This window comes from Toxorhynchites rutilus, chromosome 2, assembly GCF_029784135.1.
Source record: "Toxorhynchites rutilus septentrionalis strain SRP chromosome 2, ASM2978413v1, whole genome shotgun sequence".
NCBI lineage: Eukaryota > Metazoa > Arthropoda > Insecta > Diptera > Culicidae > Toxorhynchites > Toxorhynchites rutilus.
The window spans coordinates 108,645,762-108,934,119 of record NC_073745.1 but is presented as its reverse complement, the minus strand read 5'-3'; the positions used below and the strand labels follow the sequence as shown (position 1 = coordinate 108,934,119).

Here is a 288,358-nt window from a genome sequence, read left to right as displayed (position 1 = left end):
TCTTGCGCTACTTTCATCAGAGGTTGACTTTGCCTTGTGTAGTAAGCAACAAATGGCATCAGTGTTCCTACATATCAAAGGTGCGTTCGATTCTGTTTCCATTGAAGTTCTTTTTCAAAAACTTCGTCTAAATGGGTTTTCCCAGAAATTAAATAGTTTTCTGTTTAACCTAATGCGTGAAAAACATATGAGTTTTTCTCATGGTTCTTCGTCAGTTTTACGCATTAGCTACATGGGTCTTCCTCAAGGCTCATGTCTTAGTCCAATTCTTTACAACTTCTATGTAAATGATATTGATGTTTGTTTATCGGGAAATTGTACTTTGAGACAGTTTGCAGATGATTGTGTTGTATCGGTAATAGGCAAAGACAACACCGATCTTCATAATCCTTTGCAAGATTCTCTTGCCAATTTGGTTGATTGGGCCTGTAGATTGGGTATTGAATTTTCTACTGAGAAGACAGAGATGGTTGTATTCTCAAGAAAACACCATCCTGGACAAATACAGCTTAAACTTTTGGATAGACCTATTCGTCACTCGATGTCATTCAAGTATTTAGGTGTTGTGTTTGACTCCAAAGGAACATGGGGTAAACACATAGGCTACTTGAAACAAAAATGTCAGAAAAGAATAAATTTTCTTCGATCCATAACAGGAACTTGGTGGGGAGCTCATCCTGAGGATTTGATTAGGTTGTATAAAACAACCATTTTATCTGTTATGGAGTATGGTAGTTTTTGCTTCAGGTCCGCTGCCTGTACCCATATTTTGCATCTGGAAAGGATTCAATATCGCTGTTTGCGTATTGCTCTAGGATGTATGCAGTCAACACATACAATGAGAAATTCTAGCTGGCATACTTCCTCTTTCCGTACGTTTTTTCGAGTTATCATTCCGTTTTTTAATACGGTGTGAAACACTTAATCCGAAGGTGATAGCAAACATAGAAAAAATGTTGAACTCAGGCGTTCGATCTAGACGAATGTCTCTATATCATGAATTTATGACTTTGGAAAGTCCATCTGCTTTATCTGGTTTCCAGATCATTCCTTCAATTTTGTTCAATTCCTCTATTACTATTGACCTGTCAATGAAGGATTATGTGCATAATATTTCAGATGATCTCCGCCATTTAGTTATACCTGCGATATTCCTGTCAAGGTATAAACATATTGACCCAACCAAAACTTTTTTTACTGATGGATCTAGTCTTAATGGATCCACAGGCTTTGGTATATTCAATATCAACTTCTTCACTTTTCGTAGGCTTAGTTTACCCTGTTCAGTGTTTGTTGCAGAATTGGCTGCAATATACATGGCCTTACTCCATATTCAGACCTTGGCCCCAGATCACTTTTTCATTTTTTCTGATAGTCTCAGCTCTTTAGAGGTACTCCGTTCAGTGAGAACTAGATATACGTCGTATTTCTTATCTGAAATCCATCAACTTTTAAGTGCTCTGATTACCAGTTCATTTAATATCACTTTCGTATGGATTCCGTCTCATTGTTCGATACCTGGAAATGAGAAAGCAGATTTTCTTGCTAAGAAGGGCACTATGGAAGGAGACTTATTCTATAGGCCTATTACTTTCGATGAATATCTTCATTTTCCTCGTGAACGGGCACTTGTATCTTGGCAGTCAAATTGGAATAGTAGTGATAAAGGCCGATGGCTATATTCTATCATTCCTAGGGTTTCTCTCAAACCATGGTTTAAAGGATATAATTTTTCTCGTGATTTTATACGGGTAGTGTGCAGACTCATGTCTAACCATTATTCTTCGAATGCACATCTTTTTCGAATTAACATCAGTGATAGTAACCTATGCGTGTTTGGTATAGGATATCAGGATATTGATCATATTGTGTGGTTTGTTCTGAGTTTCAAAATGACAGGTTATCTTTAATAGAAAATTTTCGCAATAAGGGAATGCCACCTAATTTTCCGATTCGCGACGTTCTGGCTACTCGTAATATTGATGCTATTTCTTTAATTTATGATTTTCTCAAATCCATACACTTTCAAATATGAATATATATGTTTAGTTTTCCTTTATTGTTTTGATTTTTATTATTAGCGTTTCCTTTTCTCTATTTCAACTTTTTTCTTCAGAATTCGAAAAGTGAGCAGATTTTCATCCCTTCCCTAGTCCCAAGGAGATAACTAGTTCCTAGGAGATGGTCATCTCCGCAACAAGAAGCCTATAATATTATCTTATTGTGAATTTTGTCATATTGTTTGTCCATATTGTAACATTTTTCGAAGAGATAATAGGGTTTTTATGCCTTTTTGAGAAAGAACATTGGCATTGTTCTACCCAAAGAGGCTTTTCCCTATTCATAAACACGGCTCATTGTTACTTAATGTTGCTGAGCCATTTGAAAATAAATTTAGTACAAAAAAATTGTATTATATAATATTTATTATATGAATTTATTATTTCAAATATATATTATTTTCAAAAATTATTTTGTAAATTACCTTTCTTCCTTCTGAAATAAATTATTTATTATTTATTATTTATTTTTATTTATTATTTTTATCAAAAAATTTTTTTTTTAGTTACCTTGATTTTTTTCTGTAATCAATTATTTGTTATTATTCACTTGATAATAAATCACTTTTTCAAATTTCACTTTATTTCTCACTTTTGTGATATTCTTTTTTTTTTCTTTAAGTGTACTTACATTAAATTTCTTAGCATTCTAACTTCCGATCCTGTTTCAGTGGAAGTGCGAGTTTTCTTCCTCTTTCGGCGAAAGTCCTCGTCTTGATTATTTGTGGAACCGGAACCTCTGACGGTCGGTATCCTCCTCGGGTCGAGACCAGGCGGTGTCCAAAATCTTTCCGGTGTGGCGGCTGATTGCTCAATGGCGGTCGGAGTTTCGGATAATTTTCGGATGGTTTTAGTCCGCGTCACTCTTACGTGGCGGATCTTAAAACACTATCACTCAATCACACGCACTGGTCCCTATTCGGGCGCCAGTTAAGAAACTTCGGACTTACTTAATTTAAAAAAAATTCTTTTCTTTCGGAGTGAAGCTCCGTCTTTTATTTACTGGTTGAAATATAACTTCAGAATGCCTTTACAATTGTTATCCCTGTCTTTTATATTCACTGAGATGGTTTACAATAATTTTATCTTATCTTAATTCAGCATATTTAGCGGGAATGATCCGGGTGGTCTGATGTGTTGTTGATGTTATCCGGGCCGTCTGAGAATGTTTATGTTTATCGACCCCTGGTCGATATTGTGATGACTCGTCTTTTGTTTATCTCGAGTGTCGTATGTTGAGCTGGCTGGTGTTGCGTTAACTTTTATAATGAATGAAAGTTCTAATGGATAAACGCTCATTATTCGCTCAAAAAGAACAAACTTACCTCGTGTGTTGGTCATTTTATTCTGAAATATAAAGACGTTAAATAAAAAAAAAAAGTCAAATAAATGATTCTCTGGTTATTTTTCATTGAAAGGATAAAGGTAAGCTTCATTGTGGCACATAACATTCTAACGCAAAACATCGTACTACAAAGTTATAGCCAAATTTATCCAAAAATGACCAACTAGCCCCGCCCTACCCTACTTCGGAGTCAATCAAATTTATTTTTCGAGTGCATTTTGCTTGAAAAAAGTTTTTTTTTGCTACATTTTACCGCATGCACTATCTTTTATAAATTTCTGTATTCAATAACACTGAAATTCCCGTTCCTGCCAAGATGTCAGTTGAGCACTTATGATTGTGAACGCTAGCATAAATTGATGAAAAAATATAGTTCGTTCATTTTTAATTATAAGATTATTATTGCCTTTAATAACAATACTCTGTGTAGTGGATTTTTATAGAAAAGTAACACTTTTTTCTGTCCTGATTATTCGCGATGACAGTGGTACAGCATCGACGTCTAGTGACGACATTCATTTTGGAGCCATAATTTGAGTCCCAAGCTCAATAGTGTAATCTCTATCAGCCTAGAAAAATTACTTACGGAGACTACTTGAAACACGGAGAGAGGACTCTCCGACTCTTATTTAACCATTTGTCTATAAATTTCCGATATTTTACTGAAACTGTTCTTCAAACACAATTTTCGTAAGAGTTTTTCTCACCACCTGCAAAAAAAAACTTTTTCATTTAAATAGAATAGGGTAAATGATCTTGGTTTGTCCAGTCGAAAATATGATCATGGTTTGCCCACTTTTTTGAATGCACTAATTCAGCGCTCCTGTGTCAAATAAGGCCTTCGAATGTTTCGAAACATATAAATGAAATTGCCTTTTACATGATTTATAGTAGTTTGATAGTATATTTTTACGAAATCACATGTTTTAAAGGATTATAAAATACACCTTCTATTTGTGTCAATGCGAGCTAACTTTTAATCGATCACCAGATGATTATTTGGCACGTATTCAGACCTTTTCTGGATTACAACACTTATAAATATTGTAAAAATCATGCTTGCTCACCATTTGTATCGGATTTACATAGCTAAACCATTAAATTAACGCATTTTGATGAACTCAATTCTGATCATGAGTTGTCCAATTCAATAATGTTGTTTTGTCCACATGATTTCTATGGCAACCGCTTGGCGCGCTGCAGTTTGTTTATGTTTGTTTATGGTGTGCTTCGCGCATAGCAGAAGTATGGTTTTTCTGTGTTGATTGTGTTGAGGTGAACACTTCTAAAATGCCCAAGAAAAGGCAATATTCTGAAGAAAGCCTAAATTATGAATGAATCAAACAAACCATGATCAGAGGTGGTCAAACCATGATCATACTACCATAAACCTTATGGTAGTATTAGCAACTAGAGACTTGGGGCTTTTCAACAAACCCAAACTCGTATCGATTATGTGTGATTTTCATGAAGAAAAATCGATTTGCATTTACTAGTTGCGTAAAAATACCCCAAATTGGACAAACCAACATCATTTACCCTACTAATTTGATACGGAGAATCAACCGCTATCTTTGATGCTCCCCGAAATCGTAAAACGAAGCTCAATGCCATCAACGCGAATTGGATCTCTTTTGCCATTCTTTTTGACAACCAATATTATTCTATGGGGCTGTCCACATACCACGTGAGCAACTTTAGGAGGGGTAGGGGTTACGAAAATGTCCACGCTCGTCCACGGAGAGGAGGGAGGGGGTTTAGATAATGTCCACGTGGACACGTTGAATGAATTTGAAAAAAAACATTGACTTCTGTATTCAACAATACGTGTTCTGATAGTCGTTTCTGATATCGTTGAACTTCTCTCCTAAATGTGTATTCTGAAAATGACGTACATGAACTGAAAGCGATCGATTTACTTTCATTTGTTTTAGAGCCATTGAAGAAAATGAAAGATGAAGACGCCACCAAAGTAAAAACTAAGTAAGTTTCTTTTTTTTAGAACTCCCAAATATTGCGAAAATGGAGCACGAAAAACAATTTCTTTCATGGATGCACTGACCGTATTTCTGGATAAGTGTCTCTAATAATGTTTGTTTAAGAATGAGCGAATTTTTCAGATGAGAAATTGAACGATGAAAAGTTTAATTATTTATAACAATGTTGCCGATCCCTAAAGCCGATCTTCACTTGGAGGAAGTTGGAATTGGGAATTCTGTTTTATGAATTTAGAAACAATCGACAACACGTGGAGATTGTAGTCTTAAATCTTGAGAAGACATACAACCGAACCTGGATTCCACTAGTTCTGAATACAATGACAGACTGGGGGATAGACGGCAATCTGCTGCACTTTCTGAAAAATCTGGCGTCAAATCGAACCTTCGAGGTAAATGTTGGGTAAACCAGTTTTAGGCGCCTCCACGAAGAAACTCAAGATTCTATCCAGATTCCAAGATTCCATCCAGATTCCAAGATTCCAGTGTTCGCATCAACCTATACGACGACAACCTGAGGATGAACTGCGTCTCTCGTTTTTTCAACCATTACTAAACCTTACTGGAGGTATGATCCGTTTACGGGTGGCCAGAGATGGTCTCTAACTGACGTGCCTGGCCAGAGGTAAACTTCACTGCGGATTATCTTGGGTTTGCTACATTCCATACCAACAGGTCCCGTATGCGCTGAAGTAGGGAACCGCCGTTTGTCATCTTCGTGGACGCGGCGAAAATCTCCAGAACTGCGAGCTTCCTTGTCTAAACCAGCGGAGGCGAGGAGACGCATCTGACTATCTTAACAAAAAAATCTTACAACAGGTAACAGGATGTTGGTGGTCCGAGTGAACCAGATGACCATCAGAAACAACGTCAAAGCTGGGACGAGCTCAGTGGGCCTTAAACGAACTTTTGCTAATTCATCTCACGAAAATTGTTCGTTGAAGCGGCTCGAAGCAGTTCGAAAAATCGAAGACGTGAAGGCGGTGAGGGAGCAGCGAATCCTGTCCAGACTAAGAACCAGCCACTGCAAAATACCACATAACCTCAACATGAGATTCTTTCATCCCCTATGCGATCTGTGCGAGATCCGCAATGCGGTCGAACAAATCGTTTGTGTTTGCCTGAAATACGAGAACCTCCGAAAGTTTGACTGGATCAGCGGGAGCATTTGTGGTCATCCTTAAAGATAAACCTTCATAAACTACTACACTGCTTGATTTTTTTTTTAAATGGCAACTTGTATTTGAAAATTTGAATAAGAAATTGTGATCCAAAGATCCTTGTTTTTTCCCCTCCATGATTAATCGCCATTGGTCTGGGGTCTTGGTAATCGGACATCTTTGCCAAACTACCAATGAAAAGAACTCAATGTGTGAATGTGTTGAAATTATCGTGATATAAACATTCTAAATTGTTTATCCGTATCTGTATGTAAAATTAATAATGTTGGAAATAAGTTCATTGTAAACTCACCTCTCGGCACTTATTATGTCGCTCTTGCTGGGACGAACACGCTTAGGAGTTTCAAAATAGGAGAGGATAGCTGAAGATCTAAAACAGGAAGTAGGTTATATCTATGGTATAACCGCAAGGGTGACGTAGGACTATCGTTGATTTAGAGATTATTTGTATGAAGTTGAATCTGAATTCATTCTGAATGAATGAATATTTGGAGAACTTCGAAAACGAGAGCGTTACGTTGGAGGCACAAGGTTTTATGCATCCAATATTGGATACGGAAATATCCTACTGATGGGGAAGAATAATCTTCAGAAGCTATCCTGTTGATTGCGATTGATTGAAAAATCACAAAACCTAATGTATTTGGTCACAGTGTTACATGGATAGAAAACATTAAAATAAACTCTTTCATATGAATGTAATTTTAAATTCCCAGAGGAACTGGCAGATTATTTTCAGTAACGATTAGATATTTTCACATTTTCCTCGATACTGGAAGCCCACCAGTGGTTAATGCTAACTCGATAACCATCTATTAATAGCACTTGATTGAAACATATTTGGTCACAGTGTTACATGGATAGAAAACATTCAAATAAACTCTTTCACATGAATGTATTTTTAAATTCCTAGAGGAACTGGCAGATTATTTTCCGGATCTTTCTCGATCCAAACGGAAAGAATTCCGTGCGTGTATGTGTGTGTGTAGCGGCTGCTTCGAGATCTTCCCGGAGAACCGATTGTAGCATCACTCTCCTCCTGATGGATTCCCTTCTGGCCTAAGGTGCACAAACAGGCTCTTGGTGACACCGTTCATCCGCGCTTTCATGATAAATGAAGAGCTTCACCACAACAGCGACAACATGCTCCAATCGCTGTTCAATTAGAACTGAGTGGATTTCCGAGCGGCGCTCGCTTATATACCGATTGGTGATTTCAATAGCCTATTATGAAAGCAAATTTAAGACTATTGAAACAAGTTTTTGGATCAGAAGGTAACAAGTATAGAACGCGTAGACATTTTATCTTTCGAATGAAGTGTTTATCATACCATTTCGTTCAGTTGTTTAGGAGCTATTAACACTCAAAATCTCGGTCTCCGGCGTAACGCTTTCGTTTTCGAAACTTTGATTTTACACCCCGGTATAGAAATGAAAGACGTAGTCCTACGTCAAAAAAAATAAGAGTAAAAAAACGTAATATAACATAATAATAATGGTAATGGAATTCGGGAGAAACTAAACAGCTATACAATAATTTCACGGGAAATGTTGGGGAACAAATTGAGAACAAACCGCTACTATTTAAAAAGCTAACATTTCTATCAATGTCAAACCATAGAATATAAAATAGAAACACATTTTAAATGGAATTTAATAGCAATTCAATTATTTTCAAAATTTATTATCAAAAAAATGGGTGGGTTATATCTATGATATAGCCGCAAGGTTGACGTGGGACTACCTTAGCTTAGCAATCATTTGTTTTATTGATTAAATTTTTGATGGAATGAAACAATCCCCGGATTCAATTGAATTCAACATATTTGCTTTGTGAGTAAAAAGATTGTATAATGCCATATAAGGTCAATTCATGCATCGTGATAGATAATGTTCTTCGTTACAAGTAAATTTAATGACAGTCCTTTTACGTTTGGTATGATGCCTAGGACAAAATATGTGAACGGAAGAATTATCAAACGATTATTCTATTTTACGTTTCCTTCTGAAGTGTGCATCTCTCAAGTGTACGTACTTCTCGAACCGAGAATTTGCTTGATTTGATGAACTTCAGGCACTCAGTTTCGATTTTGACATGTACGTCGAACGCATATTGCTTAATCAACAGGCGTTATCGCAGCAAATGGTTAACAACATTTTGCCTAATCATCAAATGGTATGTGTAGAAATTCAGTGAGCACAAGAAATGAAGACATATCCTTCAATGCAATAATGAATAACCGAGCCAAAGCGTTGTGTTCGTACCCGCTTTTGTAATCCGAGTTAGGAAAACACTTTTCGGAGTGCAAAAAAATGTGTTTGCAGAAGTACCCCCGGCTTGCATGAATCAACAACTTCAACTTCTACTTTTTATACTATAGATGCTTTAAACTTGAAAGTTCATTCGTCTCTAGTGTCTGTACGATTTTCCCAGGTTCCTAGGTTTTGAGACCGTGTTAAGGAAACATATTCTAGTTTGCACAAAGGCAAGCGAGTACAAATACACGAAATTTTCATTTATTCGCAGAGCCGATTTTCCCAGACATCTTGGTTTTGAAGCCTGTGTTAGGCAAACACATTTCAGTCGGAACAAAAATACTCCCGACTTACATGTATTTGGAATGCCAATTTCCCCACGCTCCTTGGATTTAAAGTCTGTGTTAGGGAAACACATTTCAGTCGGAACAAAAATGCCCCCGACTTACATATATTTGGATTGCCAATTTCCCCACGCTCCTTGGATTTAAAGTCTGTGTATTTGCAATGCCGAATTCCCCAAGGCTGATTGGTTTTGATGGCTGTGTTAGAGAAACTGTAGATCGGGCCAATCAAAATGAGGCAGTTAGGGCGTTTAGATAACGCTTAACATTTTACAGTTATTCAATTGTTTATCTAATGAAAAATAATATTTCATTAATTGCGATAGAAGCGTAGAAGTATTCCCTATCAATTGATGGAAACATCTTTCCGATCCAGATCCAGAAATGTTCGAGTTATAAGCATGTCCTGTGTTTAGGTTTTCATTTTACCCCCCATATACTCCGGTTAGACGTAGTCCCACGTCAAAATGGAGAAATGTCCACGTGGACAACAGGGGGAGAGGTATAGATAATGTCCACGCTTGTCCACGGAGGAGGAGGGGGGTGTCAGCCCCTATGGGTGTGACCCAGTTCAAGTAAGTCATTTTCCCCCGTAGACGCGTATTAAACCAATCTCCTCTATATTTGATTCAAGAAGAAAGACGAACGTTTATATTCACGCTGTCAATCGAAAGCTTTCAAAGCTCAGAAAGCGATTCCACTAAGCTTTCGCAGTAAGCTGTCTCAGTTTTACGCCAGATGGCAGCATCTGATTATTCGAAAAGAGAAAACTGGCGCCAAACTTCACGCCGTTGCGTTCGCTTGGCTCCAATGGAAGCAATTCGATTCAATTTGTTGAATTGCGAATAATAACTTCAATTTTATCAATATCTAATTATCAGAATCATATAAGAAGTTCGATCGCCAGTAAGCAATACATATTTGCTGTACATTGTGAGAGACTATCCGCTTTTAATTACACCGCCAGCAAGCATAGCCCGCGCAAGTTTTACATAACCCAACGAAACCTTCTTTTCCCTCTGTCTCGCACTGTGTGGTGCTCTCGATTGCCAAAATCATACCTGTTGGGGTCACTATTCGCATGTAAAGTTACGCAATCCTGCGACGCTTGTACTTTATGATTGTATGAATTACGCAAATGTCAATCCAAGTCAAGCCAAGTATTCGGGGTAAAAATAAAATACAATGAGCGACCCGATGGCGGCGTTTTGGAAGCGTTTTTTGGTTTATAAATAATATTTCTTGCATGAATTTCGTTCCCTCCTTGAAGGGACAGATCCTGGGTAACTGTACAACATTAAACTTACATATCCTTGAAACATTTTTTCCCGTTATTTTAGATCTCCAAATAATTACTTCGCAAGACGCTTGAACTAGATTTTAAGGTTACAGACGAGTAATTTTATACATCGCCTAACATTGCTCGCATCTTTGGCAACTAACTGCCGGGGTTGCACCGGCTGGGGGGAACTAATAAACGCCTGAAAATGAATTGAGAGCAGATTGGTAAACTGATTTATGATTCGAAGAGTTTGATTAACCGTGTATGTTAGATAACTACATTTGATGCGAACTTCACCGACATTTGCCGCGAGACTCCAATGATTGGTTTTTTTATCGAATGGATTTTCAAACAAATCGATAACATTCCTATTCCAGAGCGCTCGAGATTATATAGCATAATTGGATGCCACTGTTAAGTAGTACGAGTTCCTACAAAAAATCATAATCAATTATCCTTAAAAAATCCTAATCTGACCATCAACAACGTTGTGACGTTTGATACCAAAATCGTACCATGAAATGCGGGTCATTCGGACCCGCGAAATGGAGGAATACCATCAATTAGCACGTATCAACCCAACAAGCAGTCAACTATGACCGACAGCCGACGATGGGTTTGAAGAATGAGTCGAAGACAAAACAACACATAGGTAGGTACCTACCCCAGCCAGTAGTTGGTCAAATGAATAGAAAAGTTTATGCCACTTTCCTCATCTCGAGCATCAACCCATCCCATCAACGATGACCACCCTTGACTTTCCAGCGCGTGAATATTTTCTGCTCGTGCCTACCGTATGTATGTTAGGTAATAGTCTGAATCATATTTGGCACCGGTTCCTAGAAATTTATGAATGGAGTCTCTGTTTTTTTTTTCAGTAGCTTGTTCGTTTTTGAGAAAAACCTACGTAAAAACTGTTATCGCCCTGAAGCGGATCGATATCAAATTAGATTACCATTAGCGCTGTTATGTTCCACACATTGTAACATTGTACATACAAGTTGGTGATACTATAACAAGAAAGTACATTATTGTTCAAGGTTGAAGCGAATTGAGTCAGCCCGCAGGCAGCAGGGAGTGGAATGTCTGTGTTATGAAGTTATGTTATGTAGGATAGTCGCAAAGCAGCCAGCATGGAGTGGCCTTGTGGAAATTTGTTGTGATGTACAAATCGGCTGATAATCGCTATTTGGTATTTGGCGAACCAGAGTGATAGAAAGAAAGAAAAGATTAATTTATTCTGCCAAAGCAAGTTGGATAGAGCCATTCAATATCATCAAACAACTCGATTACGAGTAATAATATCAACTCATTCGAATTACCTTTTGATAATCTTCATGCATATGATCATTCTCTAAGTCAGCAAGCGAGTATGTGCATAAACAATTTATAATGTCCACTCTCGGGAATAACAAGTCATACTTTTCACGATTCTCCATGAAGCTACTGTATCTCATTCGCCATTAGAATCTGCCAGAAAAAATGCTCCCATTTTATTCTATTTTATTGAGCCTACATTTCTTGTTTTTACTAAAACACACAGGGGACGTTAGACAAAAGCTCTAGTAGCAATCTCGGTAGAATTTTGATACAATTAAAAATTGAAAAGTCTAAATAAATATTGTTTATCATCACTTTTAAGAAAATAACATATTAGTATTCCAAAGCTTCCGATTTAGTTTAATTCGCGCGAAAAGATCCAAAACCTCCTTCTGAGAGTGATTCGGTTGAATTTGTTTTGCTTGGCAAAACCAGCATCCGAGGCATCATGCCATCACCAGGGCATACGAAAAGTTGGTGAATCAACAATTCGAACTTTCGCGAGCGAGTCTGAAGCGAAATTAGAAATTTCCATTGCCATAGTTATAGTGTCTCCTTGATAACGAGAATTTATAATTCAGCGTCACTCGAAGCTAGTTCTTCTGCTTTGCTAGAGACTTTCGTCATACTTCCAGTTTAGATAGACTTGTAACTAAGTGAAATTTTATTTTCAACAGCATTGCTGATTGTCAACGCTATGCCAAGGAATAAATTTGACCAAATCATGAAATATCAGCATTTCAACGACAATTTAGTTAATGATTGGTCCGACAAATTGTTCAAGGTTCGACCTTTGATTGAACATGCGAATGACAAGTTTCTGAAAATGGGACAGTCATTGGGAAAACATTTCTCTATCGACGAAGCTATGGACCCTTACTACGGCAGGAACTCTATGAAGCAATTAATCCGAGGAAAGCCAATTCGTTTTGGGTACAAATTTTGGTGCCTTTATACTCATGACGGATATCTCATCAAGTTTATCCCGTATGAAGGTAAAACACATGTTTACATTTATATGCATTTTATAATGTTTTATTGATATACTTTGTAGGAAAAACTGATCGTGACCCTGGAGAACCATTGAGATCGAAGGTTGTGTCCAATTTGAGCAAAGATATTGTTGCTGAAGAAAGTTACGTGTACATAAATAATTGTTTTACCAGTTTGGCCCTTCTTGAAGATTTTGGCAAGAGGGACATAAATATCATTGGAACCATCCGTAACAACCGCATTGAAAAGGCGCCGTTGGAATCCATGGAAAAACAAGCTCGTGGATCATATGACATTGTGCGTGATACTGAAACAAACATCACCATTGTTCGTTGGAATGACAATAATGTTGTCAATATGGCTACAAATTTCAAAAACGACAACATTGTCCTACGTGGAGGTACGTGTAAGAGAAACATTAAGGCTGAGAAAAAAGAGGATCAATATTCCAACCTCATCTTTGCAAAATGTACAACAAAGGAATGGGTGGAGTTGATCTCTTCGACGCTCAACGAGGGCTATACCGCTGCACCATCCGTAATAAGAAATGGTATTGGCCCTTTTTCCGATTTGTGCTGAACGGTGGGGTTGTCAATCTTTGGCATATTCACAAAAAGAATGGAAATGGACCTTTGATTAATTTCGTCAGAGCTATCTGTGAAGTACTTCTGAGTGACATAAATCCAGCAAGGAACGAGTTCATGCAGATCAAGCCTACACACTCGAAATCATCGAAAGTTAGGTTTGACGGAATAAATCATTTCATTAATACGAATCCAACCGGTCCCCAACGAAGGTGTGCGTATTGCAACCGATGTACGACGTATATTGGCACCCTTCGGAGTGCTTTTCTCGGTACCATACTAAGTGATACCAAATCCGATACACTGCCGTTCTACGCATAACTGTACTATGTTCTTTGCAATCCCCATGAACCGTGGGGCAATTATGCGTAGAACGGCAGTACACGAAAGTGCTAATAAACCATGAAAATGGTGGTTGTTGTTGAATTTTATGAAATAAAACCGTTTTGTTCGATATTCAAATGATTTTCATTTTTGATACTGTATCGGCTCAGCGTATGAAATTTCATCCGTCAGATATCTCAACTTCCAAAGAACTCCAAACCAAAATATTGCATTTCCCCCCCCCCTCCCCCCCCCCCTTCCGGGACAAACCTAGATGGACTAGAAAGTTTCATGCCATTTGGATCAAGTTCTTGTACACCTGGGCAGTAATGGGTTAATAACACTTTTGTGAAAGGTTTGGTGGCCTCGAAAAGCACCAATGAATTCATTTTTGTTCTCACGATGCCGAAACTTTTGTCCTCATTTTACCATTGCACGGGCAATTTCGCATCAGTATCTTCACTGGACGCTGGATTGATCAACGAGAGCGATGAGTTACATGGTTGTCCATTGGATGACAAAATGAAAACTCCTTGGTCGTTGCTGATGATATTCATGAAACATTGGCCTTGAAGTCCCCGCAGACTGCAGACTTTTTATTGCCCAATAGTTCTATCAGTATGGAGAGATATGCATACTGGGTCTGTTCAAAAAGTATCGCTACTTTCGAATTTACGCGGATTACGTCTATTTGATTCTAGATTTTTTGACGTGGGACTACGTCTAACCGGAATATATGGAGGGTAAAATGAAAACCTAAACACAGAACATGCAGGAAAAAATGAAAGATTTCGAATGCTTATAGCTCGAACATTTCGTACTGGATAGGAGAGATGTTTGCATCACTTGATAGGGAATATTTCTACGCATCTATCGCAACTAACAAAATGTTGTTTTTCATTAGATACACAATTGAATAACTGTAAAATATTAGGCGTTATCTAAACGCCCTAACTGCATCGTTTTGATTGGCCTGATTTACGGTTTCCCTAACACAGCCATCAAAACCAAGCAGCCTTGGGGAAATCGGCATTGCAAATACATGAAAGTAGGGGGACTTTTTTTTTTTTTATAATTCGTTTATTTGTACAGGCTCAGTTACATAGGTTTAAAGAAGCCAAACTCTCAACTATACTTTTACTATTAACATGTTTTCTTAATTCTACGGTTAATGAAATAGGAAACCGATTACTCGCGGTCGACTCGAGTTTAGAAGGGTGACACATTTTCTTTAGGAAAAGGATGGGATGTAAGGAGATTGTAACCATGTTCACACTCACACTCACACTCACTTTCACATTCATACTCACACATCACACTGAATTCTTAAACTATCCTCACATCTAATATGTATTAACAATTTAACTTATTCTAATGTTAGGGAACCGATAGCTCGCGAAGGACGAAAAGGAGGAGAAAATGGGGGGGAAAGTATGTAAGAACAATCACACTCGAAGATCGATATCTTTAAGGAAAACATATATTTGGGACATGTAATCAAGGTCTAACCGAGCCAACACATCTCTCACCGGCACATTGGGCTGCCTTCCTCGAGCTCGAAGGGAGTTTTCTAAATTCGATCTGGCGACAAAATATAGCTCGCACGACCAAACAACGTGTTCGATGTCGTGGTAACCATGGCCACAAACGCAGAGATTGCTGTCGGCAAGCTTGAAACGAAAAAGCAGCGCATCTAAAGAACAGTGATTGGACATGAGTCGGGAGAAGGTCCGAATAAAGTCCCGACTCAAGTCCAGACTTTTGAACCATGGTTTGAGGCTAACCTTAGGGATAATCGAGTGGAACCACCGGCCCAATTCATCTTCGTTCCACTTGCGTTGCCAGTTAGCGATGGTATTTTTACGAACTAAAGAATAAAATTCATTGAAGGCGATTTGACGCTGATAAATATCGCCTTCAATTGCACCTACCTTTGCTAATGAGTCAGCCCTCTCATTACCCGAAATGGAGCAATGTGAAGGGACCCAGACAAAGGTAATGACATAACAGCGTCTGGATAAAGCACTCAAAATTTCTCGTATTCTCTCAAGGAAGTACGGCGAGTGCTTTTCCGGCCTCACTGAACGGATAGCTTCGACAGAGCTAAGACTATCCGTTACAATGTAATAGTGTTCAACAGGTCGTGAGGCGACGCTGTCCAGCGCCCAGTGTATTGCTGCCAATTCAGCAATATATACTGAGCAAGGATACTGAAGACTGTGTGAGGTGCTAAAAAATACGTTGAACACTCCAAATCCTATGGACTCATTCATAGAGGACCCATCAGTAAAGTACATATTATCACAATTGACACGCCCATACTTTGCTTTGAAGATCGTAGGAGCGATCCTCGATCGAAGATAATCTGGAATTTCATGGATTTTCTCCTTCATGAACAGATCAAAATGTACAGAGGAATTGATGTAGTCAGAAAAACAAACACGGTTGGGAATATACGAAGAAGGATCAACCTGCATGGTGATGAATTCATGATATGAGCTCATGAATCCAGAATGAAAATTTAGCTCGATAAGCTGCTCAAAATTTCCGATCACCAATGGGTTCATAACCTTACACCGGATGAGGAACCGAAGAGATAATAAATTGAAGCGATCTTTTAGTGGGAGTAGGCCTGCCAAAACCTCGAGACTCATGGTATGCGTTGAGGGCATACATCCCAACGCAATACGGAGACAAAGATACTGAATTCGCTCGAGTTTAATGAGGTGTGTTTTGGCAGCTGATTGAAAACAGAAACTGCCATACTCCATCACTGAGAGAATAGTTGTTCGATACAACATTATAAGATCTTCAGGATGGGCTCCCCACCAGGTGCCGGTAATTGTACGGAGAAAGTTTATTCTTTGTTGACATTTTTTACTCAGATACCTAATATGGGCCCCCCAAGTACATTTGGAGTCGAACCAGACCCCAAGATACTTGAATGACATAGCATGAGTGATCGGTTTACCCAAAAGTTGAAGCTTTGGTTTTGCTGGTCTATGCTTCCTAGAAAAAACCACCATCTCTGTTTTCTCCGTGGAGAATTCGATCCCTAGCCCAATGGCCCAGGTTGAAAAATTGTTCAAAGTAGCTTGTAAGGGTCCTTGCAGGTCGGATTCGTTTGATCCTACGACAGACACCACTCCATCATCTGCAAGTTGTCTTAGGTTGCAATTTTGTGTAAGGCAATTGTCGATGTCGCTTACATAGAAGTTGTACAAAAGGGGGCTTAAACATGAGCCCTGAGGGAGGCCCATGTAAGAGATCCGACTCACTGCCGAATCTCCATGAGAAAAATTCAAATGTTTCTCACAAAGCAAGTTATATAACATATTATTCAATAGAGGCGGCAGACCCCGAGAGTGTAATTTGTCTGACAGGACCTCTATTGAAACTGAATCAAACGCCCCCTTTATGTCCAAGAATACTGAAGCCATTTGTTTTTTTTCGGCGTAAGCCATTTGAATTTCTGAAGAAAGCAACGCAAGACAATCATTCGTCCCCTTGCCCCTGCGGAACCCATATTGTGTATCTGAGAGTAGGCCATTCGTTTCAACCCATCGATCAAGGCGAAACAAGATCATTTTCTCCAACAATTTCCGTATACAAGACAGCATTGCTATTGGGCGGTACGAATTGAAGTCGGACGCGGGTTTTCCGGGTTTTTGAATAGCTATAACTCGTACTTGTCTCCAATCATCTGGAACAATATTATGTTCCAGAAACCGATTGAATAAATTCAACAAGCGATGTTTCGCCACACCAGGGAGGTTTTTTAACAAGTTGAACTTAATTCTATCCGATCCTGGAGCCGAATTGTTACAAGAAAGGAGAGCAAGAGAGAATTCTACCATCGAAAACTCGGAATCAAGATCGCACCTATCTTGTGGTATGTCTCGAACAATTTTTTGCACAGGAGCGGAATCAGGACAAACCTTCCGTGCAAAATTAAAAATCCATCGATGTGAATATTCTTCGCTTTCATTCGTTGATGAGCGATTTCGCATGTTTCGAGCCACTTTCCATAATTTTTTCATTGACGTAGGGGGGACTTTTGTTCTCATCGAAAAATGTTCCCTAACACAGACTTTAAAACCAAGCAGCGAAATCGGCATTGCAAGCACACGAAAGAGCCTAGAGGCGAGTGAACAGAAAAGTTTAAACCCTCTTAAAGCCAAAAAGAAGAAAAAGAACACACGAAAGTAGGGGGAGCTTTTGTTCCCACCGAAATGTGTTCCCTAATAGAGATTTCTAACCCAAGGTGCCTGGAGAAATCGGTATTTCAAATTCATGCAAGTCGGGGGTATTTTTGTTCCGACTGGAATGTGTTTCCCTAACACAGACTTCAAATCCATGAAGCGTGGGGAAATCGGCATTGCGAATTCATACAAATCGGGGGTATTTTTGTTCCGATTGAAATGTGTTTCCCTAGCACAGACTTCAAAACCGAGGTTTCTGGGGAAATCGACTCTGCAAATAAATGCAAACTGCGAGTACTTTTGTCCTCGCTTGCCTTTGTGCAGAGTGGAATATGTCTGTCCTAACATGATCTTCTAAACTTAGGAACCTGGGAAAATCGTGCAGACACTAGAAGCGAATGAACTTCCCAGTTTCAAGCAAATTCGAGATTCGAGAAGTATGTGCACTTTTGGGATGTAAACTTCAGAGGGAAATGTAAAATAAAATAATCGTTTGATAATTTTTTTTTTGTCTTTATTGGAAAGATTTTCAGCCTTAGGCTGGTTCATCAAACGTTTGATAATTCTTCCGTACATATATTTTGTTCTAGTCATCATACCAAACGTAAAAGGTCCGTCATTAAATTTACTTGTAACGAAGAACAATCAATCACAATAAATGAATTGACTTTACACGGCATTTGTTCATTTTTTTCACTCACAGAGCAAATATATTGAACTCAATTGAATTTGGAAACTGTTTCATTCAATCAAGAATTTAATCAATACAAACGAATGATTGCTAAGCTAAGGTAGTTCCACGTGAACCTTGCGGTTATATCATAGATATAACCCACTAATTTTTTTTGTGGCATTATGTTGGTACTCATGTCTTTCACTTATGCTGACAAGTATGGCTGTTTTGAATGTTCAGTAATCTTCTTTTCTTACACGTGTTTTGGTTCATCTTCGATTTTTGCCTATCTCTAGAGAAATATCGTGCTCTCGTGGTCGAGTAGTTACCGTCACACATTAAGCCGTATGAATAAAAACAAAATTCACCTTTACTTTACTTCGTTCGAGCAGTCGAGCAGTGAGATTAAGTTTTTACTACGTTTGGTATGAATAAAAGAAACAACAAAGTATTTACTTTTCGAAAATGAATGTTTAGCTGATTTCGTATGAATAAAACAGCATTCACCAAGTATTTACTTCGTTATTATCAAGTATGCCCATGAGCATACTTTGGATCTGAAAACACTATTATTCGCTTTGATGTCATATCCGATTTATGTTTAATGGTGCTATCTTGCGCTTGAAGTTAAACAAGTTAACGATCCGCATTGATGGCATTGAGCTTCGTTTACTAGTTTAGGGGAGCGTAAAAAATTGATTGATTTTCAGGCGGAATGAACACGTTTTTAAAATTTCAATTATGAATGAAAAATAACCTTTCCGTACCAATTTGGCATTCTGTTTAAATGAAAAACACTTTTGTTTGCAGGTGGTGAAAAAATCTTGTACGAATATTGTTTTTGAAGACAACTTTATATTATAGTGAAAAGTTTCAGTAATGATGTTGGAAATGTATATAAGGGTTAAATAAAAGCCGGAAAAAAGTGTTTTAAGTGATTAAATAACATGATGTGAACATTTTCATTCAAATTTGAAAGTCGCCACCAGACGTCGACACTATTCCTTTTTCATCGCGAATTCACGCTTTGTCCAAAAAAAAAACGTTTTGAAACGAAACCTAAACAATCAGTTGATAGATGTTTGACAAAGTAAACACTATGGTCGAATTCGAAAATCAAATTAGTAAAGTAAACTTTTATTCATACGGATTCAAGTAAATACTAGGAATGTTTACTTTACTTGGAAACGTTAGTTAGGAAACGATAGTTTACAAAACTATCGGCCGATGGAAAGTATGCAGTCTGCGGAGACTCTTAGGATATGAGTGCAACAAAATTAAAACTCGTTGCCCGCTGTCACCGTTGTCGTCACCGGGGCTCAGCATAGTCATAGTCAACTGAGGATAGTCGGCTGACTAACCAACTGACTATACCCGTAATCAGTTAGTAATGGCTTTTGATTTCTTCACGCAGTTTCTCCGCCGAAACGATTGAACAGACAGTCGAGCGTTTTGTCGCTATCTCCCTCTACCGACTCGACTATATCAATTCATTCTTCCCAGTCAAATTGTCCTCATTGCATTTTGAAGTGACTTCCCCCAAAACGAATTCGTTCCTCTCTCTCTTTCCTATGTATCTTTATGCATACATCGATGTTTGAGTTCACCGTGGTTTGACAAACACTACAGTTGAGCTAGAGTTTTGTGTATCGTACACGAAAATTACTCACACGTATAAAATAGCGTACTGTGTGTGCGCTATTTTGCACGCCTGATACTAACTAATACTAACGCGAGTACCTTTATAGCATACTTGATAAATGTCTCGATGTTCGTTGGTTTGAGTTCACGATGGGTAGAAAATAAACCGTCCATTGATGGGGTAATTACTTTTTTGCATCAGAAATCAAGTTTTCGTTCCTATTTATATGGACGTACAACAAGATTGCGTACGGGGGTACAAAATTAGTGTCAGGGGGAAATGGAAATGTGGATTGAAGTCAGTTGAATGAAGAGGCAGATTTGTATTCATTAGTCGAGTCAGTTAAAATAACCACTGACTGGACTAGTTCACCAGTCATTTTCGCTAGTCAATGCTAGTCAATTCATTTTCTAGTCAAGTCATTTTTTTGTTGGCGACGACTGCCGAAGCAGCTCTAGTCGAAGCGGAGCTACTGGGAGTAGAGTCGGTCTTCATTTTTCACCGTCGAAGATTTCGGGCCCTGGTCGTCACTGCCGCTTCTGCCGGTTCTGCCGCTACATGCTAGAACGATGGCCTTAGCAAGTCAGCTCTGCTTCGCGGTTAGAAAATAAATGCAACAACCAAATTTATTTCATTCAACTGGCGGTAGAGTTACAAGGGAAGTGGCTTACAATGTAATTCTTTGCTTGTAGTCAAATTATATTCCGCGGTTACTCTGGATGTTCCTTTTGGTCGGAACCATTTGAGGAGCACGAATTGGACCAATCAAAGCGTGGCACATACTGCATTTGGACATTGCTTGACATTTCACATTTGTTCAATTGTTCATCTCAAGAGAAGTGCCTAGATTTTCCTACATCTTCCGGTTAGACGTAGTCCTACACCAAAAATAGTTTGTAACTGCTAAGTATCTCAACTGAACGGCAAAGTTTGTTTTGACTTTGGAAACATTGGGAACAAAACCATCGTCCTAAGTTGGATGATATCCTACCCATCCGTTACCCGCCTGGAAGAGGATTTAATCGACCTACAGTTGATTACGCTAATCGAGCCACAACATATTTGGACAGCAGCATCTGCGTTGAATCAAGTAGTAGGGTTAATGATCTTGGTTTGTCCAGTCGAAAATATGATCATGGTTTGCCCACTTTTTTGAATGCACTAATTCAGCGCTCCTGTGTCAAATAAGGCCTTCGAATGTTTCGAAACATATAAATGAAATTGCCTTTTACATGATTTGTAGTAGTTTGATAGTATATTTTTACGAAATCACATGTTTTCAAGGATTATAAAATACATCTTCTATTTGTGTCAATGCGCCCCTCATTCGAGCTAACATTTAATCGATCACTAGATGATTATTTGGCACGTATTCAGACCTTTTCTGGATTACAACACTTATAAACACTTATAAACGGGTTTTCACTGTTTTTCAACCATAACGCTAGAATTGAATTTCCTTGAGATCGGAAGAAAATTTCAGATTAAATAGGAATTACATCATTGATGTAATGGAAAACGTTTGTGACTAAACTATTTTGAGCGAAGAATGAAAATGTTCTGATCAAGAAGAAAGAGTTGTGTGAAATTTTGCTATTATGGATCCACCCAAGGAACCAACAAAACCGGGGCTCGAGGAAGATTCGGATGCTGCTCTGGCAGCATCAGCTGCCAATGCTGTAGAACAGTGGCGCACATATCAGAATGCTTACACATTATACCAGCAGCAGCCGCGTATGACCAATATATGCGGCAGCAGTCAACTCTCACCAGCTATGAGGAGCAGCAGGCCGCATATAACCAATATCTTGATGCCCATAATAATTACCAAAAGCAATTGGAACAGTATGAACAGCAGAAATCATACCAAGAATTTTACACAAACGCCGCGAATCCTACACCAGTTCCAAGTTTTTATCCAACTACAACCACTTTTGTTCAACAGCCTGTTGGGGTGCCAGTTTTTACATCTCCGCTCGCAAATGTTGATCCTTTTTATAATAAGGCAAACGACCACTATCGTAGTTCTGCAACTTTAAAGCACAGATCAGAGGCATCTATCAAGAGGTCGAAAGCCTATACAACGACAATATTTTATTCTAACCCTGACGATGAAGCTATGTTCCCAGCGGAAATGAAAGTACTTTTCAAGGAATTAGAATGTGGACTCTGCAAGTGCAAAATGAATTCACACATTTCTGCCAATGTGCACTATCAGTCGAAGGTGCATGAGAAGAAAATCATCCAATGGTTGAAGGATTGGTGCGAGCGGACCGGTACCCCGATGCCCTATCGAGCCAGGCGTAACGCGCCACCTGTGGAGCCGGTTGGACCAAACTCGTTACGATGTGAAGTTTGCGATTTGTCTCTCACGTCTATTCAGCATGCCAATCAACACTACACTGGGAAACGACATCGGATGGTGGTCAGTGGCAAGAAGAACCCCGCTGGGAGAGGATTCTACAACAGTGATGGTACCTGGAAAAGAGCCATCACCGGTACCGATGAGAATCCAGAGCGTTTTGGAATCGGTCAAGCTTTCGCTAAGCAGAAGACTCGTTACACCGTTAAGGATGCAAAACGGATGCGTCTAGAACCGCCTCCATCGCCTCCACCAGGTGTTAAGGAACTTGTTGGTGATTTATCGGGTAACACCACTCCAGTATCAACGTCTTCAGTGCCAGAGATCGCGTCGTATGTCCCGCCGTTAGCGCAAACCTTTGTTCAAGCTTCAATACCGTCGTATGTTCCTACAAGCATACAGCCCGAGAAGGTCGTTTTTCCAACCCCCCAAACGGTTGAAGCCGAAATTCAGAGAAAGGAGAGCACAGATTGTGTTGATGAAAGTGGAACTTTTTGCAAGGTTTGTCAGATCGCGGTCACATCAGCTACTGTTATGGAAACACATCTCAAAGGAATTAAGCATTTAAAAAAGTTGAAAGCTATCGAGCGGATGCCTCCGCCGAGCGCTACTGGAGTGAGCGCCACTGAAAATATACTATCAATACTTAACAAACCGCCACAACAGAACGATTGGTCACTATACCGTATGTCATCCGGAAAATACTATTGTAAAACGTGCAACTCCATTTTGGCTGATGAAAAACTATTTGCCCAGCATTGGTACGGAAATAAACATAAGTTATAAGTATAACAAGAAATGGAAGAACTGACTGGAACAACCGAAAAGAAACCTAAATTTTACAATCGTCGTCCTCATAAGTAGTATGACATACTCAAACTGTTTGAGGTATTCGTTCATCAACAATGCATCATTTTCGTAATACCAAAAGCAAACCGTGGAAAAAAAAAAAAAAAAAAAGTTCTCAAATGGGGATCAACATAGGGTAGGAGCCTGCCTGTTGGTCTCAAATGTTCCTATCTCACGCCTCCACGCAGATCATATGACGACATTTTTAGATCGGGCGTGAACTGGAAGCACACACCTGGTCTTGGCTCCGAGAACGGGTGTCGAAAGTGGCTAAGTGAGGGGGTGCGATTGAGTCAGAGCGCTATATCTCTCCCGGGGAAGGCCTCCCGGGTCATGGAGGCCTTGCCAACCCGCTGTCTCCCGGGGAAAGGAGATACACCCAATAAAATGGAGCTACGATCACGAAGAGTAATTAGAATACGATCACCCGAGGAGGGTCCCCGAACTGGAGCTGGTCCTGGAACGGGCGTAAGAGCGAGCGGCCAGCGGCTGGAGGGCGATGTGCAAGAGCGGGCTACCAGCCGGGTTCAACCCGAAGAGCTACCGCCACACGGAAACAGCAGCCATCGACATCACCCAAGAAACGCTGCGCCTACGAGACGTGTTGCGACTGCCAGACGACAGTCGTCCACACTTGTGGGTACCACTAGGCGCCGGATCATGTGGACACACGAAATGAATGAATTCGTGATCCGCGCCTATTACATCTGCACTGCTTTGGAGACGGACATGAGCGGTCGCCCTCGAATACTAACAATGTTCGAGGAAGCGTATCCAGAGTTCGTCGGGAGGCTTGATCAGAACGCGATGAACGCGAGGCGTAGAGCGATAGTACGCAACAACATGCTCTTCCAAACGCAAATCGACGAGATCAAGCAGCAGGTGCAGAGAGAAATAAGCTCCAGGAACAACATAGCAAGCGATGTGTCGAGACGAAGTTCAGTACGGCAGAGCAATTCATTCGCGAGTGGGGCACGCGAATCAGCACCAGTGGAGGCCACAGTACTACAACCCCCTGAGCCGGAAGACCCACAGCCAGATCAACAACTACTACGCGATCTGGTCTTCCACTACGACGAGGCGATCTCACAGTTCCGCGACACAGACCCATTGTCGCGCCCCAGGATCCCGAAGTTGCAGCATTCCCGCAGGCTGACATGTGCAGTAAAGCTCATGAACGAGCACGTTCTTCCGCTGCTCTTGGTTGATGCTGAGAACATGGAGGAGCTGCAACTGAAAGTTTACTGTGCTGCTGTGGCGACCGCCAAAAGTTTAGGATACCGTATTAGGCCAAGAGGCGGACTGCTCCGACATCTCCGTGAAAGGCGTGAGCCGCCATGGCGAAGGAGATTGGAGCAACGGATCCTAAACAAGCGCGCCGCAATTGGAAGACTGATGGCGTACAAAAGAGGCAGCAGATCGGCGAAATTATGTCGCCAAGTTGCTGTGATCGTGCGGCCTACTGAACTTCGCCAGCTGGGAGCTCACCAGCTGACGGAAAAACTCGACACACTGGTACAGCAGTTGAGCGTCCTAACTAAACGGCTGAAACGTTACTCTGACTCTGCAAAGCGCCAGGAACAAAATCGGATGTTCAGAGATAACGAAAAAGCGTTCTACGACCACATTAGCGACGAGAAGCCCGACTACCGCGAAGGTTTGCCAGATATTAGCGATGTGACGAACTTCTGGGCTGGTATTTGGGAGACCCCAGTACAACATCGCGACGGGCAAATGTGGTTAAGACGGGAGGAGGAGAGTTGTGGTGAAATTGGAGAGATGCCAGCTATCATCGTCGAAGAGAACGATGTCCGCGAAGCCTCGCGGTACCTGAGGAACTGGGCAGCACCGGGCCCCGATGGTGTTCAGAATTTCTGGCACAAGAAGCTGACCGTCGCACATCAAAAGATAGCTGAGTGCTTCAACAAGGTGCTACGTGACCCACACAACCTCCCTGAATTCGCCACCCGTGGCGTCCTCCTCCCGAAAGACAGCAACACATTGAACCCATCAAAGTACAGGCCGATAACGTGCCTATCGAGTCTGTACAAGATATTAAGCAGCATCATAACCGCCAAAGTTTCTGCCCACTGCGAACAACACCATATCATCGCAGAAGAGCAGAAAGGATGCAGAAAAAATACGCATGGCTGCAAAGACCAGGCCATCATCGACGCAGCCATAGTCGGCCAGGCGGTTTATAACCAGCGGAACCTAAGCATGGCCTATATCGATTACAGGAAGGCTTATGACTCCATACCTCACTCGTTTCTCGTCCGGGTATTGGAGCTCTACAAAATTGATCCCGTCGTCGTTAGGTTCCTGCAGCATGCGATGAGGCAGTGGAGCACGTCTCTGCACCTTAGTGATGGGGAAAATGTGTTGCAGTCTAGAACGCTGCAGATAAAGAGGGGGATATTCCAAGGCGACTCTTTCAGCCCGCTTTGGTTTTGTCTGGCACTGAACCCCCTCAGTAGGACGCTCAATAGTAACGGTCATGGCTATAAAATAAGGTATGGCGACGGCGCCCACGAAGAAGTGACCCATACCTTTTACATGGACGATCTCAAGGTCTACGCTGATTCACGTCAGCGTCTAGGTGTAGCTATCCGGGTTGTCGAAGAAATAAGCAGGGACATCTGTATGGAGTTCGGCCTCGACAAGTGTCGCTGTGTCCACCTGCTGAAAGGACAACTTACCGAATCCGGAGGCTACGAGGTCTATGACGGTGAGTTTATAAGAGACATGGTTCGTGGCGAATCCTATAAATATCTTGGATTCCGACAGCTCACCGGGATTCGCCACTCCGACATCAAGACGGAGCTGCGAGACAAGTTCTTGAGTCAAGTGAACTGTGTCCTGAGGACTTTCCTCAACGCGGGGAACAAGGTACGCGCGATCAACACATTCGCGGTTCCCCTGCTGACCTTCAGTTTTGGTGTAGTCAAATGGAGCAAAACTGACCTAGAGGACCTTGAGAGGAGGATGAGGAAAGCATTCAAAGAGGCCGGAATGCACCATCCTCAATCGGCACTGGAGAGAGTTTCACTACCACGCAAAGAAGGGGGACTTGGAATCGTCGACATTTCTGCACTGTGTGTTGCCCAGGTACGACAACTGCGCGAGTACTTCGCAGAACGCGCCAACCAAAACGCGCTATACCGGGCTGTCTGCGCCGCTGACAGAGGATACAGCGCTCTGCACTTGGCGCAAGCGGAGTACCAACTAAACTGCAATCTGCAGACAGTGGAGGAGAAGATTGCAGCTTGGAAGCAGAAGGCAGTGCATGGTGCCCACCCCCATCAACTGGACCGGCCACACGTCGACAAGGCCGCATCTAATCTGTGGCTAACGCATGGTGAACTCTCTTCAGTAGTAGAAGCCGGCATGATAGCCATCCAGGACAGGATAATGCCGACGAGAAACTGCAGGCGGTACGTCTGGCATCAAGACGTTGATGACATTTGCCGGATGTGCCATCAACCAGGTGAAAACATAGAGCACATTATGGGAGGCTGTCCCGTTTTGGCCAACGCAGCCTACACCGAGCGCCACAACAACGTGGCCCGTATTGTTCATCGACAACTGGCGCTCCAATGTGCTCTGCTGGAAGACAACGTACCAAACTACCGGTACCTGCCTGTACCTGTCCTGGAAAATGACCGTTTCAAGCTGTACTGGGATCGCACTGTTCTGACCGACCTCTCGATCCACCACAACCGCCCAGATATAATGGTTTACGACAAGAGCGACCGCAAAGTCACCATCATCGATGTCGCTATTCCACTGAACCAGAATCTGGAGGAGACCCACGGTCGCAAAATCTGCAAGTACCGACCATTGGCCGTGGAGCTCAAGGAACTGTGGGGGCTAAGGGAGGTCCCAAGAATTGTTCCAGTCGTTCTCTCTGGAACTGGAATTATCCCGAAGACACTTCTGGAAGCGCTAAAGGTGTTGAACATCGAGAAGGAATTGGCCGGCATCCAAAAGTCGGTCATCCTTAGCACCTGCGCGATTGTCCGACAATTCCTCGGTCAGGACTAAAACAGCACGAGCATGCAGATACGTGCATTCCGCAGAGCCTAGTCCCCCTTTGGCATTTAGAAGCCCGGGGGCAGGTGAAAATTCTGGCTAGGTTCGCCTAGTTAAGAAGTGAGATAAGTCTGCCAAAAAAAAAAATTAAATAAAAAAAAAAGACAACCGTCCGGGATATCTTAGGTAGCCGTGATCCTGATCTTCTGCTTCATCTATACCTGTTCCTCAGAAACGCCGATGTCAACGTTTAATGATGTTTCCTTCGTTGTGTCCCCGTTTCATATCCCTCCTATCCGATCGATAAACTTTTACTTAGTCGCGGCAATACATACACACACTCTTTACAGATACACGGGCCAAAGGTTGTGCAGTCCACTGATCATTCAACAAGAGCCAAAGGTTGTACCGCTCATGACAACTCTACACGAACTGATGATTGCGCCGGCTAGTGACCATTCTATCCTGGATTCCTCGAGTCGAGAAAGACGCACCACGCTAGATATGAGGTACAGACTAGGGGGGCGTTGCTGATTAATGGTCAGCTGCATCCCAATAGGAAGTATCCCGTGTCGGGCACACGTACAGAGCATTGGAGACAGCAACATCCCAATTACGAAAACACTTGTAATACTAACCTCGAGCCAACCGCGAGTAATCGGTTACATATTACTAACATAGATAATAAGAAAAATTGTCAAAGTATTGGACTCCCGGCCCCGTGAGGCTAACGCCATATGAGCTTTGATAAAAATATATATTTTCTTAGAATTGACCTTCCACCTATTGGAGGGATCGAAACTGTTGCTTGTCATGCAAACATCAGAGGCAAAGACCTCTGTATAGTCAGCATGTATTGGCCTCCGAGAGCTGCGGTTAGCCGCAAGCAACTTGTTGACATGTGCTCACTCCTTCCTGAGCCACGATTAATCTTGGGAGACTTCAACTCTCACGGAACTGCCTGGGGGGAACCGTACGACGATAATCGTTCATCGTTGATATATGACCTTTGTAACAGCTTCAATATGACCGTTTTGAATACTGGGGAAACAACACGTGTACCTAAACCTCCTGCTAACCCAAGTGCTCTTGACCTCTCGCTTTGCTCGAATTCACTATCGTTAGATTGCAAGTGGAATGTAATCCAGGACCCCAACGGTAGTGACCACTTGCCAATCAAAATTTCTATCACCAATGGGTTGAATTCTTCTGAATCAATAAACATGGCATACGACCTCACAAGACACATTGACTGGAAAAAAATATGCGGACGCGATTGCTCTAGCCATCAATTCCAGAGATGGTTTACCTCCATTGGAGGAGTATAACTTCATTTCTCGTTTGATCTATGACAGCGCGGTTCGCGCTCAAACGAAACCCATCCCAGGTTCCACTATTCGTCGAAGGCCTCCCAATCCTTGGTGGGATGGCCAGTGTTCCAAGCTTTATGGAGATAAATCGAATGCATTTAAAGCTTTTCGGAAACGTGGAACCATTGAGAATTTTCAAACGTATTTGGACCTTGAAAATCAACTTAAAAACTTGATCAAAGGGAAAAAACGTGCTTATTGGCGGAATTTCGTGGGAGGTTTATCACGAGAAACGTCAATGAAAAAATTATGGAAAGTGGCTCGGAACATGAGAAATCGCTCTTCATCCAATGAAAGCGAGGAATATTCACATCGATGGATTTTTAATTTTGCACGAAAGGTTTGTCCCGATTCCGCTCCAGTGCAACGAATTATTCGAGATATACCACAAGATAGGTGCGATCTTGATTCCGAGTTTTCGATGGTAGAATTCTCTCTTGCTCTCCTTTCATGTAACAATTCTGCTCCGGGATCGGATAGAATTAAGTTCAACTTGCTGAAAAATCTCCCTGATGTGGCGAAACATCGCTTGTTGAACTTATTCAATCGGTTTCTGGAGCATAATATTGTTCCAGATGATTGGAGACAAGTACGAGTTATAGTTATTCAAAACCCCGGAAAACCCGCGTCCGACTTCAATTCGTACCGCCCAATAGCAATGCTGTCTTGTATACGGAAATTGTTGGAGAAAATGATCTTGTTTCGCCTTGATCGATGGGTTGAAACGAATGGCCTACTCTCACACACACAATATGGGTTCCGCAGGGGCAAGGGGACGAATGATTGATTGCTTTCTTCAGAAATTCAAATGGCTTACGCCGAAAAAAAACAAATGGCTTCAGTATTCTTGGACATGAAGGGGGCCTTTGATTCTGTTTCAATAGAGGTTTTGTCAGACAAATTACAATCTCGGGGTCTGCCGCCTCTATTGAATAATATGTTATATAACTTGCTTTGTGAGAAACATTTGAACTTCTCTCACGGAGATTCGGCAGTAAGTCGGGTCTCTTACATGGGACTCCCCCAGGGCTCATGTTTAAGCCCCCTTTTGTACAACTTCTACGTAAGCGACATTGACAATTGCCTTACACAAAATTGCAGCCTAAGACAACTTGCAGATGATGGAGTGGTGTCTGTCGTAGGATCAAACGAATCCGACCTGCAAGGACCCTTACAAGATACTTTGAACAATTTTTCAACCTGGGCCATTGGGCTAGGGACCGAATTCTCTTCGGAGAAAACAGAGATGGTGGTTTTTTCTAGGAAGCATAAACCAGCAAAACCAAAGCTTCAACTTTTGGGTAAACCGATCACTCATGCTATGTCATTCAAGTATCTTGGGGTCTGGTTCGACTCTAAATGTACTTGGGGGGCCCATATTAGGTATCTGAGTAAAAAATGTCAACAAAGAATAAACTTTCGCCGTACAATTACCGGCACCTGGTGGGGAGCCCATCCCGAAGATCTTATAATGTTATATCGAACAACTATTCTCTCAGTGATGGAGTATGGCAGTTTCTGTTTTCAATCAGCTGCCAAAACACACCTCATTAAACTCGAGCGAATTCAGTATCTTTGTCTCCGTATTGCGTTGGGATGTATGCCCTCAACGCATACCACGAGTCTCGAGGTTTTGGCAGGCCTACTCCCACTAAAAGATCGCTTCAATTTATTATCTCTTCGGTTCCTCATCCGGTGTAAGGTTATGAACCCATTGGTGATCGGAAATTTTGAGCAGCTGATCGAGCTAAATTTTCATTCTGGATTCATGAGCTCATATCATGAATTCGTCTCCATGCAGGTTAATCCTTCTTCGTATATTTCCAACCGTGTTTGTTTTCCTGACTACATCAATTCCTCTGTGCATTTTGATCTGTCCATGAAGCAGGATATCCATGGAACATCAGATTATCTTCGATCGAGGATCGTTCCAACGATCTTCGATGCAAAGTATGGGGATATCAATTGTGATAATATGTACTTTACTGATGGGTCCTCTATGAATGAGTCCACAGGATTTGGAGTGTTCAACGAATTTTTTAGCACCTCACACAGTCTTCAGAATCCTTGCTCAGTGTATATTGCTGAATTGGCAGCGATACACTGGGCGCTGGACAGCGTCGCCTCACGACCTGTTGAACACTATTACATTGTAACGGATAGTCTTAGCTCTGTCGAAGCTATCCGTTCAGTGAGGCCGGAAAAGCACTCGCTGTACTTCCTTGAGAGAATACGAGAAATTTTGAGTGCTTTATCCAGACGCTGTTATGTCATTACCTTTGTCTGGGTCCCTTCACATTGCTCAATTCTGGGTAATGAGAGGGCTGACTCATTAGCAAAGGTAGGTGCAATTGAAGGCGATATTTATCAGCGTCAAATCGCCTTCAATGAATTTTATTCTTTAGTCCGCAAAAATACCATAGTTAACTGGCAACGCAAATGGAACGAAGATGAATTGGGCCGGTGGCTCCACTCGATTATCCCTAAGGTTAGCCTCAAACCATGGTTCAAAAGTCTGGACTTGAGTCGGGACTTTATTCGCACCTTCTTCCGACTCATGTCCAATCACTGTTCGTTAGATGCGCTACTCTTTCGTATTAATCCTGCCGACAACAATCTTTGTGTTTGTGGCCAAGGTTACCACGACATCGAGCACGTTGTTTGGTCGTGCGAGCTGTATCTTGTCGCCAGATCGAATTTAGTAGTCACCCTTCGGGCCCGAGGAAGGCAGCCCATGATGCCGGTGAGAGACGTGTTGGCTCGGTTAGACCTTGATTACATGTCCCAAATATATGTTTTCCTTAAAGCTATCGATCTTCGTGTGTGATTGTTCTTATACCCTTAGTTTTTCCTTTTCCTTTTCCTTTATGAGAGATCGGATCCCTTCTTAAGAATAAGATGAAATGTAAATACATATTAGATATAAGATAGGTTTAAGAATTGAGTGTGATGAGTGTGATTGAGAGTGTGATTGAGAGTGTGAGTGTGATCATTGTCAACATATCCTCATATCCCCTCCTTTTCCTGAAGAAAATATGTCATCCTTCTAAACTCGAGTTGACCGCGAGTAATCGGTTTCCTATATTATTAACATTAGAATTAAGGAAAAAATGTATATATACTAGTAACAATACAGTAAGGAGTTCGGCTCCTTTAAACCTATGTAACTGAGCCTGTAAAAATAAACGATTTAAATAAAAAAAATATATATTTTGGAAAAAAAAACACTTATAAATATTGTAAACATCATGCTTGCTCACCATTTGTATCGGATTTACATAGCTAAACCATTAAATTAACGCATTTTGATGAACTCAATTCTGATCATGAGTTGTCCAATTCAATAATGTTGTTTTGTCCACTTGATTTCTATGGCAACCGCTTGGCGCGCTGCAGTTTGTTTATGGTGTGCTTCGCGCATAGCAGAAGTATGGTTTTTCTGTGTTGATTGTGTTGAGGTGAACACTTCTAAAATGACCAAGAAAAGGCAATATTCTGAAGAAAGCCTAAATTATGAATGAATCAATATGATGACAGTAAACTCAAGCAATGATAAATGCAACATCTAATTGTGAACCGGACAAACCATTCTAAAACCGGACAAACCATGATAATTTTTTTGGGCAAACCATGATCAGAGGTGGTCAAACCATGATCATAATTCTTCTTTACGGAAAATCGTTAAAAAACATAAAAATTTGAATAATTTCAACACCTTATGGTAGTATTAGCAACTAGAGACTTGGGGCTTTTCAACAAACCCAAACTCGTATCGATTATGTGTGATTTTCATGAAGAAAAATCGATTTGCATTTACTAGTTGCGTAAAAACACCCCAAATTGGACAAACCAAGATCATTTACCCTACCAACATGGAGAAGCACATCATTAAAGTTTGAAATTTCTGCAGTCGTTAAATTCTGCTATCTGTCTTCAGTACAGCTCGAACGAATTTTCATACATTCTCTAATCTGCAACAATTTTTTAAGGATTTTTCTGAAAACAATTAGCACACCTCTTCACTCTCATGTGACACTATAACTTTATCTAAATAGCATGCATATGGTGGTGCACGAATTCGATTTTGAGTCACTGTAGATGTTTTTCAGATTTTACTCACAGCTCGCATCCCTCTGCAAGGCAAAAAAAAAAGTCACAGGAGAGTTGTGTCCGAGACACGACAGCATAGTTGACGTAGGATTCCGTTAGGCTATCTGTTGATTTTGGATATGTTTGAGGATTACATCGTTAAACTCTTTGTTAATGATTTGGTGGCCCTGAAAAGAGCCGTTTTGTTTGGTTGTTGGCTATCGTTTGTTCACTCCACCAGTGTTTACCGAGTGATGATGACTGAAGGATGGCAAACAGTTGTTGGGTGGTGCGTATCAGATGCCCAAATGGATTGAGATATGATGAAAACCGTCCTCTGTATTCCTAGACCGAATGCCTCCTGTGTTATGTATAGTTGAAATAAAGAAAAAAAACTCACCAATTCACCAATTAGATAATTATCAATACCGAACTCAATTATCTATTTTTCTCATCGGTATAAACATGTTACTTTAATATAGAGAAAACATATTTGAAATGGAAGGTAATTTTCTTTTATAATTTTTAATTTCTGAGTGTTTATTCAACTCAATGCGAATTTTAATTGGACTAACCACAAATCATATTTTAGAAAATTTCTTCACTTTTCCAATTTTTCTCGCCGTATGACTTTTTCTTGAGTGAAAATGAACACAACAAAACAGACAGCTTAAACCGACCGACCTACTCGCAAGCCGGAACACACCTTGGTTTATATTTATGAAAATTGAAATAAATCGTTCCATATATCAAGTCATTTCTAACCCAACTGCGACCATACACTTACACTTGTGCCCAATTTTTCACAATACACGATCCGCCATTGATATGAAATTTCACGAAGCAACCAACATTAAAGCTCCAAATTTAAATTTTATTTGCTAAAATTAATCGTATCACTCACCTTACTTGCAATATAAAAATGCACCCGACTTGCATATATTTGTAATGTCGATTTCCCCCAGGCAGCTTGATTTTGATGTTTCTGTTAGGGAACCGGTGCATGTGTCGTCATTTTCGACCATTCAGGAATGGGTATTTCCGTTAGGATAAGGGTTTAGATTTTTCAATTGCTCGATAGTTAGTTTCATGACATATATTATTTTATTTAATATAAAAAATTGTTATGGAGTGCCGATTGACGATCGACGCAAAAATCTCATGAATCCATCATGAAATAACTGGACAATAAGCGTTTAAGATTGGACAATTTTCACGATGTGCTCGATTTTCGATTTTTAATTTGTACCCCAATATGTTTTCAAAAGACGTAATCCTACGTAAAAAAAATCGCAACAATTCGGACATCAGTTTACCTTGTATGGTTCCCTTCTTCGTTCTAACATATTTTTTCGCGAAGAATAAGGTAAGTCAATATGTATTACGAGTGCTCCCGTGGCCGAGTGGTTAGCGTCATAACTAACATGCCGGGGGTTCGGGTTCAATTCCCGTTCTGGTCGGGGGAATTTTTCGTCAAAGAAATTTCCTCCGACTTGCACTGTGATCACGCGTATTCTAGAGCTTGCCACTCAGAATGCATTCAAGGCGTGTTATTTGGCATAGAAATCTCAACTAAGTACTAATAAAAATGACGCAAGTAATACTACGTTGAGACGGCGAAGTTCCTCTAGGAACGTTAGTGCCATTGAAGAAGAAGAAAAAGAAGAAGAATATGTATTACGAATCCTTCTTCATTTTCCGACAGCAACCATCTTCCAGAATCATCTTCACTGACCACCAACTAATAAAAGCTTGAGCGGTTAAACGATGATATAGATTTAAAAAGAATAATACTCAGGTTATTGGATAAGGATATCATGGTATCTGTGTGTCCCAGAGCGTCCTCGGAATAATATGAGACCGCCTGAAGCCCCACACAGTATCGAGCACGTTGGTTCATATAGAAAAGTTACAGGAGGGCTGTGTCCGAGACACGACCGCATAGTGGACGTAGGATTACGTTGGGCTATCTGTTGCATACCGAGTTTAGAAAAACTACGAAGTAAAATAAAATATGCTGCCCTCTTTGCCCGGGCGAGATGGCTCTTGCGTTCTCATCCTTCCTCGGTAACATTCAACTCTTTCGGCATCAGTGTTAGACTATTGTTATAGCTTCGATGCACGCTTACAACGGTTAGCAGCAGTTAGCAGAAAATCCGCCAACCAGCAAAAAACGGCAAAACCAACAAAATCCACCGAAAGCAGTAGTCACTAGAGATGGGCAAACCGTTCACGAACGGTACGAAAGAACTAGTTCGCCGAAAAGAGTGAACAAACGGTCGTTCTTTTTCAAAGAACGATAGTTCTCCTCACGAACAGATTGCGAGCGAACGGTTTGTGAACGAACTGATTCCGTAAGAACGGTTTGTGAGTGAACTGTTTGAGAGTGAACTGTTGAAGATTGAACTGTTTGTGAACGAACTGTTTGCGAGTGAACTGTATGGGAAAGAACTGATTGAGAGTGAACGAAGTGTTTGCGGGCAAATTGTTTGCGAACGAACGAGTGCAGCTGAACTGATTTGCGCTGGACGGAATGGATAAATATAACGAGAACGCTTGTAAGGAAAATAAAATGATTTGTCATTCATGAGCAAAATGCATGTAACGCAGGGTTTATTTTATTAATGTATTCTCAATTTTGGGTTAAAAATTAAATTAGGTTTTCGTAGTTTTAAAAGCAAAACATCATATACATATACTTTCTGATTATCAGAAAAAAATCTGGGGGAAGCTGAGGCGATTCATGGATTCAGTAAATATAAAATTTTATAGTGATGGCATGTTGAGAAAAAAGTTTTTTCGTTGCTCTCAATTCATTGTTTGGCCTATTGCGTGTACGTGTTATCGTGATTGTTTGTATGATTGATTGTTAGTGAAAATCGCTGCTGTTTTTTTTCCCTGAATGAACATTATGAAATATGATCTTACATGGAACCTGCGTGTTGTACAAAAAAAGAATATGAAAAATTGCACATATTTTGTGCGCATCAAATTATTATATAAACTTTTGTCGAACGATAAACATATTTTCACATAAAGTTTGCGACTTTTAATGAAGCAGCTTATCTTTCCCCACTAACTTTCAAAAATATAAATCTCATACGTACACTATCCAATCCAACGATATCAATTAATAGCTGTCTATTGATGTTGAGTTCCAGCCAACATTCTATGTTGTTCTTAATATCGCTGAACGGAAGAGCGAAAGAACGGTTCAAAAGAACTGATTCACTTAGATGAACGGTTAGTGAGTGAACCGTTCATCAAAGTGAACTGTTTTGCCCATCTCTAGTAGTCACCCCACAGCGTTGAACTGCAAATGCCGCCGATAGCTGTTCAGAAGAAAATACCGTCACAGTGGTTCGCTCGTTCGTTCTTTGTTTTTGAGAGGCTTTAAACTTTGCAGTTCATTCGCCTCTAAGTTGAAATCACAGCAGTTTTTCTTTCTTTCTTTGTTGTTAAGAGGCCTCTAAGTCACAGCAGTTAAAGTCCAATGGATAGATGGCTCTTTCTCTCCTTGTTTAGTTATCGTTAGTCAGTTGTAAAACGCAGAAAATTACTATTTATATATTCTTTCGAAGCACTAGGGTACAACCTTCCCAGTTCGATATCTTTAGCACAGTGAATTAAATCCACTTTTATACCAACTAAACGTACGATGTAAGCGAGCGGGTGGAGCTAGCGATGCAAATTTTTTGCTTGTCGGTGGAGGAACTAAACAGAGAATGTGCCGCGTATGCGCTCGTTGCATGCACCAATAATGATACAGGTAAACTTCGATATAACGTACATTTCACTTTCAAAATTGTACGTTGTATCGAATTGTACGTTATATCGAAGCATAATAAAGTACTCACAAACGTAGTCTATATTACATTATTGTGTTGCTGTATTAGTAAAGTTAATAAATAACTTCAATCAGAAGACGAAGCCAGCCTTTCTCATGATGTTTCCCTTCATACTGTTGATTAAAGCTTAATTTATTTAGAATCCGGAATCACAAAACCAGCTGTATTTCGGAATTGATTGAAGGTACAAAACTTGTTTTAGCATCACAATAAAAATAATTCATTGTTCTATCAGAAAAAAATATTGAAAAAAATTTTCCTTTACACTTTGGAAATGTGTACGTTATATCGAGTGACGTTATATCGAGGGTACGTTATATCGAAGTTTCCCTGTATTTCGAAGCGGTCGGATCGGGCGCGAACAAGTGCACTTTTACTGATAGCCCATATTGTCGCCACAACTTGCTTGGATTGTCATAGATAATGAGGTATTGAACAACGCAGGTTTTTGAATATACAATTAAACACAACAAAATGAAAACAACAACTGAAATTGAATTGTCGGTTTTCAGAAATATGTGACTTTTACGACGCGCATCAGCATAAAACTATATTTCATATTATTTTGTTCTGTATTATAGTGACTTCCAACACTTTTGAAGTGCAGAGTCCACATGCGCTGGATGAGAGAGCAAAGATTGCTCTTGCGAAACGACCAATCGGCATGCACGATTTTCGTTTGGATAATGCTTGAGATTTTTCAATTGTTTGATAATTAGCTTCATGAAATAAATCATTTTACTCATTATAATAAATTGTTATGGAGTGCCCAAATCGATTATCTCAAAAATCTCATCTCATCAATCTTGAAATGACTGAGCAATAAACGTTTGGAAAATGGTCAGTTTTCGCGATCGATTTTTGTTTTTCAATTTGATCCCGAAAGACGTAATCCAACGTCAAAGATGATGAAATATTTGTGCGATTGAAAAAAAAAACAAGGAACAAAGATTTTTTTAAATTAAATTATTATTGTTGGAATTAAAAAGTTCTCAGTTAGGTTTTTGTTAAACATACGGTAATATGATTAGCGATATTTTAAATAGAATTTGACGAATTGTTCAATTCCAAATTGTAGAATTTTTTAAGAGAAAATTAATTGTTCAAATGCAAAGGGAATCACTGAACATAAGCAAAATCAATTGTACTTTTGAAAGGATTCAGCGATGTCTTTTTGTTGCTTGGGTAATATGATGGACGAATAGTATTGGTATTAGGCGTCGTGCACAAATTACGTAACGCTAAAAATGAGGTTTTGTCACCCCACACCCCCCCCCCCTCCCCCCATGTAACAAAAAGTAACGCAAGACGAACCCCCCTCCCCCTCATGTTACGTAACGACGCTAATCTGTACAAAGTCGTTTGAATTTTTTTTGCTTTTTCTACGTAATGAGAATATCAACGTAAAAAAATCATATATCTGCCCAGGTCGGAATCAAATGTTTAGACGAAAGTACTTTATATGCAAGTAGTGACTTCGGAAGAGCTTTCGACAAGTTCATAGTATTTCGAACAAACAGAGATGGAAAATTAATGCTCACATCTGTTGTGCTTTCAAACCATCTGCCGTTTAGCTGAGGATACCATGAACTGGTAGAAATTGATGTTGATGTACACAAAAATAACTACTCCTTCGTTCAGTGCGGCAGATCCTGTCTTAACATTTCACTACCTGCAAAAGGTCTTGGAATGTCTTTACGTGACGAGCAAACAACTCGACTTGATATTGAACTAATTCCGCTTCGTCAATTTGGGAGTTTGCGGACTTAATAGGGGAAAGTCGGGAAAGACGGACACCCCTGTATTATTGTATTAATTACATTTTTATTTTAAATTTCAATGATATACAAACTTGCAATACAATGTATCAATACCTGTGACACTAACTGTGTACACATAGCTGGTTTTCTGTTAAATTTATTAATAAAAACAAAAAATAATCTACAGAGAGCAGCTCGATGTAAATTTTCGCCTGCAGAAGATAAGGTTCTCATTGTTATCGAGTATCTTGTTGTGGTTTTTTTCGCTACATGAGTGTTTTACCATCACTTCTCTTCCAACTTATCGAATCAGCGGTGAGGTTTTATCATTTTTACTCCAGAAATATTTATGAAAACAAAATACTAATCAAGTCAGGTAAGATGGACACTCCACCGACCAAAGATGAACATTTCGTTTTCGAAACAAATTGATTATCTCCTCCTTCTTTGTTTAACAGATACCCACTAACTACGTTTGCAAATGCAACCAAATATCATGGACGAATAAGCAGAGTGGTTTTTAAAACCTAATCCGAGTTTGTCATTCCGAATGCCGGAAGCTATTTTGGACATGGAAAAATGATACAAATTGCAAGCCTTTTAGGTGATTTTAGTCTAGCCTTTTTGTTCGAACATTTTTAAAGCCTATTTGAAGACCACCAAAACTTATCAAGTACATGAACTTGAATTTTCAGATAGTGGTCATCTTTCCCACCCCAGGTGTCCGTCTTTCCCGCCAAGTGTCCGTCTTTCCCGACAAAATCTGTTTTTTTTTAAAGTCAGACAAATTCATTTTGCAAAATTTCTGCCTCAAAGACAAATTTTATTTTAAAAAGAGACCTAGACTATCAATTTGAGGTGAGATAGCTATATATATTTTTTGTGAAGTAAAAAAAATCAACGTTTACTTAAGGTATCCGTCTTTACCATCCTTCCCCTATATGCTGCTTTGACGAGATATCCATCGATCACTAGGTTATTCCACATATCAGCTAACGATTCCCCTGCATACACTGGAGAAATAGTTTAGTAAAAGCAGCTACCAAATCTTTAGTAGCAAAAACATTGGTAAAATATACACATTTTTTAAAAAAGATGTCAGACGCAATGAATGTTCCTACAAGGAATTCGTATATTTTACTTCATACCATTAGTAAGTTGGTTTTTATTGTCATACCTAACAACTGTGATGTGCGCACTTCGCAATCGCCATTTGTCTTTTGGACTTTGTTTTTATTGAATTCAATTATGTATTCATCTCCCCCGAGAATTTGTTTTCATATTTTCGGCGGGGAAAATATCACAAGAAATTTTGATCCATATTAACATAATTGACCTAATACCATATTTTGTTTTTTTTTAGTTGGCCTCAAAATTATATACAGTACAATCATTCATCATAAACAAATCGGAGATAAGTATTCGTTTTTTTTACATCATTACACCAGTCACCTCGGTCGGGAAACTGTTTTATTCCCGCCAAGGATAAACATCAGTTATATTCTATACATTACAACACTATTGAACTTTTTCCTTGTCTTTACAGCTGGCATGATCCCAGACTCGTAATACTTGTTTACCAAAAACCATCCAAGCTATGGGACTGAAGGTAACGGCGAGTTGGAATCTTTCTTCAACACATCATCGACCGTAAAAAAATAAGGTGAACATACATAATTTATTGCATATTTAATATCATTAACATGTTACAGTTGATAGTAGATACGGAGCTTAGAAACAAGAACGCAGCCAGAAAGAGTAACGCTTTCCATCTTAGTAGTAGAAAATGTAGTAGAAAAAGAATGTCTCTCTTAGTTCGCCATAGTTAACTCGGTATCACCATTCTCAAAGACTCAATTGTAGAAATAAATGTAGTTTGGTATAAATTAAATGGTTGTACTCCGCGAATAAAGTGTTCTTCATCTGCTACGTATTTGGTGTTATTCGTTTATCCTAAGTCTCGTATCGTTTCCCGTATCACGTAACGTATTGGAAGGGACAGTTGGAATGAGAACAGATTCAAATCACGGGGACGTCCAGGAATTGTCAGCACTATTGAATCCGGTGAATTGAAGAATTCGATAAGGGTTGAAACATTGGTGCCGTGACCAGGATTGTGCATTCTTCAAAGCACCGGTAAATCGCACGTCGCCATTACGAGCAGGTCCATTATTGAAATAGGCGCCGCCATAGCAAATAGTTTGAACAATACAAGGTCTTATTGATAGGCTCACTGGGTGAGTATCTGTCCAAATATAACACTATATCTTGCGCGCCTACCTGGTCCTTTTTTTTCGAGATTCAAGGATCTAAGCAATATTTGGTGGCCGAGTATTCATCGTTTGGATCACGCATTAATTACATCCGCAAATCACGCGCTGGTGTTAGAGAGAATCATCTATTATTCATAATACAACGCCTCATTGACAGGCTCACCAGGTGAGTACCTGTCCAATACGGTTAGTTTCGCGCAAGGGTACTTTGCTTGTCGTCCATTGCAGAACCAGTTCCTGTTACTTTTACGTGTATGTCGCTTCGTTCAACATCAACTATGGGAAAGAAGATGAAGGCGAAAATCAGTCTCAGGGACAGCACGATGGATTTTTTAAAACGAATAGAAATATTCCTTCGTACCGGTGATGTTGAGGATGAAAATCAAATCAAATTCCGACTGGAAAAACTTGAAGCCAAGTGGGATGAGTTCGAAAACATTCAAGGAGAGATAGAATGCTCGGAGGAAGATGATGAAAACGTAGAAATAAATCGCCAGGTTCGGGCGGAATTCGAAGAAAAATATTTTCAAGTGAGGGCGGGTTTGACAAGCAAAATTCCACGACAAGCATCTCAACAAGAAAGTACGAATGCTCAATCGTCTACGAGTTCGGATAATGTGCAATCGTACGTGCGATTACCGCAAATAAATTTGCCTGAGTTCGACGGTAATTTCGAAAATTGGCTTCCTTTCCACGATACATTTAAGGCACTGATAGACTCATCACCAGAATTGAGCAACATACAAAAATTTCATTATTTACGTGCTTCCCTGAAAGGTGAAGCATTCAAATTAATCGATTGCTACCAGATGAGTGAAGTCAATTATCGTGTGGCGTGGAATGGCTTGGTAGCAAGATTTTCAAATGTCTACTTATTGAAAAAACGACACCTGAATGCCATATTGGAATATCCAAAGGTAAAAAGACAGTCTGCTACATCGATTCATGATATTATCGACTGCTTCGACCGAAACACGAAAATACTAGATCAGTTGGGAGAGAAAACAATCGGATGGGGTGCGATGCTGACGCATTTAATGGTTTCTAAACTCGATGAAACGACACAAAAACAATGGGAAGAACAAGCCACACTGCATGAAGATCCTCTGTTCTCGCACCTCGTTGAATTTTTGAAAAGACAAACGCGAATACTAGATGCAGTGATAGTCGATCAAACTGTTGCTGTTCCAGCGAATTCATTCCAGCAAAATTCATCTTCGTGGAACGACACGAGAAATCGTCCAATGAGAATGTCAGTCAATTCTGCAGTCGAAAATGTCGGTCTATCGTGTATTATATGTAACGAAAAACATTCTGTACTAAGATGTCCTGAATTTAACAATTTATCTATAGAACAACGCTTAAAGATAACGAACTTAAAACGACTCTGCAGCAATTGTTTAGGGCGCAATCATATCGCTCGGGATTGCCCGTCCAGATACCGATGTAGGACGTGTTCCAAGAAGCACCATACGTTACTACATCCTGGGTTTCCGTCAGCCAATTTCTCGTCCAATGCTTCCTCGGAGTCATCTGGTACCGTTGTTATGCAGTCAACTTCCGGTTTTTTTACAAATCCAAACGAGACATCTTCAACGTCGATGACTGCAACATCTTCAAATATGGTGGAAGGCAGTACTGAAAAACACGTCTTTTTACTTACTGTTATATTGAAAGTGAAGGATTGTTGGGGAAGAACGCATTTAGCTAGAGCTTTGTTAGATTGTGGCTCGCAAGCCAATCTTATGTCGGAGAAACTATGCACGCTTTTGAACCTACCACGATACGACAAGAAAGTCGAAATTAGCGGAATCGGACGATCACGCCAACAAGCGGTGCATCAAGTTTCCACGACGATAGCTTCACGAACAACGGAATTTACAATGCCAATGAATTTCTTGGTTTTAGGACATGTTACGGATGATCACCCTTCTGCATCGATTTACTTGTCAAACATGAAGGTTCCATCCGGCATAGAATTAGCCGATCCAAATTTCAGCGTTTCCGGTCCTATTGATATTGTGTTGGGCTCCCAGTATTTTTACGATTATCATCTACTTAATGGTGGCCGGTGCCAGATTCATCGAATTGGAGATAATTTACCTGTATTCGTGAACACAGTTTTCGGCTGGATTGCTGCTGGAGAAACAGAATGGAAAACGAAAAATAATAAAGTTACGTGCAATATTGGAACTGTTAATAATCTGCACGAAGTTATTGAAAGGTTTTGGAACGTCGAAGAGTTTCAAGACAAGACGCCACGAACACAAGAAGAGGAGGACTGCGAAATTCACTTTCGAAATACTATTAATCGAGACAGTAACGGTCGCTACGTGGCACAATACCCTAAACGGATCGATTTTCAAAATATGCTTGGCGAATCTAAATCCTTCGCCTTGAAACGATTGTATCAATTGGAAAGACGGTTAGACGGGAATTGTGATTTGCGCAAAAAATATAACGAGTTCATCCAGGAATATATATGCATGAAACACATGACACATGTCGGTAAGCTGGATGAGTTACCCTCAAGGCAAGATCAAGTTGTTTGCTATTTGCCCCACCATCCAGTGCTGAAGGAATCGAGTTCTACAACTAAACTACGTGTTGTATTCGATGGATCAGCGAAAACATCTAAAAATTTTTCTCTCAATGAAGCACTGCTCACCGGTCCTGTAATACAAGATGATCTTTTAGTACTTATGCTTCGTTTTCGTAAACATGCCGTTGCCCTTGTTGCGGACGTGGAGAAAATGTACAGGCAAATCAAAATACATCCCACCGATGCTTCGTTACAAAGAATACTTTGGAGATTTAGTTCGTCCGACCCTGTTCAAGTCTATGAATTACAAACGGTCACATATGGTTTATCCCCATCATCATTCATTGCCACTCGAGTACTTCAACAATTGGCGACGGATGTAGGAAAGAGGTACAAACGGGCTGCGGGTGTGGTAACCGAAGATTTCTATATGGATGATTTACTATCCGGAGCCGAAACAATCGACGAAGCTAAACATTTGCGTTACGAAATTCAAACGTTACTCGCAGAAGGCGGATTCCAGCTACGAAAATGGAGCTCTAACTGTCAGGAAGTTCTGGCTGATATGTCTTCGGGAGAGTTACAAACAACGACTACCTTATATTTCGAAAACGAATCAAAAGTAAAAACCCTTGGAGTTGCATGGGAAACAAAAACGGATCAGTTTTGTATCGATATACAGCCAAATGTGAATGATGGCTACTGGACTAAACGTAAAATATTCTCATCAATTGCTCAATTATATGATCCTCTTGGCTTGGTATCTCCCGTTGTTACTTGGGCGAAAATACGTATGCAACGTCTGTGGCTAGCCTCTCTTGAATGGGACGAACGAGTACCTGACGAAATTGAAATACATTGGAAGGAGTTCAGTAATCAGCTGTCGCTTTTGCGAATGTTTAAAGTACCCCGTTTCGTATTTTTACAAAATTCCGTGGAAACTCAATTTCATGTGTTTTGCGACGCTTCAGAATCAGCCTACGGTACTTGTATATACGCTCGCTCAATGAACGTTACTGGAAAAGTTAAGACCGAATTGATTACCTCGAAATCACGAGTTGCACCTCTGAAAAGAATCAGCTTACCACGTTTGGAGCTTTGTGCTGCACTATTGGGTGCCAAGCTCTACCATAAAACTGCATGCGCATTACGAATGAAGGACACTCCGTGTTGGTTATGGTCGGACTCTATAGTCACTCTATACTGGATTCGAGCACCATCAAATACTTGGCAGACCTTTATCGGGAACCGTACTGCCGAAATTCAGCGGCTTACAAGCGGTAAAAGCTGGAAACATATTAAAGGAACTGATAATCCTGCTGATGTCGTTTCTCGTGGAATGTTGCCGTCAGAATTTATGAAAAGCACAATGTGGCTCCACGGTCCGGATTGGCTCCGTGAAGAAGAGGAAAGGTGGCCTAAGAACACGCAATTGATTCCGCCCTCTGAAGAAATCCTGGAACGAAAACGAACGGTGATGGTTGCTCAAGTTGTCCTGAAACCATTTTTTCTGTTTGAGCGGTATTCCAATTTCCAGCGTTTGCTCAGAATAACAGCATATATATTACGTTTTTTAAACTGTTGCCGAAGCAAGCAAAGAAAGTCACATGAAGAATTTCTCTCAGCGATGGAGTTGGTACAAGCCAAGGAATGCTTAGTGAGGTCAGCCCAGTATGAAGCCTTCGCTGATGAAAAGAGAGCACTGGAATATAAAAGACCTCTGTCAATGAAATCTAATTTGAAACACTTACTACCTTTCGTTGATGATAGAGGAGTCTTGCGTGTCGGTGGAAGATTGGCGCAATCCGCAGAGAGCTACAAAACTAAACACCCTATGATATTACCAGATAAGCATCCATTATCTCGCCTTGTCGCTAAGCATTTCCATATTACAAATATGCACTCAGGACCTCGCATGACTTTGTCTGCAATGCGACAAGAATTCTGGCCCATACGTGGAAAATTACTCGTACATTACGTTTGTCGAAATTGTCAAAATTGTTTCCGATTGAATCCTGTTCCTGTAACACAACCCGTCGGCCAGTTGCCCACTTCACGCGTAGTTCCAAGCCGTCCATTCGCAATTACTGGTGTTGATTATTGCGGTCCAGTATACCTGAAGCCAGTCCATCGTCGTGCCGCTCCGAAAAAAGCATTTATCGCTATATTCATTTGCTTCAGTTCAAAAGCAGTTCATATAGAATTAGTATCCGATTTATCAACAAATGCATTTATCGCTGCCCTGCGCCGCTTCATCGCTCGCCGTGGGCTGCCAAACGAGATCCACTCAGATAATGGAACCAATTTTCGAGGTGCCAACAATGCTCTTGCAGATCTTTACCACCTTCTGAACCGTAAATCGAGTCAAGAGATCTTTTTTAACGAATGTGGCGCGAAAGGAATAACCTGGAAGTTTATCCCACCAAGAGCACCCAGCTTTGGAGGCCTGTGGGAAGCGGCCGTGAAAACTGCAAAAAGTACAATGGTCAAAACAATTGGGAACTCCAAGTTATCATATGAAGATTTTGTTACTGTTTTGACACAAATTGAAGCGAACATGAATACGCGTCCGCTTACCCCACTCTCCGAGGATCCTTCCGAGTTAGATGTTTTAACCCCTGGACATTTCCTCACGGGATCGTCGCTCGCAGCCTTACCAGATCCGGACTATTCGAACATTCCTTTGAATCGTCTCAAACATTATCAACAGCTGCAACAACTAGTTCAAAACCACTGGAAAAGGTGGAAAAAGGAATACTTAACCGAAGTGAATAATCAGCGAAAAAAGACATCGACACCAGTCAGCCTTCGGATTGGTCAAATGGTTCTGTTGCAGGAAGATAACAAATCGTCCATCGCTTGGCCTCTCGCGAGAATCGTCGCAGTGCATCCAGGAGAAGACAATATCATCCGGGTGGTCACCGTCAAAACAGCAAACGGAATTTATAAAAGACCAACCTCACGAATTTTTCCGTTGCCTTCAGATGAATCAATCGGTGTACAGGAATCTGTGCAATAAGCAAATCTGTAAGAAATGTTGACAACAACGGATTCGATAGTTTTGTTTATGTCTATTGTAAATTGTCTAAAGCCAAGTTTAGGTGGCCGGCTATGTTACAGTTGATAGTAGATACGGAGCTTAGAAACAAGAACGCAGCCAGAAAGAGTAACGCTTTCCATCTTAGTAGTAGAAAATGTAGTAGAAAAAGAATGTCTCTCTTAGTTCGCCATAGTTAACTCGGTATCACCATTCTCAAAGACTCAATTGTAGAAATAAATGTAGTTTGGTATAAATTAAATGGTTGTACTCCGCGAATAAAGTGTTCTTCATCTGCTACGTATTTGGTGTTATTCGTTTATCCTAAGTCTCGTATCGTTTCCCGTATCACGTAACGTATTGGAAGGGACAGTTGGAATGAGAACAGATTCAAATCACGGGGACGTCCAGGAATTGTCAGCACTATTGAATCCGGTGAATTGAAGAATTCGATAAGGGTTGAAACAAACATATGTATTTCTTTTCTTCATAGGGACACGAGAGAACAAAATACGGATGAAGCGTGCTAATTCTACCGCCACTCTGCTAATCAGCTAATGCAAATCAGAGCGATGCAGCAGGAAGAGGAACGGGAACTTGCTCGGGAACTTGCTTCGAAAATGCTCATGAAACTGAGGTGGTTGAGGCTGCGATTAAATTTTGCCTCTTGTACGCAGTTTATAGAATGATTTCAAGGAGAATTATTGATGTTGTTTATAGAATAAGTTATTGATATAATGTATTCTAAGTATGTAGAATTAAACGCAATCAAATACAATTTTTTAAATTAAAAATAATTATTAAAAAATATTGTCATTATCCCTGATGATTACCTCTCACAAATATGAAGCAAAATTTTCACTGTTATTTCACCAATGTTGGACCAACAATTTGTAGTTTGTTTGACATATGTGCCTACCATTCTTTTTTTAACATGTACCGATGATTAGTAGGGTAGAAAATGACTAGAGAATTGGTAACATGTACCAAAAAATTCGTCATATTTACTAAATTTTCCTCTCAGTGTACTAAAAATGTTTTATTTCCAATTCGGGGTCTCTTGTTTCGAGTTTTTATCCATGAGAGATCCCTCATGATCACGAGGAAGTATTTAACCTGCCGGAAAAGAGGGACAATCCAACTCAGTTGAATGCACTGCGTACTGGAGAATTTGTAGCAATTAAAGGGTGTGTTACATCAAATTGCATCACGGAAAAAACGCTGTAGAAATTGAATTTTTAGTAATTATATCTTCAGCTTTCGCTTATAATCAGATAAGAGTGTATAGATCACGTTGGCCATGCTTCACTGTCAATTTTTCGTAAATTTGGAAAAATGTCGTCGAACGAAAAAGAGCGTCGTGAATTAATCCTGTGCACTCATTTCGAGAATCCGGAGTTGTCACATCGGGACATCGGTAAGATGCTGGGAATCGTCCAATCCACGGTCAGCAGAGTACTAAAACGATACTTCGAGAACCTAACCATCGACCGGAAGGTGAAGAACGGCAAAAATGGATGCTCCGTAAGTGAAAAAGATCACAAGCGCGTAGTTAAGCAGTTTAGACGTGATCCGAGAAGTTCGGTCCGGGATGTCGCCAATAAGCTGAATTTGTCAAGTTCATTCGTCCAGCGGACCAAGCAGCGGGAGGGCCTGCGTACATACAAGGTTCAGAAGGCTCCTAACCGCGACGAAAGGCAAAACATGGTGGGGAAGACGCGAGCCCGGAAGCTGTACACCGAAATGCTGACGAAGCCGCATTGCCTGGTAATGGACGACGAAACCTACGTCAAAGCGGACTTTCGTCAGCTGCCGGGCCTGTTGTTCTTCTCCGCAGAGGACAAATTCAGCGTTCCGGAGGAGATTCGCAAGCAGAAACTATCCAAGTTTGCCAAAAAGTACATGGTGTGGTAAGCGATCTGCTCTTGCGGAAAGCGGAGCGCCCCCTTCGTGATGACTGGCACGGTAAACGGGCAGGTTTACCTTAAGGAGTGCCTACAGAAGCGCTTACTACCACTATTGAAGCAGCACGAGGGCCCGACCATCTTCTGGCCGGATCTCGCTTCATGCCACTATTCAAAAGACGTGTTGGAGTGGTACGAAACCAACGGGGTCACCTTCGTGCCAAAGGAAATGAACCCGCCCAACGCGCCGGAGCTTCGCCCAATAGAGAAATATTGGGCGATTATGAAGCAGGCCCTCCGGAAGAACCCAAAAGTTGTCAAATCGGAGGCGGACTTCAAGAGAAAATGGATTTCTGTTCAAAAAAAACTACAACCTGACGTTGTACAGAACCTTATGGACGGGGTAAAGAGGAAGGTGCGAGCATACGGGCTTGGGCTCGAAGTATGAATAAAAAGGAAATGCCAAAAGTTGTTTAATAGTTTTTATTTTACTGTCTAAAATTTTCAAAAGGATCGGTCTACTGGGCGAATTTCTACAGCGTTTTTTCCGTGATGCAATTTGATGTGACACACCCTTTAATATTGCATCAAAATTCAATTGATTTCTCTTCGACATTAATTATGGTTACTAGCTTGATTATTCTTCCAGGTATTCAGGCAGCTCGCACATACTTTGAAAATCGATCCCATGAGGAAATGCGTTCGAAGAACAGTGCCTTTCTGAACAAACTGCAACGTATATTGGAACACTGCATAGAGCAACTTCAGCAAGATCGAGGTGCCCTAGCTTTATTTTGCATCCTGCGATAACAGACGGAATAAGCTTATTTTCCAGCCATGACAAAATCATGATTCGGTAGATTAACGCAATATTCGAGATGCATTAAACGGTTCCTGCTTACTGCCCTTTACAACACGTGCTTTATCATCTTGGCTCGGGAAACACACTTCTTTTGGTCTCAGAATCGAAGCTAGGGGCGCGTGAATTTATTCAGGAATAAAAATGGAATTTTGTTACGTAACGATCACGGCTACCCCCCTCCCCCCTATGTCACATTAAGTAACGAAACCTCGACCCCCTCCCCCTACTCGCGTTACGTAATTTGTGCACGACGCCTTAGTCGAAAAGTATTAGTATATCAAAATTGTGAAAAGTGCAGAGTTAAAATGTGGAAAATTAACAAGGCTTCCAATTTCCATCAACGAAAGTAGTCTGATGCACATACGCTTGTAGAAGACGAACAAAAACAAATAGCAAACGGTAAACGGTAAACAATAAATTGAAGTACACATCTTAACCTTCAACATAATGTATTTATCTCCAACTATTCTCGAACCCAGGACGCGATAACTCCATTCATCTCATTGTCCGAGCCGTAATAATTACGTTTAAGATCTTGAGTACAGGAAAAAATAAAAATCGCTTGACGCATGATCGGGAGAATACGGAGTATTTGGAGTTGATCCAAACTCCAGTTTTTTCAGAGAGAGGTGAGTGGACGATCATTGTCGTATTGCAAGATTAGTGATGCCAGGTTGCCTCTCAAACGATGAACTCGACGTCGGAGTTTGCGGCTATTATCGTCTGAGGCAGTGATTGAATGATCACTGCGTGTTTTGTCAACAATTAAGGTTTACCAGTACCATCACAATAAGCAGCATGTAAATGAGGATGACGATTACTTTCTCGGCGGTTAAAAATTCGACAACAGCGCGTTGTTTAATTCGCGTTGACATAGCACCAGAAAACGACGCCATACTTCCACTACTCAGAACAAACTGAATGGATGCAATGCCTTCAAACAGCGCAGGCGTGTGAAGGAGAAATAGTACTTCCATATGCCACCAGGTGATTTTCTGAAGTTTTTTTTAATTCGTCTTCCACAAACATATGTTCACTTATCAGCCTTCACTCCTGTTTACAGACTGGAGAAACGTAATGCATAATATATCAAACAAGTTCTAGAAACATTCCGAATCGATTGACATGAAAATAATTCGATTCCGCTCGTAGATTTCATAAACATGTTTCAAGATTTGGTACCCTCAAAGATATATCCTACGACAAAACTGGAAAATCTCACTTCAAGTTGACTGCCTTCTAGCAGATTACGTAAAATGGACCTCCATTTGTTCTATTTGTGTTCTATTTCCTCCGACTAAGAGTATAGATTATTGATATATGAATGTAAACAGGAAGGGGCCCTCAGAAGCTTAAAGCAGATTGAAGAAATTCGTGAATGTACCCATAATATAAATTGAGCGTAGTAACACGGGCTGAAAAGTTCCGAAATTTTTCAAAGCTGCATTTATTCCACAACATAGTTTCCTTCGAGGACAATACTCTTGGTATAACGAGTTTCTAACATTTCGATCCCCTTTCTGTAGTACGAAACATCTAAGTCTTCGAAATATGCCTAAGTCCACTCTATAGACTGCTTATTGGACTCGGGATGGTAATGGTAATGGATCCACGTTTTATTCATTGTCACAAAACGTCGATAGGAGCCCACTCGATCACGTTTCAACAACGCCAAACCGGCTGTTGAATCATCAACGCGCTGCTGTTTTGCACTTGTTTTACGATTTCTGGATTTTTAACCTCTTTTGAGCCTCCAGAGCGTGGTGCATCTGGGGTGCTTGTACGGCCTATTTGAAATTAACTAAACCACCAACAAACTGTTGTTCTAGAAGAAGCAGAAATGGAATAACATTTCGTCAACCACTGCATGCATTTTTCAGGAATTTCTTCCATCAAAAAAACAATGTTTAATCAAAATACGAAATTCATCTTTTTCCATTTTCTATACGACTGCTCAGGTAGTGACACTTAAACAACTGTAGTTTTCGAACAAATAAACGAAATGTGATGAAACTTCATACATAAGCTAGTGGCAGTGAACTTCTCGAAGTGACACTAAGGCGCCATCTGTTGGAAAATCCTGGGACTTTTCAGCCCATGTTGTATGTTTACAACTCAGAAATCACGGGTTAATTAGGCCAAGATTTTTTAACTGAATTTATTTTTCTTCGACGCGTTTCAAACCAGAATTTCTTTATCGTCGAAACCATTATCAAACCATTGTTACTAGTCCAATAGATCAGTTTAAATATCTCCTAATGTCATGATTGAATATATTACCTTCATAACTTGTGTCAGTCGTGATTTTACGTTACAAAAACCTCTGATAAATCTTTCAATTATTCATCATTCTGTTCATAAAAAATGACATTCAGCAAGTTTGCGAATCAAGGAAAGCAAGCAAGCCTATTTTAATCTCTCATGTTCTGTTTTTTAAAGAGCGTATAAAAAATCTCAGCTGATACGTCTGGACACTGTAAAAACATGATTCAGAAATAGGTAAATGCATTTTAAGTGTTCAGGCTTGGGTGTAGTACCACTTATCTCCTTTCCCAAATCCGTATCCAGTACCCATGGAACCTGTTCCATTCATACTGCAGATCAAACCGATTTCGGCGCATCGTCTATCAAAAGTTAAATTCCGACAAAGAGGCAAAGTCCAAAACGGTGCCTTGACTGACTCTAGCGGGGGGAAAAGTTTATCGTAGACGTAGACAGATAAAGAATTATCATAATTGAATAATCACCGTGTGGTTGTGTGTGGCCGCCGCCTGATGCTACGTCGCGCCAAACCGCCAAGATTTCGTTTGTTTTGGTCACAAAAAAGGCAACGCTTTCGTTTGGCAGTGACGATTTGAGGCGCAGACCAAACGGGTGCACGATGAAGGTGGTATGCTGCGATATGGTACCATATTTACCCTGCTCATTCGCTCTATTTTGCGGGAGCTACATCAAACACTATACACATAAACACTGAGGCGGGGAGAAAGGGTGCTTAGGTAATACATTACATGCCGCCGTCCTGTCAATGAAAACAGGCGGAGATGACCTTTTGATTTGGATCAGTTTGGGCACACGTTAACAAGGCGTTCAAGAATGATAGTGTTTGGTGTGGAACTTTGCCGCATAGTGTTAATTCAGTGGGCGAATTTGGAATGATAGTTCGTTTATCTGTATCGCTCTCATTGAAATAACCAAAAGGATATTGGTCTGACACGTGGAATAACTGTGTCATCAACTTTGGTATTCATAAATTACTAACATGAGAGTTTCAGAATGTACGCTTTGATTTAAAGTTCCATCTCTACAAAATTATATTAACTCAAGAACTAAATGGACGCAATTATGCCAGTCGCAAAAAGCTTTGTGTAGAAATGCTTCAGATTACCCCTTCACAAGATCGCTTCCACCTGAGAGGGGTTTTAAACAAGCCGAATTTTCTGTATCTTGTGGTTGCCAATCCAAGGGATCCTGATGTACTATATTTATATTTTCCAAAGGTTACAGTACGCAGATTTTGAACCGTTTGAGCCTGAGCCTGAGACCGATTCAGCACGTGGAAAGATTTTGCTTTTGATGTTTGTATCGAGAAAAGCCGTTGTATATGACATCAGCAATAGGTGAGACTGCAGACTGCTCGCTAGTCGGAGCAAGACTGAATATTAGAAATAACGAAAGGCATATCTGTCCCCAATAAGTTATAAATGGACGGAGTTTATTTGCAATATCTCCTCCCTCCACTGTGTTCGTACGAACGAACGCTGCATTTACATTTCTAACGAGTGATTAACGCACGCCTTATTTGCAATGGTATATAAAAGTTATATCTCACGGCTACACCCATTCCTCGAAATATAAAGTATGGGTAGGTAAGCACAGTAAAGCACAGAACAAATGTATGGGAAAATCAATGTGCTTCCAATTTTTGTAGATTAAACCATTAGGGAATCGTATTGTAATGTAAAGGGTGTGTCATATCAAATTGCATCACGGAAAAAACGCTGTAGAAATTTAATTTTTAGGAATTATATCTTCAGCTTCCGCTTATAATCAGATAAGAGTGTATAGATTACGTTGGCCATGCTTCACTGTCAATTTTTCGTAAATTTGGAAAAATGTCGTCGAACGAAAAAGAGCGTCGTGAATTAATCCTGTGCACTCATTTCGAGAATCCGGTGTTGTCACATCGGGACATCGGTAAGATGCTGAGAATCGTCCAATCCACGGTCAGCAGAGTACTAAAACGATACTTCGAGAACCTAACCATCGACCGGAAGGTGAAGAATGGCGAAAATGGATGCTCCGTCAGTGAAAAAGATCACAAGCGCGTAGTTAAGCAGTTTAGACGTGATCCGAGAAGTTCGGTCCGGGATGTCGTCAATAAGCTGAATTTGTCAAGTTCATTCGTCCAGTGGACCAAGCAGCGGGAGGGCCTGCGTACATACAAGGTTCAGAAGGCTCTTAACCGCGACGAAAGGCAAAACATGGTGGGGAAGACGCGAGTCCGGAAGCTGTACACCGAAATGCTGACGAAGCCGCATTGCTTGGTAATGGACGACGAAACCTACGTCAAAGCGGACTTTCGTCAGCTGCCGGGCCTGTTGTTCTTCTCCGCAGAGGACAAATTCAGCGTTCCGGAGGAGATTCGCAAGCAGAAACTATCCAAGTTTGCCAAAAAGTATATGGTGTGGCAAGCGATCTGCTCTTGCGGAAAGCGGAGCGCCCCCTTCGTGATTACCGGCACGGTAAACGGGCAGGTTTACCTTAAGGAGTGCCTACAGAAGCGCTTACTACCACTATTGAAGCAGCACGAGGGCCCGACCATCTTCTGGCCGGATCTCGCTTCGTGCCACTATTCAAAGGACGTGTTGGAGTGGTACGAAGCCAACGGGGTCACCTTCGTGCCAAAGGAAATGAACCCGCCCAAAGCGCCGGAGCTTCGCCCAATAGAGAAATATTGGGCGATTATGAAGCAGGCCCTCCGGAAGAACCCAAAAGTTGTCAAATCGGAGGCGGACTTCAAGAGAAAATGGATTTCTGTTAAAAAAAAAACTACAACCTGACGTTGTACAGAACCTTATGGACAGGGTAAAGAGGAAGGTGCGAGCATACGGGCTTGGGCTCGAAGTATGAATAAAAAGAAAATGCCAAAAGTTGTTTAATAGTTTTTATTTTACTGTCTAAAATTTTCAAAAGGATCGGTTTACTGGGCGAATTTCTACAGCGTTTTTTCCGTGATGCAATTTGATGTGACACCCCCTTTAATGTAACAATTCTTAGTGATTTTCCAATCCGATTGGTTCGCAACAAAAATAGTTATTAAATTTAAAACTATTTCATAAAAAGTAGAAGGGTCTGAGTCTAGGGGCAAGGACGTAAGTTTGACGTAGGACTGTGATCGTTCAGAACACTTGCTTATTTTAAATGTACTTATTTTCATTATTCAGAAATATTTTAGTTCAACTCTTTTGAAACTCTAAATAGTAGCCCTGAGAACGGCCGTTTATTGTATGTACTCATAACCTTCAAACGTTTTGTAACGAACAAAGAAAGACAATAAACTTCTGGCGGGAAGTTCAACTGTCTATCTGAAAATGATTAATGAATATCAGTGGGACACATAACTGGGTGGAATGGTAGATGAAGTATATGCGAATGGGTAAACAAAAACATTATATCGTCATTGATTACATTGAATGTGAAATTTATGGGGAACAAACGAAAAAACAAGTTGAAAACATTCACGATGTTCAGTCTGGGAACAAAGACTAGGTTGCGGTGGACTGTATTTTCGGGAACTTCTGAGCTCGGGACCAACTGGCTGAACGGGTGGAGCTCTCGTCGGGGATCGTGTTCGGATGCGGGTTGATTCGCTGGATCGGAAGCCTTGAGAAAGGCTAAATACTCTTCCGGAATGATTGCAGAGAAGAAAGATGGTAGAAAACTTTTACTCTAATACGTATATTTCTTTCTATCTCTACAACTCTTGTTTCTTCGGTGTTCGGCTGCTTCTTCGTTTGGTGTTGCTGCTTTTCTGTGATGTCGTCGTCGCGGTGGTCGGTGTAAAAGTGATGATTTTCGGGCTGTGCACCTCGCTTTTATAGCGAGCGAGAATTGCGTTGTTGTTAATTTTCTCTGCTGTGGTGCGTAATTTCTTCGTTGGTGGTGTGGCATACGACGGGGGTTTTTCGCTTCCGTTAGGACGGAACATACTCCCCGGCGAGAAGATCAAGGGTTGCGTTATTCCGGAGATCAAGTTTCCATTGGGTTACTAGACCGTTCCTCTCGAGTAACAGACCAATCATACTTGGTTCACTTCGGCGATGGTGTGCTTTATAATCTGTGGATCACGCTGGTCAATTGTGATGACGCATCAGTTGGACATGCTGCAATAATCCGCTCATTTTTGTCGGAGATGTTGTACTCCAACCGCGGTGTCCAAGCAACAACTCGTTGAAGTCTTATGAAGCAGCTGTACCTTCGATGGTTGATGCTGAGGCCACTGCTTCGGATGTCACATGTCGGGGAATTCTGTTCTCCATCAGTCGTGAAAAGAATTCTCTCGCGTCGTTCCATTTCATTTTCATTTCGTCTGCAATGGACTTGTTCCAGTCCAGGTGGTATTGATAAAGTTGTTGAATTGATGTTTTTTCTCGGTCTTCGATGTCACGTGATTTCCACTCGGTATATGCTCCATCATTATCGGGATCTTAGAGCACAATTTGTAGAACGGAAAATCAGCAGTTTTCGCCTTCGCTTTCGGTTGGTGGGACGCTTCGACGGCTTGTTCGGTTATTTCGGTGCAAGTACGCCTCGCTTTTCTTCGATTGATAGCACTGGTTCACATTGTCGATGATGTTCCAGTTCTTCTTGCGGGGCTGCAGGATAATCTTCTGGACTACGCTCTCCAAAAGCGATGAGGCATCAGTTGGATTTGTTGGAAGAATCGGTTTACTTTTGTGGAAATGGTTGCTCTGCGGTTCACCACAAGCAACAACTCGTTGGAGTCTCTTGAAGTAGCTGTATCTTCGATGGTCGATGGTTAACACTGAGATGACAACGATGGGGTTCAGTTTGAATGAACCGTAATTGGCTAGCTTATAACAGACTGCTTCTGATGTCATTTGTCGGGAAATTCTGTTATCCATCCGTCGTAAACATTGTAAACATTTTCTCAGGTCGTTCCATTTTACGTTCATTTCGTCTGCAATCAACTTATTCCAGTCCAAATGATATCGCCAAAGTTGGTGAACTAGTGGTTTTTCTATCGGGAAACTTCGCTCGGTATTAATTGAACGGTATTTGGGTGCCGGCGTCTCATCCAGGAGAATGTCGTCGGAAGATGACTCCCGCAGTTGGCAGGAAATGTTGATATTGTTTGGTTTTCTCACTTCGATGAACTTGGATGTCACTTGCTCTCCACTAGCTGTGTGCTTCTTCATTATCGGCAAGTTTAAACACAATTTTCGGTTCGGGAATTCAACAGTTTTCGGATTCGTTGTCAGTTGATGGAATGGCTGTACATTTATTTCTGGTTTGGAAATCGTATTTTTCTCACAAGTGTTCTTGATATTTGCTGCGGCAGAAAATTCTTTACTTTCGTCACTCACTAGTTGAGTCATGTTTCGGGATGGTTCAGCTTTGGCATCGATAACAGGTTCACACTTGGTAATAGAATTAACAGGTCGGAGTGCTGCGTGATAAGCCATAATGTATGCCTTCATCGATGGACTGTATTCATATTCGTTCACATTTCGATAACTGAGTTCACGATTTACGCGCATAACATTTTCATACTGCGCATTTTGTTCAGAGTTTCGTTGGAATCGGTTTTCTGACACTTCTGACGCATAGCAACTGTCTATCGGGATCACGTCTTCCTTGATAGACCTCTTCATTGTAAACCTCTCGGTGGGTTCGCGGGAATGTGTTGATGTGAATTGTTGATCGCATCGTTGTTCTTCTGATGTAACAGTAGAAGCGTCTGTAGTTTCTTCTTTTTGCCTGAATTGCTGCTTCGAGTCCTTAATCGTTTGGACCAATGATTCACCGGAAAACAAGACCTCTGCGCTGGGGTTCACAGGTCTTGTCACTAGAGAAACACTGCAGATACCACACTTTCCGCTCAGCGGCTTTCGAATCAACGAAACAGCATTCGATTGTTGGCTCACAATCTTCGGCAAGGATAACACACCACGAATGTGCGTCTCTGGTGGTGGGTTTGATGAATGTGAAAAGTGTGGCGTCTCCATCATCTTGATAAGCGAATCGATGCTGGCGGCTGTCAAATCGAACAAATTTTGGAACTCTAAATATTCATGCTCCTGGTGATTTATTTCGCTCTCGGGGATTATAGCAACAACCCGATTGTGAAAGACGGAAAACTCGTTGAATGCTGATTTCATCTTCTTCGTGAATACTTTCAGCAGCGCAAGCGTTACTGGAACCTTCTCATTATTAACTGCGTCGTGGATACGGGAAACCTTCTGCATCACGTGTTTTCGCTGCCGGAATAATGGTGCTAACTGCTCCATAGGTTAACTGACGGATAATTCACTCACTGTAATAATGTTCTCGAAACGGTTCACTTCTTTCGTCCTTGTGTTGACTGTACTTCGTGCTACTTTCGTTTTATTGCACAGCGAGGGGATAATTCATCGCCGGGAGGATGTTACTGCACTGATATTGCTGATGTTGTTTTGCTGTTCGCTGCGTAGGGTTATTTTTGCTTCTTTATCGACTCATCGGCACATTGAATTTGCACTTTTTCTTCCGAGAAGCTTTTTGCACACAGCTTCTTTCGCGCACTGTTTTGTTTTCGTTGTAATCTATCGGAAAAATCTCCACACGTCCTCGGGAAGGGCACTCAGAAGTTCCAAATCCGGTTCGTCAGGACCATCTTCAGTCTGGGAACAAAGACTAGGTTGCGGTGGACTGTATTTTCGGGAACTTCTGAGCTCGGGACCAATTGGCTGAACGGGTGGAGCTCTCGTCGGGGATCGTGGTCGGATGCGGGTTGATTCGCTGGGTCGGAAGCCTTGAGAAAGGCTAAATACTCTTCCGGGATGATTGCAGAGAAGAAAGATGGTAGAAAACTTTTACTCTAATACGTATATTTCTTTCTATCTCTACAACTCTTGTTTCTTCGGTGTTCGGCTGCTTCTTCGTTTGGTGTTGCTGCTTTTCTGTGATGTTGTCGTCGCGGTGGTCGGTGTAAAAGTGATGATTTTCGGGCTGTGCACCTCGCTTTTATAGCGAGCGAGAATTGCGTTGTTGTTAATTTTCTCTGCTGTGGTGCGTAATTTCTTCGTTGGTGGTGTGGCATACGACGGGGGTTTTTCGCTTCCGTTAGGACGGAACACACGATTTCGTAATATTTTGAGGCAAAAAACCCCCCTATATAGAAATCAAAGACGTTGTACTACGTCGAAAAATGTGACATTTTTTCTGATCTGGTACTGAAAAAAAAAATTTGTAACGGGTTAAATGGTAAATGCTACACTCTGTCCAACTTCTATAAGACCACTTTGATTCTATTTCGTTGTAACACAAACATTTAGAATTACAACAAGATACATTCCTACATTGTTGAATGCTTAGAATAAAGTATATTTAACGTCAATTTCGTTCAAAAGAGTTGTTTGTTTATTTATTGTGCTTAAATATGTTTCAGCTGTCCAGTTTCTATAAGACCACCTCAAAATTCATAATATTATCAGTAAAAAATTCAAAACGATCGACTGATTTACATGTCAATAATTGGTAACCTTGCCATTTCGACTAATAACCTTGAAAATTCGTGTTGGGATTTCTCGATATTTTTCCATTTTTCCAAAATGGCGACCTTGAGTTCTTCAATCGTGGTGTACCGTTATCCCTCAGTGTAGATTCTGCGTACTAAGATTTTCAACAGGATTCAAGTCTGGAGAGCGAGCCAGCCAGTCCGAAAAATTAGGTTTTTGGTCCTTAATCCATTGCTTAGTTTACTTGATGGTATGAATAGTAACATTGTTGTGCTGGAATGTGAATTTTCTATGACGATATCCACGCAAAAACGGTAGGAGAGAGGATTCCAGAACATGTGTGTAATCCTTGAATGATGTGAAAGCTAAAACCTCCACATGCCAAATTTGGTTTCATCTGCTTGATTAATTCTCGAGTAATGCAGAAATTTGTGTTTTATTTGTATGGCAGCCCTCCCTTAGAGAAGGGGGTGGAGAGTCTATCCACAATAAAAACATTTATTGCTCCCTGAAACCTCAGTATGCCAAATTTCAAACTATCACGAAAACCTTCCCCGGCCCCAAAGATGGGTCTGAGCCTAGGGGCACGTACAGGATCTTGACATAGGACTGTGATTGTGTGTAGTAATTGCATTTGAATTGTGTTTTTTCATTGTTCAAAACGTGTAGGTTTTTTCTTATTTGCTACATCAAATGGAAGCCCTGAAAAAACCGTTTCCTGTATGAACTTGTATCCTCTAAACAACATTCTGTTCAAAAATGTACACAAAAAATACCATTAAGGTCATTAATACCCTTTTCTTCTGTTTATTCAATCATGCAGAAGAAAACAAAGAATCGTCAGGTATCCTTTTTAAATACAAGTCTAAATAGTACAAGTACTAAATAGTAGATCTACACAAATATAAGCCTACATCAAATAAATCTATGAAAATAGAAATATATTATAAATAAAAATAGCATAGCCCGGTGGAAAACATATATGGTGAGCATAATATTATTTTTTATTTTTTATTTGTATTATAGTGAACTTTCAACTCATTTGGCTGGTTCGTCACTTTTACTTCCATTTTTGGAAGAATGTCGGGAGTGAGAATTGAACTCGTGACCTTTAGCGTGAGAGGCATGGATGTTATTACTACGCCGGATCGCCTCCGCAGCATAATATTAAGATCGCGACTACTCAAGCTATCATAATCTGATATGCGTTAGTAGACTCTTTCGATTTTCTAAATCAGCAGCCAGTTAAATTCATTAATTGCATTTTTTACATAACCAAACAACATGCTCGATATTATGACGATATTATGATAAATTGTTAGTAGCAAGACCTACAGATTAAAAACGTGAATTGAGCGCGAACTGATTGGGCAGCATACAATACAATAACTGATAAATGCCTACTATCGGTAAAGGGAGAATAATTCATTATACGCATCAACTTACATGGTGAGCTAACGCCCAAATTTAGGCAGAACGATTGCTGGTTGCGTCCGAGAGGAAAGCGAGTGGTGAGTGCAATCGAAAAGAAACATGCCCATTTTAATCGTTAAATTGTTAACTTTTTTTGCTATATTCACTGTTCATGTTTTAAGCAAAAAAATTGCGGGATAAATTTCCTGTCTAATGATATATAACACAACATATGTTGCAATAACGATTTTGAGTAATATGCGTTTGAAAACTTATAATGAATCGTTAGGATCGGTAACAATCAGCTAAGTCACGAAAACATTTATACTTTTCTCGTACAAATAACAGCCAACCTACATTGGAGACACCTAGCCCCATTATCGGCTAATCCAAACGATTTTGGTGTCCTCATCGCAGCACATTTTTTGATCGGATCTTCTAAGGAGTATCATTTTATAAGAATTTCTAAATAATTTTGTAATTCTACGTAGTCCTTGGATACCGCCCTTCTAATTTTTTTCAACATTAATTCATATTCTACCTGAAGGACGAGGAAATGATTGCTGCAGATGGAAGAATCATGAAATTAGATACATTGTTCCAATTTCTCTGAATAAAACATCAAACCTACAGCTCTTCAAACCCCAGTATTTGAGGAAAATCGAAACATGGCCCGAGGGGGCTCAGAATAATGTATACTGCGTAGATCACCCAGCATAAACTTCATTTTTAATTTCACCACCTACTTAACGACTGCCAAATACAATTAAGTGGATCTGTTACTTCGTGAATAACTGGTTTCCATTTCGGCATAAAACACTTTTAACGGTACCATTAAGTCATTTTAATAACAGCAGGCACTTAAACTGGGTCAAAAAATGCGCGTATGTTTAAATGTGACTGCATAAAACTACATAACAAGAGTTTTATACGTCTACAATGCCACCAAGCTAGATGAACCGGGGAATAAATCACAAACGGTGACTCAGCGTTTTACGATATTCAAACTTTGATAGACTTTACCCCCATCTACGGTTGCTGATAGCGCATTGAAGAATGGCTGAGATTCGAACGGTCCATAATTCGCAGACAAACTGGAGTGAATTTCTTATGACATCTCCACCTAAATTAGTCCTTGGTCGAGAACTGCTCATAAGGTATCAGTCGTGTATGTTGTGTAATGTGATGAAGGTGCCGCGATACCAATTGTTGACCGCGCGCCCTAAGCAAACGTAAACAATAACAACCACAAAGACTGCGTCGGCGGCGGCAGTAATGAGAGCGACGAGTCTTGCTGAAATTCGAAAACAGCCAACACAACACTACACACAGTGTAACAACGGTGTGCACACAGACTGCGTCGGACGGAATGCCGCAGTATGACCTTCCTTCTTTCATAATTGACATATTCGCGATGTAACCGAGTCCTGTTTGGTGGCATTGTTGCCAGCGACCGCAACAGAGATTGTGAGTGGGGGTAAAGCGGACCATAATCATGTGGTGCAAAAATGACCAATCTGAACACTTTGACCCGACCAAATCCTTCCCAAAATCCATACGGCTAACCTGTTTCGCTAGGCCTGACAATGAGATTCGGTCAGATACGATTCCGAACGACAGGTTGGCCACCTCCGCCGTCTATCAACCAGAGGTCCCCATCTTGCCTGTCGCCCCTCTCTCACAAACAATCGAGGTGTATTTTTTGTTGCTTTTCCTCTTCTTCTTTATCTTCTGCGTGTCCATATGGGTTTGGTGGTTGATTTCACTAGGTAAGTGTGATTGCAGGCCGCCAAACCGCACGAATGCTGCTGGCTGCACAAACTTGGTCGGTCCACTTATGCACGCGTTGACAACAGCCCGTCGAACTGTCCGACCGACGAATTTTTGCACTCTGGACGCTCCAGCAGTCGTCAGTCGAAAGTTTCCTTCGGCGCGGTACGGACGCGTGTTCAACCGAAATCTCTCAGATCGATCGTTCCAATAGTTCTGCAGTTCATAATAGTTCCAAGTGCTGTTCGTGGCGCGCACCAAAAGTTTTGGGTATACATTTATTTAGAAAAGTGAACTTACTTTAAGTAAACTCGTGTGCAATAAATAACTATTGGATAGTGGAAGAAAGTTGTTGGAGAAAACAGACGGAGTGATAAAGTTTGAATTCCAAAGTAGCGGGAGCCCTTTTCCGGTATTGTGTGGATATTTTATGCAAATTGTCGGAGTTAAGCTGGCGCCCACTTTAGAAAACTTGTTGGTATTTATTCAATGTGTCGCATCTGTCGGAACTGTTGAAAAGTGTCATGGATTGAAAACCAAATCTCTCAGACGCGAGCCCTTTTTCCGATCCATATAAATGCTGAAGTGGATAAACAGAAGATAAAAACAACGAATAAGAAAAAAAAACAGGATCATTCCGCGAAGGCCGTTTCGCACGGAGAGCAAAAGCTTCTCAGTCCGTAGTGTTATATCCCGCAGTGAAAGCTGATTCGCGGACATATGGCTGAGAGCTTCTAGAGCCCCCTGTGCAAAACTTACGCTCGGAGAGGCACGCGAGTCGAGACTTATGTAATACACTTGCTCGCGCGCCCACAATTAACGGACGAAGTCCACTGAGTCACATTTTATCTTGACGCGAGGGAACGCGGCAACAAATATGCGCATATTTCGCTGAGCTGCGCTGACCCAAATATTATTCATCGGCTGAGCTGAGCGATGGAATGTGATATGTTTGGTCGTCTTGAATGGAGGAGCATAAGCTGAATCTTGCAACTGATCATTAACGTCACTATCATCCCACGTTGATCATTTAATCAGTTATCGTACATTTCTTCTCGATTCATTGAACAAAGCTTATCGAAATAGCAGAATGTTTCTGTAATTAAAGACCTTGTTCAATTTGGGTGTTATCGTGTTCATAGAATTATAGAAATATTTATTCAAAAACATACTTACAATCGGAAAGCTACTAGAGAGCTATAGTTACAGAAAAACAACTATCGAGCCCAAAGTTGTGCGTCGAGAAACGTGCGGGGAGGGTTCACTTCTTTCGTCAGCGAACAGACCGGGCAGTCTAACTTTGAAATTTCATTGCGGAGCATGTTAATTGTAACTGAAATGAGTTGAGCAGTATTTCCAGAAACCATCGCAGAACAACCTATTTCATAAAAAAAAATATGCACTCATAGCCCGAATCGGATGCTTTTGATAGAATTCAAGTATTTGTTTATTGCACGTAGTGAACGATAGTACCGAGAGCATTGAAATTTATAGTGATCGATGGTTAACACGTTGAGCCCAGCGTCAGTCCCTAGGTGCCAACGTTGAGCTTTTTGGTAGGAAAGTACTGACTGACTGGGACTGTCAATTACAAAATAGTAAAATAAAAAATATATGCGGTTTGTTTTTGGATGTTTTACAAAATGTGACTTTCCAGTCGAATTGCTGACTGTTTTGTATGAACAATATGCAAATAATGTAACCGTCGTTCGTTTTTCAAACAGAACGATTTTATTAACGTTATTAAATGACAGATGGCGCTACGTCCGCATCATGCTCAAGTAACCTCAATCAATCTAAAACCAGGCGCATCGCCTGCTGGAAGCCTCGAGTGAGCACAATGAATTATTGAAATACTGCAAATCACACTTGGTCGAATTACAAAATCACAACCACACTGTTGTCACCACAAAACAGCGCGTGTGTTCAGTCTGATCGGATTCGGTCACACCTATTGCTGAATGTATTTGGTTGAGTGGAAGAATTGAGGATTACCCCATACACACATTTTTAGTTTGTGTATCCACAAAATACGCCCGAAGAAATCGATAGTTTAATTTCCTCAGAAATTCCAGATCTATCACCCACCCGCCCGTATTCTGGAAACCGATCGAGTCAAAATTATCCTAACGATTTCCATTTTTCTTCTACAATCCGTTTGACTCATGTCCAATTGAGTTGTGCAAATGTGACAGCATTGCCACGCAATTCGACATTGACATTGTGAAGCAAAAATGGTAATGGATATTTGGGTAGAAAAAAACTTTTTTAAAACAAAAATTTCAAACTAAAATTAGCTCTACATATCAAATATGTGTTCTATGTAAAAAATGTAACATATCCTCTGTAAGTGGACTGTAAGTGGATCTTGAACGAAAATTATGCCGGATGATTATTTTATATTGTGAAAAAATAGTTAATTTAAGTTAGGATCAGTTAGGATTAGGATCTGATAGAGAGTAAATTGCTCCACGAATACGGATGAATCACTTTGACGTTTTCTTGCAACAAGGCGAGGTTGCCACATTTGCACGGAACTATTGAATTTGAGTAAAATGGATTTAATAATGCAAAAATCGATTTCGATCGAATCGTGAAATTTCGTTATTCCGAAATTCGAATGATTGTTCAACACAAGCATGGTTCGTGGCCCATTGAATGACAATGACGAAATAATGCGGTTCCAAATAGAATGGTACATCAACTCCATTGAAGTTGCCTGACGTATCGTTGGTTTCCCAATTCATGAACATGACAAGGGCGTATTTTCCACCAACAAGACAGAATTTGAACCCCAATGCTCAAGAATTATTTTTTTCCCAACTTTCATTTTCCGGGAAATGCCTGTTGGAAAAATCTAACATTTGCCAAAGCCCGCACTTTTTCCTGCAATTACAAACATACTTCGAACTGAAGGTATCTTCAATTAGCTAATATAACGCACTCATAAATACATTAATTTAACATTCCGGGACTAACAAGCATAGAGGAATGAAAGTCTCTAAGTATAAACCTGAATTAATCCACCTATGATGAGATATGACCTTTCTTATTTCATGTAGTTTTAACTTATTACCGGCAGACTTTTCTTTCAAACGAAATCGAACATTTTCTAAAATCTGCAAAGTACAAATACGCTGGGAAAGATTAATGGCTAGAAGGTTGAGAGATTATTATTCTTTAGAATAGAATCATCATTAAGGTTTTCTTCATCGATGAGATCGCCCAACTAATCCGGCGGAAGAATATTCACCCAGCAATCTCTTTAGAATCATTTTTCCACGTACTGATTTCATCCAACTCCTCTACATATTTGCTGAGTTAATTGATACTAACAAACATTCACAATTGAAAATGCTGAAATAAATGAAAAAGACTTTCCGTCTTCCAAAGTAAACAAACTAGAATGCGCTGCGGAGGTCAGATGTTTTGGTATTGATTCAGCAGGAAAAAATGTTATGTTATGTCTAACGTTCGATTTTCAATTTCACTCAATTTCCCCGGCTGTGATTTTTCTGTAGGGGGCTCAAACATATGGTTTTTGCCCTACATCGCAATGTATGTTCGTTTGTCAAAGTTATACTGTAAAAAAGTTCACATATTTCTGAATTTTATTGGTTTTTTTCATTGAAATTGAAAACATACTGCGAACCGAAGGTCACTTCAATTAGCGAATATGCGGCATTCATAAATGCATTAATTTTACATTCCGGGACTAACAAGTACATACTTGCTTTAAATCGTATTTACTTCTCAATAAAAATATACTAAATTGAATGATATGGATGGTAAGTGGTACCTAATAAATTAATAATCTTTTCATGCAAAAACATTATCATTAAGTTGTTTTCCAAAGGCATGAAAAATTATCAAAGTTCGATTTTTCGAAGGCTTGGCACAAAATAGGTTAATGAAATACATTGAACATATAAACATTTCATTTATATGTTCGTTAACAATCGTTTCATTCGTTCTTATTTATCGATCACATTCGATTAATTTTATAGATCGTTAAAACATTCAAACAGACCATACAAATGAAGCATAAATTTTTGCATAACTTAAAAACTAATCAAACAAATGGAACCAAACATGACATATTTAGGGGTCAATAAATGTTTGTATGGTGGTTTGACTCTCCTCCCTCATCACCAAGGGGGGCTACCATACAAATGAAAAAAAAAATTCTGCATAACTCAAAAACTTATGAAGCAAACGAAACCAAATTTGGCATATGGAGGTTTCAGGGGAGAATATTTGCTTCTACGGTAGTTTGACGATTCTTCCCCCTGTCTAAAGGGGAAGGGAGGGGGGGTGTTGAATAACTCTAGAACTAATCAAGCAAATGGAATTAAACTTGGCATATAGAGGTATTAGGGATCGGTAAACGTTTATATGGTCGTTCGACACTCCTCCCCCCCTTTCTATTTACTAACAAACAAATGTCTGCACAACTCAAGAACTAATCCAGCAAATGGAACCATATCTGGTATATGGAGGTTCTAGGTGGCAATGAATGTTTCTGTGGTTGTGGTTAACCCGAGAATCAATGAAGCAAACGGGGAAGAGGACCGCCATCAAATGAAGCACAAACTTCTGCATAACTCGATAACGAACCAAACAAATGAAGCCAAATTTGGGATGTGAGGGTTTTTGGGTACAAGAAATGTTTCTATCGTGATACGACACTTCTTTCTCCTCTGGATATTCCAACCTAACATGACAATTGAAAAATTTCGGAAAACTCTGAAGAAAATAGGAAAATTCGGAAAATTCAATTCCCATATGCTCTGCAATTACATAGTGACAAGCGTTGTTAGTCCATTTGATTTTTGCGCTAACGAAATTGATCTTTGTTCGAAAGTGGAAATGGATTTTAATGTGATAAAACACACTCCTATATCTTCTTCTATCTATAGAAATAAAAATGGATCGCTGAATGTGTCGATAAGAGCAACACTCTAGGAATTGTCCAATCTAGGGCTGTCCTTATTCTACCATATTTTCTGTATCAATCAATCAATCATATCAAAATCTTGAACGAGAATTGTGTTTGAAAATAATCTGATATTATAATGACGAATTTTGGTAGAAGTACTACGAATATTAAAGTAAAAGGTAATTTTAAGGGGGCAATAAGAAGAACAATCAATGAACAGTTCTGCGATTGGACCCATTAACGTGCACTTAGTAAGAAAGCGTGATTGTTTGAACGTATTGATAACAAAAAAATAAATTTAGGACAGGATGAAGTTTGCCGGGTCAGCTAGTATTATTATGTGTACCGGTAAGTTTCTTCGGTTTTACAACAGATGACGTAACTTGACTATTATTCCAATGAATTAAATTTCCAGACATTCGTTGGAAAGCTACTGTCATTGCGCGTCTTTTTCAGTATGTATCAAAAAATTTGAAGCGTGAACAACCTAGTTTTTTGCCACTTCGGATATGTCGAATTTCGTACCAACGAGAATGTTTTTGCGGGGAGTGTTACTTCATTACTTCAATATGAAGAAGAAAAAACTGCGGAAAGTCATCCATTTTGGTGGAAGTTTATGGTGACCATGCTCCAACTGAGCGAATGTGTCAGACGTGGTTGGCACGATTTCAAAGTAGTAATTTCGACTTGGAAGACGAAGAACGTTCTGGACCGCCAAAAAAGTTTGAAGATGAAGAATTTGAGGTTTTACTCAATCAAGATCCGTCACAAACGCAACAAGAACTTGCAGATAGCTCTGCAAAACATATCCGATCGTTTAAAAGCAATGGGAATGATCCGAATGATAGGACATTGGGTGCCGTATGAATTGAAGCCACGAGACGTCGAACGCCGTTTTTTCACGTGCGAACAACTGCTCCAACGGCAAAAACGAAAGGGTTTTTTGCATCGAATCGTTACTGGCGGTGAAAAGTGGGTCCATTACGACAATCCTAAACGCCGGGCAACGTATGGATACTACGGCCATGCATCAACACTGACGGCCGCGCGGAATATTCACGGCCAGAAGGTTATGCTGTCTATTTAGTGGGACCAGCTGGGTGTGGTGTACTACGAGCTACTAAAGCCGAATTAAACCATTACGGGGAAAAACGGCCACAACACGAGCAAAGACACGATAAAGTTATTTTGCAGCACTACAATGCTCGGCCGTATGTCGCGAAACCGGTCAAAACATACTTGGAAACGCTGTAATGGGAGGTCCTATCCAACTCGCCGTATTCTCCAGACATTGCTTCGTACGATTACTACCTCTTTCGATCGATGCAACATGGCCTGGTTGACCAGCACTTCCTCCAATTTTGATGAAGCCAAAAATTGGATCGATTTGTGGTTAGCCGACAAACCGGCCGATTATTTAAATTTTGTTACTTTGAATATTAAATCTGTAACCATTTTTGCAGAATAAAGCATTAATTTTTGAAGAAAAAAAAACAAGAAACGTACCGACACTCCTATTAAATAAATCAATGCTTCCTGGAGAATGATCCTTAAAATCAAAATCGTCTTAACCGAAAAAACATAGATCAGTTAACATGTTACCAATGAACAAGAATATTATCGGAATCTTCATTATGGAAAAAATCTGGGAACATTTATCGACAAACGGAACATTGGTATATGAACAATTCGGATTCACAGAACACCACCCGTGTTAAATTATGCTCATCATTTGAAAAAAGGGAAGAAGCTATAAAAAACTTGAAAGTATCGATTTATTGTAGTAGACGTTCTTCGTTGCAAGTAAAGGTAATGAATAAGTCCAAATGTTCATAATTCCTAACGTATGTCATGGCTTCATGGTCATATTCATCCATATATCGAAAACCTCCGACATATCAAACGATCAATATTTATTTCACTTCTCTTTTCTCCCACTTATGGCATTTCTAAAGCAAACGTACTCTCCCAAAAATTTGCTTGAATGAATCTGATGAAGTTCGGACACTCAGTCTGGATATTGACATACAGAATAACCGACAGCATCGCAGAAAATGGTTGACAAATAATATAAACCTAAGACAGATATATGCTTAATTCACTCAAAGGTATGCGTAGAATTTTCGTGAGTTGACGGCATTAGAAGATATAGAGCAATTCCACCCCAAACACGACTTTTACTTCACTGTACTTAAAATTTTGGAATATTTTACGAACAAATTTTTATCTAGGTGTGTAGATGAAGAGGACAAAAATGTCAGGAGCAAATAAAAAATCGCTTTCTTTCTGTTCTTTCAAACTTTTTGTAGGTCAACACAATTTTTGTCAACCAACTCAATGGCAAATCCAATTATCAAACCTTATCAAACAGCTTTCATTTGATAACTAAAACGTTCCTGTAGGACCTTCCCGTACAGAGATATTTTTGTTTGAATGAAAAATTACCCCTTCGTCTTTGATGATGAATAATTCAATAAATAAAGATAACACCGTAAATCAAAATGTTTCTGTATATGGGAATGCTCTTCGAATCGCTTATGAATATATATGAAAAAGGCACGATTACTCCTTTAGGCGGAATAAATCAGGTTTTGTATCCTGAAACCCTTGAATTATCATTTAAAGCAGTATTCTAGTCTAGAAATTTGGAAAAAAATCATCATATTTCTGAGGTTTTAAGGATATACACTAGAGAGAGAGGACTTTTCGAAAAAAAAACACATTATTTACCGAATTCCATTTTAGTGATGAGTTATCTCAGCTAAAGGGTGTGTCACATCAAATTGCATCACGGAAAAAACGCTGTAGAAATTCGCCCAGTAGACCGATCCTTTTGAAAATTTTAGACAGTAAAATAAAAACTATTTAACAACTTTTAGCATTTTCTTTTTATTCATACTTCGAGCCCAAGCCCGTATGCTCGCACCTTCCTCTTTACCCCGTCCATAAGGTTCTGTACAACGTCAGGTTGTAGTTTTTTTTGAACAGAAATCCATTTTCTCTTGAAGTCCGCCTCCGATTTGACAACTTTTGGGTTCTTCCGGAGGGCCTGCTTCATAATCGCCCAATGTTTCTCTATTGGGCGAAGCTCCGGCGCGTTGGGCGGGTTCATTTCCTTTGACACGAAGGTGACCCCGTTTGCTTCGTACCACTCCAACACGTCCTTTGAATAGTGACACGAAGCGAGATCCGGCCAGAAGATGGTCGGGCCCTCGTGCTGCTTCAATAGTGGTAGTAAGCGCTTCTGTAGGCACTCCTTAAGGTAAACCTGCCCGTTTACCGTGCCGGTCATCACGAAGGGGGCGCTCCACTTTCCGCAAGAGCAGATCGCTTGCCACACCATGTACTTTTTGGCAAACTTGGATAGTTTCTGCTTGCGAATCTCCTCCGGAACGCTGAATTTGTCCTCTGCGGAGAAGAACAACAGGCCCGGCAGCTGACGAAAGTCCGCTTTGACGTAGGTTTCGTCGTCCATTACCAGGCAATGCAGCTTCGTCAGCATTTCGGTGTACAGCTTCCGGGCTCACGTCTTCCCCACCATGTTTTGCCTTTCGTCGCGGTTAGGAGCCTTCTGAACCTTGTATGTACGCAGGCCATCCCACTGCTTGGTCCGCTAGACGAATGAACTTGACAAATTCAGCTTATTGGCGACATCCCGGACCGAACTTCTCGGATCACGTCTAAACTGCTTAACTACGCGCTTGTGATCTTTTTCACTGACGGAGCATCCATTTTTGCCGTTCTTCACCTTCCGGTCGATGGTTAGGTTCTCGAAGTATCGTTTTAGTACTCTGCTGACCGTGGGTTGGACGATTCCCAGCATCTTACCGATGTCCCGATGTGACAACTCCGGATTCTCGAATTGAGTGCGCAGGATTAATTCACGACGCTCTTTTTCGTTCGACGACATTTTTCCAAATTTACGAAAAATTGACAGTGAAGCATGGCCAACGTGATCTATACACTCTTATCTGATTATAAGCGAAAGCTGAAGATATAATTTCTAAAAATTAAATTTCTACAGCGTTTTTTCCGTGATGCAATTTGATGTGACACACCCTTTAGTACGGCCTTGATGTAAAGAAATCACTGAATTTCCATACATTTTCGTGAACATTGCACTAGAAAACAATGAAAAATGGGCCGGTCATTTTCACCAAAAAGCTATGTTTTGAAATTTTTTGTTAAAAATTTTTCAAACCAATGTTTAAGGGGGTATTCTAGTGTAGAGGCACCAACTTCCAACTCCGTAAAAATAAAACAAAGAATAACTTTACTATCCATTATACCATTATTTGTTTATCTCTCTTTCAAAAAAGAAACAAAAATTGAACGGAAAAAATATTCATAATCAGAATAGTTACAAACTGGTGAAGTGAGAGAGTTAAAAAAATTGTGCCATGACGTAATCGATTCCAGCCCTTTGGTTATCTGAAACAAAAATATCGAACAAAATCTGAGCCAGTAAAGATGCCGCTATCGTATAAACCTCGGACAAGTTAAAAACATGTTTTTATACAAAATGACGGCCGTTTGAAGAAAACAATGCTGTTTATAAGGTTTTTTCTACGTTTCCAGATTTAATATATATTTTTTCATAAGTTCATGCGATAGAAAGATGCATTAAGATTGTATTCATATAAATTCGACATAAATCGGTTCAATTGAACTTGATATATCGTGTACGGCAGTTTGAAAAATCTAGTTTCGAGAAAAGCGCCTTTGAAGTTAATTGTTATGACCGTGCTATATGAGATACCGCATCACTAAAATGGCTATAACTCGCTAAAGATTGATTTTTTCGGAAGATCCGTTTTAGAGTTCATTCTAGGATGCCTATACTTCAGCAAAAATGAAGAGAAATTGTTTTGATTTTTTTCAAATTTCTAGACTAGAATACTGCCCTATGAATATTTCAGCAAAAAATTTCATAACGTAACCTCAGCACTAGTTTTAAAAAAATGGTATAAATTGAACAAAAAATATCGGAAATATTAACACTTTCCTAAAAAAACATTATCAATTTGCCCCCGGTTTACGGAATCTGTGGAATCCATGCCGAATATGTTTCGCCACACTGCGTGATTACGGGTTTTTCATAGATTTTTCAACATGATGTTCTTACTCCTCACGCTTCCGGCTGAAATCCTTTCATTCAATTAATTTTTTTTTTTTTGAATCTTTGGAAATAGTTGACGTAACCGACTGGGGATTATAACTTGTTTGTGTGTATGCTGTTCCTTCGAATAGCACTAACATTCCAAGAGGAACCTTGGCCGTCTCAACGTAGGGTTTACTTGCGTCATTTTTAGCATTCGGACATAGCTGTGGATGCGATCTGGCTTAGTGTTAAACATCCGTACCTCTCACGCTAAGGGTCACAAGTTCAATTCTTACTCCCAACATCCTTCCAGTGGAATAAATCCGTTGATCCAAGTGACGAACCAGCCAAAGGTTGAAAGTCTCTATAATACAGCAATATAAATTAGTACAGATCGGACTCGATTTTATACAGACTCGATTATATACAGACTCGATTATATGTGATTCGATTATATACAATTTTGGACTCGATTATACACAGTTTGGAAAAAATATGTTTTTTATATTTCAAATATGACTTATTTCATTTCACATTGTATGTAAACTTTTAACGTTAAGGTGAAATTTAAGTGGCTATTACATGTACAGTGGGGTAAAAATCGTGATTTTTGAAGATTTTGCTTGAATTTTTACCAGGAATTGTTTATATCGATATTGCAGCCAAATTAAGAAAGATAGAAGTTGAGTGTCAAAGAACAAATTGTAGAGCGGTTAGAGAGCTTTAATTTGATTGATAGAAATAATTAAGTTTAATATGATTTTTGTGGATAAAATTAATAATAACACATTGAAGATTATTAACTTTCAAGTTTTTCACTTCAATAATTTTATTAAAATCCACTAATTCAAATGTTCCAATACTATATCCTGTAGTAAGTTCTTTCATCTTTCAAATTAAAGCAACAGAATCATCTTCCGTAACGTCTTTTTTAATGTAGAGTCAGTTCGAACAAAACAATAGTCTGGCACAAAAAAAAAGTTCTACAACTCTGTCATTGTTGAAATTCGAACATATGCGTTGAAGCATTTTTTTTTTCATCAAATATGATCGTCTATCGCCTCCTGAGATAATCTGGATAAAATAATTTGTTTCATATGAGAAAGGTGTTTTCTGACTTTAAGGGGATGGATCAAAAATCAAATTCCTCTTTTGTATTCAAAAAACAAAAATACGTGCCAAAAAAACCAATAAATTTTTTTTTTACTCGATCATATACAGGATTCGCTTTTATACAGTGAAAAGAAATCAGAAACTGTATATAATCGAGTCCGCCCTGTACTTAGATGCACAATCATTCCAGCGCATGGCTAAAAACTGTCAATAAGGACAATAAGGACCATGTGTACGATATCAGTAAAACCGATACAACATTGAGAAAAAAGAATAAATCTTTCCAAAGTTTTATATTTTGTGGCAAAACAAACAAATGAATATACATTCTGTCCAATATAAGCCGGGAATTAGTGTTTTTCTAAATAAAATGTTTCATTTATTATCTAAATTAATATTATCGCCTTCAAAATACCTTCAACTTCTGAATCAAATTTGTGTTGGAGTATCAAAAATTATTCTGTTTTGAGGAGGCTGAATTAAATGACTCTTAAAACATAATAAAGATGAAGAAAACATATTTTTTGGTGTTTTATCATATAATCATACCCTCTCCTTCAAATAAATGCCAATAAAGCCTGAAAATACACAATGGCAACATTACAGAGAAGTTCAATTTTCGGTCTGTGACACCGTGCGCGAGTATACGTGTTATGATTTTGCAGGCGAGTAAAGAAGGGTTGAAAATTGCCGAGTGAAAAAAAAACAGAGAGTAGGTTATATCTGTGGTATAACCGCAAGGTTGAGGTAGGACTATCGTTGATATAGTGATCATTTGTTTGAAGCCGAATCTGAATCCATTATGAATGAATGAATAAATGAATATATGGGGGACTTCGAAAACGAGAACGTTACGTTGAAGGCACAAGGTTTTATGCATCCAATATTGGATACGAAAATGTTCTACTGATGGGGAAGAACTATATTCAGAAGCTTTCCCGCTAATTGCACTTGATTGAAAAGTCACAAAACCAAATGTATTTGATCGCAGTATTATATGGATAGAAAACATTAAAATACACTCTTTCGTTTGAATGGAATTTTCATTCCAAGGGGGACTGGCAGATCATTTTTCAGCAACGATAACATCTTTCCGGAATCCTCTCGATGCTGGATAACAACCAACGAAAAGAATTGCGCACGTGTATGTATGTGTGTGGCGGCTGCTGCGATGCCTCGAGCGAAACCGTTTTTCGATGCTGAAACTCTCTTGGTCGCCTTCTCTTTTCCTCCTGATGAATCGGCTTTTCTGCGTTCCCTCATAGTTCGAAGCAAACTGAATGCGTTTTAGGTCAGGTAATGAATCAGTCGATCCCTCGCCGTCCAGCTCGTCCAGCAATGATGTTGTTGGTGTCCTCGTGAAAAATGAATGCGTTTCACCACCAGAATATCGCTTAATGCTTAATGCTTTTTGTCCGTGATTGAATCGAGAGAAGGTGTGGTTTACGATGGCAATTTGAAAAGCAAACTAGAGGCGAATGAACTCTCTGAGTTTGAAACTTTCAGCGACTGAGCAATAATCGATTAAAAATTATATGATTTTGCGAAACATTTTCCGTTGCGCGCGCATCCAATATTGGATACATACATATATACTGATGGGGAAGAATAATCTTCAAAAGCTTTCCTGCTAATTGCACTTAATTAAAAAATCACAAAAATAAATGTATTTGGTCGCAGTATTATATGGATAGAGAACATTAAAATAAACTCTTTCGTTTGAATGTAATTTTCAATTCCAAGGAGAACTGGCAGATTATTTTTCAGCAACGATGACATCTTTCCGGAATCTTCTCGATGCTGGATAACAACCAAACGAAAAGAATTGCGCACGTGTATGTGTGTGTGTGGCGGCTGCTCCGATGCCTCAAGTGGAACCGTTTTTCGATGCTAGTACTTCCTTGCTCGCTTTTTCAGTGGCATCACTCTCCTCCTGATGGATTCCCTCTTGGCCTAAAGTACACAAATAGGCTCTTGGTGACATCGTTCATCAGCGCTTTCATGATGAACGAAGTTAACTTCACCACAACAGCGACAACATGCTCCAATCGTGGATTTCCGACAGATGCTCGCTTATATACCGATTGGTGATTTCAATACCCCTTTTTGAAAGCAATTTTAAAGCTATTGAAATTATTGAGTTTTGGATCAAGAAGTAACAAGTATATAACGCGTAGACATTTTATCTTTCGAATGAAGTGTTTATCATACCATTTCGCTCAGCTGTTTAGGAACTATTGACGCTCAAAATCTCGGTCTCCGGCGTAACGCTTTCGTTTTCGAAACATTGATTTTATACCCCGGTATAGAAATGAAAGACGTAATCCTACGTCAAAAGTTAACGTATTCTTAATAACGCTGTAAGCAAACTAAATGACAGATCACGCTCAAAATATACGTCTAAACCACTGACAGCAGTACCAACTTTAAAAAATTTAAAAATGTTCAGTGCAAAGATTTGAATTTACAAATAACCGGTATATATTTGACAGATATCTTTACCAAACATTTTCAGCACGATGAATCAGAAGGATAAAAACGGTACGTTCTCGGGAAGTAACTTTCCACGCTACTCACATTAAAACTGAATTTATCCGGAGCTTCTCAACATTATACAATTTGCGTCAATCAACGAAATAAAATTGCGGATAACTCGAATTGCGTCATTCCCAATGAGGTATTAATATTTTCGCATTTTGAGTGCCAATCTTAAGTTTTAGTGTGCAAAAAGCGTCGATAAATAATTATATAAATTAAAAGTTTTGAGACAAGAAATTCACGAGACAAACAATAATGTTGAACTCTGCACCTGATGTTTGATTCGAAACACCAAAGAAGCTTGAAATATGTAAAGCTTGTCAAAAATTGTGCAGAACTTGAATTCTCCATTCGTTACTGCATTGTTTACGGGAAACGGCTACCAACATAATTTCTGTAAGCGAAAACAGCGATGAAAGGGAAATGAGCAAATAAAAAATATAGCCTCGTCTGCATTGCTAAGTTAAACCACTATAACCACCAGAAGCCGCCCACTTGGGTATCCGCTATGTGAAATGTGGAACTAAACGTGATTACACCATAATGAAGAATTGACCATCATAAATCGTACGACTGCACAAGGACAATTTGCATAATACCAACTCAGCTGAAATCACGCATTAAAAAAAGGTAACGACTTCGATTGCATTCTGTTAATGCAATCACACACGGTTCTTCACACACGTGAACCACTCGATCGTCAATCGCCTCCGCAGGGGCCATTTAATCTAAGAACATCATCCATTCAACGCACGGATTAAGCGCTGGACTGACTCAATTCTGAGTCGGTATCATTCTTTCCACCCACCGCACCAATTTGCATCCATTATCGAATCAAACCAGCCCCCCTGGCTATGGAATGGTTGTTCATAAGGTAATAGAAGAAAAACGCACGCTATCAACATCAGCTGTGCGGTGAAACCACGAGGACTCGCGGTGCTCACTCTCAACCACACATGCTAAGCAAGGGATCTCTCCGAGGAGCGCAAAAAAAAGCGATCGCGCTGCCTGCATCCGATCACTCGCCGTGGATCACTCACTCTCGCGGACACACACACGTTGCACTCGAAGATCGTATGCGTCGACGACGACGTCGGCGACTATTGTTAATTCAATCAATGATGGCCAAATGACAAAACCCTCCAACGCCATGGAGCTGGAGTTCGAACTGATTCGGAAATAGCCCTCCACGGTAGGTCCATTCCGACACCGTCAGTACGTGGTTAACAGTCGCCCAGCTCGGTCAGTGGTCAGCCGTTTCGCTTCGATCGCAGGTTCTCCGGTTCTGGTTTTTTTTTTGTTCGTTTGCTTGCAGGAAACGTGTGCTGTTGGTGATGATAAAGAACAGAACAACAGGAGACACTTCCGCCGCTCGTTTCGCTTCGATCTCATATAAGATCCGGTGCGATCGGAGCCGTTCTTGACATTTAGGAACTGACAGTGAAGCAAGCTGGTGGTTCGGAAGTTCGTCGGTTCATTTGTGCCTGTGCTACTCTCTTGTAAAGTTGTCTACATGTAATAAGTGGTTCATAGTCACCGCACCTATTTTGTTTATTTATTTTTTAATGAGAAAAAGTGAGGAAGTCAAAGACTGTTTATAAATAAAGTGTAATCGTTCTGTAACGTGTAAGTTCTGTGGTTTATTGTGGCGATCCGCAGAAAGGAGTTTTTTTCATGTGGAAGTTGCATTGAATTTTAAAGTTACTTTCTCGTATTACTCAACTTGAGTGAGCGGTAGCAAGTGAACATTGATGGATAATCATTGTATAAAAACTAAGCTGTGATGTGTGACGATGAGTCTTGTTCCGGATTATTGAGATTTCCAATCAATGTTGAGTGACGCGCTACTGAGGAAAACATTCGAGCGCGGATATATTGTTCAAAAAATTTAAAATTATTTTTTACCATGGGTGGACTGTGTCGAGAAATTTTTTCAAAGGTGTCTTGTGAAAAAAATGTAGATGCAATTTTGTGAAATAAAACATTGAAAAACTATTCCATGGATCGTGATGTTGTGTTCAAGTTGAATATTTTGAAATGTTTTGGTTACAACTTTACCAGTTTATGGGCAGTAGCTACTTTTTGAAGTTGGAATTTGAATTTGCATTTTTTAACTATGTATCAAAAATCATAATTTTCTTAAAAAATAATCCATGATATCTGAGTGTACCAACCGATTCGCTGGACCATCCTGCTTCTCTAGCTATAATTTAATAAAAACGAACAGGAAAATAAATGTTTGGGAACCATTTTTCTTCCACGCCAATTTGGAAATCCAAGAACAAAATTTTTAGGAAAAATCATGAAAACATAATTTTGAGAGATAAATGAGAAAAATTTTCTTAATATTCAAATTATAGGACCATAGGACTAAAAGGTAAAATCAGCAGCGAATTAAAGTAGTAAACATGAAGCCTGTGGCACTTTCTTCATAAAAGTCATGATGGTTGATCAGATCTGAAGAAATTTCATTCAAACACAAAACATTAGAGTAGCAAAGTGCGACAACGTAATTTTGGAAACCCTGCAACTTAAATTAACGTATATGTTTACTATTTGAAAGCTACTAGGTTCTAGTTGTGGAATATTGTAGGTACGTATCCCATGTTTCACGTATAGCCCATTAAAATATCAGAAAGGAAACAAATTGTATGTCTTATTGGTAATTATTGATAAAAATATTGGTAAAAAAATATTACCAAAATTTCCAACATTATAAAAAATTACCTTTCCGTATTTGATTATGAATATTTTATGAAATAATATTCGCACAGTAAATTGATAGGCAGCTTAGGAAACTAGAATAAAATCTGTTCAATTATTGCTCCGACAAAACAGTATTCGAAATGTCTATTTTAATTTTGGAATGAACTTTTCGTTTCTATACATTTGTGGGTAATAACGCTGTACATGAAGTGAAAAAGTACCTACATTATTCCAATTTCAAAAATTTTATATACCTATCTCACCTTCATTTGTTAATTACTAACCAATAACTTTCCGCATTGATTTTACATTTTTGGTATTCGAAGGTCATTGAATGCGTTCTTCTTTCATGATCGTGCAACATCTGATATCGAATCAGAAATTTAACCACATAAATATAACGAAACGGTATAGCAATGTGGATTTTTATTCTATGTAGCTCAGGAAGTCATCGTGAAACGGACATACCACGGTACCAGAATACTAAAGCTGATTTACACAATCATAAATCAACGATATTTTCACGGCACTCGAAATCGGTGTTTTATGGTTTCGATTCAACAGAAAGGATACACATCGTTTATCATCTTGAAGTCCTTGTTCCTATACAAACCATGCTGTATAAAAAAAAACGGCGGTTGAATCCATTACCGTTTATTGCAACCATAAGTGAGTGGTTGTAGTGAGTGAATACGCAACTATATTATTAACATACGGCTTCAAAAATAATGGGAAAAAATGCGATCGATTGCAGGATATCCGTAGTTTACAAGTTTCGTGAGATGAGTTCTTCAGAATTAATATAGTGGAATTCTCGCTAACTCATCTCAGAGTTGCCAGCACCCTCTCAGATTTTTTTGAAATTTGCGGTTGTGGTAATATAAGCTAATCAATCATCTTTGCATACTTATTTTTTGCGAAATTAATTTAGCCTGTCTTCTGGAATGAACGAAGCTTTTTGTGCTTTTTTTCTATAAATCGATATAGATTAAAACGACCCTAAGACGTTCAATATTATGGCGCCATATTTTGGTTTGTGCAATATAATTGATCGTCTGAATATTTAATATTATTGATAAATATACAGCCATTCCATGCCGATCCGATATAGTGGTTCTCAGATTTTCGTCAAAAATGTTGATTTCGTTCTTTATCGCAAAACATTAGACCCGTATTTTTTATTTTTTATTAGGATGCCCATTTCCGTGGTGGTCCGAAAAAATTTTTTTTTCTACTTTTGGGCCAAAAATTAATAACTTTTGAATTACTGAACCGATTCAGATGATCGACATATCAAATAAAAACCAGTCAGTTAGTTTTTCTTAAATAAATTCTCCAGTTGCTGAAAATTTGAATTTTGTTTTCGTTATTATTTATTGTATTTGTTTTTTTTAATAGTTTTCATGCTCTCCGGACCAAAGGCGTTATATTTTTTATATTTTTTCTGGAAAGCTGAGGACATAACATATTTCGAAATCAGAGGAACTTTTTCTTCGTTTTTGAGTTATAATTTTCCAAATTTAACAATTTAAAATCATTTTTCCCTTTTTTTCCAAAAATGACTTTTTTTTCAAAAATTTATTACTTTTGAGCTGCTGGACCGATTAAGATGATCAACATATGAAATTAAAGCCAATTAGCTAGCCTTTTCACACATTTGCCAATTAACCGGATTCTGATACATCCTGTCTAGTCGCATAGAAATATTGAACAAAGACTGAAAACATGTTAACTTTGGAAAATCATAACCTACAAACGAAAAATAACACATCTCTGATTTTTTTATGTAAAAAACCCCCAGCGTTCAAGAAAAAATATAAAAAAATATAGCGTCCCTGGTCCCGAAACCATGTAAACTAGAAAAAAATAATACAATCGATAATTCGAAATCAAAATCCAATTATTCCCGCAAGGCTATTATTTTTTTCGTAAAACACTATTTAATTGACTTCAATTTGATATGTCGATAATCTGAATCGGTCCAGTGGTTCAAAAGTTATGAATTTTTGTGGTGGAAAAAAGAGGAAAAAATAATTTTTCAGACCATCGGTTGACTTTGAAAAATCATAGCTCAAAAACGAAAAAAAAACGCCTCACTGGTTTCGAGCTGATCAGTCTGATCGGAATAGTTTTAAGTGTCATGATGTACAATCTACAATAATGTATATTTTTAGTGAAATCGTATTACTCGAGCAGCCGAAGCATTAATAAAACTTTGTCCCCTTATGGTAAGAAATTCAGCATTTCTCGTCGTCGATTACATCCTCTGGAGGTACGTGAAGGACCGTTGCTATGTTGATAAGCCACAAAATTTGGAGGAACCTAAAGAAGAAATAACTCGGACTTTCAACAGCATCGAAGTCGTAATGTTAGAGTTGTACATGAAGAATTTTGTTCACCGTTTAAAACGCGTTATCGAAAAAAGGGGTAGTCACCAGGGTTGCCATAAAAAAATATGTGTTTTTGGCCTGAAAAAATCTTTTTATTTGTGTTTCTCTCAGAAAATCTGTATCGAAATCAGTATCAACCCTTTGCAGTCGTTTGTTTGCTTCCAGCCACCACAGTAAAGAAGTTTACTAATATTATAATTTATGTAACAATGTATCAGTTCACACTTTTTCTAAACGAATTTCAATGTCTTGTGAACTTATTCACGAACCACAACGATGTTCTTATGAGTAAAGTATAACGGTACTCAGTATAAACAAAAGTTGTCATCCATGCTTTAGGAAAGGATTAATGGAAAAATCCATGTATTGCGACATTGTGTTTATGTAAAGAGCATGGTTCTGTATGTTGAAACAGAAAGATTTATCTATCTTTTAAGATCTTTTATTTATCTTTTGGGGCGAAAGACTAATTGTTTTTGTGATACATGCAAACGATTTTACACGAAGAAGAATTATAGCAACTATTTTTAAAACATAACCATAAAAACATTGTATATTAAAAACTTATCAGAAGTTTACAAAAAATAAAGGAACCATGTTCATCTTTCATAATCTCACAAAGTTAAACATCACTGCTTTATTATGTGAAAAATCGCGACCAGTACACATTTCGAAATTTAATTCGATCGCAAAGGGATTTATATGTTCAATCTTGAAACATAATCTTAGGTTAAGTATCATTCATTGGCATAGTTATTATGAATGTGACGATGTGTTTGGCACCCTCCCAAAAAATCATATTCACTGTGCTTTGTAAAGAAAAATATAAACAGTGTTATTTATTTATTGTAAAGCTAGCCGATGACGCAGACTTTTGCATCTTTTCGCCTCAGATTGAACATGAGAAAGCAGTACTACACGCTACATATGAATGCCAAAATGAATCTCATTCAGACTGATTCGAATGCTATATGGATAAAATTGTTGAGTTGGGAAAAAACATTATTGAGATTAAGCCATAACTAATATTGGATCGTTATTTTGAAAAATCTGTAAATCTGTACGCAAATCAAAAAAATCTGTAATCTGTATCTACAGATTCTTGGTTTCAAAAAGTCTGAAAAATCTATATAAGTACAGATTTTTCTGTAGATATGGTAACCCTGGTAGTCACATCGAATATGTCCTGAAATAAGCTTCATTTCCCTTTTTTTAAATAAAAATCGGTTCACTTTTGTAGAAGTTATTAATATTTGCTGCTTGAGCGTCTAATCTGAAAGACCCTGTATTTCAAGAAATAGAATTCGATTTTCTCGAAACAGTCGTTTCGTAATCTACTCAAAAGGCAAAAAAGTGAAAGGCAGTATTCAGGTAGTACTCGATGATATATAGACTCGATTGTATATGATTCGATTATATACAATTTTGGACTCGATTATATACAGTTTGAAAAACATATTGTCTTTATGTTTGAAATAAGGCTTATTTCAAGAAAAAGTGTAATATTAGGGTGGAATTTAATTCGCTATTATAAGTACAGTGGAGTAAAAATCGTGATTTTTGAAGGTTTCGATTAAATTCTTACCAGAATTTTTTAATAACGATGTTGCAGCGAAATGAAGAAAGGTATAAGTTGGGTGTCAAAGTATAAATTGTAGAGCGGTTAGAGAGTTTCAATTTCTATAAAGAATTTCATTGATATCCAAAACCGTTTTTGTTTTATTTAAAAAAAAACTTTTGTAGCGCTCTTATTGAAAAACTCGACAAATTTAAAAATCAACGAACACAATAAAATCATCGATTTCATGAAAATTAAAAAAAAATCAAACGGTGAACATTAGGAAAAAAAAATCCTCGACCTCGTCCTCGAAAAATTGTAAAAAAATTATAAAATAATTATAAAAGCACGTACGAACATATTTCAGAGCAATATTGTGTTTCAACAGTTAATTTAAAAATTCTAAAATTTGAAATTTTCAAAAAATTGTACCGCACAACGCTCCAAAATTCTGAAAATTCACATCAAAAACACAAAAACACGTACATTTAAATTTATGTTTTTATGGGTCTAAACATTAAAAAAAAAGAATACAATTTTGGACTCGATTATATACAGTTTGAAAAACATATTGTCTTTATGTTTGAAATAAGGCTTATTTCAAGAAAAAGTCTAATATTAGGGTGGAATTTAATTCGCTATTATAAGTACAGTGGAGTAAAAATCGTGATTTTTGAAGGTTTCGATTAAATTCTCACCAGAATTTTTTAATAACGATGTTGCAGCGAAATGAAGAAAGGTATAAGTTGGGTGTCAAAGAATAAATTGTAGAGCGGTTAGAGAGTTTCAATTTCTATAAAGAATTTCATTGATATCCAAAACCGTTTTTGTTTTATTTAAAAAAAAAACTTTTGTAGCGCTCTTATTGAAAAACCCGACAAATTTAAAAATCAACGAACACAATAAAATCATCGATTTCATGAAAATAAAAAAAAATCAAACGGTGAACATTAGAAAAAAAATCCTCGACCTCGTCCTCGAAAAATTGTTTGTAAAAAAAATTATAAAATAATTATAAAAAACACGTACGAACATATTTCAGAGCAATATTGTGTTTCAAAAGTTAATTTAAAAATTCTAAAATTTGAAATTTTCAAAAAATTGTACCGCACAACGCTCCAAAATTCTGAAAATTCACATCAAAAACACGTACAAAAACACAAAAACACGTACATTTAAATTTATGTTTTTATGGGTCTAAACATTAAAAAAAAAAGAATAAAAAAATTTCGAAATACCGAAAAAAATACTTTATCCAAAAGAAAATTTCGATAGATTTTTTTATAATTTGTCGCGGTACACCATAGTAGATGCACTTTAAGTATTTTCACGACCTTATTTTTGGAATTTCCAAGCCAATTGGGATTGGCGTGAAAGAAAGGAAAACGATGCTTTCCACTATAGCTATTATAGTGAGCCAGGGAGGGGGTCAGAAAAATTACAAATTTTCAAATTTGTAACCCAATAGAATAATTTCCATAGCGCTGATAATGAAACTTAGATTTTGCGAACACATCAATACAATACAATTATAGATTTCGACAAAATGTAAAAGAAAATTGAAAAAGATCATATGTTGAACCTCACAGGGTTCAAAAAATAGTCAAAAATTCTTATATAGTACCCTATACAATATTTTCCATAGAGCTGGTGATTTGGTTTGGGGGCACTTTTTATTCCCTTACCCAGCCCGGCCCTTTAATATTTCGTCGACGATGTGTTTGACTTTAATGTTTCACGTTGTAGAAATACGAGTTGTTTCCGTAAAGTTTTTAATTGATATGTGTAGTGTCGTTATTTTCTTGTCATTGGGATAATTATTGTATCTGTTGGCAAATAAATAAATAGACGATTTGATTTAAAAAAAAACCTAAAATACCTCCAATAATCTTGCCACACGTCAACGCTCGTCCACACACTTCGCGTACAACTGAAGAGGCTCTGAAATCCCTGAAGTTTAAGCCAATTCCACACCTTTCATATTCTACCGACATTGCGCCTTTCGATTTTTATTTTTTTTTCCTCTACTCAAGAGATACCTTAGGGGTTTTTACTACAACTCGGACAGTGAGGTGAAGGTAGCTATCGCGTTCTGGGTTCGAGAAAAGTCTGAAGAATTTTTCAGTGGTGGTATGAAAAAAAAATTGTAACGCGTTTGAAGAATTTGTAATAATTATGTTGGACAATTAATACATGATTTTGTAGATTAACATTTGTACTTCAATTTGTACCCACGTATGATAGAACATTCTAATTTCCTTTTCCCTTTTCTTTAAACTATCAATTGGATGTATTGTTACAATGATAACCCTCAGTTACATTTTGGTCAGTAAATAGCATTCCAAATTTTCCTGTTTTTATTTATGATGATGGTCCCACCTCTTTCCCCTACATAGGTTTGAGCTGGACGAGTTATCTTGTGGATAATTATATGGAGGAGTTTCTTTGTAATATCAAATCAACCAGTAAGCAAGTTAAAAACAAAAAACGGTCCGGTTGTACCACTGGCATAGATTGTTTATCAAAAGAACAAGTAAGGGCATTATCTGAACGCTAAATATTCCATGACATGTCAAGAGAATTTCCAATCCGGGAAGACACTTGACCGATCGGGAATCGAACCCAATGCCTATATCAGCATTAGCCATGAATTTACAAGGGATTTCCCGCTTTAATAGATTCCCGAGAACGATCTACTAATGCGATCGCTTTCGAGTCCAGACAGCTGAGCAATCCCGAGCCTAATTCTAGCCGACACTTCAGGCCCAGTAACTCTCCCAAGGTATGTCAAGAGAATTTCCAACCCGGGAAGACCCTTGACCGATCAGGAATTGAACCTAATACCTATGTCAGTACCAGCCTTGAATTTACAAAGGAAATCCCGCTTTACTGGATACCCGACAACGATCTGTTAATCGTTTTCGAGACCAGACAGCTGAGCAAACCTAAGCCTAATTCCAGCCGATACTTCAGGCCCTTCATTCAACCTGGGGTATAATCGCGTCAATCTGAATCTGCAATGAGATCTGCCACAACACAGAAAGATCTCGTCAATCATCTGTCAAAAGGATAAATTTACAAGTATTCCGGTTGAGCTATTCCTAGCTTCTTTTCAGTTTCCACTTTCAATCCCTTGGAATGGATGGATCTTATTAAACAAAACAAAAACAAAGAAAAAAATCACTTTTGCCAATGTTCAATTTCAAATTTTACTATGCCGGTTCACGCGCGCGATGCTCAAACTCTTATAGACTTCACAATTATTTTTAAACTAATCTAATAACTAAAATTATTAAAAATTGAAAAAAAAATTATAAAAACAACATACCATCATCATCATAGTCTAAAGATAAAAAAAAACACACACACACATGCACCTACACCTAAAACAGTACTCTATTCATTATATAATAATGATGACGGTCCCACTTTATTTTCCTACAACGATTTGAGCTGGACGAATTTTCTTCAATAACTATATATATGGATTTCTTTTATAATACAAACAAAACCAGTATATTAGTTAAGAGCATAGACATAGATTGTCACTCGAAAGAGCAAGTAAAGGCATTATATGAACGCTAGATATTCCAAGGCATGTCAAGAGAATTTCCAATCCGGGAAGACCCTTGACCGATCAAGAATCGAACCTAATACCTATATCCATACCAGCTTTGAATTTACAAAGGAAATCCCGCTTTACTGGATACCCGACAACGATCTGTTTATCGTTTTCGAGACCAGACAGCTGAGCAAACCTAAGCCTAATTCCAGCCGATACTTCAGGCCCTTCATTCAATCTGGGGTATAATCGCTTCAATCTGAATCTGCAATGAGATCTGCCACAACACAGAAAGATCTCGTCAATCATCTGTAAAAAAGATAAATTTACAAGAATTCCGGTTGAGCTATCCCTAGCTTGTTCGCAATTTCCACTTTCAATCCCTTAGAATATGATTTTCTTAAAAACAGAACCATTTTTTTAGCCAATGCTCAATTTTAAGCTTCCCTATGCCGTTTCACGTGCACGATGCTCAAACTGTTGTAGACTACTCGAAATGTATAAAAAAAAATTTGTTAACATTATGTTTTGCTTTACATTTTGTGTCGTTCTAACCAATCCTGACCTTCCTTATTTTTTTTTATATTATTCTTTATTTTTACAAATTTTTAGAAAGCTAGAATTCTTCATATAATATTTGTTCCTGTTCTACATCCACACGCCTTTCATGTATTCAAGAGTGGCAAGCTCTAGAATACGCGTAACCACAGTGCAAGTTGGAAGAAAATTTTTTGGACGAAAAATCCTTCGACCAAAAAGGGAATCGAACCCAAGCCGCCGGCATGATAATGTGGGACGCTATCCACTCGGCCACGGGAGCACTAGCGACAGAATCAGGAGTGTTTTACAATTTTTCTCAATCAGGGATAAGCATAATTAATGACATACATTTTTGAGATAAAATTTGACCCCGCAAGAAAGAAGAATCCTGGCTTGAAGTCAGTGAAATCTTGGTTTCGGATCTCCATAAATTCATTATCAATATCCTGAATATATTCCGGTCGGAAATATTTAGAAGGTTTTGTAGAAGGAGAACAATTGACGTATGCTTCCTTTCTATGACATTAGTTGGATTAATTATCGTCATGTTGATCATTGAAGGATCATTGCAATAAATACGTTCTAGAACTTGATTGCGGAGTGTAATGTAAAATATTATCGAATTCGTCTTGAAATGATCTCAACGTTGTACGATTTTTTTTATAGAGCAATTCGGAGCTCTCCATTTTTTTAAACTTAATACTTATTATGGAAACTCCTTTAAATCACAATTTTCATCATAATATTACCAATTTAAACTAAGACGGACTTTTTTAAAAGCGCGTATTTAAAATCGTTGGTCTATCTCTAAAAAAACATCGTAACTCAGATGTCTGATTAAAATATTATATTTCACAAAGTTTTCAGAAAATTAGTGAATTATTTAGAAAAACTAACATTTCAAATGAACTGCATAAACTTTCATATCTCAAAATACCGCCTACGTTATTTTGTTTGTATACTTTTATTGGAAAACGTTTCCAATTTAACAAACTTTGATCTCCATTTTGGTGCGTTTACCACGGCACCACTGAACGTCAAACTTTTTGGAACGGGAAGGTCAAGATAACGATATAGTGTATTCGACAAAGTTCTAGATTAAAATATGAACTTTCGTCCAAGACGTCAACTTTCTATCTTTTATAGTTTCTGGAATATAATACATTTTTGTATGGTGATTCCAGAAAAAATAATGTTAACATTTTAATGTGTAAATTATTACGTTCGACATGTTCTTAGCGTATAAAAATGGTAGAAAAAAGGTAGCAGATCATGTAATCATGTTTCAAAGAAAAACATGAGAAAGTTGTTGTTGGAAAAACTTTTTCCCTGTCAACGCGCCCATCTTCCTATGTATTGTTGGAAATTGTATGGGCTATTCATATCTATTGTTTTAAGAATTGGAATAAAAGTGTTTTCGAGAAAAATTAACTTTAATTTCTTGATCAATAATTTCATTCAAAAATTAGTTTGTTTTTTTCATGAAAACTTAAATAATTTCCTACATTTACATTTCTGACTAAAATTTTGCAGGTCTGATAGGTGTGAGAATGTTTTTGAATTTTTGAGTTTTTATCAACTTTTTTCGGAAAATCTTAATTTGAAAAGTATAAGATCTACTCTAGTGTTAATTAGAGAATGAAATGTAGGAAATTATTTAGGTTTTCATTGTAAAATATCAAACAAATTATTGAAAAAAAAATTTCATTCCAAAAAAAATATTTTGAAAATTAAAACTCATTTTTTTCGGAAACAAGTTTTTTTAAAAATCTGAAAAATAGATATAAATAGCCCTTGCAATTTCCAAAAAGTCATCCATACATCGGAAGATGGGCATGGTAGAGGGAAAAAGTTTTTTTGACAACAACTTTTTCATGTTTTCTTTGGAAAATTACTATCAATGTTTAACTCGTAACATTTTTATGTATAAAATGTCGCGATCTACATGTTCTGAAAACTTTTTTCTTTTTATTTTTTTTATTTTTTTATGAAAACTTAAACAATTTTCTACATTTTCTCCTTTGAGCAGAATTCTGTAGGTATCATAGTTTTTAAGTTATGAATTGTCGTAAAAAATGAATAGAAAAAACTTTGATTTTTTCAAAAAGTAGTCTAATTATTTTTTGAAAATTTCAAATATGCAAAATTGCTCAAATAATCCATGTCTTTACACCCATAATTTTTCACTGCTATTTCAGATGGTGCTGCCAACTCCCAGGACGAGTTGGCATGAAATTCGCCAATACATGAATTTATCTTCGAAAAATAAAGGACAAGTGTGGTGCGACTCAACGTTTCGTGTCCAAACGTCTTTCCTGTTTCGATGGTTTGTAAGAAGCTAAGAAGCAACACACCGTTGCAAAATTCACGCTGTGATATATCGACTATATCAACGGTTAAAATCGTGAATCCGTATGTATTCTTCGAAAGACTTCCGTTACCTCGTAAGGCGAATGTAAAAAAGAAAGTAATTTACTCAAGGTCCTCGCGGCCCTTCTGGACGAGGCACCCTGTCGGCCGAAAAAATCCAATAGAAATTCACAAGAACAAGTTCACGGTGAATCTTCACAATCTCTGTTATTGAAGCGTTTACCGCTTTGACCAAATGAATGAAACACATGTACCCCCATGCAGTCGTAAACGTAGCCACGACGGTTTCAGTTCCAATATTATTAGATAAACGATCGAATTAACCTGCCCAGCGGGTATCCATCGCCTTGATCGTTCGCTTCCAGCAGTGTAGTTCATGTACCATTGCACCCTTCCCGACACACAACTGATTTTACGAAGACATTAATGTTTATTGTCGAACACACCACCTACGGTGGGGCTGACCGATTCATGTCTAATTTGATGTTGTATCTGTGACGGTTAGAGAATTGGGTTGTTTCCTCGTCTGTCTCGTTAAAAAAAACGATAGATCAAACTTGTCGCGAGATCCGATTCCTGATGACCCTCGCTCCGCGACTGACAAAGTGTTTGAATCGACAAAAAAAAATGTCACTCGTTCAAAGCTGCATGGTTTTTCCGCCCATTCATCCGATGGTTTCGTTGGACGCTAAACGACACTATCGATCGTAAAAGCTCTCAGCCCTCTACATTTAAATTCATTCAAAAAAAGCAAACCACACTACGGTGTCCAAGTTGGCAGAACATGTGAAAAAAAAACTGACGACCATCGTCCTATTTACATACGCTCGTTAGCCCGAGTTGTGTTTTCGTCTCGAAAGCAATATGACGTTTTTTCGCCTCCAACCACTAGCCCCAGCGTTGTGCCTCTCTCTTGCCGACATACGCAGATATTATGCTTAAGTAATCGGTCTCCAAGCCATGCTGTTGCTACGTCCCCGTCTTCTCGTGCCTTCGCCGGTTGCACACACAGTGCAAAATATATCGATTATGTAAAATATTGCGAATACCACCTCCCCAGCATCCGCAGCCCAACCGGCTCTACTACGCTTCTGGCAAAAGTATGACGTAGTGGACCGCTATCGAGGGCAAAATGAAATGCGAAAAAATCATGTTTTCGAAATACAAAAGAAGCGGTTGCTCGGTGGGAAGAGGGGGAATTGCGATCAGGAGCAGCAGCAGCACGCCCGCGTGCAATTTCTGTGGCAAATGAAACCTACAAATCAGGGCAAGACCATACACCTATGAATGGATCGATGAGCGTGGCAAAAATCGTCCCCTCCTTTGCGACCATATTCATGCCAACTATTTCAACAGTACTGTAAAATCACACTGGTCACTATTGTCGCGATTATTGTTTCAATGTTTGCCCCAACAGCATCATCAGCGGTGTTTGCCAACAGCTCAACATATCGCTGATTGTTTATCTCTCACACAGCTGCCAATTGAACCCGGTGCTACATAGGAAAAAGTGTTGGATGTGTTGTGTGGTGGAAAAAAAACAAAATAAATAAACCAAAATCGCCACAATTAGCACTCACAGTAGTGAAGAAATAGAAAGGAAAAAAAAGTTCAACAGTAGTAAAGTGCAAAAAGTGGCTTAATCCAAGTGAACCAAAACTAGCGCGTAACCGCCGAGTGTTACAGAAGACCCCTCGAAACCTCCAAAAAAGAAAAAGATACATAGTGTACCACACTTTCACACACTCAGTGACTCCCGTAAGCCGGCTGCTTACGGTGACTGCTATCTAGTGCAAAACCAAGTGTATAGAAAGGACCCACAAAAAAGCAATGACCGTGGCGACATACAAAGAAACGCTGAATCAATCAGCGCCCTCGTCGGCACCTGAGCTTCTGCCCAATGATGACATCGTGTGTGGCGGTGGCGGCGGCGGCGGTGGTGGCAGTGATCTAAGAGATGCCACCACTGTGCTTCAGACAACCGCTGCTACTGCTGGCCAGGTCGAACAGAAGCTCACCGAGATACAACAGTTTTACGACCGGTGCAGTGTTTTCATCACCGGTGGCACCGGATTCCTGGGGAAAAGTGAGTATCGTTGCCTTTATATTATAGATCTATTTTTCACTCTACCGCAGATTTCGTTCTGTCGAAACTTATCATAAACTTCCGTCTTCGACCAAATCGTTGGACCGCCAAACCAACGGAGGCTGGGCTCTTGTGTATCCTGATTCAACATCACCCCTTGCGGGGTGTAGCAAATATGCAAATTTCGCCAATTCTATGAAAAAATGTTCTGGTAGATATCTGACATCTGACTTTGACTGGTGGCAACCAGTTCTGTGCGTCGATCAGATCGCGGATTCTGCACCGCGAATCTAACGCTTCCTTATGTCTCAGACATTAAAAAAATGGCAATCTTCGACATGGCGATTTTGTTGTGAGAATGCGTGAGAGTATATTCTTGTGAGCGTTTGAGTGATTCAAACGCACGCAGCTGTTGTCGTCCACAACAGGATAGAGGGAAACAACGTCAAAACAGTTGCCATAATTTATCATATATTAATCAGCTTCAACTCTACAACAATGACAAAGAAGCAATCCGTCGAAGAGCATCATTAACGATGAATATTGTTGACTAATAACAACTGCTATTTCCGTGATTCGCTACGTCGATTTCCCTGCGATTGTTAAACAACATGATTTTCAGGATTCAAATTAAACTTCTCGGAGACATTTTTTTTTATGGTTTTTTTTAAGTTGATGGAAGCACTAATTCGTTGGTCAATAGATAAATCACATCATATGGTAACGAAGTACATTTGTGGATGATATGTGGAAACGGCTCTTTTTAATGGTTTTTCGTAATCCTTTAAAAAATCGAAAAAGTTTTCGTTTTATTTTCTTTATGCTCTACGCATGTTACGTTCTCTTCGCTGGAAAGTGAACATACAGGATGTTCAATAAGTTCGAATACAGTTTAAAAATATGTTAAAAAAAATCAAAATACATGATAATCTTTTCTGCGTCAATATTTATTGAGAACCTTTACGACATATTAGCTGCATACAACACTCCTCCACCCCCCTTTGTGTTGTATGATGAGCTTGAGACGTTTCCTCAAAAGTATCGCACGCAGCACGCACCTGGTATATCGTCATCTCGTCCCGGATATTGGAAATGAGCTTCTCAAATTGATCCGTAGTGCTCACTTTATGTTCACTCTGCTTGGCCAACATGTACGACCATACATACAAGTCCAGCGAATTGAGGTCCGGGGAGCTGGGAGGGCACAAAGTCTTATCGATAAAATCAGTCAATTTCTCCGACACCACGCATGGACGATATTCGCCGTGTGGGCTGATGCGCCGTCCTGTTGAAAGACCCGAAAGCCACTCACCCGAATGACAGTTACCCGAATGTAACATCTACCCGAATTGACACTTACCCGAATGCGACTTTTACCCGAATGTAACAGTTACCCGAATGTAACATTTACCCAAATGCGACAGTTACCCGAATGTAACAATTACACGAATGTGACATCTATCCGAATGCGAGACTTACCTGAAAGAAGGATATATTCGAATAATATGCAAATTTTATTATTAGGAAGTATTTGTTTATTTGTTTCTAATGAGTGTTATATAAAGATAATAGTTATCTTGTACATTCATTTCCATCGAAAAAGTTCGTATTTTTCGTGGATAGTGCAATGTGAGAAATAGTGGTGTTGGATAAAATCCTTTTCAAAGAATGCAGTTTTATAACGTATTATGAAATTTATCTATTCATATGGATGGCGCAACCCGTTCACTTAAAAGAAAGCTGATAATTTTGGTTCATACGTATTATGGCACTGAAGTGCAAATTTTATTATGAATTTATTCTTCCGTAATAAAATTTATTCTGAGATCACTGTAATGGGGGCGAAATCCCCACCTAACGAGGATGAGGAACCGAGGCGGTCTCAAACCGACAAAGTGATGCAATCTGACTTGACCGCCGACCGTAATGCACCAGGTAAGCGTATGCCGTCCGACGCTCGCTAACGCTCGGTCGGACCTAACTATAGGATCGTCTCCTATGTTTCAAACAAACCGGGCAATCGGTGCAACACAGGTTTACTTGCGAGCGGCCGACTCGGTTCCTTATCCTCGTTAAATGGGGATGTCGTCCCCATTACGTTGACCTCAGAATAAATTTCATCACGAAATAATAAATTTATGATCAAAACTGCGCTGCATGACGAATACGTGAGTACCATTTTTTTATCAATTCTTTTCACATTTTCAGGGCATTTTTTCTTTATATTTTTTATGTTAAAATTACCTGCTTTATTTCCGAAATTTTCCATAACCCATGCTCATTTTTGATTGATCTCATTGCCTTAAAGATCAACACGGAAAGGAAAGAAGACAGCATGTCATTTGTGCCTACACTAACTTTCAAAAATGACACCGCGAAGTATTCAAAATCATTTTCAAATTTCCTCATTACAATTTCTCATTTTACTTCGTATTTTTGTTGCTTTTTCATGTTGTTTTGATTTAATCCTATTTATCAATAGAAGATTCACACAATCTGATTTATCGGAATCTTTCCTTCTCATTCGGGTAAACATTCCATTCGGATAAATGTTGCATTCGGGTAAATGTCGCATTAGGGTATTTGTTGCATTCGGGTATTTGTCGTATTCGGGTAAATGTTGATTCGGGTATTTGTTGCATTCGGGTAAATGTCCATTCGGCTATATGTTGCATTCGGGTTTTTGTTACATTCGGATGAATGTCATTCGGGTATGTGTTACATTCGGGTAAATGTGTTTCGGGTAAACGTGTTTCGGGTGAATGGTGAGAGTTCCAATCGTGCTGTCGTCGGGTGCGGATGTGTTTTTCCTTCGCTCCACATTTGTTTCGTTATTCGTCATTTGACACGCTAAAGTTTCGGTTTATTTTGCTTTACGCCGGGTACAGTTTGTTCGTTTAACTTATCGGTTTATATTAGATTAACGAGTGTTTTTGAAATGTGTGAAGTTTGGTTTGATTTCATCGAGCGAAGTTTTGGGTGTTTTCCTCGCAAACGAAGTACAGGGTTTTCCATTTCGGGCTTCTGAAAGTATACAGCCCTGCGCTGACAACCGTTTTTCATAGCTGTCAACCAAAGCGTCATATCCTTAGTTGAATGTCTGCCATTTTACAATATGGATCGTTTTAGTATCGCACAACGTGTTAATTTTGTTAAATTATACTATAAAAATTATGAAAAACCGGCATGTTTTTCGAGCATTACGGACGGATTTTGATCGTCATGGACGGCCTACAGAGCACACAATCGCTAATGTAGTGCGTAAATTCGAACAAACTGGATCCGTAGCGGATATTGTGAAACCTGTGCATCATCGTAATGTGCGTTCGGCCGAAAATATTGCTGCTGTTGCTGCCAGTGTGAAGGATGACCCGAATGTTTCGATTCCACGGCGTGCTCAGCAATTGGGCTTGTCAAACACATCATTGTGGCGAATTTTGCATTTGGACTTGCAGCTACATCCATATAAAGTCCAACTCGTACAAAAATTAGAGCGTGGTGACCATGGAATGTGTCGGGCATACGTCGATTGGGTGAACGAACAACAGCAGCAAAATGCTGAATTTTCGCATCAAATTTTCTTCAGCGATGAGGCACATTTCGAGCTCGGTGGTTATGTGAACACCCAAAATTCCCGTATATGGGGTTCAGAAAATCCACACGTGATTGTTCAGAGACCATTGCATCCGCCAAAAGTCACTGTTTGGTGCGCATTATGGTCTGGTGGAGTCATCGGCCGTATTTCTTTGAAAATGAGAACGGCGAGACGGTAACTGTGAATGGTGAGCGCTATGGCCGCATGTTAACCGATTTTTTTTGCCACAAATTGAAGATATGGATACGGATGACATGTGGTTTCAGCAGGACGGCGCCACGTGCCACACAACACGACCGAACATGGTCATATTGCGAACGAAATTTGAGGGACGCATAATTTCGCGTTTTGGTGATGCCAATTGGCCGTCCAGATCATGCGATTTGAACCCACTAGACTTTTTTTTGTGGGGTTATGCGAAAGACCGTGTCTATGCCAACTCTTCGAAAACTCTTGAACATTTGAAAGACAACATTCGTGAAGTTATGACCGAGATACCGCCCCATATGTGCCGAAAAGTCATCGAAAATTACCTGTCCGGATCAAGGTGTGCGAGGAAGCCCTATGTGGACATTTGAATGATGTTGTATTTCACACATAATGGCATAAACCAAACTTTAATTTGAAATAAAAGTTTCATCGAAATTCGAATTCTAAGTGTGTTTTATTTCAATTTACTTTCGGAATTTAAAGTTGTAAAACCCTGTATTTGGAAAAGAAAGGGGGTGAAGTGAGCGCGGTTGTTTTCATTGCTCCATGCTCTATACAAAAGAGAGAAAAGGCTCGTTCGGTGTTATTATGCTCGCGTTCGATTTTCGCTTTCGCGTTATAACATTTAATGTTTATCGATAGATAGCGATACTCTTACGCCTCAAAATGGTAACAGTGTAATATACAACAAAATTTATCTTAAGATAAAAAATGTACACGAATGAATTCGGCTAAATGAGCCTAATAAAATAAACTGTTGAGATAAAAAAAAGATGCCGGACGTTATTTGTCGATGATTGCTGTATGAATGTATGAATGATAATAAATATAAAGAAATATATGAATCATTCATATTTTGTTCAACAGTTTTTTCTACATAATTTGTGGATACACAGACATGATAAAAGTAAAATTTGTTAATTTTACAACTAGGGATCGTTGAAATATTACGTAACGCAATTTTTTTACTATTTTAGACTCCCTCTTCTCTACATAACATGTAACAAATAGTCATTTGCATAAAAATGTTTAGATTTAGATATTGGAATATTTGAATAATCCCATAAACCTCAATAGTGACCGTTTCGAGTGACTCTACTCTGACATGAAACGTCTAAAATAGTATTCTTGATGTTATTGTTTCGTATATTAATTCCTTGTATATAGTGTCCATTTTGTGTGTATTAGGCTACTCCCCTACTCTCCCCCGTGTACCAAAATCCTTTTTTCCGAATGTTTATAAGTAATTCTTTCAAAATCAGAAAATCAGTTGTAGGTAGTTCGAGAAACAAAAACGCCTATTAAACTCATGATAGTTCCGCGTTTCAACTTACCGCGCTCTACAAGACAACGGGAAACAATGCATATGAAAACCAAACATTTTTAAAATTGTTATATTTCGAAGCATACAGTGTGAATCCCTATTTTTTGTCGAAAGTCATCTGCTAAACTTTGTATATGCTGCAAACTGATTTAAATTTTAGTGATTTTTTAAGATAACTTTCGAGCTGAACTTCGAAAAAATCGTTTCAACTTGCCCCGGTGTACCTTATTGCTTCTGCTGTTTTGAAGTCCAGTTAACGAATAAAATCCGATAATTGTATTGATTTTCCGGCCCAATTAACGAGCGATCACTGTATGAGTGATACTTTCCACGCAGCTTTGATAAAAACTGATTACTTCAACATGTTTACATTCGAAAAAGATCTTGCTAATTTGTTTGATAGAACAAATTATTGCACACAATTTTGTGTTACATACAACATTCATAGGAAAGAAGTTGAAAGAAAGAATGCATAATACATGATTTATGCTCGCAAAAGCATACCTCTTTTATTTGTTAAATTGTTCACCTTTTTTTATTATTTCCACTGTTGATGTCTCAGGCCGTCTAATGGTATATACAGGGTTTTCCAACTTTAAATTCCGAAAGTAAATTGAAATAAAACACACTTAGAACTCGAATTTCGATGAAACTTTTATTTCAAATTAAAGTTTGGTTTGTGCCATTATGTGTGAAATACAACATCATTCAAATGTCCACATAGGGCTTCCTCGCACACCTTGATCCGGAACAGGTAATTTTCGATGACTTTTCGGCACATATGGGAAGGTATCTCGGTCATAACTTCACGAATGTTGTCTTTCAAATGTTCAAGAGTTTGCGGAGAGTTGGCATAGACACGGTCTTTCGCATAACCCCACAAAAAAAAAAGTCTAGCGGGTTCAAATCGCATGATCTGGATGGCCAATTGGCATCACCAAAACGCGAAATTATGCGTCCCTCAAATTTCGTTCGCAATATGGCCATGTTCGGTCGTGTTATGTGGCACGTGGCGCCGTCCTGCTGAAACCACATGTCATTCGTATCCACATCTTTAATTTGTGGCAAAAAAAATCGGTTAACATGCGGCCATAGCGCTCACCATTCACAGTTACCGTCTCGCCGTCCTCATTTTCAAAGAAATACGGCCCGATGACTCCACCAGACCATAATGCGCACCAAACAGTGACTTTTGGCGGATGCAATGGTCTCTCAACAATCACGTGTGGATTTTCTGAGCCCCATATACGGAAATTTTGGGTGTTCACATAGCCACCGAGCTCGAAATGTGCCTCATCGCTGATGAAAATTTGATGCGAAAATTCAGCATTTTTCTGCTGTTGTTCGTTCACCCAATCGATGTATGCCCGACGCATTCCATGGTCACCACGCTCTAATTTTTGTACCAGTTGGACTTTATATGGATGTAGCTGCAAGTCCAAATGCAAAATTCGCCACAATGATGTGTTTGACAAGCCCAATTGCTGAGCACGCCGTGGAATCGAAACATTCGGGTCATCCTCCACACTGGCAGCAACAGCAGCAATATTTTCGGCCGAACGCACATTACGATGGTGCACAGGTTTCACAATATCCGCTACGGATCCAGTTTGTTCGAATTTACGCACTACATTTGTGCGATTGTGTGCTTCCGTCCGTAATGCTCGAAAAACATTTGCCGGTTTTTCATCATTTTTATAGTATAATTTAACAAAATTAACACGTTGTGCGATGCTAAAACGATCCATATTGTAAAATGGCAGACATTCAACTAACGATATGACGCTTCGGTTGACAGCTATGTCAAACGGTTGTCAGCGCAGGGCTGTATACTTTCGGAAGCCCGAAATGGAAAACCCTGTATTATAAAATATATCGTAAGAATGATTCTGCGTAATATGCATTTGGAAACTCTTAATAAATGTAAATGTAAATGAAACACAAACTTCTACATAACTTAAGAACCAATCAAGCAAATGGAGCCAAACTTGGGATGTGAGGTTTTTTGGATACGAGAATTGTTTCTATGATGGAATGACACTCCTCTCTCCTCCGAAATGGAGAGGAAGTCCAGAAAATATAATACACACATTTCAACCAAACATGACAATTGAAAATCTGGGAAAATTAGGAAAATTGAAACTCGCATATGTTCTACAATTACATAGTGTCAAACGTTGTTAATCCATTTGATGTTTACGCTAACGAAATTGATTTTTGTTCGAAAGTGAAAATGAATTTTACTGTGATAAAACGCACTTCTATATCTTCTTCTATCTATATAAAAAAATGGATCACCGAATGTGTTGATAATAGCAAAACTCGAGAAAGGAATTGTCCGATTTAGGATTGTCTTTATTCTATCATATCTTCTGTATCAAACATTTATTCCATGTAACGGAGAAACATGTTATTTGCAAGTGGTTGAAAAATCTTCGAGAATTTTGTCTCAAAATAATCTGATATTATAATGAAGAGTTTTGATAGAAGTACTGAAATTTTATAGTAAAAAATAATTTTAAAGTGTAGATTAGAAGGTCAATTAATGAACAGTTCTGCGATTGGACCCATGAAAGTGTTCTTAGTAAGAAAACGTGGATGGGATAACGAGAAATAAAGTTCGGGCAGAACGAAGTTTGCCGAGTCAGCTAGTATCCGAAACTACTGTAAATCATGAAAAAGACAATATGAATGCTAACGAAATTGATCTTTGTTCGAAAGTGAAAATAGATTTTCACATGACAAAACGCACTCTAATATTAGGGTGGCAACGAATGTATGAAAAAAATGTCAACGAATTTAAAGGACCGACCATGTACATATTTTTTATATGCCCTTGTTGGGCCTGACCTGTGCAAAACTTCAATGCAATTGAACATGAGTTAAGGGTGCCTCAAAGCGCTCAAATTTTAATTTTTGTCCCTCGAAAATCTCCCAAGGGGGTACATGTAAAATGCCAAATGTCTTCAAATTGAGGCGTCGAAGTCTACTGTAACCTCGAAAAAAAATTTTGTGTCAAAAATCAACTCTCTGAGACATTTTTTCGAATACAAAGCGAAAGTATAGAAAAAAGGTTTAGAAGCCAATAAAAATGGTCATCTCGATATTTCATACGGGACATCCTGTAAAATGTTGATATGCGCGATAAAATAATCCCTAATCCGCACAATAGTTTTCCACGTCGGATATCTGCGTCCAGATATTAACTTAATCTACATTGTTGTATCCAGTTCGGTGTAAATATTGATGTTTCTTTGATAGATCTTAACCACACAGTAAAGACGCATAAAAAACCAAAACAATTTCATTCCATTTAACGACATAATGATTTAATTACCGACTCAAATCTCCAAATTGAATCTAACGCCAATTGATGAGACCGGCGCTTTTCGTTTTCTTCGTTTGACCATTCAATTCCGAACCGGTGCGAGTCGCGCGGTCTGTCAACAGACCCCAAACGACTTCGCTATTTGTTTATTTTTGTTTCCGTCGCTTTGTTTGCCATTAGAGTTTCAACGGACGAAACTGCTTTCCGGCATGATGATGATGATGATATACCTTCCATATACAAAACAACCCGGTGACAGCCGGCAACTAGCCGTAGTTTTTCGTCCGAATTGGGTGTAAATACGTTTGTGCTCCGCGCGGCAAACTGTGGTAATTGGTCAATATTGACCTGTTCCTAAATTGAACTATGAGCGCCGGGTGGGATATCATTTCGAAAGTACATCTAAAAGTACTCGACATGAATTGGAGTATATTGTTTTTTGTTGGATTAGCCCCGGAAAGTGTTTCCCACCACACAGCGCGAAACAAAATTGCGGCTTTGCGAGTGTTTACTATTCCTAACCAGCACGGCCACAAATGAATGTTTCGTGTATCGGGTTTTGTAGGTTAAGGTGAGGAGGAAGCTGTCGGTTTTGTAACGCTTGACCATCGGCGCTCGCAGACTGGACCTTCTTTTCCATGGATGGCCGTCTGTCTGGGAGTGGGTGTACTATTGGTGTAGTATTGTGCGTGATGATGGGAATTTTTGAGCGTCACCACGCTCTTCCAACACATGCAAATTATCAGATAAAATATGCCGTTGCTGTGGAGAAAAGAGTGTACATTTGTGCGATTACTATCAATAGATGCGGACATTGCTTCTCGTTCAAGGTTATTTTTTTTTATAAATTCGTTTATTTTTACAGGCTCAGTTACATAAGTTTAAAGGAGCCGAAATCTTAAATATATTTTTAAAACTATATATATGAACAATGTTCTTAAATCTATGGTTAGTAATGTGGGAAACCGATTACTCGCGGTGGACTCGAGATTAGAAGGGTGACATATTTTTCTCAGGAAAAGGATGGGGTATAAGGAAATTATTACAATGTTGATAATCACACACACTCAATTCTTAAATCTATTCGTACATCTATTGTGAATTTACATTTCATTCTCCTGTTTATAGCAAGCGGACCAATTACTCACAAAAGAAGAAATGGAGGGTAAGGATATAAGGATAATCACACACGAACATCGATAGATTTAAGGAAAACATATATTTGGGACATGTAATCAAGGTCTAACCGAGCCAACACATCTCTCACCGGCACATTGGGCTGCCTTCCTCTAGCCCGAAGGGAGTTCTCTAAATTCGATCTGGCGACAAGATACACCTCGCACGACCAAACAACATGCTCGATGTCGTGATAACCTTGACCACAGACGCAGATATTGCTGCCGGCCAGATTGAAACGAAAGAGTAGCGCGTCTAACAAACAGTGATTGGACATGAGTCGGGAGAAGGTGCGAATAAAGTCCCGACTCAAGTCCAGACTTTTGAACCATGGTTTGAGGCTAACCTTAGGGATAATCGAGTGAAGCCACCAATTCATATTCGTTCCATTTGCGTTGCCAATTAGCGATGGTATTTTTACGGACTAAAGAGTAAAATTCATTGAAGGCGATTTGACGCTGATAAATATCGCCTTCAATCGCACCTACCTTTGCTAATGAGTCAGCCCTCTCATTACCCGGAATTGAGCAATGAGAAGGGACCCACACAAAGGTAATGACATAACAGCGTCTGGATAAAGCACTTAAAATTTCTCGTATTCTCTTAAGGAAGTACGGCGAGTGCTTTTCCGGCCTCACTGAACGGATAGCTTCGACGGAGCTAAGACTATCCGTTACAATGTAATAGTGTTCAACAGGTCGTGAGGCGACGCTGTCCAGCGCCCAGTGTATCGCTGCCAATTCAGCAATATACACTGAGCAAGGAAACTGAAGACTGTGGGAGGTGCTGAAAATTTTGTTGAACACTCCAAATCCTGTGAACTCGTTTATAGTGGACCCATCAGTAAAGTACATATTATCACAATTGATACCCCCATACTTTGCATCGAAGATCTTTGGAGCGATCCTCGATCGTTGATAATCTGAATATTCATGGATATCTTGCTTCATGGACAGATCAAAATGTACAGAGGAATTGATGTAGTCAAGAAAACAAACACGGTTGGGAATATACGAAGAAGGATCAACCTGCATGGAGATGAATTCATGATATGGGCTCATGAATCCAGAGTGAAAGCTTTTGAGCTCAGCTGCTCAAAATTTCCGATCACCAATGGGTTCATAACCTTACACCGGATGAGGAACCGAAGAGATAATAAATTGAAGCGATCTTTTTGTGGGAGTAGGCCTGCCAAAACCTCGAGGCTCATGGTATGCGTTGAGGGCATACATCCCAACGCAATACGGAGACAAAGATACTGAATTCGCTCGAGTTTAATGAGGTGTGTTTTGGCAGCTGATTGAAAACAGAAACTGCCATACTCCATCACTGAGAGAATAGTTGTTCGATACAACATTATAAGATCTTCGGGATGGGCTCCCCACCAGGTGCCGGTAATTGTACGGAGAAAGTTTATTCTTTGTTGACATTTTTTACTCAGATACCTAATATGGGCCAAGTACATTTGGAGTCGAACCAAACCCCAAGATACTTGAATGACATAGCATGAGTGATCGGTTTACCCAAAAGTTGAAGCTTTGGTTTTGCTGGTCTATGCTTCCTAGAAAAAACCACCATCTCTGTTTTCTCCGTGGAGAATTCGATCCCTAGCCCAATGGTCCAGGTTGAAAAATTGTTCAAAGTATCTTGTAAGGATTCTTGCAGGTCGGATTCGTTTGATCCTACGACAGACACCACTCCATCATCTGCAAGTTGTCTTAGGCTGCAATTTTGTGTAAGGCAATTGTCGATGTCGCTTACATAGAAGTTGTACAAAAGGGGGCTTAAACATGAGCCCTGGGGGAGGCCCATGTAAGAGACCCGACTTACTGCCGAATCTCCGTGAGAAAAGTTCAAATGCTTCTCACAAAGCAAGTTATATAACATTGTTCAATAGAGGCGGCAGACCCCGAGAGTGTAATTTGTCTGACAAAACCTCTATTGAAACAGAATCAAAGGCCCCCTTCATGTCCAAGAATACTGTAGCCATTTGTTTTTTCCGGTGTAAGCCATTTGAATTTCTGAAGAAAGCAACGCAAGACAATCATTCGTCCCCTTGCCCCTGCGGAACCCATATTGTGTATCTGAGAGTAGGTCATTCGTTTCAACCCATCGATCAAGGCGAAACAAGATCATTTTCTCCAACAATTTCCGTATACAAGACAGCATTGCTATTGGGCGGTACGAATTGAAGCCGGACGCGGGTTTTCCGGGTTTTTGAATAGCTATAACTCGTATTTTTCTCCAATCATCTGGAACAATATTATGCTCCAGAAACCGACTGAATAAATTCAACAAGCGATGTTTCGCCACATCAGGGAGGTTTTTCAGCAAGTTGAACTTAATTCTATCCGATCCCGGAGCAGAATTGTTACATGAAAGGAGAGCAAGAGAGAATTCTACCATCGAAAACTCGGAATCAAGATCGCACCTATCTTGTGGTATATCTCGAACAATTTTTTGCACAGGAGCGGAATCAGGACAAACCTTCCGTGCAAAATTAAAAATCCATCGATGTGAATATTCTTCGCTTTCATTTGTTGAAGAGCGATTTCTCATGTTTCGAGCCACTTTCCATAATTTTTTCATTGACGTTTCTCGTGACAAACCTCCCACGAAATTTCGCCAATACGCACGTTTTTTCCCTTTGGTCAAATTTTTGAACTGATTCTCAAGGGCTAAATACGTTTGAAAATTTTCAGGGGTTCCACGTTTTCGAAAAGCTTTAAATGCATTCGATTTTTCTACATAAAGCTTTGAACATTGGCTATCCCACCATGGATTGGGAGGCCTTCGGCGAATGGTGGAACCTGGGATGGGTTTCGTTTGAGCGCGAACCGCGCTGTCATGGATCAAACGAGAAAGGAAGTTATACTCCTCCAATGGAGGTAAACCATCTCTGGAATTGATGGCTAGAGTAATCGCGTCCGCATATTTTGTCCAGTCAATGTGTCTTGTGAGGTCATATGCCATGTTTATAGATTCAGAAGAATTCGACCCAATGGTGATGGAAATTTTGATTGGCAAGTGATCACTACCGTTGGGATCCTGGATTACATTCCACTTGCAATCTAACGATAGTGAATTCGAGCAAAGCGAGAGGTCAATAGCGCTTGGGTTAGCAGGAGGTTTAGATACACGTGTTGTTTCCCCAGTGTTCAAAACGGTCATATTGAAACTATTACAAAGGACATATATCAACAATGAACGATTGTCGTCGTACTGTTCCCCCCAGGCAGTTCCGTGAGAGTTGAAGTCTCCCAAGATCAATCGTGGCTCAGGAAGGAGTGAGCACATGTCATCAAGTTGTTTGCGGCTAACCGCAGCTCTCGGAGGCCAATACAAGCTGACAATACAGAGGTCTTTGCCTCTATCAAGGTTATTGGCTGGTGTTAATTTTTACGTGGATGCTCCATGGATTTACGCTCAACGTTTTGATGGTTGATTCAGGCAGCCTATTTGCTGAGCGATTACGGCCCTATTAAATTATTACTACTACTTCGGCATTCAACATCAAGATTCCATGAATTGACTAGAAATGAATAGACGATCGTTAAAAGAGAGGATGACATATGAACTGTTCTAGCAAATGGTTTTTCTAATTGACGTAACTAATGAATACAATTCTGCCTCTTCATTCAACCTGACTTCAATCCACACTACTACTCCCACTGACACGAATCTCCTTACTCGCGTACCCAATCTTATCTTAACAATCTTTCTGGTGCAAAAAGTAGCTACACTATTAACGGACGGCTTAATTATTTGCCCATCGTGAACTCAAACTATCAAATTGAAATAGTTACCAGGTATGCTATGTATATATAAAGGTGCTTCTGAACACAACATGGCACGCTATTTCATATGTGTGAGTAATTATCGTGTACGTTCCAAAAAAAATCTAGCTCACCTGTAGTATATGGCAACCCACGTTGAACTCAAATATTGATACATGCATGCGTGATACATGAGGAAGAGAAACGAATTCATTTTGGGAGGAGTCACTTCAAAATGCAATGAAGTCCATTTGACGGGGAAGAATGAAATGAGATAGACGAGTCGTAGAGTGAGATAGCAACTAAACGCCTGAATGACTGGAAGAAACCAAAACTCATTTCCAATTGAATACGAAGGTGAATTTGGTGAAGGTGAATTCCCTGACTATTCTCAACTTCACCTATATTAAATCGGTTATATCTCGAGAATGATTAGTCCTAGCATAAAAAGTTATATACAGTTTTTCATTTGGAATAGCATTTAGATTTCTTTCTTATGTTGCTAAATGAATACGATTTTGCAAATCATTCAAAATCCCCATTCTGGCATCGAAAAGGGTCGGGTCAGTGGCCGGCTGATTTGGGGTGGAATTGCTCTATAAAAATGCTGTACCAGTATGGGCGGGTAGAACATTTTTTGTTACTTTTAGGCTCATTTAATGTTACAAACCTGGATGTCAAATGATGTGCTAAAAATTTACTTTAGGTGCACCAACTAAAAAAAATACGTTTGAACGTTGCGTTGAAGTTTCCCTCAAGACCAGAATGGAAAAATGAATTTGTATAATTCTGCAGAACGTTTTAATAAAGCTAACAGTCCTGCTAGTTACACTAGAATAGAAAATAAAATTAGGGATTGTCAACACGATCCTGCCTTTGTTCCGGTGGGAGGAAGCAAGATATTCATCGCACGATCATTCAATCAATTCAACAATATGTTATTCGTTCCTTCAATAGATATGTCTACCATCTCTTCTTTCTGACGCAAATTCATTTTTCGACTTTGCAAACCGATAATGTAAAATTTCCATGCTACTTTTTTCTCATAAAAAAAATCCGTGGTTTTCTTTCATTGTGAAAAATAAAATTCGGACTTGTTGAGGACAATCGATTATGTCTTCAATGAATGATATGGAAATTAGCCCCAGGCCCTCTTTAGTGTAATTTTCAAAAACGGCATGATAATCCACACGAATAAATGATATAAATCAGAGCATTTCGTTCCTCGGAACACTGCGTCTCTTTTGTTTGAAATGCAATATGTCTAACCTTTTTTTTGTACAAGATTCCGCAATAAGTTAATTGATGAATCACTTGTCTTTAGTACAAAATAAACAATTTACCAGTCTACCAAACAACGAATCTCCAGCCCATTTGTTACAAATTATGTCTACTCCATTTTTTTCCTCCTCCGACTGATCGATTTGACGGATCGTTCCAGTATTTGCCAATTATTTTCACCTGCGGTGAAGCAGAACTCCACTCATAAATGTACCGAAAAAAATGCTCCGCCTGGCATATAACTAATTGCAATTCATCATTGCTACCCAAAGATCGATCTCAAAGATTAAAGTGTGACGATCACTAATGTCAGCAACTCCAGTGTCCGGGACAACAAGCTCAACCTTGTGGAACAAGGGTCGTCGGCTTTTGTGCATTTCTAATTCTTATGGACACAAATGGAAAAACAATGACTGGCCGAATCGGAAACTTAACTGAACTTCAACAATATTTTTAATTAACTCTCCCAGATGATAATGAGGTTGAAATGAGTGTCCGACTGCAGCCAATTCTGTCTGTAGTTTACCGAATATAAATGACTCTTTAATTGCGATTTTTTTTTCTGATTAGTTTTTACTCGGTTGAAGTCCTTTGAGTTATTGGCGGTTGCCCCATTCTACCGAATGGGTAAGAACAAAAAAATCCGAAAAGAGGATATGGCGTGCGGACTTCTGATATAAATTGCATTTTTTTACAAAAAAAAACAGTCACAATGGAAAGGAACACAGCTGTCTGATTTTTTTTCTCTCAATGTTTTTGTATATTTTTATATTGTTAACAAATTATAGAAGAAATTTCAATCAATTTTTTTGAAAAATTCTGGAAAGTAGTTTGATTTTCACACGAAAATGTGCTAAAACGTGACGTAGTTACCTACGCTGTAATGGACCCAATACGATCGTGGCATGTTTCACGATTATAGTGATGGATTCCATGCCACTGAAAACTGACCAAGTTGAAGATAAAAACAGATATGGAATCGAAAATGCCTTCACTATCATCGATGACTTGAAATTCTTAAATTCCTGATTCCCAAAAATGATATAAACAGCTGAATTTCTTTAATCTAAACCGAGGCATCGAGGCAACTATTTTTTAAATGTTTCTCTTAAAAGGTGCCATTTAGAGTGCAGTCAGATTTTTTTTTACAAAGTTTACGTAAACGCCTCTCATTTGCTAGTAAGAGATCGAAAATAGGTCCATGAGTAACTAATTTTTGAAAGAGACTATAGACGAATTTCATGCCAACTCTACTGGCCATTGGCACCATCATCTCATATTGCAGTGAAACATTGTGGGTGTGAAGACATTGGTGATTTAAGCAACTTTTTATACTTGAAATCTACGAAAAAGAATTGGGCTACTTTTGGAAAACAAACGAATTTCATGACAACTCTACTGGCCGTTGGCATCACCATCTTAGATAGCAGTAGACGTTGTGGGCGAAACACATGAGTCTTTTAAGCAACTTTGCATACTTGAAATAATTCAAATAAGAATTAGACTACGTTTTGGAAAGGGCCAAAACATTTTTCTTGATTTTTTACAAAAAAAAACCTATAACTCAAAAACTATAATACCTAAAAAATTCTTCTCAAAGAAAGAAATGTATAAAACCATTCAAATTTTCATAAAAGAATATCATTTTTTTTTAAATTTGACTAAAAACAATAATTTAAAAAATAAAATTTATTTACCTCGAAAAAGTATTTTTTTAAATTCTCAAAAAAAAATATATGGATAGCCCTTAAAATATTCAACAAGTCGTCCATACATTGGAAGATGGGCACTTTTACAGTGAAAAAGTTTTTCTAACAACAACTCTTTCATGTTTTCTTTGAAAAAATTACAACTAATCCTAATTTTGTTTAAAATCAAGATAACGATATAGTGTATTCGACATTGTTTCTAGATTATAAGGCATTTTTGTATGAAGACTCCTGAAAAATATAATGTTTTACTCGTAACATTTTTTTGTGTAAATTCTCACGTTTGACATGTTTTAAAATAGCAAAAAAAAATTAGTTGAGCATGTGAATCATGCTCATATCATAAAATATGTTTTGAGTTAAACATCAATAGTAATTTTTTAAAGAAAACATGAAAAAGTTGTTGTCAGAAAAACTGTATCCTGCAAAAGTGCCCATCTTGCGATGTTTAGACGAATTGTTGGAAATTGTAAGAGCTATTATTATATTTTTTTTGAGAATTAAAAAAAAACATTTTTGAGAAAAAAGAGTTTTAATTTTGTTTTTTTTTCAGCGAAATAATAAAAATTGTATTATTCTCCATGGATGGATGAATCCATTGACCCGAAATTTGTAGTTATCATAGTTTTGAATTTATCATCTTCTGCTAAAAATTAAGATTTTTTTTTAAATACATTTTTTAGAAATATGAGTTTTAAATTTAATGAGTTTTAAGACGAGTTGGCATGAGATTCGTCAAGGGCCAAATGTATTTTCTTTTTTTACAAAAAATTACAACTCAAAAATTATAATATTTAAAAAATTTTGGTCAAAGATGAAATACAGGAAATAATGCTAATTTTCATAAAGTACCAAAAAAAATTTAACCCTTTCAGAACCATAAGATGTCTAAGACTAAATATGCCAATACAACACAATATTTTAGCTATTGTGGGTGTAAAGTAAGAGAATATCACCATAAAAACATAGCAAGGTTTAGGTATAGGTTTAGGTATAGGTATAGGTATAGGTTTCCTATAATTTCATGGAAAATATTTTTCCCTATGGACCATAAAAGTAAATAAATGAAGAGTTAGGTTTGTTATATCGGTATTATATTTATTGCTTTGTAATACTAAAAACATAATAAAAATTATCAGAAAAATAAAATAAATAGTTAGGTATGGTGTTCTACGAAGAAAATTCGTTTACTTGTGAAGCACAAGAGGACGTTGCACATAACACATTTATTATGCGGTCTTTGTTAAGCCAATCCGGACCATGTTTGACAGTTCTTTTATTTTTGTTCAGAAACACATTTGCTGCCTTGGACAGACGTTTTATTTTGAAATTCAGTGATAAAAAATATCGGTTCAATAATAATTGAAGAGTAATTACGTTGAAAAAAAAAATATATATTTCAAAGATTGAAATATTTTTTTTCAAAAATGATTTTTTTTATTTCTCAAAAAAATATGTGAATAGCCCAACAAGTCACCCATACATCGGAAGATGGGCGCTCTTGCAGGGAAAATGTTAGATAGTAAGGGTTATTCATATATATTTTTTTCAGAATTACAGAAAACATATTTTTGAGAAAAATGAATTTTATTATCCAAAATATTTATTTTTGAATGAGATTAAAAAAAGGGTCTATATTTTTAATGAAAACTTAAATAATTACCTACATTTTATTCTCTAACCAACATTTTGCAGGTATTTTTAGCCCTTTTCAAGAAGTAGTCTAATTTTTTTCGAAGAGTTCAAGTATACAAAGTTCCTTAAATGACAATAACACCCACAACGTTTCACTGCTATTCGAGTCGGTGCTACCAACTCCTAAGACGAATTGGCATGAAATCCGTCTATACGGGTAGGGTATTAAAGCCGTTAAAAAAAGAAAAAGGAGATAATCAAATTGTTTTCAAAACAAAATGTTCGTCTTTCCCTTCGGTGGAGTGTCCGTCATGATTAGTTTTTTTTTCATCAATATTTTTGGGATAAAAATTAGAAAACTCACCGCTGATTCGATAAACTGGGAGAACAGTGATGGTAAAACTCTCACGTAACGAAAAATACCCCCAAAAAATACTCGATAACAATGAGAAACTTATTTTCTGCAGTCGAAAATGTACATCGAGCTGCTTTTTGTAGATTTTTTTTTATTTACAATTGCCAACTAGGTGTACACAGTAAGTGTCAAAGGTATTGATCCACTGTTTTGCTAGTTTGTACATCATAAAAATTTAAAATGAAAATGTAAATCATCAATCATATATAGAGTCCATCTTTCCGTTTTTCCCGACTTCCCCCTACATACTCAGCAAAAACTATATAAACTATTTGAAAAACTATTTAAAATCTGTGAAATCAAAGTGTATGACACATCCAACAATTTTTGCGAGAACTGAAATTCGATTGGCAAAATTTTAAAGTCCGATGGCAGCAACAAGAGTTATATAGTAACTGTTTTGTAAAAACATGACATGTTATCTGATTTACACCCTTTATCAAAGACATAAAGGGTGTGTCACATCAAATTGCATCACGGAAAAAACGCTGTAGAAATTCGCCCAGTAGACCGATCCTTTTGAAAATTTTAGACAGTAAAATAAAAACTATTAAACAACTTTTGGTATTTTCTTTTTATTCATACTTCGAGCCCAAGCCGGTATGCTCGCACCTTCCTCTTTACCCCGTCCATAAGGTTCTGTACAACGTCAGGTTGTAGTTTTTTTTAACAGAAATCCGCCTCCGATTTGACAACTTTTGGGTTCTTCCGGAGGTTATGAAGCAGGCAATGTTTCTCTATTGGGCGAAGCTCCGGCGCGTTGGGCGGGTTCATTTCCTTTGGCACGAAGGTGACCCCGTTGGCTTCGTACCACTCCAACACGTCCTGTGAATAGTGGCACGAAGCGAGATCCGGCCAGAAGATGGTCGGGCCCTCGTGCTGCTTCAATAGTGGTAGTAAGCGCTTCTATAGGCACTCCTTAAGGTAAACCTGCCCGTTTACCGTGCCGGTCATCACGAAGGGGGCGCTCCACTTTCCGCAAGAGCAGATCGCTGGCCACACCATGTACTTTTTGGCAATCTTGGATAGTTTCTGCTTGCGAATCTCCTCCGGAACGCTGAATTTGTCCTCTGCGGAGAAGAACAACAGGCCCGGCAGCTGACGAAAGTCCGCTTTGACGTAGGTTTCGTCGTCCATTACCAGGCAATACGGCTTCGTCAGTATTTCGGTGTACAGCTTCTGGGCTCGCGTCTTCCCCACCATGTTTTGCCTTTCGTCGCGGTTAGGAGCCTTCTGAACCTTGTATGTACGCAGGCCCTCCCGCTGCTTGGTCCGCTGGACGAATGAACTTGACAAATTCAGCTTATTGGCGACATCTCGGATCACGTCTAAACTGCTTAACTACGCGCTTGTGATCTTTTTCACTGACGGAGCATCCATTTTTGCCGTTCTTCACCTTCCGGTCGATGGTTAGGTTCTCGAAGTATCGTTTTAGTACTCTGCTGACCGTGGATTGGACGATTCCCAGCATCTTACCGATGTCCCGATGTGACAATTCCGGATTCTCGAAATGAGTGCGCAGGATTAATTCACGACGCTCTTTTTCGTTCGACGACATTTTTCCAAATTTACGAAAAATTGACAGTGAAGCATGGCCAACGTGATCTATACACTCTTATCTGATTATAAGCGAAAGCTGAAGATATAATTCCTAAAAATTAAATTTCTACAGCGTTTTTTCCGTGACGCAATTTGATGTGACACACCCTTTAGTCCTACGTCAAAATATGAGAGTACGAGAAATAAAAAACAATTTGCAATATTGTAACATCTATCTGTTTTTGTGTTTCCAGCACTCATCTACAAACTTTTAACCAGCTGCCCGGGTGTAGAGAACATATTCCTGCTAGTCCGAAGTAAACGTGGAAAGGACATCTTTTCCCGCGTGGAGGAAATCTTTGACGATGCTGTGAGTATTCAGTTACCCTACCAGTTAACCAACGGATTGAAGAAAGTGTCTAATTCTATTCTCTCTTCCGCATTCTCTCGCAGATGTTTGACAAAATGAAGCTAGCCTGCCCAAAGTATGATCATAAAATCAGAGCCGTCGCCGGAGATTGCATGCTGCCCAGTCTTGGGATCAGTCCATCTGATCGGGAGATTCTGGTAGAGAACGTAAGTTAAAAATTTAAAATATTGAAATTATCCTAAGTCAATGGCATTTTTTTGCATTCTTTCTCTCGCAGATCAATATCGTATTTCATCTGGCCGCCACGGTGCGGTTCGACGAGAAGATGAAAACGGCGATGCAAATCAACGTGAAGGCAAGCCGGGACGTTCTGGACCTGTGCTACGAGATGAAGAACCTCAAGTCGATCATCTACGTTTCCACCGCGTACACACAGTGCCCCCAGAAGGAGGTGGAGGAGCGATTCTACGAGCCGCCCATTGACTCCAAGAAGATGATCGGCCTCACCGATTGCGTCAGTGATGCAATGATGGAAAATATTACACCAATGTGAGTGGTTGATTTTGATTAAGCTACTACCTATGTTCCAACCATTCAAGCTTTGATAATTATTACAAACTGCCACATTCCGCAAGTTTCAGACACGGGAAGAATGATTTGAGGGAAAATTTGCATTTTTCGCAAACTTCTTTCGTTTGCGAAAAAGTATCTGTCACAATGCGGATTTTTGATTTCATCATGAATATTGAGCGTATGAAACGGGTTTTGCGAGATTTTTTTTGCAGAATGTAAACCTGTTTGCTAACATCTTAACACAGCTTAACAACAGCAACAAAAAAATGGGCGATTACAATGTGCCAATGTACAATGTGACTGTGTCAGGGGTTTAGCACAGGTGGCCAGATTCCTCTAACACCAATCCCCAAATGGCAGAGAAGATGAGCAAAATATTTCATCAAATAACTGTATATTTTCTTGGAGTCAATGGAAATAAAACACGACGTTAACATGGGAATTTTAAAAAAAAATCGATCAAGGAAGACTGTAGATCCACGAAATTTGATCATGGATTTCTTGAAGCTGTAATCCTCTGAAAACGTTTAGTTCCGAACGTTCCTTGAAAATAGCTCGACAGAAAATCACTAGATAAAGTTATAGCCTAAATAATGGTAGCGAAGCTATAGCCTAAACTACAGATTTACAAAAAAAAATGCTCTGGATATTCGGTTGGGAGCTTCTTATGCATCCTCCTTATAGTCCGAACCAGATATTTGATAATTACCACATGTTCCTCTATATGGCCTCAAAATAAACTTGTGAGAATCGACTATCAAGTATATTTTGACGTAGGACAACGTCTTTCTGTAAGGACATCTAATAAAAAACATGTTTCGTTTTTATGAAATAGTTCTTTATCAACGTTTAACCCACTAAACCAGGCTAACGAATGCAAATATACTTTTCCGAACATGTAATAGAGTACCATATATTTTCGCATTTCGAGCCTGCTAATCTGATAGAGAGTAATGTGCAACCCAAGCCCGAATGTTACCACTAGACATCGAACCTGCGCAATTGCCATTTTTGATTTCAATTGTTTGTTTTCACAGCAGTTTTTGAACTATTAAAACATGTGTTGGGTTAATACGTACCAAACATATATTTTTCGAATGAAGTGATTATCATGACATTACATTCTATTGTATTGACACTCACACCCTTACACCTCCAATGTAAGGCTCTCATTTTAGAAACGTCAAACTTACACCGCATTGTTGAACATAGTCCTACGTCAAAAACTAAGAGGGTGGGCAGAGGGTGGCCAGTATATAAATCAGTACTTATATCCCCAATATAGTTCCATACAGCCACAAATGTGTTTTGATGTTAAAAACGATGGATTTTGTTCCTACAAACTTCAATCTGCGGGTATTATTCATTTTTGCTATTGTATGCAGAGCTCTGCATAGTCATAGTCAACTGAGAATAGTCAGCTGACTAACTGACTGACTATATCCATAGTCAGTTAGTAATTACTTTTGGCTTCTTCACGCAGTTTCTCCGCCAAAACGACTGAACTCAGTCGGGCGTTTAGTCGGTATATCCCTCTACCGACTCTACTATATCATTTCATTCTTGAAGTGCATTTTGAAGTGACTTCCCCCCAAAATAATTCGTTCCTCTCTTTCTCTCTCCCATGAACATGTGCATGCATCGATGTTTGAGTTCAACGTGGTTTGACTATTTCATAACTAGCGTGGTTTGACATAGGTGAGCTAGATTCTTTTGTATCGAGCACGAAAATTACTTACACGTATAAAATAACGAGCAGTGTGTGTGCGCTATTTTGCACGCCAAATACTAACTAATACTAACGCGAGGACCTTTATAGCATACTTGATAAACGTCCAAGTTCGTTGGTTTGAATTCACGATGGGTAGACAATAAACCGTTCATTGATGGGGTAACCTCTTTTTTGCATCAGGAGTCATGTTTTCGTTCCTATTTATATGGACGTAAAAATAAGATTGTGTACGCGGGTATGTATTAGTGTCGGGGGGAAATGGAAGTGTGGATTGAAGTCAGTTGGATAAAGAGGCAGATTTGTATTCATTAGTCGAGTCAGTTAAAATAACCACTGAATGGACTAGTTCAGCAGTCATCCTCGCTAGTCAACGCTAGTCAATTCATTTTCTAGTCAAGTCACTTTTTGTTGGCGGCGACTGCCGAAGCAGTTCTAGTCGAAGCGAAGATGCTGAGAGTAGAGTCGGTCCTCATTTTTCACCTTCGAAGATTTCGGACCCTGATTGTATGAGATGAGATGAAGTCAAGAGAGGAAATATTAAAATGATTAAAATATATGTGTTTCATCTGTTCGAGATCTATAGTAAATGTGCAAGTAAACTTCAAATGATCTGAAAGAGAATCAGACAATGAGAATAAAAAAATGAGCAATTACAGAATATCTCTTTGGCTAATGCATGTGACCAGCGTTGCCAATGTTCCAGTTTGAACTGGATTCTTCCAGTTTTCTTTCCTCGATCCAGTCAAACAGTTAAATCTTGAAATCTTCCAGTTTTTGAAATGTTATCCAGTTTTTTATATATGTATTTCAGTTTCATCCATTTCACGTAAAATAAAATCACAATGTATAAGGATTATCCCTTCCTCACCCTTCCTATAACTTGACAAATTTTGTTTTTCGAAATTTATCTTTTCTTTTCTTGAACCCAAATCGTTTCTTTCTTTTCTGGAACACTTAACTCAGTGTTATTATTTAGTATTTTTAGCAGTGTTGCTTTGGTGTTGTATGTGCTCATTTCAGTATTGATATAATATTGTGAGAACTAATCAAAATTGTAATATATAGATCACTGCACAAACCATTGCACGGAGACGTCAGTTTGACAGTTTTGCGCGTTTTGTTTCAGCTCCCATTCGTTGCTATTTACACATATCCTTAGTTAAATGTTAACGATTGGGAGCTGAAAAAAACCACACAAAACCGTCAAACCGAGGGTAGGATTAGGCGCCGTGCATTGATTTATTGATTTTACTTATTTCACATTCTTCGTGAATGCAAACAAAGATAGCAACAAAGATGGTCAAAAGAAACATTACAGAAATGTCAAAATTCACGTTAGAAGAAAAAGAACAGAGGATTGAGGTTAAGTTCGAGACAGTAATCTATAACCAAAAACTGTGTCCCCATGCACCTCAATTAATCTCATTGTCGAACAGTTTTGTGGCGATCTTCTATCAGCGATTTAATGAATATGAAGCAATAAATACGAAATTTTTCAAGAAAAGATCCTCAAATATTGTTTTACAGTAATGTTCGAGTGGTAGAAAACGTCATTTTGATCTCCTCGAATGCTAAGTTTTTTATTTAATAGTTTATTTCGCCATTTTATGAACTAAATTTTAAGATAAACCAAGGCCGATCTTTTTAAAATAAAACGGATTCACAGGATCCAGTTTTCTTCCAGTTTTTTGAAAAATATTATTGGCAACCCTGCATGTGACTAGTTTGATGGACCGCTATTCTCTCGAGTAAAGTGAAAAGAAATCGCTGAACTTTAGTAAAATGGCGAAAGGGGAATTCGACAGCTATGAACTAAAACACCACTTCCTATTCACATAGAATGTTGATGGTAGCTTACGCAAGCATGCTTTCGGCAAATCGCAATGTTATAGGCGATTCAAAAAGATTAAATGTGGGATATTTGTTGAAAAGAACGTGAAAACCCACCGAAAAAGTTTGAATTCTAAAGTCGCCTAAATTTAGCTGAAATTTTGCACAGGATAGGCATATTTTTGCATATTTAGGCAGTGGTACCAATGCACAATGGTCCAGGAGATGCATTTAAGTGGAAATTAGCATTTAGAGCTCGACAGTTATTCTCTAGACAAAAACTTTATTCGACAAAGTTGTTACATACGATAGAGTGCTCATTTTTATATTATAAAAAATAGGGTGACCAAAATTGTCGATGAAATAAAAAGTCTAACTTTCTTATCTTTATAGATAGAGGTAAACATAGTTCGACAATGTTGTAGTCCACGTTATTTGAGATATCTTTGTAGAACAAAGTTTTTTTCTATCTCTTTAAATAACCGATATAGCGCCTTTTTTCTAAGTTACGTTAGGGTCACCATGAAAAAAAACTGTTTTTTGCTCTAACTTTTATATTTCAAATTCTACATACAAACTGTCTTCGGAAGACTTTTAGAACCTACTAATACAAACATTTTGCGATGCAGAACTTGTCAATATCTCAACTCCACTCAAAGTTATTGATATTTCTTCCCAAAAAACACGTTTTTTTCATTTGTTTGTCATTCTTTCTGAGGCAAACCTAAAAAATGTTTGTTGACGGAATTTGATAGAACAAATTTAACTTTATATAATATATTATTTTCAAAACTATGTTATTTTTTGTGTTTGAGTAAATTGAAAATAAAATCATGAGTTTTTGGGTAAAGAAACATGAATAACTTTGAGTAGAATTAAGATATTGACAAGTACTGCAAATGTTGGTATTGATAAGCTCTGAAAGTCATACTAAGACAGTTTTGATGTAGAATTTGAAATATAAAACTTAAAGCTAGAAAACCTGTTTTTTCATGGTAACCCTAATGCAACATAGATAGAAAGCGCCAAAAACAACTTTGTGGGAGATATTTGTTCTTTAGACAAAAACTGTCTTCAACAAAGTTGTTACATATGATAGAGCGCTCATTTTTATGTTATGAATCGTATTCTGTTTTCGCATTTACGCATGACAATTGTCATGACAAATGGTTTGCTTGGGTGTGATAGAACTACGCTTTTTCTTCTTCTTTCTTTGTTTTTAAGAGGCTTTAAACTTTGCAGTTCATTCGCCTCTAACTACGCTTTTTGTACATGTGCACAATACTAGCAACCGTTTCTTCGTGAAGCTGGACAATATCGGCAATATCACGGTAGCTTTTGCCAGTACTGTGATGCTGATCGAAATTTGTGCTTTTTTGTAAATTTTGCATTAAATAACTTGAAATTTTGAACACGAAAGCTTCAAGAGCACAACTAGACACAAAGTTTACATTCAAGAATTTTGCAGATGACACACTAAAACACGTTTGAATCGTAGTATCCGTTTGGTGGCGAATAAACTTTTTCTATGTAATTTTTTACCCTTTTCATAATTCATTACATAAAATCTCAAGAATAGATATAAACACCGAATTTTCAATGGTCTTCTTGTTCTTCTTGAATGGCACTAACGTTCCTGTGGAACTTTTGCCTTCTCAACGTAGCATTACTTTCGTCATTTTTATTGATAGTACTTGGTTGAGATTTCTATGCCGAATAACACGCCTTGAATGTACTCTGGAGTGGCAAGCTCTATAATACGCGTGATCACAGTGCAAGCCGGAAGAATTTTATTTTACGAAAAATCGCCCGGACAGAACGGGAATCGAAACCGAACCCCCGGCATGATAGTGTGGGACGCTAACCACTCGGCCACGGGAAAACAATGATAAAATAAACATAAATTGGTTAATCGTAGAGATTTCGTGATCTCCCGATCACCAGAAAAACAAAAAAAAATTAATTGTAAAACAAAAAAAATGTAATGGGTTGTATCTAGGACACAACCGCGGTTTTCGACGTAGAACTACGGAATTATATTATTCAATCCACTTGTTTATCACTTCGGATATTATTTTAGAATGCATCGAAATTTTTGTAATATCTTGTTAGCTATTTAATATTTTATTACTTCAGTAGACTCGAAAGAGCCGGCTAGAGTCGAAAGCTATCAGTACTTCTCGTTTATTTGGTTCAACTCTCATTAGACTTTCTCCTTCTCACTCAGATATCGATCACAAACTATGAACCCTTTTCTTCCTATATTCCGCTTGAGATGTGATCACAACATGCAACAGTAAGGTTACCCTGCTGGAATTTGAAAGCATACTTTCATGGAATATACGTTTATCTAAATAAATGCAGTGTATATCTATATTCTAAAATTCTGGATAATTTCCCATATCTGCACTAGCACAAAAAATTCTCGTATGCTCCATACACCTCGGTACAGAGGGCTTCCTCTTCTTGTATCGAGCTGAGTGTATGTGTGTGAAATCAACATTATGCATGAATGATATCCGCTCGTTGTGTTATGCTAGTTCACTCGCATCTGTGTTTTCATACTATTCTATTTTTGGTTTCCGCCTCTAGCCCTGAGAAGAGCCCTTGTAGAAAGAAACTCTATTCCATACTTTTCCTTCACCCGGCAAGAAAACTATTCTCTCCCGCTGGACGCTCTGCGGCAACCATGTTGCTTCGATGACCACCTAACGAGAAGTGGCGTGGCTTCAAGTCACGTCAGGTTTTGTATTATAGAGACTTTAAACTTCTTCAGTTCATTCGTCTCTAGCCTTGAGAAACCTTGGAAAACTTTACCCTACTCCTGCACTACACCTCCACCCTCATTGCCTTGAGAAAGGCACTCGATCCCTCGTCGTCCAGCTTGTCCAGCAACGATATTGTCCAGTCGGTGTCCACACAAAGGATGGTGTGGCTTCAAATCGCGGATGGTTCATTTAAACCAAATATGTTGAAAACGGACAGCTCTGTTCGGGAATGCACACAAATCGGCAGAACAAATGTATGGGAAAATGAGAATGCTTCCAGTTTTCATTAATTTGAACTGTTTAGGCATTAGTAGATTGTACTGTATAGTATATCAAACGAATCTTAGAGAATTCCCGATTCCATTGGTGTGCAACGTATCAGAATTTGTTCGCTGTGAAAATAGTTATTAACGTTAACTTTATTTCACAAAAACGTGACCTTTTTCTGATTTGGCACCCTTGCTGAAAGACGTAGTTCTACGCCGAAAAATGTAAAATGGTAGGGGTTGGATAAACTTTTTTTGCATACTGTATATTATACACATCTCGCCTTTCGTTTCAATAAATATTGTACCAGTATGGGTGGATATCACTTTTTATTGTGTTTTATAGCCCATTTAAAAGTGATGCATGAGGATGTCAAAAATGTGCTAAATATTGATTTAGGTGCACATTATGGCAAATTAGAAGCCCTCATTCTAACGTCGTTTCAGCAACCCTTCAATGTTTTTACTTAAATTCTTTTCATCTCTTATTTTAATTTCCGAACCTTAGGTCAATCCTTTGAAATGTAGTATTATATCAAAGACGTCGTCCTAGGAAAAAAATGAAGTTTGAAATGTTGACCAATTTACATCTGAAATTGAACTGTATTTGCGTAAGCTAATATCAGCCCACTATTTTAAGCACCCAATTACCAGGAAGGCCACCAATAACTATTCTAATCTATTCTTTCATCTCTCTTTCTAGCTTGCTGGACAAGTGGCCTAATACGTACACATTCACAAAGGCAATCGCTGAAGACATGGTCCGACAGAACAGCAGGGGAATGCCAATCGGCATGTTTCGACCAGGCATTGGTAAGTGCGTTCATTCAATTGCAGCTATAGAACACACCGCTTGAAATGGAAATTCGCAATCTCTGCAACTAACCTTGCTACCGGCGACCAGAGCTGGTTCATGGCAAGAAACAAATTGTAAGAATCATGAGCTCATTGACGCCAGCGTTGCGAAACATCCGCAAATTGACAACATTACTACAATCCCTCCCCCCTACCTTGACGGGGAAACCCGAGTTGGTTCCAACAACTTTCATTTTTTACTACACATTATAAGATTACACCTGTGCTGGTTGACAGGCTCATTGAGTCAAGGCAAATCTAGACCAGCGAAAGAATCAATGATCTGCCCGCCTGCAGCGCAGCAATCAAATCTCCAATCCAAACCAGCGGTGTGTAGTAATCTACTTCTAAGCCAGACGCACGGTCGGTCTCTTCGGACCAAACCAGTTCTGCAAACCATCAATTGGTTCTGAAGACGCAGGCGGAACGATAGTTCGCAAAAATTATGCAATCAATTTTTCAAGAGCGATAATCTGTCTCCGAGCCACCTGCGACCCATAACGAACCGAACACCATTGTATGCGACGCGTCGTCAGGCAAAGTTATGACCACAGGGAAGTGGTCCAGGCGTCGGTGGCGAACAGGAATCACCCTGATTTGGTGGCAAAAACAAAGCCATTGAATTCGGTGAATCGCGTATGATCGCGATGCCAGCCCGCTTGCCGGCAACAGCCAATGAACTTTCGATCCGATTCACCAAAAATGCTATGGTAATGGCAACGCGTGACCAAACCAGTTGGAGGAAATTCTTATTTGTGCATGGCAACCACGTGAATATTCGATACATTTCTCTAAGGTCGATAGCAGACGTAGCTTGCAGGTGTGATGACTCAGAATTATTCGTGTTCGTTTTACTGCGCTGGTCATATATGTTTTTTTATGATTCATTTATTTTTACAGGGTCAGTTACTTTAGTTGAATTAAAGCTAAAGAAGCTTAATTCATAATTCTATGTTTTAATTATATTGTGTATTTACGTTTTCACTTATTTTATGGTTAATAGGATGGGGAACGACCCGAGGTTAGTAGGATGAAATTTCAATCAAGAAGAACAAGGGACATAAGGCGATTTAACAATCTTGATGATTACACACGGAGGCAGCGTTACCATACAGAATAATCTGTATTTATACAGATTTTTTAGATTATTTAAAACCAAGAATCTGTAGTTACAGATTGCAGATTTTCTGGGTTTCTCACAGAATCTACAGTTTTTTAAATAAACGTTTCTATATTAGTTATGGCATGATGTCAATAAAATTGTTCTGTCTGTTCATATAGCTTTTGAATCAGTCTGAAAGAGAGTCATTTTGGCATTCATATGTAGCGTGATGTCCATGTTCCCATGTTCGATCTAAGGCGGGAAGATGCTAAAATCTATGTCATCTTCTAGCGTTACAATAAATAAGTAACACTGTTTATTCTTTCCTATTTCTAAAGCACAGTAAATTTGAATTTCAAAAGTGCGCTCAAATTGTCTTCAAAATCTATTTAGCTTTGAAAGGTTTTATTTTAAAAATTCAAAACACGTAGGATTGCGTTTTCGGAAACATATAGCGAGTACAAATTAAAAAAAAAAAGATATCGGTCACGTCACGAAAATTATTCAATTTTTGCTTAGAAATTTCTTGAGGGATTCATGATATCTTTACACCAATCGTTTTGGACACCTCCTAACAATATTTTTCAATATAAATTTATGCATTTCCAATAGATTTATGTTAGAATGCCTTGAAAACAGAAAAAAACGGTCTAGTCCGTGTTAGGAAAACGCATTGTGGTCTTTATGTTTGTAGTTATAGTTAGCCCATAGCGTTAGAGTGAACAATACAGATTGACTCAGCAAATATTGGAGCTCAATTTTTTTTGAATTTAATGATGATGGCTAACGATACTCATAATGGGTCTGATTTCATTTACTGCGACCGTAAAATTTTGGAAATGTATAAAGCATCCCTGGTAACAGTGTAAACTTCCTTCCCACTTCAATGAAGCATTGTACTTTCACTACAGTTCGGTCTCTACGTGGATATCATCGATATGGTCCAATTCGTCGAATTCATAAAAGCTATACCAATCAAAGATACTAAAGCAATGATTATGCTTCAAGAATGAACTTATAAATTACTTATACAGATTTAAATACAAATATTCTGAAAAATTAAAAAGATTAAAAGATTTTTTGAGGACCAAAAACACAGATTTTATTATGGCAACCCTGCACGGAGGTCGAAAGATTTGAGGTAAAGTTAGATTTGGGACATGTAATCAAATTCTATATCAGCCGACACATCCCCCACCGGTACATTGTTTTCCTCGGGCCCAAAGAGAGTGTTCAGAATTCGATTTGGCGGCCGAAAAATATACCTCACACGAAGACATGAGTCGGGAGAAGGTGCGAATAAAGTCCCAACTCAAGTCCAGACTTTTGAATCCTTGCTCAATGCTAATGCTAATGCAAACTCAAGTCCAGACTTTAGAATCAAGGTTTGTAGGCTAACCTTAGCTATAATCGAGTGGAGTCACATATGATTTGTTTTGAATCATTTTTTTTTTCGTCGAAGCATGATCAACTGGCGCTTCACTGACACGAGTTTTAGAATACATCTGAAAAAAAAACAATACAACACTAAAGTAAAATGTCTGAACGATATGTTCCGATGAACAATTGCAAATATAAATATATATGAATTGTGTATTTGCATATGAACTAAAATTCTGATCATACGCGAGCGTAACATGAGCAAATTTATAACACATGCGAACAGTAACTCGATGTTGATAATTTCTTAATGTTTTTCTTCGTTGATCGTATCTTTTCACATATTCACGATGGAGAGCTTTAACTCTTCTCTTCGTTGGCCAAGGCATTTTGATTGAATGTAATACTTTTCCGTTTACTATTACTGACAGCAGAGGCAGCCATGGCAGTGTTCCGTGCTCTGCAATACAATTTTCTTAACCAATGTTAAAGTTGCTGATACTTACATTATAGACCCATTAAACGTAAAAATAATAATTGTTTTGATATCAACACAATTTCATTTTATTGATTTTCATGACATGAAACGCTATGACTCAGGAATATGAGTGGTTTTTATAGCTGTCTGGATGATGTTGTCTGGCATCAGTGTCGAAAAAATAACGATGCATTCACCAATCCAAACAAAACCATTGCGAAAAATTGAAAAATGAAAATTCAACCTTCAGAGCACTAGCTCGAGTTTTCCGACGTTTTTCACTATACAGTGCGACGGCAGATGAAAATTTAATATCTTGTGAGTAATCGATTAGAGTTTGGTTAATATTACTTAATGGGTAGTGTGCGAAAACGATCATTTTCTCCACACTGTTCCGTTAAATTATTGATTTTCGGCCGAGGGGCGAGGGAGGGAAATGAAAGAAATGAACGCCATTGTGGCAGCCATTTGTGGCTTCCTTCTAGTTGGTCATTTTAGAATAAACTTGGTTAACTAAAGCTAAAGCTTTAAAGCTTTAATACGAAGTTTTGCTTTAGAACGTTATGTGTCACAATTAAGCTTACTGTTTACCCTTTCAATGAAAAATATCCAGAGGAGCATTCATTCGATATTTTTCTTTTAGTTAATGACTTTATATCCCAGCAGAATTTGACCAACTAACCCCACACACGGGGTAAGTTGGTCAATATAGCAGCCATTCCATGCCAAACCGATATAGTAGTTCTCAAATTTTTGTGAAAATTGGTAGTTTTGTTTTTTATCGCGAAACATTAGACCCGTGTTTATTAATTTTTTCTGTAGGGTGACCATTTCCATCTTAGGGTTGTCCGAAAAATCAACTTTTTCCTCATTTTTTCCAAAAATGACTTTTTTCAAAAATTCATAACTTTTGAATTACTAAACCGATTCAGATAATCGACATATCAAATTGAGCCCAATCACCTTTTTTGCAAAAATACTACACCAGCAGAAAATTCGAATTCTGTTCCCGTTGTTATTGATTGTTCTCGTTTTTTATTGTTTTCGTAGTCTCGGGACCAAAGGCGCTATATTTTTTTATATTTTTTCTGGAAAGCTGAGGATTTTTCACATAGCATATGTCGAAACCAGAGAGGCGTTTTTTTCGTTTTTTAGTTATGATTTTTCAAAGTTAACCGATGGTTTGAAAAATCAATTTTTTCCTCTTTTTTCCAACACAAAAATTTATAACTTTTGATCTACTGAACCGATTAAGATGATCGACACAAAAAATTAAAGCCAATTAGATAGTCTTTCTTGAAAAATATTGGACTTGCGAAAAAAATGGATTTTGATTTCGTAATTATATATTGAATTAGTTTTCTATAGTTTACATGGTTTCGGGACCAATGATGCTATCTATTTTTATATTTTTTCTTAAAAGTCGAGGTTTTTCTACAAAACATATCCAAAAATCAGAGATGTGTTATTTTTCGTTTTTAAGTTATGGTTCAAAGTTAACATGTTTTCAGTCTTCGTTCAATATTTCTATGCGACTAGGCTGGATGAATGCGACTAGAATTCAATTAATTGGCAAATGTGTCATTTTTTGAAAAAAGGTTAGTTAATTTGCTTTAATTTGATATGTGAATCATCTGAATCGGTCTGGTAGTTGGAAAGTTATGAATTTTTGAAAAAAATCATTTTTGGGAAAAAGAGGAAAAAGTTGATTTTTCGGACAACCCTAAAATGGAAATGGACACCCTACTGAAAAAATTAAAAAATACGGGTCTAATGCTTTGCGATAAAGAACAAAACTACCACTTTTCACGAAAATTTGAGAACCACTATATCGGTTTGGCATGGAATGGCTGATAGAGGACATGTCCATCATATAATCAACATGTCCTTTTCGGTAAAAAAATAGGCGTTTTTTCATCAGAGGTTTTATTTATTATTAAATAATTAATTCAATCAAAACAAAAACAGATAACAAATATAATGTAGTAAAGTAATAAAAAAAACAAATAAAATAATAAAAAATTAAAAAAAAAAAATTTCAATATCTCATCTTTTTTCTATCTGGATACTGCATAAAAATCTCCAAAAGTCTTCTTTAAAGTATTCAGATCATTCATTATTACTTTTGCAGCTGCTGCAGGTGAAAGTTGGATTAGTCTGAAGAACACATTTCATGTTGGAGCAATATTCGTAAATGTTGAACTGATCCCGCTTCTTTTCGGCTAACCTCTCAAGAAAGGTTTGTCGCGATTCACTCACCAAAAACGTACTTTTGTCATGAGAATTCGAATCGATCAGCTTCCGCAATGTGCACCAAATTTTTCGAAGAACTCCATGATATTCGTCAAGTTGGTGGACGTGGCTCTGCTTAGGCAAGTAGCTTCCGGCTTCTTAAACGGTAGCGTGGAATTCTGAAAATCAGTCAGCCACTCTTTTCCAGCCATTTCATCTCTCTCCCATGCAGTTGCCGGTTGGTATCCGGAACTTTGCGGCGCATTTGTAGACCAAACAACGAACTTCTTCGGGAGAACATCCAAAACACCTTGCCGCCATGTGCAACCAAGAATCTTGATACTCGGGAACACTTTTCGTAGCGTTTTATAGCCTACTGTCGGAACTTCGTTTCATGGATTCTCGCCTTCGGATAGCGGTGGTTGGTCTCAGGTTGTCTCGTTTCAATAACACAAGTTTTATCAGTAGAGCATATTCTTTCTATACTTGTCTAAAGCTTGCGTAATGAAACGCGGCATACCTGAAAATTCTATATAAGTTACCCTTAAACGAGCAACCGTGCTACTTATATGCCCAACTAACCCCGTTGTTGTGTGACCAACTAGCTCCTTTATTAATGACAAAGAAAATTCATGAAAATGCAATGAAAATAATTTTAACAGCGATTTCTATTAACATTTGCCACAAATACATGCAATAAACCTTCGCTTTACGTTTAAACCCTTTTTTTCATTACTATTAACCATTTGTAGAACAATTTTTATATTGCGCAAACTGTGAATGATTTAAGGCACACTCCGTGCCCACCATACCATATTTTTTAGCCCACCTTATAAAAGGTTTTTCCAATTTGCTTACGGTTATTGCATCAGTAATCCGCTATATTTCATCCATAGATCGCTAGGTTTTTGAACGCTCAGATTCCAAGATATCGTCACTGACCAACTTTCCTCCATAACAAACTAGCACCGCCCTACCCTACCCCTGGTTTTTATGAATCAACAACTACAATTTCTACTTTTTATACTATAAACACTTTAAACGTGGAAGTTCATTCGCCTCTAGTGTCTGAAATGATGATTTTCCCAGGCTCCTCAGTTTAGAAGTACGTGTTAGGGAAACATGTTATGGTCTGCTCAATGACCAGCAAGTACAAAAGGTTTGTTTTTGTAAACATTGAATGTATTTATTTTTAATAGTTTACTATATTTTTAATAGCGCTATTAATATCATATCTCAAAAACGAAAAATATCTCTGATTTTTGGATATAATATGTAAGAACAACTAAACTTTCTAGAAACAGTATAAAAAAGGCGTCCTCTTTCTGTAACCGGGTAAGCTGTAAAAGAAATCAATAATTACGAAAACAAAATTCTTTTTGTGCAAGCATAATATTTATAATACAGGTCTAATATTTTGCCATAAGGAACAAAACTACCTCTTTTCACTGAAATCTGAGAGCCACTATATCGGTTGGGCTTGGAATGGATGTTTGACAACATTAAAATGAGCGCTCCACATATGTAACAACTTTGTCGAAGACAGTTTTTCTCTAGAGAATAACTGTCAAGCTCTAGATGCAAATTTCCACTTAAATTCGTTCCCTGAACCATTGTGGAATGCTGTGCATTGTATCCACAAACGAGTTTCACCATTAAAATGTCATACTGGGTGTGCAACTTAATTTGTTCAGTTCCACAAGTGGCTCAAAGTGCTATAAATAATCGACGGGGGCAGTTGATTTTTGCTTAATCGTGAATTGTCAACATCTGTCAATCAAATGTTGTTTACAAATCTTTGAACTTTGCACAAAAAGATCAATTTTTACTACGTTGAAAATGTCGAGTTTTGTTGCAAAAAAGCACCATTAGCGTGAAGTTTTAATTTTCCTTTTCCATTGGAAGAAAAATGCAGTTGAAGTGCATCGAATGATTGTTGAAGTTCATGGTGACTCTTCACCATCAGATAGATGGTGGTGATTTTCGTGTTAAAAAAACGCCCGGGTCAACCTCAAAAATTTAAAGACGAAGAAATAGAGACATTACTCGACCAAAATTCGTTCGAAACGTAAATAGAGCCTGCAGAATAATTGGGAATAACTCGACAAGTTATTTCTAAGATACTCAAAGCCGCAGGATACATCCAAAAGCAAGAAAATTATGTTCCACATGAATTGAAAGCGAGATATGTCGAACGGCGATTTTGCATTCTCGAAATGTTGCTCGAACAGTACAAAAGAACAATTTTTTACATCTAATCGTTACTGAGGACGAAAAATGGATTGACTACGACAATTCAACACGCAAAAGATCGAATGTAAAACGCGGCCAACCAGGAACACCAATGCCGAAGCCGAATAATGCTCTGTATTCGGTGGGATCAAAAGGGTGTGATCCACTATGAGCTGCTGAAACCTGATCAAACGATCAATGGAGACTCCTACAACGGCAACGATTAATCCGTTCAAAGTGAGCTATTGCAGAAAAAAGTTCAGATTATGCGTCCAGAGACGAGCCGTCGATATTCCATCATGATAACACACGGCCTCATGTTGGTGTTCGAGTTAGAAACTATTTAGAACATAGTGGATGGGAATATAGGGGGCGTTGTTGATTAATGGTCGCGAGTAATCGGTTACATATTACTTGGCATATTACATAGCTAATAAGAAAAATTGTCGTTGAATTGAACGCCCGGCCCCGTCAGGCTAACGCCAGATGGACCTTTATAAAAATTAATATTTGTGAAAAAAAAATAGTGGATGGAAAATTCTGGTTCAACTGCCTTACAGCTCAGACCTTTCCCCGTTTCGACTACCATTTGTTTTGGTAAATAAAGAATTCTTCGAGTGGAATACGCTTTACTTCCGAACAGAGTATCAAAAATTAGCTGGATTCATTCTTGGCTTCAAAAGATGCTCCATTCCCGTCGGATTCGGTAAATTGCCAGAAAAATGGAAAAGCAGTAGCTAGCGATGACCAATACTATGCACAGTGTATTCATTCATTTTATTACTCAAATAAATGTGTTTTCATGCTAAAAGGGAACGAAATGAGTTGCACATCCTTAAAATATTATGGAAAATAAAGCGATAAATAATATTGCGAATATTTTTCATTTAGGACATTCTAGTAACTGACCAATAGTTGAGGAACAATAGGTATGAACATGTATTTATAATGAAAGAGGTGTTTTCGCGACACAGCTGATAAACTAAGGTCTGATTATTTTATCAAGCGGACACTTTATTTTGGCGATATACTTATTAGTTTTCAACCAATTTGCATACCGTTTTTTTTTGCAATATGAAGGTTTATTACTCTACAAAAAGTACAAAATGAAAAACCTGTCCAAGTTCATCTAATGATAAAACTGATGAACTTTCCGTCGAACTCCTCTCATAAGCCTCTTCTCAGTTTCCGGGCTAACTTTTCGGTTTGCAGATGACCACATTTTGTTAACCTCAGACTGTGCTTCTCTACCTTCCTTCTGAAGGTACCGCTTGATAATTGCCCAGTAACGGCTTAGTTATGGATAATTTGGCGGATCATTACCTTTTTCGCCAAATTTCATCTTCTATTTCTCCAGCAGTTTGAGAGAGCGTAGTGAGCGGATGCAAGGTCTGGCCAGAACATCGGTAGGGTTCTGTATTGACGATAAATAACAACAAGACGTTCTTGAATGCACTCCATTGGATAATTCTCGTCGTTTCGGGTTCCTGTTGTGAAATATGATAAACTTGTTTCCCCAAGAACAAATAGCTTGTCATGCAAGCACTTTCTTGTCAAACTTGTCCATTCAAATCGACCATTTAGCATCTGGTACTTCCTTGCCAACAATAGCATTGAAAAATGGTGGCCCCGGAAGAGTTGTTTGTTCTACTTGCTTGCTTATTTGTTTTGAAGAGGATTTAAACATTGCAGTTCATTCGCCACTATTGTGTAAAGTTTCTTCGCTGATTCAGAATCGTATCCAACCTTCGACATCGCTCCTGTGACAGTTCATGCAGTTCCACGGTCCGTTTCGGTGTCTTCGGTTACTTGTAGGTCTTGATGTTGTTCCTTCGTTTGATATTTTAGACGGTCCCAACGATAACCTTAAGCGTTTTGGCAATTTTCCGTACAGAGCCAGATTTATCGCCCAGCAAAAACTTCACACATTTCTTCTCGATTTGTGTATTAGAAGCTCCTCTTCTGGTTTTGGATCTTGGCAAATCTTCAAGAGTATGATGCTCTTCAAGCTTCCTTATAATCTGGTATACAGCTGACTTGGACTTTTTCAAAAGTTTTGCTACATTTTCTCTACAGGACAGTCCCTCAGAACAGTAGTTTTGAATAATTGAAAAACGATTTTTTTATTAGAATTTCAATACAGTTTAATTATAACTGTTTTCTTAAGCTCAAAATATGTAAACAATATGTCAATATGCGATTAGTCAACACTTTTTGTGTTGTTTTCTATGTCTGCTAGCTCTCGTATTTCCAATCGACACCATCAACGATAGCATCTAGTATGACCTAGCAGTAACTCTATAAACTTATATTTTGTTGCTCTAAACAAGGAAGCGATGTCCTCTTAAATACAATCTGATTGTGTTATAATATTAGATGGAGTGATAATTTTCAAACAAGAAAAAATTCAAGTACATACATCAAGTACCATCATCAATCACGACGATTCATCAACGAATACTGCCTTCTTTATTACTGTCGAACTTTCTGGAGGATATACCAAATATTTACTATTCCACTCGTCACTCGAGTAAAACAAGAGAACCCTGACAACGTGACGCCCATCATCGGTAGTCATTCACCGCATCTCTGACGCCCGTTCGCATACAATCGAGAACAACAAACAATCTGCCAAAACCGGGTGTAGGTCAGTATGGGCATCAACGGACACTTCCCGCTGGCCTTCCGCTACATAAAATGATGTATACACCGAAAACAGAGCGGTTTTTTGTCGCTATTATGGACCCACATCTTTCATATCATGATGAGCCCACGTCGTCGTGGCCCGGGATTACCCAATTTAGACTACGTTGGCGGTTGGCTACGCACGAATGTTGTTTTGTTCGCCACTAGTGATTGAACCGGTTCAAGTGCATCTGAATATCTTTCACTTTCGTTTCCCTTGCCGATCTTGCTGTTATTTGTTATCGTGTTATTGGGTTTTCTTTCAAGGCAAGTGGCGACCTTAAAGCAGAGTCAACAACAATTCGTTGAATGGTGGGAAATATATCATAACAAGTGATCGTACATTGAGATAATCGACGCCGGCGTGGTGGACATGAGAGTAGCATCCCGTATATCAGGTGCGGAACCCACCTCTTGTTCGAGATGTACAATTCAAGTGAAACGCGGATTTCCCTATTCTTCGTCAATACTGAAGCAATCGATGCATACAATATTTCGTATACGATCACCTTGACTTGTTTTGATGTAATTTACACTTTTGTCGCTTATCATTGAACCCCATTTCGATAGCAACTATCGTACCTGAATTTGGTCTGCTATCCTTACTTTATTGCGGAAAACATATTCAATAACATTTTCATTGTTCCCAAACAGGAATCGTCTTCATAACCACAATTTAGCACATCCTTCAATTGGAAGTTTTATACTTTTGATTCTTTCCCAGCTGGTTTTGAGGTTTCCTCGCTTGTGAACAATACAAATCGAATCAATGATAACCACCAAAGTAGCGAAATTGTATCCAGATTCGTATCCTTCCTGTTCACTAATATTCAGTTTGTCTATTGAATATTTGTTATCAGCGAGCGAATGCAGTTCAAGCTCTAGGCCCAACTCTATTAAAAAAAAACAAATCCTAGCTGTATGATGACAAAATCTTTTCATTACAATTACCATTTTTATGCTTATTGTCCGTTAACTGTTATTCTTTTTACACAAGTACTAGAACTTCCTAACATGGAAAATGCACACATGTGCGACGTCAATTCTTGTGTTTATTACATTCATAATTCATTCATTCAACACTAAAGCCAGAAAAAATATAATTCGACAATAGGACAATACAATTTAACTCTTTGTGGCCGTTTGTCTGCTCTCAGCCACCACAGCAAGAAACCATGCCAATCTTATATTTTACTCAACAAAAAAAAAATCTTTGCTCATCTGAAATGAAAAGTTCTGCTCATTTCGGATACGCTGAAGTCATTATTTAAGTATCTACTGGTTTAAATTATGTTGAAGTAGCTGTTAAAAAGCAGAATAATTGTTTGCATAAGTGTCTCATGTCATCTGAATAATCTAATGTAAAAAAATCTTTGTTAAAAGTGAAAAGTGCTGATTTTTTCGGATACATATTGCTGGAATTAATTACATATTTATTGCATCAATGGCAAAAGTGTCTCATATTCAACGGATAATAAAAATAAAAGTATGTATTGATTATAATTCATATGATTTACTTTTGGAAACAGTTTCGAAAGATTTCACACGAAGCCGAATTATAAAATATAATTTTTACATAAAAACATCACATTAAAATACATTGTTAAGTTAGTACATGTATATATAGTTCACAAAAAAAATTAAAAAAAAATGTTTTTTCTATAATCTTGCATGTATCAATACTTTTTCAATGAAAAATAATTCCGACCAGTACGACACCCATGACGGAATATAATACGACCGCGAAGGGTTAAATTAGGACTTTGAAGTTTTCGAGTTCTCACTTCATATTTTGATACAGGTCGGATCCGATAATATACAGTTTGAAAAAATATTTTTTTTATATTTCAAAATTGTTTTTTTTTAAAGAAATGTGATAATTCAACGTTAAGGTGAAAGTTTATTAAATATCATAGGTATAGTGATTTTTGAAGATTTTAATTAAAGACTCACCAGCAATTGTTTAAAAAGACATTACAGCGAAATTTGAAAAGATAGAAGATGGGTGTCAAAGGGACAATTGTAGAGTGGTCAGAGTGCTTTTGTTTGGTTGACGAATACAATCAAAACAACACCTTAACAAATTCTAACTTTTAGGGGTTTTACTTCCACAATGTTGTTGAAATCTTTTGCAACTGGATCCTGTATTAAATTTCCTCATCTTTCAAATGGAAACAACAGAATGGTCCTACGTACCGCACTTTTTGAGGTAAAGCCAATTTAAGACAAACGGAGACCGAAACAAAAAAAAACAAAAATCTGTCATTTTTGAAATTCGACAATATATGCAGAAGGATTTTTTCCATCAAATATGATCCTTTATCACCTCCTGAAAAATTTTGGATATTTGTATTTTTTTTATTTGAGAAAGGTGCTGTTTGCCTTAAGGGATGAATCAAAAAATTAATTCTTCTTTTATATTAAAAAAAAACAAAAAATATATTTATATAAAACAACTAGCTAACCCGGCAAACGTTGTTCTGCCATATAAATTATTTCTAGTGAATATTTTGGGTGTTGAATGAAACATATATAAGGTATTGTAAACGTGTTTGAATGTTTCAACGATCTATAAAATTAATCGAATGTGATCAACAAAGCAGAACGAATGAAAAAATTTGAACATGAACACAAAACACTGGAGCATTTTTGGCAGCAATAAGTTTATGGAACTCTTCACCATAGTAAAAATGGTCTCCAGTCTCTCGTGTGAGAGGGCTTTCCCATTAACACCGAAAGTTTTTATGAAAACATGCATGAGAAAACGGTTGTGCTATGCGACAAGGTTATCAATAAAACGACGAGCTAGTTAATTCAACTAGTTTGAAATTTTCATTCTCTTTTTCTAAAAGACAAAGAAAGCCCGGAGAAAGAAGCTTTTGTGTCAAATGAATCAATGAAACGGCTACGAGAAGAAGAAATATCCCCAGGCGGAGCGAGAAAAATTTTGGAAAACACACAGAAGGAAGCCGAAAGGTTGCGCAAGGTTCGAAAATCATAAGAGTTCCGTGAAATTGATCTGAATCAAAATGAAAAAGACTCGTTTTGTATTAGTATTTAAGGATGCTTCAAGTTAACTTTAAACTGTGTTAATTAATCTAAGTTCTTATTTTCTCACGACACTTCTCAGACGACAGACGTTCATAAATTTCATTGTTTTAGCTCCCTGCGGCCCTCCGCAGTGGTGGCCATCCTGCGGCCCTCCAACATTGTTCATACGTCCCGCAGCCTATTTAAAAAAAATCATATGGACGAAATTAAGAATATAGTTGAAAATTCTTCCACACAATTGAATAAAAAAAAACTATGTGAGTAATTCTTGTTAATCGTGTGTATCCAAGCTTTCCTGTTTTCTTTTCCGTTTTTTTCGTGCTAATATAACCTCCTGACAATTGTTCTCGTTAGTACGGAGAGATGATGTGGGCGATTGGCCCAACAAGGGACGTTCGAGGTCGGAAGGGCTGCACAATGTTATCTATGTTGTACATTAAAGCGTTCAACGGAATTCTCTTCGGAAAAAAGCGTTCATCAGTCGAAATGAATTGGATAAATTAATTGGTCCGTACATCGATGTGTGAGCCATTTATTGACGCCCAGATTGAAGCAAATATGATTGGAATGAGCTTGAGTTTGAGCTTGGGTAGACTGTACAATTCGTAGTTGCCCTCCGTGATTGACCTGAACCAACCAAATTGCACAAAGAACACACAGACTGACGCTTGGGACTAGCAAATCATTCTCGTTGTGCAATTTTCGGTGATTCGAGCTTATAATGGTCAATAATGACGCCGGCTACGTCCTTACAGTCACCAGAGGAAGGGAAGAAATGTTAGTATGATAATCGCCGCCCGAAGGCCAGAAGGATCGCCTCTATAGCGTGATTCCCTAGCGATCATCATGGGAGGGACAGTTGTTAGTGGACAGAGGTAAGAATCAAGATTCTTAGTGATGTGATTATGTAAACGCTAACTATCGACCACTCGACGGAACAAAACTCTGAAAATCTCATTTGCGAACAAAAAAAATCTCATCACGCTCCAAAGATTATCTTTTGGTATCCTGAGAAGGAATATATATTTACTATTAAAAAAAATATTTTTACTACCACATAACGCACAAACTTTCCACTTGATCAACACATGGAATGATGCAAGAAAAACTCCCAGAATGGCTAAAAAACGAACTAGCAACAAACTTACCAGACTTCATCTCCGCAAATGATTGGACATTTGTCAAATGTTTTAAAAACTACGACTACATAATTAGTAGAAAATTTGACTAGCCTACATCTGGAATTTTTCTGAAAAATAACTGGAAAATAGGGGAAAAACAGGGATTTTTTTTTTGGTTTGAGTCGACACTCTGGCTCAACATTCCTCTGAATCAGACACTAGCGAAGAGTATTTTATTTTTGATTTAATTTTAGATGTAAGGGCAATGATTTCAATGAATGAATCACTGCTTTCGAACATCCAAAGTTATCAAGAAGAGGTGATTTTTTTATGTTCATGGCTCACCCTTTCGTATCCATCCGGCAATGTTGCATTCGCAAGAAGCGCAAGCCGCAGCGAGCAGCGTCCTTTCTAAAAATTACCAAACCGAACATCGTACGCATTTTCAAGAACGCAAAACGCCATCCATTCGCGGGTAATTGTGCACTAGCTCGGCCATGATGGGGTAGAGAACAAAGCTGCTATGGAGCCGGCCACTAGTTAATTACAACTGCACACGTATCAATTCCACACGTCCCGTGCCGCGCACGATAGGGTGGGTTCGAATGCCTAGGCACATGCACATATGGTTGGAGTTTTTTTTATTCTGGTCACCGTTTGCGGCACCACACAATATTTGGATAATAGCCATCAATCCTCAAATTTTAGAGTATATCAAGCCTAGCTATCCCTTTTCTGGCCTCGCCGTTTGATCATGGAGGAAACTGGGTGAAACAGGGTGTAACGACCAATTCAAAACCGTCTTCAAAATCGTACGTGACAAGCATTGAAAGACATAAATGTCCAGTTCTGCATCTAACATTATCAAACTTTTTTTAATTCAAAATGATCTATTATTGTGTATCGAATAAAAAACATATGGTGTAATTTAAAAAAAGTGGTCGCCTGTTGCTCGCAAATAATTAATTTATATGTTTGTAGTCTACACTGAGTTTTTTTACGCGATTTATGCGTGAGCTCAGAAAGAAACCGCGTAATTTCGAGAGAATCGTGTAAAAAAGATTGCCCCTTCATCGCCCCATCGGGCGGTACGCATTTCTTACCTTAACCTGCATCCAATTTTATTTTGAGTTGACATCGCTGATCACGTTGAAGAAGCTCCAATGTCAGAAGCATCAGGAACTGCCTCTGCTACGGTAGGCCAACTGTCCCGTTTTTAAACTTGAACTCATATTCGATGACTCAATGAGAAAACGTTACGAATGAAAAGATTTCGCCAACCGGAGCAACGCGTATGTGACATCTCCAATATGAACAAACAATTCGAATGAAGTATCAAACCCGTTTGTCCCCAAGTGCAATAACGTTAACGTTTTTTTACCAACAACAGTCATGATTTCTCATTGTATACACACTTTGTTTTAAGTACATTACATCAACTAGACAACATTACCGACGATAAGTGCTTTACTCATCCGTTCACATCCAGCTTCGTAATTTTTGCAATGTAACAGCTTGCTGAAATCAACCGAAGACGGGGGGAAAGGCGCCATTTGTTTAATCTCATTCATAAGAGCTTAATCACTACCTTTCAAAGGAAAAACTTTAAATAAATATTTGGTTTGGACATCTTCCGCTCGGTGCTTCGAAAACGTGAGCGTCTCGTAAAATTCTCCCGATAAGTGATCCGTCCCAAGTGACGATCGGTTGACGCAAGACCTTGGCCGACAAAACAAAATAGTAACCAACGAACGCGCTTAACGCTAATTCAATGGAGGGGAAGAATGCTAAGAAAAAAATAAAACGCCTCAAAGTATAATGCTGCTCCACCCGCATGCCATCGACAAACGCTCGGCCTCAACTTTCTCTGGTATGGTAACGAGTTTGTTGGCCTTGATTTTTGTTTTGCGCTTGAATTTCGCTCCCCTGCTCCGGAGGGGAATTGAATTATCAATTTGAAGCTACTACGGATCATCCGGTTTCACTGGAGATCCGTATCATGGTCACGTATACCTACGAACGGATCACACACACATACACACAGGCATGACGCCACTTGCGGCGGGTGGCAAACGAAACGGTGGGCCTATTTGTGCGCGTCTTTTCACACGTCGCATCCGAACGTCACACAGTGGGACCGTTCTGAAAAAAGTTCTCAAAAATCTTTTCTCGTCTTACCTTGCATTTTAGAGCTTGGATGTCTTCAGAAAAATTGTTCAGAATGTTGATTCGGATAATTTTACGGTTTCATTTAAACTCTTACTAAGTTACAGTAGAAATTAAAAAACTAACTTTTTATACTTACGAGATAATTGACTTATGTATTCAGCAACATTGCAGAGCTATAAATTTAATGAAACTTTGCTGAAGATACATAATATATATATATATATATATATATATATATATATATATATATATATATATATATATATATATATATATATATATATATATATATTTATATATATATATATATATACCTTCAAAATTCAGCTTGCAGAGAGGTCAGCAATCAGGATGTTTTTGTAATATTACTTTTGACATCCGACCCTTTCATAAGCAGCTTGCGAAAACGAAAATCGAAAAAGGTCCAATTTACTATCACCAACTGCAATAAAACTACTGCAAAATAACTCAAATTTGAGGTCTGATAGTAGGATATAATCAGAAATTGATTTATAAATTAATATAATGCAAATAAACATCGATAGTAGATAAAGTATGAAGAAACCAGAGTAAAATTGAGTAAATTGCGCTGTAAAAATTGGTATAAAAAGTGATGTTCCCGAGAGTTCCCGAGTTCGAAAAATAGTTTGCCGTATACTACAAACCCTGACGAACAAAATGACGTTGAGTATTGATGCACAGACGTGCACATTTTTTAATAATTTAATGAATAAAAGTGACATATTTTTGCTTTGTAATCACTGTACATCACAATGGTGTTATTTAACGCTAATAATGTCTGCAGCAAAGTTTTGTATTTTTATGTTATCTAAAACTTTGTGGAACATGTTGAGTTGATATAATGTAATTTAGGTATAACTTAAGTTAAAAATCTAGTTTTGAGATAGCCTCCACAGGAAAACAGTTATATCTCTGAAGGACTGATAGATAGATATTATGTATCTTCAGCAAAGTTTCATGAAATTTATAGTTCTACAATATTGCTGAAGATATAACTCAACTATCTCGTAAGTATAAAAAGTTAGTGTTTTAATTTTTACTGTACTTTAATAAGAGTTTAAATGAAACCGTAAAATTACCCCAATCAACATTATGATCAGCTTTCCTCAAGACACCCAAGCTCTAAAATGTAAGGTAAGACCAGAAAAGATTTTTAACCGTCTTTTTTCCAAACGGCCCCACTGTGCGTCGTTCCGAACAGGCTGACGCGGTGGACTGTGACCTCTCGAATGCGGTGGCTGTCTGGTCGCAACGGCACGGGGCACCAATTGAGGAAATTTCGACTGAATCAAGTGATGGTGATAATGATAGTATTATGCAAGGTATGCTAACTGAGCGACGAACTTTATGCGTCGTCGATGAGCCACAGTCAAATGGAGCGGAATGATACTATTGTTATTGATAACTCCTGACTCCTGTATTTGCAAACACGGAACTATGAATCTCTCAGGAACGAGGCCTATCAATCTTGAACAACCAATCAATTCATACACGTAGGTACTCAAACTTATGGTGTACACAACAGGTCGAGTGGAAGCCTTGACTGCGGTACAAAACAATATAGCTGAGGATGGTTTTGTTGAGTACCATTGAAATATCTGAGAAACATACATCCAACTTATCATATGCTACATCTCCATTACCAATGTTCAGCTGGCCGAAGGGGAACCAGATTTCAATTCCTAATTGTTGTTTATCTAATGAACACATTTATCCTATGCTTACCTGAAATAAAGATATTATGTGTATATCTATGAAATGCTTATTGTCTAGCGATTATATTCAATGATTTATTACGTTTATTTATGATAATTTATTACAATTCATTTATTATGATTTCACCTGTGGATTGTCTGTTTTTTTTTAAACTGGCGTAAAAACCTTTCCGTTATACAGACTCAAACTCTAATCACTGGAAATATTTGGTACGGAGCTCTAGTCGAATCTGAAGACAAAAAGTTTCAAGAGATTGGTTGATGCTAGTGTTAATGAAGTTCCAGAACAAATTGTACAAGAGGAATAGTGTAGAATATCACGAAAAATTAATTCACCTGTGTTTTTGGTAACCAAATTGTCTGCATAGATTCGTCTCTTGAGTATGGCCTAGAAGCTTTCGATTGGACGTAATAACGCAGGGCTGATCTGCTTAGGTACAAGCGGGATCGATAGAAGTTTAATTTTTATTCTAATGACTTTTCCATGTAATTTGGTGACGCAATGTAATGCCGAAACATTATGTGTATAAAACATTCTTCTAACATGAAGTCTTCTTGCAAATATTTTTTTTACCAATTGACAGCCACACATGAACCTTTTATGGAATCTTTGAATGCAAAATATGACGAATTTCATGCCAACTCGTCTTAGGAGTTGGCAGCACTATCTCAGATAGTAGTGAAACGTTGTGGGTGTAAAGACATGGGTCATTTAAGCCACTTTGCATACTTCAAATATTCGAAAAAGAATTAGACTACTTTTTGGAAGACACCCAATTTTCCAAAAATATAAATATAAAAAATATATATATATATGAATAGCCCGTAAATTTCCAACAAGTCGTCCATACATCGGAAGATGGGCACTTTTACAGGGAAAAAGTTTCTCGAACTACTTTTTCGTGTTTTCTTTGATAAAAATACAACTAACCCTAATTTTGTTTGAAGTCAAGATAGCGATATACTGTATTCGACAAAGTTTTAGATCTTGTTAAAATATAAACTTTTGTCGAAGACATCAACTTTCTATCTTTTATGGTTTTTGAAATATAAATCATTTTTTATAAAGACTCTTGAAAACAATAATGTTTTGATTGTAACATTTTTGTGTGTAAATTCTCACGTTTGACATGTTCCTGACATATTTCTAAATAACAGGGCATGTACATTGCGATAATTTATACATAAAAATGTTACGAATTAAACATTAATAGTATTTTTCCGAAGAAAAAAAATGAAAACGTTATTGTTCGAAAAACTTTTTCCATGTAAAAGTGCCCATCTTTTGATTTATGGGTGACTTGTTGGAAATTTTAAGGGCTATTTATATCTATTTGGTTTCAAAATTATGTTTGTTACGGAGCCGATCTGGCGTAGTGGTAACATCCATACCTCTCACGCTGAAGATCACGAGTTCAATTCTCACTCCCAACATTCTTCCAAAATTGGAAGTAAAAAGTGACGAACCAGCCAAAAGTGTTGAAAGTCACTATAATACAGATAAAAAAAAAAAAAAAAAATGTTTGTTACGAGAAAAATGAAGTTTAATTTTCAAAATATTTTTTTTCCGATGATTTTTCCAAAAAATTCTTTGATAACTTTTAATGAAAACCAAAATAATTTCCTACATTCTATTTTTTTGACTAAAATTTTGTAAGTCTGATAGATTTTTTTTTAATTTTGAGTTTTTTCAACTCTTTTTTGGAAAATCTTAACTTGAAAACTATAAGATCTACAAAAAGTTGGTCAAAGAATGAAATGTAGGAAATTACTTAGTTCTTCATTCAAAATCATCAAAGAATTTTTTGGAAAAAAATTTAATTGAAAAAAAAAATATTTTGGAAATTAAAATTCATTTTTCTCGAAAACATACCTTTAAAATTCTGAAAAAAATAGATATAAATAGCCCTTAAAATTTCCAACAAGTTTTCCATACATCGGACGATGGATTTCATCCTGCTGGTTCTGCACTTCTGACTTGAATTTGCGCCTCTTGACAGTGGTCATGTTTTACAAAAATATATTCACAGTTTTGACAACTGTGAATATATTTTTGTAAAACATGACCACTGTCAGTTTTGACAAGTTGTTCCAAATTTTCTAGTTAGAAACCGATAAGACTGTGTAGTCAGCTTCTGTTGTACTTTGGCGTCCGAATGCACGAATACGTTCAGATGATTGAAATAAAAGTAGGAAATAAATACACAAAATAGTAAATCCACCTTATTCCGGGTAGTGCGATTTTGTTTTGCCCAGTTGCAATGACATATTGTTGACGGTTTGTTGAATTATTTTATTTGAAACTTAACTTTCAAAATAGATCACAAATGCTCTATTGAGTTAATGTCAGGAAATTGTGCTGGTAACTCCAAATCATCGATTATTTCCCGAAAACCAATTTGATACCAGTTTCGAGGTATGCTTTGGATCTTCAATTTATTGAAATGTATAGCGACGATCAAGCTTCAGATTTTGCGCACTTGTTGGAAGTTTTTGCTCCAAGATGCCCAGATAAACTTCTTTTGTCATTATTCCGTCGATGAATTCAAGTTCTCCAACACCACACGACTTTTTATGACTTTTGTCGGTTCGTTGCCATTTGCGTAGAAATGTATCAGACCCAGATTTATTATTTTAGTCTTATCTGTCCTTAATCATGTCATAGATTGTCCAATAACCTGATCTTATGCCCACTTCAACCATTTTTAAATGTTTTTCTAGGATAGGAATCACTTCGTAATTGACACTCGACCTTCAAAATCTTGTTTATGCAGTCGATTTCGCACTGTCACATGGATGGGAAACTCACTTTCTATTTGTTTTATCGATTAGTTTTTTAGATGATAGCCCTGTCAATTCGAAAAGTTGTCTTTTGTGGTATGAGAATGTCACTCTTTTTAAACATTTGAACTATTCTAGCAATCGTATCGTATTCGGGCGAAATCAGCAATTTTACGGTTTTGCCGAAGGCATGATGTTCTTTTATCAGTTGTCGGACACAAATTTGTGGGTTTTCGGGCACTTCGAAGCAAAATAATACCAAATTTTATCATAAGATCTTCCAAACAAATAAGTAGTGATTTCGACAATGTGACAAGAACGTCGTAGTGCACAACAAAATGGAACTAAGCGTATTTGAGTATATTGGGATCGTTGACACCATACATACCAAAACCTGTCTTTCGAATTGAAAATGATAAAGAAAATTCAGCCAAATCGAATAGATCCTGAGATATCGAGACCACTAGCTGAAAAAAATGGTTTCGAGAAAACTGCGTTTAGAAATTCGTACACCTATACTACAGGGTGGGCCATTTAAAGTGGAAGGATTTGTTTTTGCAATAGCAAAGTAAAGAAGTGGAATTTTAACAAAAAATTTTTGAAATTCATTTATTTTGGTCCAAGGAAATTTGTTCTAACTACTTTTTGATTATGATATCTCGTAAATGACCGCCTCTGGCCTTGACCGCAAAATGTGCCCTTTTTTCGGCATTTTCCATCACTTTGCCCAATGTTTCGGCCGATATGGCAGCAATTTCTTGTCGGATATTGTCTTTTTGCGCAGCCAGGGTCCTTGGTTTACCAGTGTATACCTTGGATTTTAAATACAGTCAAAGCTCTCTATAGCGACAACTTTTATAGCGACAAATCTCTCTATAACGACATTTCCAAAGGTCCCTTCAAAATCGCATAGAAATTCTTTTCTTTATAGCGACATTTCTCTATAACGACCATTCCCTGTAGCGACACATTACCGCTCATACATATCATTCTCTATTGCGACAATTCTCAAGGTCACGCCAACAGTGCAATAATAATGAACTTGATTGAACTTAGTATATGACTATGAACGAAAATAGTCTATATTATGTTTTGTGAACGATTAAATGTTCGTGCGCAACTAATATTAATATTCGGATACTTTACAAAAACAGAGAAATTTAAATTTGAAACATCACTCAACTTGAACATATATTCAGACGCGATTCTGCTGACGGTACATTTTCATATATGTATTCAAAACTCTGCTGCACATAATTTTAAGCTGTACCATATCGTAAAGCGAAAGAGCAATGCAAAAAATAACTCTCGAAAGAGACGTGATCGCTTTGAAGCTCTTGTGATGCGCAATAGGAAACTAACTAAACGATACCGTGTGGGTAAAAAGGAATACAAAACAGATTAGCTGTTGTGGATCACGTGTACTCAAAATGATTCTGGCGCAAATAAAATCCATTCCGCCCAAACAGTGCTAGGGCGAGGCAAAAAAAGAGTGCTGTCAGTTTCCTTATCTTTGTTCAGTTTCGAGACATCTGAATTCAACACGAATTCAGCTCAGCTATCACAATACACACACATAGGAAACCTGTAAGCTGATAAAAGATAGGTAAAGCTTATTGAAACAAATCAATTGAAGCATTGTTGTACAAGAATCCCGTGCTTGAGGAAATAAAGTATTCGAATTGAACTTAAAACGAAAAGTATAGTCCGCGTAACTGTTACATGGTAAGCTTTTAAATTCATACTCACGCAACAGTTTGAAGTATAGTTTGTTTTAATATAAATTTCCAGTCCAAAATGAATTCAAAGACAAGAAAATCTTTCACGCTAAAAAATAAATTGGTTATAATTGAAAAATTTGAAAAAGGCATTAAAAACAAAACATTATCCAGTGAATTTAATGTGCCGCACAACACGATTTCATCCATAATCAAAAATAAGATCCAAATTCGTGAAAAGGTAAGAATAAAGGTTTTAACTGCTGATGTTCAATATACCAAAATGTAAAAAATTTACAGGCTCGTCGGTTTTCGCTAGAATTCAAAAAAACTCGCTCGGTTCAGTATGATGCCGTAGAAAAAGCTGTTATGCTTTTTTGCCAGCAGGCGATTTCGTATAATATCCCCCTATCTGGCGTGATCATAAAAGAAAAAGCCAATGAGCTCGCAGCGAAACTAGAGAAAAAATCATTTAAAGCCAGCGACGGATGGTTCCAAAAATTCGTCAAAAGGAATGGGCTTTCGTTTAAAACTGCAAGTGGTGAAAGTGCAGCTGTTGATGTCGGAGCTGCTGAGCAGTTCAAATCCGATGCGTTACCGCTATTGATTGCTGACTATAGCCCACAAGATATTTTTAATATGGATGAAACGGGTTTATTTTTCAAATGCTTACCCAATAAGACATATTGCTTCAAAAGCGATAAATGTCACGGAGGCAAAAATTCCAAAGAGCGAATCACAGTTGTTGTGGCAACAAATATGGACGGATCGGAAAAGTTAGAACTTTTGGTCATTGGTAAGAGTGCCAAACCTAGATGTTTTAAAAACATTAAGAACCTTCCAGTGATCTACAAAAGCAACAAAAATGCGTGGATGGTGAGCGCGTTGTTTGAAGAATGGATTTTAAACCTGGATGAGAGAATGGTGTCTGAAGGAAGACGTATCATTTTGTTCATCGATAATTGTCCTAGCCATCCAAATATTCAACAAAAATTAAGAAATTGCAGACTGCAATATTTTCCTCCAAACATGACTTCTGTGCTCCAACCACTTGATCTTGGAATAATTAAAGCTTTGAAAGTGTACTACCGCAACAAATTAGTAAGAGACCAACTGAATGCGATAGAAAAAGACGAATTGTTGAATGTCAACCTCCTACAGTGTGTTTGTATGCTAGCTGATGCGTGGCAAAATCATGTCAAACAATCCACAATTGTTAATTGCTTCGTCAAAGCTGGCTTTGTGAAATCAGATAATTTGATTTGCATCAATGAAAACAGCATTGATAACGACCCACTAGAGGAAAATGTATTCCGATCGAATTTTGAAGCACTCGCTGAGCAAGGTTTTGATTCTTTTGAAGGTTTGGTTATAAATGGATATTATTTTCAAATATCATATAAGGTATAATCGACATTTGCCATTTTCAGACTACGTGACTTTTGACGACAATTTATGCGAAGGAGCAATTTTGTCTGACGAAGACATCATAAAAACAGTGCAAGAGCAATCATCTATTGATAACGATGATGATGAAATTCATTCAGTACCTGACGATGTAGTTGACAATGAAACTATAAGCACACCCTCTCAAAACCAGCTAGAAGATGCTTTCCAAACGATTTATGCTGGTTTATTAACTAGCAAAAAATTACCAAAGGACAGCTTTTCAAAATTTTTTGATTTAAAGAAAACTTTGTTGGGGGACAAATAAGCTGAATTTTGTGTCTTGTTTAATGTTTTGTTTCAATTTTTTCTGTTAATTCCTTCGTTAATAATATAATTGATTTGTTTCGCATGGACTTGAGCGTTTCTCTCTTTATAACGACATCCGGATTCTCTATAGCGACAGTTTTTATAGCGACATTTCTCTATAACGACGGTCCCTTGCGATGTCGCTATAGAGAGCTTTCACTGTATCCCCATAAAAAAAAGTCAGGAGGCGTCAAATCAGGTGATCTCGGTGTCCAGTCATAATCGCCGTTTTTCGATATTAATCTTCCGGGGAACATTTCGCGCAATAATTTGGTCGTGGCAGCCGCTGTATGGCATGTAGCGCCGTCCTGTTGGAACCAGTAATTGTCCAATTCATTTTCACGAACAAATGGCAATAAAAAGATGCCTAACTCTTGCGAACGATGGCGACCTGATGTCGATGGAGTCTCTGCAACAATGGCTCGAACGGCATCAATATTCTCGTCGAAACGTCTTGGTCGTTGTCTGGACAGATGACTGGCATTACCAACACTACCAGACGATATAAATTTGGCATATAATCGACGTATAGTGTTGTCTCCAGGCGATGTTTTAACTTTATTTTTATTTTTCCACGCACGTTTAGTTAACACAATTGAGAAGTTATTTTGAATGTACAGCTGAACAATTTCAGCGCGTTGTTTAGGTGTGTGTTGTTCCATGGTTAAAATTGTACTGAAATGACGCTTCCAACGCGGTATGACATTTGTTAATCTGACATCTCTGTCAAAAGTTATGGGGTTGCCAGATGCTTCCACTTTAAATGGCCCACCCTGTATATCCCTTGAGGCGACCTCATACTTTCGGCTGTAACTTTCCAACGATATCAAATATCGAAAAATCCTTTTAGGATAACATTTGTAACAATTCTGAGAGAGCAGAATCGGAGACGTCACTTGTTTGGACTGTTGTATCCTGTCGCTAGGAACACAATCCACGAGGATATCGAGGGAGTAATCATGACGGTGATAGCAGGCTGAATCCCACTGTTCTCGATCCATTTCCATATCCTTTTATTCCCCAAACCAACCTTCACAGTCATATCCCTACATCAGTTGTCATTCGTGAAATGGTTCTCCTCGGCGAAAGTTCTAAACGACAGCGACGAGTGACTAGTTCTTCTGGATTGAGCCGTGAGCGAATCAACACATTAAGCGACATCCTCATTTGATTAGTTTGTCGAAATTTACATTATCCATTGTAGTTCCGCGAATGGAAGTGGTGTACCAAGTAGAAGCATCCGTTGATCGCCGCAGTGCCAAACGGAAGAGGTCGTGGGTGGACCACGAGTATAACCGCCAAGGAGTCATCGAGTCCCTACAGGAGGAAACAGCTTCCTTCAAGACGTATCCTGAACCTACGGGAGCGATCGGCTTTATATCTGCCGAATGAATCCAGTTACACATTTCTGAGGTCATAAGCTTCCCAAAAATGCAAAAAAAAATCATGTTCGATGTTTTCGACTATTTTCGGTACTAATGGTATAAACCTACGAGGTGTCCTAGTCCGTTATCTCTTGGTGATCGTGTGTACTGTTGGTGACCAAGCAGAAATTCAGAACATTCAAAAATCTGATAGTTATTATAAATCTGAGACAATATGAAGAGATAGTTAATTATGAGTACGTTAGTCTTTATTAATTTCTACAGTACATCCTAAAGTAATGAGCATGAATACATAAAAAAAAAAACTCAAGGTTTTAAACGCCAATTAATTCCATCAATGTGCCGTAAAACTGAAACATCCGCGTATTTCCCCGCAGATTTTGTATAACAAAAACATATACCGACTAAACTAATAGGTAACCGCAGACTCGGAACACTTAGACCAAACATACCACTAAAAATAAATATGTTTCTTTTCTATATTTAAAATACTCTACACCTCGTTAAAAAGGGGTAAATGGAGAAGTACCAAAAAATGTAAGAACAAGACATTTTTAGATACCTGAGTACGCGACTATCCGGTTGGTGTTCCTATCTTGCAGAATCAGCAGGGAATTAGGTGAATACTAATCCATTTATTTATCTCCCCAGCGTGCAAGACGATATGTGAAATGTGTGTATCATGCTCGTAAATTATATAAAAACTTGCCACTTGTCACAGTGATAATAACGGTCGGAGATGTGGAGTTAATGGGCGTCTTCAAGTCAATGACATTCCACCATTCCAACCGTCTAGGTCGGAGGCTCACATGCAATTTAGAATTGAGAGCAGTGTTCAAAATTTCACATTCATATTTTTAGAACTACATCTCTCTCTCTCTCTCTCTCTCTCTCTCTCTCTCTCTCTCTCTCTCTCTCTCTCTCTCTCTCTCTCTCTCTCTCTCTCTCTCTCTCTCTCTCTTGGAGATATTATACATATTTAGGTGGACTATGAATATCAACCTTTTTGACGAACAAATGTTCCTGCTACACTAAATCTACTAAAGTGGAGCCTAAACCCAGGAATGGATAAATCTCACTTCATGTCACATGACGAGTGACAGGCACATTGTTGTTGAGATAGACCACAGCGGAAAGGTTTACAAAGAAAGTTTACGATCACGGAAGTGTTCAAATTTTTATTCCATTCCACTAAAAACGTCAAGCTATCTCACGCTAATGTCAGAGAAATCCTCAGAAATACAAAGCATTTCTGCTAAATAAACTTGTTGTGAAACAAAATGTTCAACAAATTATACTCATCAAGCGTGAGATAACTCCATGTATATTATTTGTGACATTTCACCACCCATAACGGTATAGCTGACGGTATTGCGGCATGTGAGGGTGCGACTTATTGGTTTTGCGTAGTGGAATAATCCAAATCTTCATTCAGCTATGAGTAATCATGTAAAAATACCTTCTAAAGGATGTAACATGCAGAGATAAACAAAATTGTGCCGTCATTTTTTCACGTCTGCCTTTTTCGAGACAGCAATGCGTCAGTATGAAAATAAATACGTCTTTCACATTCAAATTAAACCTTGGTATAAATGATACTCATTAAGCGCATCATCGATCAAAAAATACAACTTCGTAGCGCAACACTTGGATCGAACTCTTCTTTTCAGCTAGGAGCAAAAGCACAAGCAACTGATGCAAGTAGTTGCTAAATTATTTTACCACTATTTTCCTGTCCTCGTCATGAGAAATATTGAAGGTCAATAGCGCGTGACTGGTGAAAATACTTTGACAATGCGAGAAAACAACTCACGAAATAGTTTCATAGACAAATGTCAAGTTTAAACCACGCCAGCAAGCTGTCAGTGGCTAGCTTATGGCCAAACATCGGTGGCCCCGAACCGCCACTCCTGCAGCGATGGCACGTCTATTGCGCACGCCCCCGTCCTCTAGACCCTGGCCACGCTTGATTTCGACAACGAACGTGCGGACGATTCGACCCCAACGGGTGAAAAAAGAAAACTCAAATTGCACCGTGATGATCCACGTGCAGTGCATGCTGATTTGGTGATCGAGAAGGGCATCCGCTTTGTTTGATTTTCATCCACTAAACAGAAAGCAGCCACTTGCGATAATCTGGCATCACGGTGCCACCAATTTTGTACCGCATGTATCGACCTGCTACCTTGCTACGTTTCGGTACAACAACCCATATTAAACCAAACAAACGAACGATACGGGCGTTGGTGTCGTTCTCCTCGAAACGTGATCAGCTGAAAAAGCGCCCCTTTCGATGGCAGATCCGACAGCTGATTATGGACCGATGAGCATTGACGGCGTACGCGCATTGAAAGCGAATTTCGATCGAAAGTTGTTCAATTAGGTCATCATATTCAACGGATTTGAATTTTCTGTGTTCATTCCTTTTTCTATTTATTCTTATTCCAGTAATCGCTACCTATCAGGAACCGGTTCCAGGATGGATTGACAATTTCTACGGCCCAACGGGTGTGATTGCTGGCGCCGGCACCGGAGTGCTGCGAACTCTTCGAGCGGATCCTACCAAAGTGGCCAACATGGTCCCAGTGGATCTATGTGTCAACGGTATCATATCAGCGGCGTGGGATATTGCTGAACGATTCCGAACGTAATGAATTCTTAGTATCCATACAAGTTAAATGCAATTTTAATTTGAGAAATATTTTATCCCACAGCGAAATCATGCCTGAGCCGGAGATTCCCGTCTACAACTTCTGCACGGAGAAATGCAACTGCATCACCTGGGGTGACTTCACGTACAGCACAATCAAGTTCGGCTCGATGTATCCCACCATCAAATCGATTTGGTACCTGTGCTATTCGAACAACCCGAACAAAATCATGCACTATCTGACGATCTTGTTCCTACACTATGCACCGGCAATTTTCTTCGACGTCATCGCGCTGTTCATCGGACGGAAGCCAAGGTAAGAGAATGGGTTGCACTCTCTGTTTTTTTCTTTCTGTGTTTGACCAAATAGTTTCCATGACTTGCTGATAATCGGAACCAACGCAGATAGTGCAGAGAATCGATTTGGATGCAGCACGAGACTAGGGGCCCATTCTCCGCTTCATGAGTCATGGGTCGTTGTGTTTTTTTTTTTTACCCTTAAGCAGTTTTTAGCAAACGGATCGTTCTCGAACTCGACCCAAAGTACAACCAACCCGAATAAGTATCGGTACCAATTGACGGGGCAATCAATGCGATGATTGAGATGATCAAATGTCGATGTTAGAGCATAATCCAAACTATTTTACGGTAGCACGCCAGCGGCCTTAGAACTGATTTTTGAACATTAAAAACAAAGTATGGCACTTATCGAGAAATAGTTTCAGGCTCATTAGCCAGCAAATCACGCACGGTCATGGTGATAACTATTTTTTTTTTTTCAATTAGCAACTTTAACCCGGCGATCAAATAAAACTTCTCGTAAATGGTACCAGACTAATGTTTCATGTTGATCTTGTTTTTTGCATTGTGTTTGATCATAACGATATCTTTTCTATAATACGTTTTATTTTACAGGCTCAATTAGGGGAAAGGGGGGGAATTTGGACACCTAAGCAAATCGCCTAATATTTCCAAACCAATACGGTCTAAATAAAAAATGTCACATTGTATATTAAGCTACACTTGTTTTCTCTCAATAAATAATGTTTAATCATTATATAAAGCCTTAATCTACCAAATATATCATAAAATAAAAGAGATTTATGTACATTAAAATTTGAAGCGGGGTGATTTGGTCCAGTGTTTGTTTCATCGAAAAAAAAAACATACTTATATTTATGTATAGTATTTTGGGATAATGTTACAATCAGTAACAATGTTTTGGGGTCGATACTAGGTGTCTTGGCCAGATTCCAGACCAGAAAAATTGGATTGAGACCATCTCGAATTCTGCATGAATCTTTTCACTGTTGGTCGAGCATTTTCAAACACTTTTGATGCTTGGTCAAAGAAAATCCGTTCTCGATGACCTGCGTTGCTCTTTCAAGTTCCTCCTTCTTCCATCCTCTGTACATCCTCTTTTTGTAATTCAGCGGCATCTGGAATCAACTAGACCAAAGAGAAGCCTCAAACCTGTAGGACCAATTCGCCCCACAGAAACGTGTCCATGTCACCCCACACAACATGCAAAAATTAAAATGCAATTAATTTCATTTATTGTTATACAACTTACAGGGCCCGATTCTCGAATACACTTCGAATACACTTCACGGTGGAAACGGAATGAAACGTATCCGCGATGACAACGGTATGGTGTCGACATCTGGACCCGAGATTAGTTTCCCACTAAACTAATCATTATAATATCAAATTATCTTCAGATAAAATTTTTGTATGAGATTATTCTATCACATGAAGGTAACAAAGTTTTCCACTCACATTGAATACCAGTTTGAAACGAAGAAGTTAATTTTCATTAATGATTTTTTATTTGAAAAGTGCTCATTCTGCCCGAAAACTCATTATTATCTTCGACACTTCACTAGCTCGTAAAACGTAGTTCAGTGGCGTGCCGTTTATTTCGTTTCCTCCGTGAAGTGTATTCGAGAATCAGGCCCACAGTTTCGCTACATCAAATTGTTCTTCTTCTGTAGGCGAACGGAACTGTACTGCACAATACACGAAAAGTTTGTTTAATTAGCGGGAGAAACCTTAAAACCACTATCGCAAACAAGAATGGAAAACAAGGGAGCATGATGTGATTTACGATTAATCGCAATCTGTGCAAACTGCGACTAACTATTAATCCTCACCCATCATAACCAAATGATTTTCTCTTGGTAACTCTGAGTTGACCAAAGCATTGACCTTGAATTGATCAAAAAACTTAAATTAGCGCAAATATGTCAACATGTGTTTTTTTTGTGTAAGCACGTAAATATTTGCTCATTAAATTTTTGGATTGTGGAACTCTACATAATTTGTATGCAGATAGGCTATCCACAGTTTGTGGGGGGGGGGAAACCCATACAACTCAAATGGATAATGATTCTCTGCTATCACGAAGCTGAGGAATTTTTTGACGTTTTGTTTTACTATTGATTCATTCAAAAAAAAAGCTTTATTTTTAAATGTTTTCTTATCCTGAGACTCACCATATTGCACTGCTACTAAAGTCGTGTCGTGTTATGAAACATCAGAATAAAAGCAAAAACAATATTACGATCATAATATGTTGGACAGGTTATTCCAGACGACATTGGAATATATTCCATCTCATCATCTTTAGAAAGGTTAATTACCTTCAAAGGATAAATTTATCTTGGGCACATTGAATTGATGTTCATGACTTCCAGTCGGATGTTTATCAGCTCTGATAATAATTGTGTGGTCTAGCATATATTCCAATGCCGTCAGTTCACTGAAATTCTTCGCATACCGTTTGATAATAAGGTAGGATGTTGATAATCATTTGCTGCGATACCTATTGTTCCAACAGTATTCATTCGACAAAATGAAGACTGAATACTGAATAAATTAACCAGATTTAACCATGCAAATCTGCGGTCAAAGCAGTATGTACACTTGAGAGATGCAACAAGTTTGAAGGGATATAAAAAAAAACATTAGTCGTTCGATAAATCTACTGCCAGATATGTCGGAAGTCCACGATATACAGTGACTCAAATCCGTAATCGTACTTCACCATGCAGATCTCTTTTCCCTTCTTTTGAAAGTCGAATACAAACTTTCGGAACATTCTATTTAGATAAAATTATAGTGTCATATGAGAGTTAAAAGGTTTGCTATCTGTTTTCAGAATAATGGTTTTTATTTCTTTAAAAATCGCGAATGTATGTGCTAATGTAAGAAATTGACTCAAACTCATAATCGTACGCTGGTTGAAATCTCTACTCGATTTCGAATGCGTTGGCCAATTTCCGAATTCCATCATTAGTATTGTATCCCTTGTTCATTGCAACAACAACGAGTTTTTTGGTGTATTCAGAAGGTATATTTATCATTTTTTTCATTATGTAGTTTTTAAAATCGTTATTTTCAGAAATTTAATGGTTTCTAAATTTCCTACACAGATAACTTCCTTAGTTTTTTACTGGAATTGATGTCGGAAGATTGTGGAGGAATATCAATAACTTTTGAGTAATTGTAATGTAACCATGTGCGAACTTCATATGTCTTGAGCTCTGGTTCATTGTCTTGGCAAAATTTGAATCCTCAATTCTATCCCATTTTGTTGACACTTTGCTTCATGTTTTCCTTCAGGATGATCGAGTAAACATTCTGACCCAATATACCAATCAAATTCCTCATACATGCACCCTCATATCATCCCTCCACCACCACCATGTTTAAACATTTCTTTTGGATTTTTTTACGTTTAATTCATCGTTAGCATCCTTCATACGAAACGATAACAATCAGAGTCGAAAATATCAAATTAGGACCTATCTGTGGAAATAACATCTTACCAGTAAGATGTTGATGTGTTTCATGCTGTTTGGAATAGTCAAATTGGAGTTACTGATCTTTTTTGATGAGAAACGGTTTGTCCCTCTGTGCTCGGGCATTCAAGCTGCCCTTCCTAGGCACATTACAAACTTTTTGTTTGCTCAATTTGGTTTTTATCGGTGGTGTAATGGATACGAATGTTTACATGAACATCCTAAAGGTGTAGTATGTAGCAAAGTGTGAACAAAATGAGATGGAATCGAGGATTCAGGTTCTGCCAAGACAATGACCTAGAGCTCAAGACATATGGAGTTCGCACATGGTTACATTACAATTACTTAAAAGTTATTAATATTCCTCCACAATCTTCCGACATCAATCCCAGTAAAAAAATAAGGATGTTATCTATGTAGGAAATTTAGAAACCATTAAATTTAAAAAAATAATGATTTTAAAAACCACATAATGGAAAAATTTATAAATATACCTTCTGGAAGTTACACCGAAAGCGTTACACCGGAGACCGAGATTTTGAGCGTTGAAAGCTCCTAAACAACTGAACGAAATGGTATGATAAACACTTCATTCGAAAGATAAAATGTCTTCGCGTTATATACTTGTTACTTTTTGATCCAAAAACTTGTTTCAATAGTCTTAAAATTGCTTTCAAAACAGGCTATTGAAGTCACCAATCACCAAGTCACCAGTCCGTTTGCTTGATTAATTCTCGAGTAATACAGAAATTTGTGTTTCATTTGATGGCAGCCCCCTCTTAGAGAGGGGGAGGGGTCTCGAGCTATCATAAGAACCTTCACCGACCACAAAAGCCCCTACATACCAATTTTCATGTCGATCGGTTCAGTAGTTTCCGAGTCCATAAGAATCAGACAGACAGACAGACAGAAATCCATTTATATATATATAGATAAATAAATGTACATGTACACGATTAAAACCCGGCTCTGTTACAGCTAAAATGCTAATGAGCCTAATAAACAAAAAAAAACAACAAAAAACTCGAAAATTTTAATAAATGATAGTATGCAATCTAGATTCAGAAAGGTACAGATGAGAAAGATTTTTTTGTGTGTGAGCGTTTGTGGTTGCGTGCTGACCGTTGAACGTTGAGCGTTGAGCGTTAAGCGTTGTCGTAGCATTTGTTTCCGGTTCGTTTCCGTTTCCGTTTGCGGTCTAACTAGGCTAACTCAACTCCATTTCCGGTCTATTAGTGCTGTTTTCAACTAATCCGGTTAGCCACCATGGAATACGATATTCAACTTCCACTGTTATAGTCCTTCCACCCAATACCGATATCCACCATTGCTGATCATTTGGAGAGATTATCAGCAAACCGGAACTCAAAACAAGATTATATTCTTTTCCGCTCATCAGTTACTTTCATCCATTACCTATATAATTAGGGATGTATGTTATTTCCGGGTAATTGGGAGTAGTATCGTTGCGAAAACGAAGGTCGGTTCAGGACCACCATTTTTGAAGGTGTCGAAAAACAAGACTTCTGATTTGGCCTATGTCTTCCCCTTTTTTAGCACTCATGAACTGTACCGACCAGTATAAAACATAATTGAAGATTTACAGTATTCATTCCAATGTCAAAGTTGCAAAAAAACGAAAATTTTGTATGATGAATGGCCGTTGCAATTTAGAGGATCAGGGCTACCTTCCTCTACGTTAGTTCTCTGCTGAGCTTGACTTTTTTGAAAATGTCTACAAAATTTTATTCCTATAATTTCTATATTCCTATAATATTAGGCTGTCAAAAAAGTCCTGCGGTATTTTTTTTTTAATTTTCATTTGTTCATAAAATTAGTTACAATCATCGGTTTTAAGTCAAATATGCGCCGTTTTGTTCGATGACTTGTTCCCAACGAGATGCCAACTTCATAATACCCCTGTTATAGAAACTCGCTTCCTTATTGGCAAAAAACTCGGATAGCCAATTTTCACAGGCCTCTTTTGTGGCTAACTTCTGACTACCTTGCTCGTTCGCCATGGACAAAAACATGCAAAAGAACCTCCCATCCGAGCTCCCGGAGCTTCTGGTGCGTCACCAAAGAAGTGTGTGGCCTGGCGTTGTCCTGATGGAAGACAATGTGGCCTCTGTTTATCAAAGATGGTCTCTTCTTCATGAGTGCTACCTTCAAGCGGTCCAGTTGTTGGCAGTACAGGTCCGAATTGAGCGTTTGGCCATAGGGAAGCAGCTCATAATAGATTATTCCTTGACAATCCCACCAAACACACAGCAGAACCTTCCTGGCCGTTAATGAGGGCTTGGCCACCGTCTGAGCCGCTTCAGCGGGCTTCGACCACGACCGTTTGCGCTTCACGTTGTCGTAAGTGACCCACTTTTCATCGCCAGTCACCATCCACTTCAGAAACGGGTCGATTTTGTTGCGATTCAGCAGCGATTCACATGCGTCGATACGGTCAAAGATGTTTTTTTGCGTCAACGTGTGTGGCACCCATACATCGAGCTTCTTTGTGAATCCAAGCTTCTTCAAATGGTTAATAACGGTTTGATGACTTATCCCCAGCTCTTGGCCGATGCTACGGCTGCTACTTTGCCGGTCTTTCTCGGCTAATTCAGCGATTTTGTCGCAATTTTCGACGACAGGCCTTCCGGAGCGTGGCGCATCTTCGACGACCTCTACACCAGAACGAAAAAACCATCGTTGTGCAGTGGAAATGGAAACTGTATCGGGTCCATAAACTGCACAAATTTTATTGGCAGCTTGAGATGCATTTTTGCCTTTGTCATAGTAGTACTGTAAAACATGTCGGATTTTCTCTTTATTTTGCTCCATATTTGCGACACAATAACTCACGAACGACTTAACCAAACAAAACACTGTCAAGGACTATATTATAGCGCGCAAAAATACCTTTCCAACAAGCTATAGTATGACTCGATACAATGAATACAACTAGAACAACGCGCTTACAACGACACCTCGCGGAAATACCGCAGGACTTTTTTGACAGCCTAATATATATTGTTCAAATGTTATTATAAAATAGGACGGATTACAGTGTTTACAACATTGCAAACATTGTGGCCCATTGTTCACAAATGAACCATTGCTGCAGTATACTAACGTCTACTCAATTTCAGACTCATGCGCACCTACAAGAAGATTCATCGTTTCATGGACGTCATCGAGTACTTCTCCATGCGCCAGTGGGATTTCAAAACGAAGAATACCAACGCATTGTGGGCGAAACTGTCCAGTGCAGATCAGAAGCTGTTCTTCTTCAACATGCGCAAAATCAACTGGGACTTCTTCCTGGAGCAGTACTTCTGCGGCATCCGGAAGTACCTTCTGAACGATCCGCTCGAAACCGTCCCGGAGGCCCTTGTCCGATGGAATCGGTATGTGTAACAATGAGAGTTAATACGCGAAAACCGATTGGTAATCCTGTGTTTCTCTTTATCCACAGTCTATACTGGCTGCACCAAGCGACCAAGGTGATTGTGCTTCTAGTGGTGTACAAGCTGGTGTTTACGATTTGGGGCTTCCTCAGTTAAGTGCTTACATACCCTTGGCTTCAAGGTATCATCACGCACTTCATCGAACCAACGACATATCCACACAACATGGAGTATTCAGGCCATCACAGAAAAACACAACAATTCAAAGATTCATTTGCTAGCTTTAGTATTTGCGTTAAGTTTGGTAGGCCCAGACAACGACTAGGGAAATAACAATGATGGACTCAAAGATACGTCGGAGATGCTACGGTACAACTCATCGCTCGACACACTGGAAGTTTACCTAGAGAAACCATCTTTTATGCATGTCATCTTCACGATGAGCAACAGTACATTCGTGTTTTCTGTTGGTGTCGTTTCCTCGTCGTTATGTTCGTTCTGGATAGGTATTAAGGAAGTATTGTTTTTATACATAGAGCAAATTATTCGGTACTTTTCAAAATGAAAATCTCTTCTAAGACCATTACAGTGCATGGTTTAAACCTTAAACGTGTTAGTATTAATTGTTATTAAGGATAGTATAGCACAAGGTGTGAAATACAGCGATAAGAATAAGGAAAAGCCGTTCCGATTTTTGAACGGTTGGATTTTCGTAATGTATAGCTTTTTAGGAAGATTACCAATAAAGTATGAGAAAATGGTTATCATGTTTGCACGTTTCATTCAATGAATACAGGTCCTTAAATCCTAGTTATTGGTCTTTAGACTGTTCAAATGCGAGCATCAACTACCATGATATTCATATTGACGTAGGATTTCGTCTTAAGGGAATATATCGGGGTGCAAATTGTAAATGGTAAGTCTCATCTCAAAGCTGCCCAATTTCGAAGGCTTATAGCTCAGTCATTTCTTAATGAATTCACGAGATTTTTGCATCAATCAGTTGGGGCACTCCATAACAATTTATTGCAATCTATAAAATTATTTGTCTTATGAATCCATCTATTGAACAGTTGTTCAATCCGTACAAGAATACGGAACTGTACAATGGAATATATATGAATTTGATTTCTTGCTGCGCTAAATCCCATGTTTTAACTATCGATATAAGTATTGACTTGCGTCTTTTATCACTACTTAGTCATCTACGTATAGAAGAAGATAAATAGTACCAATAGTGAAGTTGTCAGCGCCAAAATACGTTGTGTTTCGTTCGATGCCTTCGAAGCTTGTTTCAGCCCATAAATAGATTTGTCGAGCTTACAGGCTTGATTTCCCTTCTCAATTCCTTTGGGCTGGCGAATGTAGGTATCCTCAGTTAACACGTTGACTGTCACGTCAGTCACGGTGACTGACACCGAGTTTTCGCACGGGCTGCGTTAGTCACCGGCGGCTGACAGTATCTATATATATATATATATATATATATATATATATATATATATATATATATATATATATATATATATATATATATATATATATATATATATATATATATATATATATATATAAATCGATTTCTGTCTGTCTGTCTCTCTGATTCTTATAGACTCGGAAACTACTGAACCGATCGACATGAAAATTGGTATGTAGGGGTTTTTGGGGTCGGGGAAGGTTCTTATGATAGTTCGAGACCCCTCCCCCTCTCTCTATTGGGGGCTGCCATACAAATGGAACACAACTTTCTACATTTTCGAGAATTAATCAAGCAAATGAGATGAAATTTGGCATGTGAAGGTATTAGGGTGCAACAAATGATTCTGTGGTGGTTAGATTAATTTTGGGCGAGACGACGTTTGCCGGGTCAGCTAGTAACATATAGTAATAAAGGTAACTTATATAAGCATATAAGCCTATAAGCATTCTCTTTCGAAAACGCGTTTCTTTTTTTGAGAAACGCAGCTCTTACGTCCGTTTGATGAACGACAAGATTTGATGGTTCACTAAGGCGAGCATCACACGAACAGAATTCGATGGTTTCACTGTAACCGTTGACAGTGGTGGTAAGAAATTATCCGAGGATCTAGTTAAAGACACACTGTAGTAACATTTGACAGTGCATGGAAAAAAAGGTTGCAAGTTTTTTTCATGTAAAATGCTTGAGAAATAAATTTAGTTGACTGCATATGACCTAGATTGAGACGAAAAGTTTTTCGCTTGTGTCTTAGTTTGAGACGAATACTGAATTGTAAAAAAAAAGTAATTACAATTGCTGACAAGAGATAAACTTCCATGAAGTTGCTCTCAAATCCAAACATAGTAGACATTAGAATACTATTTCTGATATAAGAAGAAACCAAAGAAAAAATTAAACATTTTAGTTCATGACGTGTTCTGTTTTTTTTTTATAATGCGAAAAAATTTTTTTTGGAAATATGCAATTAGTTTCTGTATGTTCTCTTTCAACGTTATTTGTTGACACATTCAATGTTGTACCATTCAAACTGACTAGTATACCTGGTATGTGAACTTCCTATCTTCGTGACTACTAATACAATCAAAGTTTAACACAACCGAAACCCGTGAATATTCCCACCTTCTGTTCTTCATCTCGGTGGGCAACAATATCGGGAGATCTGAAAAATCGTTTTTTCTTTGTTTTTTTTTTTCAAGAATATTCTGGACTAACACAATTTTTGGCTAACCAATTCAATGGTAAATCCAATTAACCTTATCACCAGCTTTTATTTGGTTCCAAAAACGTTTCTGTAGGACCTTCTCACACAGAGATATTTCAGTTTGAATGAAAAATTACACATTCGTCTTTGATTATGAATAATTCGACAAACAACCATCGCACCGCAAATCGAAAAGCAAACTCCATTAAATTCTGCTCAAGGATAATTTGTTACTTTGACGAAAAAAAATAATTTTAATTTATTGCTTCGATTTAAAAAAAGTGCCAAAAACAGGATTTTCATAATGCTTTACAAAATCCACTGTAATTCTACAAATATCGCAGTAAGTTCTAATGTTTCCAGGTGAATATTTTCAGCCTAGTATATTCCTTAAAAATCCGCGCTCGTTTCGTATTGATACATTCAGTCGTTATTTCTAGCCGATTTTTAAAATTTTTAAGTAAATTAGTGGAGCATTTAATTGCAAATGGTACCAGAAGTACAAAATCTTACGCGACTCTCAGAATGAACGATTTGTAACTTTCGTCTTGCGTACAAACGCATGAAAACGAAAGTTACAATCGTTCGTATTTATTTTTTCGTCAAAGTAACAAATTAACCTTACGCAGAATTTAATGGAGTTTTAAAAACTGGTTGTTTATTGAATAATTCATCATCGAAGACGTAGGGACAATTTTTCATTCAAACTGAAATATCTTGGTGTGGAAAGGTCCCTTAAAGACGTTCTTGGAACCAAATAAAAGCTGGTTGATAATGTTAATTGGATTTGCTGTTGAGTTGGTCAGCAAAAAATTGTGTTAGTCCAGAATAATCTTGAAAAAACAAAGAAAAATCGATTTTTCATCTCTTGCCGATGTTGTTACCTACTACACCTACACATACCAAGATAAAAATACGTACGTAAAAAATATAATACCTGAATGTTGTAGCTTCAAAATCATGTGCATCCCATCGATATGCGTCGATTTTTCACGATGTTACAGCACGTCAAAAATCACTGTAAATTTCCGACTTCGCACTCTGTTCCTCTAATTTTTTTGTCGAGTGTATAAAATTATCTTTAGACTCAATTTTTGTATGATATTTTTTCACTACTAGCAAGAAAAAGTGACTTTCATTTAAATAGATTACTGATTTGATTTGAGAAAAATAATTTTCATTCATAATTTTTGTTTTAAAAGTGTGTTCATCTCTCCTGCAAACCCTTTTCGTAATACGAAGCTCAATGCCGTCAACGCGAATATTTCACAGCTGGCATCACTATCGAAAACACTACTTGTTCCATTTCCGTACCGTTCCTTCAAACCCCGTTGTTTTCATTGTGCTGTCAAAATTGTTTTCGAATTTAATGCTGTTATATTTTGATGCGTACTCATAGTGCGATTAGGTCTATCCGTGTTTTGTACTATATTTATACCGATTGTGTAATAACTGTAATTTTTTGACTTAAAATATGCCGGCTGATTTGTTGGGATACGCTTACGCTGCTACTGTTGCAGCCGGGGGGATTCTAGGATACGTAAAAGCCGGTAACATTAATTTCCACAAGTATTAAACTATTTGACGTATTCCAACAATATCGCACCTAAAGGTTCCGTTCCTTCACTGGCGGCTGGTTTAACGTTTGGAGCCATCCTAGGCTACGGTGCTTTGCTTACCTCCCAGGATCCCCCGAGACCGCTCCTGCAGGTGGGTACCTCGCTGGTGCTGGCCGGCATCATGGGCGCTAGATGGTCCAGATCTGGTAAATTTATGCCCCCCGGTATCGTCTGTGTGCTGTCGTGTGCTATTTTGGCCCGAGGACTTCTACTTCACCATCGCTTCCTTCCGTTGATTGGTAAAAGTGACTAAAGATGGTCATGATACATTTCTTGAGTGCCCAGTGTTGGTTTATGGTGGCGGTATTATTCCCTAGTTTTAAGATTTGCAATGTTGAATATAGGCGAAAATAAAACGAATTATTTTCATAGATTGTATTTCTTTATCATTATTATTATTTTACTAGCTGACCCGGCAAACGTTGTTCTACCATATAAATTACTTATAGTGAATATTTTGTGTAACTAATGTATTGCAATACATGTACATACATGTGTATTCAAATGGTTCAACGATCTATAAAATTAATTGATTATGATCGATGAAGGATAGATTCCACGTGGATGCTGAGCAGATACTTGAAGATTTGATCAGGTATTGCATTGGACCGGGGGAACTTCCCGAACCTGAGTGTGATGTGGAGATGGGGATGAGATCTATGATGTACAGAGAAATGGACCGGATCGATCGGATCTCAGGATTCGTCTTTTGCATTCAGAAATCTGATCATTCGTGCTATAAAATGTAACAACCTTGCCTCGGCGCAAAATAAATTTCAAAATAAGTAATCCGTATTCGTGGAGTTAATTTGATCTGTACCAGATTAGCAGACACGGAAATAATTTTAAATTGCTTAAATTTGGATGAAAATCATTACTCGATGTTGTTTAAATACTCAGAAAACAGTCCGAACTAAACGATTCTTCTATAAATCTTGTATACACCCAGCAACATGTTGGATGAAATACGTGTAATTTTGTAATAGAGCCCATTAAAGACTGCATTTCTTTTGTTTGAACACACGTGCTGTCGTTTAAACAAAGGATATGTAGGTGTTACTCATGATAGCGTCTCGCTATCATTCCTCGAACCGCTCCTGTTGATTGTCTCATAGGAATCGCAGTCGTTCGCTCTCTACCTTTGCGAATATGTTGACCATGGATTATTAACACAGCTCAAGACATCCTAGAATGACGTTGTCCTGACTGCGCCAATTCATCAAACGACACACATAAGAATCCATCGAGGGCACTCTTTTTTTTGTTTCGTCTCCTCCAATCACATAATATTAAAATATTAATTAAAAATGAGTAATGATGTTCCTAATAAATAAAGTAGCTGTGGCTACTGGATCTACACATGTGCTCTTCAATCGGTTTTTTATCAGGATTGACAATAGCGTGACTGTTATTTTGCATTCCGAGCATCGGTGTGATTAGAATAATTTCAATAATTTATTGTGCTCATCCAAAAAGGCTTCCAGCTCGCATACATATGCCTGAATTTATTCTAAATATTCTATACATATATACCTCGAAAATATTTATCATATATATTCTCAACCGTTTACATCTATTTTGGGGTGAATAAATTCATCTGTAGCTATAGATCTCCCTAATGTAAACCTGCCATAAGACAGACAATTGAGTTTGATAAATTTCCCATGGAAGGTACTTACTTGCAAAAACCGGCAGTTAACCAGAACATTCGCCATGGCGGACGAAAATATGCGTGTAGGCATGTTTTTGAGTTCTTTCTTCGTTTTATTTATCAATTCCTTCTCAGTTTTCGCGGCAAAATTGTTGGGGTAGATTTTACGCATCAGGTTTGCTCAGAAATTCTCGATGGGACGCAGCTGGGGGACGTTGGGCGGGTTCGCCGACCTGAGTTCCACATCGATATTTAGCCGCTCCATCTCCTCTAAGGCTAAGGTTACTTTGGATAGGAGTACGCACGAAAATTTGATTGTACGAATAAACAAACAATTTTGTTCGATAGAAGCTGACGAATACGAACGAAGCAAGGGGGAAGCAATGTAACCACACCAATACAACTCAATGTGGTTATTTAGCTTCACTATTGCATACAATTCGTACGACCACTTTTCTGCATCCAGTGTCGCCGCCGCCTAAGGTCTATGTCACATTAGGCGGATTCGACGCCGCGGATTCCGAGAGTGAAACCGCAGCGGAGGATGTACAGTGTATTGCGAATGAGCCATGTCACACAGACCGGGGCGGTTTTCATTGCGGAGTGTATATGAGTGTTCATGAATTATGCATCAATATTGTCAAACGCACATACTTGAACTCTACTATCATTTTTCAACAACAAATAACACGATCCCGTAATTTACTCGCAGGAGTATAACAGTATAATAGAGTATCGATTTTCAAGAAATAAATGATTCGGTAAGTCTTTATAGCTTAATGAATTTAATATTACGTTTATTGTTGACTATTTTTTGTTCCAACATCCCAGCCGTGGCCATATAACACTCAAAAACAACACAAATGAAACTGACAGTTCTCTGGTAGAATAATGAAACCGCCCTGAAAACCGCCTGTGGAACCGCAGTATGTGTCAGCTGAGAAAAAAAACCGCGATATCCACGGCGGCGAATCCGCCTAACGATCGCTTTGAGTAGAGGGCCGACGCCAGATCTGGCCAGAACACCGCGTCTTCACCCTCATGGTATTTCTTGATGAACGACTGGACTTCTCGTTGTAAGCCACAGTAGACCCTTGGGGAACTTGGTGTGTGAAATAAACTTCGCTTCGGAGCTCACCTCCTTCGTGGGGGAAGCAAAACACGAAGTGCCCTGCCAGTCGTTGCCATCCAGGGTGAGATAGATCTCGTCGTCCATCACCACTGTCACTTCGCGATTCGCGATTCGACTTGACCATCTTATTCAGCCGCTACTGCTGCGTCATTGCTTGCAGCTCCGAGACTAGTGGACGGGACTTCCGCTTCCTGACATGTATGTCCATGTTCGCCAGGTACTCTTTCACTGTTTGACCTCCCGGCTGTTCCCTCGATCATCCTCTTCAGCATCCTTTGGAGCTTCTTGTCGCTCAGGGTTCGGCCGTCCGGAACCGGGCTTTGTTTCGATGCTCAGATTGTTGTCCAGTAGTGCCAAGATGTTGTAGATGCCGGAACGACCATGACGACAACCATATTTTCATCGTCATTTGGTGTAGAATGCCTTTCAAACGTAGGATTTGAGGAAAATTTGTTCTATTGAACTATCTTTTGTAGTCTTTTTTTCATCGCCATTCGAAATAAATCGATTTTGACGTAGGACTACGTCTAACCGGAAGATATAGGGGGTGAAATGGAAATCTAGGCACTGAACAAGTAGGAAAAAATGCAAGATTTGGAACGCTTATAACTCGAGCATTTCTCAATAGATCGCAAAGGTTTTTGCATAGGAAATATATCTACGCATCTATCATAACGAATAACATTTCATTTTTCTTGAGATAAATAATTGAATAATTGTGAAATATCAAGCATTGTCAAAATGCACTATGTGCCCATTTTTGATTGGTCCATTTTGTGCTCCTCAAATCGTACCGACCAAAACGGGCAACCAGAGCAGCAGCGAAATAGAATGGAAAACTTCCGACAGTCTGGAAATCCTCTTGTATGATTCCTATTTTCAAGAAGGGCGATAAAACTGACATCGGTAATTATGCCGTAGAATAACATCTTTGTCGGCGGGATCGAAATGCCTTGAATCCATTGTGAATGCTGTATTGTTCAGTCCATGCAGAAGCTACATTAGCCATTTCCAGCACGGATTTTATCCAAAGCGATCAGTTGAGAGCAATCTTTGTGAATTTATAACGACTTGCATCGGTGCGATGCGCATCTAGGTCCATTACTGTTTACACTGTACTTCAACGATGTGGTAGTTTTTCTGCGAAATGGTGGGCTACTCATCTATGCTAATGATCTCAAAATTTTTCTTGTTGTTCAAAGTGAAGCTGATTGATATCATGACATCGAGCACGTTGTTTGGTCATGTAATGAATTTTGCAATGATAGAATTAAACTGGTTGCCGATTTAGAGGCTCAAGGAGTCCACTCACGCATGCCAGTTCGCGATATCATAGCTACTCGCGACCCTAATTTTATGTTCTCCATATATGTCTTCCTAAGAAGCGCTAATGTTATTATTTAGGTCACATCTCCTACTCCCACTGTCCATTCTCCCTTCCTTTCCTATTACACAAGCAGAACTTAGTACCCGTTGAGATAAGATCATTACAGGAGCTATTAACATAACAAACAGGCACTCACTACAAAAGGATACCGTTGTTCCATCAACTGGCGATGTAGTTGTTACGACCCACCACAGGCACTGTTCCAGACAAGGATAATACCGACGAGGCAACGAAGGAATAAATTATATATTTTTTTATATTGCACTGTAGTTTTAGCTAATTAGACTTAAGTTAATAATTATGTAGTTATAATATATTCAAATAGTTTTAAAATGTATTGCTTGATGGTGGCTCTTTATCCACTTGAGCCTAATTAAATCAACAAAGGAAAAAAAAGTGAAGTGAACTGCAGGAGCTCTTGGATCATTTTGCGTACTGGTGCACCATAAACTTTCTCAAAGTGAGTGTCGCTAAATGTGCAATCGGTTTCAAGAATAAAACGACTGCAACAGAAACTACCACTCAGAAAAACTGTAGTAGGCTAGAAATATTGTGGCGCGGTATTGTATTTCAAAACAAAAATTAACCGGGTAAACGTATCTCCGGGCAAATGTATCGCCCCGGGCAGAGGTATGCCGTCCGACGCTCGCTAAAGCTCGGTCGGACATTGCTAAAAGATCGTATCCTTTATTTCAAACTAACCGGGCAATCAGTGAATCCCAAGTTTGCGTGCGTACATTGACCTCAGAATAAATTTCTAATAGAAATGTGAGGCAATATTTCTAGCCTACTACACTTTTTCTAAGTGGTTATTTCTGTTTCAGTTGTTTACTGCTTCGATTTATTTCGGTCACGGTTCTTATTCTCCGAGAATTGGGTCCGTGCAAAGGATGTTTGTGAGGCGGGCGCTGAATAATTTACATTGGCGTGACTCGACGAATCTATGAGGACCGATGCGCACTGTTGCATATCAAAACCCTTCACATTCGGCGTGCTGTGAATCAAGCTGTATTTAGAGCGAAGATCCTCCAGGCTGAAATTGACAGATCTGAGTTACTGGGTCGCGTGCGCATTTACGCACCTGAACGAGTTCTGAGATCTAGGCAACTCGTTCAAACCTAAAGGCTGATTTAGACGATGCCAGTCAGCGCGCTAGTTGAAGTATCCAGTGAATAGAGAACAGACACTCTGTTCAAGTTAGAGGCCAATTACTTGTTCGATACTGGTACAAGTAACTTGAACAGAGTGTCTGTTCTCTATTCACTGGATACTTCAACTAGCGCGCTGACTGGCATCGTCTAAATCAGCCTTAAGACAAGACGTGACAACTGGCTTCTTACTCTTCTTTCTGCATTTTCGTCGACCAAGTGCTAGATAACAGGAAAGCGAGATGTGAAGGTTGCCAAATGTTATAAAATTTCGGAAGATTATTTTCCAAAGAAAAACATGTGTTCTTCGTATCATGTATTTTCTGAGCTGCACCATTTTTTGTGTTAATTCTTCAACCGAATGTCACATATTTCAAACAATAAGTACTTTCCTGTTATTTTGGTATGCAAAAAAATTAAATGTGAAGAGATGAAGAAAACTAGAAAACGTAAATTTGATAGTAGGAGTATATGTTGAAATACATGAATTAAATTCATAGTTCATTTTATTTATCAAGAAATTATGGGCCTTATCATTTACACTTCACGATGAAATCGTTTCATTTCGTTTCACGAGTTAAAGAAAAATATGGGTTTTCAGGTAGAATGTACCCTTTCCAAATAGAAATTATGAATAAAAATTAAATTTTCCGTATCAATTTAGTGTGAATGTGAATGTGAATGGAAAACTTTGCTTTCTTCATTTGGTAAAATAATCTCGTACAAAAATTGTATTTGAAGATAATTTTATATTATAATGATAAGTTTTAGTGAGAATATCGGAAAGTGTATAGAAAATAGGTCAAGTTAGGGTAAGAAAGACGTGCTTCAAGTAAATAAATAACGCCAAGTAAAAATTTTCATTCAGATTTTAGCAATTTAAAAGTGCCTTCGGACTGAGTAGTAAGGCTTGTTAAAAACTAATTTCGTATCCAGATGTCGGCACCGTATCGTTGTTATTTGTTATTTGATCCTAATTTTATTGCTAATTGCTTTACTGTTGGAAAATAATTGAATGTTCTTCTCTGCTAGGCCGCTGCTATTATGCTATGCTAGATGGCAAAAGAATCACAAAAAGATGTAGGGTGGAAATTCCGATGCAATGGTTCCCTCTCTTCAGGAACTGAGTACCGGACGTAACAGAAACGAAAATATACAAAGAATCCATAATAGAAATTTTATAATAGAATAATTTTGAATATATTTGGCAACACTGTGAAAATGTTGGAAATCTCATTTTTGTATATTTATCTTTGTCAATTGTTTTCCTCATCAACCAATCAGAAGCCGAGTTGCAAGTGGTCCGAGTTTGACAGAAGAAGTGGTCCGGAATCGGCCCCCTATTGTCATGTCTCGTCTCAGGTTCAAACTACACGCAGAAATACGCGATATGGTATAAGTAAAGGTGGCCGTACACTGTTTGCCCGGAGGTCAAATATTTGATATATTTTGACAGATAAAGTTTGATTTGATATTTGTACAAACACTATTTTGTTTGCCACTCTTAAATATTCAACAGTGTTAAACAATGTCAAACACCGAACATGGATAAAATCGACTGAAATATTCAAGGTAACCTAACCATGTACCGACAGGTTCGAAGAACAGACTAAAAAAGTATTCGAGGCATCCAAAAATTGAATATTTGCTTGTTGTGTTTTGTGTAGCATATATTTGATCAGTACACGTCGACCAAATTTTATCTGTCAAAAAGAGTCAAATATTTGGCTTCGGTCAAACAGTGTATGAGCACCCTAAGATTCACAAAGACCTAGATGTCAAACGACGAAACAATAACAATAAAATGGGATTGCCACTGCCACTCAATGGGATTAAACCGAGGTGACATTGGATCGGAGTACGCACGAAAATTTGACTGTACGATAACTGATGGAGAGAAACAAACAATTTTGTTCGATAGAAGCTGGCGAATTCGAACGAAGCAAGGGGAAGCAATGTAAGGGTGTTCATCAGTGTTTGCCAAATGATCCACTCATTGAAAAAATCGCTTTCGTTCATTCAAATATGATCTTTCAGGAAACATTTCCCCCAGCGGTATTCTTTTGTTGTTATGTGTTGCGAATCACGACACAAAAGAGAACGAGACAACTCTGCATCGACTCGCACTTTATTGCACACCAGCATGCAAGCAAAGCTATCATATACGCTTTTGGTCAGAAAGCTTATTTTCTTCTTTGCCTCTAACATATGCATATCGACCTCTCTATGCATCATGAAACAGCAGGATCGTACGGACTACGCAAAGCGAAAGATTCATATTCAGCTAATGTAGCAGATCCTGATTTTTAAGTCTCAGAGAGTGCAAACTATATTATTATTTAGCTCGATAGAGGCTAAGGGAGGGTAGTCAGATTATATTTTCCATTTTTAACGCCGCTATCCCTTGAAATATGTATATTCATATAGACCGCATAGTTTTACTAGCAACACCGCTCCAGTGAGAAGCAAAAACTCTCGCGTTTTATCTCTTTTCCCATTCGCTGCTCTCCGCAAATGGTGACTGAATGATGACGTAATTTTTCTTGTATCATTTATTGCTTTGCACTTTTCTGTGCAGTGGGTTTCGCTATAGTAAAATGGGACGATATATGCGGTTCAAACTTGTATGCAGGCTTCGAAAATGGTATGCGATGTTTGATACAGATCGGATATGCAAACAACCAGCCGGGTGACGTCTTTAGAGAACCCCCATTGAACTGACAGGAGCCAACATATCGGGTATCCCACTGACATTTTCCCTTTGTTTTCTTATGAATTGGGTATCCCACTGACAGTTCTGCTTGATATTTTGCTCACGATCCTAGCATCAATCATAGCACCCGGCTGCAATCAACAGTCTTCGTTCCTCTCTTAGTTTAATCACTAAATGTTACACAAGTGATTACTGACATTCATACAAGTATCTGAATGATTTGGTTATATGTTCGTGAGAGTTTACTTGCATGACACATTGAGTATCATTCGATTTTGATAGAAATCCAAACACTGGTGTTCATATACTGTTTGACTGGAGCCAAATATTTGACACTTTTTAACAGACAAAATTTGATCAACGTGTACTGATCAAATATATTCGACACGAAACACAACAAGCAAATATTCAGTTATTGGATGCCCAAAATATTATTTCGGTCTGTTCGTCAAACCTGTCGGTACATAGATAGGTTACCTTAAATATTTCAGTCGATTTTTTTCCTTGTTCGATGTATGATATTGTTTGCCACTATTGATAATTGAAGAGTGGCAAACAAAATAGTGTTTGTAAAAATCTCAAACCAAACTATATCTGTCAAAAAGTGTCAAATATTTGACCTCCGGACAAACAGTGTACGGCCACCTCATCAACGCCAATACAATTCCATGTAGTTGTTTACTTCTCACGATTGCACGCGTTTCGTGCAGTCACATTTTCGTAACAAGCTGCAAGCAGTGTCACCGAGGTTTTAGAGAGGCATCTTTCAGTAGAAATATTTTTTCACAATACGAAATTTATCTCATGATGAATTTGATAGTATACTCGATGATCGACGTCAATTGATTTTTTTAAGTGCACGTGGCACGGAATGTGTTAGGATAGAGTTCTTTTTCACACCATAAGAACAAATCTTTTCTCTTTTCATGAATTTTTATTCAACTTAAACACGTACGCGTGTGCAGTCAATGTGCGAATAGAAGTAAAACATTGCATTCTTTAAACTTATGTTCGATATAGTATAATCTTGCGAGCTCTAATGATTTCTTGCTTAGTATGTAATATATTGGGAAATAGTCTCTTTTCCAGGGACAGCTTTGTTTTGTTTTGTTTGTTTCAATGGTTAACAGGTAGAATGATTTGAATTTGATACATCTTACAATGGTATAGTAAATATTCCTTTATCTACTATTCCGAAATGTTGGAATCTCCACAGTGGAGCATTCGATTTATATGTTTCATCATCTCCTAGTGATTTTGTTTTTCTTTAAGTCAGCAACAAATTCCATATGCTTTAGTAGTTCCCTCCACACTCATTTGCTATATTAGACGCATGCTTTACCCTCCTCCGTCTCTACACTGTAAAACTTACATATTGACTAGACTGTAGCATTGGACAAAAATTCTGTTTTCATTCATTCGTTTGGTTGTTTGAAAAATAAATGCACCTTTACGTATTGTTTGTGAATTCGATAGTTTGCTAAATATTCAAACTGAACGTAACGGGAGGGATCCTTCAAACTGAAGCCAGTTTATTGATTGTCGCACGGTACCGGTCGCGATTACACTTTCAGTAATAGTCTGAAATCGCCGCCAGCTTTCTAATAGTTAGCTTTGTTCGTTGTTGTTTGCACTCATCGTCGTGGATCGGAGTGCGGTTGTGCAAGGTGTGTCTGCTTTCAGAGATGATGGGTTTACGCACAGAATAGCAAACGTAGGAAGTATAACAAGGAAGAATTTTGTGTTCGTCAATCGCGTAGTACGTGTGAATTACCTCCACGAGCGGGGGCGGTTCGAATTCGCGTTCACTTATAAAATACGATGTGTTATAGATTAGGTACATCAACACTTATTTTTCTTAGCTGAGCTTATTGTATAGATATTTGTAAACACTAGATGCCTATTGTTCCGATGAATGCAAAACGTTGTTTCGGGGGAGATACTTGAAATACTATATACAGATTGTGCACACAAGCAATACTAGCCAAGTCAACGCCAACCAAATAGCAGAAGATACCTAAGACGGATTTCGCGCCAACTCATCAAAATGAATGGGATTGGCATGACCCTCTCAAAACTCAATGAAACTTTCTGGGCGTGAAGACCTTACCTAATTAAGCAACTTGACATACTTAGTTTTTTACTCGAAAATGATAAGTCCTACAAAAAATGATATATGGAAGAGTTTTAGGAAAATAATTGAATTTTCAGGACAAAATACTGAAAAAATATTTTTTGAAATCTTACACTAAAAATCGATTTCAAAAATTTCAATTTCAATTTCCCAAAATAGTCTTCTCAGATTTTGATGAAATGGTGGATAAATTGTAGATAAATATATGTCCTACAACTCTTCCATACATCGCAACTTGTGAATATTTAAGGCAAAAAAGTTTTCCTAACAAAAACTTTTTCAAGATTTTTCCTCGAAAATTTTCTATTTTTTTTTAACGGTTTTATTGACGCTTGTTTGTTTATTTGTATGTTTGTAACAAAAACTTGAAAATAAAATAAGTAAAAAAAACTTTTTAAGTTAAACGGTTTCTTTGTGATTAAACATAATAACAATACAGATAATGTACTAAAAGTTAGCAAATAATTAGCATAAGCAGTTAGCAGTTATCATACCCCTTCCTTCATTAATCAAGGACATTGGTGAGACTAAAATAAAACCGTGGGGCACGTTGGATTTTCATTATCCGCATTTAATGGTTTCATAATATGTTTCAATTCAGAGAGCAACGATAGCTCTCAAACAATAGCCATCTGCCAAAAATCTCTTGATCGGTCGGTCAGGTATCAAATAGTTGTTGTAGATTTAGATATCTATTAAGTGTCACTGTAGATATGATAATAAGAAATGGATTGTATAGATACCTAAAGGATGAATAAAATGGCTCTGCAGTTGTTTTAAAATTACCAGTCGTGACCGGCAGCGAATGTGAAGTGGCGGAAAAGAAATAGCATTACATTGTTTCTGCGTAATTTTCATCAGAATTCAACAAAGAAAAGTGTGACATTGTTTAGCAACATGAATAAAGCCGTGATCTCCAGGATTTGCAAGGATCTCAAATGCAGTGCTGGTATTAACAACCCCAAGTGTAACCGTAAGTTAGACCAGTTGCGACCAAAGCACTGTATATTACTTGATGGTACAGGAACCCACAATGTTTGTGTATGTATCATTCATGAAAATGTAAAATTAATGGATAACAGTTTGAGAACGATTTCGCATACAGTAGTCATGGGAAAATGCTTTGTTGTGTTCTATAACGTCACAGATTGCCATTTCGTGCTTGTAAGGATGGTGTTTCCAAAATATCAATTCATGAAGAAACAACTTTTCTATTAGAGGAAAGCGGAAAAGAAGAAATAGTTTTTCAACAATGGCTGACCACAGACCGTTGTAATTTGGAAACGATTTGAAAATCAATCGATGAATTTGTGCTGTATTTCGTTGATAAAGTAGACTAACTCATGGAGCATGACTTTATTTACAAACAGCAATCTTTTTTTTTGGCGAAATAAAAAAGAATTTCTGTCGCAAAGAGAAATAATAGTAATTTGTGATTTTTCAGAGAATTATCCATCCATAACTCAAAATGCGGCACAGGGTTATCACTGGAATAACTCGCAAGCACCTATTCGTCCATTTGAAATATACTACAAAAAAATGGTAAACTAGAAAACTAAGTTGTTTTCGAAGTTTTAATACACGACACTGTGGCAGTGCAGTTGCTTATCAAAAAATTGATAAAATTTGTCAGAAAAATAACGATTATACTAAAATAACTTTCATGTTCGATGGAACAGCAGCACACTACAACAACAAAAAGAATTTCGCCAGTCTGTGTTATTTCAAAAAAGTTTACGGGCTAGAAGCAGAATGGCATTTCTTTGCCATCTTCCACGGGAAAAGACCCTGTGATGCAATAGGAGGGACTGTACAACGAATGGCAAAGAGAACAGGTCTTGCCCAAGATTACGGAAACACAATCCAAACAGCACTAGAACTTTATGATTGGGCAGTTAAACAAAATGAAAAATGTACCACGAAATTGAATTTCTGTTACTCATCTAAAGAAGGCGAGTGAGCAGGGTTTGCCGATTGATCCTTCCTCAGAATAAACCGCTTTAGTTGATTCAAAAATGCTTTTACAGAAATCATTTCCCCCAGTGGCATTCTTTCGCTTTTACGTGTTACAAATCACGACACAAAAGAGAACGTGACAACTCTGCTCCGGTTCGCACTTCGTGACATACGAGCCAACAAACCAAAACCATCATGTACGCTTTCGGTGCAGATATTTTATTTTCTTCTTTGCGTTTAACAACCTCGAACCTCTCCATGCATCATGAAGCAGCAGGATCATACGGACTACGCAAAGCGAATGGTTCATATTCAACTAATGTAGCTGATCCTGATTCACAAGTCTCAGAGAGTGCAAACTATATGATTATTTAGCTAGATAGAGGCACAAGGAAGGGTAGTCAGATTATATTTTTCATTTTTAACGCTGCTATCCCTTGTAATAAATATATTAGGGTGCCAATGAATGTATGGGAAAATATTGACCCTAAAATTTCAAAAAGTTACCCTATATAGAATGTTCACCACCTCGAAAAAACACCCTTTGCCGAATTTCAGCTCAATCAGACATATGGGAGAGTGGCGCAAAGCGGTCAAAGTTTGAGTTTTTTTGAAAATCGAAAAATCACCGTAGAGGGGAGTAAAGGAAATTGGTATTTAAAAAAAATCGATTGATGCCAAATGTCTTCAAATTGCAAGATCTAGTGTCATCTCAAAAATTTGTTTTTTCGGAATACGAAACGAATCTCGACGTGTCATGCAATTTTAAGACATTTGGCATCAATTTTTTTTTAAACCCAGATTTCCGGCGATTTTTCGGTTTTCAAAAACTTAAATTTTAACGTTTGTAACACTAGTAAATGAAGTCCGAATGAGCTAATATTCTGCATAGGGTATATTATCGTGCAAATCAACATTTCGTAGCAGATACCGAATGAAAAAATGGGGATAACTATTTTTATTTGCACCCAAAACCATACTTTTCGTTTCGTACTCCGAAAAAAAAACGAAGTGCCGTTCTAGACAAAAAAAAAATTCGAGATGCCACTAGATCTCGACGTTTCATGCAATTTTAAGACATTCCTTCACTCCCCCTTGGGTGATTTTTGGATTTTCAAAAAACTCTAACTTTGACCGCTTTGCGCCACTTTCCCTTGATTCCGATTGAGCTGATATTTTGTATAGGGTGTTTCTTCGACGTGCTGAACATTTTTTATGGGGCAACTTTTTGAAATTCGAGATGACCATTTTCATTGGCACCCTAATGTACATGTTATAAGATCAGTTGAATAAAAACGAATTTAATGTCAAAAAATGTCATAAGTTTTATCACATTTGATTTGAAATTATTATTATTTATTTTCTTGTTTTGGGTTGGCTTTCTGTACTGGAAAAAGACATGAACTTAATTTTAATAAAATATTGAAAAACTTTTTGTAAGAAAAACTTTTTTGCCTTAAATATGCACAAGTTGCGATGCAGATAAATATGTATAATGTAGATAAATATGTATAATGTAGATAAATATGTAAATAATATTTACCTACAATTTATCCACTATTTCATATTTATCTACAATTTATCCACCATTTCATCAAAATCTGAGATGACCATTTTGAGAAAATCGACTTTTAGATTTTGAAATCATTTTTTTTTTTTCAGTGTAGAGTTTCAAAAAATATTTTTTTAGTGTTTTTTTTCTAAAAATTCAATTATTTATCTAAAACTCTTCCATAGACCACATTTTTGTAGGATTTACCATTTTCGAGTAAAAAAATGGTCAAAAATATTTAGCCCTTTCCTTAGTCCAGATAAATTTTCGGAAACCTAAGTATGTCAAGTCGCCTAATTAGCTAAGGTCTTCACGCCCAGAAAGTTTCATTCAATTTTGAGAGGGTCATGCCAACATCTGGTCGAATTGGCGCGAGATCCGTATACTATAACCAGCTTTTTGGTGGAATTTCGCACATTGTACCATGAATGGAAAACCCGAAGATGCCGTTTTCCTCTTCAAGATGATGATGATCCGAGTATCTTCCAGCAGTTGGTAAATTCTGTCTAATGAAGCATGTTTTTGTTTTGACGAAAACAAAAAGAATTAAATACGCCTTGATTTGTCGTATAAAATATTTTTTGGATACATGTAAACTCTATCTAATGGGAAATATTTTTCTATTGCTTAACTTTCTTCCCTAACAGCTTTGATATACATAGGTACCAAATATATACTTGTCTTTTCTGTATGTTTGACTTCATTCACGTCTTCTTCTTCCTACACGATTCTACTACACTCGTTTAAGCACATTTTAGTTACACTGTTATCGCAGCCCGCAAAAGCTTTTTATTTTACTTACATGGAATAGCTTTTTTTCAGTGCAAAAAGCCACATCTGAGAACGATGCACTTTCGAGAACCAATCGAAACATTCTGAATTAAGACGAGAGCCTTAGAACCTATCAAATCTAAATGAAAACAATAAAAACATAACACAACACCCGTTTCTAAACTACTACCTTTCCATCGGCATCGGTTCCCGCCGCTAGATTAATTTGCTCCGCAATCCGTTCCGAAGCATGCCCTCGATCACATGCTGTTTCATTTCCAGCTGTATCTCCCGCTTCAGACACACTTCCGGCCCGGTCCGTCGTTCTGTCTTCCTCCGCCGAGTCACTGGTTTGCCTCTGCTGCGCTCAGACGTACTGAAAGTTATCCGGCCGCAGCAAGGGTTCGTGTTCCACGTGTTTGTCGAAATCGAAATACTGCATCCAATCCGTGCGCAGCGGTTGTACCAAACCGAAGCAGCTGCACTCCAGAAAGTCGACCATATTCTTGATCGGACCGCGCGTAAACGGACTCTTGCCTCCCTTCGCCTGGAAGTGTCGATAACGGCCACGGTTCATCCGCTCGTTGGTTGTCATACCCAGGCACACCACTTGGTACGTTTGACAGATGGTTAGCACCGTGACCCATGACATGTGCAGCAATGCATTCGCCATAACCCAGCCGACCCACGGATTGCAAGAGCCGATGGCGATGATCGCATTCCAGAGACCTGATAACACTTAATGTATATTAAATTTGAAAATCATCTACGAGCCATCAACCAAAATGCATACCTTCGTCCATATTTATTTTGCACGCTTTCACGTAAAAATTAGCTCCACCGTACAGCATCCAACAGCACATGATCAGCAGCATCCAACAGAATCCCATGAAGTATTTGTGATTTTTTGCACCTAAAACACACAAATTCAAAGCCATTACGCTCATTACGATCCAGATATCAGACTCTGCTCTCACCTATACAGTTTCCAACCCATGGACAGTGATGATCGAAACGGGCTACGCATCGGTCACACACCGAACAATGCTTCGATCGAACGGGACGGCGCACCAAACAGGCAGAGCAGAAGGCCGATGGCTCGAAGCCACCGCCGCCGCGTTCCGACAGCTCAATGATTGTCTGGAAATTGTGTTAAAAATGAATTATTGATAAAATAATACAGGAATTTCCATGCGGTTGTCATTCAATGTTAGAGCAACAGAAATACAGCACATCAGCCACTCTTGGTGAGTGAATTATAAATTGTCCCGGCAAATCGCAATGTGGCAAATCGGAACGTTTGAAGTCAACAGAATCGTTCGATGACGTCGAATTGCAAGCTTTGTTGGACGTAGACGAACGTAAATCTTAACAACAAGCCACAGAACAGTTACATGTTAACCAATCAATCGTTTCCCGACGTTTAAAGGCTCTACCAGGTACAAATGAAAGTCATTTTTGCATCGGATATTTCAAGAATCCCAAGCGCAGAAGATCATACCAACCGGCCACATCAACCGCAGAGCAAGATCACCGATGAAACTGTTAAAAGTGTACGTTACACAAGTGATTTTTTCTTGATGACAATGCCTTGATGTGATTGGTTCTGCCAAAGAAAATGAAATATTGACGTAGGACTACATCTTTCATTTCTATACCGGAGTGTAAATGTGTGTAAAGTTTCGAAAACGAAAGCTTTACTCCGGAGATCGAGATTTTGAGCGTCAATAGCTCCTAAACAACTGAACGAAATGGTATGATAAACACTTAATTCGAAAGATAAAATGACTAGGCGTTATATACTTGTTAATTTTGACGTAGGACTACGTCTAACCGGAAGATATAGGGGGTGAAATGGAAATCTAGGCACTGAACAAGTAGGAAAAAATGCAAGATCGCAAAGGTTTTTGCATCAATTGATAGGAAATATATCTACGCATCTATCATAACGAATAACATTTCATTTTTCTTGAGATAAATAATTGAATAATTGTGAAATATCAAGCATTGTCAAAATGCACTATGTGCCCATTTTTGGTCCATTTTGTGCTCCTCAAATCGTACCGACCAAAACGGGCAACCAGAGCAGCAGCGAAATAGAATGAAGCACGATTGGAAAGGAAAACGAAAAAAATGAACGAAACATTGGTCGCAGTCTCACACATGCGTTATTCTCGAGCCAGCCAGTCAGCTTAAAAATCCCCGCTCCGCTGCCTTAACGATCATTCTTTGTGTGGACACCGACTGGACAACATCGTTGCTGGACGAGCTGGACGGCGAGGGATCGAGTGCCTTTCTCAAGGCAAGAGGGCGGAGGTGGTAGCGCTGGAGTAGAGTAATAGAGTAGAGTAGAGTTTTCAAAGGGCCTTTCTCAAGGCTAGAGACGAATGAACTGCAAAAGTTTAAAGTCTCTATAATACAAGACCTTCCTTCCTTCCTTCCGTAACGATCATTCTTTGTGTGGACACCGACTGGACAACATAGTTGCTGGACGAGCTGGACGGCGAGGGATCGAGTGCCTTTCTCAAGGCAAGAGGGCGGAGGTGGTAGCGCTGAAGTGAGTAGAGTAGAGTTTTCAAAGGGCCTTTCTCAAGGCTAGAGACGAATGAAAACTGCAAAAGTTTAAAGTCTCTATAATACAATACCTTCCTTCCTTCCTTCCGTAACGATCATTCTCATTCAAACCGTACACCACATCGGTTCGCATCACAACACATCAACAAACCAACCCAAGCAGCCATGTCTGGACATGGCAAAGGAGGAAAAGTGAAGGGAAAGGCAAAATCCCGCTCGAACCGTGTTGATCTGGAGTTCCCCGCAAGGGTAGCTAGGCCGAGCGCGTTAGTACCAGTTCAATAGTCCACCTAGCCGGAGTTATATAGTTTCGGCCGCCGAAGTGATCGAGTTAGCTGGCAAAGCTGCTCGCGACGATAAGAAAACCCGCATTAGGAACAGAACACATTCGGTTCGGTGGACATCAAGACAACAGGCAGTTGCAGCGAGTGGCGAGTGGCAAACGCAATCGCAAAACGGCATCAGGTAGCAGAAGAAAAAAGTTTGTTCTTTATACAAACTGCTTTGGTGGCAAATCCAGAACAAGGCGGCATCGAGGGCGTTCGAAATGGTTTTTTTCAAAACTACGAGTACTAAGTTTTCTAAATTGGAACCATTCCATAAAACAAGGCGCTTTTCAGGGCCATTAAACCTTCCAAAAAAGAGTTTAGGAGATACAGTTCAATGCTTTCTAAAACATTATCCAAAATAATAATAAAACACAAATTGATTTTTTCATAATTTGTTTGCCATCTGATGAGTATGTGAATTTGGCAGTTGTTCTGAGCTTATTGATAGTTGGGGACTTTCCAGATTATTCAATTTTCACCAATTCTTAAATTGTTTCCAGATTGAAAGTACAGTAATTTACAATTAGTTCGACATTTAGCTAATTGGACGGACATGTAACGCGACTTATTTAGTTGGACATTTTTGTAAACATAGAGATCCAAATTATGACCCCACATTGAAAGTCGACAGTGTACCACTGTCATCGCAAATGGTCAATTACAGGTTAAAATCGCCTCCAATGCGACACTGAGTGGCGCTTCGGCACGTCGCATTGAATGTAATTTACTGTAAAATATGTCACAAGCTGGATGGGAAGAAATTTTCCAACTGTGAAAGCTGTGGCGAGTGGCAAATGCAATCGCTAAACAAAAAGGTTTAGCCGAACAAGATGGGGGTATCGAGTGATAACAAAACAATAAACTCTTTAGATTGAAGATAATGTTGTGATCCTGAAAAGGACCCTTTTTAGCCTGCATGTGAATCCAACGAGCGAACAAATCGTAATGAATGTATTTTTTTGCCATCGCTCCCTTTTAACGCTCATTCGTTCGTCTCGTTGGACTCTCCCCTCTGGCTGAGTCTGCCGATTTGTCTCTATCCTGTGAGTGTGTACCGCTAGAGTATAAAACACGCGGACCCCAAAAAAATATCTTATTTTCTTTCAAACCGTAAACCCGTGTGGTTGTACGGCATCGGCATCGTGGACGTAACAAAGGAGGACAAGTTAAGGGAAAGGCAAAGTCTCACTCGAACCGTGCAGGTCTCCAGTTCCCTGTTGGTCGCATTCACTGATTGCTCCGCAAGGGTAACTAGGCCGAACGGATTGGTGTCGGAGCACCAGTATACCTAACAGCGATTATAGAGTTCCGGCCGTCGGAGTGCTCGAGTTGGCTTGCAAAACTGCTCACGACAATCAGACAACCCGCATCAAGAACAGAGCAGCTTCGGTTCGGCGCTCATCAAGGCAACAATTAATTTCAGTGAGTGGCAAAGTGTTTCTCCGGCACGTCGCATTAAATGTAATTTACTGAACAACATGTCACAAGCTGGATGGAAAGAAATTTTCCAACTGTGAAAGCTGTGGCGAGTGGCAAACGCAATAGCTAAGAAGAAAGGTTTAACCGAACAAGATGGGAATATCGAGTGATAACAAAAACACAACACCAAAGGTTCTTTTCAGAACCATCAACATATTCATAAAGAGTAAACAGTAAACTAATCCATTTTTCAGGTAGATAGGTAGGTATTCACGTAGGAGAAGAAAATAAAACAATATATTTAAAATATATATTTAACAAAAGCTGTCCCCTTTGTATAGTCCTACGTCACTCCGGTTATGTCCCCGACATTACCCACCCGTCTTTTTGATCCAGAAACTTGTTTCAGTAGCCTTAAAATTGCTATCAAAACAGGCTATCGAAATCACCAATCTGTATAAAAGCGAGCGCCGCTCGGAAATCCACTCAGTTATAATTGAGCAGCGATTGGAGCATGTTGTTGTTGTCACCAAGAGCCTGTTTGTGCACTTAGGCCAGAAGGGAATCCATCAGGAGGAGAGTAATGCCATTGAAAAGACGACCAAGAAAGTAACAGCATCGAAAATTGGTTCCGTTTGAGGCATCGGAGCAGCCGCCACACACACACACACACATACAGGCGCGTAACTTTCGTTTGATGGTTAACGTGAAGAATCCGGAATGATGCCATCGTTGCTGCAAAACAATCTGCCAGTTCCCCTTGGAATTGAAAATTACATTCAAGCGAAAGAGTTTATTTTAATGTTTTCTATTCATATAATAATGCGACCAAATACATATTGTTTTGTGATTTTTCAATCAAGTGCCATTAGCAGGAAAGCTTCTGAAGATTATTCTTCCCCATCAGTAGAATATTTTCGTATCCACTTTTGGATATGCATAAAACCTTGTGCATCCAACGTAACGCTCTCATTTTCGAAGTCCCCCAAATATTCATTTATTCATTCATTCAGAATGGATTCAGATTCAACTTCAAACAAATGATCACTAAATCAACGATAGTCCTACGTCAACCTTGCGGTTATACCACAGATATAACCCACTTCCTGTTTTTTGGCGAGGCATTCATAAGTTGCCTGAAAGATCGAAAACATGTGCAGCTTCCAATTGTCATTACTTTGAATAAAATATTTTAAACCGTTTAATAACAATGGACGCGTATTTTTAATTTTGAAACATCTAATTTCATATGCATACATTTGGTACTCTAAAGTCGGAAAGGCGACTTGGTGTGTAGTTTACCGTATTTATCGATAAGATGATAAGATATATTCGTCTCAATCCGGTTCTGTTAGGCCGTCCGTACTGAAACTGGATCTCAACTTGTCTTCATCTCAGCTGTCAAACTTGAGCTGAACTTCGATCCGCGCACGAAGCAACTCGAAACTGACAGGTATCGTTAAGTTTTGTCTGTCATCTTTAAATCGCAGAACCTGACTCTGGAACTTTTGTGAAACGACAAAGACAATGGATTTTCATATGGAATGAACACACTTCCAAAATAAAAATTATGAATAAAAAATATGTTTTTCGTATCAAATATGCATTCCGTGTAATTGAAAATCACATTTTACACTACTGGTGAAACAATCTTGATCGTAAATGGTGTCTAAAGATAATTTTATATAATAATAATAATAAGTTTTTGTGGGATTATCAGAAAAAATATAGAAAAGGGATTAAATTAGGGTCAGTACCAAATGTTTCAAATTATTAAATAATACCAAATAAAAATATTAATTCTAATTTTAACGATTTAAAACTGCCTTCAGGCCTGCCAATCTGATAGAGATTGTAATTTGTCATATAATCACCAATGTCGCCACAGATGTCGACACCGTTAAATTTCTTTGACAAATCTTTGAACTAACCAGGGATGCCAGGTTTGGAGATTAATTTGTTTACATGATTTTTCAATTTGTAGCACAGATTTTTAAAATCGACAATTCCACATTTTTCCGTACATGAAATATATCATTAAACTACTATAGTGAATTGAAAATATTCATTTTGCTTAAAATAAATATTTTTGTTCAGCAACAGAATCTATTCAATGTTCATGTTATATCATGATAGTATGTTCATGTGGTTGAATATATGAATTTATGACGAAATTCATATTGATAGAATTCATTCGTCTGTTATTAAACTTTTGTCCAAATTAAAAGCATTTTAATCATAGAATACATGTATAGATTGCTTAACCCTTTCACGTACAACATCGAGTCTCACTCGCTGTGAAATGATTGTGCCAAAAGTACAACATAAAGGCTCTCTCGTTGTACGCTTAACTTTTTAAGTTAAACGGTTTCATCGTGATTAAACGTAAAAACAATACAGGCTTGCCATTTTGTAGCGGCGACCTTTTTGGATTTATATTGTTCATAATGTAGTGTGCTCTCCAAGTCAATACTATTCATTTGATACACATATCCCAATCCCAAAATTCTATTTGCTTTTACATTTTAATGAATCGTTGACACCTATTTCATACATAAACAACTTTCCTTTGATGAAACAAAATAATATGGCATCTTTTTAACGAACCACAGAAAATGACGCGAACAAAAATTGAACGAAAATGTTGTGAACTTCAAACAGCGGCAACTCATGCTAGTTTGCTTCCAACAGGTTGAGTCAACCTTGTCAACTGGTTGCCCCGTGTGCGGACTCCCATTTGATTTCACATACTTTCAACCTTCGTCAAGTTGAAGTTGGTTTACAGTTGAACCGTGTGCGGACGGCCTCACGGTCAAAAAAGTTAATGAGCTTAAAATCAAACAAACGTAATGGATAAAAAATTTAAGCTTTCGCGGAAATTGGAAATGAAAACGACATTGAAGCATTCCAAAACGGAATACGAGGGTAGTGCAATAAGTACTTAGCCTACAAGAAAAAAAAACTAAAATTTCGGAAAAGTGGCGATTATTCCTCAACATAGTCTTCTTTTAGCTCGATACACTTGACCCAGCGATGCTCCAACTTCTTTGATCCGTCTGAAAAATACTTTTTCTCGAGGTTTGCAAAGTAGACCTCCACGGTGATGACCTCCTCATTCGACTGAAATTTCTGCCCGGCGAGTGACTTTTTCAAGTTCGCAGTGCAATTCGACCAATTTTTTCCATTTTTCTAAAATCCGCGGACACGCCCGCTTCCACTCACGGTCAAACAAAACTACGAATCCGATTCGGCTGAAATTTTGACAGTAGTGGTTACGAGAGTGTACTACACCGTGTATTTTTACTAAAAATATAGTTAGGGGGTTGACTCCTTTAAAACGCCTCCTTTAGAGCGGATTAATAAAAAAATTGAGAGTTTTCAAACGCATATTACTCAAAATCGTTAAATTGCTGGAATAATTTTCTGTCTAATGGTATATAACACAACATATGCCGCATTAACGATTTCGAGTAATATGCGTTTGAAAACTAAATTTTCGAACAAAAAATACATTAAAATAGTTAAACAATTTGACGACTAAAATGGGTATGTTTTTTTTCGATTGCATTAACCACTCGCTTTCCTCCCCGATGCAACGAGCAATCTTTTTGCCTGCATTTCGACGTTAGCTCACAATGTGAATCGATGCGTATCACCATTTTTAGGACAAACAGACATATGTAAGATGGCAGAATCAATGGAGGGATGATCTTGAAAGATGATTTTACTCTATTATCCTTAAAGTTCAATCTATTCGGGCTCAATTCACGTCTTTATTGTGTAGGTCTTGCTACTAACAATTTATGTAATTGTAGTCCAAATATTTATCTAATTGAAGCTTGAATAGTCACGACTTTAATATTATATTCCCCATATATGTCATATATGCCCGTTTCATTTCCTCGAATGCACTTGCCCATTCTCCTTTTGTATGCATAAGCAGAACTTAGCACCCAACGAGATCAGTTCACAACAGCAGCTACACGAACTTTCCAAGAAAGCACTCATAGGATACTCAATATGCATCACCTGGTTATAAAGTTATTACAACCCTCTACAATTTTCCGGACAATGTGGCAACGAAGGATAAAAAGCTATTTTTATCTATAATATATTTCTGAAGTCATAGATTTATTTGACTTAGGCTTATATTTATGTAGATCTAAACTATTTAGACTTGTGTTTAAAAATGATAAATGATGACTCCTTCTTTTGTATAATTGAAAAAACAGAAAAAAATTGTAGTATGTAATGACTTCAATGGTATTTTGGGGACATTTTTGAACAGAATGTGGTTTCGGATTCTACCACGTTATTTCATCCTGACGTCGAGAACCCCTCGTCGTCCAACATGCAGTAGTTGCGGTATCAATAATTAAACGTTCGACAATAAATGGAGAACCCGATAATGTTGGAACGTCATTGCTAGAATTGTAAAAACAAAAACAAACTAGATATTTGCTCCTCGTGTTGAAACCCGAATGAACAGAACATTTTTTACTTAACTCATAATTTAAAATAATCTGAAAAGGAAAATAATTGTGAAAAAATAAGCATTGAACTATCTTGGATTTATAGTTAGTGAATTAGAATAGCCTAAAAAGAAATTGTATAACTAATTAAAACATATTTCTAGGACACGTATCTAACCTAAATTGTGAATTGCGCTATCTTAACACTCCTATAGTCGCGCATTGGTCTGTCAGACCGAGAAATCAATAATTCGTTAATTTTTCAGAAAATATCAACACTACGACTTTGCGATTCTCTCTAGCTTCGTTATTCGTCGTTCGTCATCGTTCAACGTATCGCATGTGTTGGTACAAAGGGAACGTGTGCCACTTTTTCCTAGTTCCTAGAAATCCTTTTACAAAATCTTTTTATGCCCCATCTAAAAAAAGGCATTAATTCTTAGTTTACCAAGAATACAGAGAAAAAGAATATTAGAAATATGCAAACTTTATATTCCAGAACCTTTATCATCTGGTAATTATCTAGAAGGTCGTTATACATTCTTCTCTTCGATAAAAGACCCGAAAAACATGCAACAACTGCATGAAATATAAAAAATATGTTTGCTTCAAGCATGCAGTTATGCTAAAGGGTGTGTCACATCAAATTGCATCACGGAAAAAACGCTGTAGAAATTTAATTTTTAGGAATTATATCTTCAGCTTTCGCTTATAATCAGATAAGAGTGTATAGATTACGTTGGCCATGCTTCACTGTCAATTTTTCGTAAATTTGGAAAAATGTCGTCGAACGAAAAAGAGCTTCGTGAATTAATCCTGCGCACTCATTTCGAGAATCCGGAGTTATCACATCGGGACATCGGTAAGATGCTGGGAATCGTCCAATCCACGGTCAGCAGAGTACTAAAACGATACTTCGAGAACCTAACCATCGACCGGAAGGTGAAGAACGACAAAAATGGATGCTCCGTCAGTGAAAAAGATCACAAGCGCGTAGTTAAGCAGTTTAGACGTGATCCGAGAAGTTCGGTCCGGGATGTCGCCAATAAGCTGAATTTGTCAAGTTCATTCGTCCAGCGGACCAAGTAGCGGGAGGGTTTTTTGCGTACATACAAGGTTCCGACGGCTCCTAACCGCGACGAAAGGCAAAACATGGTGGGGAAACGCGAGCCCGGAAGCTGTACACCGAAATGCTGACGAAGCCGCATTGCCTGGTAATGGACGACGAAACCTACGTCAAAGCGGACTTTCGTCAGCTGCCGGGCCTGTTGTTCTTCTCCGCAGAGGACAAATTCAGCGTTCCGGAGGAGATTCGCAAGCAGAAACTATCCAAGTTTGCCAAAAAGTACATGGTGTGGCAAGCGATATGCTCTTGCGGAAAGCGGAGCGCCCCCTTCGTGATGACCGGCACGGTAAACGGGCAGGTTTACCTTAAGGAGTGCCTACAGAAGCGCTTACTACCACTATTGAAGCAGAACGAGGGCCCGACCATCTTCTGGCCGGATCTCGCTTCGCGCCACTATTCAAAGGACGTGTTGGAGTGGTACGAAGCCAACGGGGTCACCTTCGTGCCAAAGGAAATGAACCCGCCCAACGCGCCGGAGCTTCGCCCAATAGAGAAATATTGGGCGATTATGAAGCAGGCCCTCCGGAAGAACCCAAAAGTTGCCAAATCGGAGGCGGACTTCAAGAGAAAATAGATTTCTGTTCAAAAAAGACTCTTTATGAATATGTTGATGGTTCTGAAAAGAACCTTTGGTGTTGTGTTTTTGTTATCACTCGATATTCCCATCTTGTTCGGTTAAACCTTCCTGTTTAGCTATTGCGTTTGCCACTCGCCACAGCTTTCACAGTTGGAAAATTTCTTCCCATCCAGCTTGTGACATGTTGTTCAGTAAATTACATTTAATGCGACGTGCCGGAGAAACACTTTGCCACTTACTGAAACTAATTGTTACCTTGATGAGCGCCGAACCGAAGCTGCTCTGTTCTTGATGCGGGTTTTCTGATTGTCGTGAGCAGCTTTACAAGCCAACTCGAGCACTCCGACGGCCGAAACTCTATAATCGCTGTTAGGTATACTGGTGCTCCGACACCAATCCGTTCGGCCTAGTTACCCTTGCGGAGCAATCAGTGAATGCGACCAACAGGGAACTGGAGACCTGCACGGTTCGAGTGAGACTTTGCCTTTCCCTTAACTTGTCCTCCTTTGTTACGCCCACGATGCCGATGCCGTACAACCACACGGGTTTACGGTTTGAAAGAAAATAAGATATTTTTTTGGGGTCCGCGTTTTTTATACTCTAGCGGTACACACTCACAGAATAGAGACAAATCGGCAGACTCAGTCAGAGGGGCGAGTCCAACGAGACGAACGAATGAGCGTTAAAAGGGAGCGATGGCAAAAAAATACATTCATTACGATTTGTTCGCTCGTTGGATTTACATGAAGGCTAAAAAGGGTCCTTTTCAGGATCACAAAATTATCTTCAATCTAAAGAGTTTATTGTTTTGTTATCACTCGATATTCCCATCTTGTTCGGCTAAACCTTCCTGTTTAGCGATTTGTTGCCACTCGCCACAGCTTTCACAGTTGGAAAAATGTCCAACTAAATAAGTCGCATTACATGTCCGTCCAATTAGCTAAATGTCGAACTAATTGTAAATTACTGTACTTTCAATCTGGAAACAATTTAAGAATTGGTGAAAATTGAATAATCAGGAAAGTCCCCAACTATCAATAAGATCAGAACAACTGCCAAATTCACATACTCATCAGATCCTGGCAAACAAATTATGAAAAAATCAATTTGTGTTTAATTATTATTTTGGATAATGTTTTAAAAAGCATTAAACTGTAATTCCTAAACTCTTTTTTGGAAGGTTTAATGGCCCTGAAAAGCGCCTTGTTTTATGGAATGGTTCCAATTTAGAAAACTTAGTACTCGTGGTTTTGAAAAAAAACATTTCGAACGCCCTCGATGCCGCCTTGTTCTGGATTTGCCACCAAAGCAGATTGTGTAAAGAACAAACTTTTTTCTTCTGCTACCTGATGCCGTTTTGCGATTGCGTTTGCCACTCGCCACTCGCTGCAACTGCCTGTTGTCTTGATGTCCACCGAACCGAATGTGTTCTGTTCCGAATGCGGGTTTTATTATCGTCGCGAGCAGCTTTGCCAGCTAACTCGATAATCGGCGGCCGAAACTATATGTCGCCTGCTAGGCGAACCGATGTGGTGTACGGTTTGAATGAGAATGATCGTTACGGAAGGAAGGAAGGTATTGTATTATAGAGACTTTAAACTTTTGCAGTTCATTCGTCTCTAGCCTTGAGAAAGGCCCTTTGAAAACTCTACTCTACTCTATTACTCTACTCCAGCGCTACCACCTCCGCCCTCTTGCCTTGAGAAAGGCACTCGATCCCTCGCCGTCCAGCTCGTCCAGCAACGATGTTGTCCAGTCGGTGTCCACACAAAGAATGATCGTTACGGCAGCGGAGCGGGGATTTTTAAGCTGACTGGCTGGCTCGAGAATTACGCATGTGTGAGACGACCAATGTTTCGTTCATTTTTTTCTTTTTCCTTTCGAATCGTGCTTCATTCTATTTCGCTGCTGCTCTGGTTGCCCGTTTTGGTCGGTACGATTTGAGGAGCACAAAATGGACCAATCAAAAATGGGCACATAGTGCATTTTGACAATGCTTGATATTTCACAATTATTCAATTATTTATCTCAAGAAAAATGAAATGTTATTCGTTATGTTAGATGCGTAGATATATTTCCTATCAATTGATGCAAAAACCTTTGCGATCTATTGAGAAATGCTCGAGTTATAAGCGTTCCAAATCTTGCATTTTTTCCTACTTGTTCAGTGCCTAGATTTCCATTTCACCCCCTATATCTTCCGGTTAGACGTAGTCCTACGTCAAAAAAACTACAACCTGACGTTGTACAGAACCTTATGGACGGGGTAAAGAGGAAGGTGCGAGCTTACGGGCTTGGGCTCGAAGTATGAATAATAAGAAAATGCCAAAAGTTGTTTAATAGTTTTTATTTTACTGTCTAAAATTTTCAAAAGGATCGGTCTACTGGGCGAATTTCTACAGCGTTTTCTCCGTGATGCAATTTGATGTGACACACCCTTTATGTTCCGATTCTTACTCCAATGAAACCACAATCGATTAATACGTTTTTATGTCATTTTACAGCTCTTTATACTTCCATGAATTATATTCAGTTGCTTACTTTTAATTAATAACAGTGAAAAATTCGAATTTCGTTATTTGTGTTGGAGTATCGAAAATTACTCTGTTTTGATGAGGCTGAATTAAATGACTATTAAAACATAATAAAGACGAAGGAAACAGATTTTTTGGAGTTTTTTCATTCAATCATACTCTCTTCTTCAAATAAATGCCAATAAAGCCTGAAAAATACACAATGGCAACATTACAGAGAAGTTTAATTTTCGGTCTGTGACACCGTGCGCGAGTATACGTGTTATGATTTTGCACGCGAGTACAGGAGGGTTAATTACTATTCAAAGAAGAAACTGTAAAATTGTAAGTTTAAAACATATGCCTAAGAGGAGAAAATTATAATAAAAACTATTTTTGAGCTAAAGCTGATTCAAATCAAAAAATTAAATCTTTGAGAACGGGCCTGCTAAGAAAACAGTTTAACATTCTTTAGAATTTTACACTCAACTCCTTCTGGACGATGGCGCAAAACGAGAATGATTCGCAGGTGCAATGCAATTGTGCTTTATGTGTCGAACCCGATGATTACGACGACATGGTGGCATGTGATTCTTGCCAGTTGTAGCAACATTACTCCTGTGCGAAGGTCAGTCCCAATGTCAAGGATCGAAAATGGAACTGTCCCACCTGCGAGCCCTCATGCAAGGATGGTAGTAAAGATGTCCCGAAGAACGACGGTAACAAAACCAAACTAAAACACCCCGTATCCGACGTATGCCCTTCTAAATCGGACTCGAAGGGTGCCAAGCCGAAGATTCCTACAAAGCAACCGGATGCGCTGGAGGTTCCTAAGAAGACGGTGGCAAAGTCTACGGCTGGTAGCGAAATTTCCAAAAGATCGAAGAAATGAATGACGATAGTGTTACATCCAGTACACGAGCTCGTTTGGAACTCGAGCTGAAAGCATTGGAGGAACAGCAACGGATTCAAGAAGAAGATTTAGCGGAAAAAAAGAAGTTAAAGGATCTCCATCGAAAACTTGAGGACGAGCTACGGGAGGAGTTGGCGATCGAAGTGAGACGAATCGCCCAAGCGAAAGTAGAAGATGGCAAACGAGAGCGAATTTCGAAGACAACAAATGGCGATTAAGAAACATTCAGCTGAGAAGAAGGCGAAGCTCATTCGGCAGGCATCTCAGTACGGCAGTAGCCGTGGTAGCAGGGCGAGTGGCGGCATTAGTGTCACTGATTCAAGGGTCAAAGTGAAGGATTGGTTGCAGAACACAAACCAGCAGATTGAGGGAATGAAAATCGATTCCACGTCAGTAGTTGAACCAATATCAGGTCTCAAAAAGGTACCCTTAGAATTCAACATTAACAGCAACATACTTGTCGATAAGGTCGATAAGATATCAGAACTTCCTAATCCTAATAAGGTCCAACCAAGAAAACCTCTGGTTAGTAAGGGCAATCAAAAAAAGTAGAACGAATTACATGATTCTATCTTGCAAGATAATACTAAAACACAAGATAATTTTAATAGGCGTGAATCGTCTAAAGTAAATTCCAACTCGGGAATGCAAGATGGTATTGGGGAAGATGGGGGTAGTGTGTTAAATCAGTCTCAACCAAAACAAAACGGAGATCGAAGATCTGAAGATAACTGTCAGGATTCGACATAGTCAAGTCAGGATCAAGGAAATGATGAACGTGGTGATCAACAACCGAACCAGGAAAACAACCCAGAACGGACCGAGGATCGCATCAACAATGTACAACAATCTAGAGGGTACAACGAATCGACAATTGGCTGCAAGACATGTTATGGGGAAGGATTTGCCGAGTTTTTCTGGCAACCCGGAAGAATGACCAATATGGATAAGCAACTTCCAGCGCTCTACAACAACTTGTGGATTCTCCGATGATGAAAATCTCATCCGTCTTCAGCGATGTCTGAAGGGACCGGCTCTTGAAGCAGTGCGAAGCCGATTGCTTTATCCCGCAGGTGTACCACACGTTATCAAAACTTTAAAGATGCGATACGGACGTCCGGAAACACTCATTCGATCCATGACAGAACGAGTTCGACAGTTACCATCCCTGTAAGCCAACGATCTGGAGAGCATAATAGAATTCGGACTGGCTGTGGATAACTCTGCAACATCTCAAGAACATGGGATATATGGCACATCTATGCAATCCTTCATTGTTACATGATTTGGTGGGGAAATTGCCTGTTGATTATCGTCTCAAGTGGTCGGCAATCAAGAGTGAAAATCAAGCTGTGGATCTCTGTATGTTTGGGAGGTTCATGTCAGGTTTAGCGGATGACTTCCCATGTGTGAAACCAAAGGTCAAGCAGCGGTCGTTTGTCCAGACTCATGCGGAACCGGAATCATCGTTGAATGAACCGATTAACAACATCACACTAGTTAGAAGAACACCGAAAAAAACGTGCGCGGTTTGTAAAGTAGAAGGACACAGAGTACCAGAATGCCATGTTCCGAAGGCGAAGCGATTGAAGTGGAATGCAAAATCCGAAGCTGGCATATTTGTTGGATATTCCGAGCATTCGAAGGGCCTTCGAGTGTTCAATCCATGGACTGGAAAAGTATTTGTGTCTCGTGACGTCGTCTACGTGAGCGAAGCTAGCGGAAATGCCATGCAGATGTCGGAAGCTGAACCTGTGAATGAAATGATGGAATTAATGAGTGAAGAGATCGTTGAAGGTAATGAAGCTATCGGCTTGCCAACTGGTTCCACCGAAGGCAATGATGAAAATCAAAAAGACCTGTCGTTGGAGGACGATTTGGAGGACGAGACGGACTACGACAGCGCGAATGATAGTATCGAGACAATTCGGACAGCATCACCTTCGCTACCCTCGCAACAAGAAGAGCAGCGATATGCGGGAGCGCCGTATTCCAGGCAAGTACTATAATTTCGATTTGACGTATAGTGTACTTCCTGAAACATTTGTTGAATCTCAGGTAATCGGCAATGAGCGGGAAACTGAGCCGCAGACGGTCGGTCAAGCAATGGAGGCTGACGATCATGAGCTGTGGCGTGAGGCTATGGAAGCTGAGATGCAGGCGTTGAGAAGCAACAAGACGTGGAAATTAACAGAGCTACCAGCGGGAAGAAAAGTTTTGAAGTGCAAGTGGGTCTTCAAGCGGAAACTCAATTCGGACGGATCTGTGCAGAAGTATAAAGCAAGGCTCGGCATCAAAGGGTTCTCGCAAGTCAAGGGAGTCGACTATAACGAGACGTACTCACCGGTGGTGAGACTCGCAAGCATTCGATTTCTGTTGGCACTGTCAGCGCAGCAGGATATGCGTATACACCAAATGGATGCCGTTACAGCGTTTCTTCAGGGAGAGTTGTCCGACGAAGAAATCTGTATGGAGCAGCCTGAAGGATTCGTTGATAGGAAGTCTCCGAAGAAAGTTTGTCGTCTGCTGAAGGCTCTGTATGGATTGAAGCAAGCGAGTCGTGTCTGGAACACGAAATTGGATGCGGAGCTGAAGCGTATGGGTTTGAAGCGATCTAGCTTCGATCCGTGCGTATACTTCAAGATCGAAGGAAATACTATTCTGGTGGTCGCTGTATACGTGGACGATTTCTTGCTGTTCTCGACGGATCAAGATTGAATCGACACCGTGAAGCTGATGACGAAGTTCCACATGAAAGACCTAGGAGAGGCCAAGCGGGTTCTCGGCATGCGAATCACCAGAAGTAAGGACGCTGTTATGCTGGATCAAGAAAGGTATGTGGAGGAACTACTGGAGCAATTCAACATGACCAATTGCAACACAGTGTCGATACCCATGGACCCACATCAGCGATTGAAGAAAGCAGGACCAAGAACGGAAGAACAGAAGCAACAAATGGGAAAGGTTCCGTTTCGTGAATTGGTGGGAGGATTGCAGTTTTTGGCGCACTGCACACGGTCGGATATCGCTTATGCCGTAAACGCAGTGAGCAGTTTCAACAGTGATCCTAACGAGATACACTGGGCAGCGGCTAAAAGAATTCTCCGGTACCTGAAGGGCACAAAATCCAACAAGCTGACTTTCCACAACTGAACCATCGTTCGAAGGATATAGTGACGCGGATTGGGGCAACGATTTGGAAACTCGTCGTTCTGTCACAGGGTATACCTTTCAGTACGGTGGCGGATCAGTGGCGTGGAGTTGTAGGCGACAACCAACAGTGGCGTTGTCCACAACTGAAGCGGAATACATGGCTCTATCAGGTGCAACACAGGAAGCTGTTTGGTGGCGAGGTTTTCTCAACGAGATGTTTCAGATTGATGTTACTGTCCCGATCTTCTGCGATAACCAAAGCGCAATCTGTTTGGCGGAAAAGGAGATCAGTTATTTACCTCGAAGTAAACACATCGATCTAAGGCACCACTTTGTACACGAACAACTGGAATCCAAGGCGATCTTGTTGCATCACGTCAAATCCGAACTCCAGAAGGCGGATGTTCTTACCAAACCCATTCCGGTAGGCCGTCATACTGAAGCAGTGAAGAATCTTGGAATTCAACAAATTCATGGTTAAGGAGGGGATGTTGATAATAGTGATAATTATGAAGCCAAGGGATATGCACATAAAGCTTCGGAGCATGAATTAACATCTACCAAACCAGGTCATTGCTGGTATCTTCCAGTGGGTATTGTATTAAACCCGATGAAACCGACCAAGTTGAGATTGATTTGGGATGCAGCTGCTACGGTTGACGGTGTCTCTCTCAACTCGGCGTTGTTGAAGGGTCCTGATTTCCTAACATGTCTTCCGTTCGTCATTAGTAACTTTCGACTCTACCGTTTTGCTCTAACCGGAGACATTAAGGAAATGTTTCATCGCTTCTTCATACGAACTCAAGATCGGCAATTTCTAAGATTTCTGTTTAGGGATCACCCAAGACAAGATCCAGTGATCTACGTCATGGACGTAACAGTCTTCGGTGCATTGTGCTCACCAAGTAGCGCTCAATACATTAAAAACTTGAATTCAAAAGAGTTCGAAGCTGAATTCCCACGAGCAGTAACAGCTATCATTCATCGCCATTACGTGACAGTTTCGGAACAGTGGAAGAAGCAGTGAAAATCGGCAGCGAGGTGAAGAAAATTCATGCGCATGGAGGATTCGAAATCCGGAATTTCTTGTCCAACGTTCCAGAGATTGCAGCACAAGTAGGAGAAAAGTCGATGGCGATAGAGAAGAATATTCGAGCGGAAAAAAGTGAGCAAATTGAGTCGGTATTGGGTATGAAATGGATACCGAGCAATGACACATCTACCTATACCATTTCCTTAAGAGACAACCTGCAACACGTTTTAGAAGAGTCGTACGTCCATACTAAACGAGAAGTCTTACGCACTGCAATGAGCTTCTTCGATCCAATAGGACTGATTTCGTTTTTCCTGATCCACGGAAGGATATTGATGCAGGGGTTCCCGGAATAAATCGCCACAGAAAACGACTGCAACAGAAACCACCGCTTATAAAATGTGTAGTAGGCTATAAATATTGTGGCGCGGTATTGTATTTCAAAACAAGAATTAACCGGGCAAACGTATCGCCCCAGGCAAACGTAACGCCCCGGGCAGACGTATACCGTCCGACGCTCGCTAGAGCTCGGTCGGACATTGCTAAAGGATCGTATCCTATGTTTCAAACTAACCGGGCAATCAGTGGATCCCAGGTTTGCGTGCGAGACACCGCCGCTTCCGACGGCGGGTCGGCGGTGGACTCGGATTGCGTCATCTTGGCGGCATGGGCCGCCTCGATTCCTTATCCTCGCCAAATGGGGACTTCGTCCCCATTACATTGTCCTCAGAATAAATTTCGAAAAACGAGAACAAGAGAATAAATTTATAATAGAAATGTGAGGCACATGATGTTTTTCCCGCGCCAAATATTTCTAGCCTACTACACTTTTTCTAAGCGGTTGTTTCTGTTGCAGTTGTTTACTGTGGCGATTTATTCCGGTCACCTGATGCAGGACATATGGGCAGCCGGAACTGGATGGGACGACAAAATTAATGAGAAACTAAGGTCACAGTGGAATAATTGGATTAATCTCGTTCCGAATCTTGAACGCTTACGAATTCCGAGATGCTATTTCCCGAGAGCCGTTCAAGAAACTTATTCGAATTTACAAGTTCATGTATTCGTCGACGCGAGCCGATCTGCGTATGCATGTGCGGTATATTTCCGCATTGAGATGCAAAATCAAAAGTAGCTCCCTTGAAGATGCCGACTGTTCCACGTTTTGAACTACAAGCAGCTGTCCTAGGATCTCGCCTTCTCAACAGCGTGATATCCATGCACGCTCTCCCCGTGACAAAGCGTGTTTCATGGTCCGATTCCAGCACTGTTCTCGCTTGGATAAGATCAGACCAGCGCCGATATCATCAGTATGTGGGGTTCCGAATCGGGGAGATATTAGCGACAACGGATGTTAGTGAATGGAGGAAGATCGGATCGACATTGAACGTGTCGGATGATGCAACAAAATGGGGTTCAGGCCCAAATATCAGCTCTGACAGTCGATGGTTTCGTGGACCAGAGTTTCTGAGGGCACCGGAAGAATCCTGGCCGCTATATGACGAAAAGGATGTTTCCACAGAAGAGGAGGTAATCACCTGTAACGTACATTGTCCTATACAGGAACCACTGGTGGAAGCGGATAGATTCAGCACGTGGAAGAAGCTCCATAGAGTATTAGCGTATGTACATAGATTCATGCATAATCTCAAACGTTCGCAATTAAAACAAACACTGTTCTACGGAGTGCTGACACAGGAAGAACTGGTGCGTGCAGAGCAATCACTGTGACGACAAGCACAAGGGGAGGCATTTGCAGCGGAAAGTCCCGTTCTTGAGAAGACGAAGGGAGAACCAGAAGCTCGACATGGAATTCTACCCAAATCCAGTGCCATCTACAGGTTATGGCCATTCATGGATGAGGACGGAGTGATACGTAAACGCAATCGGTTAGCGAATGCGGATTGGATACCGTATGGAACCAAGTAACCGGTTATTCTACCCAGTAAACATCCGATCACCTTTCTTCTTGTCGACTCATTTCATCGTCGCTTCCGTCACTGTAACCGTGAAACAGTTGTCAACGTGATGAGGCAACTCTACGATATTCCGAAGCTAAGATTGTTGCGGAAGTTTCGAAACGGTGTATTTGGTGTAAAGTTGTTCGTGCCTATCCTCGACCACCGCCCATGGCACCACTCCCAAAAGTACGGTTGACTCCGTTTGTGCGGCCGTTTACCTTTGTCGGTATAGACTATTTTGGTCCAGTGCTCGTGAAGGTGGGTCGGAATAACGTCAAGCGGTGGATAGCATTGTTCACCTGCTTGACCATACGCGCTCTGCATTTGGAAATCGTCCATAGTTTGTCAAAGGAATCCTGTGTTATGGCTGTGAGAAGATTCGTATCACGAAGAGGTGCACCGGCTGAGATATTCAGCGATAATGGGACTAACTTCCACGGGGCGAACAATCAACTGAAGCGGGAGATAGAGGAACGGAATAACCATCTAGCTACAACCTTCACCAACACTACTACTCGGTGGTCGTTCAACCCACCTGGTGCGCCACATATGGGTGGCGCGTGGGAACGAATGGTCCGCTCGGTGAAGACAGCAATCGGTGCCATTTTGGAAGCGCAGAGACGACCGTATGATGAGGTTTTCATGACAGTTATTATTAAAGCGGAGACGATGATAAATACAAGACCGTTGATGTAACTACCTTTAGAATCGGCGGATCATGAAGCCTTGACCCCAAACCATTTTCTCTTGGGAACTCAAGCGGTATAAAGCAGCCACCAACAATGCCCATGGATCATCGCACAACGTTGAATAGTGTATGGAAGCTAGCCCAGTATTTGTTGGATACATTATGGAAGCGTTGGATCAAAGAATATATGCCGGTGATTTCGAGAAGGTCAAAGTGGTTTGAAGACGTGAGGGAGATAAAAGAAGAAGATCTGGTGCTGATCGTGGACAGTACAGTGCGGAATCAATGGATCAGAGGGAAGGTGGTCAAGATTATCCTAGGAAAAGATGGACGCGTCAGACAATCATGGGTACAAACTGCAAGTGGAACCTCGCGTAGACCAGTGGTGAAGTTAGCGTTACTCGACGTCGTAGATGGTGGTAAATCGGAAGTCGTTCACAAGGCGTAAAGCCTTGTGGGGGAATGTGACGTCGAGAACCCCTCGTCGTCCAACATGCAGTAGTTGCGGTATCAATAATTGAAGGTTCGACAATTAATGGAGAACCCGATAATGTTGGAACGTCATTGCTAGAATCGTAAAAACAAAAACAAACTAGATATTTGCTCATCGTGTTGAAACCCGAATGAACAGAAGATTTTTTACTTAACTCATAATTTAAAATAATCTGAAAAAGAAAATAATTGTAAAAAAATAAGCATTGAACTATCTTGAATTTATAGTGAGTGAATTAGAATAGCCTAAAAAGAAATTGTATAACTAATTAAAACTTATTTCTAGAACACATATCTAACTTAAATTGGGAATTGTACTATCTTAATTACTATTCAAAGAAGAAACTGTAAAATTGTAAGTTTAAAACACTTACCCTGAACCGCTGCTCCTGGGTGGGTTGGATTACCCCCGGGTCTCCTCGCCAGGACTTCAGGAAACACACCCAGAGTCCGGCGCTACACGTTAGGAACGATACCGATGCGAGGAAAGACACCGTCGGCGCGATGTACGTCAGCCAGGTCACGTAGAACCACGCCTTGGTGGCCATATACACACTGAGGGGCAACAGCGCCATCAGCGTCTCGTCGAACAAGGTCTGCCCGATGGTGTGCGAAATGGCATACAGACAGCCCAGTAGGAATATTTTGATGATGATGTAAGTGTCGGCGCAAAATATTAGCCCGGCCAGATAGAACACGAGAAATGGGGTAGCGATCATACACCACCATCGGAATCGTTTATCCAAGGTAAACCGGATGATCATGTTGCGTCGTTGGGACTGCTGGGAAAGTTCTCGTACTTTTTCCGACACCTTCGATCCGATCCATATGGAACCCAGATGAGGCTGGAGCATAATTAGTGGAGTGTCCCCACGGAGATTTGGAACTTCCAGACTGGATTTCCCCTTCAGAATGAGTGTGCTTACGGCTGTTGCGTTTCGTGCAAGTATTGCCCAATGCAGTGCAGTATTTCCGTGAGTGTGATCCGCCAGACTCGGATTGGCGCCGAGAGTTAACAACAATCGCACAGGATCCAAGGCAGATATTTTCCATGCAGCCCACATAAGCGCAGTCATTCCTCCTCTATCCTGCAGGTCAGGATTAACTCCACGGGCAATGAAATAAGCCACCAATGCCGTGTGACCGAATTGCGCAGCCAAATGAATGCACGAACAACCTTCCGCATCTCGAAGGCTAGGATCTGCCCCAGCAGCCAACAGGAGGACCACAGCTCCTAAATGTCCTTGCCGGGTGGCCCAATGCAACGGAGTTGCGTTTAGTTCACCTCCAACGGCATCAACACTCGCTCCCTTATCCAAAAAATACTTTATAATGTCCTTTCTGTTATTGATAGCAGCCCAATGCAGTAACGTAACCGTTTCACTGTCCGGCTGGTTTACATCCCACCCAGCCTCGATCAGTTCCTTCACTCTGCCAATGGCCCCATACTGGGTAGCTTTCACAATGTCGAATCCACTGTAATCGTGTTCAACTGGGGCCACCGCGGATTCATGCGAAATTAATCCATCCCGATCGGTGCGCTCCGGTTCCGAACAGCCACCGGCAGCGGCGCTGCAGGCGCTTTGATACATTCTCAAAAGAGAAACTAAAACCTTCCAGGAAGAAAGTTATCACTCCTCACACTTCTGATAATCCACTGATTACAGGAGAAGAAAACTAGAATCCACTCCCAAAACAAATTCAGTTCTCCATTAAAACAGTTCGTTTCATCCACACGCAAAAGCCCTGATACTAGCCAAACACACAGAGATGGCTTTGTGCGCAATTAAACTGTTTAATTGACGTGTTTCAATAATTACTATCAATAATTAGTAGCGGATCATGAAAAGATTTTTCTCCAATGGGTCGCAGCGCTTTATCAATTCGCGAAAAATTCGATTTTTTTTCTGCCTCTGCTCTGACAGGAAGAAGTACGATCCAAGGGAATCCAAGGGGTCAGAGTTGCAGAGGTGCACAGAGGAACTAAACGAAGCCCGCTGTTGGCGCAATGGGGTAAAAGCGACGAAATTGGAAGCTGATATGATTTTTGGCTGTATAACAGTTTCCGGCACGAAAGGTGGTCATACCCTGTTCGACTGGAGTCAAATATTTTACACCTTTTGAGAGAAAACACTTGCATTTATTTGATCTAAGCTGATTAGTTTTGACGTAGATCTACGTCTTTCAGGAAGGGTGCCAAATCAGAAAACAGGTCACAGGTGAAATAAAGTTAACGTTAATAACTATTTTCACTGTGAACGAATTCTCATGGCTTGCGTACCAATCGAATCGCAAATTCTCTAGGATTTGTTTGATATGCTACACATTACCATCCGCTAATCTCTAAACGGTTTAAATTCATAAAAACTGGACAAACTTCCTTTTTCCCATAAATTTGTTCTGCCGATTTGTTTGCTAACCCTACCCGTATTTCTAATGCTTATAACTCGAACATTTCCCAACAGATCGTAAAGATGTTCGCATCAATTGTGTGAGGTGCGTGGAAGAAAGATCAAATGCACAATACCCTACCCCTCGCAGCTGACAGTATAACAGTGATGTTGGTGTCATATCATAGCAGCAGCAGTAGCATACATTTCCACTTCATTTCCTTCTTCAGCAGACAACGGTGGAATAGGTAAGCCACGCTTAATATTTCCTCTCTGTATCGGGTGATTTCACTGTAGGATTATACAGCATTGAGGAACCCGTGCAGTGAATATCAGAAGTTTCACATTGGCGATCCTGCCGGACATTTCATGTTTTTTGGCCAAAAAAACCCATACGTTAAATATTCAGTGAAATCATCCGGCATAGAGGAAAGAAATTTAAGAAAATGGCGTGTTGGGACAACCGTCTGTGAAAATAAATGGCGTGTCGGGACAACCGCCTGAGATGTTGCGTGTTATCCCCGCTTGAAAAAGTGACGTGTCGGGACAACCGTCTAAAAGAATGCGTGTTGGGACAACCGCTTGCAAAAAGTGACGTGTCGGGACAACCGTCTAAAAGAATGCGTGTTGGGACAACCGCTTGCAAAAAGGGGCGTGTCGGGACAACCGCCTAAAAGAATGCGTGTTGGGACAACCGCTTGCAAAAGGGGGCGTGTCGGGACAACCGCCTAAAAAAAAAATACGTGTTGGGACAACCGCTTTTGAAAAAAATGGTGTGTCGAAGAAACCAACCAATATCAAAAAGAAACAGCGAGCTGGGAAATGCTCGTTCAGTAACAATAGTTCTCAGGAAACAACATTGGATGCACTGAAGCAGATGATAGCCAGAAGTGTCGTGACATTCCGGCGTATGAAGCGACGACAAGTAATACGAACGTCCGATGCGACCAAATCGAACCTTTCTTAAAAAAAACGTAAATGCAAACAAAATGCGGGAAGGGTGGTTCGAATATATTGGAAGCTCTGAGATCGCAGCATTTCTATCTAACGTGTGTGACCTATACAACGGTCACAACTGCTTTTTCTTTCAATGGGTGAAGAATTGCAGGGTATTGTACGAGTATGTAAGTTGAGGCCAAACCTGACGAAAGGTCATTGCTACACAACTTTTATTAAGAACAACGAAAGTAATTTTTGATGAACAATCGACACCGCGGTTGAGCACGAAGCATTTTCGTGCACAAGACAACGATCGAAGAAATCGATTATGAGTTTCCAGGTCAGACCAATGAAGAATGTACGTCTTCGTGAGTATAGTGCAGCAGATCAGGATCGTTTCGTTAGGGCTCAGTTGCTCAAGGGCATGTCCAACAGCGAACTTGCTAGAACTGCTAGCACATTTAATTACGAAGTAAAATTCATCGTACAATCGGCAACGAGAGGTGAAGTGTATGTAATAGGAGGGCTCACTGGAATAGGTGCTGCCCGTATTGAAATTGAAATGCAACAAATGCGGTCAACTTGGGCATTTTGCTGCAACTAAAACGCGTTAATGTCGTCCTGGAATTCAACTATAAAAGGTGAAACACTCCAACTGGAACTGGAAGCTTTGTAGTAGATTTCAACTTATCCATCAGGAACGGAATATTTGACAAAACTCATTTGTGTCGTGATTCCAGTTGAACTTCAAAAAACAGCGAAATTTAAAAGCATTTTACGAGAGCGAGTATGGTGACCTGGCATAGCCACAGATGTTGATCAATGGTTCATGCGAAACTTGTGCCATAAATGGTAGACCGGTGAAACCAATTCCAATGCAAAAGATATTCACTCCTAAAACGGTTTGGGAGACGATTGCGCTCGATTCCAATAGTCCACCATTTAATACTGAAGAATATGGAAGCTATTGTTGTGGAACAGACAATATTCACTACACCATTTTTCCCACAACAAAATGGGTTAGTCGAAAAATTCATGACAATTTTTAATAAAGCTAACCGGGAACAACTACAATGATGGGCTGCAGGCTGCAATACAGCCGCATAATGCTGCTGCCCACTAAACCACCAGTTTATCCAGAGGAAGTCATGCTGAAAAAACCAGGGTGGTTTCACTATTGAACCGAGAATAAGCGCATATTGATGAACAGTTGCTCAACGAAAGGGACGCAAAGACGAAACTGTCTTCGAAAAAGTATTAGGATAAAACGCGAGACGCTAGACCGTGCAATGTTCAGCCTGGCGACACCGTAATAACCGAGCAATAATCTAAAACTAAGGGAGATTCAAAATTTGACAATGGACGTTAGGTTGTAGTACAAGAGCATAATGGTAGCTTATGGCGGGTTTACATTAGGGAGATCTATAGCTATAGATGGATTTATTCACGTGAAATAGGTGTAAACGGGTGAGAATAAATAAGATACACTTATTCGAGGTATATATAACTTGAATAAATTCAGCATATGTAAACGCTTGTGAATTTCTCACTGGTGAGAAATCACTAAAGTTGGATGCAGTTCTACTTCAGGTGAATAAGTTCACCGAAGATATGAATATATTCATTATAGAAGTTCACGCTAGTGTAAACGGTTGATGCGATTTCTATAAATCTCATCATATTTCTTCATATGAATATATCACTAGTCTAAACCCACCCTTACTCTTGAATGACAATGATGGTATCCGCTCAGACGACATGTCACTCGAACGATAAAAGTGTATTCATGGCGAAAAGTAGAAACTAAAGAACAGAGTCCGGAAGAAATTCCAAAAGCAAGCAGAGGAAAAAAGAGCTCCTGGTTATTCATCTGACTGTGCGATTGACAAGATCATTCAAACGGTTTTACCTTCACTATTGATCATCAGACAAACACACCTAAAATAAAACAGTGTAAGCGAGCGATATATAAATATATGTTTTTTTTTTCAAATTCCACTTAAACTACCGCCATGCATGCAAAATAATGTCATTGATATTTCTATTCCAAAATAGTCAACTGAATGATTCAAAAACAAGAAAATAATAGACAGCGCAATCAATGAATTTTGACAGTTGGTGTGTTATCGAGTGCGTGCAGTACTTGTTTCTATCGCTGCGCGTTGAGTACACAGATGGCACCCAGAGAGAGTGTCGTAATTTTTTTTATTTCCTACCCTATTAAATATGTGGATATGTGGCAAACTATATTAGTTATGGATAGATAATCCAGGTCAGAATTGACCGTGAGGACTGTAATCAGAGAAAATTTACGCAGCAGAATATTTTTAATCATATTTTTTGAGTATTCCGTATCGTAGATTGAAAAAAATATAAATTGGAATGACAGACAAAAGACAAACAAAAACAGGAAGTGGGTTATATCTATTAGAGATGGGCAAATCAGCTCATCATGATGAGCGGCTCAGAGCCGTTCAGCTCATACAAGAGAGCTGCTCATTTGGAACAGCTCTTCAGCTCAGTTGAATTTTGCGGTTGTCCACACAATTGCATAACTACCATGGGACATTTTATAGTGTGCATTTTCATAATGGACGGAAAGCAAAAAAAATAAACGAATTTAATATATAATTGTACACAAACTAAAACTAATATGAATTCTAATAATATGGTATAAAACAACAATTGAATGCTGAAATCCAACATAGAAGATGCTTAGGATATGCTGAACCTAAACAACAGAAAAACCAGCAGTAGCCAAATAAAATGCCTTCAGAAATATTGGCCGACATAACGTCTTTTGATAAAACTTCCGAGATATTTTTTGCATCCAAGTATATAAAAATAAATCCACTAATAGGCGCAACGAGAAATAATTCTTCGCGATGACAAAGGTAACAAAAAGACATTATCAATCATTAGCATTTATGCCGGGTTGTTTCTGAATTATTCTGATTCAGCACGCGGAAATAAATTTATGTGTTTCCACAGTCATGTTTAAATAACAATATAATATAGTAATTTTATTTATAAGCATATTATAATGTTTATTATTTTGTTTGGTAACGAACGATTGAATATCTTCAAAACAAAAACCTTTTCCTATCTGGCATCTCTGCTAAAGCTAAAGAACGAAGAGGGACACACGAAAACAAACTGACGTCATATCATAAAACGCGGGAGACGAAAAATTCTTTCGCGTCTCAAAATTCACACTCTCTGCAGCTTTTGCGCTCCACAGCTATGCAGCTCAGCAGCTCAGCAGCTCATCCGCTCAGCTGCTCATCAGCTCAGCTGCTCGTCAGCTCAACAGCTCAGCAGCTCATCAGCTCAACAGCTCATCAGCTCATCAGCTCAACAGCTCAGCAGCTCAACAGCTCAACATCTCAGCAGCTCATCAGCTCAACAGCTCCGTAAAGCGGACCTTACACGGTCAAATTTATTGACAATATGATGACATTTGAGAGCATAATGACAGCTGAACATGGCCGACAACGCAGAAATCCGGATTTTCTGATTTTCGGGCATCAATATCGTGACATTTCATATGGATGCATGATGTTGACGTTTTACCTCACGGACTTCCAGACTGAGTTGCCAGATTTGCAAGCGGACATTTAATGTTTGTTAGTCTTTTTTGCGATTGCAATTAAAATTTATAAACTTCTGAAATTGTAGCAATCATAAATGAAAGCTTTTGGTTTGGAAAACTGATATAGTAATTTACATTTAATGCGACATGCCGGAGTACCACTCAGTGTCGCATTGGAGGCGATTTGACCTGTAATTGGACATTGAAGATGAGAGTGGTACAGCGTCGACGTCTGGCGGCGAATGTCAATGTGGGGCCATAATTTGGGCCCGAACTCTTACTATAAATAAAATCGCTAAAAAATAAAGCGCGGTCGTCGTGAACAGTCGTAAACGGTCGTAAATGTTCGTATTCTTGACGTAAACACAAACATAGTGAGAGAGTGAGCAGTGAGCAGCTGCGATGCGTTTTTTGTGTGAGAGAGTGTGTGCGTCTGCGTGTGTTCGTTTGCGTGTATGTGTTTGTGTGCGTGTGTGTGTGTGTTTGCATGTACGTGTGCGTGTGCGTTTGCGGGAGTGTGTGTTTTGGTTAGTTGATTGGTTGATGTAATCAAAAACAGTGTGATAGAGTGAGCAGTCAGCAGCTGCGATGCGTATTTTTGTGTGTGAGACTGTGCGCGTCTGCGTGTGTACATGTGTTCATTTGTGCGTGCATGTGCGTGTATGTGTTTGTGTGTGCGTTTTTTTAGAGCAGCGAGTAGAGAGTAGAGAGAGTGGAAAGGAGAGAGTAGAAAGGAGAGAGTAGAAAGGAGAGAGTAGAGAGTGGAGAGAGTAGAGAGTAGAGAGAGTGAAGAGTAGAGAGTAGAGAAGGTACAGAGTAGAGAGTAGAGATAGTAGAGAGTTGAGAGAGTAGAGAGAGTAGAGAGAGTAGAGAGTAAGGAGAATAGAGAGAGTAGAGAGAGTAGAAAGTAGATAGAGTAGACAGTAGATAGAGTAGATAGAGTAGATAGAGTAGAGAGAGTAGAGAGTAGAGAGTAGATAATAGAGAGAGTAAAGAGATTAGAGAAAGTAGAGAGTAGAAAGAGTAGAGAGTAGAGAGTAGTGAGAGTGGAGAGAAAGTGGAAAGTTTAAAATAAAGAGCAGAGAGTAGAGAGAAGAGAGAACAAAGTATAGAGTAGATAGTAGGAAATGAAGAGTAGAGAGTTGAAATTCAAAGTCAAAATTGGAAGAGCAACAATTGATCGCAGAGAAAGAGTAGATGTTCGAGACATAGAGATATTTGGACTAAAAAAGAAACATTGAATAAAAGAAAAGAAAATAAGTTGCGAGAGTCTGTTTGAGTGCAACAGCAAAGCTATTCCAATGACTTTGCGGTAAACTTATTAAAACATAGAATTGGGCCGCTAGTCGATGTTTACAAAAATGTGTAACTAAACGTGTCGCATATAGGTCTGTCCAATTAGAAAAATGTCGCATTAAATGTAAATTACTGTACCTAAAATAGCAAAATACAGTACTTTTCGCGATACAAACCAAAACCTCAAAGTAACTGACAATGTGATGGTGAGAGAGTGAATGAAAATTAACAACGTCTTAGGAATGTTTAAAACATTGAACTCGGTCATTCTTTGCGCTAGCGAGCGGGGCAGCCACTTTAGTCTAAGTTGTGTGTTTCTTCACACTCCGCTATAAAATTTGGAGAATGAGAAGATCTGGGAAAATCACAGGTGAAAAAACATCACGTGTTAATTCAAGTTACAGTAGAATCCCGATTATCCGTGAATAGTCAGGATGATTTTTAAACATAGAAACTATGTTTTATCAATACAGAAATATATACAGATACAGATAATCGGGGTACAGATACAGATACAGATAATCGGGGTTCTACTGTCATAGTCTTATTTATCGAATAAAAACATTTGCTTGCAGATAATATAATTTGCATATATTTTCACAATCTAAAATAATTTGGCATCTCTGAAACTGAAAGGATCAGTCTGTATTTGTGAAGCGAGTATTATGATGTGTTTTTGAGAAGGAAAAACGAGTTTTAAAGTGTAAATTATGAATGAAAATTAACTTTTCCAAATCAAATTAGTATTCTATGTGAATGCAAATCACTTTTTTTCTGCAAGTGGTGATAAAATCCAATACAAAAATTGTATCTGAAACTGACTTTATATAATAATAATAAATTTTAGTAGGAATATCTGAAAATTCATAGAAAATAGGTTAAGTTAGAAGTAGGACTACGCGCTTCAACTAATTAAATAATACCAAGTAGATATTTTCATTCAAATTTTACCAATTGAAAATTGCAATTTAGCCTTCTAATCTGATGGAGAATAGTTTGGATCCCAAACTCAAATGTCACCACTAGCCATCGCGGATATTTTCGTTGTCTCGGGTTGAGGGCGATATTGACCGTGTAAGGTGGCAAAATATTGATTGAGGTTAGATCGGATGTCGAAAGCCTAGCTGTCACGATATTGAAGACACTTATTGTCAATCAGTTTGATCGTGTAAGGTGCCCATAATGAACTGATGAGCTGCGTTGTTTTGATTGCGAACCGATCCGAATCCGCTCACTATAATGAAGCGATTCGAATGAACAGCTCATGAGCGGATGGCACATCTCTATTCAGTTGATCTAATCGTGAATCATGACGGTTGTTTTGCTTGCCGCTGTTTTATTTTGATTTTTCTTGTTTTGCGCGCCGAAATATCGTTGGCCATTCAAACGCAAACTTTGTTTTTTTTTTGGAAAATTATACTTGGCCTTCCTCTACACAATCTTCCCAATGAATTCCAAACGTAAACCGTTCAATAAGACTGGAGAGTCTTCCGGTTTCAGCAAAAAAATCAGGTAAATTGTGTTTGCGTAATTGTTTTGAACTGCTGCGAAAATAACAACGAGACTTCCCCTCCAGAACCGGCGAAGACAATGAGGAAGAATACGAGAGCTACTTCGAGGCCGAGCTGGCCAATATGGATGCTGAGGATGGTGGTGGTGGTGAAGCGCAACTAGGCCAAGGACCGGAGGCGGAGAACACCTGTGCCAAGTGGAGCCGTCCCCAGCCTAAGGCGTATCGACCGGATGAAGAACCACTCGTCTTCCAGCAGATTGAGATCGATAACTACATCGGGCAGCCTCTAGCGGGGATGCCTGGGGCGCAGGTATGCTATTGAAGTGTTAAAGGGGAAAAATTATTAGTGTTGTAATTGTTATTTGTTTCTTTACAGATTGGACCGGTTCCGGTGATGCGTATGTTTGGGACCACACAGGAGGGAAATTCGGTTTGTGCCCACGTACATGGATTTGCGCCCTATTTGTACGTGGCAGCGCCGCGTGGTTTCGCGAAGACGCACCTCAAGGATTTTCGCACTGCCCTGGATAAAGCGGTGCTGAACGATATGCGCTCCAATAAGGAGAAAGTGGAGGAGGCTGTGTTGGATGTGGAACTGGTCGAGAGGCAGTCGATTCTCGGTTACAATGGGGAGGAGAAATTTACCTTTATTAAGGTTACGGTGGCACTTCCGAGACTGTCGGCCGCGGTGAAGAGGTTGCTCGAGAAGGAGCAGATGATACCTTCGATGGACTTTCAGGATTGTCGCGTGTACGAGAGTAATATCGATTTCGATATACGATTTATGGTGGATATGGGAGTTGTGGGATGCAGCTGGATTGAATTACCGCCGGGCACCTGGAGGATGCGACGGAAGGGAACCGATCCTGCGCCGGAATCAAGATGTCAGATTGAGGTAGATGTAGCGTTTAATGCTTTTATAGCTCATGAGCCAGAGGGGGAGTGGAGTAGGGTGGCACCGTTCAGAATCCTTAGCTTCGACATTGAGTGTGCTGGTCGGAAGGGTATATTTCCCGAGCCGCAACACGATCCCGTTATCCAGATTGCCAACATGGTTATTCGTCAGGGGGAACAAGAACCATTCCTGAGGAATGTGTTTACTTTCAAAGCCTGCGCTCCGATCGTAGGTTCGCAGGTGCTCAGTTTTGAAACGGAGCAGGAACTCCTGGACAGGTGGGCTTGCTTCGTTCGCGAATCGGATCCGGATATTCTGACGGGTTACAACATAAACAATTTTGACATTCCGTATCTTCTGAATCGTGCGCATCATTTGAAGGTTAAGAACTTTGAGTATCTGGGACGAGTTACCAACATCCGTTCCGTCATCAAAGAAACCGTAATCCAGTCCAAACAGATGGGACGCCGCGAGAACAAATCGGTGAATTTCGAGGGTCGTGTTCCGTTCGATCTACTTTTTGTGCTACTTCGAGATTATAAGTTGCGTTCGTACACTTTGAACGCGGTCAGTTACCACTTTCTGCAGGAACAGAAGGAGGATGTCCATCACAGTATTATTACCGATCTGCAGAACGAAAGTGACCAGACTCGGCGTCGGTTGGCCATGTACTGTTTGAAGGATGCATATTTGCCGCTTCGTTTGCTGAATAAACTCATGTGCATCGTGAACTACATGGAGATGGCGCGTGTAACCGGCGTCCCACTGTCCTGTCTTCTAACTCGCGGCCAGCAGATTAAGGTTATGAGTCAGCTGCTTCGGAAGTCCAAAACCAGTGGATATTTGATCCCGTCCTATCATGGTTCCGGCTCCGAGGAGCAGTACGAAGGCGCCACGGTCATTGAACCCAAACGCGGTTACTATGCGGATCCGATTTCCACCCTTGATTTCGCCTCGCTGTACCCGAGTATTATGATGGCGCATAATCTGTGTTACACCACCTTGCTTCCACCGGGAAACAAAGAGAAGCTCGGTCTGTCCGACGATCAAATCACTCGCACTCCCGCCAACAACGTGTTCGTGAAATCTTCCGTCCGGAAGGGAATCCTCCCGGAAATTTTGGAATCTCTGCTGGCAGCTCGTAAGCGCGCCAAAGCCGATCTGAAGGTGGAAACTGACCCATTCAAGAGGTCCGTTCTGGACGGTCGGCAGCTTGCGTTGAAGATTTCCGCCAACTCAGTGTATGGTTTCACAGGCGCTCAGGTCGGCAAGCTACCTTGTCTGGAAATCTCCGGTTCTGTCACCGCTTACGGAAGAACCATGATCGAACAAACAAAGCAGGAAGTGGAGCAGCGCTACACAGCGGAAAATGGATACGAAAACGACGCCATCGTTATTTACGGCGATACCGATTCGGTGATGGTCAATTTTGGCGTCAAATCGCTAGAGCGCAGCATGGAACTCGGCCGAGAGGCAGCCGAATACGTCAGTGCTAAGTTCGTCAAACCGATCAAGCTTGAGTTTGAAAAGGTCTACTATCCGTATCTGCTGATCAACAAAAAACGCTACGCCGGACTGTACTTCACCAGGCCGGAAAGGTACGACAAAATGGACTGCAAGGGTATCGAGACAGTGCGACGGGACAACTCCCCGTTGGTGGCAAATCTCATGAACTCCTGTCTGCAGAAGCTGCTCATCGACCGCAACCCGGAAGGGGCGGTGGAACACGCGAAGCAAATCATCGCCGATTTGCTGTGCAATCGCATCGACATCTCGCAGCTAGTGATCACCAAGGAATTGGCCAAAACGGATTACGCCGCGAAGCAGGCCCACGTTGAGTTGGCCAACAAAATGAAGAAACGAGACGCCGGTAGCGCTCCGAAGTTGGGCGATCGCGTCCCCTATGTTATCATCACCGCAGCGAAAAACACCCCCGCCTACATGAAGGCTGAGGATCCGATGTATGTGCTGGAGAACAGCGTCCCCATCGATGCGAACTACTACCTGGAGAACCAACTGTCGAAACCTTTGCTGCGTATATTCGAGCCAATTTTGGGGGAAAAGGCCGAATCGGTGCTGCTGCGGGGCGATCACACCAGGACTCGTTCGGTGGTAACTTCCAAGGTGGGTGCCCTCTCGGCGTTTACCAAGAAGCGTGATGCTTGTCTTGGCTGCAAGGCACTGCTCCCGGTGGGGTATGAAGGGCAAGCGCTGTGTCAACACTGCAAACCGAAGGAAGCGGCTCTGTATCAGAATGAGCTGAGTGCTCAGCGTTCGCTGGAGGATCGCTTTAGTCGGTTGTGGACACAGTGTCAACGCTGTCAGGGATCGCTGCACGAGGAGGTCATATGTACCAGTAGAGATTGTCCGATTTTTTATATGCGCACCAAGATAAAAGTGGAACTGGAGACACAGGAAAAGCGAGTTGCACGGTTTGGGGTACCAGAGTGGTAAAAATTTGTCACTTTCGTTTTGTTTTGTTTAATAAAAAGAGCTGTTAGCGACATGATACTATTGATGTTTTATTTCGTGTTAAAATGTTGTAAGGTCAAATATTTTCAACTGTTTGTATTCGGTAGGTAGTTTCGAGAACTTTTATTTTTTTATTGGAAAGGAATTCACAATTTGTCTCAGATATAGGCGAAATGTGTCGAATCGAAGGAGGATTACTTTGCTAAGAAATATTTGAAGTTTTTTTGAAAATTACTTAAAGTTACGAAAACCGAATAATTTCAATTTGCCAACCTGGTACTTTTGCTGTAATTTTATTTTAAACAATTGTTCCGTGAGAATCCAAGCATTGAAAGAGACTGTATCTAGGACACAGCCGCGTTTTCGACGTGAACTTGTAGGTCACAACAATATATTAAAACGAAATAAAACAGTTTTCTGCGAAAACTAAAGAAATACTTTTATTGGGACCGTGTCGTTTTAAAGTTTACATACGAATGAGGAAAGCTTCTTCTCTCTGGCGTTCGTTATAAGGAGCTATAAGGAGGTGTCTCGGCTCCAGCGTTGCCAATGTTCCAGTTTAAACTGGATTCTTCCAGTTTTTTTCTCTCGATCCAGTCAAACAGTTAAATATTGAAATCTTCCAGTTTTTTGAGATATCATCCAGTTTTATCCAGTTATATGTGTGCTACAGTTTTACCCAATTTATGTAAAATAAATTCACAATGTATACATAATATCACTTACTCACCCTTCCTATCCCTTGACCAATTTGTTTTTTTGACATTTATCGTTCGATCGATCAATGTGCATTAACCTTGCATCGACTTTTTTTCAACTCAGTGTTTTTTTACTCTCGCTTAAGCCGGGTTCAGACGGTGCGAGCAAGCATACGAGTCGGTCTAGTCAGTTACTGCAGTGCAGCTACTCACACCGTGTGAACACATCATGCCAGTTATTGTCATGTGTGATCCGGCGTGCGAGCTACTTCAAAGTTTTTTGAATTTACTCGCACTCGCATGCTTCAAAACGTCAAAAACAGAATTTAGCGTTCGAATCAGGGATGCCAAATGTAAAGAAATGTCTCTATTTTTAAGATATTTGAAAATATGCGAAGATATTTATAGACTTGAAAATTATTGGAAAAACAAATAAAACCCTCATAGTTTCTTAACGAAATCATTGTTATTCTGTTTTGCACGCTGGCGGGGCACGCTTTCTTTTTGAGATAGTTTTCTGGAGAATGTCTAATATAGAATCATTATCAGGCACAATTTTCATTCAAAATTCACTCACAACTTGCGAAAAAAAGTAAGGTTCTAAGAAACAGAATACATATTCGATTTAAAAAAGTACATTTTCATTCATTATTTTAATTTTTGACGCGTGTGAATAAAATTTTAAAAAGTCTTCTAGACTATCATTTAAAGCATCACATACTTCCGGAATTATCTTAGCTATGGATGCTTTCGAGATTCTAAAAAATATCGACAACAATCTGAACAATATTCCAGAAGAAAGGCATATCAATGTCATTTATATTATCACTCTTGCAGGTACAGCATCCTTCATGAGTGTATCTTGGCGTTGTATTTGTGGAGCAATTAAATTCAACAGTTTTTCCACTTGTTCAGGTGTTATTCTCAACACTGCTCTGTAATCTCTATAAAATTGTGTAATGATACATTCAACTGAAAACCTAAGATGAAAACTACCAATAAAGAAGTCGATTTCGGACCAATCATTTGACAAATTCGGACCTGATTGCTGTTTCTGACTATTTGATGGACATTTGAAAAATCGCCTGGCATCCCAGGTAAACCCGTGCCGTAGTATCTAGTTTCTCGCCAGCAGCTCACACTATGTGAACGGACAAGGCGAGTCAACCAATTGTCAAGCGAGTCCACCGGGTCAGTAGCTGCTCATTGTCAAGTCAGCTACTAGCAACGTATAAATGGGCCTTTACACCAAGGCGCGTAGAAGTATATCCTAAGGTGGGCCAACTTGCTAAAACCACTCTTCAGCCATCTTGGAAGTCTAATGTGTTTTGTTTGTAAACAAAATACAATACGCTATTGCCGAAGCTCGCTGGTGATCAGTCTGTCTCTTTCACGCTACAAGCAAATAATTCCCCTTCTACTTTCTTCCATGCTATTTTCATATACCGCTCCCCTAACCAACTTAGTGACGAAACGGCCTCACCTAGTACCATAGACCCGTCTTGGCTTACACTTCCGAATTCAATACGGTTAGCGCACAGTGCGTATTACACTGTCTTTAAATTTATATAAATATCAGATGTTCTAGGTTCTCCAAAATATTCTGAAGTTCAGACTTGAACTATAATTTCAAACACGACTGGCAATGTTCATAGCAACACATCTGAAACGAGTAGGTCGTTTCATGAAAATTTTAAATTGAGTTACGCCTAATGTTAGATATCATACCACGAATAGAATCAGACGCTCAGAATAATCGATCAAGAATTTAGTAGTCCTCGACGAAAATTCTAGATTAGAGAATGCCTAAAGATCCGGAAGTAGAGACAGAAATATAAAAAAAAATACTAGAAGATTCGAAAGGTTTCGCAATCGGAAAGAACAGAGGAATCGACCTTTCCATTCTGAGCCGCCGAGCGAAGAAGTTCAATTTTGGTGAAAACGAGTGACATTATTTTGAGTAGTTTTTTTTTTTGAAGTAACAGTAAAAATAGTTTCAAAACGTTTCGAATATTAAGTTTTGATTATTTCCAGATATTTTCGGAGTGATTTGGATAAAAATATCAATAAATCGTGAGTTGCGCGATTATTCAAATCAAGTAGAAGACAATTGTACAATTGAGTACAATCAATTAGTATAATTAAAAGTTAGTGCAGCAGTGTGCTTTGCACCCAGTAAAACGGAGCCTTGGTGGCTCCGTGTACAGGTTACATTTACCCTGAGTGAGTACCCTGAAACAGAACGCTATATAACGGACCACCACCACAGTTACGCGTAAAACGACACCAATTAGTAGGGACAAAATATTGTGTTAGTAGGAGAATCATAGAGTTAGGAAAACACGTAAAGAGTGACGTCACAAGCAATTTGGAATTTTTGGGAAAAGGAGTTAGGTGTTTTGACGAAAATAAGAAACAAAGATTCGGAAAATTTCTGGAAAAAGATTTGGTTAATTTTTTATTAAAACATTAGCGGTTTATTTTAAAATTAGTAACATTTTCTTATTTAGTTTCGGTTAGAAAGAAAGATTGGGTTCCTCAAAACGACAGAGAAACTTTTCGAAATTCTCGTCAGCAAATTGGGAAGTGTGGCAAGCCGCAATTTGAAGGAGGATACTGTAGCGAGGCCTACGGTACGCGCTGGTCCGGGCAACAATCAATCCGAATCCCGACAGAGGACATTGGTCCTCTGGCGCAAAAGTCGGCGATTTTAAAATGCTCGCACAGGACCCCCCTTACACATCTCACCCAAATAAAGGGTGTGTCACATCAAATTGCATCACGGAAAAAACGCTGTAGAAATTCGCCCAGTAGACCGATCCTTTTGAAAATTTTAGACAGTAAAATAAAAACTATTAAACAACTTTTGGCATTTTCTTTTTATTCATACTTCGAGCCCAAGCCCGTATGCTCGCACCTTCCTCTTTACCCCGTTCATAAGGTTCTGTACAACGTCAGGTTGTAGTTTTTTTTGAACAGAAATCCATTTTCTCTTGAAGTCCGCCTCCGATTTGACAACTTTTGGGTTCTTCCGGAGGGCCTGCTTCATAATCGCCCAATATTTCTCTATTGGGCGAAGCTCCGGCGCGTTGGGCGGGTTCATTTCCTTTAGCACGAAGGTGACCCCGTTGACTTCGTACCACTCCAACACGTCCTTTGAATAGTGGCACGAAGCGAGATCCGGTCAGAAGATGGTCGGGCCCTCGTGCTGCTTCAATAGTGGTAGTAAGCGCTTCTGTAGACACTCCTTAAGGTAAACCTACCCGTTTACCGTGCCGGTCATCACGAAGGGGGCGCTCCGCTTTCCGCAAGAGCAGATCGATGGCCACACCATGTACTTTTTGGCAAGCTTGGATAGTCTCTGCTTGCGAATCTCCTCCGGAACGCTGAATTTGTCCTCTGCGGAGAAGAACAACAGGCTCGGCAGCTGACGAAAGTCCGATTTGACGTAGGTTTCGTCGTCCATTACCAGGCAATGCGGCTTCGTCAGCATTTCGGTGTACAGCTTCCGGGCTCGCGTCTTCCCCACCATGTTTTGCCTTTCGTCGCGGTTAGGAGCCTTCTGTACCTTGTATGTACGCAGGCTCTCCCGCTGCTAGGTCCGCTGGACGAATGAACTTGACAAATTCAGCTTATTGGCGACATCCCGGACCGAACTTCTCGGATCACGTCTAAACTGCTTAACTACGCGCTTGTGATCTTTTTCACTGACGGAGCATCCATTTTTGCCGTTCTTCACCTTCCGGTCGATGGTTAGGTTCTCGAAGTATCGTTTTAGTACTCTGCTGACCGTGGATTGGACGATTCCCAGCATCTTACCGATGTCCCGATGTGACAACTCCGGATTCTCGAAATGAGTGCACAGGATTAATTCACGACGCTCTTTTTCGTTCGACGACATTTTTCCAAATTTACGAAAAATTGACAGTGAAGCATGGCCAACGTGATCTATACACTCTTATCTGATTATAAGCGAAAGCTGAAGATATAATTCCTAAAAATTAAATTTCTACAGCGTTTTTTCCGTGATGCAATTTGATGTGACACACCCTTTTGGTTCATAGAGCCCATGTGCTATGCTGCCTTTGAGTTTATATTATCATCAAATTTTATTGTTATTCCAAATCATTCTAAATTTCAGAAGAGCATAGAGTCAATGTGTTCCGTTGACTTTGATTGATATGAACATAAAACCCAAGTAATCTTGTTTCCGTTTACATCAATGGGATACTAGTTTCTCAAAGGATTTTCAGTTCTAAATAGATCTAAACTCTTATTACATTTGCAGTTAATTTTGCTGCAGTTACTCAAGGGGTTGCGCTCACTCACGCAACATTCACATGGTGACGGGTGGCACTCACCAGTCAACGGACAACACATACAAATATACATGGTAATGTTGGTGACAGATTGCTATGAGAGAACTAACACATGTACGAGGGAAAGAACCACGCATGCCTTAAGGTGAAGGTGGAAGCTAGCCACAAATGGCTGCCACAATGGCGCTCATTTCTTTCATCTCCCTCCCTCACCCCTCGCCCGAAAATCAATAATTTTGCGAAACAGTGTGAAGAAAATGATCGTTTTCGCACACTTCCCATGAAGTAATATCAACCAAACTCTAATCGATTACTCACAAGATATTAAATTTTCACCTGATGTCGCACTGTATAGTGAAAAACGTCGGAAAACTCGAGCAAGTGCTCTGAAAGTTAAATTTTCATTTTTCAATCTTCGGCAATGGTTTTGTTTGTATTGGTGAAAGCATCGTTATTTTTTCGACACTGATGCCAGACAACATCATCGAAACAGCTATCAAAACCACTCAATAAAATGTTATTCCTGAGTTATAGCGTTTCATGTTATGAAAATCAATAGGATAAAATTGTGTTTATATCAATACAATCATTATTTTTACGTTTAATGGGTATATAATCACGGCAGTGGAACTTCATACAAATCACTCGTCGAAAAGTGTCTCCTTTTTCACTGCTTGTTTACATCGACGAATATATTTTTTTCCACTATGTTTCGTAGGAGAGTGTATGCATACTGACAGATTTCTACTACGAGGTGTTTAATGAAGGATGAAAGGTGGGAATGTTTATGTTTATATATGATTTATCGTACGATTTAATTGAATGCATAAAAGTTGTCAACAAAACTGGAGTTAAGCACATTTTTAAATTTGAACAAATATTGATAAGAGGTTCCCAGCAATTCTTGATGTTTATTGCGTGATTTGGTAACTGCATAAGTTGTTTGAAATGAAGGTTTAGTGTAATTATTTTATTTTGAGGATTATATTCACAAACATACAAGTATGATTAATATGAATTGCATGTATATGATGCGCCTAGCCAGCCCATACATGCAAACGTGGAGGCGATATACATACATCCTAGAAAATAATAAATCGTATAATTATCGTTTATATTACATCATATACCCCATATACATGTATATGGCCTCCAATTTCATATGCATATGCCAGTTATACACATCATACAAGTAATGTGTCTTAGATGTATGTATATCGCCTCCAATTTTAGATTTTTGGCGTAGGACTACGTCTTACATTAAGGGTGCCAAATCAGAAAACAGGTCACTTTTTTATGAAATAAAGTTAACGTTAATAACTACTTTTTTTGCTATGAACGGATTTAAACGTTTTGTATTCGATTGGAAATTTTTCTAAGATTTTTTTGTTTGATATGCTATACATAACAATCCCATAGTCTGTATATGGTTTAAATTGATGAAAAATGGAAGAATTCCCAATTTCCATACATTTGTTCTGTCCATTTTTGTGCTTTCCTGAACAGAGCTGTCAATAACGGGTAGCTTATGCAACCGCTAGAACAGAAACAACGAAGGGGGATAGCGAAAAGAAAAAAATGCGAAGTAAACTCCACCCTTGCATAGTATGTAAGCTGTCGCTAGCGTATAAGTATTGCATCGCCTCTGAGGAAAATTCTCAGAATATGTCTGTGCCCGAAACAACAAAGGTCGCTTATTCTGCTCGTTTTGTGTTAAATGTATCCCTTCGAGCTGTGAACGCTAGTGAATATTTCACTTGAAGTGCATCTGGCATTGCAATTAACACAACCATCCGAAGCATGGCAAAGCAGGCGAAAAAAGAGAAGAGTACAAATAATTTTAGGTCGCTTCTAAACATCAGTGTTTGTTTTTTTGTGTGTAGTTTGTTTTCATTGCGCAAAACATAGAACTTAGAAACATTGTTGACGGTATCGACCGAGAGTCGAGAAACGATTTTCATAAACGGTCATTCTTGCGATGTTTCATTTTTAGCACTGCAACTGTATGCATCTGTTATACGCGTATTTGATGATTGTTGAATGGCGATGCACTTCTTCTTCTTCTTCTTTTGAATTATACACACTTGAAACTCAGAGAGATCATTCGTCTTCGATGGCGATGCACGGAAGATGCCACTCGTTAATATTCAGTGCAATGCGTGCATTGATATATAGAAACGAATTGCGACATATGACCATAGCGTATTGTTCTCGCAAAGGCAAAAAAAAAAACGGGTGGGTAATGTCGGGAACATAACCGGAGTGACGTAGGACTATACAAAGGGGACAGCTTTTGCTAAATATATTTTTTAAATATATTGTTTTATTTTCTTCTCCTACGTGAATACCCACCTATCTACCTGAAAAATGGATTAGTTTACTGTTTACTCTTTATGAACATGTTGGGGGTTCTGAAAAGAACTTTTGTGTTGTGTTTTTGCTTTTTTTTTACAAACTTTCTCAATTTTTTCTTTTTTTTTTATCTGTATTATAGTGAGTTTTAACTCATTTGGCTGGTTCGTCAGTTTTTACTTCCATTTTTGGAAGAATGTCGGGAGTGAGAATTGAACTCGTGATCTTTAGCGTGAGAGGCATGGATGTTACCACTACGCCAGATCGACTCCACATCAATTTTTTCTTACTATCTCATAGTTGATTCTTGATTTTTTTCTGAAGGCTTTGTACTTATTAAATGTTCAACGCCGGGCATCTTTCAGCGTATGCACATATCGTACAATCAAAATGATGGCTGTGATAGGGAATGCATAGGTGGTCATCAGCTTATTCACTATCATATATTTCACTATTGAGCACATTACCGTACCTTAAACTGTGGTTTCGAAGACGAATGAATTGTAAGATTTGTATCTCCGCAAACAAAGTAAATAGAAATGAAAAAGAACTGAGGTTTTGGAGACGAACTCTACGATCTGTCGAGAATTAAACTAGCTATAAGCGTATTGAAAAACCAACAGTAAATTAACACAGGATTAAAGTCCTTTAAAATAAGGACAGAGCAGCAGGAAATACATAGCTCATCATGTTGCTCCTTAGTTATGTTTCTATACAATGCAGATGTAACGTCAGTCAATTTTCAACATCAGTTATCAACCACAGAAAGCAGTTCTTGGTAACGAGAAAATTCGTTAATGCCATCCTGCATACAATGTGTTGTAATTTGAAGCCACTTTTAATTCGGAAACCATGCATGGGTTTGTGAAAACTGAATGATCAATTTAAAAGACCCCAAACCAATAAGTTCAAGAACAACCATAAACAAAATAAATCAGTTTATATTATATGTCATATTATGTCACTTTAGAATGCATTGGTATTGTGAAAAACTTTTAATAACTCTTCTTTGAAGGGTTTAATGGCCCTGAAAAGCGCCGTGTTTTACGGTGGCTGGTTTTGCCACCAAAACAGTCTGTATAAACAAACTTTTTCCTTCTTCTACCTGCTGCCGTTTTGCGATTGCGTTTGCCACTCGCTGAAACTAGTTGTTGCCATCGAACCGAATGTGTTCTGTTCTGTAGGCGGGTTTTCTTATTGTCGTGAGCAGCTTTGCAAGCCAACTCGAGCACTCCGGCGGCCGAAATTCTATAACCGCTATTAGGTATACTGGTGCTCCGGCACCAATCCGTTGATGCGATGTGATGTAAAACGATGCCGTACAACCACCACCAACACTGATTTACGGTTTGAAAGAGAATGAGATATTTTTCAGCGGATTCGCGCATTTTGTACTTTAGCGGTACACGGTCACAGGATAGAGACAAATGGGCAGACTCAGCCAAAGAGGCGAGTTCAACGAGATGAACGAAAGAGCGTTAAAAGGCAGCGATGGCATAAAAATACATTCATTACGATTTGTTCGCTCGTTGGATTCACATGCAGGCTAAAAAGGGTCCTTTTCAGGATCACAAAATTATCTTTAATTTGAAGAGTTTATTGTTTTGTTATCACTCGATATCCCCATCTTGTTCGACTAAACCTTCCTGTTTAACGATTGCGTTTACCACTCGCCACAGCTTTCACAGTTGGAAAATTTCTTCCCTTCCAGCTCGTGACATGTTGTACAGTAAATTATATTTAATGCGACGCGCCGAAGTGCTACTCAGTGTCGCATTGGAGGCGATTTTAACCTGTAATTGAACATTTGCGATGATAGTGGTACAGTGTCGATTTTCAATGTGGGGTCATAATTTGGATCTCTATGTTTACAAAAATGTCCAACTAAATAAGTCGCATTACATGTCCGTCCAATTTGCTAAATGTCGAACTAATTGTAAATTACTGTACTTTCAATCTGTTATTTAAGATTTGGTGAAAATTGAATAATCAGGAAAGTCCCCAACTATCAATAAGCTCAGAACAACTGCCAAATTCACATACTCATCAGATCCTGGCAAACAAATTATGAAAACATCAATTTGTGTTTTATTATTATTTTGGATAATGTTTTAGAAAGCATTGAACTGTATTTCCTAAACTCTTTTTGGAAGGTTTAATGGCCCTGAAAAGCGCCTTGTTTTATGGAATGGTTCCAATTTAGAAAACTTAGTACTCGTGGTTTTGAAAAAAAAACCATTTCGAACGCCCTCGATGCCGCCTTGTTCTGGATTTGCCACCAAAGCAGTTTGTATAAAGAACAAACTTTTTTCTTCTGCTACCTGATGCCGTTTTGCGATTGCATTTGCCACTCGCCACTCGCTGCAACTGCCTGTTGTCTTGATGTCCACCGAACCGAATGTGTTCTGTTCCGAATGCGGGTTTTCTTATCGTCGCGAGCAGCTTTGCCAGCTAACTCGATCACTTCGGCGGCCGAAATTATATAACGCCGACTAGGTGGACTGATGCACTGGTACTAACGCGCTCGGCCTAGCTACCCTTGCGGGGAACTCCAGATCAACACGGTTCGAGCGGGATTTTGCTTTTCCCTTCACTTTTCCTCCTTTGCCATGTCCAGACATGGCTGATTGGGTTGGTTTGTTGATGTGTTGTGATGCGAACTGATGTGGTGTACGGTTTGAATGAGAATGATCGTTACGGAAGGAAGGAAGGTATTGTATTATAGAGACTTTAAACTTTTGCAGTTCATTCGTCTCTAGCCTTGAGAAAGGCCCTTTGAAAACTCTACTCTACTTTACTCCAGCGCTACCACCTCCGCCCTCTTGCCTTGAGAAAGGCACTCGATCCCTCGCCGTCCAGCCCGTCCAGCAACGATGTTGTCCAGTCGGTGTCCACACAAAGAATGTCATCGTTACGGCAGCGAAGCAGGGATTTTTAAGCTGACTGGCTGGCTCGAGAATTAAGCATGTGTGAGACAGCGACCAATGTTTCGTTCATTTTTTTTCTTTTTCCTTTCCAATCGTGCTTCATTCTATTTCGCTGCTGCTCTGGTTGCCCGTTTTGGTCGGTACGATTTGAGGAGCACAAAATGGACCAATCAAAAATGGGCACATAGTGCATTTGGACAATGCTTGATATTTCACAATTATTCAATTATTTATCTCAAGAAAAATGAAATGTTATTCGTTATGATAGGCGCGTAGATATATTTCCTATCAATTGATGCAAAAACCTTTGCGATCTATTGAGAAATGCTCGAGTTATAAGCGTTCCAAATCTTGCATTTTTTCCTACTTGTTCAGTGCCTAGATTTCCATTTCACCCCCTATATCTTCCGGTTAGACGTAGTCCTACGTCAAACCATTGTACACTGTACACCGCAATTTCTTTCCGTTCACCATCGCAATTATTTTGACGTCACCAGCGATCCAACTAATCAGTGACACACCTGATTTTGCAACATTGATCACTGATCATTGTGTGCTCCAGATCTGCTCTTCTTTTCCGTTTTCTTTCGCTTTTCAGTTGCACGATTTGACACCTTGTTCTCAGGACAATCTACTCGCTTATGTCCCGGCTTCCCGCAACCATGACATTTGAAGGGTTTGGAGACGGTTTCCGCTCCTTCCAGCAAACGCTGTTCCCGGATCCAGCCCTTTGGCACCTCCACTATACTGGCGCTTCACGTCTTCGCTGAGAAGTCTCGATTTTACAAATTCCATCGAACACTGCTCTACAGGAAGCGTCTCTAGTACGGTAATCAGCTGCTCGTACGATTTTGGCATGGACTGCAGCAAGAAAAACACCAACACCGGCACATCAAAATTTATCTTCGCCGATTCCAGTTCCCGAACAACGCGCTCAAAAGACAGAATGTGTTCCTCCATCGAAAGAGTATCCTTGTACTTTATGCCGGTCAACTGTTTGAGCAGGAAAAACACTCCAGAAACACCTTTCTGCTCAAAGGTATTCTGCAACACCGTCCAAATGGCCTTCGGTGACACCTTTCCACGAACGTATTCGAGCTGAGAGTCGGCTATCTTGTGAATAAGAATCGACTTACACTTAGCATCCTCCTGCTTCCGCTTCTTCCGTTTTTTCCTCCTTCTCTGCCTTCACCGCCACCGTGTCAGCCGCAATTTCCGGGTAGAAATCTTCCTCTTCCAGTGGTTTTTCGATACAATGCAACAAACCCAACTCTTCCAGGTATGCTTGCTCCACGTCGAGTAATTCTTCCCGTCGAACAAGTAGACCCGCTGCTGGCGCTCTTCCTCCATTGTTCCGGATGCAAAAAAAAAATGGCGTCGTTTCTAGTTCACCTTCGACAAATTTTTTCCAACGCTTTTTCTTCACACTCGCGACCGAAAATACTTCGCATCGATATTATTCCACTTCGCGCCTATCCAAAAACTATTTTTCTCGAATAAAACACCAAAAATTATGGAAAACTACCCATGTCTGGGCCCATAACCTGACGAGAAAAACGCAGTACGTGTTAACGCAGAGATAGTTTTATTAAGAATGAAATAAACAGGATCAATACATGTCAAGGTGGGAGTAAATTATACACTAGAGAAAAATATTGTTTATTACGCTTCAGTCTGGTTCACAACATATCAGGTACGGTTGTTTATCAATGGCTCAATCTCCATCCTGAGCCGTTAAAGATATCCGAGGTATCAGGTTTCATCTGTTTTCGATGAAAGGTTACACTATTCTGGGTCAATATCTTAATTTATAATCTGGAACGACCATACAAATCGAGCGACAGTTGATTCAGCATTATGATCATATATTTTTGTATTACTAACAAAAGCAATTTCCTTATTGTAGAGGCAATTCGTTCAACTTTTGAAGTCCACTTTTCAAAGGCCCTGGTGTAATTTAGGATTTAGGAGTTTTTCTAGTGATGATTACGATGTATGAAAATTCACAACTGCATTTGAGCATGCTAGTCTCAATGGAGGTACTCTTATTCGAGTTGTATTGTATGTCAACACAAAAAATAGACGGTTCCTGAAGTAAAAACTGCTTTATTAAGCTTCACTCTATCACTACGTATTCGTTTTTTTTATAAACTACAGGAGAATTCGAGAAAAAATAGTACTCAAAGTACAGTTGAAAAACACTCGGTTTGTTTACTTTTTCCTCATACATTCATAATATCCGCTAGATGGCGACAGCGTACCTTCTATGTCGCGAATATACTCTGCTTCCATTGATGACAGCGAAACGCATGATTGCTTGCGACTGCACCAAGAAATTGCACTATGGTAAATGATCTTGGTTTGTCCGATTTGGGGTGTTTTTACGCATCTAGTAAATGCAAATCGATTCTTCTTCATTGAAATCACACATAATCGATACGAGATGGGTTTGTTGAAAAGCCCCAAGTCTCTAGTTGCTAATACTTCCACAAGGTGTTGAAATTATTCAAATTTTTATGTTTTTTAACGATTTTACTTAAAGAGGAATTATGATCATGGTTTGACCTCCTCTGATCATGATTTGTCCAAAAAATGATGATGGTTTGCCCGGTTTTAGAAATAACCATTCTTGAATGAAAACATTCGAATTCTCAAGTAGATGTTGCATTTATCATTGCTTGAGTTTACTGTCATCATATTGATTCATACATAATTTAGGCTTTCTTCAGAATATTGCCTTATCTTGGGCATTTTAAAAGTGTTTACCTCAACACACTCAATACGTAGAAACTTTCGGCATCCGCTTGAGCCGGCTTCTGGCAAGAGACGATCTCGTACAATTCCTCCTTGATCAATATCAACTCCATGCGAAAACGCCACGTAGCATAGTTGGCATCGCCTAACTTTTCCACCACGAATTTTGCGTCCGCCATTTTGAATGTTCGCCTTTCGTCTCACGTTGATATTTCTTTACGTTGGAAAAAACACTGCTACCGATGTATACAATTGCTTCAATCAATTACTGCGCCGCGGATACCGTTCTGGACCCATAACCTGTTGGCCACAACAATATATTAAAATGAAATAGAACAGTTTTCTGCGAAAACTAAAGAAATACTTTTATTGTGATTGTGTCGTTTTAAAGTTTACATACGAATTAGAAAAGCTTCTTCTCTCTGGCGTTCGTTATAAGGAGGTGACGCGGCTCTCTACTGCTCGGGTGAGTTCGGAGGCGCTTGTGGGTCGAGGGGTGAGCCGATGTGCGTTGTATATCTATCAGGACTACGGAACTATATTATTCAATACGTTCGTTTATCACTTTATCACGGATATTATACATCGAAACTTTCTAAATAACTTTTTGAAGAATGTTTCCTCATTCGTCCTCTTAAGTTCGAAGCCTCCGGACGTTTTTAATGCGATATCGTGTATCTGATGAAGTGATTCTTGCACCCCAACGAGATTCTGTGGCTTGCGAATGGATTGCATCGAAGCAGACACAACAAGCGGGAGGAAGAATTGTAAAATTATTGAAAAGTGTACATCTGTCACATTAGATGGCAGAAGGGAGAGGAATCGTTGACATGAATATTTAATCCACGGTCTGCCCCATCCTAGCTATGGGTGCTGGGAAGTCACTTAAACGAGTTCCCCCCTCAGAAGATCCCTCCCTCAAGAAATTTTTCAAACTTTTCCTCTTTCTCTTTTCTCAATTACCCGCTCCCGCTCAACTCATGATCCAGCCTGCCAACCCTGATCCCGCTTAACCATCGACGTCGACTTTCCCCTCAATTGCTTATCTTATAAAATCGACTGCGTTCAAGGAATTCAGAAAACATGGGACGATGGACTGCTTCCGAACTTACATTACCCTGGAACGCAAACTTAAGAATTTGACTAGAGCAAAGAAACGTGGGTACTGGCGAGAGTACGTCAATGGCCTATCGAGACAGACCGCTATGAGCACTATTTGGGATACGGCTATTAGAATGCGGGGTCGGAGCCACAATAACGAAAGTGAGGAATACTCTGATCGTTGGATATACAGTTTTGCGAGGAAGGTTTGCCCAGATACCGTTCCAGCACAAAATATTGTACGTGACATTCCGCTTCATGGCGAATATGAAAAAAATTCAATGGTAGAATTCTCATTTGCCCTTCTTTCGTGTAACAACTCGGCTCCTGGAGTGGATAAGATAAAGTTCAATATATTGAAGAATTTCTCCGATTCTGTCAAAAGACGCATGTTGAACTTGTTCAACAAATTTCTAGGGCTAAGCATTGTTCCGCGCGACTGGAGACAAGTTAAAGTTATAGCCATACTAAAACCCAACAAGCCAGCCTGCGACCACAATTCATATAGGCCAATCGCAATGCTATCCTGCATTCGTAAATTGCTGGAGAAAATTATTCTTTTCCGTCTAGACAAATGGGTTGAAACGAACAATTTACTTTCAGATACGCAGTTTGGGTTCAAAAGAGGTGAAGGAACGAATGATTGTCTAGCGTTGCTCTCGTCTGAAATTCAAATAGCATTTGCTCGTAAAGAACAAATGGCTTCGATTTTCCTTGATATTAAAGGGGCATTTGATTTTGATTCTATTGATATATTAATTGTGGACTATCAACAACTTTAAATAATTAATTGTATGATTTGCTGTCTGAAAAAAACATGAGTTTTGCTCATGGAAATTTGGCAGTCTCCCGACTGAGCTATATGGGCCTTCCACAAGGTTCATGTTTGAGCCCCCTATTATATAACTTTTATGTTAATGACATCGATAATTGCCTTTCGAGACATTGCACGCTACGTCAACATGCAGATGATGGAGTGGTTTCCATAAGGGGATCCTCCTCCGCCGATCTGCAAAGACCATTACAGGATACTTTGGACAATTTGTCCACATGGGCTATCAAGCTGGGTATCGAATTCTCTACGGAGAAAACAGAGATTGTAGTTTTTTTCTAAAAAGCACAAACCCGCAAAATTTCCGCTTCATTTTTTCGGCAAAACAATAACCCACTCTATGAATTTCAAATATCTTGGTGTCTATTTCGATTCTAGAAGTAGCTGGGGGAGACATATTGCGTATCTGAAACAGAAATGTCTACAGAGAATCGACTTCGTCAAGACGATAACTGGTACATGGTGGGGTGCCCATCCAGGAGACCTCGTAAGTTTATATAAAAAAAACGGGTGGGTAATGTCGGGGACATAACCGGAGTGACGTAGGACTATACAAAGGGGACAGCTTTTGCTAAATATATATTTCAAATATATTGTTTTATTTTCTTCTCCTTCGTGAATACCTACCTATCTACCTGAAAAATGGATTAGTTTACTGTTTACTCTTTATGAACATGTTGGGGGTTCTGAAAAGAACCTTTGGTGTTGTGTTTTTGCGTTTTTTTTTGTACAAACTTGATTCTTGATTTTTTTCTGAAGGCTTTGTACTTATTAAATGTTCAACGCCGGGCATCTTTCGGCTTATGCGCATATCGTACAATCAAAATGATGGCTGTGATAGGGAATGCATAGGTGGTCATCAGCTCATTCACTATCATATATTTCACTATTGAGCATATTATCGTACCTTAAACTGTGGTTTCGGAGACGAATGAATTGTAAGATTTGTAGTCTCCGCAAACAAAATAAATAAAAATGAAACAGAACTGAGGTTTTGGAGACGAACTCTACGATCTGTCGAGAAATAAACGAGCTAGAAGCGTTCTGAAAAGCCAACAGTAAATACAGGGACGGATGACCTTCGGATTAAAGTCCTTTAAAATAAGAACAGAGCAGCAGGAAATACATAGCTCATCATGTTGCTCCTTAGTTATTTTTCTATACAATGCAGATGTAACGTCCGTCAATTTTCAACATCAGTTATCAACCAAAGAAAGCAGTTCTTGCTACCGAGAAATTTCGTTAATGCCATCCTGCATACAATGTGTTGTAATTTGAAGCCACTTTTAATTCGGAAACCATGTATTGGTTTGTGAAAACTGAATGATCAATTTAAAAGACCTCAGCCACCAATAAGCTCAAGAACAAGCATAAACAAAATAAATCGGTTTATATTATATGTCATATTATGTCACTTTAGAATGCATTGTGAAATGTATTGTGAAAAACTTTTAATAACTCTTCTTTGAAAGGTTTAATGGCCCTGAAAAGCGCCGTGTTTTACGGTGGCTGGTTTTGCCACCAAAGCAGTCTGTATAAACAAACTTTTTTCTTCATCTACCTGCTGCCGTTTTGCAATTGCGTTTGCCACTCGCTGAAACTAGTTGTTGCGACCGAACCGAATGTGCTCTGTTCTGTAGGCGGGTTTTCTTATTGTCGTGAGCAGCTTTGCAAGCCAACTCGAGCACTCCGGCGGCCGAATTTCTATAACCGCTATTAGGTATACTGGTGCTCCGGCACCAGTCCGTTGATGCGATGTGATGTGAAACGATGCCATACTGATTTACGGTTTGAAAGAGAATGATATATTTTTCAGCGGGTCCGCGCGTTTTGTACTTTGGCGGTACACGCTCACAGGATAGAGATAAATCAGCTGACTCAGCCAAATGGGCGAGTCCAACGAGACGAACGAATGAGCGTTAAAAGGCAGTGATGGTAAAAAAATACGTTGGAGGCGAATGAACTGCAAAGTTTAAAGCCTCTTTAAAACAAAGAAAGGAAGAAAGAAAAAATACATTCATTACGATTTGTTCGCTCGTTGGATTCACATGCAGTTGTTTCTAATAAACACGAAGGTACCGAAGACTAGTGGAATAATGGAAAAGCCGCCAAAAAGTTCGGCACGGCGCAGAAGAATATCTCGGAAACCGACAGGAGGGAGGAGAAGAAATCATATGCTATCTATATCATAAGGTGCTGAATCAGGATCATTCCGACACCGGTTTCTCATCGAAGGCGATGAGCGTCATGAGCTTCGTCAATGCATCTTTGAGCGTATCGTAGCGGAAGCCCCGGGTCTGACGCACTACAATAAGCGGTCAACCATTACGGCGTGGGAAATTCAGATCGCAATCAGTCTGTTGCTGCCCGGTGAACTTGCATGCGGTTTCCGAAGGTACCAAAGCGGTAAAGTAGTATACCAGCTCCAAATAAAGAGCGTTTTCCGACTGCTGATTCGGAAGCAAACACTAAAAAGGGCCCTTTTCAGGACCACAAAATCATCTTTAATCTAAAGAGTTTATTATTTTGTTATCACTCGATATACCCATCTTATTCGGCTAAACCTTCCTGTTTAGCGATTGCGTTTGCCACTCGCCACAGGATTCACAGTTGGAAAATTTCTTCCCATCCAGCTTGGGACATGTTGGGTCATAACTTGGACCCCGAACTCCATGTTTACATGTTTACAAAAATGTCCAACAACATTACAGGTCCGTCCTATTAGCTAAATGTCGAACTAAATGTAAATTAATGTACTTTCAATCTGGAAGCAATTTAAGAATTGGTGAAAATTGATTAATAGAGAAAGTCTCCAACCATCAATAAGCTCAGCACAACTGCCAAATTCTCAAACTCATCATATTGTGGCAAACAAATTATGAAAAAATCAATTTGTGTCTAATTATTATTTTGGATAATATTTTAGAATGCATTGAACTGTATTTCGTAAACTCTTTTTTGAAAGGTTTAATGGCGCTGATAAGCGCCGTGTTTTATGGAATGGTTCCAATTTAGAAAACTTAGTACTCGTGGTTTTGAAAAAAAACCATTTCGAACGTCCTCGATGCCGCCTTGTTCTGGATTTGCCACCAAAGCAGTTTGTATAAAGAACAAACATTTTTCTTCCGCTACTTGCTGTCGTTTTGCGATTGCGTTTGCCACTCGCCACTCGCTGCAACTGCCTGTTGTTGTCTTGATGTCCACCGTTGCGGAGCAATTGGCGGATACACATACGGGAAACTTCCTCCTTTGCCATGTCCAGACATGGCTGCTTGTGTTGGTTTGTTGATGTGATGTGACGCGAAACGATGTGGTGTACGGTTTGGATGAGAATGATCGTTACGGCAGCGTAGCGGGGATTTTTAAGCTGACTGGCTGGCTCGAGAATTACGCATGTGTGAGACTGCGACCTATGTTTCGTTCATATTTTTTCTTTTTCCCTTCCAATCGTGCTTCATTGTATTTCGCTGCTGCTCTGGTTGCCCGTTTTGGTCGGTAAGGTTTGAGGGGCACAAAATGGACCAATCAAAAATGGGCACATAGTGCATTTGGACAGGGGTTGTTATTTCACAATTATTCAATTATTTATCTCAAGAAAAATGAGATATTATTCGTTATGATAGATGCGTAGATATATTTCCTATCAATTGATGCAAAAACCTTTGCGATCTATTGAGAAATGCTCGAGTTATAAGCGTTCCAAATCTTGCATTTTTTCCTACTTGTTCAGTGCCTAGATTTTCATTTCACACCCTATATCTTCCGGTTAGACGTAGTCCTACATCAACAACGATATTATCGGTCCTCGAATACGGTAGTTTTTGCTTCCGAACGGCAGTTAAGACTCATATTCTAAAGATGGAGCGGATACAATATCGTTGTTTGCGTATTGCTTTAGGTTGCATGCAATCGACTCATACGATGAGTCTTGAGGCTCTGGCTGGAGTACTTACTCTGCCTCTTTGATTTATAGAATTATCATACAGATATCTAATTCGCTGGAAGATTATGAACCCATTGGTAATTGATAATTTCGAAGAACTCCTTCAATTGAATCCAGAGTCAAGGTTCACCACCTTATATGTTGAGTTCCGTACACAAGGATTGCAACCTTCGTCAAACATCATAAACCAAGACTGTCTATCGTACTTCTGTGATTCCGCTGTAAATTTCAATTTAACCATGCATCAAGAAAAACGCGATATTCCAGAACATACACGTTTTGTGTTTATCCCATGGATGTTTTCTTCGAAATTTTATGTCCCGCCTCATGTCTAATCATTACTTGTTAGATGCACATCTGTATCGCATTGGGATCGTTGATAGTAATATTTGCGTTTGTGGTGATGGTTATCATGACATCGAGCATGTGGTCTGGTCCTGTAGAAACTTTCATTCTGCCAGGGCTCACCTATCGGATTCACTCAGGGCACTAGGAAGGCAATCTGACTTACCGGTTAGAGACATCTTAGCTAGTCGCGACCTCAACCTTATGCTTTCACTTTACCAATTTATCAAAAAAAATGATATCTCTGTTTGATTCCTTCCCTCCTCATCAAACCAAACTACCCCACTCGCTCCATCCTAGTCTTAAATCCTATAATCCGATCCAATTAATCTAGTGTTAGATTTAGTTATTATTAAATTGTTAGTCTTAATTATATAGAAAATAAGTTATATTTGAAGGTGAAATTTGAGTCTGTAAACGTTAGATAATAAGTAATTGAGTCTGATATAATAAACGTTTTTTGGAAAAAAAAAAACGTAAGCGACCTTTCAAACAAATCCAACCTGCAAGGACCCTTACAAGATACTTTGAACAATTTTTCAACCTGGGCCATTGGTCTAGGAATTGAGTTCTCCACGGAGAAAACAGAGTCTTAGCTCTGTCCAAGGTATTCGTTCAGTGAGACCGGAAAAGCACTCGCCGAATACGAGAATACGAGAAATTTTGAGTGCTTTGTCCAGATGCTGTTATGTCATCACCTTTGTCTGGGTCCCTTCACATTTCTCAGTTCCGGGTAATGAGAGGGCTGACTCATTAGCAAAGGTGGGTGCGATTGAAGGCGACATTTATTAGCGTCAAATCGCCTGCAATGAATTTTATTCTCAAACTACCATAAAAACCTTCTCTGGTACCAAAAACCGCTACATACAAATTTTAACGCAGATTGGTTCAGTAGTTTTGAAGTCCATAAGAATCAGAAAGACAGAAAGACATCATTCCATTTATATATATATATATATATATATATATATATATATATATATATATATATATATATATATATATATATATATATATATATATATATATATATATATAATATATATATATATATTATATAGATTCCGATATATATTTAACCTACTCACAAAAAAAGGAATAAAGGTTCAAAAAAATAGAAAAATTCCTGTTGCTTGTGGAATAATGATCACATCAACCGTCTCCGATGTCCGGTCTACTGAACAATGCAAGAATAGGAGGAATACCCTTACGCCTAAATGGCTACTGTGTAATTTACAATTTGCAGATACCATAAAACATGCAACATGTACACGATTAAATCCGGCCCTGTTATAGCTAAAATGCTAATGAGCTTAAATAAAATAAATAAATGGGATAAAAAAAGAAATGTCTCTGACAATATTCCAATAAACACTTGGGAGATGATATGATATATTATATCCTTAGAAATGCTCTATCTATATCAAATACCTGCAAATGTTTTTCAACCGAAACACTGATGCAATTAGAATATCTGATTAAACGTGAATTATACAAATTGTATGTGTATATATTATTTTTATTTACGACAGTTTAAATTAATGCGACAAGAATCGTTTTAACGGACCAAATACTCTTACAAGAGAACCGGCATATAAAACGAAAATAACAAAAAAAAAAATGCTAGACACGTGTGACACATTCGATGTTTCCAGATATTTTTGGGGAGGGATATCAATTCGCACTGCGTACTTCAAACTGTTCAAGTAATACAGGAATCTTCCTCACTTCTCTCATATCCTTCAATGCGCTCAGTATATTGTAAATTATGTGTTGAGGGGAAAAACGACTACTGGTAATAATTTTCTCCTCCCATTTTCTTCATTTTTCGCTTAATGAATGTTTGTTGTAATCATTCCTTGCCCATTGGTTGGCAAGAGAGTTCTCCCGAACGTCAGCGGGCTATTTCCGCGATTGTAACGCATTCGCTAACCAGTCCATTGCCTGATCGAGTCCCTCACCTTTGGTAGCGGATGTTTTGAAAATTTGGAACGTTCGGTTCTTGAGGGCTTCCAAACCAAGCGCTTGGTGCACTTCCGCCACACTCATGCAGCCCTCCATGTCTTGTTTGTTCGCTAGCACCACCAGGATTGCGCCGGCTAGCTCGTCTTCCTAGTTGAGAAGGGAGTATTGCCATAAATAAGAAGCATCTAATAATCTCCTTTTTTTCAGCCGACCTACCCTTAACATATACAAAAGTTCGTCTTTAGAAATGCCTATTCTATCCTTATCTGCGGAATCGACTACGTAAATTATAGCATCTGTGTTGCTGTAATAACATCGCCAGTATGGTCTGGAATTGAGAGAGAAGTTTTATTCCATAGATTTGATCCTCATCCCGTCAGTGAAGCCCACCTTATACTGGTCTGTCCACCCAAATCCCACACCTGGAACTTGAGGTTTTTGTATGTGACTTGCTCGACGTTGAATCCAATCGTGGGTATCGTCGTGACAACCTCTCCCACCTGTAGTCGGTACAAAATAGTTGTTTTGCCGGCGCCATCCAATCCGAGAATCAGTATACGCATTTCTCGATTCCCCAGCAGACCACGGAAGTAGCTGAATAGTCCTCCTATATAGGGAAACGAGATTCAACACAGATAGTTTTCACTTTGAGTGCTCTATTTACATCGGGGCAAATGAGAAATGAAAGGTGCCGACACAGAGGTACTTTGAATTGGAGGCATTCAATCATTTCACATGGAAACAACCTACCCATGGCTTCTAATTTTCTATTCTCTCGAGTACTATTCGTCGATGTTTCTATTCGTGGGCGTCCTCAGTGTCCAGACAGCAATATTTTATACGATATTCGCTGATAAATAGGTAGCAAAATTTTGTACTGGGAAAGGAAAACTAGTGACGAATATCTGCAGCGGAAATTTTGACAGCAATCTATTGACATTTGACGCAATTTACGTGTAAAACAGGCATCCCAGGCATCCCTGGTGTACTGAAATGAATGAGTAGAGCTAGGAGATATTCTTGTTGGCAAAAATGGGAGTGTTGCATCGAGATGAAAATGGAAGGTGGGAAGATTTTTTAAATCTGTGACGTCACAGATTTTGTTTATGTATGTTACTTTTCTTATAATAGTCCAATCCATAGGAAAAGTGTTGTTATTAAAAGTAACAATAAGCAAATGAAATGAACGAACTAGTTTTTTTCCTAAATCAATGCTAGCGTTCAAAATCATAAGGGCCCGACATTTTAACAGAAACTAAAATTTCAGTATTTTTGAAGTGTTCCAGACTTAATTTTAATTCAATTTTACTTCTCGTTACGTCGACCAAAAACGTAAACGAACAAAGTCAGAGTCACACAATCTTTTGTTCCTTTGACGGATAAACATTTGACAGTGCATGGTAAATAAGGTTGCAAGTTTATTTCATGTAAAATGAACTTGAAAAATAAATTTAATTGACTCCGTATGACTAAGATTGAGACGAAAAGTTTTCTGCTTGAGCCTTAGTTTTAGACGACTGAAGTTTTCAGCAACCTAATTGTGAAAAAAGTATTTCCAATTGCTGACAAAAGTCAAACTTCCATGAAGTTGCTCTAGAATCCAAACATAGTAGACATTAGAATACTATTTCTGAAATCAAAGAAAAAAGTAAACATTTTAGTTCGTGATATGTTCTGTTTTTTTTGTTCAGAATTCGAAAAATATGATTTGGAAATCTGTAATTAGCTTCTGTACATCCTTTTTCAACGTTATTCGTTGACATATTCAATTTTGTACCATTTGAGTAACTGACTGGTATGCCTGTGAACTTCCTGTCTTCCTGGCTACTAACACAATCAAAGTTCAACACAACCAAAACCCGTGAATCTTCCCACCTTCTATTCTTCATCTCGGTGTTGCATAATCCCTCATTAAAATATTTCTAGTAAAACTTCTGAAAAGGTCCAATGGAATATTTACTTTAACTAGAAGAAAAACGAAGCTGAAGACCGAAACATTGTTCCACGAATTGTTTTAAAAGTCGATCTTTATTACTGCCAGTTTTTAGAGGCGAATGAACTGAAAAGTTTAACGCTTCTTAAAAACAAAGAACGGAAATTACTATTAGTCAATAATAACTATGAAAAACCAATCGTAACTGTTATTCCTTGAATTTATGAATGTATGAATAGAAAACAGTAAAAAATTCCACTATAAATTTTTCACATCTTTTAAAACTTGCAAACATAAACCGTATGTGTATTTATTTTTTACTAGCTGCTGACCCGGAAAACTTCGTCACGCTCAAAATATATTTTTTGTTATGAATACTTTCAAACATTCACTTGCATGGGTCCAATCGCAGAACCCTTCATTGATTAATCTTCTAATTGACCCTTTACTTTGCTTTCCTATAAATTTCCTAGTACTCCTACCAAAGCTCGTCATTATAATATATAATTATTTTCATACATAATTCTCGTTCAAGATTCTTCAATCAGTTGCAAATAACATGTTTCTCCGTAAAATAGAACACATATTTGATATAGAAAATATAATGTTGGGTTGGGGAAAAAATGTCGTATATTGTCAATATATGGCAACACTTGAACATATCTTGTGTTGTAAATATCGCATCGGGTCATACTATACGGCTATTTAAAGATGACAATCTGTGTTACAAGTGTCGTTTCGACAGTGTTGTGATTGTCCTTTTCAGTCAAAGATGTAGACCACCAAGTAAGAAATTCGCCATATTTTACGTTTTTACTACCTGCGAGGTAAAATTGCAACGAAGGCGGCCGAAAAAATTCGTGTAGTTTATGGACCCGATACTGTAACGATTCGCACAGCACAGAGTTGATTTGATCGATTTCGTTCTGGTGTAGTGGCTGTCGAAGATACACCCCGTACTGGTAGCCCAACCGCCGTGGAAACCGATAAAATCGTTGAAATCATCCAAGTAGACCGGCATATGAGCACTCGCTCGATTGGCCAGGAACTGGGTATAGACCATAAAACCGTTTGGAACCATTTGCAGAAGATTGGATTCCAAAAAAAGTTGGATGAATGGGTGCTGCACGAGTTGACGCAAAAAAATTTTTTAGACCGAATCAACGCCTGCGATGCACTTCTGAAACGGAACGAACTCGACCCATTTTTGAAGATGATGATGACTGGTGATGAAAAGTGGATCACGTACGACAACCTAAAGCGAAAAAAGTCGTGATCGAAGCGCGGTGAGCCTGGCCAAACCATCACCAAGCCCGGATTGACGGCCAGGAAGGTTTTGCTGTGTGTTTGGTGAGATTGGAAGGGAATCATCCACTATGAGCTGCTCAACTATGGCCAGACCCTCAACTCGGTTCTCTACTGTGAGCAGCATGACCGTTTGAAGCAGGCGTGGACCAGAAGCGGCCAGAAATGATCAAGTGGAATGGTGTTGTTTTCCACCAGGACAACGCTCGGCTTCACACATCTTTGATGACCTGCCAGAAGCTACGGGAGCTCTGATGGGATGTCCTATTGCACCCACCGTATAGTCCGGACCTGGCTCCAAGTGATTATCATCTCTTCCGGTCCATGCAAAACGCTCTTGGTGATACTATGTTGGCCTCAAAAGAGGCTTGCGAAAACTGGCTGTCTAAGTTTTTTTTGCAAATAAGAAGGGGGGGTTTTATAAGGGGGGATAATGAAGTTGCCTTTTAAATGGCAACAAGTTTGCGAACAAAACGGCGCATATTTGACTTAAATTGGATCATTTTAAGTCACATCACGATCGTCACATTTCGATCAGAAATACGACATTTATTTTTCCTCAACCCTTTATAATAAAATATGGAAGTGTTTTTTTTTTCACCTGAAAATCTAATTCCACTTTCGAACAAAGAGTAATTTCTTCAGCGCAAACATCAAATGAAGTAATGACGCTTATCACGATGTAATTGTAGAACATATGGGAATTCAATTTTTCCCATTTTCCTTCAGTTTTCCGAAAAAAGTTTCAATTGTCATGTTTGTTTGTAATATGTGAAATATGTGTAATAATTAAACATTTTACGTACCCAGAAACCCTAACACGCCAAATTTGACTCCATTGATTAGTTCTTGAGTTATGCAGAAATTTGTGTTTCATTTGTATAGCAGCCTTCCATTAGGAAGGGGGAGGGTCTCGAACTATCATAAGAACCTTCGCCGGCCCCAAAAATCCCTACATATACGCCGATCGATTCAGTAGTTTCTAAGTCTATAAGAATCAGATAGAAAGAATTCCATTTTTCATGGTTGGTATTAAGCCAGAGGGCACCAAGTCGCAAAATAAAAAAAATAATAGATTTATTGATTTTATTTGGTTAAACATTTTGTAGGCTACATTCCACATTTATCAGATTTGGAAAATCATGCGTAAAGCAGGAAGAACTTATCGAAAATGTTTTGAACGCTCAATGAAAACCCCTCATCGCATCAAACTTCAAACTCGTTTTTCTCGAAATCATAAAAATGTCACATGGTCCGGTCTGACTTAACATCGACCATATATACAGTAGAACCCCGAATATCCACGATCCGCGGAAGCAAGTTCCATAGTAAATATATAGGGCTTCCCGGAATCTGCTAGTGAGTCATAGACTCGTGCTTTTTGTTTTAGTCATTGCTTTCACATTATCTGACCATTGGTGTACACGATCTCATAGATGGATAGTTTAATGATTTCTGTATTGATGAAACATAGTTTTCATGCCGAAATATCTTTTTTCGTGTTTGCACCTCATCTTTGGTCCTTTAATATGTTATTCGCGATTTTCGTTCTGTGCGGTGACTTTGCCAGACCATTTCGCGAATAATCGGGGTTCTACTGTATTTTCTTATTTTGGAACTGTCAGTCCAGGCCAGTCAGCGTTTCCTATCAAAAAGCCTCGGAATGAAAAATGCTACATTGGACAAATTACCTGCAGCTTTAATAATGTTTGGTTTACTGTGAAGACTACCACAAAAACTTTCACCAGGAGCTGTCCACATACCGCGCGGACGAAAGAAGCACGAGAAGGTAGCTTCATAATGCCTCTCTCATAGAAGTCTCGGACCTTATTTGTGAAAAACTCTAGTAATCGATTTTCACAATCTTCTCTTGGTACCAACTCCATATCACTCAAGAAGTTTTGCAATGCGAGAAAAAGGTGGTAATCGCTTGGTGCCAGGTCCCAGAGTCTTTGGCGGGCACAACAGACGTGTGTGGCTCTACGTTGTCCTGGAGGAACACAACATCTCTTCTGTTGGCCAATCCTGACCGTTTATGGTCAACCGTGTAACAAAGGGCTTGCTACGCCCAGCTGCCCGCATGTACTTCTTCTTTTCCCTCCCAGGGTCGGCTCAATTCCAGCCAAATTAGGTTTCTTAGAAAAGGGAAAACACCGATTATAGTTTCCTAAAGAGACGGTCTTTATTCGATTTATTGTCTGCCCTAATTGCCTAACTCCTACTCAGATTTATAAGTACTCACAGGTGTGTATTGTGTCGTGTCAGGGCCCGCCGCTGATACTACCTCGTTCCTGCGTTGGTTCTCCTGTTTGGCGAAGATTCGGATCGTCGCCGGCTTGTCCTCTCGTTCGTCGTTCAGGGTGCCGGTACGGATCCTCGGCCACGCCACACCGCGCTCTGGTTATATGACGGTAATCACCGATCTTGTAGTTCACTTCACGTTACTGCGCGACCGCTACAACCCGCTGGATGGGTTTTGTACGGAAGATGACTCCTTCTTCGACTTCGTAAAAGAATGTCTTTGCGTTCCACTTTAACTCGATATTATTTTATTCGCTCCAATCGAGAACACGTCTAGTCTCTGAAGCGTGGCTCGGACAAGTCCCGACTCGCTCCAACCGGAACCTCTACGACCCGCCAAATCCGGGTTGGTTTTCATCGCCTTCAGCACTACCAACCGCAGCGATGTTTTAATGTGTCGTGTAATGTTGTTTGTGCTGTATATAATCCTTAATTCGTGTTGTGTATGACTATGTGCCGTCTTTCTTTTAACCCTTAAATAGCTATTTTTTAATCTGTCATTTCAATTTTATTTTAGGTTTTATTTATCGAAATATAGTTTAGGAAATAGGTATATGTTTTTTTAATTTTATGCGAAGGGCCCTATTTAGCTATTTTTTCTATAAATGTGTGTTTTCTCCTTTTTTTGTTCTTAATAAATACCAAGGGTGGGGCAAGCTTCAACAGGCAGCAAGACCCAACAAGTGACTTGTCACAACCGATAGCTTCAAACAGTCCAGTTGTTGATAGTAGAGATCTGAATTTAGTGTTTGGCCATACGGTATACACAGTAGAACCTTCCTGGTCGTTAGTCCTGGTTTGACCACCGTTGGAGCTGCTTCACAACGCTTTGACCACGATCATTTTCGCACAATATTGTCGTATGTGACCCATTTCTCATCCTCAGTCGCCATCCGTTTAAGAAATGGATCGATTGCATTCCGTTTGGCCAAGGCTTCACAGATGGAAATTCGATTCATCATGTTTTCGGAGTTGGTGTGGCACCGAATCTTCGAGATTATTTTTGAATCCAGCGGTTGAAGTATATCGCTTTTATATATTTTATTATAGCTTTTATATTTTCACTAGCTGATCCGGTAAATTTCGTCCTGCCCAAAATTTGTTTTTTATTAACAATACCTTCAAACATTGACGTTTTCCTACTATAAGCAAGTTCATGGGTCCAATCGCAGAACTGTTCGTTGATTGATCTTCTAATCGACCCCGTTGAATTTTGTATGGCAGCTCCCCCTTAGGTGGAGTGTCTAACCACCGTAAAAACATTTACTGCACCCTAAAACCTCCACATGCCAAATTTGGCATTTGGCATTTTCATTTGCTTGATTCTTGAGTTATGCAGAAATTTGTGTTTCATTTGTATGACGGCCCCATCTAAGAGAAGAGGAGGAGTATCTAACCACCATAGAATCATTTATTGCACCCTAAAACCTCCACATGTAAAATTTAGTTCCATTTGCTTGATTATTTCTCGAGTAATGCAGAAATTTGAGTTTCATTTATATGGCAGTTCCCCCTTAGAGAGAGGGGGTGGAGTGTCTAACCACCGTAAAACATTTATTGCACCCTAAAACCTCCACATGCAAAATTCGGTTCCATTTGCTTGATTAATTTTCGAGTAATGCAGAAATTTGTGTTTCATTTGTATGGAAGCCTGCGAACTCCATTAACTCCGCCTGCGAATGACGGATCTCGATAATGGCATGTCCTTATAAGAACCTGAAATTATCTCGATAATAGCATGTCCGTATAAGAACCTGAAACTATTGAGAACCAGAGCAGTGGGTCCAAAGCCCCTAAAAGGAGGATGGTTGTAATAGCTGTTATCCATGGTTATTATGGAAAGAAAGTAATGGATAAACCCCTAATCCAAGGTGTGACGCGACCCGTGCTGAGGGATGAATGGTTGGGGGGGTTTCAATCAAATACCCTGCCTCTAACGGAGCCTGTGGAGTACCAGGGCACCCTCCACAGTATCGTCTGCCCCCTCTGCATTATGCGGGTCACTGATGCAGTTGACCTTCTTTACCGCGCAACTCGTGGGAATTTCATGAATAATTCAACAAATAACAAAAATCTTCCGGGTTCCGGCAGCCTCTCTCTGTCGGAAAAAATCGTCATAGAGATCGACTCTATGAATGTCGAAGAGGATGAAGTACTGAGCGACGCACCTGCGGATGTTCAGTCCTGCTCCTCTTCCATCCTCAACACCCCGACTCGTTGTGAGTCGCTAGAGGATGAAAGTGACGAAAGTAACGTCACTACAAAAACTGAACCTAAAGGGCTAGATTCAGATGAGGTCCACTCTTCGTGGAAGAAAAACCTCACCAAGGGTCAGAGAAGGAGGCTGAAGAACTTGGTCGCAGCTGGGATCCCTGCAAAGGAAGCTCGGCAGCAAGCACTGAGTCAGCCCATCTCTGGACCAGCAAAACGCCCCCGAGGATCGGAACTAGCTAGTAGTGACGAAAATCCGATTCTCAAAAAATCTAAATAAAATCTCTGCCCCCGTAAAAGAGCGGGGTTGAATGAGCAAAAAAAAGATGCCCAAAACACTCTTCAAAACAAAGACTCCACAATAACTTCTGTTGAAACTGGAATCTCCTTCAAGGAAGCTTTGGAACAGATCAAAGTTGGAATACTCCCGGAGGACTATCCCAACACCGATCTTACTACGGCTCAGTTAGATTCCATCCAGAATGCTCTACTCACTGCAATAGAGCAACAAAGAAAGGAGCCGGTTAAGCCCAAATTTTTCAATTGCTCGTATAAGTCAGGTTATCTAATCCTTTCGTGCAAAGATCATCAAACTTCGGAATGGTTGAAGAAAGTGGTTCCCGGGATAATCCTAGACGACAACATCAAACTGGTTGCTCTAGACACCAAAAATATTCCGCGTCCAGAAATTCTCCATGCCTTTTCCCCACAAAGCGCAACATTCAGCGACGAGAGACTCAAAAGCCTCATTGAGAGTCAAAATGAAAATCTCTCCACCGACAAATGGCGAATACTAAAGAGATCCAATCCCAACGAAATTCACGCGGACTGGACGCTAACAGTCGACGAAGCTTCGATGCGTCAACTAACTAGTACAAACCTCAACATAAACTTCCGATTTGGCGAAACTAAACTGAAGAAAACAAATCCAAAGCAGCGCCAAGCCATAATCCATAAAAGCTCCGGTGTATTCAAAGGAGATCTGGGGCCAAAAAACGGGGAACCTAAAAATTCCAAAAACCCAGGAAACCTGAAGTCTTCAGAGACTAGTGACTCCAAAATAGTGGAACCACAAAATGCTCAAGAAGTCGTCAGAAGGGTTTCTGGCAAACCAAAGCGCCCTCGTGAAGCTTCTCCGAAAAACAAGAAGCTTGGCATCCTGATTATTCCCGGCCCAAGCGGTACAAACTCAACGGTTATCGCAAACAGGTTAGGAACCTCCATTGTGCCAAGTAAAAAAGGTGAGTTTCTTCAAACCCATCCCAGATCCAATACGAATACGGAAGCTGGAACAAGCAAAAAACCTGACCTGATTTTCAAAAAAACAGATGGGACTCCGATCCTCCCAAATGAACCACCAGATCGGATAACCCAATCTAATGCAGAACACTAAAGTTCTGCAAATAAACCTCCACCACGCCAAAGCAGCGTTAAGCGTGCTATCCAGGAGGTTTACAAAAGACGCTGTGGATCTAGCTCTTATATAAGAGCCTTGGGTTCACAAAGGAAGAATACTAGGTATTCAAACAGGTTCATGTAAGTTGTTCTATGATGACAAGCATGACTCCCCAAGAGCTGCTGTTTTAGTAAATGCAAACATTAAATGCTTTCCTTTTACAGAGTTCATTCAAAGGGACATCGTCGCGATCAGAGTGGAAGTTCCTACCGCCAAAGGAAGGGCCGACATCGTAATTGCGTCGGCTTACTTTCCAGGCGACGTTCCTGAGGTTCCTCCACGAGAGGTAGCGGCGTTTGTGAACTACTGCAGGGAAATTAACAAGGACTTCATTATCGGATGTGATGCCAACGCTCATCACACCATGTGGGCAAGTACGGATATCAACTACCGAGGTGAGTGTCTTTTAGAATTTCTCTCGTCAAACAACATAGATATTGCTAACAAAGGGAATGAACCAACCTTCATTAACGCTATCAGACAAGAAGTCTTAGATCTAACGCTGTGCAGCCCGGCTATTCAAGAAAATATCCATAACTGGCACGTTTCCGATGAGGCGTCTTTGTCTGATCATAGACACATTATTTTTGAATGGAATGGTGGCATGGAAGTTCATAGAGAATACCGAGATACCAAAAAAACCAATTGGGATCGGTATGCACTTGAACTCGAGTCTAAAACTCTAAACTCGAAAATAAGGTCGATTCAGCAGCTTGAATCAGCTACAAAAGAATTAAATGAAACGATAGTCTCTGCCTACAACAGTAATTGCCCACTGAGAAAAGTTTCTTCGACAAGAAACGTTCCTTGGTGGAATAAAAGGCTCGAACGGCTTCGCAAAACGGCGCGTAAACTGTACAACAGAGCAAAAATTACCTCGGACTGGTCTCAATATAAGAGAGCCCTAACAGAGTACAGTAGAGAACTGAGACGATCTAAACGAAAATCCTGGGTATATAACTTCGAAAGCATTGAAAATACCCCAATCGTTGCTAGACTCAACAAGACTTTGGCAAAAGACCACTCGAACGGGCTTGGATCGCTTAAAAAGGATGACGGTTCGTTCACAAAAACCCCCTCAGAAGTACTAGACTTACTGATGAAGACTCACTTTCCGGGATCTACATCTGTCCACTCGGATACAAATCCTGGCTATAATGGCGACACAATATACTTTCGAAGGCGTCTCATAGGACCCGAAAGTGCAAAGGATGTCGCTAACATAGTTGCTGGGTTAGTCTTCACGAGGGCCAGAGTAGTAAACGCGGTGAGATCCTTTCTACCTTACAAATCTGCAGGTGCAGATGGGATTTTTCCAGCCCTGATTCAAAATGGAGAATCAAAACTAATTCCGTCTCTAATCGAGATCTTTAAGGCTTTAAGGATAAGATCTTTTTTTTTTTTTTTTAATATGGTTTTATTTGTCAGTACATTTTAGAAAAAGTATGTTTGTTTCATTTCTTACACGTCATTATTCTGTATCTAGATGAAACTTCAGATCATCTTTGTTAATTCTACCATCACATTCATTAACGAAGCAAATATAACTAATAAAAAGTTTAAGAATTTTCACTCTACGCCTTCCGTTTATTCCCACTAGGCTAGGTTTTTTCAGCTCCTCGAAATCGAGCCTTCTCCATCCACCTAAGACGCATGATATTTTCTGTTGAAGAACCGTCCAAGCTTGTTCGACGCGAACACAAGTACAAAATTTGTGTTGAAGTGTTTCTACTGTTCGGTTGCCACAGCGTATACAGTTTTCGTCATTTACACGCTGCAACACGAAAAGTAATTTCCGATGCTCGATCTTCTCATTCACCAGCAAGTATAGTCGTCCGCTGTACTGACGTAAGCTGCTTCGACGCGATATTTTGCCACGTGCGTCGCCAGTTATTTTCCGGATTATTCCGTTCCACCCTTGGTATTTCAATTTGATTGACGAAATGCTGGTGAATTTGATCGACGGAGGGGTTCTGTTGGATTTGATGGGGAATTTGGGATATGTTTGACAGGATTATTTTAAGGTCAGGAAGATCCATTGAAATTTGGGGTCGAGGATTTGATTGGAAAAGGAAGGAACTGTAATAAGGAAGGGATCCGATCTCTTTCAGATGACGGTTAATAGCGAGCGACTTACACTTAAGCGCAGGTAATTGCAGCTTCAGGCCACCCTTTTCCTTGCTGCGAGCCAACTGCATCATCGGGACGCGAGCAACTGTCCCTCTCCAGAGAAACGTTCCCATCGTTGATGTAATCTTCGCTGTATGTACGTTCAACGGTGGTAGAATGGACGCGAGGTACCATATCCTGGAGGTGCCGAACGTGTTCAGCATGGTCACTTTTTGATGCAGCGTCAGCATACGCAGAGAGTGCAGCCACATTAGTTGTGAGAATTTCCCCACCAGCGCATTCCAGTTTAGTGTTGTCATTAGTGTTATCGAGTTTGCGAAAACTACACCCAATATTTTAACTACATCGGCTGTTTGCAGCCACTGGGTGTCGATACAGCCGTTTTCGCAAGACCCAACATCGATAGTAACAGTTTTTCGTAAATTCAATTTTGCACCAGCGGCTCTCTCGAAGCGAGTAAACAGCTGACGCATCGCATCATTTTGAGTTACCGATGTGACGATGACGCTGATGTCGTCCGCATACACTGCCAGCAGATCGTTTCCGCACACACGTTCGAGCCTGGACACCAGTGGATGAAGGTACAGTACGAAGAGGTGCATTGACAACGGGTCCCCCTGTCGTACTGATCGTTGAATCTCGAACGAGCGAGAGAGATGTCCGTTGATAAGCAGCCGAGAAGTAGATCGACTGGCGATGCGCGAGAGTAGAGCGATGAAATCATGGTTGAAGATGAGCGAACGCATGGTTTGAAAGAGGAAAGAGTGCCGGACCCGATCGAACGCATGGTCGAAAGCTTATTAGCTTCCCAGCACGATGGTTATGACGGAGACTCGCTATGCGATCTTTCAGAGCGAGAGTGGCTTGAAAAATGTTTCGTTCTGAGTTCGAGCATTTCTGCCCTTCACTGAGGACATGGTGTTCTCTCATCACTCGCTCTAATCTTGTTTTTAGGATGCGGGACAAGAGCTTATAGTCGCTGTTTAACAATGAGATCGGACGATATGATCTGGCCGTATGGTCGCCTCCCCTCTTCTTGACCAGCACGATGATGCCATCCACAAACGCTGGAGGAATATTTCCGCTGAGTACCTCGTTTAGCAACAGGTTCAGCTCGCGGTGGATGACGTCGAACATACGATGATAAAATTCTCTCGGTATTCCGTCACAGCCCGGAGACTTTCGTGGTGCGCTCGCTGTTATCGCAGACCAAATTTCTGCCGTCGTTATGCTGCTCATAGAGACTTCGTCGGTTAGTGGAATAACACTTTCACAGGTGAAATTGTTCTCATCGTCGTTTCTCGCCTCCTCTGAGTAGAGTGTCGATAAGTAGGTTACCATGTGGTCTTCGATCGCTCTTGACTCTGTAATTGTTGAATCCTGCTCTGTCTGCAGCTGTGTTATGATGGTTTTTTTCCTTCGCCTCTCCCCCAACTGAAAAATTGATATGGGTTCTCCCGCCACGTGCGTTTCGTTGGTTCTCATGAAAGTATGAGAGAATATCCGTTGAAGCGCTAGCATCTCCCCTTTGAGTCGGTTAATAATTGTTGACATTTCAGGATGCTGGTAGTACCCATCGTAGGCGCGTCGTAGCTCAGCGTATAGATGCTGATATTTACTGTGGAATTCATCGAACACGGATCGACTTTTCCACTTGAAAAATCGTTTTATTTTGGGCTTCGCGAACATAAGCCACCACTCAATCCAAGAGCCGTAATTTCTGCGCTGCCGGGTCCAGTATTGCCACTTATACTGGAATTCCGCAACGTTTTCGCTAGTCATAAGATATGGTCGAAGGGACCAAAATCCACGGCCATGTTCTTGTCCTAGATGGGGGAGGCATAGACGGAGTGTGAGCGCTTTGTGGTCGGTGAATGAGCAGACGTGAACATGTGCTACTCGCAAATGATCGCGCAGACCGTTGCTGACATAGATACGATCAAGGCGCGACTGATCGTTGCGACAGACATATGTGAAACCACTATCACGTGGATATAGTTTCTCCCATACATCATGTAGCTGTAGTTGTTGGACCACAGCTTTGAGAGCGGGACTCGCGTTCGGGCTGCTAGAATCGCATGTTCGGAGCACGCAATTGAAGTCGCCAGTCAATATTACATTCGTGGTGTTATGACGAAGATAGTAGGGAAGCGTTTCGTGGAAGAAATTTTCCCGAACGGCTCGTTGTGAGGAACCGGAGGGAGCGTAAACATTGCAGATCGTCGTGTCTTGCACTCGTAGAGCAATCAGTCGGCTGTCCAGGCTTCTCTCAACGTTAGTCACTTGTATGTGTTGTTTCAGAGCAATAGCTGTTCCCCTTCTCATATGGTCTACATTGAAGAAAACGACGTAGCCAGGCAAGGAGAGCTGGTCGTTTTCTACTTCTTGCAGACACACGATGTCAAGGTTCTGACTGTTGACGAAATTTCGTTAAGCGTTCAGTTTCGTGGGGTTCGTGATGGTAGCGATGTTGATGGACGAGATGTTATACGACGTGAGAGCCATTTAAACTAACATTACTTCAAAACTCTCTCCGTCTATATCGTCTCGGGGGGGCTTTTTACCAGCCGGTCTTCCACGGTTCGGTCTGCTATTGACGGATGTGGTAGAGTCATCTGTTTCGTTACCATTGCTACTCTTGCTCTGCGATCGTAACGCTGGCTTTTTGAAATAATCATCCACACCAACGATAGCCTGCGGAGGCGCTAGTAGAGACGATTTGGTTCGTTGAGATTGAGTAACATTCGTTTTTGGAGCTGAGGTGCTTTCGGACTGGCTGCTTGTGTATGTTTTTGAACCTGAGGGTTCCTCCAGGTTCGTGACACTCGGCAGTTCTGGAAATACCTGCGACGATGTCAGTGGTGGTACGGTAGACTTTTTCGTATGTGCCGATCTCACACCAGCTGATTTCTTGGGTTCCAACTCCGCTTCACCAACATACGAGCAGACCATATGCCGAGCGGTATGCCTTAGGTTTCGTTGTTTTCGCCCCATGATACTTCTCGGATCGATACTACTTCACCGAATCCAGAAAGAAAATCGACGACCTTCCTTTCCGACACATCTTCGGGGAGATCGTAAACACGTACTTCGACGCTGCCATCTTCCAGCGTGATGCGAAGTGTGTGTTTTTTCCCATCACTCTCCACCTCATGCTTCCCGTCATGTTCGTCAACAACTTTTTGTGCGAGTGCTAAGTCGCTAACTTTTACGAACGCACACGCATCTCCTCTGTGGCACTGGAGTCGCTTGATGTCCTCCATCTTCAATCCGAGAACCGAACGACAAAAACCAATTAACTTTTCGACCGACGGCTTGACGGCGAGCTGGGAATAGTCTATTTTGAACGTGTTTTCTCGCCTCATCGCGGAACACTTTTCACGCGACGCGGCACAGTATATTCAAAAAAAATTTACAACGGTGGTATGCTTCACTCGTGATAAGCGCAATCGAAATAAACGTCTGCACGTCTCAAAAGCTGAGCGGTGTATGATACTAGAGCACATTCCTTCGATATGGAGACTTGTGAAAGTAGTTTTCATCCCAAAAGCGGGAAAACGCGACAAATCACTTCCGAAGGCTTTCAGACCAATTAGTTTATCATCAAAACTGTAGAAAACTATGGAAAAAAAAATTATATGAATACATAAAGTCTGTATTCATGTCCAAAACACCCACTATCCAAATACCAGTTTGCCTACCAATCAGGCAAATCCACAATAACAGCACTACACCTGCTTGTGACAAAAATTGAAAAATCTCTCTTGTCAAAAGAAACCGCATTATGTGCGTTTCTTGACATCGAAGGTGCTTTTGATAATGCTTCTTATCTATCAATGGCACAGGCAATGAGAAGAAGACACTTCGATAACTGTATAGTCGAATGGATCCATGGCATGCTCACACACAGAAAAATCACCTCGGAGCTGGGCGGGTCGTCTAATTATGTGATTGCAACAAAGGGTTGCCCACAAGGAGGCGTTCTAATACCTCTCCTTTGGTCACTAGTAGTTGACGACCTTCTGACAAGTTTAGAGGCAAAAGGTTTTGAAATTGTGGGCTTCGCCGATGATCTAGTCATAATGATACGAGGCAAGTTCGACGACGTGATATCGAGCAGAATGCAGATGGCCTTAAACCTTACACAAACTTGGTGTACCACAGAAGGTCTGAGCATAAATCCCTCAAAAACAACAATTGTTCCATTCACCAGAAAGAAAAAACAGCATCTGCAGTCTTTATATCTTGGGGGAGTGGAAATAAAATGCAGCGCTTCAGTGAAATATCTAGGTGTTATCCTAGATGCTAAACTCAACTGGAATGCGCACTTAGATGCAATAATCAGTAAAGCCAATACAGCCCTATGGGCATGTTCTAAAATGATAGGAAGAACATGGGGTCTTAAACCAAAAATGGTAATGTGGGTCTACACTGCCATTGTGCGGCCTAGAATAACCTATGCCTTATTAGTCTGGTGGCCAAAGACCAAGGAGACTGTAGCTACAAAAAAGCTAAACAAACTCCAACGACTAGCATGCATTGCAATTACTGGAGCAATGCGAAGCACACCCTCGAAGGCACTGGAGGCTATCCTTCACTTGCTACCTCTGAACCAACATGTTCAGCTAGAGGCTAAGAAAAGCGCTCTAAAGCTTAAACAATGGAAAAAAATACTAGACGGAGACAAAATTGGTCACTTGAGCATCCTGAATCTCTTACCCGTAGGACCATCCTCAGAGATGAACAATGATTGGATGGAACCTAGGACTAACTACGACATTCCATACAGTGTAATCGAACCTTCTCGTTCAATATGGGATGAAGGCGGTCCCAGTGTTCGTAATGGTTCAATCATGTTCTACACTGATGGGTCAAAAATGGGAATCAGAACAGGTGCTGGAGTGTATGGTCCCAGAACAAAAATCTCTGTAGCTATGGGAAACTGGCCAACAGTTTTTCAAGCAGAAATAGCTGCGATAATAGAATGCTCAAATGTCTGCCTTAAAAGAAAATATAGACATGCTAACATCTGCATATTCTCAGACAGTCAAGCGGCACTTAAAGCTCTAAATGCTTTTAAATGCTCCTCAAAAATTGTCTGGGAATGCATTCTCCTCTTACGGCAACTAAGTCGGATAAGTTCGGTACAACTGTACTGGATTCCTGGCCATTGTGGAATAGAGGGAAACGAGCGAGCAGATGAACTTGCCAGGAACGGCTCAAGCTCACCTTTCACTGGTCCAGAACCATTCTGTGGAATATCTGACTGTGTGTTGAAAGGTGAGCTGAAGAACTGGGAAGACCGGGAAGTGTTAGCCAACTGATTGGCGGTACAACTTAACCAGTCAAAAAAAATTATCACGCCGAGTATTAAAATTACTCAACAATTGCTGAGTCTTCATAAGAAAGACTTAGGCACAATCACAGGCCTTTTAACAGGACACTGTCCGAGTAAATACCATCTCAAAAACATAGGTTTAGTGCAAGATGATATTTGTCGTTTTTGTAATACCGAAAGCGAAACCTCGGAACATTTGCTCTGTAATCGTGGAGCTCTAACTAGACGCAGACTTCAATACCTTGATAAGGCTATTCTGGAGCCCAAGGAAATTTGGTCTGCGTCGCCGATCAGGATTATAAAATTTATCAAACAGAGTATTCCTGATTGGCACCTATCTCGCTATAGCTTTCAGTCTACTTCTTCATCAATAAGCAGTAGGTAAGCTTGAAGCGGAGTACAAAAAAATGGGATATACCACAATAGTTCAGAATAATGGACGCAGTGGTTCACATCCAACAGGGAAAAAAAATGGAAGCCACCCCTCAGAGAGAAGCGAGGAGTGTCTATTCACCATGGAAACGTTTCGTGTTCCCTAAAACATTCGCATGACAAATTTGGCTCCATTTGCTTGATTAGTTTTCGAATTATGCAGAAATTTGTCTTTCATTTGTATGGCAGCTCCCCCTTAGAGAGGGGGGGTGGAGTGTTTAACCACCGTAAAAACATTTATTGCACACTAAAATCTCCACATGCCAAATTTGGTTTCATTTTATTGATTAATTTATTTATTTATTCAGTCTTCGCCAAGAAATTGTCGGACAGACTAAAATTCAATTATTGAATCCTTATAACTGGACATATCGAATTCAAACAAATGATACACTTCATTGAACCGTTGGCAACAAACATCCAAGGGATTATTCTGTCCGTATAGAGTACGATGTGCTGCTTGCCGGAAGAAAACAAATTGTCTGGTTGTTCTACCTGGAGCGTTGATTCGAAGCTTGCCCAAAACTTCAGCACAGTCAAGATTGTTGTTAAGAAGGTCGAAAATCAGCAGTCTCTGGAGAAATTCTCGTCGTTTCTGCAGTGTCGGTAAGTGAATCAGTGCGCAGCGTTCTTCATATGTGGTCAGATGTTGGTCGTTGCGCCAGGGGAGATGACGAAGAGCATATCGGATAAAACTTTTCTGCACACGTTCCAGACGAGCGATGTGAACAGCGTGGTATGGGGCCCAAACAGTAACACCGTATTCCAATATACTGCGTACGAGCGACACATACAATGCTTTGAGGCAATAGACATCTCTAAATGCCTGAGTGTGGCGTCTAATTCTCGAGTTATGCAGAAATTTGTGTTTCATTTGTATGACAGCCCCACCTAAGAGAGGGGAGAGGAGTATCTAACCGCCATAGGATCATTCATTGCACCATAAAACCTCCACATGCAAAATTTGGGTCCATTTTCTTGATTAATTCTCGATTAATGCAGAAATTTGAGTTTCGTTAGTATGGCAGCCCCCCTTAGAGAGGGCGGAGGAGTATCTAACCACCGTAAAAACATTTATTGCACCCTAAAACCTCTACATGCCAAAATTGGTTTCATTTGCTTGATTCATTCTCGAGTAACGCAGAATTTTGTGTTTCATTTGTATGGCAGCCCTTCCTTAGAGAGGGGGGGGGGAGAGTCTAACTACCATAGAAACATTTATTGTACCCCAAAACTTCTATATGCCAAATTTCGTTTCATTTGCTTGGTTAATTCCCGAGTAATGACGAATTTTGTGTTTAATTTGTAAGGCAGCCCCCCCTTAGAGATGGGGGAGGGGTCTCAAACTATCACGAAAACCTTCTCCGGCCCCTAAAACCCCTACATACCAATTTTCATGTTGATCGATTCAGTAGTTTCCGAGTCCATAAGAATCAGACAGACAGAAATCCTTTTTTATGTATTAGGCTGTCAAAAAAGTCCTGCGGTATTTTCGCGAGGTGTCGTTGTAAGCGCGTAGTTCTATTTGTATTCATTGTATCGAGTCATACTATAGCTTGTTGGAAAGGTATTTTTATAGTCCTATAATATAGTCCTTGACAGTGTTTTGTTTGGTTAAGTCGTTCGTGAGTTATAGTGTCGCAAATATAGAGCAAAATAAAGAGAAAATCCGACATATTTTACAGTACTACTATGACAAAGGCAAAAATGCATCTCAAGCTGCCAATACAATTTGTGCAGTTTATGGACCCGATACAGTCTCCATTTCCACCGCACAACGATGGTTTCAACGTTTTCGTTTTGGTGTAGAGGTCGTCGAAGATGCGCCACGCTCCGGAAGGCCTGTCGTCGAAAATTGCGACAAAATCGCTGAATTAGCCGAGAAAGACCGGCATAGTAGCAGCCGTAGCATCGGCCAAGAGCTGGGGATAAGTCATCAAACCGTTATTAACCATTTGAAGAAGCTTGGATTCACAAAGAAGCTCGATGTATGGGTATGACCGTATCGACGCATGTGAATCGCTGCTGAATCGCAACAAAATCGACCCGTTTCTGAAGCGGATGGTGACTGGCGATGAAAAGTGGGTCGTGGTCGAAGCCCGCTGAAGCGGCTCAGACGGTGGCCAAGCCCTCATTAACGGCCAGGAAGGTTCTGCTGTGTGTTTGGTGGGATTGTCAAGGAATAATCTATTATGAGCTGCTTCCCTATGGCCAAACGCTCAATTCGGACCTGTACTGCCAACAACTGGACCGCTTGAAGGTAGCACTGATGAAGAAGAGGCCATCTTTGATAAACAGAGGCCGCATTGTCTTCCATCAGGACAACGCCAGGCCACACACTTCTTTGGGAGGTTCTTTTGCATCCGCCGTATAGTCCGGACCTTGCACCAAGTGACTACCACCTGTTTTTGTCCATGACGAATGAGCTAGGTAGTCAGAAGTTAGCCACAAAAGAGGCCTGTGAAAATTGGCTATCCGAGTTTTTTGCCAATAAGGAAGCGAGCTTCTATAACAGGGGTATTATGAAGTTGGCATCTCGTTGGGAACAAGTCATCGAACAAAACGGCGCATATTTGACTTAAAACAGATGATTGTAACTAATTTTATTTTTGTAATTTTTGTAATTTTCTGCTGGAAATTAATTATTTCATCATCATCATTATTCATCATAATTTACCACTGGTTAATTTTGAGTACTGTTATAAAGTTAATGTTATGTTATGAGTTGATAATAATTAATATTTAATATATAATAAAATTATAACACATTAATAACATAATAACATTTCTGACATGTCAGTAATCACACCTTATTTACTTGTGAAAGATTTTTTTTTGTTTATTGTCTTATGGTTTATCTTAAGTTAATAAGTTTTTTTTATTGTAATATCCGGTCAATATCAGGTACCCGGCCGGGTAGCGAATATTGGCCGGATAGCTACCGGATGTCCTTTTCATCTCTAGTTTCAACTTTCCTGTACTCGCGCACAAAATCATAACTCGTATATTCGCGCACGGTGTCACAGACTGTAATTTCGGTATTGTTATTCTAGGCGTGATGGTATTTAATTTAAGTAACCCAACCGCTATCGGAACCACTCCAACATCACCCAGGGAGTCTAACAGCGGAACAGCGTGGTCAGCGATATCGGACACGCGTGTACTGCCAGCGAGATTTACTGGAACCAGCAAGAATGCAGCCGCGGTATTTGACACCGCCAACGTGCCATCGTTGTCTGGTGCTAAGTAACCAGTTTTGGCAGGGCAGTTAGGCTTCGGAAATAATAAAGATTATCATTACAGTTTAGACCTCCAATCAGTGCAGTTGATTTTAATCCGTTCTCCTTCCATCTTTAGTATTAGTTAGTTTTTTAAAAACCCTTTCAAACTCATGTAAAACATAAGTGGCGCAACTTTTTAAAACATAAGTGGCGCAACGTTTATGTGATGTATTTTTCAGTTGTTGTCCATAGCTGCTGCCATCCTTTCCCGCTTTCCATTTGTTTTTCTTGGATTAATTTCTCGAATATCCTTGTTAAGTCCTCTGTTTCCTCCAGTTGTTGTCGTGAATTGTCCTGTCCTAGCCCTTTCCAGTGTTTTGGTCCTCATCCTAGTCGTCCTCGTTCTTCGTTCGGTCGTTTCCCCAGCAACATTCCAGTCCAATCGATGATGCTGCTCCCCTTGTCGAACCTAATCTGAAAAAAAAGAGAAGAGAAAAAAGCTTAACATCGTAAAATTGGAACGACTCACCATTTCTACTTTCCTTTTTCATTATCGTCCATATCGCTCACAAGGTTTTTCTTCATAAACACGGAATCGTCCGTGTGAAACACATAAATTAAAAAAATTACTTCACTGACCAAACCATCGCTCCGGTTTGTTTACTTCTCAAACACTGTTTAGTTGGCAATAGCTTGAGTGAATTGTGTGAATGTATTGGGAGGATGAGTGTACGTCGCTTGTAAGCGAGGGGTGCATGAATGTATGATTGGTTGATTATTTAGTTTTGTTTTGTGATATTTTTTAGGAAAAAGGTCATCTCATCGTTGGAGCATGCCAACGATTGAGGTTGACGAACTTTAAGATTTTTCTTCGGAGGAAGCACGCAATCTTTGGAGTTTTCCAAAGTAGTTTCCATATCCGAAGAAACTTCGGGCAAATTTAAGATGGATATTGTTTTCATTCCTTTTTACTCGGATAGAGTTCTGAGGGCGGAATGAACAATATCTATCGAGTTATTTTTTTCGACGTAGGTCGATAGTACGTTGTGGAGTATGTAAAGACTTTAGTTATAGTTTTGGGTAATTTTGAGTATTTTTTTTTCATTTAAGTGTGGGTAAGATTGTCAGCTAATAGTAGCTCTTAAAGGTCAGATCGATTGATGTTTTTTTTTCGAGCTTTTCTTGTTTCTCAGTTCAGTAGTTTTCTGTTAGTTAGGTCTCTGTAATACCAGTAATTTTTGATGGGCGTTTAGAGTTAACCTTTGCAGGGTTTCACATGACATTTCGCTGGAGACCGGAGCTGCAAAGCGTTGATGGTCAGTTACAGACAGATCAATTGATCTGATACTGGAAATAGAGGATGAGTCAATTCAGTTTGACGATGACCACATATGACCCCGAAAATGTTATTGAACAATTCTGCAAAGGGAGACTCTATTTTCGCCTTCGAAAATTTGATTGGTTAAGGCCAATCAAATTTTCGAAAATTTAGCAGGGAATGATGTAGCACGGTACAGATTTGAGTATTTGGAAGCCCCTCGTTCCTTAGTTTTGAAGTTCAGATTCAACACAAACTCGGTTGTGTTAATCTGAGCTCCTCCTTCTGTATTTGTTTGGATGAATGGCTGAGCGAGCGCCTCTCCTTTTTTAGATTTGAGCAACTTGCCATAATGGGTGCTGGATGTGATTCGGCGGCTGTGTTTTAGCCAAGACACCCACATACCAATACACCCGAAAGACTCATGCTTTCCTTTTTTTCACTTTTTGTCGTTTGGATATTTCCTCCAAACAGCAGAGTCTTTCGGCGGGGGTTTTCTTGTTCTTGGAACCTCAAAAATCCGGCAAGCGACTCGATTTGAACTGCGCTCGGGAGGTTAAAGGTGATCGCCCCAGTTCCGGTCCTATTGATTAGTGCGCTGATCTGAGGACCAAAAATTATGTTCGTCCATTCCAACGAGGACCGTGGAAGAGGTCGGAGTGGTGTTAGTTTTTTTGAACCGCGAGGAAATTCAGAAAGGTAGTCTGTGCTTTTTCATATCGCTAGTTAGTAGTGTTCAAATTGAGTATTTTCCTTTTTTTTTGTTTTCCGTTAGTTGTTAAGAAATCGTAGTAGGCGAATATAAATTTATCCTCTTGTGCACCAGCAACACGTAATTAGAGGTAAGAATGGTATTGTGACATTGTAAAATGTAGCGTGCATTTAAATGGCTTTTTGTGTGTGCTTCTCGTGTGACGTCATTAGAAAGTGCCGCTTCTGACCCACGGAGTCAATGTTGGAATTTGCCCAAAAATCAAGCCTGGGCTCATCGAACTCGCATGGTTGGGAAACAGCGCTGTTCTCAGACAAATTGCAGCAGCGGCACGCGAACCGGAAGTTACAGCTGCGCATCGTCCCCCCCGCTTGGAGAAGGAGCCACCGCCGCATCACCTCACATAAAACGATTGTCTCGCGCTGCTATCTTCTGAAATCCAAATCGCATTTGCTCGTAAAGAACAAATGGCTTCCGTTTTTCTCGATATCAAAGGGGCATTTGATTCAGTTTCCATGGAAATTCTCTCAGAGAAACTTCATAATCGTGGACTTTCGCCAATTCTGAATAATTTCCTGTACAATTTACTCTCAGAAAAGCACATGTTTTTCAATCATGGCAGCTTGAAATCTTCTCGATACAGTTTTATGGGCCTACTACAAGGCTCCTGCCTAAGCCCCCTCTTGTATAGTTTTTACGTCAATGATATGGATGATTGTCTAACTAGAAACTGCACGCTGAGACAACTTGCAGACGATGGAGTTATTTCCATCACCGGTACTAATCCCGCCGTTCTGCAAAAATCCTTGCAAGATACCCTGAACAACCTGTTCACGTGGGCTCTCAAGCTGGGTATCGAATTCTCTACGGAGAAAACCGAAATGGTCGTTTTTTCTAGGAAGCACGAACCCGCCCAATTCCAGCTTCACCTATCCGGTAAAGCGATCAGGCACTCGATGTTTTTCAAATACCTTGGAGTATATTTTGACTCTAAATGTACCTGGGGAATACACATTGCGTATTTGAAACAGAAATGCCAGCAAAGAATCAATTTTCTCCAAACAATAACCGGAACATGGTGGGACGCCCATCCAGGAGACCTCATTCAGTTGTACAAAACAACGATATTATCAGTGTTAGAATATGGCAGTTTTTGCTTCCGATCAGCTGCCAGGATTCATATTCTCAAGCTGGAGAGAATACAATATCGTTGCTTGCGTATAGCAATGGGGTGTTTGCATTCGACACATACGATGAGTCTCGAAGTCTTGGCAGGAGTACCCCCGCTTACTCTTCGATTCACAGAATTATCCTACAGATTTCTCATCCGTTGCAAGATCATGAATCCATTGGTGATTGATAACTTCGAAAATCTACTCCAACTGACTCCTCAGTCAAGTTTTATGTCTTTGTATCATGATTTCCTTACCCATGAAGTGCACCCTTCACCTGGCATCTCCAACCAAGTTTGCTTCCCATACTTTTGCAATTCCTCTGTCAATTTTGATCTGTCCATGCGACAAAAAATCCATGGAATCCCAGATCATCTACGCTCCGATTCTATTCCGCCGATATTTTCGGCAGAATATGGGAAAGTTAGATCTGATGAAATGTTCTTTACTGACGGTGTTAAGGATTAACTGAATCACCCTATAATTTTATATAACAGTTTATACTGAGCACACTATCATACGCTACTCACTCACTCACTCAGATCAAGTTAGCGGAAGAGTAGGAATAGGCTTTCCTGTGAGTTCGGGTTAGTGATCGGATTCTGTGCGTACTATATAACGCGTATACAGTAGCCAGCTCAGCCTCACTTAAATAAAGATCATATCCAAGAGTACATCTTATCGCGAATAAAATCATACCTTTTCTAAAAGGCCAATTCGAATACCGAGCCAATCTATAGTTATTTCGTACATAGTAAAAGTGGTCCTTCGAACCGGATCGATTGGCCTCGGTATAATTGCATAGTTTTCTGATTCCGACAAAAGGTTTTGTCGTGAAGTTTTTTGTTACCAATATCAACGGTAAAAGTAGTTTCGCGCCGGTCGAAAGTAAAATACCGTGAAATCGTCAAGTGAAAGTGTCGTGAACATTAGTGGAACAAACTCAATACTGTGCAGTGAGAATATCTCCGTAATAAATCGAACGAATCGATTTCGAATCGATATAATCAAACACTAAAGTGTAGTCCGCTTAGATCGGAAAATAGTGCCGAAAGTGCAGCCACACAGCATCCAAGTGAAGGTGACCCCAAGGCTTGGCTTGAGTCGACCGCATGTGGCTTGGGTCCACACAATAAAATTGAAACAATAGTTGGTCCAATAAAAGGCGTCGCGGCGTCGGGCGTCGGTCATCGATCTGCCAATTGTTAATTGGTTTAGAGGTAAGCGAGTAGAAGCATGCGACTAACCCATCAGACAATTGTTAAATGAAATTAGGAGCAGACACATATTGAGCGTTTTTCGGATAATTTGAGTTGTCCGGTTTCAAGTTTAAGCGATTTAAACTAACAAGAGGTGGTGGTTGAATTTACGTGAGCAATTAGAGCTGTGCATTGAATATCTTTCGTCATGCCTGCCGATTTACGAGCATTGAGCAAACAAGAACGTTTTTATTTCGATACCCTACACAACGTGGTTGAATTTGTCGATGGCTACGATCAGGAGCATGACGCCGGACAGGTAGCGGGGTGGAAAGACCGTTTAGATGGAATTTTAGAAAATTTCTTGAAAAATCGCCTGCAGATCGATCTGCAGCAAGATGGTGATACAAAAGACGCGAAGGAACAGGAGGAAATCAGTCGAAAAACACGTGAGCAGTTTGAGAAGTGCTATGTGAAAGTAAAAGGTTTTTTGGTAAATGCTGAACGCGAGACTAAGTCACAGCTACTCAGCAACGTAGAAGTGAATGCTTCTAATAGTCAGACGAAGCAGATTGGTAGAATAAAGCTTCCGGAAGTCAAGCTTCCTACTTTTGACGGGTCAGTCACGGAGTGGCTGACATTTCGAGACACTTTTAAGAGTCTAATTGATTCAAACCATAACCTCTCTGATGTCGACAAGTTCTCTTACCTTGTCGCATCCCTTACGAAAGAAGCGAAGCGCGTCGTCGAATCTATAGACATTACTGAAGCCAATTACGCTATAGCATGGCAAACGCTAACCAAACGTTTTGATAACAAGAAGCTGGTTGTCAAAACTTACTTAGATGCACTTCTTTCTGTGGAACCCATTAAACGGGAAAACTACGAGTCTCTCTCTCGATTCATCGATGAATTCGATAGGAATTTGCAAATGATTCAGAAAATGAACATAGATACGGATGGATGGAGTGTATTATTGGCGCACATCGTCTGCTCTCGTCTCGATACATCTACTCTCAAACAATGGGAGAATCACCACAAGTCAACAGAAGTTCCCAAATACGAACAACTCATCGAGTTCCTGCGTGGTCATTGTATAGTTCTTCAGTCCATCGCACCTGTAAAGTCACGTCTCCCTGAAACATCTCGATTGGATCTAATAAAGGTTCCGAAATCAAAGGTTAGCAGCGTTCATTCCGTCATCAGTTCTTCTGCGAAGTCGTGTGGTTTTTGTAATCAGTCCATCCATTCACCTTTCAAATGTGAGGTGTTCCGAAAGCTATCAGTTCCTGAACGCTATGATTTGGTGAAGAAAAAGGCTCTCTGCATCAACTGTTTATCTTCAGATCATCAAATTAGAAACTGTTCTTCTAGTGCCTGCCGCGTCTGCAGTCAAAGGCACCACACAATGCTCCACCAGCCAGCTCCATATCGCAATTTTCTCCAACCAAATGCTCCTAAACCCCACCAAACCCAGCTCACTACAAATCAGAATCAGAATCAAACCCAAATCGCTCAATCTACCTCGCCGAACATAAATAAGACTTCCTCGCAACCTTCGCCCACTGAAGGTCAACCGTCAGCCTCAGGTTCGCTCAGCCATTGCTCCACCTCCTTGGTCAGCAACTTTCATCGGATCCCAACGACTGTACTGCTGCAAACTGCTCTCGTTAAAGTCATCGGATATTCTGGCAGAATTCTGTGGGCTAGAGCATTGCTCGATCCTGCTTCGCAACTAAACATACTCTCGGAGAATTTAGCACAACGGTTACAGCTGCCAAGGACCAAGAATAACCATACCATCGGTGGTATCGGACAGTCTACAATTGTGTCCACCCACTCCCTCGCCGATCACATCCAGTCGCATTGCTGTAATTATAGTACGCAGCTGAAATTCCATATTTTGAGTTCCGTAACCCGTGAGCTGCCCGCGAACCCCATCGACGTTACTGAATGGAATTTTCCTACTGACATCGTGCTCGCTGATCCCCAGTTCCATATGCCTGGGGTCATCGATATGATCATTGGAGTGGACAGTTATTACGACCTACTTCTCGAGGGTCTCATTCGCCTCGGTTCAGGGCAGCCGGTGCTGCAAAATACATTGCTTGGATGGGTCGTGTCTGGTAGAGTCGGAACTAGCCGACCAGATCCGAAAATAGTCAGTATCGTTCACGTGTGTACTCAGGATTTCGACGAGAAGCTATCCAGATTTTGGGAACTAGAATCTTGCCAGTCATCTAGCACCATGTCAGTGGAAGAATCGATTTGCGAGGATAATTTTGCTGCGACGACCACGAGAGATGCCTCTGGCCGATTCATTGTGGAACTTCCGGTAAAACCGTCCGTTGTGTCCATGTTGGGAAACTCCTACGAAATCGCCAAACGTCGCTTTCTGTCGGTGGAACGCCGTTTACAAGCCAACCCTCAACTCAAATCCGCATACTCGGCTTTCATCGAAGAATATCTTCTGTTAGGACACATGGAAGAGATTACTGACATCACGGTACCCACACAGTACACCCCCTACTACCTCCCACACCACTGTATTCAGCGTCCGGATAGCTTGACCACGAAGCTTCGCGTCGTGTTTGACGCGTCTTGTGTGACGGATACTGGCATTTCACTTAATGATGCGTTGATGGTGGGGCCAGTAATACAAGATGATCTTGTATCTATTATTTTGCGTTGGCGAATTCATCAATTCGTATTTATTGCCGACGTGGAAAAAATGTTCCGTCAAATCCTGATGCATCCCTCGTTTCGATGTCTTCTGCGAATACTCTGGCGAGATGACCCTTCCCAGCCAATTCGGATCTTTGAACTGGCAACGGTTACTTACGGAACCTCTTCGGCACCATACTTGGCCACTCGATGCTTGCAAGAACTCTCCAAAGTAGGTCTACAGTCTCATCCAGATGCCGCAGAAGTTGTAGGCAAGGACTTCTACATGGACGATTTGCTAACGGGATGTAGAGATGTAGAATCCGGAAGAATTCTAGTCAATCAGCTGCTCCAGCTTATGTGCTCTGCTGGATTCCAATTAAGGAAATGGTCATCTAATTCTCCGGAGCTTCTCGCCCACATTCCGGAATCTTTGCGAGATGAACGCAACGTTCTTGGACTGGATCCTGGCGCCTCGATTAAAACCCTAGGGCTAAGGTGGGAACCAGCATCAGATGTTTTTGGTTTTCACGTTCCCAAATGGAAGGACTACTCCCATATCACCAAAAGGATTGTCGCTTCCGATACTGCCAGTCTATTTGACCCGCCAGGATTTCTCGGACCCGTAATAGTAGTCGCTAAAATGTTTGTTCAGGATTTATGGCGCAGCAACCGTTCCTGGGATGAACCTCTAGAGAATGAAATCCAGCAAGGTTGGCTGCAGTTTCGTTCTCAACTCGTCATAGTCGAGACAATTACCGTTCCACGTTGGGTTATTCCGATTGTAGATCCGACCCACATCGAACTCCATGGGTTTTGTGATGCCTCTGAACGAGCCTACGGGGCATGCATCTATTTACGTGTCGTGTCTACCAGTGGGGATACGTCTGTGAAACTTCTAACTTCAAAATCGAAACTAGCACCACTGGGAAATACTCGCAAACAGAAAAAGATCTGTCTAGCTCGGCTGGAGCTATCATCTGCATTATTATTATCCCACTTGTACCAGAAGGTCCAGAAAGCATTGAACCTCTCCATGAAGTGCTTTTTCTGGACTGATTCCACGATTGTGCTCCACTGGATATCGGCAGCTCCGTCCCGATGGAAAACTTTTGTTGCCAACCGGGTTTCGGAAATCCAACATCTGACTGCTGATGGATTGTGGGCTCACGTTCCAGGAAGCGAGAACCCGGCGGATATAATCTCCCGAGGAATGCTACCAGCAGAACTCAAATGCTGCACCGTATGGTGGAATGGGCCACCTTGGCTCAGTCAACCGAACCGATTTTGGCCGCCTCTGGTTCGCCTTACATCTGGAGACTTTCCTACTGACGAACTCGAAGAGCGTTCGATAACACTTGTCATTCAGACTAGGGAACCAAATCCTATCTTTGATTTACGATCCTCTTACGTCAAACTGGTATCTCTAGTGGCACATCTTTTGAGATTTGTCCACAATTGCAAGCAACGGATGCAGCAGGAACGAAAAACTGGTTTTCTCTGTATCATTGAATTTAACGAAGCACGGAACGTGCTCGTTCGTCTCGCCCAACAGGAAACTTTAGCCGACGATATCCACGCCATAGCAACTAACGGGGAAGTTAACCGCAACTCAAAATTGAAGACTCTGACACCCATTTTGGAAAATGGAACACTCAAAGTGGGTGGTCGCCTTCATAACGCCCCGATTTCAGAAAACCGGAAACATCCCATGATTCTTCCCGCAAATCATCGATTCACGGAAATGGTAGTCACACACTATCACCTGAAGCTCCTGCACGCTGGATCACAGCTTATGATCGCAAGCCTTCGCGAACAGTTTTGGCCACTGAGAGTACGCAACCTGGCGCGGAAAGTGGTGCAAGGCTGCATAAAGTGTTATCGTTGCAAACCTACTATCCAAGAGCAGCTAATGGGAGATCTTCCCAGCGAACGCGTTACACCAACTTACCCCTTTTTGAAAACTGGTGTGGACCTCTGTGGACCTCTTTTTTATCGCCACGTTGGCCGCAAAACTCCACCAGTCAAATGTTTTGTCGCCATTTTCGTGTGCCTGAGTACAAAGGCTGTCCACCTCGAATTGGTGGCCAATTTAACCACCGATGCATTTATTTCGGCCCTGAAGCGGTTCATCGCACGACGTTCGACGCCGACGATTATCGAATGCGACAATGCGACGAATTTTCGAGGAGCCTCCCGAGCGATAGCTGAACTTCTAGCACAATTTAGATCCCAACAACATCAACATGCAGTCGTTTCGTACTGTCTAGAAGAGGGAATACAATTTAAATTTATACCCCCTCGCTCGCCAAACTTCGGTGGCCTCTGGGAAGCCGCCGTGAAGTCGTTTAAAAAACACCTCAAATCAACCATCGGCACAACAGTGCTATACAAGGACGATCTAGAAACGCTAATTGTCAAAACAGAGAGCTGCCTCAACTCAAGGCCGCTCACTCAACTGTCAACAGACCCTGAAGATTTGGAAGTGCTCACACCGGGACACTTCCTGGTACACCGTCCATTGGTGGCAATTGCAGAACCGTCATTGGAATCAGTACCTCTGAATCGACTTGATCGTTATCAGCAGACCCAGGAATTTTTGAGGCGAATATGGAAACGCTGGAGTACGGATTACCTTTCCGGATTACTTCCGCGTACGAAATGGACTCGTCAACGGGACAACGTGACTGTTGGATCCTTAGTCCTCCTGAAAGAAGATAATCTCCCTCCACTCAAATGGTGCCTAGGCCGTGTTGTTCGAATATTCCGTGGCGACGACGGCAATGTTCGCGTAGTCTCGGTGAAGACGAAGGATGGCGAATTCAACCGCGCCATCAGCAAGGTTTGCATACTTCCGATCCAGCAGCCAGCTAATTCGGGTGACGATAGTGTTGTCGCTAAAGTGTAACTCTTCCATTATCTACAGCGTGATAGCGCTTTTGTGTTGTGTCGTTAAATCATCAATATCGAAACTAATGCTTACTATCGTTCCATGTCGTCAACCGAGCGTATCCATCAAAACAGTCTGAGAGACATCGCTACAGCTGGCAAGGCTACCCGTCGATGGTACTACTACAACCGTGATATTCGACGCCTTCAACTTATGCTTCAACATTCCATTCGACGCCTCCGGTTTATGCTCACTGGCGTCTGCGCCGAACCGTTCTCAGCCAGAACACTCACCACGCCTACCCACGATGAATGAAGACCCCTCAGAAGGACGAGACCTGTGCCAGACGAGAACGATCGCATTGCCGTCTCAAGGTCGAAGCAGATGTCCACACACCGAAGACGAATCGTAGAGCCGACAAAGCACGTGATCAACAACGACGAAGCAACGTCGAACCGAGGATTATCCGACGTGTCACATGTTTATTACCGAAGTGAAGATGACACCACCCAACCACCCTCAATGAGGGCCGAAGAGCAAGGTTGCCAACAGAACAATATCGCAGTCCATATAATAAAAAAAAAAATCATGTGAATTAGATTTAGACTTAGAAAATGAATTTTGTAGTCGAATTGAGATGTAGGATTGAAATATTGAAAATCACACTTTTCAACAGAGGCCGGCTATGTTAAGGATTAACTGAATCACCCTATAATTTTATATAACAGTTTATACTGAGCACACTATCATACGCTACTCACTCACTCACTCAGATCAAGTTAGCGGAAGAGTAGGAATAGGCTTTCCTGTGAGTTCGGGTTAGTGATCGGATTCTGTGCGTACTATATAACGCGTATACAGTAGCCAGCTCAGCCTCACTTAAATAAAGATCATATCCAAGAGTACATCTTATCGCGAATAAAATCATACCTTTTCTAAAAGGCCAATTCGAATACCGAGCCAATCTATAGTTATTTCGTACAGACGGTTCATTCATAAACGGGTCCACTGGCTTCGGCATCTTCAATGAAAATTCCAGTGCCTCTTTCAAACTCAAAGATCCTTGTTCCGTGTATGTCGCTGAACTGGGTGCGATATACTACGCACTAGGGAACATTGCCCATCGACCATTATTTTATTTTTTCAGACAGTCTCAGCTCAATAGAGGCAATTCGTTCAATGAAAGTTGATAAACGCTCATCTTATTTCCTAACAAGAATAAGACATCTATTGAGTGTTTTGGTCGAAAAATTATTCAAGATTACCTTAGCATGGGTTCCCTCTCATTGTTCGATTCCGGGGAATGAGAAAGCGAACTCGCTAGCTAAGGTAGGCGCTTCAGAAGGCACACTTTTTGAAAGGCAAATTGCCTATAATGAATTTTTCCACATTCCTCGTCAGGACACACTCGTTAGTTGGCAGCGCATGTGGAGTGAAGATGAGTTCGGTCGTTGGTTACACACGATTATCCCTAAGGTTTCGACGAGTGCTTGGTTTAAGAGATTGAATGTAGGTCGTGATTTCATTCGCGTGATATCTCGGCTCATGTCCAATCAATACAACCTAAACGCGCATCTCTATCGCATTGGGCTCGCAGCAAACAATCTTTGTGATTGTGGCGATGGCTACCACGACATCGAGCATGTTGTCTGGTCGTGTATCCGGTTCCATGCTGCTCGCTCTCAGCTCTCTAGAGCACTGAGAGCACAAGGCAGACAATCGGATATCCCCGTCCGGGATATCTTAGGTAGCCGTGATCCTGATCTTCTGCTTCATCTATACCTGTTCCTCAGAAACGCCGATGTCAACGTTTAATGATGTTTCCTTCGTTGTGTCCCCGTTTCATATCCCTCCTATCCGATCGATAAACTTTTACTTAGTCGCGGCAATACATACACACACTCTTTACAGATGCACGGGCCGAAGGTTGTGCAGTCCACTGATCATTCAACAAGAGCCAAAGGTTGTACCGCTCATGACAGTTCTTCACGAACAGATGATTGCGCCGGCTAGTGACCATTCTATCCTGGATTCCTCGAGTCGAGAAGACGCACCACGCTAGATATGGGGTACATACTAGGGGGGCGTTGCTGATTAATGGTCAGCTGCGTCCCAATAGGAAGTATCCCTTGTCGGGCACACGTACAGAGCATTGGAGACAGCAACATCCCAATTACGAGATCACTTGTAATACTAACCTCGAGCCGACCGCGAGTAATCGGTTACATATTACTAACATAGATAATAAGAAAAACTGTCAAAATATTGAACTCCGGCCCCGTCAGGCTAACGCCATATGAGCCTTGATAAAAATATATATTTTGGAAAAAAAAATTACAAAATATAATATCTCTCCTATTAAACCACTTAGGATTAAGTGAAACGAATGTACACGTAAGAAATGCGAAGAAAAAATTCTATCAGGAGATAGGTTTGAAAGTCTTCCTGGCAGGGTTAAAAGAGCCCCTAGGCCCAATTATTCGGGCTCAAGCTCCAGAAACGATGAAGGAGGCTTTAAGATTTTGCACAGAAGAAAGTAACTATAGCTATGTTAGAAATCCCTTCAAGTCACATGCTCCTACCATTCCACCCAAACCACAACATAATTTCCCTCAACAACATAAACCACAATTCCCACCTACATTCAGATATCCACCTCCAAGACCAACACAAAATTATTACCCCACAGCAAAACCAGCACCATTCCCTAATCGATACCAACATACATTCAAACCTCAACCTTTAAGAGCGCAACCGAACCCATTCAAACCATCACCACATCCAAATCAATTCAATCCCCACAAAAATCAATCATCCCAAAACCTAAATGCATTTGCACCAAGGTACACTCCCCAACCTAAACCTGAACCTATGTAGGTTGACCCATCCATAAGGTCAAGAAGAATTAACTACATGAATAGGCCAAATTTCCACATGGGAAATGATCAATTCGAGTACGATCGTTTTTCCTCATATGACGATAGCAACTACTATTATCCAGAGAACTGCTATCAAAATTATAAAGAGCAATGGAATGCTACCTCAGCAGAAAACGACACTGAAACACACGAACCAACAGCTCAATGCGAGCCCGAAACAAATCGTACAGATCCACAAGCTACTGATGATTTAAATTTTCAGATAGCAAGCGTCCCAGCGGACAAACATAAACAATTTTATCCCGTACATTACATTAAATACGAATAAAGGAAAATTGAAATTTTTGATTGACTCCGGCAGCAACCGCAATTATCTCTCTGACAAACATGTAAATTTACCAAATTGTAGATTCACAACCCTCACAACTGTACGAAACGTGAATGGTTTACACTCCATCAATAGATTCGTAGAGTTCAATCCTTTCCCACAAATTCCTAAAACCTCTAATCAAACTTTCTTAATCTTCGATTTTCATCCTTTTTTTGATGGCCTTATAGGCTACGAGACATTGAAAAATCTCCAAGCCAACATAATCACGTCAAAAAATGAACTAGCCATCCCAACTGGAACTATTCTAATGAAACGAAAATATCCCGACGTCAAGTCACTGTGTTTAAACGCAAACGAGACGCAACAATTAAATTTCCCCACAAGAGCGCAAGGTGAATTCTTCATAGAAAACGACAAATATTTTCATCCTCTCTGGGTTATACTCAGCACAGGACGGATACACACAAGTAATGGTTTCAAATTTTTCCGATGAACCCCAAAAAGTTAATCTGACTTCTGATATTCTGGAACCTGAAATTAACAATTTCGAAACTGGATCATTCGAGACTCCAGATAGTGATTTATGCTTGCAAAATAAGCTATTTGACCAGCTCAGAATTGATCATCTCAATGCTGACGAAAGGTCAAAACTTCTAAACATAATCTCCCAAAACAGCGACATTTTCTTCATAGAGGGTAATAAGCTTTCGTTTACAAATGCAATGAAGCATACAATTAAAACAAAGGACGAAATGCCAATCCATACAAAGTCTTACCGGTATCCTTATTGCCATAGGGAGGAGGTAAAACGTCAAATTTCTAAACTTTTAGACCAAGGAATTATTCGCCATTCGAATAGTCCCTGGGTATCTCCTGTTTGGATCGTACCCAAGAAATTGGATGCGTCCGGCAAAAAGAAATGGCGACTAGTCATTGACTATCGCAAATTAAACGAGGTAACGATAGATGATCGTTATCCAATTCCAAACATTACGGATATCCTAGATAAACTAGGAAGATGTATGTATTTCACCACTTTAGATCTCGCATCTGGATTTCACCAGGTCGAGGTAGATGAGAAAGACATTCCTATAACAGCGTTTAGTGTTGAGAATGGACACTACGAATTTTTACGAATGCCTTTCGGCCTGAAGAACGCCCCATCAACCTTTCAACGTGTGATGGACAATGTTCTTCGTGAGCATATCGGTAACATCTGTTTAGTGTATATGGACGATATTATTGTATTTTCCACGAGCCTAACAGAACATATCGATAATCTTTCTAAAATTTTCAGGACCTTGAAAAAACACAATCTTAAGGTACAATTGGATAAGAGCGAGTTCCTACAAAAGGAAGTTACCTTCTTAGGCCATATTGTCACTCCAGATGGTGTGAAACCGAATCCTGGTAAAATAAAAATTATTCAAGAGTGGCCTTTACCGTCTAACGAAAAGGAGCTGCGTGGTTTTCTAGGAATTCTAGGATACTATCGCAAATTTATAAGGGACTAAATCGGACGAGAATCGCTAAACCCCTGACTAATGCTCTAAGAAAAGGTGAAGGAATCACCCATTCCAAAGATTTTGTAGAAGCATTCGAGAAATGCAAAATTATTCTAACAGGGAGCAACATTCTTCAATATCCCGATTTTTCCAAACAATTTATTTTGACCACAGACGCCTCAAATTTTGCAATTGGCGCTGTGCTCTCACAAGGCACTATCGGAAGCGATAAGCCAATAGCATTCGCTTCCCGTACATTCAACAAGTCAGAAGAGAAATACTCAGCTATCGAAAAGGAATTATTAGCAATACACTGATCACAAGCCACTGACTTATGGATTAAATCTGAAAGATACCAATAATCGTCTTGTTCATTGGCGTCTTTCTTTGAGCGAATTCGATTACGAAATACGTTACCGCCCCGGTAAACAAAACGTAGTCGCCGATAGCTTATCAAGAGTTCGAAATGAACTCAATCTTCAGGAAAGCGAATCGTCTGATGATATGACTGTCCATTCGGCAGACACAGATGATTCTGAATTTATAAAATGCACTGAGCTACCGTTGAATACATTCGCAAATCAAATTATTTTAAAAATTGGTTCAGACGAAGCAGATAACTACAAACAAATATTCCCCCGGGTATTTCGAAGAACAATTACTAAAGTTGCCTTCGGAGTCCCCGTAATCTACAATATGTTTAAAAATTATATGGACTTGAAAAGAGTGAATTGCATCCACTGCCCTGAAAATCTGATGAATTTAATCCAAACAGTTTACAAAAAATATTTTAATAGAGCCAAGGCATTTAAAGTATACTTTTCACAAAAATTATTAATAGACCTTAAAACTCGAGAAGAGCAGAACCTCGTAATAGTACAAATACACAACTGCTCACACAGAGGCATCTGGGAGAACCACAACCAAATTTCAAACTGATTTTACTTTCCGAAAATGAAATCTAAAATCAGAGATCACATTAAACTCTGCGAAATCTGCCATAAGAACAAATATGACCGTCATCCTTACAAAATATCAATAGGTTCCACCCCTAATCTCGAAAGACCCTTAGATATAGTACACATAGACATCTTCATCGCTAACAAAATATATTTTCTCTCCGCTAGTTTACAAAAATTATTTTAATAGAGCCAAGGCATTTAAAGTATACTTTTCACAAAAATTATTAATAGACCTTAAAACTCGAGAAGAGCAGAACCTCATAATAGAACAAATACACAACTGCTCACACAGAGGCATCTGGGAGAACCACAACCAAATTTCAAACTGATTTTACTTTCCGAAAATGAAATCTAAAATCAGAGATCACATTAAACTCTGCGAAATCTGCCATAAGAACAAATATGACCGTCATCCTTACAAAATATCAATAGGTTCCACCCCTAATCTCGAAAGAACCTTAGATACAGTACACATAGACATCTTCATCGCTAACAAAATATATTTTCTCTCCGCTATTGATAAATTTTCCCGCTTTGGGTCATTGACGCATATTAAATCTAGGAATATAGTAGACATTAGAAAAGGTTTAACAAAATTCTTCAAAACCTATGGAACCCCGAAGAAAATAATATGCGACAACGAACCGTCCCTGCGATCGGTAGAAGTTCGAGGACTCCTACACTATTTAAACATTGAAATATATTTCACACCACCAAACCATAGCGAAAGTAATGGTACAGTTGAAAGATTTCACTCAACTATAGCAGAGATCTTTCGCTGCATAAAATCCAATTACGAAGACTTAAGTTTGAAGGAAATCTTTTATATTTCTTGCACACAATACAACAATACTATACATTCCGCTATAAAAATAAAACCTAGAGCAGCCTTTTTCGGATTGAAAGACGATCAGGAAAGACCTCTAGATATAGAAATAATGGTTGCAAATAGGAACAAAGTATACGATGAGATAATTTTGGCACATGATAAATCAAAACAACAAAATCTCACGTACCACAATAAAAATAGAGAAGCCGAACCTAATTTCGAACCAAACCAAACCGCGTACAATAAAGTGCAAGGAATAAAAAAGAAAACCAACCCAAAGTATTCACCAGTCATAGTCGTAGAAAACAAAGGAAGGACACTTGTTGACGACTCTGGCCGGGAAATACACAAACAAAATCTAAAAAGAATCTAATGAGCTCTTTATTTTCAGAAAGATGAAGAATCAGCCAACAAGGACATCTCTATTATTCCTCATCCTCACGTTTACATCCTTATCCCAACCACAATCCATTCAGATCCACGATATCACAAACAACGCAGGAGCGTTGATCCTTAAAAGGGGGGAGGGAAAGATAGTTGCCGGATATGATAGGTTATTACATGTCATAGATTTTTCTCAATTTGAAATTTCGATCTCCATCATAGAAAATTTAATCAGTCAAATGCCAAACTCAAGATTCAGCTCGCGCAGTCCGAAGACATCGGTCGCAAATTTGTTCGCGTCTATTATAAAGTGGAGATTATACCGTTATCAGTTCGTGGCTGGTGAAGTTATTTCGCCCTAACGGGGTTCTCTTTATTGCGCGAGTGAGGAGAGCAGTAATCACTTCCAGCGTGAGGAAGAAGTCCTCCACGGCGGACGCGGTGCGTGTGCCGTATCATCGCTGTGTGTGCTTTAGCATCGTCATCGATTCCATCATCGTGTTGTGGTGCGATATACCGTTGCATCTGTGCCGAGCGATTGCCACGCGGTTCGATTGAGACACCGCTTCATTTCATTCGCATTGGTGTGCGATTTAGGTATAATATATATTAGGTTTAGAAATACAAAAAAAAAATTAAAATTATATTATTTTATATCTGCCGTAATGGCAGAAGGTCATGTTGACATGGAGATTGAAACTACTGTTTCCTCCTCACTAGCTACAACGGGGGCTGGGAAGTCGCTTAAACGCGTTCCCCCCTCAGAAGATGTCTCTTCAGAGAAAGAGGTAATCTACCTTAACAAGCCCCCCTCCAGAAAATTGGCAAACTTTTCCTCTTCGCCCCCTCAATCTCCCGCTCCCGCTTCCGCTCTACTACCGAACTTGCCTCCCAGCCCTACTGATCCCGCTCCCGTTCAACAATCGACCTCGTCCTCCCCCTCAGTTGTTTCCTCTCCTCGTGTCAAGGTCTATCCAGACGATGCACTTGGAGCTGGTCCATGGGTTGTTTTTTTCCGGCCTAAACCAAAAGGAAAGGCAATTAATGTCATTCAGGTTTCGAAAGATCTGGTAAGATTATACTCCTCCGTGGTCGAAATCTCTAAGGTTAGACCGAACAAACTGCGTGTTGTCGTGAGTGATCGGAAACACGCGAATGCAATTGTGATCGACGAGAGATTCTCCCTAGAGTATCGCGTCTACGTGCCCTCCCATGACGTAGAAATCTCGGGGGTGGTAACTGAAACTGGTCTGACGTGCGAAATGATAAAAGAAGGAGTTGGTAAATTTAAAAGACTCCCGTTGGTGGGTGTTAAAATTTTGGACAGCCGCCAACTAGGAAAAGTATCCCAAGAAGAGGGAAAAACTAAATTCACGCCGTCAGACTCGTTTCGAGTAACTTTTGCTGGTTCCGCTCTACCTGACTACGTCATGGTGGGCAAATTGAGATTGCCTGTGCGACTCTTCGTGCCAAAGCCCATGTCTTGCCAAAAATGCAAGTCAGTTGGTCACACTTCAGATTATTGTGCCAACAAGGAGCGCTGTGCCACTTGCGGAGAGCAACATGAGGGGAAATCCTGCAGTGCGACTGAGCATAAATGTCCATATTGCGGGGGATCCCCACACGAGCTCTCAGTTTGTGAAACTTACAAGAGTCGCTGGGAGAAACAGAAGCGCTCTTTGAAGGAACGCTCGAAACGCACTTTTACGGATATTTTAAAGGGCGCTTCTCCACTGGCCCAACAACAACAACCAATCAACACACAAAATGTCTTCGCCACGTTGCCTGTTGACGAAATAGAAGCGGAAACAGCTAACGGGGGCACACCGTTCATTTTCCAAGGGAATCCCCGGCGCAAAAATGTGACCACTCCCAAAGTTCAAGGACAAGCCCCTCCGGTGATACCCCCTGTTAGCATGCCTAAAAAATCGAGTGCAGCGGACAAGCAAAATCAGGTTCCTCCTGGTTTCCGTGGGAATAATTCACCTTCGAATGGCCCAGCACTCGAGGGGACATCAAAAACCCCAACTGTCCCTGTTTTTCCGTCCAGTTCAACTTCCCAATCGGGATTTATAAAGTTGTCTGACCTTTTGGACCAAATCTTCAAGTGTTTTAATGTTTCCGACTCCATCAGAACCATTGTCATTTCAATGCTTCCAGTATTAAAGACAATTTTGCAACAGTTGATGCAAACATGGCCCCTCCTTGCAATGATTATCTCTCTTGATGTCTAATTTAAATAGAGAGGTCGGAGATATCACTGTTTTACAGTGGAATTGTCGTAGTCTTATCCCTAAATTGGATACATTCAAATTTTTAATTCATAAGTTCAATTGTGATGTTTTTGCTCTGTCCGAAACTTGGCTTTCTTCGCGAGATGATCTCTCTTTCCACAATTTTAATATCATACGCTTGGACCGTGATGACAGATACGGAGGGGTGCTATTGGGTATCAATAAGTGCCACTCATTTTTTCGAATTGACCTTCCACCTATTGGAGGGATCGAAGCTGTTGCTTGTCATGCAAACATCAGAGGCAAAGACCTCTGTATTGTCAGCTTGTATTGGCCTCCGAGAGCTGCGGTTAGCCGCAATCAACTTGTTGACATGTGCTCACTCCTTCCTGAGCCACGATTGATCTTGGGAGACTTCAACTCTCACGGAACTGCCTGGGGGGAACAATGGACGACAATCGTTCATTGTTGATATATGACCTTTGTAACAGCTTCAATATGACCGTTTTGAACACTGGGGAAACAACACGTGTACCTAAACCTCCTGCTAACCCAGGTGCTCTTGACCTCTCGCTTTGCTCGAATTCACTATCGTTAGATTGCAAGTGGAATGTAATCCAGGACCCCAACGGCAGTGACCACTTGCCTATCAAAATTTCCATCACCATTGGGTCGAATTCTTCTGAATCTATAAACATGGCATATGACCTCACAAGACACATTGACTGGAAAAAATATGCGGACGCAATTGCTCTAGCCATCAATTCCAGAGATGGTTTGCCTTCATTGGAGGAGTATAACTTCCTTTCTCGTTTGATATATGACAGCGCGGTTCGCGCTCAAACGAAACCCATCCCAGGCTCCACTTTTCGTCAAAGGCCTCCCAATCCATGGTGGGATAGCCAATGTTCCAAGCTTTATCAGGATAAATCGAACGCATTTAAAGCTTTTCGGAAACGTGGAACCATTGAGAATTTTCAAACGTATTTGGACCTTGAAAATCAGTTCAAAAATTTTATCAAAGGGAAAAAACGTGCTTATTGGCGAAATTTCGTGGGAGGTTTGTCACGAGAAACGTCAATGAAAAAATTATGGAAAGTGGCTCGAAACATGAGAAATCGCTCTTCATCGAATGAAAGCGAAGAATATTCACATCGATGGATTTTTAATTTTGCACGGAAGGTTTGTCCCGATTCCGCTCCTGTGCAAAAAATTGTTCGAGATATACCACAAGATAGGTGCGATCTTGATTCCGAGTTTTCGATGGTAGAATTCTCTCTTGCTCTCCTTTCATGTAACAATTCTGCTCCGGGATCGGATAGAATTAAGTTCAACTTGCTGAAAAATCTCCCTGATGTGGCGAAACATCGCTTGTTGAACTTATTCAATCGGTTTCTGGAGCATAATATTGTTCCAGATGATTGGAGACAAGTACGAGTTATAGTTATTCAAAAACCCGGAAAACCCGCGTCCGACTTCAATTCGTACCGCCCAATAGCAATGCTGTCTTGTATACGGAAATTGTTGGAGAAAATTATCTTGTTTCGCCTTGATCGATGGGTTGAAACGAATGGCCTACTCTCAGATACACAATATGGGTTCCGCAGGGGCAAGGGGACGAATGATTGTCTTGCGTTGCTTTCTTCAGAAATTCAAATGGCTTACGCCGAAAAAAAACAAATGGCTTCAGTATTCTTGGACATAAAGGGGGCCTTTGATTCTGTTTCAATAGAGGTTTTGTCAGACAAATTACACTCTCGGGGTCTGCCGCCTCTGTTGTATAATATGTTATATAACTTGCTTTGTGAGAAACAGTTGAATTTTTCTCACGGGGATTCGACAGTAAATCGGGTCTCCTACATGGGCCTCCCCCAGGGCTCATGTTTAAGCCCCCTTTTGTACAACTTCTATGTAAGCGACATCGACAATTGTCTTACACAAAATTGCAGCTTAAGACAACTTGCAGATGACGGAGTGGTGTCTGTCGTAGGATCAAACGAATCCGACCTGCAAGGACCCTTACAAGATACTTTGAACAATTTTTCAACCTGGGCCATTGGGCTAGGGATCGAATTCTCCACGGAGAAAACAGAGATGGTGGTTTTTACTAGGAAGCATAGACCAGCAAAACCAAAGCTTCAACTTTTGGGTAAACCGATCACTCATGCTATGTCATTCAAGTATCTTGGGGTCTGGTTCGACTCCAAATGTACTTGGGGGGCCCATATTAGGTATCTGAGTAAAAAATGTCAACAAAGAATAAACTTTCTCCGTACAATTACCGGCACATGGTGGGGAGCCCATCCCGAAGATCTTATAATGTTGTATCGAACAACTATTCTCTCAGTGATGGAGTATGGCAGTTTCTGTTTTCAATCAGCTGCCAAAACACATCTCATTAAACTCGAGCGAATTCAGTATCTTTGTCTCCGTATTGCGTTGGGATGTATGCCCTCAACGCATACCATGAGTCTCGAGGTTTTGGCAGGCGTACTCCCACTAAAAGATCGCTTCAATTTATTATCTCTTCGGTTCCTCATCCGGTGTAAGGTTATGAACCCATTGGTGATCGGAAATTTTGAGCAGCTTATCGATCTAAATTTTCATTCAGGATTCATGAGCTCATATCATGAATTCATCTCCATGCAGGTTGATCCTTCCTCGTATACTCCCAACCGTGTTTGTTTTCCTGACTACATCAATTCCTCTGTACATTTTGATCTGTTCATGAAGGAGAAAATCCATGGAATTCCAGATTATCATCGATCGGGGATCATTCCTACGATCTTCAATGCAAAGTATGGGCGTGTCAATTGTGATAATATGTACTTTACTGATGGGTCCTCTATGAATGAGTCCACAGGATTTGGAGTGTTCAACGAAATTTTTAGCACCTCCCACAGTCTTCAGAATCCTTGCTCTGTGTATATTGCTGAATTGGCAGCAATACATTGGGCGCTGGACAGCGTCGCCTCACGACCTGTTGAACACTATTACATTGTAACGGATAGTCTTAGCTCTGTCGAAGCTATCCGTTCAGTGAGGCCGGTAAAGCACTCGCCGTACTTCCTTGAGAGAATACGAGAAATTTTGAGTGCTTTATCCAGACGCTGTTATGTCATTACCTTTGTCTGGGTCCCTTCACATTGCTCAATTCCGGGTAATGAGAGGGCTGACTCATTGGCAAAGGTAGGTGCAATTGAAGGCGATATTTATCAGCGTCAAATCGCTTTCAATGAATTTTATTCTTTAGTCCGTAAAAATACCATCGCTAACTGGCAACGTAAATGGAACGAAGATGAATTGGACCGGTGGTTTCACTCGATTATCCCTAAGGTTAGCCTCAAACCATGGTTCAAAAGTCTGGACTTAAGTCGGGACTTTATTCGCACCTTCTCTCGACTCATGTCCAATCACTGTTCGTTAGACGCGCTACTCTTTCGTTTTAATCTTGCCGAGCAAGCCGCGAGTAATCGGTTCTCTACTTCATTAACATTAGAATTAATAAAAAATGTTTATATATACTTGTAACTATACAAATAGGAGTTTGGCTCCTTTAAACTTATGTAACTGAGCCTGTAAAAATAAACGATTTAATAAAAAAAAAAATGCCAAACTCAACAAACGAATTAGCACAAATAATTAAGATGAAATTTAGAGAAATACAAGTTATTTTTAACACACTACATCCACTACACTACATCAGAAATAGAAGATCTATCGATATATTAGGAACTACGATTAAGTATATTACAGGAAACCTAGATGCAGAAGACTTAAGAGTAATCAATAACAATCTAAACGAAATTAGAGAAACAGGAAATACCTTTGTAAAACAAAACAACCGGCAAATCAAAATCAATTCAAAATTCGAAAACAGGTTGAATCTAATAAACAAGGAGATCAGAAAGCACCAGAATATTATGAACACAATATTAAAAAACGACAACTATTTGTTATCTGAAAACCAAAAAATATCCATAGCATTCCAGTTAGATACATTTTTAGAAAGTATGAAATCAATCGAATACACTATAATGTTGTCAAAAATAAATATCATCAGTAAATTCATACTCACAACAAAAAAAAAGGACTAATAAACTAATAAATCATACTAATAAAAACTCAATAATAAATTATTCTATAAAATAAAAATAATTATCGGTTACTAAAGTTACTAAAGTTTTTATTGATTTACGAAACCTTATGCCGGATGTTTCCAGAATTTTCAATTGGTCATTTAACAAATTATATACCTAAATAACTAACAATCTGAGAAAAAATATTTAAACGAGAACTTTTAAGAAGAAATATCTGGTTTTACATCTTAATCCATTGTGATTGGATAGTGTCACCATCCTAGACCAGGTGGAGGGCGCCAAGGAGAACCTACGCGGGCGAACGGTAAACCGAGGACTACCGTTTGGCCATCCCTGATATACGGGAACAAATCTGCATATACGAAACGTCTTCCTGCAATCTTTCCAATCGAAGCTTCGAGCAGCTACTTTGAAATTTTCTATAGTTGCTCCGATAGCTGTTCCAGCATAAATTGCAATCTGACGCCAGCTTCATAAAGGGTACATTTTCTTCCGCAACAGCAGTTCAACAGCGACCAGAACTGGTTCGAGGACATCAACCAATTTCACGAGTAGTAGTATTTCAAAGCGGCATAAAGGCAAATATTATTTATGGCGTAAAAAAAATACCGAAATTACCGGTTATTGATTGTAAAATTATCGGTAATTCGGTAATGGAAAACGACCCGGTATTACAGGTAAAACCGGTAACGGTAAAACCGGTTAACAATCCCTAATGGGGAGTACTTTGAAGGGGACATTATCGATATTGACGATATCTTATATTTTTCATTTCCTGAATAAATTCCGGAAACGTTTTTATCATGGTGGTATTCCAAAACAAAAATTATTTGGACAAACGTAATAGACAAGTCAAACGTATGCCAACCTTACTAAAAGATCATCTTCTTTGTTCCAAACTAAAGCGTGGTTTAGAGTTCCCGTGAACGTGAATTTGTACAGGTGATGGAATAGTACGATCATTTCACGGTGAACTACATTGCGAACAAACAACTCAAAAAATCGTGGTGAATAGAATGACTTTGTTCACGTTCACGTTCATATTAAAAGTTCGAAAGGAAACGTGAAGTAAGTAAACATCGATCTTCAATGAAGTAATTCGGATAAAATATACAGTTGTTCACGAATCAACCTGAACCAACGAAGTTTTTCAAGCCGCGCAGAAATCCGATTGAATGAAATTGCATCCATATCAAAATTTTCATTGAAAACTTGAGTATTGCTAAACATATCCTTTTACAGTTCACGGAGAAATAATTTTTTAGAATGCCTTTGGACATTCGACTGTGAACATGAACGTGGAAATATTTTGACGTCTATATTCACCACTGTTTTCACGTTCACGTTCACCGAAGTCGGTGAACTATGGTGAGTTCACCAACATCTCGATTCCACGGTGGAAATTCAGAATTGTAGTGAAATATTGAATTAATCCATTTTCATCAATATGAGTTGTATTTAAACATGTTTTTCAACTAGAAAATGTTTCTTCCTATCGTTTCAAGATGTTTTCCTTGTGTTTTATATACGGACAGATGAATTATTAACAAAAACGCGTTTGTCCGAGTTCACGTTCACGGGAACTCTAAATCTACATTAACCGGGCAATCAGTGGAACACAGGTTTGCTTGCGAGAGGCCGCCGCTTCCGATGGAGGGCGGCCGGCTCGGATCGCGTCACCTGTTCTGAGAGTGTTTTGACATTAAAATAATAATTTTTTCATCGTCACCATCCTTCGCGACGTATTTTCATAAAGCATTTATTTACACAAATAATTGTGTGGCTGAGTGTTATCTAGATATGCCGAAGCACAGGAAACAGAAATGTCAGATGCGTTAGTAATGACCACTAGAATTGCTTACACCACTGCCGGCGCAAACTAAGTACAGATCACAATAAATGTACACTGAAGAGGCGTTTGCTAAATCCCCAGTCTTGTACCACTCTGTGAACTGACACCGGTAGCGTGTAACGTTTCAATAAGGATCCACATCGGAAAAATAGGTCAGATGTGGCACCGAAAATTCCAGTACAAAATATAGAAGGACACAACGCGATTGTGGGTAGCGATTTCGCCATAAATATTTCGTGCCCGACTGGTTTTAAACGACCCGGCATTGTCAACGCGAATGAGCTTTTGAACGCGCTCCCCAACGCAGGAATGCGTAAGACCCTTTTTTCGCATTCAAGACGGGATTCGATAAAAAAGGTACAAACACTTTTCTCTTTTTCCTCCTTCATGGTGGAAAAAAAGGTCAATAAAATATCTTTCTTCGCCCTCGTATGTTTATGTTCGTACTATTGCTGCTCGATGAATCCGCGATGCGTCGAATTGCACTCGATCTACTCCTTCACTGCACATATATTACACGAAAGTATTTCTCCGCGTTCCAAACGTTCCAAAGAGGGGGCGCGCGGATGAGCGATTCGATTGTGACTGAACGAAACAAAAATATGCGCCGAGAGAAAAAAAAAACAACAGAAACATCTCATAAACATGAAGCGACAAATAAACTTATTTCATATTCATAAAACTTTAATTATTAATTGATTTTTCCTCTCTCGCTATGGCAGCTCTTCTGAATCTTGCTTGGACAATCTTTCCGTTGTCGGACAGAGTCTATCTCGAAGTCGCGCCGTTGTGTAGGTCGTTCGAAGGTTCGTTTGTCGTTATTCGCTGCCCATTTGGTGACTCGGAACTTGTGCGCGGAGAGAAATGGCACGTCCAAAACTCCACCACGTGATATGAGTTTTTTTTCCGGTGAATATCTGCACTCTGTTTGCTTGTCACTGGAACAGGCAGCGATTTTTTCTCGTTCTCTTCATCACGTCGGAATGGGACATGTTTGTGGAGGAATTCACTAGTCCCCCATTAAATGGGCGTCCACGCAGAGAAAGTAAAATTGTTACTGGCGACCACTGACTGGTCCGTGCTGTTGTCTAACAATGATATCGCTTTTCAAATATGGCGGGAAGGGACAAAATAGCATGGTTTTGTTTTTTTTTGTGAATGTTATTATCAATTATCAAAATTATAAAGGTCTCTATTAAACTGGGCTTAGATGTAATGAAGATGCCATAGAGAAATAAATAGATTGATCCTGGATTTGCCAAAATTTTCATCATACATATTAAACCTTCTTTCAGATCAGTCAAATCAGTTTCAAATCAGTTTCGTTTTGAGCTATTTTGTCAATCTGTTGAGAGATCTTTCATTCGCAGTGTACTTATCAGACATTAGTTTCAGATTTCGCACTACAACATTGGCACTATTCTACTATAGTCCTAAGAAAATGTATGATAAACAAATCATTAACAAATTGCTGCTCGTACAAAAACGACAAGAGAGACGGCGGAGGTTACTGGTTGCTTTTTGGCCTCTATCTACCACATCAAAAATATCCATGGTGTGGTCTCAATCTTCGGTTACCGGAAGTAGACGTCCTCGATCTACGCGTACACGAAAGGTAATTTGATCGGTTAAGTTCAAGATTTTGCGTTGCGTTCCATCAGGAAAACTGAAATATTTCTGTAACATCCATGCGACGGATCATCAACGATGATTTGAATGCATTTTCCAGAGTCAGAGTAATGCGATACTTGGTCACAGAACGGATAACGGAATTGAGAGTAACTTGAACGGAGAGATTTTAAGGTTGCTGAAGAAAAGAAAACGATGATCCTTTTCAGCCGCACATATCGGTTCTAAATTAAGAAGAATAAGTAATTCAGGATTCAGGAAAAGCATCCTATTCAAGTGATGATGTTTGGGTTGGGGGCATCTGATGGTTTGAATATGATAAAAGTTGGCGTTGGCGGCCGTGTTAATGAAAGTTGGCGTTAAAGGCAACCCTGAAGCTTATTTGGTAATTTGAAGAATCAGGTGCATTCCTGGATGAAGGCCAATTTTTCTGTGATCAACACGTTGCTCATCAGCAAGATGCAGCGTCTTGACATACGTCAAATCGTCAATATGCCAATACGTGAAAACAATGCTGGCTGTTGGGAAATATGGAATTTAGGAGATAACGTTCGCAAGGTATGCTCTATGTTCTGAAATCGTCTAGGCAAGGTGATCGACAAAAATGGAGGTCTTTTCAAAAAACTTCTTTGAACAAGTCCATCAAACATAATTTAACTTCAAAACCTGAATAAAAGAGGACTGTACAGAAGAAAATGACATTCGAAAGACATCCTATATTACCATTGAAGTATCAAAACATATCTTTATGGTATCCGTTACGTGGTTTGAAAAGTAAAGTTAAGAAAATATTGTGGTTTTTTAATTTACGGTTAGGGCTGTGCTGTCAAATCAATCTTACGCCTTTCACATGATCGCTTGCACGATTCCATTCTTTTATGGGGGTATTCTAGTGTAGAGACGCATTTCGGACGTTTTTTCGAGCTCCGTAAAAATAAAACAAAGAATATTTTTAGTATCCATTATATCATTATTTGTTCATCCATCTTTTAACACTAGAACAAAAATTGAACGGAGAAAAACTATTCATAACTAGAATAGTTAAGAGCTGATGAAGTGAGAGGGTTGAAAAAAAGTTGTGCCATGGCGTACACGATTCCAGCCCTTCTGATTATCTGAAACAAAAAAATCTAACAGATTCTGAATTTAAAAAAAATGGCAGCCGTTTGAAAAACAAAATGCGGTTTGAAACGTTTTATCTTACGTTTCCCGTTTTTTAAAAAATTGTGAAACTAAAAAAATATAATACTTTAGAGGTTCATACGATAGAGAGATGTCTGCAGATTGCAGAACTTGAGATATTGTGTACGCCAGTTTGAAAAAACTTTTTTCGAGAAAAACGCGTTTGAAGTTCATTGTTATGGCCGTACCAGGTTAGATACCGCATCACAAAAATGGCTCTAACTCGGTAAATAATAAGATTTTCGATAAGTTCTTTCTAGGGTATATTCTTGAATAGCTAAACTACAGAAATACGAAGGAATTTTTGATTTTTTTCAAATTTCTAGACTAGATGCTGCCTTAACCGTTTGAGTGCGGAGCAAAATATGCCAAAATGCGAATGAGCTTGGGTATATTCATAAAAGCTTTACCTTTTCAAGTGCCATTTTTAAAATCCATCGAAAAATGGATGAGCAATAAGCGGTAGAATATGAACATTTTCAATCTGTACCCCCAATCCAGAAAGACAAAATCCTATGTTTAAAGGTGCTCCCCGCAGAAACAAGAGGAGCGCTATCGCGCTCCTTCGCACTCAAACGGTTAAGGTAATTTATACTACTTTTTGAATAACAGTTTTCAGCAGATGAAGCATTTGAGGATTGTCCGTGCTAACACTTTGTTTTTGTGTAACTAGGCCTACAAGGAGAAGTCCATCGATGACAGACCGCATGATCTCGGCGGCCAATTGAAATCAACAAATTTCAAATTATGCGTCTCACTCAATGAAACTATATAAATCATAATACCCAAGTTTGACAGTTGCCAAAAAACAGAGCTATATTTTACGAACCAGTAAATGAGTGAACATTTCAGATTTCCAAGGATGTTGATACCAATTTTTTATTTAAATTTTATTAAATTAAGAAATAATTTTTTTACATTCATTTTTACATTCTGTCAAATATATTCCTGGATTTTGTGTTTCCTTTAAAGAAAAAAGTTTTATTTATTTTCTAAATTTATATTATCGCTTTCAAAATAGGCCTTCTGAAGCAATACACTTTTTCTATCGAACAATCCAGTCGTCGAAACACTTTTCATAGCTGTATTCAGGAATCGCCTTCAGTCTTCATGTCTTCAATGTTGTTAAAACGGGTCTCACGAAGCGGTAATTTGAGTTTCAGAAATAGGGAAACTCGTACACCCATGTCTCGTCGCCAGAAATTATTCGTTGGATGAACTTGGGATCAGAATTTGATCGTTGATCGCATATCTTCATCCACTTAAAATGCGACCAAATTTTTGGAAAAAAATGAGCTATTTTGGCACTAGTCCTGCCGCGACTTTTCTCATGCCAAAATCATCAACCAAAATATGAATAATGGTCTCGTGAGGGATATTCAGTTCACGGGCAGGCTCTCTCAAACTTAAACAACGATTTTCGAGCACAATTCCTTCATTTTGCCGATGTTTTCATCAGTTCCTCCTTCTTTGACGAAACAAATCGTTCATCTCTTCTCGGCCGTCTTAGAATGCCTTATACCATTCATACACCCGTGTTTACGACATAGTTGAGTCGCCAAATGTGTTCTGCAAACATTTTCAACGTTTCGACACAAGATATTTTGTTTGCAAAAATTTCACAGAATATCTTTGAACAATAGAATTATGCATATCAAAAAGCAGCAAAAAAGGAAACTTGTTCTTAATGACGCTGTAAACAGATTGAATGACAGATTGCGCTTAAAATTGACATTGAGACCACTGACACTATAGTACCAGCCTGAAAAAATAATTAACAATGTTCAGCGGGAAGATTACGAATTACAAATTAACGATTGATATTTGTACAAACACTATTTTGTTTGCCACTCGTCAATGTCAAACATCAAAAATGGAAAAATTTATTAAATAAAATATTTAATGTAACCTAACCATGTCCCGACAGGTTTGACAAACAGACCGAAAAAATGTTTTGGGCATCCAATAACTGAATATTTGCTTGACGTGTTTCGTGTCGGATACTTGATCATTACACGTTGATCAAATTTTATCTGTCAAAAAGAGCCAAATATTTGGCTTCGGCCAAACAGTGTATTAGCATTTTTCTGAATTCATCGTTAATACTTTGAAATGATTCTTTAGAAGTGGAAGTGGAATAATCAGGCCCCGGCTAAGAAAATATGATCCGCGAGTCAAGATTGTGCCGTCAATATAGCTGTCACCGCCAAACTAATCGGTGAAGTCAAGACGATTCTATGGTTCATGGTGCGACCGTTTGGTTGATAAGTAGGTTAGGGGAACGGTGTATGAAAGCAGTACAGAAGCAACCTTTATTCGAAAATATACGTTTTGCGTATAGAAAAGACGAAACGCTTGCAACGTAAAATGTCGTATTGACAAGAGTTCAATTGTATTATGTTTTGTGTACAAAAAATACTATATTTTAAAGATTGCTGCAGAGGGTTTTGATATACTGGCCCACCTTGTAGTATATTTTTAAGAGTAGGGGTAGTGGGGGCAAAATGGTCACCTGCTTGTTTGGCAGTAAAACTATTGACTATAGATGCCGTATTGATAGTCACCTTATGTTTGAAGAATTTAATGGCTTTTGAGTCACCCTGTACTTCAGTAGAGCTGTCGCATGTCAAAATACAAATAAAAAAAAGACGAGTGGGTAATGTCGGGGACATAACCGGAGTGACGTAGAACTATACAAAGGGGACAGCTTTTGCTAAATATATATTTCGAATATATTTTTTTATTTTCTTCTCCTACGTGAATACCTACCTATCTACCTGAAAAATGGATTAGTTTTCTGTTTACTCTTTATGAACATGTTGGGGTTCTGAAAAGAACCTTTGGTGTTGTGTTTTTGCGTTCTTTTTACAAACTTGATTCTTGTTTTTTTTTCTGAAGGCTTTGTACTTATTAAATGTTCAACGCCGGGCATCTTTCGGCATATGCACATATCGTACAATCAAAATGATGGCTGTGATAGGGAATGCATAGGTGGTTATCAGCTCATTCACTATCATATATTTCACTATTGAGCATATTGCCGTACCTTAAACTGTGGTTTCGGAGACGAATGAATTGTAAGATTTGTAGTCTCCGCAAACAAAGTAAATAAAAATGAAAAAGAACTGAATTTTTGGAGACGAACTCTACGATCTGTCGAGAAATAAACGAGCTAGAAGCGTTCTGAAAAACCAACAGTAAATACAGGGACGGATGATCTTCGGATTAAAGTCCTTTAAAATAAGAACAGAGCAGCAGGAAATACATAGCTCATCATGTTGCTCCTTAGTTAATTTTCTATACAATGCAGATGTAACGTCAGTCAATTTTCAACATCAGTTATCAACCAAAGAAAGCAGTTTTTGCTACTGAGAAATTTCGTTAATGCCATCCTGCATACAATGTGTTGTAATTTGAAGCCACTTTTAATTCGGAAACCAAGCATGGGTTTGTGAAAACTGAATGATCAATTTAAAAGACCCCAACCACCAATAAGTTCAAGAACAAGCATAAACAAAATAAATCAGTTTATATTATATGTCATATTGTGTCACTTTAGAATTCATTGGTATTGTGAATAACTTTTAATAAATCTTCTTTGAATGGTTTAATGGCCCTGAAAAGCGCGGTGTTTTACGGTGGCTGGTTTTGCCACCAAAGCAGTCTGTATAAACAAACTTTTTCCTTCATCTACCTGCTGCCGTTTTGCGAATGCGTTTGCCACTCGCTGAAACTGGTTGTTGCCTCCGAACCGAATGTGCTTTGTTCTGTAGGCGGGTTTTCTTATTGTCGTGAGCAGCTTTGCAAGCCAACTCGACCACTCCGGCGGCCGAAATTCTATAACCGCTATTAGGTATACTGGTGCTCCGGCACCAATCCGTTGATGCGATGTGATTTGAAACGATGCCATACAACCACACTGATTTACGGTTTGAAAGAGAATGATATATTTTTCAGCGGATCCGCGCATTTTGTACTTTAGCGGTACACGCTCACAGGATAGAGACAAATTGGAAGACTCAGCCAAAGGGGCGAGTCCAACGAGGCGAAATACATTCATTACGATTTGTTCGCTCGTTGGATTCACATGCAGGCTAAAAAGGGTCCTTTTCTGGATCACAAAATTATCTTCAATCTAAAGAGTTTATTGTTTTGTTATCACTCGATATCCCCATCTTGTTCGGCTAAACCTTTCTATTTAGCGATTGCGTTTGCCACTCGCCACAGCTTTCACAGTTGGAAAATTTCTTGCCATCCAGTTTGTGACATATTGTACAGTAAATTACATTCAATGGCACGTCGCATTACCACCACTCAGTGTCGCATTGGAGGCGATTTTAACCTGTAATTGAACATTTGCGATGACAGTGGTACAGTGTCGACTTTCAATGTGGGGTCATAATTTGGATCTCTATGTTTACAAAAAAGTCCAACTAAATATGTCGCATTACAGGTCCGTCCAATTAGCTAAATGTCGAACTAATAGTAAATTACTGTACTTTCAATCTGGAAACAATTTAAGAATTGGTGAAAATTGAATAATCAGGAAAGCCCCAACTATCAATAAACTCAGAACAATTGCCAAATTCATATAGTCATCAGATCCTGGCAAACAAATTATGTAAAAATCAATTTGTGTTTTATTATTATTTTGGATATTATTTTAGAAAGCATTGAACTATATTTCGTAAACTCTTTTTTGAAAGGTTTCATGGCCCTGATAAGCGCCGTGTTTTATGGAATGGTTCCAATTTAGAAAATTTTGTACTCGTGGTTTTGAAAAAAAAAAACATTTCGAACGCCCTCGATGCCGCCTTGTTTTGGATTTGCCACCAAAGCAGATTGTAAAAAGAACAAACTTTTTTCTTCTGCTACCAGCTGCCGTTTTGCGATTGCGTTTGCCACTCGCCACTCGCTGCAACTGCCTGTTGTCTTGATGTCCACCGAACCGAATGTGTTCTGTTCCGAATGCGGGTTTTCTTATCGTCGCGAGCAGCTTTGCCAGTTAACTCGATCACTTCGGCGGCCGGAACTATATAACGCCGGCTAGGTGGACTGGTGCACTGGTACTAACGCGCTCGGCCTAGCTACCCTTGCGGAGCAATTGGCGGATACACCTACGGGGAACGGCAAACCAACACGGTTCGAGCGGGATTTTGCCTTTCCCTTCACTTTTCCTCCTTTGCCATGTCCAGACATGGCTGCTTGGGTTGGTTTGTTGATGTGTTGTGATGCGAACTGATGTGGTGTACGGTTTGAATGAGAATGATCGTTACGGAAGGAAGGAAGGTCTTGTATTATAGAGACTTTAAACTTTTGTAGTTCATTCGTCTCTAGCCTTGAGAAAGGCCCTTTGAAAACTCTACTCTTCTTTACTCCAGCGCTACCACCTCCGCCCTCTTGCCTTAAGAAAGGCACTCGATCCCTCGCCGTCTAGCTCGTCCAGCAACGATGTTGTCCAGTCGGTGTCCACACAAAGAATGATCGTTACGGCAGCGGAGCAGGGATTTTTAAGCTGACTGGCTGGCTCGAGAATTACGCATGTGTGAGACTGCGACCAATGTTTCGTTCTTATTTTTTCTTTTTCCTTTCCAATCGTGCTTCATTGTATTTCGCTGCTGCTCTGGTTGCCCGTTTTGGTCGGTACGATTTGAGGAGCACAAAATGGACCAATCAAAAATGGGCACATAGTGCATTTGGACAATGCTTGATATTTCACAATTACAGGTAAACTTCGATATAACGTACATTTCACTTTCAAAATTGTACGTTGTATCGAATTGTACGTTATATCGAAGCATAATAAAGTACTCACAAACGTATTCTATAATACATTATTGTGTTGCTGTTTTAGTAAAGTTAATGAACAACTTCAATCAGAAGACGAAGCCAGCCTTTCTCATGATGTTTTCCTTCGTACTGTTGATTAAAGCTTGATTCATTTAGAATCCGGAATCACAAAACCAGCTGTATTTCGGGATTTATTGAAGGTACAAAACTTGTTTTAGCATCACAATACAGGTAATTCATTGTTCTATCAGAAAAAAAATATTGAAACAAATTTTCCTTTACACTTTGGAAATGTGTACGTTATATCGAGGTAAAATGTACGTTATATCGAGTGACGTTATATCGAGGGTACGTTATAACGAGGGTACGTTATATCGAAGTTTCTCTGTATTCAATTATTTATCTCAAGAAAAATGAAATGTTATTCGTTATGATAGATGCGTAGATAAGTTACCGTCAATTCCAAACGGCAACACCAGCCATGCACCAGCTCGAACAACCTAAACAGCGGCATCATCACTTTTGGCCAAACGTCCCATCTTCACTGAAATAACATATTCAACGTAGACACCACAACACGAATCAGCATAACAGGCAACGGTACGCAACTCGAGAATGTAGGTATCAAATTCCCTTCGGCTCATTGAGTAGGCATAAATCATAAGTCATGTAAACTGGAAGCGATAATAAAGTTAGTCTTAATCTTACAGTGAACAAGTGTAGTTCTTTTTTTAAAAACGCTCTCCTTTAATTTAAAAACGTAAGTGGCGCAGTCGTGCGGATTGCGGTTTTAGTTAGAAGTTCGCGTGTGTGACCGAATCGACGGCTTATCGATTGTAGTGGCACCCCAAGGACAACTAACAAAACCAAGCGATCAGAACCAGCGAAGGAATATCGCAAAAATTAAGGTAAGCAAAAAGAGACTAGGTATAGTGATTTAATATTTAGTGATTTAATAACGAATAAAAAGGTGATTTTTTTTATAACCGGTACCAAGTGAAAAACTTTATAAAAAGATATTTTAATTTCCTAGAGACTAGGTGTAGTGATTTAATATTTAGTGATTTAATAACGAATAAAAAGGTGAATTTTTATAACCGGTACCAAGTAAAATACTTTTTTAAACAAGGAAATTTTAATTTCCAAAATTAAGCGATTTAGGAATTTCAATCGAGGCCGAGACATGGCAGAGAACCAGCTCGAACTTCTCCAAGCGAGTTTGGAACAACTGGCCAGCCGTCTGGCCGAGAAGGATGAGCAGATCGCTCAATTACAAATCCAAGCAGCGCAAGGTGAGCGAAATGCTCAATCACTTGCCGCCCAACTGGCTGCCAACAGGCAAGCGAACCCCGTGCAGGTGATTCAAGTGCCGGAGCAAAGAACGGAATCGATACTAAAATCGTTACAGACGCCCCAAATTATTCGGGATCTTCCGTGTTTCGACGGAAACCCGTTAAAATTAAACTCATTTTTAAAGGGGATTGATAATATAATCCCTCTGCTGAATGAGGCACAGAATACTAACGTCTATAGAGTGTGGATTCAAGCGATCCGCACAAAAGTAATTGGGGACGCTGACAACGTACTCGAACTATACGGCACCAACCTAACGTGGGCCGAGATAAAACAAACCCTAATCACACATTACAGCGACAGGCGTGACGAGGTCTCCCTCACCAGAGACCTCTTCAAATTGAACCAAATCGGAAACGTGGAAGAATTTTACTCCAAGGTATCGCACATCGTTTCACTGCTCACAAATAATCTGAGCATAACAGAACAAAATGCAGCCGTGAAACAAGCAAAGAAAGAATTTTTCCAGGACATAGGGCTAAAAGTTTTCCTCGCTGGCTTAAGAGAGCCGCTAGGACCAATCATTAGAGCCCAATGCCCCACTACAATGAAAGACGCTCTCCGACTTTGTATGGAGGAGCAAAACTATAATTATGTAAAATCATATAAACCAATGCTACCACCGAAACCATTTAATCATCCAAGAGCTCCTATTCCTCCAAACATACCTACCCGGCCAGTGAATCCTTTTAAATTTTCAGCACCATACAATGGTCCTGTGAACGTACCCCGTTTTCCACCGAACCCCAAACCAATCAATTGGCAACCTAATTTCTCTCCAAACCCAATTCAGAGACCCCCAATTTTCAGAAATAATTTCACCCAGCAACCAAATCCTAATTTTCCCCGCAATCAGTTTGGACAAAACCATCAAAATAATTTTCCCAAACCAGTCCCTATGGAGGTGGATCACTCGATCCGAAGTAGGAACGTAAATTACATGAATAGAAACAATAATAACCATTTTAAACCACGCCAGAATTTAAATCCTTTTCACCCAAGTCCCAACTATCATTTCGAACATTGTGAAGAAACATATTTGCCCGATTATGGACATGCTGAAAATGACAATTATGCCTTAGCGAAGGTTGAGGGAAATTACCCAGACTATGACCCCCATAACAACATCTATTCAGAAAATGATCCAAACATTTTCGGAGGAAACATCGAAACCAATGAGACATCTGAGAACACAGAAGGAAATGTAGATGATTTAAATTTTCAACCGGATTCAGACAGTTCAAACGGGAGATAACAAATTTTATCCCATATGTAAAATTAAACACGAAAATAGGAGAGATGAAATTTTTGATAGACAGTGGCGCTAACAAAAATTACATCAATCCTGCGAAAATTGCAAATCTAAAAATTTCCAAACTAAATCATTCTTTCGTCAGAAATATCAACGGCACCCATTCCATTAGCGAATCCGTTGAATTTTCTCCCTTCGATGGAAAACCTCCCATCACATTCTTTTTGTTCAAATTTCATCCCTACTTTGACGGACTTATTGGCTATCAAACATTGACTGAACTTGAAGCCGACATAATCACTTCTTCTAACACACTTAAATTTCCAGACTATACCATCCAGATGAGTAGGAAATATCCTAATTCCTACGACATCAACTTGAATGCAAATGAAGAGGTTCCTATAAAACTTCCAATAGACATACAGAACGGTGACTTCTATATTCCAGAACTTTACTCCTTAACAAACGACGTGAATATCCTTCCAGGACTCTATCGATCAACCGATAATAAAGCTACTGTCATGATTAGAAATACTAGCCATTGTCCGGTGAAAGTTAATTCAAACAGACCTATTTTTTCCGAATTAAACAATTTTGACGAAGTCTCACCTCCTGATTCAATGAATAATAACCCTCAAGAACTGCTGAAACAAATCCGCTCAGACCACCTAAACTCAGAAGAACGCCAAAATCTGTTCAAAATAATAAAGAAATACAGCGATATATTTCATCAAGAAGGACTAAACTTGACCTTCACAAGTGCTATTAAACACGAAATTAACACCAAAGATGAAATACCGGTACACTCGAAATCCTATAGATACCCTTATTGCCATAAAGCTGAAGTGCAACAGCAAATAAGCAAAATGCTCGATCAGGGTATTATTCGTCACTCGAGCAGCCCTTGGTCTTCCCCGGTGTGGATTGTCCCCAAGAAAGAGGACGCATCAGGGAAGCGAAAATGGCGTCTAGTGATAGACTATAGAAAATTGAACCAAAAGACTATCGAAGACAAGTACCCTATACCCAATATAAATGAAATATTGGACAAACTGGGACGTTGTCACTATTTCTCTACATTGGACTTAGCTAGTGGGTTTCACCAAATTGAAATTCAAGATCGGGACATACCAAAAACCGCCTTCAGCGTGGAGCATGGGCACTATGAATTCCTTAGGATGCCATTTGGTCTTCGGAATGCTCCATCCACGTTTCAACGCGTGATGGATAATGTCCTTAGAGATTATATTGGCACCATATGCCTTGTGTATATGGATGACATTATAATTTTCTCCACCAGTCTTCAAGAACACATTGAAAGCCTTTGTAAAATTTTCGATAGACTTAAAAGATTTAACATGAAACTTCAGTTGGACAAAAGCGAATTCTTGAAAAAAGAAGTTGCTTTCCTGGGTCATATTGTGACTCCAGAGGGCGTTAAGCCTAATCCCAATAAAATACAAACAATAAAAGAGTGGCCTTTACCTAAGAATGAGAAACAACTCCGTGGGTTCCTCGGCGTGTTAGGATATTATAGAAAGTTCATTAGAGACTTTGCGAAAATCGCAAAGCCCCTAACAAACTGTTTGAGGAAAGGTGAGGAAGTCCATCATTCAGAGGAATTTATTGAAGCTTTTCACAAATGTAAAAATATATTAACAAGTAGCGACATACTGCAATACCCCGACTTTACACGAGACTTCATCTTAACCACAGACGCCTCTAACCACGCGATTGGAGCCGTATTATCCCAAGGCATAATAGGTCGAGACAAACCAGTAGCGTTCGCCTCGAGAACTCTAACCAAATCCGAAGAAAATCTCTCAACGATCGAAAAGGAATTACTAGCCATTTGGTGGGGCTGTAAATACTTTCGACCATATTTATTTGGCCGCAAATTCACACTATACACTGACCACCAGCCCTTGACTTACGGTTTAAATTTGAAAACCCCCAACAGTAAATTGATCCGCTGGAGATTAGATCTTGAAGAATACGACTATGACATTAAATACCGACCAGGCAAACAAAACACTGTTGCCGACTCCCTATCTCGGATTCCCCTAGAGATCAATCTCAACGAAGACACAGATAATAACGAAGACGAAAACGATACCGACGACGCAACCGTTTATTCGGCAGACACGGATGACTCGGAATTCATACCTATGACACTAAAACCACTGAATGCATTTTCAAATCAAATAGTTTTAAAAATTGGACAGACAGACAGTGAAGAAGTCGAAGAGATTTTTCCACGCGTGTTCAGAAAAACGATAACAAAATTACATTTCGGAGTTCCGACCCTTCTAAGAATACTACGTGATTACACAAATCCAAAAAAAATTAAATTGCATCAATTGTCCAGAGACCGTCCTACCTTCTCTTCAAATAGTCTACAAAAACTATTTTAGCCGAAATAAAACTTTTAGAATGAGAATATCCCAAA

At 39.5% G+C, this 288,358-nt stretch overlaps 7 protein-coding genes and 1 pseudogene across 16 annotated transcripts; 6 read left to right on the top strand and 2 right to left on the bottom strand.

The window, feature by feature from the left end:
• Positions 1–21,712: 21,712 nt before the first annotated feature.
• Positions 21,713–23,429, top strand: LOC129766042 (zinc finger RNA-binding protein-like; annotated as a pseudogene).
• Positions 23,430–62,171: 38,742 nt separating this feature from the next.
• LOC129770302 (fatty acyl-CoA reductase wat) lies at positions 62,172–155,769 on the top strand. Of its 8 annotated transcripts, XM_055773040.1 has the most exons (11): positions 62,197–62,327; positions 88,703–88,834; positions 90,352–90,960; positions 111,203–111,318; positions 111,402–111,524; positions 111,596–111,867; positions 119,191–119,300; positions 147,616–147,814; positions 147,882–148,133; positions 154,761–155,018; positions 155,087–155,769. In XM_055773040.1, exons 3-11 carry the CDS (start codon positions 90,705–90,707, stop codon positions 155,172–155,174), a joined length of 1,674 nt encoding a protein of 557 aa, XP_055629015.1. In that variant the 5' UTR covers positions 62,197–62,327; positions 88,703–88,834; positions 90,352–90,704; the 3' UTR covers positions 155,175–155,769. The 8 variants fall into 8 exon arrangements, with proteins under 8 accessions (XP_055629011.1, XP_055629014.1, XP_055629013.1 ...); XM_055773036.1 differs by lacking the exon at positions 88,703–88,834 and having other exon boundaries at positions 62,172–62,327; XM_055773039.1 differs by lacking the exon at positions 88,703–88,834 and having other exon boundaries at positions 62,190–62,327; positions 90,292–90,960.
• On the top strand, positions 142,149–143,921 carry LOC129770304 (tigger transposable element-derived protein 4-like). Its single transcript, XM_055773044.1, has 2 exons — positions 142,149–143,390; positions 143,458–143,921. Exons 1-2 carry the CDS (start codon positions 142,397–142,399, stop codon positions 143,739–143,741), a joined length of 1,278 nt encoding a protein of 425 aa, XP_055629019.1. The 5' UTR covers positions 142,149–142,396; the 3' UTR covers positions 143,742–143,921.
• A 3,293-nt stretch (positions 155,770–159,062) lies between the features above and the next one.
• Positions 159,063–159,689, top strand: LOC129770306 (transmembrane protein 14 homolog). The gene is made up of 2 exons (XM_055773046.1): positions 159,063–159,249; positions 159,312–159,689. The coding sequence occupies exons 1-2, from the start codon at positions 159,174–159,176 to the stop codon at positions 159,569–159,571; spliced, it is 336 nt and encodes a 111-aa protein (XP_055629021.1). The 5' UTR covers positions 159,063–159,173; the 3' UTR covers positions 159,572–159,689.
• Positions 159,690–170,051: 10,362 nt separating this feature from the next.
• On the bottom strand, positions 170,052–196,949 carry LOC129770301 (palmitoyltransferase Hip14). Of its 3 annotated transcripts, XR_008742090.1 has the most exons (5): positions 195,387–196,949; positions 174,740–174,902; positions 174,556–174,675; positions 173,953–174,500; positions 170,052–173,901 (listed from the first exon to the last, which is right to left on the bottom strand). XR_008742090.1 is itself a non-coding variant. In XM_055773033.1 (4 exons), exons 1-4 carry the CDS (start codon positions 196,602–196,604, stop codon positions 174,130–174,132), a joined length of 1,872 nt encoding a protein of 623 aa, XP_055629008.1. In that variant the 5' UTR covers positions 196,605–196,949; the 3' UTR covers positions 170,052–174,129. The 3 variants fall into 3 exon arrangements, 2 of the variants coding, with proteins under 2 accessions (XP_055629008.1, XP_055629009.1); XM_055773033.1 differs by having other exon boundaries at positions 170,052–174,500; XM_055773034.1 differs by having other exon boundaries at positions 170,052–174,491.
• Positions 196,950–204,510: 7,561 nt separating this feature from the next.
• LOC129770300 (DNA polymerase delta catalytic subunit) lies at positions 204,511–208,146 on the top strand. Its single transcript, XM_055773032.1, has 3 exons — positions 204,511–204,741; positions 204,806–205,052; positions 205,119–208,146. Exons 1-3 carry the CDS (start codon positions 204,677–204,679, stop codon positions 208,089–208,091), a joined length of 3,285 nt encoding a protein of 1,094 aa, XP_055629007.1. The 5' UTR covers positions 204,511–204,676; the 3' UTR covers positions 208,092–208,146.
• A 20,732-nt stretch (positions 208,147–228,878) lies between these two features.
• Positions 228,879–230,287, bottom strand: LOC129770305 (ADP-ribosylation factor-like protein 1). The gene is made up of 4 exons (XM_055773045.1): positions 230,096–230,287; positions 229,736–229,952; positions 229,562–229,673; positions 228,879–229,492 (listed from the first exon to the last, which is right to left on the bottom strand). The coding sequence occupies exons 1-4, from the start codon at positions 230,097–230,099 to the stop codon at positions 229,283–229,285; spliced, it is 543 nt and encodes a 180-aa protein (XP_055629020.1). The 5' UTR covers positions 230,100–230,287; the 3' UTR covers positions 228,879–229,282.
• A 23,994-nt stretch (positions 230,288–254,281) lies between these two features.
• LOC129766040 (uncharacterized) lies at positions 254,282–259,645 on the top strand. The gene has a single exon (XM_055766494.1). The coding sequence runs from the start codon at positions 254,282–254,284 to the stop codon at positions 259,643–259,645; it is 5,364 nt and encodes a 1,787-aa protein (XP_055622469.1).
• Positions 259,646–288,358: the final 28,713 nt, after the last annotated feature.

Bases quoted from the DNA above. Each gene is read 5' to 3' on its own strand.
- LOC129766040 (XM_055766494.1), top strand. From the start codon at position 254,282: ATGCCTGCCGATTTACGAGCATTGAGCAAACAAGAACGTTTTTATTTC.
- LOC129770302 (XM_055773036.1), top strand. From the start codon at position 90,705: ATGACCGTGGCGACATACAAAGAAACGCTGAATCAATCAGCGCCCTCG. The intron at 111,525-111,595 runs GTAAGTTAAAAA...TTTCTCTCGCAG, and splicing joins GGGAGATTCTGGTAGAGAAC to ATCAATATCGTATTTCATCT. The intron at 148,134-154,760 runs GTAAGAGAATGG...ACTCAATTTCAG, and splicing joins TTCATCGGACGGAAGCCAAG to ACTCATGCGCACCTACAAGA.
- LOC129770305 (XM_055773045.1), bottom strand. The intron at 229,674-229,735 runs GTGGGCTTCACT...TCTCAATTCCAG, and splicing joins GGTGGACAGACCAGTATAAG to ACCATACTGGCGATGTTATT. The intron at 229,493-229,561 runs GTAGGTCGGCTG...CTTCTCAACTAG, and splicing joins AACTTTTGTATATGTTAAGG to GAAGACGAGCTAGCCGGCGC.
- LOC129770300 (XM_055773032.1), top strand. From the start codon at position 204,677: ATGAATTCCAAACGTAAACCGTTCAATAAGACTGGAGAGTCTTCCGGT. The intron at 204,742-204,805 runs GTAAATTGTGTT...CTTCCCCTCCAG, and splicing joins GGTTTCAGCAAAAAAATCAG to AACCGGCGAAGACAATGAGG. The intron at 205,053-205,118 runs GTATGCTATTGA...GTTTCTTTACAG, and splicing joins CGGGGATGCCTGGGGCGCAG to ATTGGACCGGTTCCGGTGAT.
- LOC129770306 (XM_055773046.1), top strand. From the start codon at position 159,174: ATGCCGGCTGATTTGTTGGGATACGCTTACGCTGCTACTGTTGCAGCC. The intron at 159,250-159,311 runs GTAACATTAATT...TCGCACCTAAAG, and splicing joins TCTAGGATACGTAAAAGCCG to GTTCCGTTCCTTCACTGGCG.
- LOC129770304 (XM_055773044.1), top strand. From the start codon at position 142,397: ATGCTTTTTTGCCAGCAGGCGATTTCGTATAATATCCCCCTATCTGGC. The intron at 143,391-143,457 runs GTTTGGTTATAA...TGCCATTTTCAG, and splicing joins AGGTTTTGATTCTTTTGAAG to ACTACGTGACTTTTGACGAC.
- LOC129770301 (XM_055773033.1), bottom strand. From the start codon at position 196,604: ATGTATCAAAGCGCCTGCAGCGCCGCTGCCGGTGGCTGTTCGGAACCG. The intron at 174,903-195,386 runs GTAAGTGTTTTA...CACAATTTCCAG, and splicing joins CCCAGGAGCAGCGGTTCAGG to ACAATCATTGAGCTGTCGGA. The intron at 174,676-174,739 runs GTGAGAGCAGAG...TGTGTGTTTTAG, and splicing joins ATGGGTTGGAAACTGTATAG to GTGCAAAAAATCACAAATAC.